General features: G+C 40.9%; 1 protein-coding gene and 1 long non-coding RNA gene across 3 annotated transcripts; one reads left to right on the top strand and one right to left on the bottom strand.

Annotated features, from left to right (window-relative positions):
• Nucleotides 1–62,087: 62,087 nt before the first annotated feature.
• ZEB1 (zinc finger E-box binding homeobox 1) lies at nt 62,088–183,527 on the bottom strand. Of its 2 annotated transcripts, none has more exons than XM_063414785.1 (9): nt 183,407–183,527; nt 86,137–86,337; nt 80,934–80,996; nt 79,155–79,316; nt 76,064–76,266; nt 70,904–71,009; nt 68,309–70,119; nt 66,655–66,835; nt 62,088–64,573 (listed from the first exon to the last, which is right to left on the bottom strand). In XM_063414785.1, the coding sequence occupies exons 1-9, from the start codon at nt 183,462–183,464 to the stop codon at nt 64,020–64,022; spliced, it is 3,339 nt and encodes a 1,112-aa protein (XP_063270855.1). In that variant the 5' UTR covers nt 183,465–183,527; the 3' UTR covers nt 62,088–64,019. The 2 variants fall into 2 exon arrangements, with proteins under 2 accessions (XP_063270855.1, XP_063270848.1); XM_063414778.1 differs by lacking the exon at nt 183,407–183,527 and adding an exon at nt 182,524–183,193.
• On the top strand, nt 183,091–186,876 carry LOC134559721 (uncharacterized). The gene is made up of 3 exons (XR_010082571.1): nt 183,091–183,232; nt 183,597–183,683; nt 184,060–186,876. It is a non-coding gene; the product is annotated as an uncharacterized LOC134559721 (long non-coding RNA).
• The last annotated feature ends 46,874 nt before the right edge of the window (nt 186,877–233,750 follow it).

The following is a 233,750-nucleotide window of genomic DNA, read 5'->3' as shown; positions in this document are numbered from 1 at the left end:
AGAGGAAATGAGACTCATGTGCTCTTGAAAATGATAAGCCAAGTGAGCAAGGAGGAAAAAGTAATGTGCCAGAGACACAGACCATGCTTATGAGGCGTGTTCAAGTTTACACACAGCGCATTTTTTCTGCAACCCAGCTCACCATCACAGAGGAAGAACCCAGCTTGGACCAAAGAGCACTTAGAGCAGTAACTCTCTGGTTAGAAGGTGTCTGAAAGCAGCTTCTGCTTACTCAAAGGACTTAAAAAAAATTCTGCCCCAGAGGAAGTAAATGCTGCTCTAAGGTCACAATGCCTGGCACTAACTGTGAGTTTCCATGACCTAGGAGCAGGACATGATCAGGCAAGGTGCTTAGGGGTGTGTCATCCCAGTTCAACATGGGGACACTTCTGGGGTTTTCTCCTATATTGTAAAGGCTGCAGTTTGTCTTTACCTCCAGATCCTTTTAATAATTCTCTTTTTTCTCTATCTCCTTCCATTTCTTTTTCTTCACCTCGTATTTTATGTTTCCCATCATTCAGCAAGAATCACTCACCTCCCTCCATCCCTTTCTCAAGGCATTTCAGCATTTATAATTATGAACACTGTAGGCAGGCCAAAGTTCTTTAATACAAGACCATTTCCCTGTGGATTATGAACCCATCATAAGCAGGAACGTTTAACGAGATTTCCTGTGTGGGATTTCTACTTTGGCTTGTAATGTTTGAGAGGCACTGTCACAAAACCTGCTCAGAGAAGGCTCAGAAGGAGCTCAGAGGAAAACTGAGGTGACAGACCTTTATTGGGGAGCATTAGCACATCTATTGTTCAAGGCAGAAATTTGGAAACTTGCTGGAGGTCTCATGTTAGTGATGGGATTTTGTCATTTCCATGTAGCTTGACCAAATCTGGCCAATTTTTGAGTCTGTGAAAACTTTCAGATTGCACATGGGCAATAAACTCCAGCTGGAGTTTGCCAGCTAAAATATCTTTGCACTGAACGTGCTCCCACTGGGGGGCCATGAGATTCCAGATGAGCGTTCCAGACCTCCCTTTGTGGAGCACAAACACCGGGGGGCAAAGGACCAAATTAAAGTTATTTCAGAAACCCTAATTTTAGAGGTCCATTTAATTAATTACTTGGTTTAATGACCTATTTGAAGCTGTGCAGACAAACAAGATGAATATTCCCACTGTAAAGGAGCCATTGGAGAAATTAATATTTGCTGTATTTTAAGTATGCAAAATAAAGATTTTACAAGAAACGTGTTCATATAACCAAAAATGTCAAAGGTATATCTTTATTGTTTGTCAAAAGAATTGTTTATTATTTTTTACTCCACATTGCATTGCCAAGATTTACACACTAGTTCAAATAACAGAGCTGCTTAAAAGAGCAGGATGATTTCTCTACAGATAAAGCTTGTGTAACTGGCATAAGCCCATCCTGGCTGGGCTCTGTCATGGATTGTCTATAACATTGCATTGCCAGGACACAGGGTAGAAAGGAGATGAGCCCATCAGGCTGAAGCTCGGGGTGGGGAATGCTGAGAAGGGTGAGACACAGCATCTGCAGGACTTTCTCCCCTCCAGCTCTCTGCAAACCAGGCTCAGCAAAAGCCTTTGTAAAAGTGAAGTAAGGAGTGGAAATAACAAGGCAACAAAAAAATTAAAACAAGACAAAACCCCCCAAGCCTCACACCAAGAAACGAATGCATCTCCAAGGCAGGATGAGAGAGCAACTCGGGGAATTTCTCTGCAGATAAGAGAACTTGCTAAAAGATCCCCAGACCCTCCATCCTGCAACTCACACACTGGTGATGAGAGGATGGAGAACTGTGTGGGCTGTGAGTGCAGCCACAGCTCACCCCTGGGGGAGGACACTGCTGTTCTAGAGCTCACTGAGAGCACGGCTGCTGCAGAAACTGGCATGCAGCAAGGGGTCAGAGGCACAAAACCCTGCCAAAACCACTCTCTGAACTGTCAGACGTCCACACTGAGTGGAGCCAGCAGAAGGAGGATGGTGGAGCCACAGACTCCAGGAGTGAGGTGGCCAGAGGGAGCATCCGGGCCGGGTGAAGGAATGCCCGAGAGCCACAGGAAGAAATGTCACACAACTGACAAAAAGTCACTTATAGAAAGTCTACAAAGGAAAAAATATCCTGTAGGGCTTCTTGTTAATAATGCTCCTTTCCTATTTTTCTTTATTTAATTCCAGCTGTGAGCAGAGGGAAAAGCTTTAAGAAGGAGGCAAGCAAACCTTTCACCCCGCATAGATTCCTCCAGGCTGTTAACAGCTTTCCAAACAACTTCAGCTACACAGCCTTGACATTCCTGATCTTTTACAACAAACTGGGCATTGAAACAAGATTTTCCATGTTTGCTTCTTCATGTTACAAAAATTAGAAAGGAACAAAAAATTACAGGCTGCACCAAAACACACAGCCCCAGAGGGACATTCCTGAGCGTCCGCCCCGTGCCTGACCCTGGTCTGGCACATGTAACTCGAGCTGCTCTGGAAATGCCAGCCATGTCAGTGGCCATTCCAGGTTTTCCTGCCAGGGCTATAACTCCAGCAGCAGGCTGCTGAAGAGCCACAGAAAAACTGCAGGAGCCTTGTGGCAGTCAGTGCCACCCCTCCTGTCATCCACAGCTCTAGGCTCCCTGGAACTTTGCCCTGATGGGAGCAGAATCACTGTAGAGATAAGGTTGGAGGGGACTTCTGGAGGTCAGCCAGGGATGCCCAGAGGAGGATGCCTAGAACCACGTCCAGATGGCTTTTAAATATCTCCAATGATGGAGACTCCACCACACTCCTGGGCATCCTGTGCCAGTGCTTGGTCACCTTCACTATGAAAAAGTCTTTCCTCACTTTCAGAGGAAAACTTGCACTGCCTAAAATATTTTGAGCACTTAGGCTTTAGGTTCTTGTGAGGAAGAGGGAGCAGAAAGGAATAAAACCCACTCTGCCACTGCATCTTTGGTGGCTGGCAGGTAATGAGTCTCCAGGCTCCTCCCTTCCTATCACAGTTTTACTGACTATTGGAATAGTGGCTGTACCCATTGCAAAGCAAAAATGAACATTCATGCCCAAATTGTTAACAGATGTTGGGAACATCTCAGAAAACACATGAAGCCCTAAATTGGTCTTTCACTGAGCTTAATATTAAAATGTCATCCCGGCATGGTGCAGTTCACAGCAATCTGCCAAGACAAAGAAATCCATTTGCAAAGTTAAGACTGTGCTGTAAGTCCAAATAAGGGAAGAGAAAAGTGGAAGTTTAGCCTAAGCTATCCTTAGCTCACCTTACAGTGTCTAGATGTGGCAGGTTCTCAGAGAGCTCTCCAAGAGCCTTGGGAGCAGGTATGCAGCAGATCAAGTTTTTCAGCTCCCAGCTGGGAGATGAAGTCACTGGTGCTTGCAGACTGGAGCTCACTGGGAACCTCAGCAAAGCCTGGTTGGATTTTAAGCTTGTGTTTCTCCTGATGTATTTAGGTATGGGGTGAATTTACAAAAACTCCAACACTACAAGTTCTATACAGAGAGCCATGGGACTTTTGTTATTCCCTTGCTGCCCTTTCCAGGTGCCTTGGAAGAGTCTGAAGAATGGCTCACTAAAGAGAACCCCACAGAACATCCTACCACTTGTTAGCTGATTTATAAAAGAAAGACAGTTAAGTGTCAGCTTAAGGGCAATACAAAAACCATGAAAATTTGCATTGACTATGATTTGACACCATAAACTGCCTACTATACAAAATCCACACTTGGGAAGGAATATTGCATTAGGCAAGAGCGAGAATGTGTGTAATAGGGTTGTGGACTCAACGATTTCAAAAGAAAAGAACATGTCCAAAGAAAAGGGGTGTTCGAAGAACAGTTTAATTTCCTCCTACATTTTGCTGCTTTTTGAAACTATCTTGGTGCAAAAGAATTCTCTTCAGGCACAGGTTTTTAAAGAAAGGCTTTGAGATGTTTTGCCTTAGAAAATAGTACTTATGATGCAGCAATAGAAGGAGATCACGATGGGCAAGAGTTGATTACAAAGGAAAAAGATAGAAGCCAAAGGGAGCTGGGAAAGGTCAATAAGCATGAGTGGAGCACAAAGCAGACTACAGCAACTACAGCATCGTTCTGCTCTTATGCCAGTACTGTACTTTGTTGAAAATATGGTGCTTTTCTCTTCCCTGCAGCATAACCCACAAATTTGCAGGCTTGCTGTGCCAGAAAGTCAACATGCTGTATATTTATATCATTAAAGAAATAAGAGGCCACTTCATTCATGGTACTTAAGTCGATATATTCAACACATAAACATGTTTTGAGTGACAAGGCTTAATAAAGTTATTCCATAGTTACCTGCTATGAAATTTCTCCATTTCTTCTGACTGACTGTTGCTCCAGGTGCATATGGGCACAGCTGGAATACTCACTACAGCAAACTCGTGCTCCATATTTGCACACATCCCTACGCCCCCCACACCCCTCAGAGATCAAAGATACCACCCTGTCCTGGTTCACAGTACAGCAGGAGCTGAAACTGGAAGTGACACGTTTAGAGGGTGGCCCTTTAGTGCTAGCACAGGCTTCGTGAGCTTCCACTCGTCTTGATGTTAAACAGGTGTTAAACAGTAGGCAATTTTATAAGTTTCTTTTAGCTGGAAAGTGTCTGGAAAGCAATGAAAACCTCACAGAGAAGTTTTTGTGAAATGTCAGAGGGAAACATCTGTTATTTGAAAACCTAATAAGAGGGAAGCACTGCAGTAAGAACTTTCTCTTTGGTGCGTTTTTCCCATGCTGGGAAGTGCTCCACTGGGACTCTCACTCTTGCTTGCCTGCAACACTGCTGGTTGAAGGTTTTGCCTGTAAGAGCTGTAGAATCTAAAACTGCCAGAGGTTCAGGCAGGACCTGAGCCACCAGAGAGCAGACGGGGTGAGGCAGCTCAGCATCACACAGCCCTCCTAGGAACACAAGGCCACACAACTTAGCACCATTTTGCCTTTAATTTGTTGCATTTCCAGCAAAACTTGACCTTTAAGCACCACTGCTGTTCATTAAATTACGTTGCTTGACAGGAAAAAGAAGGTTATTTCAGGGTCTGTCACTCAACTGAAGTTTACTGAGGGCATCAAGGAAGATTCCAAATACAGAGAATAACAGACAGAAATTAATCAGAAGCACTTGACAGTAGAGACAGATCCAAATATTCCTCCTCTCAGCATGTACTACTGGCCACCACTCACAGGTCACTGGGCAACTCAGACACAGCTTATCCTAAGGGATAAATTTGAGATGGCTCCTGAAAAGCTGTTGCCTCTGTTGCAGGTGCAGCCCTGGCTGCTTCACTGGGGCTCAGGGCTCTATTTTAGAGCATCATACTCCAGTGTTTCAGCCTGCCCTGACATCAACCCTAGGCACAAAGATGCTGTGGGTACCCAGTTTGTCACAACCTCAGAAACTCTTGACAAGAGCAGTTTGGAAATGCAATGGGTCCTAGGAGAGAAAAAAGGGGTTACTTTTCTATTTAGATACAAGGCTTGAGCTATATCCTGAGTCTGGTGTATACCTCACTATTACTTATATACAAATCCAGGAGATCTGAATTAGATCAAGTCAAGACAAGCAAGACAAGTCATACTCAGATTCTCGTTTCTCCAGTCATGTCTTTATTTTTCAAGTCTCAGTCTGAGGGTAGCCAGGGCTGGTATCCTCCCACATCAGGGGAGAGAGGTTAGCAGGAGGAACTGCAAGGTTTTTCTCTCTATCCTATGAATAAGTGATGACCAAAGCAGAAAACAATCACAGTCTTGGAAGACTTCTGTTAACTCTGTTCGGCTTAGGGCAAATTTTCACAGTCAAAGAAATGGATTTTACTGTTGTGCTGTCAGCTTTAAACTGATTGGTGTGACTGTTTGGGGTAGAATAAGCAGCTTTTGTTCCATTCCTCTGCTGTACTTGGCTGCTGCATGCACTGGTTTGTTGGATTAAAACATACAGACTAAGGGGATGAACTAACAACGAACAGACATGGAGCTCACTAGGCAGGGGCAGATGGTGGTGCCATGCAGGCTGCCAGCAGAGCACCACACCTGGGAGCATCGCTCCTCCCTGGGCACACCTCTGTGGGGGCATCACACCATGGGCAACACCACGGCACACACCTGGGGGAGGAGCCACAGCCACCTTCTCTTCTCCTGGACTCTTCTCCTAAGGTTGTGTGGTCCATTTCTTCTGTGTCTGCACCTGTCCAGAGATCTCCTGGCATGATTTTAGACCCTGACCAAATACTTGCAATGTCTGTCCTGGAAAAAGCCTCAGGTGAACTCAGTCCAGGGCCCCTGACACAATATATTGGACATGCAGGCACTGGTTTGTCACACATTTTCATGGTCCTATTTAGCCAAAACCAGATGACTGGCACAGGATGGAGTAAATGCAGGAAGCAAACCTTTACCAGACACCCCTGCACTGATTTCCATGGGCACAAAGGCCATGTGCTGGTGTGCAGGCTGCTGGCAGCATTGAGAAACTAGCTGACACTGGTTTTTGCAACCCTTCAACCTTTAAACAACAAGAAAAACAAAACAAAACAACAAACAAACAAACAAAACCCAAACCAAACCAAACAAAACCAAAACAAAACAAAAAACCAACAAAAAATCCCCCTTGGTTTTGAGGGGAAGAGGAAAAGCGACCTGTGCACATACAGGCACTTTCTTGCTCAGGCATGGGCTCAGCTTTTCCTCTGAGTAATCTCCAGAGACACCATGCTTGAGTTGTGCCAGCTCTTTGCACAGCCTGTTTGCTGCTGTGTTATATCCTCACGGTATTTGCCATAAGCCAGGCTCCTGAAAGGCTTAGCATGAAGTCCCTTATAGGAAAGCTATTTGGCATTCATCTGCTGCTCAGTTCCAAGGAAGGTTACCTCAGGCTGCAAAATCATGATGTAAATACCTACAGCTTTACATTACTGAGCTAACTCAGCTCTACCACCTCAGAGCCTGCAGGACAAAGGCAGCAAGTGCCTCCACAACCCTCCTGCAAAGTGCCCTGTCCTCCCTGGCAGCAGAAAGACCACCGTGTTCACAAAATCACAGAATATTCTGAGCTGAGGGGATCACCAAGTCCAACCCTCAAGCAAATAGCCCCTACTGGGATTGAACTTGTGATACACAGACATCAGCTCACAAGGCAGGCAGTGTCCTGGAGCACAGAGGATTAACTTCATGAGTGACAATTTAAGAATAACCATCCCATCTTCATTATTACTCTAAAAAATTCAGAATGTAGCAGGAAATCTGACCTCTGTAATTGCCTTTTTCTCCAAGGCAGAAATCACATGAAATAAAAAGGCTCCAGCTTCTCACCCTGTTGCTATGGTTTTCGGACGGCACAGAAATAACAACATGACTCTCCATGATGGTAAAGATGAGAGCAAACTTTATTCTTCTAATTTCTACTTTTATAGAGTAGTTCGGTACCAGGAACATGATTGGTTATTCAGCGTCTACACCCTTTAGTAAACATTTCTTTCCAGTAAACACGTTGGAAAAACACCACCTGCGGATGGTTTCTCACTTCCCAAGGTTTGTTTGAATTCCTCCTTTAGATTTCTCAGGCTAACATGAGAAAGTTGCTCGTCTGCCTTTCACACAGACACTAGCAGAGCCTGAAGCCTAAATTCAGACCAATGTCAGGCCCACATCTCCCCCTTTTAGTTTTTGCTGAGGGCGACGTCTGTGTCTGTGTCCTCTCCTGCAGGGCCCTTGCAAGAGAAAAAGACAAACATGACACCAGAAGTCCCTTTAGTAATCAACCAATCACTAAATAGAACTTTCATTGGGCACCAACTTAAATGGTCAGGGAAGTTCTGTGGCATTTTGTGTTGACCCTTCATAACCATGTCCATGCACCAGCGTCAAGCTTAGCTATTTACTAATTCTAATACAGAAAAAAACAAAACATCATTAGCCTGCTCAAAAATGGCAGTCTAATTTGTCAAGATCTATCACTCTAGGAATCATCCTTTCAGATAACAAGGGCTTTTTCTGCCTTTTAGCAAAGGACAGTGGTCCTTGCATTACACCTGCAACCGCAAACTGATTTAATTTTCCAATTATTTGGACAACCTGAGTTGACCCTTTTTTTTTTTTTTTTTTTTTTTTTTTTTTTTTTTTTTTTTTTTTAAATGCAAAAATGCATGTGATGTTTGAAAGGTCAAAGACCCATTGCAGGATGTGCAGGACTGGACCACTGGTCACTCAATTGGCCCATGATACCTGTAGGATGTCACCTAGAAAGAAAAAAAAGAATAATAAAATTAATAAAAATATCAATAAAAAGATATCTGACTCCAAAAAAATCTACATGATCCCAAAGACCAGAAAGGCAAAAACCACAAAGTGAAATAACAGCCCTTAATAACTACAAAACATACACCGAAGGCACGTGAAATATTACCTAAAATACAACTACATCTATGTAGGAAACTTAAATGAAACAACATCTACTATAAAATTAAAACACATGAAAAGAAAAAGTCCATTGAGACAAGATGTTGATCCTTAGCATCACTGGATGTCTTCTTGAAGTCTGAAGCAGGGAGTGACTCGAGGAAGATCGATGAAAACAGGACCATGCTGCTGACACAGGACTTCTGTTGTCTCCATAACTTCCAACCACATGGTCATCTTTGCAGTCTATGTGACAGCCACTAAGGCTATGCAATGTCCCTTTTCACTCCTCAGAGGTGATGGGTAAAACGACTGCTGAACCTGCTAATGATAAAACACAGGCACATCTTCTCCTTAAGTTAACAAACTTGTCAGGCTCCATTGTCTAAATTCAACATCCAGGTTTCAGAATTACTTTTTCTTCAGGTTCATAACATAAATGTTACATTGTTGCAAGTTATCTTTTTAATAATAATTTTGATCAGCCCAGAAACTGCAAAAGCTGAAGTGCTTCTTTACCAGTGAGATCCTGTTCATCCTTCCCGGGCAGGAATTCCAGGTTCACCTCAAAGATCAATTCAGCTATTATATTTAAAGGTCAAATTGTTGAGTCAAATAACTCATGTAATTTCTTGCTAAACATCTGGGCAAATAGGCAATTCCCATCCAGAGAGAGCCAAGGCATGGCCAGTGCCCAGCTCTAACTGCAGAGGAATCCCTTACACCAATTTTAAAAACAAACTTCTTAAAAATCTTATAATAAGAAACTAATATGGTAATTGACACCTCCTAAATTTGTCAGGGTAGAGATGCTCTGAGCTCAGCAGGCTCTTGAGATGGTCTGTGACCAGGATTGGAACTGCATCCCAAACTGTCAGGACAGAGGAGGCATTCTTACAATCTCAGATAACCTTGTCTGGAAATCTGAAAATATTTAGAAAATCATGAATGCAAAGCTAGCATAGACAGCTAGAAAACAAGGAAAAATTCTTGGGTGACACGTGTCTTACAGGCAATTATAGACAAATAGCAAAGTACATGAGAAGAAGAAGCAGAAGCAGCAGCAGTAGCAGCAGCCGGCTGTAGAACTGTGATAACTTTATCATATCTGTGAATTCACATCAAATATCTTAAAAACTGAGATAACACTTAAAACATAACTGATGGTTATACTGTAGAATTATTAATAATACTTGTGTTATCTGCGAAAGGCAACAGAGGTTGCTTATTTGTTTTTTGTATTTCTTGTCATTTTTCTTCTATTATGAACAGGCATCTGTTCACAGAGACGCCTTGAGAAGAAATGTTTTGAGGGGGGGGGGGAGGGAAAAACCCAAACAAAATTCAACTGTCCCTCTAAAGGGAAAAGCTTCTGCTCACCTCAAAGGCAACGAAGCTATTTGGCCCTCCCTCAGTGGGGCTTTGGGGGCTCAAGGGCCCCAGGGCCGCCCCGCGGAGCTGGGGGAAATCCAAACAAACGTGGCCCCCATTTTTCTGTAAAGGAAAAAGCTTCTGCGCACCTCAAAGGCGACGAAGCTATTTGGCCCTGCCCTGAGTGGGGCTTTAGGGGCTCAATGGCCCCAGGGCCGCTCCGCAGAGCTGGGGGAAATCCAACAAACGTGGCCCCCATTTCTATGTAAAAAAAAAAATTCAAGCGAAGCAACTCCCACAGCATTATCCGCTGTCTAGAGGAACGGCAAGTTCCTCGTGCCCTATTCGCAGTCAGCCGCTCGGCCCGCAGGGAAGGAGTGGGGGAGCGAACCCCGCCGCTCATGGCGGGGGGAAGGGGGAAAAGGAGCGAGGAGACCGCTCCTCGGTTCCTATGACGACTTGCTGTGCAAATTCACGCGGGAAGGAAATGGAGGGGAAACGGAGAGGGGACAACGGAGCGGTGCTCGGCGGAGCTCAGCCCGCCGCCGCCCTGCCGCCGCCTGTCTCAAGCGGAGAGCCGGTGGCCCCCCTCACCGCCCTGGGGGGAAGGGGCGGGGGGGAAAACCGAGTACGGAAAAACGAGAGAGAGATTTTGCAGCCGCTGCAGCGCCCTGGAGCAGGGCGGGAGAAAAAGCGAGCGAGAGAGAGAGAAGGCAGGGAGATCGCATCGTGCTGCCATGCCTCTGTCTCACCGCACCCCCCACCCCGCACAAGGGAAAGAACAAAGTTAAAACACAGAGACACAAAGAAAGACAAGCCCTAAACTCACACAGGCAATCATAAAAACAAGCACAGGTAACGTTAAAAGCATAAAACACTCATAAAGTGAACTTTTCGCCCTGAACACACAGAAGGATACAGAGGGATCAAAGGTTTTCGATCCCGGTCCCGTCCGCAGGCCAGATGTTGGGCCACGCCGAGGAGGAAAGGATCGTTGTGTCACACTCTGGGTCGGAATCTGACCAGCTGTATCTTGGACGGGCTAGCATCTTTTAAAGTCACGGTACAGACTAGTCGCAGTGGATGATAGCGCAGGAACCACTGCCAGCCATCCGTGGTATGAAGAAAGGAGAAGGAAAAGCCAAGGAAGCGCCGTCTCTGCCGGCCGGGAGAGCCTTACAGACGCTCGCTTTGATCTCGGCCAGACAGAACCGAAAGAGGTCGGGGGAGCGCTGGGCAAGCTGTCGGCAGCGAAGAATTCCAGCTGCTCTTGTCAGGAAAGGCACAAGCTGTCCTCTCTCAGGAGAGGGGTTCCCCAGGTTTTTCTGGAACCTCTGCCCGGCTGTCTTTTCTAGAAATTAAAGTCCAGCTGTGCTGGGTGCCGTCCGACCTGCTGTCTTTTGGCAGGATTGACATGGTCAGCAGGACCAGCATTCTTTAGAAAAAATGTGGAGATATTTCGCTTACCTCTCTGAGGAGGCAGGTAGAATTTTCAAGCTTTGCTGCATGAATCAGTCCCGGCTGCGCTGAACTTCTTCGAAACGTCAGGTCACCAGATGTTGCTATGGTTTTCGGACGGCACAGAAATAACAACATGACTCTCCATGATGGTAAAGATGAGAGCAAACTTTATTCTTCTAATTTCTACTTTTATAGAGTAGTTCGGTACCAGGAACATGATTGGTTATTCAGCGTCTACACCCTTTAGTAAACATTTCTTTCCAGTAAACACGTTGGAAAAACACCACCTGCGGATGGTTTCTCACTTCCCAAGGTTTGTTTGAATTCCTCCTTTAGATTTCTCAGGCTAACATGAGAAAGTTGCTCGTCTGCCTTTCACACAGACACTAGCAGAGCCTGAAGCCTAAATTCAGACCAATGTCAGGCCCACATCACCCAAAGGCATGCTTTTAACCTCCTGTAAACACAAAAAGATGATGCAAAATGCCCATATTTTATCTGCAAATGTTATACTGGGCTAACAGCCCAGGCTGAAACAGATGGGCATAGCTTCTAAAAGCAAATGATGTGTCCTGAAACACTATTTCAGCATGTGTTCCTTTCAGAAGTATGGCCTAAGGATAAATACTGGGTGCACTGACGGACAACTGCTTCACCTCCAAGCAAAGTCATGCCTGTGTTTTCCAGAGCCACACCCTCTGCTGCACAAAGTAGAAAGCCCAGCCCATTCCTACGTGTGCAGTGCAAGCCACATTCTTAAGCCTCTGCTCTTCTGTCTCCTTCCAGTTGTCTTGATTTTGTGGACTGAAGCACATGGACACCTTCTGTAGGAGCCTTTTCCCCTACAGAAGTCCCAAGCCTTGAGTGAAGTCATGAGCTTTGCCTAATGGCTTAGTCCTCACTAATTAGGAGCCTTTTTAAAAAGTATATATTTTTTAGGCTATACTGACATCTGCAGGTGCACCATAATGGATTTTGGAAATTAGACTTTCTATGGTTGAAGAATCAGCCTCCAGGTTTGCAATGAAGAGGATGATTGCATCACTCTGAGTGAAGGGAGTGGAGGAGCAGGGCCAGCTCCCACGAGAGTGTGCTGCTCACTGCAGTGCCCAAGCTCTGCTACCAAACCCTCCCTGGTGCTAAGAGCAGTCTCACTCCTTGTTCATGGAATAGTTCTCAGGCCAGTAGATCATAGCAGGCCAACTTTGTAAAGGATCTGCAAGGTGCAGCTGCTCAGAATTAGCAGAGAGTTGTATTTAGTGATATTTTGGCTCGTATTCAAACCTATGTTGACCAGTGCTGGCCTTACAAGAGCCACAAAAACCTACATTTGGAAAAGTGCAGGATATTGTAGGTGAGAATGAGGGTCAAATTAACTTAAGTCATTGTTACTTGAATTTATAAATACACACTGAAATTGTATTCAGCCAGACCATAATGTGTTTTGCAAATATTCTCAATTTTCTACAGTTCTGCTCTTATAGTGAACATCTCTGAAGCGGGAGATGTCACTGCAGCAAGATGTCACACGTTCTTCAAAATCAAGTGGGCTTCAGAGTGCCTTGCCTTTAATGAAGCTGTAAACAAAAAATCCATGAGAGATGCCACTTGAAATAGTTGAGTGACACCTGCTAAGACAGGTGGAAATTTCTGCCACCTAATGCCACCTAATTTCTGCCTGGAAGCTGCAGAACTGAAAGAAACAGGCTGAAGCTTAACTATCCACAACACTGGTACATCATAACAGTTTTCTTAAGTTTGAGTTTTTCTTAGATACATTCTTAATGAAGTAAACAAACACACAGAATTCTAATTTACCTTCCAAAGATATTTTTGGCTTCTAAAACTATTCTATTACCAATTCAAGACTTTCTGTAATATCTCATCCTGAAAGTATTTTGAGGCATGAGGATTTGGACAGCCATCATATTGCTTCTAGGTATTATTGAACTATGAAAAAAGAATAAATAAATTAACAAGATAGACTCCTTTTTGTTTAAACAGAGAAACTTCCAGTGTCTAAGTTGTGATTTGTTTGTCTCACATCAAATTAAAATCTAGGCTCTTTGCCCACTTTTTAGAGGACCTCACCAGACACCCAGGCCTGCCTGACCACAGGGAGCCCTGAAGCAGGAACTTTCAGGGACACAATTCCCACTTTATCCCTGCAAACTCTGCTTGTGCAATCTCAGGACCTGCACCTCTGAGACCTCCAGACACCTCCTCACTCATGAGAGGGGCAGCAGGGACTGATCCTGGAAGCTGTTACTTTTTTAAATGAGATTGTCATGGTTTGGTACCAGGAATTAGATGACCTACAGATGGATACAGTAAAGCAGAAGGAAGCCTGGGATGAAGGACTACACCTTCTTATGTCAAAAGTCAGGCTCTGCTCACTTTGGCTCTCCAGGTAGTCCTACTGAGGGTAAAGCAGATACTGGAGCAGCTAAAGAGAAGGAAGTTGGACAGTGAGTGTGCTAATGTTAGAAGGCCTTTCCCCCCCCAACCCAGCCACTGTGTCTGAGTGCTGCTGCAGTGCTCCTGCAGGTGCAGAGCTGCATTTGTAGCGTTTCCGGGAGCTGATGGAGCTGCTGGGTGCCCGAGAAGGAGCTGAGGTGCCATTTCCCCTCTGAGCTGGACAGGAAGGGGCTCGGGCACCTCCTCTGCTGCTGAGGACTAAGTGTCCCAACCACAGCATACAGGAGGAGCAAGTCAGCTAACACAGCTGCACAGTACCTGGGTGTCACGTCCCAGAGTCAGACTGAAACCTTTGAGCAACTCTCAAAGAATTGCTGCAGAGTTTAGAACTGAGCCCAGCACGTGTTGGTGCAGAGTGCCAGCCAGCCGTGGGTCACGGGTGTGTGAGCATGAGAAGTGACCCTCTACTAACACCACACTCCCAGTGCACATCTCTCTGGGCAAGATGCACAAAAAAGGTTTTTAAGACCTGATTTGCCAACTAGGAGTCATGGTCATGGTCCTGAGTTATGTTCCTAAGCTCTCTGCACACTGTATGACTGCAGGGAGTCAAGCATCTCTGAACAAGGAGCAATGAAAACCAAGCTGCAGGGTAAGAAATCACCCTGCACAGCAATTAGGAAACACTCAGATCTGTCTGGTGCACTGGTCCATGTACCCAGAAAACACAGAACTGCAGCTAGAGCAGTGGCTTATCTCTATCTGAGATTGACACCCTTGGAGCTACAGAGCCTATATCCCTCAGGCAGAGCTGTCTGCAGCCCTCTGTAAACCCTGCAATGGCACATTGCCTGATGAGAGAGGAGGCAGAGGTACAGCTCTCCCTGCCCATGGTAGCTTCAGGAATGCCCCTGCCAGCCCCAGATGCTCTTGCAGTAAGGGTCTTAGCTGAGGGCAAGGTGGCTCTTCCAGTCCCCTTAGCAGAAACCATTTCTTTTGCCTCACAATCCAGGACAAGGCTGGAGAGTTGGAGCCTGAGCAGATCAAAAAGACAGAAAACTCACTCAGCAAGTCAGGTACAGCAGCTCTGAGGCAGACTGCACTGAGTGTGAGCTTCTCTCTTCTATCCATTTAACCATCACAATGAAGTGCCTCCAATGGTCCTTCTGACTTGGCTGCACTGGGGAGAGAGGCTTTCAAACACTCCGTGGAGACAATAATGGCTAAAACTGCTTGAATATCAGCAAATCTTTACTGCCTTTGCTCAGTTTACACTGGGCATCTGGACACAGATCTTGCCCTACATGTGAGCTGTGGAGCAGCTCAACAGCCCACCAGGGACATCCCAGAGTGCTTGACAGCATGGACTCACTTAGCCAGAGTTCCTCACTTAGCCACAGTTCTGCCATGTGGTTGTTTTCATCCTTGTGCTCAAATTCAGCAATGCACCAAGCACAACCTCAAACCAAGCAGAGTGCCCACGGACCCATGATTTCCATCACAGCTTTATGCATGTGGAGAGAAAACAAACCTCCTGTCTCTTGAATTCCACAAGAAAAGCTCTGGGGCAGGTAAACTCTGCAGTACACATCATACATTGTGTGCAGGATGGCTGACAGCCAGGAGCATGAGGAAACTGAGAAACAAAGGGGGAGAGGAGGGGATGGGTGCTGTTCTCACACTGACACCCCAGCACTGGTGGAGACCTTGGGAAGTGGAGCCCAGGAGGACACAAGTGCCAACTTCTTGCTTCTCAGTGCCAAAAGGGTTGTAGGACAAATCACCTATCTGACAGAAGTATAAAAGCCAAGGCCCTAAAAGCCAGGGCAGACCTTTGTCTTCTTCTGTTGTGAGGATTAGACATTTAATAAACCCAGGAAAATTGATTACATGCAAGACCTGTTGAAGGGCCTGGGCTGAGGACCTGGCTCACTTGTTGGCATGACACAAATCCTCATCCAAACTCTGCTTGGTGAAAGTGATGGGGAGAAAAGAAAGAAAAAACCTTAGTCAGGAGCCAGAATGTATATTTTGGTTTGTGTTTTGTGACAGTTTAAACCTGAAGTCTGATCTGAAAACCTCTGAAATGCAAGGAATTGAAATTCAGGTCCAGACTTCATATATGGATCCATCCAAGCAAAACAAAAAAAGACTAAGTCTTCTGCTGTCTGAGGACTGCACACCTTTTTGTCTGCCAAACTGCCTATTACCAAGCACGAATTTAGTACAACTAAAAATATATATTTTAAAAAGAGGGGGGGAGGGGGGAGTGGAATACTTGAGTTTTAAACAGATATTAAATAGTCTAGATATAAATGTGCCACCTATGAAGACATAAGACACTAGCCCAGCTCTGAAACTGGGAGTTTTCCAAGCTTTTAAAAAAACATTTTACACATTGTCAAAACAAACTACAGAAAAACAAGCATACAACAGGTGAAAAATGTGACTGCAAGGGCTGTAATGACAGTTCTGTTTGCACAATACATTCATTTCAAGGTACTTGAGCATCTGTTATATATTTAGTTCCCTCCTGTTAAAGACAATAAAGCAGGTGAGCATCACTTACACCTAAGAGACCATATGTTTGTGAGATGCTGGGAGGTTCACTCAGAAGAGAAAGAAATGCATTCCCTTCAGGGGAGAGCAAAGCAGATCAAATTTCTTCTTTGCACTTTATTATAATGACATTATTAATGCAAGTGATATAACATAATGTACACAGAATACAGCATCTGGGCTAGATGCTTCCTCTTCCTTGCTGCCAAAACATTAAAAAAGAGTCTTGCTTTGGGTTTTGTGGACAAATAAAGTATAAAATGAAAGTTAAGAGCAGCTGATTTCCTCTACCCTTTGTGATGAATCCTCTTCTGAATTGTTAAAAGGAGACCCTGGGCATAAAAAGCCTGCTTCCAGGCAGGTTTCTCCTACTGAAGAGAAGCTCCCAGATGCTCAGCTTAAAGCCTCAGTTGAAGACAGGAAAAGAAGAGGTTGATTTGAAAATTCTTGTTTATGATTACCCCATTCCCAGAAATACAGCAATGGCTGCTTTTGCTCCCACTATTTGAGGGAATTTTTCATGTTTCCAGGAAAGCCAGGATGAACCTTTGCTCAGAATTCTGTACACTGGGAGTACCATGTCCACTTTTGGACTGCCCAGAACAAGACAGGCCTTGGCACACTGAGCTGTGCCCAGTGGAGGCCACCAAGAGTGTTGGAGTCTGGTGCACGTGGACAAGGAGAGGCTGAGAAGGGCCTGCCCAGCCTGGAGATGGATGGCTGTCAGGGCTCTTGCTGCTGTCCACAGCTACTGGAGGGCAGGGAAGAAGCAAGAGGGAGCCAGACACTTCTAAGAGATGCACAGCAAAAGCAATGAACACAATCTGGAACCTGGAAAATTCCACTTAGCTACTAAGTTGGACGTTGTCTGCTGTGAATGGGGTTTGGGTGAGGTCTTCCAAGGTAACTTCTAAATTACACCATTCTGTAATGCTGAAACTGGAGGAACAATCCCCTCTCTTCACACCTCAGTTGGGATGGGAAATGCAAAAGCAAAGGAGAGGAACCATATGAAAACAATGATGCATTTTTTATTTGACTATATGGTGTCCAGGACAACTCAGCCAGAAGGGCCCAACTAAAGAGATTCTCCAGTTTCTATCTTCTAACAAAGTTTATCCAACTGAAAAAACTCACCAGGTGAATGTGTATCCTCTTCATTGACTACAGCTGTGCTGAGACAAACAGGTGTCTCAGCCTGGAGAGAGGTTATCAATTTAGAAATTAAATTTAGGTGTGTGCACTAATTGGCCAAATGAGTTTTTTAGTGTAGGTGTAAAAGCAGAACTCCAGACAAGTCTCATTGCAGCTGAAGAGGCTGGTCAAGTCATAACAGAAAAATATTGCTGGCTGTGAAGATACCCAGATTGCTTGCTGAAGGGGTTTTGAAGTGTTTAGGTAACAAATAAGATGCTACTCTTCTTTTCCAGCTCTAAGAAATTCAGGTCTAGACTGCAAATTGTATTTATACTATGAAGACAGGAAAATTACCTCGGAAAGACATTTGGAGAGGACTGTGTTTCTATGTGCATTCTGAAGTACAGAAGTGCAAGTGCTGTGATGTGACCTTTCACTACAAGTATGTGTAGTGGTAACAAAGGGGAAGTTTTGTATGAGAAAAGCCGAGAGATTTACTGCTTGAATGGATTTTGTTTAAAACTAAAGCACTGGTATTCTAAGTAATACTTACTGTGGGTTTTTTAAAAATGTATTAAATGTTTGTTTAGCAAGAAACTGAACAGTATTTCTTCACTGATGCTAACAGGGACTCCTGACACCTTCAGTCACTAACAGATCTGTGTATTGCTTTATGGAAGGACAGAAGCGAAGCTGACATTTCAGGAAAGGGTTAAACAGAGACCCTCAGTGAAGGAGAGCTGGATGGTTACAGCAGGACTAGCAGTGAAATGGGATTACACAGGCATGCAAATGTGGGGGACAATTCCTCCAGCTGAGCACTATCTCACTGCCTCTGCTTCCCTCTTACCACATCAGGACAACGTTACCGCTTATCCTTACTACAGTCAGGACTCCTTGCTGGACAGGAGATCTCCAGCCCACCAGACAGAAGCCCTGAAAGCTGTAGCAGGCAGGCAGGACAGAAATGCTCTCCTGGGGAGCCAGCTGGCACAGGAGGAGAAGTGGGAACCACCACCCAGTCTCATGTCTCATTCCATGAGAAACGACAGTGTAAATGGATCTGCCCCACAAGCACTCCTCTTTCTGCATGGTCATTACTGGCTGGGGCGGTTCCCACTGACAGAAAGGGCAGAGGAAAAATCTCTGGGAGCTATGCAGACCTGCCAGCATTGTAGAGCTGGCAATTTAGGGATGCATCGTTAGCCTCCCAGGCTCTGGGGACAGGAGACAGGCAGGCTTGAAAAGCATTCTGCTGGGCCAAAGGGGTGGTGCCTGGGGCTCCTGCTCTCCCCCACACCAGTGCTCCCAGCAGGGCAGTGGTGGCAGAGGAGAAGCAGCCCTGGAGGAAGCAAGGCTGCTGGGCTGCTCTCCTCAGGCTGGTCCTGGTGCTCCTGGACTAAAGCGTTGTCACCCTGGAGCATTTAGTGAGAAACAACTGAGATGTACAAACTCCCCAGAGGAAAGCCAGAGCTGACCTTCCCGTGCCCTCTCACTCACCTGCCACCTCCTCCTCCAGCAGCCCAGAGCCCACCAGCCCTCTGCCTGCTACTTATTTATTTATCTTGTAAAGATGAGCCTGGGGCGTTTCATGTTTCAGCCTTTTGTGCCCTTGAGGGAGGAGATAATGGAAGACCTGGCAGGAGATGCACACACTCATCAGCCCAGGGGTCCCCCACACCACCTTTGGAGGGATCCCTGGGAGGGGACCCCACTGCTATCAATAAACATTTATCAGCACTGCACCATTAATCCATACTCTTTTTAAAATAAAGACCATGAAGATAAATAAAGCTGGGCTCGAGCACATATATAAAATTTGCAGGAAACACTGGAGACTTGGAGAAGCATCTTTCCTCTACTGGTGGGTTTCCTTCTGCATAAACACAACAATAAATAAGAAGTACTTCAACTAGCAGCTATAAATAGCACCTTGTGTGCACCCTCGGATGATTTACATGCTTGTCCTGAAGCGATTGGGCTGGAATCCCTTGCAGCCTGTTCCTCTTCCTACATGGCAGGAGTTCTCCCATTACCTAAGCTTCATTGTTTTTGCAGTTTTTATTCCAGGGCTTCACGCATGGCTTGTTTGCTGCTCAGTTCCTTCCCGTGTCCAGCTTCCCTCCTTGCCAGCATTTCCAGGCGTGGAGATGACACCTGATGGTGAGCTGATCAATGGCTGCCTTCCTTCCTCTGAGCTCACCCGGCCCCACACACGCCACAGTCTGTCAGCTCTGCAGATGTTCCCACTTGTTTTCACGGGATCTTTGAAAACATTTCAAATCCACAGTGTCTGAATGAAAATAATTCATGCCTGAAGTAAATGTGCTGATTTTAATCGTATGAATCCTGTTGTAGAGAGGGACACACACATGCATATACTTTACACACTCTTTTCAGACATGTATACATGTTTTCTCATGCAGATCATATGTTTCTTCTATTGGTTTCTCTTGGTATGAAACAGTATCTTCAGAGACAGGAAAAGTTGCATAGCACCGACAAAAAGTTTGTACTGTTTGAATTTTTATGGCAAAGGCACTAGTGGAAATGTCTCTTGGGAAAATACATGGCGTCTGAGATTTCTCCCTATGTTAAGGAATATATATAAATGAGTTTCGATTGCATCAATTGCTAATTGAGAAGATACAATGTAACTCTCCTTCCAATATAACTGCAGACTTGCATTTGCCTTCTTCAAAACTTTGCTGCCACCTCAAGTAAATAAAGGCCAGAGAAAGTGAAGTATCTCAGTAAAATGCACCATTGTCCCAGAACAGGAGTTCATGGGCTTTTTAATGTGATGTGCCAACTCTCAGCCTTTCGAGCTGCAGCCTCACAGACGAGTGCCATCCCCTCTGCCACCCACATGCTGCTGGAGGTGGTTCAAAGACAGATGGGGAGTGAGAGCCTGTTACAAGCAGCAGACAGCACAGCCTCTGCTGAGGGCCAGACACAATCAACTGAGAGCCTGGGATGCACAGAGGAAGTCAAGGTTGTGCCTGCTTAGCCCAGTGCTCTGTCAACCTTGGCAGCTCCCACAGGCAAGCACAGGGCCACAGCCATGGACTGGGAGCTGTTGGACGAGGAGAAGTCACCCATTGCTTTACTATTTCTTGTAGGAACACACAGAGACAGACCTCCCAGTTTATCCCTGAGGAGCCCTGAGAAGATTCCTGCTCCTCAAGCAGCAGTAAGAGCTGCCAGAGGATGTGCCTGTGCTGAGGCTCCCCACAGCTGCAGGGTGCTGCAGAAGGGCTGCAGGCACTCCTGCTCACAATGGTTGTCTGCCTGCAGCTGGATTATCCACATGGTTGCTTCCAATGTCCACAAAAGGTTGAAGAATGCAGAGAAAACAGACAATTTGAGACTGCTCAGACAATTGTTTATTTGTTTTCAAAAAAGGGAATAAGGAGACTCTCAGTGGAGAACATCAGTTCATAGCCAAGTACCCATTTTTGGGACTAGACTAAGTGATGTCTCTACCAAAGGAGATGAATGCTGTATCTCCTGCCAGGCTGGGCCGTGACACCACCTCTTGCTCCTGCCCCACTATGCTTGGCAGGACAGCCTCTCCCCGAGTGAAGTTCAGCACAATTAGGGTCTCAACCTCTTTGGGCATCTGTCAGTAGAGGGCAATGTGGTCACAAACAACCGACCTGCTCCAGGTCCCCACCCAGCAGAAGGCGTAGACCTTACCTAGTATTTTATATTGCCATGTGTGACCTAATAGTGTATCCTGCTGTTATGTGCCGTGTTTAACATACCAGCAACACTAGGTCATGCAGCTGATACTAGAATTAAGGTCTAGGGTATTTGTTTATGAAAGCAGGTTCCCTTGTGATCACTGCTATTTGTGGCAGGGGAAAGGAGGGGACACGGCACTGGAATGGGTTTCCAGTGGGCGTTTGTTTACTGTACTTTCGATGCACTGGTTTATCAGCCCAGGGAATAAGTTATAGCTTCCCAGCCTGCCTGTCTGGTTACAAATTCCAGTCTGTTCCTTCAGGCTGAATATAGAGAGCAGCTGGCTGAAGCTAAATGAATAATACTGCCTCACAAAACAATAGTGCTGGGCTCAACATGTTGCACAGACATCTATTTTGAGTTTGGATATTTAAAGACTAAGGAGGCATGACAGGCACATTTATGGGGCAGCAATTACCAGCAGCCTGCAGACTGTGCTTTGGATGTGAACAGATTAACACCTTCTTCTCTGTGTGTGTCAAATACTCTGGTAAAGAGTTCACCTTCACAAAGAAAGTGTCTCTGAAGAGTTGACAAGTCCTTCCATTTCCTGTACATCCAGCATTTTCCTTTTCGATAACCTTAAGCAGAAACTTTCAGTCCTATCTAAAATAAAGAGGTGAAATGTTCTGCTGTTATTTTACTCCATTCTGTAACTTATATTGGTGGGAAATAGTAGAAAGATCTAACAGATTTTTCTGGTCCGTATTTTTCTAATTTAATTCTGGTCTAAGGAAAGCACTAAGAACCTCCTTAGCACATAAAGGTGCCTCAATACTCAAAAGCAATCACAGCTGTTTGAAAGCCAATGGAAAAGGGAGGTAATTTTCTGCTTTTCAAGACAATCAGAGCTAGGACATAACCTTGGAGAAACTTCACCTCTTTCAGTTTCATCATCTCACTACAGCTATGAATGTCTGCATATACCAATAATCCAGAAGGAGGCTGGATTCCCATTTTTGGGTACAACCTGATAACCTCTATTCATTTCAGACTAAGCTGAATGTGTGCAGAAAAGGGATTTGTGTGGCTTTGTGGCCTGAGCTTGCAGGTATGTACTGAAAAGCACAGCCCTCAGGATACTGTCACAACCGACTGAAACACTCTCATGCAGGGCAGTGCAAGGATGAGGCTTTAAAATGGATCTATTTCACAGTTCCATGCCATAAAATCATATACAAGCATTCACAGGAACTTGCCAGAAATTTTTTTAAGCTCATAGTGGCTTCAGGTACTTGGAACATCTAAACTTTGACTATTCTCTTCAGCAGGAAGGAAAACTACTCTCAATTAAATGGTGCTTAAGGGAAAAATTCAGTCCTTTTTAAGTTCACAGGCCAGTAACTCTGGGGCTAGAGAAACCTCTAGATCCTAGTGGGAAGTCACTCTGTAACCCAGGTTTAGGAGCTGAAATATAAATTAACATAGGACAAGAAAGCTCCTGGCCTAATCTCCACCTAAATTAGCAGGGTGGACTGGTCTGCAGATAGCTGATGCACTGATGCATTAGCAGTTTCATGGCAAGTGACTAAAAACTCCTGGGAGAAGATACTGAGACAGGTTGGTAAAAGAATGCTAGGAAATCCTAAACTGCTATTCATGCCAGAATTTGCTGGTTTTTTCTGCAGTTTTGAAACCTGCACTCTTCTCACATCTCATCATGTAGTTCTGCTAACAGCAAACAACTGGGACAGTGAAAACAGGCAGTGAACAGAAAATCCCAGTGAAGAATATAGTCTATCACACTGCTGACTTTTGTCTGAAGATGAGATGTGATACTAATGCTTTGGTCTCACCAATAGTGTCTGTAGTCATTAAGCTGATCATGTGTTTAAGTGCTTTGCAATACTAATAGAATTTATCTGAGGTTTTTGGAAAGCTGAAAAAATAAGTATAAAATAATTTTTAAAGAAACATTAAGATTCAGAAAAATCAGGTTGTGATTTCCAGAAAAGGAAGGATCTAGCAATTTCAGTAGAATGAAGCATTCACACCCATATTTGTGCCATCAGGCTTATAGACAATTAAGGACCATATTCCCACATTCCAATATTGCACACTTACTTACCCAAACAGTCTCTCGAAGGTCTCAATAAAGAGTAAAAAGCTTCTTAGTGGTCAGTTCAAAGAACCTAACCTGGACCTGTGCTCTGGAACACATGCTTGAAGAGACCAGCTCAGCAGTTATCCTGGATAGTGCTTTAGAACCATGGGCTAAGTTAGGCTGGAAGGGATGTCTGAAGTTCATCTTGTCACCCTGCAGCTCAGAGGGGGGTCAACCACAGCACATTGCTCAGGGTTTTGAACAACTGCAGGGATGGAGACTCTATAACCTCCCTGGGAAAGTTGTTGCAGGGTCAGGACCTTCCTCTGCCCTGCTGATGAGTCAGGTTTTCCCACTGCCTAATTTGAATTTGCCATGTTCCAGCTGGTGTCTACTGCCCATCACTGTGTACCACTGAGGAGTCTGACTCCATCTGCCCTTTTGTTCTGCCCTTCCTGAAGCTTTCCCTTCTCCGTGCTGAACAAACCCAGTTCTCAACCTCTCCCCATACATCAGCTGCTCCAACCCTTTCACCCTCTCTGTGGCCTCCTCTGGACCCCATCCTGTTTGTTGATGTGCTCTAGGGTCCAAAAGTGGACAGAGTGCTCCAGATACACTCTCATATCTCTCAGCCTGCAGCCTCTGCTTCATGCTCCCACAGCTCAGCGTGGAGCTGGCTGCCTCTGCTGCAAGGGCACACTGCTGCCTCACATCCCACATTTGGTCCACAAGGATTCCCAGACCCTTTTCCACCAAACCACCATGGGTGTTTGCTTCACCCCCACCTCGTCCTGCTGCATGGCGTTGTTTCATCCTAGGTACAGGGCCCTGTGTTTGTCTTTCTTGAGTTTCATGGGATTCTTCCCAGTTTATTCTCCAGGTTGTTCAGTTAAGCCCTGAAGCGCAGCAGCTCTGCCCTCCAGCATATAAATTATTCCTCTCCCCCCATTTCAGTACTGCTGCAAACTGCAGGGAATAGAGGAAGGAAGCAGCTAGTGGGACAATGTGCATCCAAACCCCAGACAACCCTTGAGGTCTTCTCTGCACAGCAACATAGCAGCAGCCATGCACAGACCAGTGAGTCAGCAGTGGGTACAGTCACAGCACCTGGCAGTGCTGGGACAGCCAGGACAAACTTCCTGCCACTAGCAGACAGCCTTTCTGGGTGCCTGTCGTGTTTCAGACAGACAGAAGTGTAGGGCTGCCATGACTGAATGTCTAGGGAATGTGTCTGCTCCATCTGAAGGATTTATTTTTGCAATAATGTAATATTAGTACAGTAAGCAGGAGACAAAATGATATAATTTTTATCAGTTTCTTTGCCATCAGACTGCACTATGAATTTTTTTCCATGCCCCAACAAAGGGAGATGGGAAATAAGAATCACTGACTGAGCTGAGAGTTTCCCCTGACTTCAGTCATTCCCTATAGCACTTTTTATCCAGATTTTCAGGGGTTTTGTTGGGACCAGCTCCGTCCCCCACTGAAAAGTTGCAGCTGGTCCAGATCTGATGGGTTAAATGCCCTGTTCCTATATCTGACAATGTTTTACTGCTGTGGAAACTTTTTTAGGGCCGAGTGTCCAATAAAATTCAATATCTAGACAGTGAAGCAAACTGTGTGCAGAACACACGGAGCCTGACATCCGCTCACCAGCACCGCTGGTGCTGCACAGCTCCTGGCCACAGCCTTCTGGCTGGGAATGGCTCTTTGTGTCCAGAGGAAGATACCAAACCCCTCCTGAACCAGGGAGAGCCATAAAGCAAGAGCAAACCACTCGTGCTCACCTCATGCAAATGTTCCTCAGCACAAAAGGCTGTGCGGTTTCTCAGGGGTGCGATTACAAAGGCGAGGGGACGCACATGCTCTGCCTGTTAATCACCACTGGCTGGTCAGAAAGCGTAAATCTCCTCTCTCTGCGCTGGGTTTTGGCAGTGCCAGCCACAGAGAGCTCCAGCTTCACCCTGCAGCGTGCACAGCGCTCCCTGACCTCACTACATAGGCTCCCATCTGCTGCAAGACCTGAGGAACCATTGGCATTGCTTGCTCATGAGTAGCATACACCTAATCCCAGCACCAAATTAAATTAGACTTAAAATATTCACACAGTCCACACCTGGTTTCCTCCTAATGGCCACTAACAGCCACATTAGTGAATGTTCTTTTTCTCTACCAAAGCTGTCCCCTCCAAGGCAGATCTCTTTGCTCTGAGCAAGCATGACTGGATAAGGGACATGCTCTGCCTCTGCCCCTCATTCAAGCCAAGTCTGCCACCCAAGCAGGCCACCCCTGAAGCCTGCTGGCTTTTTTTCCCCCCACAGAGATATCTTCAGTTTGGTATTTTTGCATCAAGCACAAAGTACCCTCTTCTTTTACTTTTAAATATATATATGGGAAAAAAAAGACAAAAAAAGACACTATTTGCCTTTTCAGAGATGCTGGCAGAGTGTGTTACTGGGCACTCGTGAAAACACAAAATCGTATTTATTCAAAGTGTCTAATAGGTCTGTACTTTAAGTCTTCAATTTTCTCAGTGACACACTGAATACAGAGATTGATGACATGACATTATGTTTTAAGGATTGCTTTAGAATTGTTTCCATATAATAATATGATAAAATGTGTTGCTTTTTTTAGCACCTAATTTTGGCCTAAAAGGCAACTTGCCCTGCTAGACTTCCAAGGAACTGCTGCAGGAGAGAACAGCTACTGCCATACAGGTGGTTCAGTAAGTAGAGCCTTTATCTGAGTAATGCTGTTCAGCCCAGGCTGTAGCAGCTGCCTTTGCCTAGTTGGATGGTCCAGAAATTTGCAGGAAAATCAAACCTGTTAGTAAGTGTGAACTGTGAGCCACCTGGGCTGGACCCTTACAGGCTGCCCCAAGACAGGAAGGAAACTTTGAAACTTCCAGATTATTCATTTATGTATTTTAAAAAGTCAACATTTCTTATTTTTATTTAACCTTGAATTATGTTAACCATAATGGTAAGGGCAGGTAATTCAGAAAAGAACCCAAAACCCCCACCTTTATCTCTGATCTGAGGAAGGTATTTGTGAATTCACTCTTTTGTAACAGTTTTGGCTGTCAGATTTAAAAAAAAAAGTCATTATTCATACATCTCTTTTCAGAATCCCTCAGTCTATATGTCCCATATGGCAAGGTGTAGGCTTTGAGATATAGTAAATATCAAATATTTATGCAATTTTGGGGTGGAGGGAAGACAGAAAGACTAAGCAACTGCTTATAATTCAGGTTCTGTTTAATCCATGCTAAAAACATAGACTTTCAAAACCACTGTGGAGGCAGCATTTAATCATGTAAGTGTTTAAGTCAGAACTATATCTCCTGGCAAGTTGGAGCTGAGTAAGAGGTACTAAAACCAGCCTTCACAAGCTCTATAAAACCTTTGTGCAGTTCTTTCTGCTGTTAGTTATGAGACTTGCTCTTAAAGGTGTGGAAGATGTGCCAAAAAGCTGTATCCATGTAAACAGGACTTCTGGTCTCATCACTTTGGAAATGGTAAAATAGCAGTTACACTCAGGGCACCTGAGGAAATGGCAGGAAAAATTTGTAAAAACAGGTATAAAATATTAATTGTTTGCAAATTGCCTATTATTTGCTGAGCACTGTGTAAAAATAGAGAGGTTGCCTGTTCTGACAAGACCATAGACTTTGTTTTTTTAGCCTGTAGCATGAAGCCAGACTGCTGTGGCTGAAGGGGAACCACTGCTTTCATCTGCACTTCTCACCAGCAGACCTATACATTAAAAGCTGCTGCCTAAACAGCCCAGCCACCCAGTAGGAAGGATAAAAGGGAAACCAGGATTTTGAAAACAGTCTTTCTGTTCCTTGCTTTACCTCAGAGACTGTGGGCAAGCCAAAGGCTCATGTTCCCCATCTTTTAAAGGCTGGTGACAGCACTTTGCTGCCCTGCAAGGATGATGAAGATATGTACATTTAATACTCTGAGACTCTCTGGCACTAAAAAGAGAGAAGCATCCTGAACGGATACAGAGTAGACAGGCTGCCCTGGAAAGGAATGACTGAGGAATGTGGCTTAGTATTTGCAAATTATAGCTGACACTTTTTTTAGGACTTAGTATTTTCTGGCAATGATAATACTCTCAAAGGAGCAGACCTACAGTCTCTTGCAAATCATGCACTAGAGCAGATGTCATATTTCTGATACTTCATTCCGTTACATTTATTTTTGGAACTCTAAAAATTCCTAAATCCTCCAAATCTAGACTGAACACCCTATCTGTGTTGTAGCATAAATATGCATAGCTGAAGCCCTGGTTATGACTGTCAATACTAACTAGAGAGCCCTAATGTGCTTAAATTTAAGCCCACTTAATTTGCAGAAAGCTATTCAGATGCTGTCAGTCAAGCTGGGAATTTGAAGAATATTTAAGTTGTTGATTAAGTATTTAACATTACAGGTTAATGCAAAATTGTCTGTCCTACTTTTCTTGTGGTTATATGGTCACCTGTATAAATATTGGTGTTCTGTCTCACTCTTTCCAGTGCAGTCAGATCCTCATCACCCCAAATTATCAAGGACCAGAGTAGGTACAAATGTGCATTCCCAAGTCAGGCTGCTCACTAACAATTCCCTTGTGCTGCCCATTTGCTCTCCCTGATGAGATGCAGATATTCACTAGCTGAGCATGTGAGGCCCAAATAAGGCACAAGGAAGAAGAAGAAAGTCCTCAGAGCTGCTCCTCTTTCCATACCTGTGGTGAGGCCTTGCATGGGCAGGGGGAAGGTCAGTGCCATGGGAACTGGCACACTCTTCCAAGAGCCTGGGTTTTATTAGAGCTCCAAAGTGCTGTGAGTCAAGGTGAAACTGGCAACACTAGATCCCTCTGTGCCCAAAACAGCTTCCATCTGAGAAAATCCTGACCCTGTCATCATTTTGCACATGAAAGTGGGAAGGTGAAACCCTCTCCCCTCTGGAGACTGGGGATTTGTGTGCAGGACACCAGGTCAACATCACAGAGCAGAAGAGAGCATTTGTGCTGCCAGCACCAGAGCTTTCATGGGGAGGCTTTGATTTCATTTTTCTTGAAGCCATAGGCTCTGCAACAAGGGTTTACAGGATGTTTTTAGGATAAAACAAACTAAAATATATACAAAACTCCCCAGCAACTTTCTAATCCTTCCTCTCAGAGAGAAATGCCAGAAAAGATGAGCAAATGCCATGTAACAGACTTAAAATTCAAACGTTTCCCATCCTTGTTGTGGACTATTGTAAAATCTTGTAATTTTAAGCAGGTGGACAGGCTGAACACTGAGGCTGCCAGCACTACTTTGTTGAACACCCCACAAGCCAGGGCAGGTCTGTACTTCTGGAGTTCTCTCCAGCCACTGTGTTAGCAGAGCTCTGCTACAAAGCTCCTCTGCAGGTGTGTTTCTTGTGAACTTCATGCAGGGAAGAAGACCTTAGATGCCCTCTGCTCTCACAGGCTTGACTTGAGGTGTTTGGGGCCAGGAAGAGTTCACATTTGATGCTTTTTCAAGAGATGAAAAAATGCAGTGTGGTGGTTGAAACGCATCAACTTGTTGGAGCAGAGATCACCCAGTGACAACATCCTCCACCACTTCATATGGTCACAGAACAGACCTCATCTTCTTCAACTACTGGCATGCCATTCTCAGAGCTGCTGCAATTGCCTGCTCTTCCATGTGACACCAGGGAAGAGTATCACTGATTTTTTGCGTGTTTTAATGGAGCTTAGCAATTAGAAGAGAGGTAGAACAAACATTGCATCATCAACCAATTTTCACAGAGAAGTGCCAACTGATCCTCAAAGCATAACTGGGACAGCAGTTGATAAAGATGAGAGGTACAGACATATCCACAGACTCAACATGATGGAGGAGCTCCTGGTACAAGCCAGGGATTAGGATTTTTGGGGTGATCTGCACAAACCCTGTGTCTTTAACAAGTTACTTTCTCTGCAGTTAATGAAATCAGATTACTACTTGTCTATTGTCTCCTGTACTGTAAGAATGCAGTGGGTTGTTAAAATAATATATTCTTTAAACATGATCCACATGCTTATAAATGGCCAAAAATCCAGGTCTAGTAACAATGACACATGGAGCATGTGCCTTTGTGTTTAGTCTTAAATGTATATGGGAATTGAACCAAATGTTGTTCCCTTCAGTGTTACAGAAAAAAGCTCATGACTTATCTGTGTTTATCCTAGTATGTGTTCACTTCCCTGGCAGTTAGTTTTTTAACTGTACTCCCCTGGTAGTCAGGATGTTGGTAAATATTCATTGGCAAAAACATCCCCACATGACTGGAATTCACTCCCAGCAGGCATTAAATTGGAACAGAAGAACAAAGGATATGCCAGACTTGATCAGACCACTGGTCTGTCAAGCCTGGTACCCTGCCTCTGGCAGTGGCCCATTCTTTATGCTTCAGACAAAAGAAAAAAAAATTGAAAAACAATGCACCTGCCTGGAAATGCATCCCAAATACTTAATTCAGAATTACTACCTCATCTCAAAGTAACTGGGACTAGAGTAACAGAGAACAAAATACCTTAATACAGTATTGCAGGGAATGATTGTATTCACTTTATTTTTGCTTCACTTTATTGATCATTTCTTTAGGAAAGATCTTACTTTAATATTTATGCAGGTATGAGTATCCCTGACACTGTTGAAAGTGAGCTGTGGCTTCTCAGGGATAATTTTGTGGGTGAGTGTCTCAGAAATCAGATTTCGCTCTGGCAGTTTGACACACAAAAACTGCCTTTCGCTTACAGCTCAAAAACCCCAGAAGTCACCAACTTGGGTGGCCTCAGCAAGAATTGTTTGATTCCAACAATTAGGTTCTGGTTTTATTTTTGCAGTATGTCCTGTGTTAAGGATTCATCAGATCACTCTGTCCAGGACCCACTGTGGTGGCCCACGGACAAGCCTATCTCAGTTTTGACAGTCCCTGCTTTCAAAGGCTTTACTGAACAGAATCTGTGGCAAGTGCGTGGAATAGGTAAGCCAGCAGGGAAGGTGGAGGGCAAATTTCTACTTTCATCAGGAAAAAATTAGCAGAATTCTCTCACACTGGTACAATGACAGATCTGCACATTGAGTATGTGGTTTTATTGGCAGTGTCAGGAGAGAAGCTGAGGTTTCAGTGGCATGGAAGCTGAGTGATGATCTCAGCCCAGGTATAATTGCCTTCTGGAGAAGATCCAAGGCCTACTGATGAAGGAGGTGCTTCCAGGAGGTGCTACCCAGTCTTGGGTACCAAACAGAGGCTCTTAGCAAACCCTAGAGGCCTCCAATGCTGTGTTCTTCAGGGGCAACACTCAAATAACACATATATGCCACATCTATGTGCAGGTCAAGAATCTTCAGGCCTGTGAGCAAGCAGAGCATCTCTGTTTCCAGGTGAGTAAGAAGGGCGTGTAGACAAACTTCCTGCACAGTTTGAACCCCCCTGCCTCAGGCCCCTCCCAAGCACTGTAACTGAGAAATCTTTGATCCCCAGTGCACTGTATCACACACAGTGTATGTGTCATGGAGCCCTTGCTTTTGTCCCCAGTAAATTGTAGCCATGTGTGTTGTAAGGCAGGGCTTTGTCAAACCAGGGTGGGTGAAAAGCGATGCTCACACGGACGGCGCGGGGACGCCACGGGCGATGAGTGCCTGGGCCAGGAACCAGGCCTGGGGAGAGGCACCAGTGCTTTGACCTTAAAAGCTGTTCTGAGCACGTCCAGTCTGCATGGGAAACTCAGTCAAGAAGGGACATCTGTGTTTTCGGTCTGTTGACTTGTATTTGACAGCTTGGGTTTTGGCAGCCTGAAAAGATTAAAGAAATGCAGCCCAGCCAAGGCTAGCCTTGCACTGAGGCAGATAGCGGCGAGGGATTAGAGGTGGAAGGAGGCCGAGGTGCCAGGCACAGCGGTAGCGGTGGGCCCAGAGCTATGACAACAGCCACGCTGCTCACTTTTCCTCAGCTGGTAGCTGTTTGTTCGAGGATTTGTGCTGCCTGCCCCCCGGGTGAGGGCTTGCAAAGTGCCTGCTTGGAAAACATTTCCATCTGTGTTTCCACACGCAGCTGCCGGAGGAGAGGAGCACGGCCCGGGAGCCTGACACTGCTCCGCACACCCCGTCCCCTCGGGCATGCCCCAGGCTGGGTGACTTCATGGCCAGATCCAAGCTCTTCCCAGGGCCTCTAGAGCTGTAGAGCTCTCCCCTTGCCTCTACACAGTGTTCACCCACTCTAGGTAATTCAAAAAAGGAGCTCACATATCTGACTGCCATGGGGTATAAAACTGGCTGAGAAGGAAAAATGTAGAGCCTTCAGTGGGTAATGAATTTCTGGGTCTGTATCTGTGGTCTTATTTGCTGGTAAAGTTTTTTGTTCCATTGCTACAAGAAGGGAATCGAGATTTTTGCTTGATTGAGCCTGTAACAGGGCAGCAGATTTAGAGAAATGTACTTGTCTGCTTTTTGCTGCTGGAAGCTAAATGCTGATAGGGAGCTGCATGCAATACTCACAGCAAGACTTTTATTAACTCCTGTCACTGCTAGGACTGTGTCAGGCCAAAAACTCTCCATCACACAGAAGCATCTAATGTTGATGAGCTGATGTGGTATGCTAGTGACAAAGATTTGGCAGACATTCTCCTTCCCTCAGAAACAAGAACCAAGAAGCCGAGACTGCTGTGTTGCTTGTGCATATCCCAGTAAAGAGGTGCAATGAGATGGGTGCTCACAGTAGGGTTGAATGTAATTCTGAAAAATGTTGGTTTGGTGGAAGGGACAATTGCTGTAAAATCCAACAGTGTGTTGTCTTCTGCTGGTGCAATGGAGGCAGGAGCCAGCTGGAAGGCAAGGCTATGTTGCTCCAGAAACCCACCCTGCATTTGAGCAGGGACTAGCTGAACCTTCCAGACCTCTGAGGGCCTGTGACCATTCTAGCTCAAGGTCATTTAGCAGTAGCACCTGACAGAGGAGGCATTTCTTACAGGCTAACTTGTGATTAAAGATGTTTTTTGAATGAAAAATTATCCAGTCAGTAAAGAGCAGTAGGAAGTGCCAACCTAGTTGGTAATTTAATTGAATAATTTGTTAAAAAATGTGACTGATAAGAGGGCAGGGTTGCATTCCCAACATCTGTAATGCTTGTAATAAACTACAGAACAGAATGGCACCATAACAGCCCGGTTCCGGTCTCTGGCAAGGACAGAAACACTGAACATTTGGAATTATTTTTGATTACTCCTCTAGAAGAGCATGCACAGCCCTTATGGAGTGTCCAAGCTGCCATGTGGCTTGTTCAGGGGAGCGGTGAGTGTCTGAGCAGACATATGGTGAGGCGAGGAACCAGGCGGTGCAGGCTGAGGCAGACACTGCCAATTCACTTGCTGCTGCTGCTGCTGGGCAATTAGGCACATCAGGAACTCACTGAGGCTTTTTCCCCTCTCTACATGTTTGTAAGTGAAAAGACATAAAGTGTCTGCAGGGCTCATACACCCTTTCCCTGCCATTGTCTTCATCTCAGTCTCCCCTGGCAGTCACCAAAAAGTAAGACAAAAATAGCACTGTTTGAGCTGAATGTATCTCTGTGCTCAGAGATCGTGTAATGCCTTCTGCAGCATTCAGGCCCTGCCTTGGGACTGCATAAGGCTCATGGGTGAAGCAGCTGTACAAAGGGGGCTGTTGTATTGAACAAGTTCCTTTGGCACAATAAAAGTCTCTGCCATAAGAATAAAGCTTCTTTGTGCCAGCAGCAGAGCACTTCCAGTGTGTGGCAGTGGAAGGAACACCCCTAGAGAGGGGGCAGCATCAGGCATCCTTTCCCAGCACGAGGCATCTTTCTCTGATGCTGCAGAGCACACAGCAGCATTGATTGCAGAGACAGGCTACCAAAAGGGGCTTTCTGCTGCACCTGCCTCTGCCCCCCAGGCCAGCTGTGCCAGGGTGGTCATCTCAGTGCTCTGTGCGGAGCTCTGGTGTGCAAAGATGAGGACTCACTGCTGCAGGGTTGTCTCTGAAAGCATGAGGTGGCTGGTGTCTGCTGCTCTAGTGCAACCAGGCTGTCCTGTGACCTTTGGCAAGGATGCCACACATGGCTGGGACACCAGGAGTTGGTAATCTCTTCATCTGCACCCTACAAGGCACACACAGGCTGGAGAGCTGGAAAGATGGAAACAAGTGTTCATACCCCAGGCAGAGATGTTGTTTCTTAAATATTCTCCTGCTGCTGGTCCAAACCCAGCTTGTGAGCTGAGGGGGCTCCTGCTGCCACTGTACTCAAATGAAAAGCACTCTGTACGGGTGGGAGTGCTTGTGAGGCTGGTGCTTCAAACCACAACTGAAAACAAACCATGTCAACAGAATATCAAACCAGACACTGGCTACCTCTGAAGCCACATGCAAGTCTGACTTGAGCCGAGTCTGCCGAATGCACACGGCAAAACGGCTGCTGTGGTCACATCTCCTGCTGTCCCCAGGCCCAGGGCAGTGCCCTGAAGCAGAGCATTCATCCCAACAGCACTGCCAGAGCATGGACCAGCCTCTGGAGCTTTGGTATGAATGCTCCCAGTGCTGGCAGTGCTCCCCAGCCCCATGGCTGCTCAAACACTGAGCTGGGAAGTGCAGCAAGACCCGATTCCGTCTGCTGGCATCAGTACAGGGCATTTGTGGGTGGGCAGGGTGGTCCCAAACCATCGTGGCATGCTGAGCTGTTGGGTGGCTGGGGGCAGCAGGCTCTGTGGGCACCTTGGCTTTTTGTTGAGCAGCCCAGAGAAGGTTTTTTAGCTGGCTTTAGTTACAGCAGGAGCTGTGGTAGTTAGGAGGATGTTTCACAGGGGCCTAGGGAATGCAGGCAGTCTGCAGGTAAAAGAAGTATTTCTGGATTTCAAACTTCCCCTTGATTTGGGCATGGGGTATTGTTGGTGGGAAAGCTGGGCTGAAGAGAGGCCATAACCTGCTGAGACTGCTCCTGTTGACACTGCATGAGACACAGTCTAGTCTCCTCTGCTCGGCTGAGGGAAAGGCTGCCAGCTCCCAGTTCCTGTGATGGCAACTGCCAATGCTTTGTCTGTGAGCAGCTACTGCTGTGCACCACTGGAATGCCTGGGGAATTTCTGCCTTAAAACCCACCCTGTCTCCAGAGCAATCAAGTGTCAGGATGAGAGGGACCAATTAGAGGGACCCATGGAGAATGGGAGAGGCTGCAATGCTATTCACTCTCCGTCGCTTCAAAAAGGTTTTATTTTCTGTATGTTTAATATGCAAATATTTAATGGGGTGTATTAGAGCATTACAGCCATAACTTGAGACCTTTCAGTCAAGAGTAAACAGGTGCTGAGTCTTTCTTTTCAAGGCCAGGCACAGCTGCAAGCCTGCCCTCCCCAGTACATGATTATGGGATGCTGCTGGGACTTTTTCCACATCCCTCCCCCACGATGCTGCACACGCTCCTGCAAAGACCCTTTTTTTTGTCTTTCTGCAAAAGACTGTCCTCACTGTTCAAAAGGAACAGGAAAAAAGAAATGTGATTTATTAGCTTTGGCATAGAGGGCAAGGTTTTGACCTCAGGTGTGAATCTGAGAAAAATACCATTTTCTTGACAGCCAGCCCTCTTGGAGTGAATTAAAACGGCTATTGTGAGGAAATGGATTAAAGCCATTTCGGCTTTTATGACAGTACAAGCTGGTTACTTTATAGAGCATCTAGGATGTGGAGTTGCCCCAAGGTGCTTTATAATCATCGGTTTGGAGGGAGAGAATTTGCCTGCAGAGATGAATCAATGGGTGTATTTTATGAAACATTAATGACTGCTTTTGTAGATGTAAATTCAGGGGTATGTGCCTGCATCTCTCTGTGCTGTCCTGCAGCTGCAACTTAAGCTCTTTTGCTGTTAGTGAAGATCATAATCCAGCAGTGCAGTTTTGCTGGAGGAGCTTTACATCATGTTGTAATGTAAACAATATTGTAAGAGAGCCCGACAGCCCCACAGGATTTTCATTGAGCTATGATTGATGTGGAAAAGGATGGAGCTGCAGTGATTCTGCATCAGTCACAGCTCTCGCCTGGCTCTAAAACTGACCCTGTTAGCACAGTCTGACTTGGATCATTTGTCTCAGAAGTACCAAGGGATTTTAAAACAGCTGTGGATTCAACCATTTCAAATGGGAACATATTTTTGGTTTGTGGTAAGAACAACATAAACCGTATGTGTTTCAGAACTCGGGCCTCAGCATTCCTGGCTTGTTTTGTCAGCGTGTCTTTGCTCTCGGCAGCATTCACACATACAGGTCCATGGAGGCTTTTTTTTGTTTGGTTTTGTTTTTCCACTTCAAGTTTTCCTCCCTTCTTTTTTCCTTCCATCTTTAAAGAAAGACAGAAAGAAAAAAAATGCATCACCTTTGTTTTTTGGGGCTAGGTAAGGTTTAAGCTGAAGCAATCCTTAAGCAAAGGGGCTATTTGTTTTTCAGCCTTTCATGCATCCCTCATCTGATGTGTTTTCTTCTAAACACTGTTGAATGTGCAAGTCCCCAGTGGTAAAAGCGAGTACCAGGTGCCATGGCAGAGCCCTGAGCACTGCCAGCCCTATCTCTGTGTCCAGATGGGTAACCCATTTCACTCACGCAGAATTACTCTGCTTTTCTACTCCTCAGCCCTTTAGATCACTCCTCCCCTTCTCCTTCAGCAGGTTCCTTCCCCACTGACATCTGTTCCAAGGAATGATGAACGGAGCTTTGGAGCAATTACCACAGTTTGTATTTTCCAAACCAGCTTGCAGCGTGTGTATTAAAAACACCAGCATTAAAAGTCAACAGGGTGTAAAAGGTAACAGAGTCTCCCACCTCAAAGCTAATGATGTTTTGCCATGTGAACAAGAGCTGTGTATCCTAATTTGCAGGCTCCTTTCTCATTTGTACAATTTCAAGCCGTTGTTTAATGAAGCCCGTCTGGTTCCCATGATGGGAAATTATATTATCACAATGCTCATGTTAAAGGCCTTATATTTCACCCCAAGCACCTGTGGCTGCACAGCAAGGAGGAAAGCTCTAATGTGCCAACTTGGATTCAGATTTTGAAGCGGGGAAAGGCTGATTTAGGAAATGCTCCTCTGTCCTCCTTGCAGCCAGGCGCAGCAGGGGCTGGGGAGCTGGTGGCTGCTGGGTGCTGTCTGAGGCAGCTCTGTGCTGCAGCCAGCAGCTGGGGATTAATATCACAGAGAGAGTCAGAGCTGAGTTATTTCCGCAATCCCTTCACATAATGGATGTGAATGTCAAGATGTCGCCATCTGAAGTATGAGCACCTTGGAACAAAACAAAAAATTACTGGCAGTGTCAGCTTTCAGGAATGCTTTTCAGAGGTGGTGGAAAGCTGCACACGCAGCACCGACTTTCTTCAGCATCTTCCTTTCTGAATAAAGGGTGACCTCAGGCCCTCTCGTCTTCCTCCACAGGCAGACACAAACAGGTCTCTTATAAACTACACCCTATGCACACTTACTACAATGTGAGCAGCTCCAGCTATTTGGCAGGCAGTTTCTCAGGCAGGCACCCTGCTCAGAGTGGATTTGTGGCTCCAATGTGTGTTCTGACTCTGCCAAAGGGCTGTGAACAGACCTGAGGATCTACAAATCCTTCCTGAAGTTTTATTCCTCACTTCTCTGCAGACTGCCTAGAGCTCGTGTCAAACATGTGACATGGGCTGATTTGGCAGTGTCCCGTGTACAAACACACCCTGAATCTGTAGATCCAGGACCAAAGCAAAGCTGGAACAAGGTTTACTGCTAACCAGGAGATGGCTGTAATCACACTGGTACTGAACTGAAGCTCCCCATGCTCAGGAGCTTCCTGCCTGGAAGTTTAAGTACTGCCCACATTGTCACCATCAGTGCAGTTGGTCAGAATAACCTACTCTGTGAGCTCTGATTATACTAGGGAGCCATCTACTTTGCAGCTGTTAAAATGCTTCTTTCTCGATCTGGGAACACAGGCAGGGGAAGCTGCATTGATACTTCTTGGCCTTGGCTGCCCAGCAAGCCTCTGCCCCCAGGGCCCCAGTGCTGCTATATGACATTAGCAGGAAATTTGGCCTTGCATGTCCCATAGTAAAACTGACTTTTCTGTGGGTCAGCATGTGGGACAGTGCTGTTTTCCATCTGCAAGGACACTGGCCCAGGCCCTGTAAGAGCTTTGTAAAAGGGCCATGGATAACAGAGAGGGAATTTTCCCAAGAGCTCCTCTATTTGGTGCCTACACTGAACAGTTAGTTGATGTCATTACAACATTACTGATGTCTTAGAAATCAAATGTCTGTTATATCAAAAGAGCTGTGAAAATAAAATTTTCTCTCAAATAGAAAGTGCTAACCACTGCCCAAAAATTGTCAGTAGGGAAACATCAAAGCTAGGGTACAACTCCTTCACTATCCCAAGTCAGCTGCAAGGAGATAACTGCTACTGAAAATATTGGATGCAAAATAAGTATCAGATACTTGGATCAGTCCCTGTCTGTGATCTGTCAGGATCCTTCAAGGGCTGAACAGCATTTCCTGTCTCCCACCCCATGTCACCAACTTTCCCATCACGTAATGAAGTTTCATTTCCAGGAGAACAGGAGTGCCCTGTCATTCAGACCTGGTTGCCTGATTTGAATTTATATTATTTCATCAAGGTAATAACAAGATCTGGGATCACAATCTGCTGGAATAATTTAGAAAGCCATGTGAGGTCACTATTGCTTCTTACAAATAGAGCTTAGACATAATTTACCTGGCAGTAACTTGACCTGGAAGAGAGAAGTTTATCTTCTTGGCATGCTAAGTCTGAGTAGCTCAACAATCTCTACATAAATTTGAGATCTTTCATTCTCCAGCTGGTTGTTATTACTTGTAATCTCCTAATGCAAAAAGTATTCCTTCCAGGGGCCCCTTTCTTTGCCTTTCTTACCTTTGCTTTTTTTAAAAAAAATACATTGCATCTTGGTTTGCCTTAGGATCTCAGGCCCATGCCCTTACAATCATTGTAATTTGGTCACTCCACCAAAAACATTTGTTATGCTTTATGTTTTAGGTGCCTCTTCACTTCTAAACGTTTCACTGTATTATAACACACGATTTTCAGGAAAGATTGATTAAGAGACCTTTATGGAAAACTTTGTCTTGGGGACACACCCCATAACTTTGCTTACAATCCCTTTTGTGAGGGGATTACAAGCAGAACAGCGGAATGGCAGGATTAGAGTAGAAATGGGGAAAAATTGTTGCAGGGATTCCTGAGAGAAGCCTGATCCTGACCTGTCTCAGAGTAGTTATGGTGCAGCTCTTACACATCACATTCCACTCCTCTTCGGGTGTTTGAGACTGGCAGTGGGTTGCTGTCATTCCTCACTGTGCCCTTCTCCATGTCTTGGGACACACTCCCTGTCTCTTATCCCCTTCCCTGGAGCCAACAGGGACTAAGCAGCTCCTCCTCACTGCCTCAGCTCTCTGCCTGTTGCTTCCTTCTGATGTCTGCAGTGCTGCCCCTTCTCCCTCACCTACTGCTGACACATCAGGGGATTTCTGCTGCCCTTCGAACCTCTCTGGCTGCTGGAGCATGAAGCACCTCCTCAGCATTTCCATCTTCTAGAAAGGCTGATTTCACTTCCTTTTGGGGTTTTTGAGTTTTCTTAACTCCAGGAGGGCAGCCCACTGTGGGTTCTGCTGGCTGCTCCCTTAACCAGAGCGAGCTAGTGCAAAGGAACTTCCTCGTCCCCATGACCCTGTGCCACCTTCCCCATTGTACAGGGAATGAGGGAGAGACCAAAGCAGCTGGCAGGGAGTTGTGCCTCTGGTGTCTGCCCAGGGCTGGCAAGACTCACTCTGAACTGACTTAGTGTCCCATCCTGGTCACCGATGGTCCCACAAGCATGTGATGGCTGCCCCTGTCCGTGCACCAGAGCTTCCCTCTGGGAATCCTGCAGGCATGCCCCATGCCAGGGTGAGTCCCAAAGGATTGGGATGCTGGGAAGCTTGGGGGGCCAGCCTGCCATGGGGCTGTGTAAGGCCCAGCCCAAGAACTGGGAGGCAGCAGATCCCTGGTGTGCAGCCTCAGCTTCACTGCGCGAACGGAGTCAGCGCCCTGACCTGTCTGGCACCAGCACTGGGCTCAGAGCAAGCTGGCCAAAAAAACCTCCCTAGAAAGAAAGAAGCAAAAAATGGTGCTGCAGAACATATTTGCCTTCAATAAGATATACTGTAATGCAAACATCCAGTTTGATACATTTGTTGTAGTTGTTGCCTGGGCCTCTGCTGTTTCTGACAGCAACATTTTCTCTTTTTCTCTGATTATCTGGACCCAAATCATTATCAGTATCCTTCCCATTATCACTAAACCTCATTTTAGTAATGTGACAAACAACAGTAGCCTTAGAGATGCCAGTTTTAACATGACTAAACCCTCACCCACACTGTCAAACTGGGACAGCTGAGAAAGACCTTTTATATAAGATGATGCAGAGCATTACAGCCATCCCCATCAGGTGTTGGCTTTTTTTTCTTTTTCTTCATCTTTGCCTCAAGATGTTGCAGTTTTAGCCTGTATTTGCTCGTTTCCCAGCTCATGACTCCCCTTGTGACTGGAGGCACGGTGCTGGAGCAGTGTGATGTTAGGCTCTGTGATGTCTGTAACATTAGTGCGGGGCTGTCAGGGAGCAGACGGCATGTGACCGGGAGAGGCTAAACTGGGACGCTGTCACTCACAAACTTGCCTTCCCTATTTCTGGATCTGTTTCCAGGCCCAGGTTCTGCCACTCCCTCTCTTGGAGGAGGTGCAGGGCCACCACAGCCACCAGGGCCAGCAGCCAGGGCCCTGGGCTGCACAGAAAAAGCACATCCATGAGGATGAGCATCAGCCATGAAAGAAGAACAGCAAGGGGACTGGGCTGGAAATACTCCAAGGAACACCAGTGCCACTGCAGAAGCTGAGGCATTTCCTGCTTCTCCAGCAAAAAGCTCAGCCCTGCACGAGGGAGCTGCTCTATCCCCTCTGGCTCCTCTCCCATTGCTTTTGCTGTTGCTGTGCATTTCTCAGCAGCTCTCCCCACAGCCTGTCATCCCCAGCTCTTCCTCCCACCGCTCAGTCAAGTGACTGTGATGGATGGAAGGTGGAGGGATGCTCCTGGGGAATGTATCCAGCAACCTTCGAACTATGCAGAAGTGTACAGCTTCAGCAAAGTTTTAATCTGCCCCTGCAATTTGCAGGTAATTTTTTATTGGAAAAGAGATTTAATTGAAAATTCAAGACTATGTCTCCTGTTGGGTTTTTACCTATGATGAGTTAAAATGTGGTACAGGGAATTTTAAATTATGGGGCAGTGTCACACAAAAGGGGCATAATTTCATTCCCATAAGAGCTGCCCACAGACGTCTGAGAGCCCTGCTCTTCCTACACAGCCTGCCAGAGATCCAAATCTAAAATTCATAAATTTACAAGAGGTAAAAAACAGAAATGAAACTTGCTCATCAACCTGCACTGCACAAACTGCTAAGATAACACGTTGTTCTACACAAAACACCTATTTAAGTCTCATCTGCCATTTCAAATATTACCAAAACACCTATCGAAGGCTGATCTGATATTGCAGATATTATGGGTGATGACAAAATGGGGTGGGATTAAAGGCACTCTCCTTTGGTGTTCAGTAAGGGGCTCTGCAAGAAGCAGGTACAGCTCCATGCCTACAGGTACTTTGTGAAAGCTTTAATAGGACAACAAAGGGTGAGAGCCTGTGGCACAGCCTTTCCCTGCCCAGCCAGTGAACCCATTGGTGCAAGCAGAACATCAGGGCACAACACCTGCTGGATTTCACAGCTTCTTCAGCCCAAACCCTCAGCCTAAAGCTCTTGATCAAAGGCCTTCCCAGCCCTGTCCCTCTTCCCAGTCCCTCTCCCTGCTGGCCTCAGCCTGCCCCTGACACAGGACTTGTTTCCCTTCTTTCCCAGTTTTCCTTCACATTCTGTATATTCTTTTCTATCTCCTGTAAATCTCTCTTGCTGTCTGTGGCCTACCAGAGGTGTCTTTTCCAGTCTCTCCACTTTTCCTCCATCTCCTACCCAGATTTTTCTCCCCTCAGGAAACTTTCTGCATCTGAGCTGCTTTGCTCCCTGCCCATTATCTCTGCCCAGCTTTTGCTGGCTCTTCCCTCTTGTGTCTCCTGATGACCTCCCCCAGCTGAGTCCAGTTCCATCACTGCTTCCCTGTATTCATTTGCTTCAGAGAAACTTCCTGCTGCCTGGAAGCAGCATTAGACTCAAGAGGACCCAAAGCAAAGTGGAGATTTGGATATTCCTCCTCTATGAGCAGATGGAAAGGATCTGCTTAGTCTGACCTGTGAAGAATCCCTCTGTAGAAGAATCCCTCTGTAGCCTTCTCCATGGACAATTGCCCTAGCAGGAAAGGCTTTCCCTCCTGACTGCCTCTCTCCCCCTCTCTCCAGCTGTGCTCTTTGGCTTCTCATATTCCTCACCAGTCACCAACCATCCCTTCCCCTCTGACACCCTCCATGGCTGTGTGTGGTTGGCAGTCACAGCATCACCTGCACTGTCACCTCCCAGGGGCAGTCGTGCTGTGCCCTGACTGCCCTCTGCTCCTGCCCAGCATCACCCCATACCTGACACACACACTTTGAATCCTGCTGTTGCTCTTTGACTTGGATCAGACACCCACCAAAGGGGCAGAATACTGCCAAGAAACAAGGGAAAGCAGCTTATCCTCGATCCCCACCTGTTCTTCCTTGTGCCAGGTTTTCTTTTCCTTTCCCCCCACTGTCCCTCACTCCATCACAGATTTTGTGTGCTAACATGCCCTGATTTGATTTTTTCAACTCACCCTGTGAGCCAATAGTTCAGCTCTCTTCTTGGTCCTAACTGACTTTATTTCCTCAGGAATCTTTGTCACTTTTTGAGAAACCTTTCCTGCTCTCTCCAGTTTGGGCTTTTCCATCTTTCTCTGCACCTGTCACTCAAAGAACTCCTCCCATTTTTCCCCTCCCTCTTGCATCTTATGCTCAAAGCCTTATTTATTAGATTAGAAGAACTGGGGAAGCTTGTGACTTTTTAGTTCCAACAATGCTCTGGTCTTGGCAGACTTCAGTGATGTTGTCACAGATGAATCTATTGCCTGGGAAACTGGAGCAGCCCACCTGCGTCCTGCCCTGCCCTCAGCAGTGACATGCACTGGGACTCGGCTGGCTTTGATGTAATTATTCTTCCAAGATGTCTCTCTGGGCTTATTATTTATCCTGTGTAGGATTCTCTCTTACATTTTTATTTCTGACACTGACCACATCTCTCCCCCCATACTATCCCCCTTACCCCCACATTAGCAGATCATTTCAGTTCATTTCTTAGCAAAAATTATATGTCTTCATAAGTTTCTATTACAGTGTTTCTCTTTCCAGTCAAAAAAAAGAGGTGACATGAAACTGAATAACTTTTTGTGTTTTTCTCTGCATATTTGTGATCTCATCTGGAAGAGCGCTTAGAAAACGTTACAGAGGATCTTGCTATGACTAATACAATGCTGTCATGCAATTAGCACCATACTTATTTAATAATCTAGTCTTCAGAGAAAAATTGCCGTATCAATAACATTTATCAACCCCCCATAACACTAACCACCAAGATACCAATCCATCTTCTCCCTTTAGTCACCTGATACTGCATAACCTGTGTTAAATTCAGCACATCTGCTTGTGTGAGACCTTTTCTTCCTCAGAAATAATGGTTTGCCACACCTTCCATGAAAAACAACCCAGCCCAGGGGCTCTTCTCCAGCAATATTTGATGTTCAACGTTTCAGAGGAATGTCTAAGCCTCACTTTTATGAAATAAGGTAATTTTTTTCCTGCCTCTACCCAGCAATGAGGTTATGTACTTAGGCAGAAAGCTTGCCTCTCATGTAGTGTTACAGTCCCTGGCATAAATACAGGTACAAATCTTACTGTTACCAGCACAAGAACTTACAGGTTTTGGTCTGACTATTGTAAAAAGCTACTGAAGCCTAATCTGAGTGGAACACTTTCTCTTGCCCCTGCAGTTTCTGGTGCTGTCTGCCTTTCATCTCACTCCTTTTCCTACCCAGAGGGGGCTCGGGGTGAGGCGGGTGCGCTCACTGTGCCTGCAGCACGGAGAAACCATTCCCAGTTCCTCTTTCAGTGGTGTGAGGGGCCAGCTGAAGCTGCATCAGGAATCAAAGCAGTTTTGTATGCCATGACTCTAGAGGAGAAACACATGCTGCAGAAAATACTGGGTCTAAAATAATAGACACTGGGGGGAAATAAAAAGCATGTCAGAGGGTGGATTGTTAAGTCCTCACAGTCAAATTCTGAGAGGTCTTTAGCCATTGCAAGAAACTTCTGCTGGCTTCAAGAGACCTCCAGGTGCTCATCTCCCTTCAGGATCTGTACATGGGGCTTTTACTTAATGAAAAGACCTTCACTGACTGGCAGGAGAGTGCAAGGGTTTTGAGTGCAGTAAAATGATTTTCCTGGGTTTGTGGAGTGGGGGTCGTAACAGCAGTACCTGTTCCGCTGGAACTTGGGGACACAACTGGTTCTGGCAGTGCAGTGTTGCTTCTCAACTTGCTGCAGTGAAACAGCATGTAAAATGGGGAACAAAAAGAGCTGCTGTCAGAAGGCATGGTAGGTAGCAGATGCATGTGTGGCTCTCTGGAGAGAGGAAAATCTCTTAATTCTCATGGCTTTGAGCTCCTGACTCTTCAACAGACTGCATATTGTAAACCCTGAAACTTGCATTAAAACAAATGACACTTCTTGTTTCCATGTGGTGTGGAGGGGGTCCCATACGACTCTTCCCAGGGAGACAAAATGATTGCTAATAAAACAGTATTTCAGTGTTCATGCATCCCAAAAAGGGCAAATATTATTATCATCATCATCATCATTATTACTATTATTAGACACTGAACAGAAGTGCCATAACTCAGAGTATTACTTGCAGTAGTTCCAACACTGTCTGCAGGACACCTGCTCTCCATGGTCATTTCAAGACAGCTCCTGCTCTGTTGTTATTGGCTCCATACCAAGAGCCAGCAAAGCAAAAAATTTTTCACTTAAGCCCAAACTTACTGTTCTCCTGTCAGCTTCCCCATAATGTATTACTTCACCATGTCCTTTGACCTACTGCATTTCTTTATAGAGAAATATAATTAATTTTGAGACACAGCTTAGCTCTGGGGTTCAAAACAGTTTCATGTGTTTTCTCAAAACATTAATTTTTTTCCTTCTTTTTTAATTTTCAGGCAGAAAAGGTCATGAGGGTTAAACAAAGCACCACTCCTTCCAAGAGCTCCAAACACCAGCACGGCTGCAAGAAGCTGATGGAGGGAGGAGGATGGAAGGGGCAGAGGGGGACGTTTCTCAGCCAGAACCCAGGAGCCAGAGCTGCTCCTAGGAGCTCAGCTGCAGGAAGGAATAGGAGACACCTCTACTGCACAAATAACCAGTGGTGTATGTGAGAGTGGGTATCTGCTGATCACTCTGGGCTTGGAGGGAAGATTTGTTGACATGCTGAAGATGCTGCTGTCCACAGCTACACCATCATCTGCTCTTTCTGGGCAGGCTCCCCCGTGGGGACAGCTCAGCCTGTCCAGCAACATGTCCCAGGGATCCAGACAAAGAGCAGCATCTTTTTCTCACAGAAATCAGGACACAGATGGGGTGTTAAAGTGACCTGCCATACTCCTTATTCATGAGGATTTGTCATATGAGTGGTGACAAATCTAATCACTGGCAGAAGGTCTTACTTCTCATACCACCAGCACCTGCTTCATTTGTGGATTATTGTCCAAAGACTGAGGTGTTTCTAGAAGCCACGAAGAACACAGTTAGGCCGCTTTTCTCATCTTTTCTTTCTGCAGCAGAATTGCTTATGTTGTGGAACACACAGTCCATGTGAGAGCAGGTGCTGCAAATCCAACACATGGGTGCTGTTAATCCCACAGGAATTATTTTAGGAAATGGAGGGGGAAGGGAAGTTGCCTATAGGTATAGGAATTAACCAAAAAATCTTAGTAAAAACTGAGCACATTTCTGAGGCATCCAGAGCCACCCAGCACTGTAAGCAATCAGTAACTGGAAAGAGATCTATTTAGTAATAATGAGAGGTGGACTTGGCATCATATGTTCAAAGGGATATGAGGTTTCTAGTCCTTACAAATTCAAGAGTAATCCCATATCTGATGCTGCACAGAAAGCCTTGATAACCCTTTGCAAGTCCAGTCAGCACCTTTGAAGTCAATGGCAAGGTTGCCACAGTAATAGTTCTGAAGATCTGTGTTGGCTCTTGCCTTGCTGGAAGACCATCTATTCTGTAACACTCAGGTTCTCTGAACCAACAGCACTCCCTGGGCTTACAGCACCTAACAGCTCTGCTGCCAAGCTTCTTTGCTTCTTTCTTACTGCTTTTCCAAAGCAAAGTCTCCTATAACTTCATTTTTTATTGCTTTCAATAGAAAACAAAATTTGAAAAAACCCTGGCTCCATAATGAACTCAATGTCTAACTTTGCAGGAATGTTATACAAACAGCCCTGCTGGGATTGAAGCAGCAACCATTTGCTGGATACTCATGTTTGTACATCCTCTTAGTTTAATTCATTTTCCTCAATGAGAGTGAAAACACAATTCCTGAAAACATACTTGCATGGAAACTAGTGGTAAAAAGTCTAGATTTAGTATTAAGAAAGATGTAAAACTAGTTGGAAAATGGACTGTGGGCTGCTTTTTAAAAAAATTCTTTTAAAGTCAATATTTCATTGTCATATTGGGAATATTAAATAATGTTCAGACAAGGTTTGTCACAAATCTGGCACAGACTAGGCAAAGGCAGTGGTCCAAAGCTATTACGAAAGCCATAGCTGGCATTTAACATCATGCATCACCTAAGAAAACAAGAAACCTCCCAGCACACTTTGATCTAATCATGGCACATTTGACAGCTGAATGCCAGAAGGTTCTTTGCCGGTTGCTGATGGCACCATGGAGATTCCAAACAGCAGTGACCCCTGCCCAGGCCCGGCCTGGGGACTCAGCCTTGCTGCTCTGGGGTGAACCAGGCTGTGCTCACCTGGCTGTGCAGGATCTGCTAAGCTGCATGAGATTGCACACCAGGCCAAGCTTTGCCGTTTTGAGCATTTTGGGCACAATGAGGAGCAAAGTTCTCGGTGCTGGGTGCTCCTACAGATCCCACTGTGCCTTGGCAGTGCTCACACCTCCCTACTGCCCTGAATGGAAAACCTAGCACAGAACTGAGATTCCAGGCCACATCTCAGCCAGTCCTTAGCAGGGGCAGAATAAAAGCAGCTCTGGAGCAACTGGTTGTAGCCAGGGACAGGGGAGCAGCTGACAATGCATTAAACAATCTCTACATTTTAAAATCTAAATATCCATATCATTATGACATCTAATAAAGAAGGGAAACCAACAGTAATTTATCTGAAGTGTTAAAGCCTTTTGAGTAAACTAATTCTCCAGCCTGTCAAGCACAAGTCCATGTAGCCAAGATTCACTACTCTTTTAGTACCCAAACTAAGATAAATGATCATCTTGTCCACAACTCATCTATACCATTTCCCACAGGAAGACAAGGTTTGAATCCAAATTGATTCTGAAAACCCCTTAGGTATGGTCAGAAGTCAAATAGATGTCAGTAAAAAACACTTAAGAGGGGAATGTCAAATGCCAAAGTCTCCAACAAACAAGCCCAACCTGGCTCTCATGAAGAATGACCTGCCAGGGAGTGCAGACTGTGCAGAAACAGACCCACCATCTTTAGAGATCCAGCAACTGTTTGAATGTTTGGTATTGTCTGCCCACAACAAAAGTGAAGGCAAATGCCATCCTGGGACACACACACCTGCGAGTGTGTTTCATGTAAAACCTGGAAGAAATTCTTGTGCTCCAATCAGCACTGCTGCATTCTCTGCATAGTTTGGTGTCCAGTTCTCAGCATCCATCATGTGTTAAGGAAAATTGACAGTCAAGGTCCAAAGATTCTCATATGAAAGCCCTAAGGTTTACAAGATGCAATCCAAGACAAAAAGCTGATGAATTGGGTATTTTTCTGTGTGGAAATGGGAAGATGAGGCAAACTTAAAACTTAGCTATCTGGCAGAAACGTGACCTCTTTCTACCCATTATGAACTGGTGATGTGAAGTGTGATGTCTTCCACTCTCTGCTTTTGTTTGGTGAGGTTTGGTACAGCAGGACTGTGCAAATTTAGACCACCTGTTAGAGCATTTTCAGACCTTTTTTCTGTCTGAGCCAGAGCTTCCTCAGACCAAAGTCCAGCAAGACTCGCCTCAGGATCCAGTTTTGTGGCCAGCATTCATCACAGCCAACTCTTTTTGAACATACTCAGTTGTCTGGGCTATTGCATGATTTAGCCCTGAAAGGCTGCAATGAAGCTGAGACAAGCTCTGGGACACGATGGTTTTTTTAGTCACAGCACCAATCTGAGGAGTGACTGTAGCCTTTGGAGACACAGCCCGGACACACAGTGTTGGAGATATTTCCAACAGGAGCATCTTCAGTGTGCACCTGCCAGGGCTGCCAGGAATGACACAGGACCTACAGAAGACCAACATCTTCCTGGAGTAGCAGCTGGACTCAGGTAGCACTTCCTAGAGGAAAATGGCCAAAAGCCTCTGGCCAAGTGTCTGAAATGTGAGTGCTGTGAAGCAGAGGAAAAAGAATTGAAACAGCAGAGTGTTTATTAAAGCACATATAACAGGGGCACCCAGTGCATATAAAGAATTACATCATGCTGCAGTGACAGCGCTGTGCAGGGTCTGGAGTTCCTGTCTGTCCTACAACAGAGACTCCAAACTGAAGCCCGGGGCATCCACAAGCCCACCTTATTGAAGGACCAAGAGCAATGTAGTGCCCAGCAGGGCTGCCAGCAGGGCACAAAGGAAAGCCAAGGAAGGCAGCAGAACAAGGGGAATGGCTGGGATAGGGGCTATTTCCCCCACATGTTACTGCAGCCACTTGTCCCTGCAGGCACTGTCCCTGTCCCCTGCCGGAGCTGTCATCACCAAACCCACAACTCACCCAGGGTGTGGAGCTGGCACGGACCCGCATCGACCCCAGATCCTGTTTCTGGGCCACGCTGACCAAGAGTGCAATCATGCACACTTCCTTCCACATTTATGCAAAAAGCATCCACCCCACACGTATTTCCACTGTATTTGAGGCCTTGTGAAATCTTGGCAGAAGTGGATGGATTTTGCCCAGAATACACAATTTAGTGCTAATTATCTCTTCCTGCTGGGCTTTAGAGCACACAGCTTTCAGTTCAAGAACAACAGCTACAAGAGCTAATGCATTGCTCTGTTACCAGGAAGCAAACCCTTTGCAGAGCGTGGAGGATCCTGCCCTGCTGCAGGTCCCGGGGAAACTCTGCAACAATAGGAGGATGGAATTCATTAACTCTTCAGGGAAGAGAGCACATCACCAGCATCATAATTGCCTTCCGCTGGTGCTGCTGGGGAGAACACCCCAACAAAAAGAGCATCTCACCCCATCCAAGGCATAGCAAATTATGTTGTAAATGTAGAAAAAGAAAATTCCCTTTGTTGGGTTAGTGAGAGGCTGCAGAAGAGAAAAGAATGGAAAATTTGTTGCTGAGATTCATTCCCTTCCGTGTCACATACAGTAGAAGTCCATATTTTCTGTGAGTGAGTGTACAGGATATGGATTAAATTGTTGCTTTCCAAACCCCACTTCTCACATGCACTTATCTCACATCTAGGATGGCCTGTGGGCCTCTCTGATTGGGCTCCTCTTTTGGTGATACTCCCTGAGACAAGGAAGAGACTTGCTCTACTCTGCTGGCAATTAAGCTGCAGGTAATGAATTAACAGCATATAGGAGTCACATTGGGAGCCAATAATAATCTAATTCTCCTGCACTGGCAGTTAACCACCCAGCAGTAACCATTCCAGAGCTGCTCCCCACACAGCTAATTTTGGAGCTTTACAGACCTACATATGGTGATCATTTGATTCCAGTGCTGACACGCAGCCTGCAGGAGAGTCCAAAGTACCTCCTAGCATAGCGAACATTTTGGCTGGTGGTGACCACATCTTTGCTTTTCTTTCAAATGCAGTCTTTTTGGTGTGGATACTCACCTTCTCAAATATCCTTACAAGTGTAAGAAATAAAATACTGAAATATAGAGCAGATGCTTCAGTACCTTGGAGTAGATCCATTATTGACACAGGACCAACATTACACCCTTCTCAAAGACACTTGCTCATATGGTGCACAGATGTAGACTGTTGGCAGTGATCTCTAAAGCAAATGTGGGCAACTTCCAGATTTTCAGGTACCCTTTGTCTCCATTTTTTGCCCAAGATTCTGGACATTTTATTCTCATTTAGGTCTTTGTGGTTATCAGGCTAAAATATCCTTATTATTGCTTTATTTTTGCTCCCTCTTGAAAACAGGGTGAGGGAGACACCGCTGGATGAATGGAACATCACCTAGCTCTGGAGGTGAGGAGTGGTGGCATTGCCACAGGTCACCAAGATAATGCTGTGAGCTGCCTGCCCAACACGAAGAGGTTTTAGTGGCAGCTCTTCCAGAGACCTTGCTACCACCAGTGGGAAAGGTTTCCATAGCTTGGAATCACGATTACCACCACCAAAAAGTAAAAAGCTGTGAGAGTAAAAGGCGTGAGAATAATTCTTCCTGAGTGAGCTGAGGAAACAGCTGTACAAAGCCTGACACCCCTTTGCTGAGGCCGTTGAAAGCATCCTCCATCATGTCCAGACAGAGTTTCCTGTCTCGAGAACAAGTTGTCCAGCACTAGTTCACTGGGAAACACCAGAAGAAAAAAAGTGAAACACCAAATTGATTCCAAGGAAGATTTTCTTCTGCGAAATGAAGGTAAATAATTCTGCTGCTTTATGACTGGTGGTTTTACTGTGGGGTATTGCACAACAGGCTTAAATAATGTCCAAGTATGACTGCATGCCGTTTTATCTGGCTGTAATGTTTTCCTTAGCTCATTGTGTCCAGAAAGCTGGTTATGAAGAACAAAAGCCTTTTAGGTCTGCAGTCTACATGCACATGAATCCTGCTCACCTGACTGCAGTAACAAGCGTGTGGAAAACATGTTGAACTCATTCTTCATAGTGTTTTGTCTCATAACATTTGGAATTTAAGCAAGCTTTGTACTTTAATAAATAAATATTGAGCTAATTGCATTAACAAACACAAAGCAAAAGGCAGAAAATACCCCTCCTATCCTGCATGTGGACAGCCTCTGTTTCCAGCATGAGCTGGAGGATGACCATGGGCAGGGACCATGGGGTAATCAGAGAATACCCTGTTCACCAGGCCCCAGGAACCCCAGCCTGGGCTGCAGAGGCCCATGACTCCCATCTCTCTGCCTGGTTAGCCTGCCCCTTCTTCCACATTCTTAGCAGGGTTTGCCATGCTCCTGTTTCGTCCAGGTGGTCTCTACCTTAGTGTTATCCCAAGAGACAGGAGAGATTTGACCTCCACAAACCTGCTGCCTGCCTAATCCCATGGAAAAAAGAACCATGTCAACCCCATCTTTGAAAGAAAAGCATTGATTTGCCTCTTCTCACATAATACACATATTAATGTGTACTAATGTGTAATTAATTAATGTTGGCTCCACCAACACCTTCATCACCCATCTTCTCACAGGACAAGATGCTTATCCTCTCTCCTGTACTTTAAAAAAAACCAAACAAATAAAAAGCAGTTGACAAACTGTTGACAAACAGTTAACAAATCTGAGATGCCAATCTCCACGTGCAAAACAGACCTTCTGCAAAAAATGGTAAGCAGCTTGAAGCAGATCTTACTGGGACAGAGTCTGGCAGGGCTGTCAGACTTTAAACAGCAAGCAGGCCCAGAGATGTCCTTCTGCCTTCTTTTCTGCAGTGTCTTCAAGCCCAATGCCCTGGGGGGGCTACAGCCATGGGAGAGCCACATCACACATGTAGGATTTAATGTGTTGCAGCAAAACTGCAGGAAAGCCATGGTCTGCAGGCAGGCTTGGGATGTGAGCAGTAAGTACAGGACAGCCCCTGTGGCAGAGGGCATCTGGAACTGAGCACCAGGTGACCTCCCTACCATGGGCAATGCTCCAGCCCCACCCACATGGCAGCAGCTTCACTCTCCTAGAGCCCCCACGCTTCAGCAGCTAAGCATTACCAAAATTGGATCCCACAGCATGCCTGTGGATAATGACTTAGACTTACCTCTCCTCTAAAGATAGGGAGACCAGACCAAACCAAAGATACAGATTTTTTTTTTCCCTGCTGTAGGAATTGTTCACTTGTTTCCATCCCGAATGTGATGTTCATGATCCAGGATTTTTGCCTTCCACCTCATGTGTTCCTGCACAGGGGGAAAAAGCAGGCACCTGGCTGTTTGCCCTGGCAGCCCTGCTTGTTGGCTTTGAAAGAAAGGGACCAAGACCCACTCAGGTGCCCATGAAAATTGTTGGGTTTTTTTCAGTAGGGCAGCACACTGCTCACTTAGGGGGAGGGGAAACAAGGATAATCTTTGGGTATTTTTGGAAGCTTTGCTGACCATCTGCTGGATAGCTATAAAAAAACTTTTGTGGGGTCAGGTCTGAAAACACTGCAGAGCCACACTCCTAGCTTGAAAGGTTTCACATGGAGACTGGATGAAAACCAGCAAAGCAATGGACCTCAGTGCTCTTCTTTTTTGTTGTCGCAGTTGATGGAAACAGCCAGCCTATGTGTTTGCTGACGTGATGTAGGCAGCAGAAGCCAGATCTAATGAGGCGCCTCAGCCCCTCCAGCAGGATCCCAGAAGTCCCTGTGCCCAGGTGGTCAGGGTCACCTCCCTGTCAGTGGGCCAGTGCGTCCTTCCTGCCCACAGTTACAAGGTGAGGAACACCTTGTTTTAGAGAGATCCCCAAACCTCCTAATGAGCCTGATCTGCAGGTTGTGCTCTGAGGACATCTCAGCATACTCTTCCAAAGCTTGGGTGGAAGAGTTACCTACTCCTTGTGCAGAAGCTTGGAGCGAGAGCACTTGGCAAGGACATTGTGCTGTGTTCTCATCTCCTACCCCACCCGGATGTGGTGGCTGAACGTGCATGGACGCAGCAACAGCACAGGGGCATCTCCTCTGCCAGGGCACTGCTCCTCCCACAGAGCCAGAGACAGGTTCCCCCTGGTGCCTATGCTTGTTTGTATGACTTGTGTCCTCTCTCCACCTTCTCCTTTCTCACAGGTCCTGACACACTGTCCAGAGAGGAAAATATCCTCAATAAAAGGAAAGGATGTGCACCAGTGCTGCTCTGAAATACTTTGTGTCTGCTAGGTTATGGTGATCAACTACTGAGGTGACAATTAAATAGGATGTTGGGTTCCTTCTCCTCATGCAAATGATTTTACTTTTTGCACATGGGCAGGTGGGGGGCTTGAAGGAGTGCAGTGAGCCCTGTCCAGCACAATCCTGGAAAAACACAGACTGTCAGGGAGAAATCCATGTTCTGGAGCACGCAAGGACAGAAGGACCTGATCCAAGGCAATGCCAGGCACCTAATTTTCCCTTTGCACTCTGTAGCTTCCCAACAGAGATCCTTGGACTTCATTCCAGGGTCAGACCCTCCAGTCTTTTCTTATTTCTAGCTTCCAGTCTCAGTGTGATGACGTCCTGCTGCCAGTGCCTCATTCACAAGCAAGGGAAAATCCAAGCCATTCAGATTTTGAACCTGCTAAATGACTAATGGAACTAATTGTGCCCTCTGCTCTTCTAGCAGCTTGAAAACGAAAAAGAGGGGTTGACACAACAGGGCAAAGGACATTTTCTAGCTCTGACAATAACTCAGCAGCCCACTTTTGCCTTGGCAGAGACACATTGCCAGCAGCCCACACTTACCGGGGGTCCTGCTCACCTTTGTAATTTACTTCAGTTTTTGGCCTTCAGTCCAATCTTAAGCACCATTGTTCTTGTCTTTGCTCTGGTACCTATCAGAACATACAGAAACTGTGATGAATAAAGCAAACCCAGAAAAGTAGAATACCTGTAATCCAGAGTCTAGTTGGTAGTTTTAGCAAAAGCAGCAGCATGCAAAGCACATAGGAGTGGGAGAGTGGGGAAGAACTATTTTAAGTCAAACAGCACAGGAAGAGGTTCTTAGCTCAAAACAAAACCGATCTGCTTGCATCACAAAATAAATGAAGTTTTTAGCAGTAGCTGGAAGTCACACATACAGGGAACAAAGGAGTTCATTTACACAACACTGCTTACTTACATTTCAGAGTAACCAATGTCAGGGCAGGAATAAGAGCAGAGCAAACCCAGTAATCTGGGTTTAATTATGAGCTGATACTGCTGCTCACTACAGTGAGAGGATCTTTCCTAAATTGTTTCTCAACACTGATACTGAGATATGTGTCTTGGACTAATAAACTGTACATGTTTCTTTTTGGGAAAACCAGCTTTAAATTAAAGTGAAGAACACTTCAGGATATGTTCAGTGCCTGCTTTGCACCAGTCTAAAAGGAGAAAATACACCCCCTAACATTCCTTTCCCTTGCTTTGGTGTTACCTGGGGAACTGATTCAGCTGAAAAATAATCCATGAAAAATGGCTGGTTAATTGTTAACTTGTAAAGGATCAGTCCTGATGGTGCTGTACTGGGAAAGGGCAGAGGATGAGAGGGTGCTGGATTCTCCCTTCCAGCAGCAGGAAGGGACTAATACTGACTGCAGTGGTTGCTGAATTGCAGACTTGGTATTTGGAAATATAGTTCTTAGGAGGTTTAAACATCTGCTTCTGACATTCCCAGAAGTGCACCAGCATCAGCATGCTGATTAATCCATTAGAACCCACCGACCATCTCTTCCTTCACCTGTATTGCTTGGGGAGAATAGCAAGAAAGGCTTAAACACACCTAAAACATTTGGACTGAACTGCACATTGGTGTGGGAATAACAAGATAATTCATGATTACTTCCATGTTACAGCACTCATGAAGGACATATGAAACTCACACTCACTTTTTCCATTGAAACAAGGTTTCAAGGCAGCACACTCCATTCTGGCCCTCCTGGAAGACAAAGACTCCATTGTTGGGTTAGTTCTACTTTGCATGACAGAATCCCGTATTTGTTTGGCTGGAAAATGAACAAATAAACACGATTCTTAGCCTGTGATGGAGATGAAGGCATCAATCCTGTTGGCAGTGCCCCATATGGATAATGGCCAGACACTGTAGTTAGCACCATAATTCAAGACTCCTGTTTAAAGGCAGTGCAATAGTACATCACTAATTAGACATTCATACTTGCACATCTGTGTTTGTTTCTTTTATCTTTGGTCCTCTCAAATAACAGCACAAGCAAGAGGGTGACTGAACTAATGAAACCCATTCTCACCTTTCCTACCTCTCTTGGCTGGACAAGCAGTGGCACATGCTGGGTGCAGTTCAGAACTGCACGGTAAGGGATGCAGTAATGGCTGCCTTTGCCTACCAAGGGCATTAGTTTGGTCCTCTGCCCTAGGAAGCCAAGTTTCAGAAGGCATGCCAGGATTTCACATCTTAGACACATCACCTTACCTGCCAAAACTGGCCAGGCATAATCATCAGGTCAAAATGTAAGATGAGAGAAGGGGACATGCAGCACAAGCTCACAAATAACACTGCTTAGGAGATAAAGGCCAAAACCCAAGGTAGGTGGTTACAAGATAGTTATAGCAAGGGAATGGTATTTCACAAGGTTACTTAATTTATTTAATATGTAATTACCCTAAATTTAGAGCACTCCAGAGATTATACAGCAGCATTCTTCCACTCCTTGTCACTGCTGGTCATTCTTCAGAGCATCTCCATGAGTTGCATGACACTGATGGTAACATGCACCTTTTGGTGGAGCAAAGACTGCTTTCCACAAGGAGAACTGGATATCAACATGCACTCAGAAAACCCCACATCAGGAAACAATGTGTCTACATACCTAGGCAGAAAGATGGGTAAAATGCATTTCAGAAGCTACAGGAGAGAGCTCATGTAGAGGGATTATGGGAAAGGCTAATTTGTGAACTACACGGGTATTAACCATGAGAAATCCCAGAGGAATTTAAAATTTGTGCTTAGAAGAAAGTATATGACTAGACCACGGTGCAATGGTCTGTTTGAGGCCGTTCTACTGCAACTATGAAGCCAGGCTGCCTCCTGTTCTAGTGTTTTCAAGTGCTGGCTCTTCCAGAAGCAAAGACAGTCACTGGAACATGGCCACAGCGTCAGAACCTTATTTACCCACAGCAGTGACAAGGGATGCACAAGTGTTTGGGTGGATTTGGTCTATGGGGCAAAACTGACAGAACTGGGTAGCAAGAGGAGCAGAAGATGGACTTGAATAGCAGTTTTGAAAATACAGTTTAAAAAGCAAGGAACACAAATGGTCTTTGACCACTGACCAGATGGTTCATGTGATGAAATATTTGCATCATTTTTTACATCAAATTTTCCAGCCATTTAAAATTAGTTTTATATGTAGTGAGCTGAACAGATTCAGATTTCAGTGAACTAAATGTATTTCCATTATCAGAGAGTAAGCAATGCAGTACTGCCCCTACACATAAATGGTGAAGTAGTAAGAACTAGACTAAATAAGAAACTAGAGTAAAGTATAAATTTTTTCCTTAATGTTGAAAAATCAGAATGCTTTAATAGCAAATGGGAAAAAGTAGGTACTACAACGGTTTTACTGACATAAGTAATCATGAGATGAGCAATTTCTGTAAAGAAGGATGGAACAATTTGTATTTTTAAACATACATGCAATTCACTGCACTGAGGTGTTTTTCCTCTCCACTCCTCTCCCCTGAGGATTGCAGGCGGAGCCACTACTGGGGAGCCAAAACACATGTCCCTAAGAGGTGACCTTCACAAAAACCCTACAAGGAACAAGATGATGTATTGGGCCAGCAGGAGCAATAGAGAATCAGCAAAGCTTTTATTTTTTCCCCTCCATAAGAGCCACTGGCAGAACCTGAGCTCCTTCCAGACTGACAGATCCCCACCACTTCACGTACAGCAGCAGTCCCAGCATCAGCCTGTGCAGGGAGCAACAAGGCACCAATAGCACTGGTTTCTGGGAATGTTTCTGGAAGTGAATTGCTGGTGGCAACCAACCACCTAGCCAAAATTCCCACCAGCTCTTTTTTTTGGCATCTGCTGACCTCATATATGACACTTTAATTGTATACAAAGTCTGAGACTGTTGGTTGGGCTGAATTGGCCTCTGACCACACTGTAAGAGGCTAAGTTTGTCAAGGGGTGTAGCTGCTAATAGCTGAGCTCCCCTGGGCTGCTGAAAATTACAGAAATGCTCCATTTGCCACTTTCCTCAGAACAAACTGCATGCCAAAGTAAGACAGAAGGCTTTCCCCTGTTAGAGTCCTCAGTTCTTTTCCCAACTCTGTCTGAATAATCTTGTTCAAGTTATGACACCAATCATCAATTATTTCTTTTCATATATTTTTTTCTCCTAAGACAGGAAAATTCACCTCATAATCACAGTTGGAAAAGATACAGAAATGGTGATAACACTCATCACAAATGCAAATGGTAGAATTCCTTGTTCCTTGGTTTATAGAGTGCCTCTCCTTAAGCTTCAGGACACAACAGATTGTCTGGGAGACCAGAATGTCAATAAGAAGCCTGATTAAAAAGATAAAAGGAGGATTTTAAAGACAACACCATGTTTTGTGGAACATGAGTCACTACTCTCAAGAATTTGTAATTTACAGACTGAGGGGCGGCTCTTCTCTGGGCTTGAGCGATGTAAGCCAGTAGCTCCTCCAAAGCATGACTGCTGGCTTGCGCCTGAGGCATTCTTTGGAGCTGTCTAAATCGGGGAAGAAAAGCTGACTTGAGGTAGCTTAGCCAGCTTGCCTTGATGGAAGCCCCTCTTTTCTCTGCAGCCCCAGCTGAGACCATTTGCCCTGGTCACCGTTTAACTGTGGCCACTGCAAACACTGCCCGGCCCGCAGGGCAGCAGCTGACAAACGAGTGCTGCTGGCACGACAACTCACCCCAACTTCCAGAAGGGTCAAACCTTCCTCCCCCTTACTCCAACAAGGGAGTTGTGCCTTTTCTGATCACAAGGACTCAAACAGAGTCTGTACAAGTCTTAGCTCAGCTCCTGGTTTAAAGAGGACCAGTTACTTGCCACTGTTCTAATAATTTTTAAAGATCTTTTGGGGGATCTGCCAGTGCAGAGGTAAGGCCTTGGAGAACTTTACCTAATTGTAGATTAATACTACAAGGCTTTCATATCATAGCATTATGCTCAGCCAGGACAAAAGAAGTTGAGAACCACTGTCCACAGAGATGTTGTCCCATTATTGGATTCATTTGATTTGAGAAGGGAGTAGGATTCCAAGTACCCTTTTTAAGTACAGGAACTTGCAAACGTGTTGGAAGCTCTTGTTCTTTTCAGGGTTTTGCATGGTTTTCCTATTAACATATTTCTTGAACAAACTGGTTCTGCAGATTTTATTTTTGCACACTGAAAGAGCAAAATGCTCCCTCTATACCTTTGCAATAGCTTACCTGTCATTAAAAATGTAGACAGTTTCACAGAATTCAAGAGATCTGATGATATTCATGCAGAATGACGAGAGCTGTTGGAGGGTAAGAGGTGGGAATAGGACCCAGTCATCCTAAGTGCTGTCAGACTGGTGATCTTTCTTTGGGCCCAAAGCTAAAACTGAGCAGGATTTTCAGGCAGAAGAACAAAATCTTGGCAGGAACAACACAAAGTTAGTGTAGACTCATTTCAGGATTTTTGCATTTACTAATTTATCCCCTTCATTCCTGAATTAACACAGAATGTAAATTTTGTGATAATTACACAAACCCTAGTTTAAGCAGTGATGAACAAAACCCAAGGACAGTTCCCAATACAAAAATGTCAAAATCTAAAAGCAGAATCAGAATGAGAGGACTTGAGGCTTACCAGAAAACCAAAGGAAAGATCAAAATGGCATTCTCAAATACGTATTTTAATGATTACTTGCCACTGTTCTCGTAATTTTTAAAGATCTTTTGGGGGATCTGCCAGTGTAGAGGTAAGGCCTTGGAGAACTTTATCTAATCGTAGATTAATACTACAAGGCTTTCATATTCAGCAAGCTACTAGGACAAAGTGTCACAAACGTGCTCCTTTCATCAGCACGTTTCATGTTTAGTCCCAACTATCAGTTTATTTTTTCAATTACAGTTTTTTTAAAAAGCAGATTACCTCTTGTGAAGCAATCAATAAATAACAATATATTGTTTCCCCTAGAGACAACATATATACAATGTGTATGAGAGGCATGATACACACAATTAAGATGACTGTCTGACAGATTAGTAACCAGAAACCACGAAAGAGCAGAGGAATAACACAAAAGTAGTAAATATTTGGCCACTTTTCAGAGTTAATTTGGTCATCACATTCTTTTGTGGTTTTTGATTTTTTGTTGGTTTTTTTTTGTAATCAGACTGTACAAATATCATTATAACAAGAAAAAAATGAACAATAAATGACTAAGTACAGACTTGAATGATACTCTAATATTGAATTTCCACTACGAAATTTAGAAATGATTGTAGCAACAATTAAACAAGCTATTCTGCCAAGGAAAGAGAAAAGAAAGTACTTTTTAAAGCACCAGATTGTGAACAGCTAAACAAACATCAACACCTTTATCCAAGCAGAGAATTGTGTGCAGACTTATATGTTGGTAGTAAATAAATTAGAAAGAACCTACTTTGAAGAAGTGCTCAGCACAGTGCACATTAAGCTCTTTTCTCTCTCTTCCTCCATCACCTTCCTCCATCACCTTTCTTCACTACAGCCTCCAGGACCAAAATGGACTTTTCTCATCCTCACACCATTTCCTTCACCTCTTATGGTCTTTTGTACCCTAGGAAGCATTTTCATTTTTCTGTTACAGACTTCTATGTTGGTTTGGAGTGCCATATTCTGATCTTTCATTGCTTTGATGATAAAAGCCCCAGAGCAGCATTTTGCTGTGGCAAAAACTGAGCTTTTAGTAGTGTCTAGTAGTGTTCCGAGTTTTAGTATTTTCTATCTTGGAAACAGCTTTGCTTTCAAAATTGCCACTCAGTCTGATGGCCACCACCATCCCAGGTACACTTTGCTAGCACAAACATGAGTAAAGTGCTGCTTGTACAGACACTGACTTTACCATTAATAATTGCATTAGAATAATTTCACTCAAGAGTGTGAGTACAACACTTGTTGCCAGTTGAAGCAATTTTTACTCAGTCTAAACAGTGCCTTTTAGGGTAAATATGTAATGTTCTGGATTGATATGCCATAGGGCATTATTCTACTGAAATTTAAGGTATTTACTGAAACACATTGCAACTATGAGATTAGCCAAAGTAACAAATCTTTCTCATACCTATTTCTAGCATCCATTAATCCATTTGGAATTCAATATGTTAAAAAACCTTCCAAGCTCATCATCCAGCATTGCTGAATATTGCTGTGCTATTGATTACACATATGAATAGGTTTCTCCAGAAAAACAGCAAGTAGACAGCTATGGAGAATTTGGGAATGCCACCAAAATCACCACTGGGATGCCTTATGAATATTACTGAAAGAGAAGGAGCAGTTACTCCTCCTCAACATATCCTCAATGTATTGTCTATTGTCTCTCCTAAAAGTCTTGTCTGTAGCCTTAAGTCTCTCTCTCTTCTCCTATTAGCTCAGGACCTCTGAAGGGTATGACCCTCCCCCCCCAGGGCCAAAACTTAGTATTTTCTTCTATAACAATCTACCCATAGTTATTCTGTAACATTTTTCCTATTCTCATATTATTTGATAAAAGAGGACATACAACTGTCACAGTTTTGCAACTACAACTGATTTTGAGGCGGTGATTTGTTATATCCTGGAGACAGGTCAGTAGCAGGAGCCAAACCAGCACCCCAGGCACAGCAGGGCTCTGTCCCACGCTGAATTCCAAGGACACTTTTCTTTCTGCTGCTCCCTGACTGCTGTGCCAAGACAAGCCATGCATGGTGAGCCTGAGGAAGAAGCAGGCACAGACATCAGCTTGGGCACACAGGGCAGCTGATGGACTTTTCATCTTGTGACTGAAGAACAGGTCACAGCACAGTGGAGTTTCATTAAAACTACACATCTCAGGTTCGCTGCTCTTTCCCAACTTTCATTTATCTCTAAAAAACAGAACCAAAGGTTTTATGCTTTTGCTTTCCCCCCCTCTTTTTTTTCATGTGTGAAACTTACTGTCCTTGAAACTGCTTTGCTATTAATTTAGAGAGAGGTCACAAAATCACAAACCCCACAGGGCCACAGCTGGGCTGCTGCTGCTCCCCTGGGGCTCGGGCTCCGTCACAGCTGCCGAGGCAGCTCCACACACACAGAGCTTCCTCGCTGCTGGAATCTCACTGCTGGGGCTGGGAACAGCACCCACACCCTCTAGGCACCTCTGGCTCCCACATGAGTTTGCTCAACTAAATGAAGACACACCACAGTTTCTGTGTTTTTCAAACAGATAACATGATGTTACAAAGTCACAAACACCAGAGACATCACTAAGCTTAACAGATGCAAAATTCAATGCAGCAACCCATTTTGAAGATAAAAATGTTAATAACATAGTGTAAGTAATGAATATAAATTTTCTCCCCCAAAACAATGACATTTCCTGAGTAAAAGTTGCTTGGACTTTACTTTCTATCCAAGTTACTGGTGTTCTACATTCAGCTGTCAGTTAGATAAGTGGGTTTATTAAGCCTTGGGCTTATTAAAATTCTCTGTTCTAATACTAAAGACAACAAAATTTTCCCATTTCAACAAATGTCTCACTGGGTTTATTACCACAGACATCTTGGGATATGAAGAATATGGAAAATCTTAAAATAGTTTCAAGAAGGTGTGTTTCATTACCTAAAAGAGAGCAGAGACAGTTTTACCTGTGAGAAATTCTGAACCATCTGATTAATTCTGTTATGATAATAACTACAAGGCAATATTGTTAATGCAACATAAATGGTTGGTTTTTTCAAAACTCCTATTTAGCTCAATGGTATTATGAAGGTAGAAGGTTACTTAAAAGTGCAGTATTTGTATACTGTACAGCAAAATGCACAGGAAGTAAAATGATTAATATATGGGAAATACTTTGTATATATTAATGTTGAGATAATAAGATTGAGAAATATGCAAAACTTAAGTATGTGAATATAAAGTAACTTAAATGATGTTCATGAACCCCCCACCCCCATATTAACAACTGAAATCCCATTTTAGGGATCATGAAAGAATAGAACTTTGCTTGAAGAACAGTCTATAAACTTCACTTGAACTGTAAAACATTGTAAACATGCATATATAATAAAATTTTCAAGCTTTTATACTTACATTACTGAAATCAATGTTGGCACTGTATCTTTGGAAAGTTCAAAAGCAATATATACATCAGCCTTTCCACAGACAACTAACTTAGTATTAAGTCCAGAAAACAGTTGTGGACTTATTTCATTTAAAAGCAATCTTACTGAAAAATAGCATTGAACAGTATATTAAATGGGTACACCAAAATAAAAAGACCCAAAAGATCAACCCGCTTCATTTTGAAAACTCAGCTGTTCTCCTGACACTGGTAAATCACTGAACTAATGTAGCAATCCCTGTGCCTGAACAGTTCAAACCCTTCTTTCACTTCCATGCTCCTCATGTACCACTGAAACCCAGGACTGACACCAAAGCAGAGCTGTGTCTCAGTCACTTCTCATAGAAATAATTTAAATGCACTTTCTACATTACCAGAATAATCACAGTAAGTCAGACTTGTTGACGCATTTTATTGTGAGATGGGGAGTCTGGTAAAAAACTAGAAAATGACCATGACGTAACAAGGAACTTAAAAATGAAGTTTCAGATTTGTAACATACATACATGAATACAGGAACAAATTGGCACAAAAATGTTAAACATTGTTCCCAACACTGTTTTATAAGATTATTCTAATTTGGCTTACTAAGGAAATGAGAGTTTTATGGTTAGACTAATCTCTTAATAAAACTGCAGAGCATCATGCTATTAGTCACACAGTGAATTTCAAAATTTAAGAGCTTTATATTAAAAACTGGGTAAAGGTAAAATGAATTGATTGCAATTGTAAAATTAATACATTCCCATTTTAATTCTTCTGTTCTACAGTCCAAGGCAAGTATAAATGTTAACATAACACTGTTAAATCAAATCTCAATGCAAGAGAACCGATTGCATCTCTACTTTAAATCTTATCAACTTTCCAAATTTTCATACTAAAATATATTATTGTATTAATACAAACTACAGTATTATACACTACACTGTGTAATAAATAAAGAAATATAAAAATAAGACACATAAATATAAAAGTTTTCTAAAACTAAAAAGGTACATATGTCAGTAAGAAGGGTATTAATACTGCCAGGTTTGAAGACATACAGTACAAAATGTTGCACAGATCTATAAACTAAAAGAAATAAAATAATACTGATAGGTAAAAATCAGCTAACGTTAATAAATGGGGTCCATAATAACTAACATTTGAAAATACTTATGAGCCAGATAACATGTCATGTATGTGTCTGAAATTAAAGTAAACCAATAAAGCAATAAAGCAGATTAGAAAATTTCCCTTGTAATTATTGTAGAGAAATTCTGCAAGTCAGGTATTAACCCAAAATACCACCAAATAATTAAATAATGAAATATACCAGTGTTCTTACTTCTCTGATGGCTGAGTGTTTTTTCCCCATGAATAGTTTAGAAGTTTGATACAAATCAACAAATGCTAGTTATTGTAGGCCACACATTGGATAAAGGCTGCTTAGAGCCTTTGTAATACTGATAAATGGCACTTACAGCACATAGGTCTTGCATAAGGCCAAAGGAGATACAAAGCTTCATATCATATCCTTCATATTGTTACTACATACTCAAAACACAATTACAAACACTGTTTTTGACAACTTTCCTGTCCTTACCAGTATTAACACTGTTAGTCCCTGCAATCAGAACTCAACGACAATCTTCTCAACTACATTTTTAACCACATGAGTAAGAAACTTCAGTTCTTCTATCATCTTCTTTCTTAAGGCTAACAATACACTTTAAATGATAATATGCTCTACTACAACATCTAATGTCATAAACTGCTACCTTCTAGGTCGAATTTACAAAGGTAGCCAAGCACTGCTTGCAACTGCATTACACGTCTCTGCAAAAGGGAATTTTGTAGTGCAGAAGTTCTCACATTGTAAAACATAAGAGAATACTGAAGCGGATTTAGGAAATGTTTTACCATAAAAAAAAAAAATCATATAAATCTCTTCCAATTGTACAGTTTAAAAATTAATCAACTTAAGAATGAAAATTAATACTGATAAAACAAACAATGCCAGATGCTTGTCTAATAATCAGGTTTCCTACAACCTGTTGAATCTTTGCTTCCAGAGTCACTGTATTTTTCTAATCTGCTTCATGTTATAAACTTGTTCCTAACTTTGAAAACTGTGTGAAAAATTACTAAGTTTGAGGTTCAGGCACACCTGGATTTCTTTTTTTTTTCTTTTCATTTTTTTTATATATATATTTTTTTACACAGTAGTGAGCAGAAATCACAGTATGCAGGCTACTGCGTTTCCATGAAAAGCATGTATAATATAGAAGGAACTTCATTACCAATTTTTTTTTTCCTTTTAGAAAAAACCTAGCTTGTAAGCTTCATTCGTTATTTTCTTCTGACACCTGCCCATTATTTTGTATAACTTCTGGTTCTGCATTGCTTGCTTGATTTACAGCTTCATCGTTCTTGCTACCTTCAGTTTTCCCATCTTCCTCTTCTACTGCTGCTTCTTCCTCTGCATCCCCTACTTCTTGTAGTTCCCTACATTCTTTTTCTTCCTGAAGTCCCTCTATGTCTTTTTCTTCCTCCTCCTCTTCCTCCTTTTCACTGTATTCCTCCTCTTCCCTGGTGAGGCTCTCCCTCTCATCCGAGTCGATCTGTGAGGGGGATGCCCTGACCACCACGTGCTCGCTGCTCAGGATCTCCGGGCCCATCTCCTCGGGCTCGGCGCTGTCGCGCTCCTCTGTCTCCCGTTTGCAGTAGGAGTAGCGATGGTTCATGTGTTGAGAGTAAGACCCCGAGTGTGAGAACCTCTTTCCACACTTGTCACACTGGTAGGGCTTCTCCCCAGAATGCAGTCGCATGTGTTCAATCAAATGGTGTTTGTGTTTAAATGCTTTTGTACAGATTCCACACTCGTGAGGTCTTTTACCTGTAAAATAAAGCACAATCCATTGGGCATCTTGTAGCTGAATTTTTAAAAATGTCCACTGCTGTTTTCATTGTAAAATGCTGTTGGTGGACATATTAGCATCGATTAAACTTTATAGAACAAGTTGTTCTGCTTCATGCATTATCAGCCTGAGTTTCTCTCCTGAGCCCAAAGGATGAAGGTGCAAGGGTACATTGTCACAATCACTACAGTAATTTGCAAGTTTTTTTAGGAAAACTCATCATAGGAGGATAAAGAGATTCTCATATATATCTTTTAGCACACGAAAGTGCAAATATAAATTAGAAAAGACATTCGTGCATAAACTATTTTCAATTGAAACCATTTTAACTTTTCCATATTGATGGCAATTTATAATAAACTGAGCTTTTATGTTGGTTTTTGTTGGTTTACCTGCCATGACACAGGTGAAAGGAAAATCATTCTAAAATGTAGGTTAAATGCTTTATGTACAAATCTTGCTGAATACACATGCATTGACATGAATAAAATCTGTTTCACTCAGGGGGTTTCTGCTGTTTTCCAGCTATTGTCTTGTTTTTAGAGTCTCTTATATTAATGTGTCAAGAGCCTAGCAGTGTTATTTTGATTTTAACATTTAAAGTTGTTACACAAAACAACTTTGCAGTCTTATCTTAGGCATAAAAGATGAAGACAGTAAGACATCAGGTTTTTGGTCACACTACATAGACGACCAGCACATCCACATCATCTCATGCTAAACATGCCACAAGGAGGGTGTTGGTCTCTCTTCCCAAGAAACAAGTGATTAGACAAGAGGAAATGGCCTCAATTGTGTCAGGGGAGGTTTAGATTGGAAATTAGGAAAAACTTCTTCACCAAAAGGGTTGTCCAGCACTGGCACAGGATGCCCAGGGAAGTGTTTGAGGGACCCTCCCTGAAGGTATTTAAAAGACAAGCAGATGAGGCACTTTTGGGACATGGTTTACCAGTGGACTTAGCAGTGCTGGGCTAATGGATGGAGTCAATCATCTCAAAGGCCTTTTCCAACTGAAATGATTCAATGATTTTGAACAGTACATTGAACTTAAAACTGGTAGGGGAAGAACAATTGTGTTAGAAAAAGGAGGAGTTAAAAGAGTCTCAGGACAGAATAGGTATGAGATTAGATATCCTTGATGAATACAGCTTGAGAGACCTCATCAAGACAAACCCCAATTTGTTACGCTTTTAATTTTATATGTGAGATAACATTAAAATGATAATATGCAGAAATATAATTAATATAATAATTCAGCTACTCTGTGAACCAAGAAAATAGAGCAGCATGAGGAAGTAGCCAAATGTTCTAAAAAGTTTATTTTATGGATGTGGGAAAAGAGAAGATAAGAGAGCCAGCAAGAAAGGAATATATAATACAAAACCCAATATATTAGCATCTAACCAATTAAAAAAAAATATTTTAAGACATCACAGAAGAAATAAGAGAGTAAGAGGTATTTAAAGAATCCTAAAGATACCAGAACTGGAGCCAAAAGGAACAGCTATGAGAAATTAAAAATAAAAATCAAAGCCAAAAGGGTGTTCTTTAGTGGTTAGATTCTATGTCTAACAAATAGCTGAAGCTGTTAACTTCAGGTCAGTGTAAATGTGGCTCAATTTGAAAATCCTTCATGCCAGATAGGCATGCTGCTTTTCATGTACAGTATCAAATACATATACAATCCTTTTTTGTACAATTTTTATTTTTACTTTTATTTTTTTTTAATTTATAACCAGACAAGGTAAATTAGAAGTAATATATCCTGAGTTATAGGCTGCAGCTCACAGATGATTATCCACAAGCCAGATGCAAAAACTCCCCTTTTTGTATTTAGGGTTTAGGTCTAACAGATTTAAAGAAAGACAGAAGTGTTGTTCTGTCAAACAAATATACAAAATAGGGGGTTCTAAAGAAAGCTTAGCAAAGGCTAAGTCCCTACAGGCAGTAAGGACTGCTACACTTCCCGACACTGTCTGAGAACTGGATTCCAGTTGAGATTACCAGTTACAGGTTACCAAAGAAACAACAATCGGAAAAGTCTTTTCCTAGTACATACCTGTGTGTTCATACTTATGTCTCAATAATGAGCTGCTCTTCTGGAATATTTTGTCACATAAATCACATGCATACATCCCATTTTCTGTCTTTCTCATTTTTTTCTTTGGGGGTGTTGAATCAGAATCATTTTGATCTTCTACATTGGATATTCCTTCTGAGCTAGTGTCTTGCCTTTCATCCTTCAGAAAAATTACAAAGAAAAGTTAAGTCCAATAAAAGAAGTCACCAACATAAACTGAAGCTGCTACTCTCATTCAATTCCATAAATAGTCAAACAAAATGGTTTAGACTTCCCCAGTAAAAAAAAAAAATCCTTTACTGCATTGTTCTGCTTTGCAGTCCCTGCCACCATCCAGATGCAGAATCCTCACTGGGACTGGCTTTAATCACATCCAAATCTGACTGTTGGCCAGGTCTAAGCTACGCTGGCATGCCTTATTTTAGGGCCCATAAAATAAATGCAATATTACAGACCTGTAAAGCACTTCAGTAAGTGGGAAGAGCAAATTTGCCACCTAACTGCACTTTTCAGCTAATGCTGTTCACCTACCTTTTGTTGCCTCACAGATTTGATGAAGTTAAAAGACTGCTTTTGCTGAAGTTTTCACAAAAAAGCTACTTAAGTTACCATTTGAATTTGCATATTTGCCTACCTTCTTCCTGATGAAACTACCATAAGTACTGCTTAACCCAAAATTTAGGGGACCTCAAATAGTTTCATTAGTAAATGGTTTCAAAAATATAATTGTTGTGTATTTCTAAGCATTTTAAGTGCTAAAGCTTTCTTGTAAAAGCACAGTATTTTCTACTGACATCAGCAGCACCACTCCACACATATTTTATCATATATTATCAAATCTGAATATGAAAGTGTACATGTTAGCCTCAAACTTTTAATATAAGCAGCCTTGTAACCCTCCAAGGCTCCTCAGTCTCTGGCAATACAGAAGCCTGAATAAAATGCTCGACAGCCAATTTCTAAGATTTAAGTAGAAACACTCAGCCACTTTTCTGTTTTGCCCTGTCCTTTCCTCAATGTGCACAGGTGATTCCCAGGAGGACTGACCCTGATTAGATCAATCTGAATGTACCCAGGGAGGAACAAGCCAGGATACAGGAATGGCAGATGAAGATAAATACCTCCCTGACTTTCAACTGAGAATATATCTACATTTTGTTTAAAGTGTCATTGTGGTGTAGGATTAATTCAGCTACTCTGCAAATCAAGGAAGCAGAGCATCATGAAAGCAATAGCCAAAAGTTCCAAAGAGGTTATTTTCTAAATATGGGGAAAGAGGAGATACAGAGCCAGCAAAAGACAGAAGCCATGGTTTTTCTTTTGCTTTTTGATCAGGAGCATTAGTCTTTAAAATAGTGTGCACTGATGTCCTAGAAGATTAAGTATGGAGAATAACTGAGTTGTCCACGCACAACAGTTTCTGTTAGTCTGGACTCAAGCTGTCTGAGCTAACTAGCTTTGCAGAGAGTACATCAGTAATATCTATTACCCATTTACAATCAAGTCAAATAACCTTGATAGCTTGTATTTATATTTTTATTTAATTCACCTTGACAATTTTCTGTTAGTTCAGCACAGGTACAAATTGAAGACATCATACACACATCATGTAGGAATATTGGGACTGAAGTACCTGATTTCCATTGGCTTGGGTCTGTTTTGGTGGTGTCTCATGAACTGCAGGACTAACTGTAGTAGAGTATGTATAAGCCACCTGTGGAATCAAAATGGTTTGCTTATTGGCAGCGAGAGCTCTCAAGCAGGGAACACTGTTCTGGTCAGCAATGGCAACAATTGTAGGTAACTGGGCAGTGACTGTAGGTATAGCAATATTTATGGGATTGGCACTTGGTGGGATTACATTTACAATAGGATCAGAGTCTGTAACACTGTTGTCCTTTTGTGGTTCTTTTTTTGCACAAGTTAAGTTCAAAGGTTCTTCTTGGACAGAATAAACACTGTTCTGGTAAACACTAGTTATGGTAGATCTTTCCAACAGTTCTCCATGTTGCTTTGGTAGTGAAAGGTCAAGAGGTTCTATTTGTGGCTCTTCTTGTACACCCTCTGCTGTGTACGTGTAACCCTGTGAATTTCTTGATGAAGAAAGGTTTAGTGGTGATGCAGATGGCGTGCTACTGTGGGAACCATTCAGAGTTGAAGCCCCTGGTAAAGTCTGAGATTTCGTTGTACTGACAGGATTTTGTGAGTTATTTGTGCTGTCCTGGGGTTCGCTCACATTTGTAGTTGCTGCTTGATCATCGTTGTCTGTGGGACTGCTTGATTTAACTTGTTCAGGAGAAGATGGTCCAGAAGACTGCACAGAAATTTGTCCAGCTTGCATTTTTTCAAACCACTTTTTTACCACATCCAGTGGTAGGTTTACGGAATCTGCTATTTTTGAAAGCTCTTCTGCGCTTGGTTGTGCATTTAATGCATAATATGCTTTTAGGAGCGATAGAAGGTTCTTTAAAGGTGGCTGACCAGGAGATAAGCTGTTCTCCCCGGTTTCTGATGGGACAGGGGACTCGGGTTTCTCAGCTTCTGTTCCACTGGGCTGGGGAAGCTGAGGAGGGCTTTTTGTTTCATAGTGCTTTAATTCTTGAAGTGCATTAAGATCTCCCGGACAGTCATCACAAAGAAGACAAGTGCTATCGTTGGTTTCTCCTTCAAAGTTCTTATCTTTCTCAGACTTCACTGTCAGATCTTCTGGTAATTTCTCATTTTTGCAACTATTTGCAGGAACAGAGTTTTCTTTTTTTAGATTTTGTGGAACAACCTGAAGCTGACTTGGCTGCTCCAAGCTGTAGTTGATGATAATTTTGGTTGTCCCGTCTTGGTCAACCAAAGGAAGACTGATAGCTGAAATGAGGGAATGGCCAGCTTGTTGTATAGATGCATTGTTGATGGTTTCTTGTTCTTTGGATGCAAGATTAGCATGATTGTTTTCCAGTACTTGCCTAATTACATTACCATCCACTGCCACTTTTAATACATTTTGAATGTCACTTAAATTGATGCTTATGGGAGACACCAGACCTACTGTTGGTAGAACAACAGCTTGCACCACACCCTGAGGAGAACTGGTTGCCTGCAACGGGCTACCACCACTAAAAACCCCATTCTGCAAAGGGGTTGAACAATTAATTCCTGAAGCAACCACTATGGGCTTGAATTCATAATCCACAGGTTCAGTTTTAATTTGGTTAAGAGGAAGCTGCTCTTGCAAGGGTTTATTTTCTATCTTTTGTCGTATCTGTGGTCTTGCTGGGCTACCTGGTGATGCAGAAAGGGAAGGGGAGGAGCACTGAGACATCTTGAGCCCTGACCGGGCTCGACCATTCACGGGCATCAAACCAATACACTTCTTACTGCTTATGTGTGAACTGTATGAACCAGAATGGGAAAAACGTTTCTTGCAGTTTGGGCACTCATATGGCTTCTCTCCTAAAGATAGGGAAAAAAAAAAAGAGAAGAAAAAAGGCGTATGCAACAGTATAACCAGGTTACAGTGTAATTTCATCAAACAATAATTACCAGAATAATTACATCATAATGACCTCTCAAAGAGTCTTAGGGAAAAAAAAATCTTATCTAGTGAACTGAACAGTAAGAGCATAGCTCTGAACCAAGGCTCCTTTAATAAGTTTGTGATCCACTAGTAGATATAGGATGGAGCCCATACAACCATGTGTTCCAGTATTTCTCTATTTGACAATTACAGATTTCATTGAACTCCATTAAAGTAATACCATCACTAACTTCTAACTTCTTATATAACATTTCTTTTAACTTTTCTAATAGATTGTCCTAAGTGTACTTTAATATGACTAATCGCAAATGATGACAATTACAGCCACAGGAGGAATACACAGTTCTTATGTCCTGATTATTATCAATTAAAACTCTCTAGTAAGGCTTGTAACACACTGAATGATCTGCAAATATTGAATAAAAAACAGAAAAGTGAAAAGGACCAGAAAGATGTCCCCGTTCCTTCTGCAACAAGTCAAGTTTTCCTTAATTGTAAGAGATTAAGTTGCAACTGTAAACCCTCTTGAGTTTTTCTACATATTCCCTGCACACAGCTGAAGACTTGCAGTATTCCAGAAGGAAAAAAATAAGGAAAACACTACTATTTAAAGCTTAGACTTACAAGACTGCTATGACATTGATTATAAAGAGCAGAAATGGCAACATTAGTACTCAATTCAATGCTAGATTTATTTACCACTGTGGATTCGTAGGTGCTCCTTTAGGTGATGTTTATATTTAAAAGCTTTTCCACATTCAGTGCACTTGAATTTTCGATTACCGCTGGACTGCGTCACATGTCTCTGTAAGAAAGAATCTTAATTATTGTACAGGACAGCATCTTGCAGAAACACCTTGTATTTTCACGTTGCAACACAGAAAATGCAATAGAAACATGAAAACAATCAACCCTAATTGTAAAGAGACTGAAGGTGGTATGGAAAAAGAAACAAATCACAAATCAGATAAAAACTGAGGCACGCATTTCTTCTGAATAAATTTAGTACAGGAAAAAGAAACAAAACAAACTCAAAATACAGTTGCCCCTTCTCCTAAATTCGGTTGAAGTTTACACTGACATTTTAGTAGGAATTTCCAGGCTGAATGCTAATTCTACTTGTGAAAGCAAAATCATCAGGAAAACCCCAAGCCCACTACCCACAGAATATTTCATGCAAGACAGAGAAACAGTAAAGTTTAGAAAAGCCTGTTTAAAAGTTAATTGGTTGACTTGATTTTTCCATTTACATGCTTCCAGGGCTTACTGCTGCCCTTGGATTCCTCTATATAATGACGCCACAGGATTGCTCGAGACACGGTAGCTCAGTGACAATAAAGGCACTGTTGGTCACAATTAATTTGCAAGATAAATGTGAGAAACTAAATCAAAACAAATAAAAATATGGAGGGGTTTCCCAAGTATACAACACCAAACCTCTTCCCTGTTTGCACAGACGCTCTATGATTATTTTTGTTAGATTTTGCATTGTGAGAGCACTTATTGTTAAGCTCCAAATTATTTTAGTCTTTATTGCTATATTAGTTTGAAAAAAGGCAAAAGCTAAGACAGACATATAAATATATGTAGTATATACAGGACACATCTGTAATTTTCCCAAAAACTGTATAAATCTATGAAAGTGTATTTTTAAGGACAAAAATTACATGCACTTTTAAAGTTTAAGCAGCTTAATTACCAAAATAAAACAGAGGAATTAGGAATTTTTCTGTTCAAACAACTTGTTTATTAAAAAACCCCAGAAGCTCCTTTTTAAGTAGAGCTCACTTGGCAAAAAGTTATGCTACCACTATTGGGATGCACTGCAGATTTTTGGTAACCAGGGAGAGCATTTTCCTAAGCTCATGAACAGAGCTGTTCATGGACTCTGGGGACAAAGTGGCTGCCCACCACCACCAGCAGGTGTGGGTCAGCTGCCTCTGATGTGAAAGCATGGGGGGAACTCCTACCCCTGGCTCTGGCCTGCTGTGCTTGGCAGCACTGGGAGCAGATGCTCACCAGGTGCTGAGGCTCTTCCTGAGCACAGACACGACAACTGGGGGCTGAGAACTGTGCTGGGGAAGCAGGGATGGATAAAACACAGGATGATGACCCTGCTGTGAGACATGCCTGCAGATCTGAAGAACCTGCGGCTGTGCAGGTTGCTGCATGAAAAGTCTGAACTCTCTGCTATGAGATATGCTGTCCAAATTATCAACCCTTCCTGTTCTACTCCCTGTTCTCTGTTAACAGAAGACAAATTGAAATAAGATCATCTAAATTACTTCCACATACTCTAATTCAACAGTTCCCCTGGGAGAAGCATTTGGTTAAGCTGCAGATTTTACCTCTCAGCAGCTCCTGCTCACCCTGCTTAGGTGAGGCTGCTCCCTGCCTCTCCCTGGGCTCTGCAGTGAGGTCTCCGCCCCCGATCAGCACCTGACCCTCATTCCTGGCTTTGTCAGCTGGCTTTGCTAGTTCACACGGCTTTTCAGCTCCCTTTAACTAAGTCCCTTGAAGATGATGCTCTAGAAGATTGTGGCTGACTCACTGCATTTCACTTTAATGATCCAACTGCAGTGAGTCTAGAGGGCCGAGTCAGGATTTACTTAAGGCTGCCTAGAATCAGTTACTACCCTTTGACTTGAATTACACAAGCTAACAGATCTAAAGATATATACAGTTACTGCAGCTCCTGGACTACATAATATCAGTGCATGCATTCAATCTGTCAGAAACGTTTCTGCTTCGGTTTTTAAAATCTAATGTTCTATTTCTAAGGCATGGAAGTGGAAGTCCGCACTCCACTTACCAAATTTTTAATGAGTTTTCCTCTTTTCCTGGTCATAGCTGTAAGGTGCTTTAAGCTTTGTGCTATTTAGTGTTTCCAAACCTATTTTGCCTTAGCTTCTTACATTTGTAACTCTCTGCTCAGCTTTCTTGCTGTCTCTCATGATACTGTTTAATAAATCTAGGACTTCTTCAGAATTATTTTGAAGGGTCTTCTTTGAATGTAACTGAGAAATCATAACACTTCTCCAATGTACTACCTGTAATACTTTCACCTTAATTTTTTCAGATTCAAATGGTTTTCCCCATCTCAGCACTGTTAAAACCACATTAGTTTGTGCCTGTGATATGTGATATATTTCTAATACACTGTACATAATTGCTGCTTTCTGCTCATTAAAGAATTAACTGCAACATTCAAAGAATATTCTTCTGCACTCCTTCAAGGACTGAAAGAAGCAACATCAGCATTAAGATCTGTAACTAGCCACTAATACATCCCTGCACCAAATGTTTACTGTGCTTAGGACCTCCTCTCTCACACCAGAGAACAAAACTAATTAATGAGAATCCTCAAAAGTTATTTGGAAGACAGAAATTACAGGTATATCAGGGGTTTTTCACAGATGGTTTGACCACAGTTTCCAAGAACTGCCATTTCTTAGCAGTGTGCACGACACTGTGAAATTTTGAAAGACTACCTACAGGTGCTTCATACATCGATGAGAAAAAATTAAAACAAATCTAAGAAGCACTTTTGCACACTTCAACATCTCTTTTGGTGCTTCACATGTGAAGGCAGATGATACATGCAGCATCACCTCCTACCAACTGTTAGTGGTGTAGGAGCACCCAAGGGTGCTGTGAGGACCACGGCAAGGAGAGAGTGCAGGAGAAGGTGCAGGGTGGCTCTCAGCTCTCTGCAGGAGCAGGAGTTTTGCATATCTTCCCCTGGGGCTCAGAGGGAGGCCCAGTGTGCAGGTACCCCTTCCACTGCCTTCACTAAGCTAGATTTTATCTTTGCTCATTGCTTCTTGTACAGAACAATTCCAAAACTGTCACATGATGGGCATTACCAGCTAACACAGTTACCCGAATAATCTATGGTTAGCTGAACTTCTTTTAGAATAAGACATCAAGTTTTAAACATGCAGCTGTTTAAAATCCACAGCCAGGAGATCTATACTTTATTAAGGACAAAAGTTCATTTTCCTTTACACAAATGATGTAACGATGTATACCCAGCCAATTTTGAAGACATGACAACTTTGCAATAATAACATAAACAAGTAAATATTTTCAATCTGCCAAGTATCTAAACTACTGTAGTTTAAATTCTGGCTATGGCTTGAGAGAAAAGAACACACTTAAATGGGTGTAATACTGAGTTCCAGATACTGCATAGAAACAACATTAATCAAATACAATTGTGCATTCAAAAGTATAAATCCATTAAAATATTTTTGTGGTAATACAGTTTAAGGTCCCCTTTTTAGCAATTCTGAGAATGTTTATGCACTTGGTATTTTTTTGTTTTTTATTAAACTACATGCAAGTATGGGAAAGGCTTCTATGCCCCCTCAACTACTTTATTCTTATGGTTTTAGGCTTGTAACTGAAAAGACTGAAAACAAATGTGGTAGCCCACAAGAAAAGTGTTACATAAATAGCATTCACAGATTTTATAGTTAGAAATATAAGATGTATGCAAGATGAAAGTAACTTTTAAAGTGCAAGTTGAGCCAAAAAGGAAGCGAAACAGAAATTAATTGGTCATGGGATGCATATTTGAGTAAAAAAGAAGTGCCACACCAGAATATGTTGGTGAGGTTATTCCAAAGCTTGTGAGACAATAAAATCTTTGCAGCAGGGTGGCTGATACTTCTGGTACCGGTTTAATTGACCTGTGAATGTGAACACTCAGGCATAAAAATGTATAATAAATTTTTAAGCCTGTTAAATTGTTGGACTTGGTGATACTTTGTGGGATGGAGGTTAACAGCCAATGTGTAAAAAAGCATCTCCTCTACTCTGGTTTCCTTAAGTAAAGCATCTTCCTTTTCTCTGGTTTCCTTAAGTAAGGAAAATCTTCCTTAAAATCTTCCTTTACTCTGGGCTTCAGCCTGTTGGTTTGTTGCTACCAGAAATGGTGGAAGTACTTTAACTTTTACACTCTATTTTGCATTTTTCTGTTATATTTGTCTCCTGGTTCATTTCTGGAGAGTATCAATCTTTCTAGTCTGTCCTCTGAAGGAAACATCTCCAAGCCTCTGTAACTTGGTGGTGAAAAATCTGTATTTTTTTCCCTCTGGATCATTCCTGACTGTTTCAGTTGGTTCCTCAGCCTCAGAGTACCTCTGATAAGGTATGGAAGCATGTGCTGGGGATGGATGATGGGACATTGTGGGGATGAAAAAAGAAAATAAAAAGAGGGGCAGGAAAAGAGAGTCTCAGGATCTTCTGTACTGATCAGATGGTTAGCTCATGGAAGATATTCCAGGGACCCATGCCCTCAGGTCAGCCCATGAACTAGAGGAAACAAGCTCATAACATTTTTAGCCTTTTCTGTTGCTTCATTTAGTACTGAAACACCATATTTTACAAGCTAATTATTTGTATATTGTCTTATACTATGAATTGTAAAAAAACCCCTGTACCTCACAGTACATTTTGCACAGTAAGGGCAAAAATGCTACAGTAAATTGTAAATTATTCAAATAAGACTTATGAAAAAGAAAAGGAAGTGTTTCATTAAAGGCTTGAAATTAGATTTCAGTCATAATTTTAATGCAATGGTAGCCAATGAACAGAAAAAACCAACGAATTACCTATAAATGTAATAAAGCACTTCTGAAAACATCCCTACTGCCCAGATGAATGAAAACAGGAATTGAGATCTCAACCTTTGACAGCTACAGAAAAAGCCTGACTTGAGCAGTAAGCATGATTGTGTGCTCTGGGACCATCAGCACATGATGATGTGCTGTGAGCAGTGTACACATCTCTGCCCACGTAACAAACCACAGCGTTGCTGCAGAGGACAAGGACCCTTCATTCAACACCACTTACTGGATCTCTTCCTGACTTGTGGGATGTCATGTGGCGGTCGAGCTGTGTTCTGTACGCGAACGTGTAACTGCACAAGGAGCAGCTGAAGTTGTCCTCGTTCTTTTCATGGCGGTATTTAATGTGTTCCTTCAGGGAGGTGAAACGCTTGTACCCTCGATCGCAGTACGGGCAGGTGAGCAGCTGGGAAAACGCGTCAGGTGTTCCTACACGGGGGAGACAATGCACCAGGCTTAAACAAGTTCCACACTTACTACCAGCAACAAACAGGCTTCACATTTACACCTATTATTGTAGGAAAACATGCAGCTGCTGGATGCTCCATCAGTTTTACAGAAGGACTAGTGATAATTTAGATTTTTTCCACTGGTATTACACAACCTCCCACACTATGGTATGGTTGCCCCAATGCACCTTGGAAAGAGTCAGCACAATACGCTGATAGGACAAGGGGGCATGGTTTTAAACCAAAAAAGAGTAGATGGAGACTAGATACAAAGAGGAAATTTTTCATGATGAGGGTGGTAAAATACTTCAACAGGTTGCCTAGAGGGGTGGCAGATGTCTCATTCCTGGAAATATTCAAGATCAGCTTTGACAGGGCTCTGAGCAACATGATAAAGTTGAAGATGCCCCAGCTCACTTCAGGGGGGTTGGACCTAGATGACCTTTAAAAGTCCTGTTCAACCCAAACCATTCTATGATTTACAGATACGTGTTAGTAGGACATACTGTCTGCAGGACAGAAAGCAGAGAGATCTAACATGAGGGCATATATATGAGTCTAATGTGATCTATGCAATATATTTTGCTGCCTTTCATAAAGTACTACTATATTAGTACAGGGAGAAGTGAAACAAGATTGAAGCTAATATTAATTTCACAAGTCTATTTCAAGAAGTCACCATTTATGACGTTTTAGCTCCATCCCTTCTTAGCAGCCTATGTCTAGCCCTCCACATGGTAACTCATTCTATCCTTGAAAAATCAATTTTTAAAGGAACAAGAAAAAATTTCTTTATAAATTGATAAAGGTATGTTCAAATAAATGTAGGGCTTGCTCTATTTGATCAAACCATCAAGTTATAGGTGTGATATCCTCCAATGACCGTGCTACTCTTCATTGCTTCAAGACAAACAGGAGGCAAACGCTGCAAGGATGCACCTATGCACTGTGCTGTGCATGAGAAAGGTGGAAAATCTTTACTAATTAACATTTTATGCTCTGACGCACAAGGGGCACATTTGTACATGCTGTCATTTTAAGTTTCAGAACTGTAAGAATTATTAATATTCATAAAATGAACCAGTACTTTAGAAAGTACTTCTGAATTATTTACCTTCATGACCTCTTCCAGCAGCTATCACCACAGATTGATATGTTCTATGAAGCAGCAATTCATTCCTTTTGTGTGGAATTTACTAACTTAATTTTTACTGAATGTGCTACTGATCTTGCAACAGTGAAAAGCAATCACAGCACTTTTCCTCATTACTAAAAATCACCACTTTTTCTGTCATATAGGTTCTTTTACACTTGTTACAGTAACAATCCAAATAACATCTACCCACAGGGATTTTTTGTTGCTCTATCCATTTCTGCTTTTCTTTGTTTAGCTGAGTTGTCCAAAAACAAAGCCATCCCCAGATGTGTAGACCAAGTATACTTCCTTTCAATTCTCTTTTTACCATCTATAATTCAACTCATCTGACATAAAGAATACTCCATTTCAGCACAAATACCACTCAGTGGAAATGTCAGAAGCATGTTAACTTAAATTCTATTTCTGTTGGAGGAAATGGAGAAATGAAAACAGTTTCCCCAAGTCACTAAAACTCTGATTCTGTCACTTCTCTTGTCTACTTGCTCAGTTTGGAAGCATGCATCTTTACCGAATGTCATTATATTTTTGGCATTTTCTGTTCCAAAATGATTAAAACACTAAACACTGTTATTTAGCATTGTGATCTTCACAATACTTCTCAGTGAAGTTACTGGCATAGGTCCAATTTAAATGATTAACACAAATGTGTATTTTTAATGATTACAGGGAAATCATATGGCAAGTCTGTAAAACTAACTTGACAATATGTGCCACTGCAACCACATATTAAAATCTTAAATTAATGAATGCACTTTTTAAAGTAAAATCTGTAATAGCATAAAATCTCTGGAGAAGCAGAACAAAAAGGTTACCTTTACTTCTTTCACTGCTCTCTCTTAGACTCCAGTACAGTACTACAGCTACAGTGACATTTAACTGTACAGTTACATTCATTTCTTAAAACAACTAGAACACAGCTCCTAGCCATTTATGTAAGCTGTTAGTTTTTCTTGAAAAATCATAAATACTCCAATAGTCACAGGCTGTCTGAGCTGAACACTTGAGAAAACCAACCATAGAATGCAAAACCAATCTCAACAGCATTCGTCCTCAAATATTTCATGATGAAGAAATGAACAAAGTGCAACTTCTCATCTCACTCAGAACACTTTAGGCATGAAACTTCCTCAGAGGAAAAAAACCTGTATCTCCTTAAAAATAACAACAGGTCTTTATTTTTTCGCATAAACATCTTTGTATGAACAATGCTTTTTTTCTCTGCTGCTGTCCTTTCAGGCAAAAAAAACCCAAACCCTGTCATAGACTGGCTAACCAATAAACAAAATTCTAATAGATGCATTGGGGAGCTTTGTTTAGAAATATAATAAAGGAAAGAAACATGTTATAACTCTCCTTAAGTTATTCTTATATAAAACTGTACTATTTTCCTATTCTTCTAGTATATTTAATAAAAATTTATTCTGTTCTTTCATATAATGATGTTGAATGGATTTATGAAAGTTTGAACTTTTCAATGACTTGAGGTTATCATTTAGGTACTCATACAACTGAATCCCAGTGCCCATGTCTTGTTTCACAAAATCAAGTGGTAATGTTTTTTGCATGATGATCCTATCCTCTTATAATTATTTAGCTGAGGGATTCTTCCTCTATAGTTACATGTATATGCTGTCTTCTTAAGTCCAGCAGATGTTCTGGGTCAGTGAGCACAACTGGTTTTGTAAGAACTGAACTGGTGACACATTTACCATTTTCATCCTGACCACTGGCTTCTGGCGTGCCTTGTCTCTGGTCCTCCTCAGGTGCTTCAGGGTAGATAACAGCTGTATCTTCTTGTTGAAGGAACTCTTCAACATTAGGGTCATGGTTTTGCTCATTTTCTGCATCAGAATCACATTCATCTTCTTTTACTAAGAGTAAAAAACAATGCATAAAATACAAAATTAAGTTTAAAAAGAATGCAAATGAGATTTAGTCATTCACATTGCCAAATCTCCCTCTAGATAAGGATTTAAAAACTATTTACACATACTAGTGTAGGTCAATCCCTTTAAGATGCCAGATTACGCCATGTTTTAAAAGATCTGGTAGCATAAAGATATTTAAAAACTTGACTAAACACAGTTTGCTTCTTTAACTCAGTGTATTTTTATCATTTCAGATTTAGCTGTTCTTCTCAATTTTGCTAAAAATCTTAAATGCAACATTAATTATGATTTAGGCCTTGTAGTTAGAAGGCCAGTTTACCACCTTGGCTCCTGTGTTTGCATTTGTTGCTTTCAAGACACAGTTTTTAATGTTATAAAAAAACTGTTCATTAGCACAAACTCAGAAGATATCTAAACTCAGTAACAAGCTGGTCACATAAATCAAGTAAACTTGAACTCTGACTGGCTTGTTCCCTGGTTTTGGAAATGGCTACCAAAAAGGCTTCAGATCTAGTAAACAGCTGTCAACATTTTCCTGTTAAAAACTTAAGAGAAAAACCCAATGAAAAACTGTATTGTAAAATTAGCAGATAATAAATTAAATATTTTACTTAATGCTTGTACAATAAATATTTGATCCCAAGTATTTGGCTAAATACATTGTTCACAGAGTTTATTTTTACCATGGCGGAACATTCTGTGAAAGCTCTGCCTGCAGCACCCTAAATCATGACAGATGTTCTCCACTATTAATGTGAGGTATATTTTTAATAGGAAAGAGAAGTTTTATGATTCATCTCTCACTGTGAAGTCACATACTCAATTTAAAATTTGACACAATCTTTTTATGACATGAGGCAGTCTCTCATATGCAGACTGTAATGCAATGAATAATGCAGCTCTCCATACTTACATGGAGCAAACTGGCTTTACAGGAACTGAAAAGAATGTGTAAAACTACAGTTTAAAACTTACCAATGTTCAGATGTGGGTTTACTTTTAAATCAGACTTACTCTGATATTATCTACCTATCTAGCAAGGGCATTAAATAAACCCCCAGAAAGTTTTAAAAAGTTGGATGGGATATATATTAATCTTCTGTCAAGCAAAGAAATGGGAAAAATACCAAACCACCTGTTTTTGTTTGAGTCTGAAACTGAAGTACACATTTAATTTTGCCTTCTGTGTAATCAGTACAAACAGAGGAGTCTGTAAGAAAATACAGCATTAGCTTAAGTCTATTATTGTGTATTTCTTCACAATTTAAAACACTACCTGTTGACACCTACATGTAAGTTCATTGCTATTCCTTGTTTAGCCCTTTGGAGACGCAGGGCTGCTGGAGCTGTGTGCTCAGTCCTTGGGAGGGAGGGCTGCTCTGTCACTGGTCACCTACACCCCTGGACCCTGGACACCAAATGATGCCCAGACTTTTTTCCTCAGCTAAAACAGTTTACAGTTTAAGACCTCTAGCATGGAAAGGCAAAGCATTTTTATAAACAGTGGTGGGAGAAATCCAAAGATTTCAGAATGATACTCACCTAACCAAAATTCAATAGTACTTTATGATTAAGGGACTCAGAGTAACAAAGAAATACCTGTACATCCAATTTCGTTTGTCTGAGCTTCAGGCCCCAGGATCTCCTTTCTTTCTTTTCCAGCTGAAATAGCACATTTCACAAAAAGAATGAATATTTAAAGAAAATCCCACAAAACAACAAGAAAAGTCACATGCACACCAACAACTTAATATACTTGAGTTATTTCTTCAGCAGTGCCTTCCATTTCTGTATTGTTTAGAAGAAGTGCATTTAAACACAGTGTTCTTTTAAAAAATATGGATGGCACATTATTTCAGCAGTGTGTGATCAGTTGAACCACAAAGATATTTCATACTTAAGGAAACCAAACCTTAAAAGGAAGCAATACTAAACACGCATTATGTGAAGAGAGGTGAAGACATGGTCACTGTATTTCACCAGCAAATAGGGTCAGCTACTTAAAGGATTCATCTACAAATGCAGCTACCTGATACACTGGAATATTATTTCCAGAAATCCAAGCATCATAAAACAAATCCAGTTATGCTATTTTGTCCAATTAGTGGTTTTCAGAAATGATTGATAATTTGTTCGTAATGTCTGCAAACAGCAACCTAATGTGTTCTCTTTCTGGCAAATCATCTGGAAACCACTTAAAGCTGTGATTGCTTAAACAAAAAATGGATTTTAAACACGTGCTCCCCCTTCGAACAACTATCAATTCCAAGACTCAGTATGAGTCTGCAGAACCAATGCTGCAGAGCCAACCTGCTGCCCCAGCTCTGCCAGCTCTGCTGAGCTGCAGCCTTCAAGGATGCAGCATGGAAGTTTTAACTCCCTACAGGTTGTTGGTTCAAATCAATAAATGGCCAAGTTGTTCTTCATTTCGGTTCCTTGGTTAGCACGGACTGGGAAGCTCCCCCAGGAAAAGCCACTGCTGACATTTCCATCCATACCTGGCTTATGGCAGAACTACAGAGGAAAGCTATGTTGCTTGGTTTGCTCTTGATCAGTACTGTGCTATGCTAATAGATGTGAAACTAAACTTTATTTCACAGTTTCATTATGGAAACCTTGCGTGGTTCAGACCCACACTCTAGAAAAAGCCTTCTAGGTGATGCAGAAGGTTAGAGCACACAGTTGCTCTGACATGAAATGGCAACTGTTATACCTCTATTTCCCTTACTTCACTCTACTTCAGTGGAGGAAAAAAATCCTTTAGGTTGGCAAGTCAAAAGCCCAGAACATTCCAGCTTTTTAGTTACAGGAGAAGCAAATTTCTCCTTTATGTGGAAGATGATAAATCCTAGGAGAACTTTTAACTTCTCAAATAGTACCAGTTCCTCAAAGGAAAAGCTTCTTAATTCTGCCTACTTTGACCAAAACCCATGGACCCAAAGTATCTGCAAACAGTGACAATTTAAACACATTTCTTGCTTTAAACAAGAAATGTGTTTAAAAGGAAACTGCAACTCTTAAATCTTACCTTAATTTCAACTGACATCTAAAAAAGCCCTCAAAAAACCCGGACCAACTCAAACAGCCTGTATTATACTGGTCAGTTCTGGATTGTGAACTAATTACATTTTTGGCTCATGGTACCAGACTTGGTCCAGAGTCTGTAAGATGGATGAGTGGATGCAATGCAAATTTAAACACAAAATTTAATTTCTTAAAATCAAACATGATACAAACCCACTGCTTTTTTTTAAGGAGGGTTTTTGATGGTTGTGATTTTTCTCCATTATGAAATAAGATCTACATGAGGGGGGAATATCAGTAAGTTATTACTTTGGAAATTTAAATTACAGTGTCTCCAGTAAATTCCACTGGCTTCAGTACAAATAAAAGTTATGCTTCCCAAGGGAATGTCAAGGATTTATGGAATTATAGATTAATCTAGTGGAGTTAAACCCCTTCTCAATTCTAGTAATTCTAACTCTGTTTGGTACTGTCTCTTCCTAAAAGCTACAAGTAGAGCATAAGACAGGGAGAAACCCTTTTCCACAGGGAAATGCTGTAGAAATAATTAATAATTGGAAAAATATAAAGCAGATATACATCTTTGTACATATATATACATCTTTTGTATGGTCCACAAAGAAAGGCAACGTTGCTCAGAAGCCCAGTTATCACACAGCTGGGAAGCAACAGAATGGGATGTCATGATGGAGAAACAGATCTTAAGACACTGTTCCACTAAGCAGAAGTCACAGTTCTGAGTTCCAGAGGAAATTCAAGCTATCTGCTAAATGACAGCTTAAATAGAGGTCTCCACAAATAGCATCTAGGTCATGAATATCCATCCTGATATTACAGCTGGACATACCAGATAGCTGTAAAACAGGTTCTTGGACTTCTACATCTCATCACTGTTTATGAGCTGCTGCTTACAGACACAGTGTGGCTTCCCAGGGTTAAATGCTGATGATTTTCAGATGACAGGGAACAGTGTTAACTAGCAGCAAACATGCCTGACAACTACTGACATTGGCTGACAGTACAGATCTCTGCATGGCTAAGATAACTAATCAAATTGAAAACACTAGCAAAGTGAAAATTTTGGCTGTAGGCAGAAGGACAAACTTCACTGAAATTTCCACTGCAGTCTTTACTTGCAGAGAAGGGAATAAATTCCAAAGCCCACCAAGAGAGTTTCTAATTTCAGTTTTTCAGAGCTAATTCTCTGATACTCACGTAGCAAGCACTATTTACAGCTTGCAGTATTGACTGGTTGGTTGCTTTTTGATCAAAGAGATGTCACACAACCCACCAAATGTCAGAACACACTTTTGAACATATAGGCTCAACCTAAAATTTGATGACCTAAAGAATTTTTGAATTCCAGAAAGAGCTTAAAATAAAACATAACTTCCTTCAATTTTGAAGGTTATTTCAAAGTCTGGATTTTTTTTTTTTTTCAAATTTTCAAAGATATCTTAGCTCCATCCCAAGGTCTCCAGGTTTGCTAAATACTTACAGTACATAATAATGCTTTTTAAAGAGCATTAATAAAGTAAGTTTAACTCCTGCCTTTTTTTTTTTTTTTAATTTAATTGTAGCATAGGTTTTACTTCTAACTAAAGCAAAGAAAAATCATATTAGGGAATCATTGCACACATGAATGCTGGCACACTGTCAGCAACTTGTACAGGATACACATGGTTCACTTTTTTAAACCCATAGGACTGTTTCAGTTAAACCTCTCGAGAAACACACCTTATATTTAAAACACCTGTTCCTAGGGTCTTTCAGAAATTCAGTTAGAATGACTGGAAACGGAAGGAAACGAATCTGATAAAGAAATGTTATGTGTGTTGTTTCTATTCTTGGCAATTCATGAACAGAATAAATATGCAAAAAACTCATTCTGTCAAGTTCAGCTAAACCCAGAACTACTGAGCAGTACTTTACTGATGAAACACAACTTACTAAAACTGCTGTAGAGTATATTTTTCTAAAGGTAATCACCAGTCTTGAAGATGGTTGCACACCATCTAACCCAGTACATTTCCCTGTATGTGAGAGATCATGTATTCAGTACCTCTCTCTTCATATTTCTGACATGCAACCAAGACTGATGATGTGATTTTCAGCCCATAACTTTCCTTCTAGGAAAGCTATCAAAAGAGTAAACAGTATTCTACCCTAGCAAATCAAAGCTCCATAAAACCTAATGTAGTCTTCACTTTTCTCATATAGTCATTGCCAAAAATTTAAACTATTTATTTAAAAACCCTCATTATCAAATTAAAAAACCCTTCTAGACTGCTGCAAAAGAGGCTTCAGAATATATAACTTTTTACAGAGGAAATTTGTGGTTGTTGAGCAAGCATGTATGGCAATTGATTAATCATCTGGCTACCAATGAAATTCTGTCCTCATTAGCCAACTCCAAAGCAGAGAAGCATTGCCTACATTGCAAATCTACAACCACAGTAGAATTGAAAATTAAAAGAATTTAGAATTAAGCGAACAAGTTTTTAAAGGTTAAAAATGGTACATTTGACATAAGGAGTCAAAAAAGGTGTCATCACATGTCTAGGGCCCTGAAAACCCCCAGGAAGCTGCTGAGATGCCGTGTGATGGTTACATCTCCAGAAAACATCCAGTCCAAGAGGTCTTGATCCCAAATGTGTGGGAGTCAGTGCTCTTCTTCCTTCCCCTTTCAGGTTTCCTACACCTATGCTTGAAGGGTTCAAGCCTATACAGAATTGCAATTTCTGATAGACACAGCCTGCAGGAAAACCAGGATACTACAAGAAAATGAAGAAAATTACCTACCTAATAATTTAGCTCCAAAATACTCATTTCCCAGCACAGCATACCTTGGCAATAGCAGCTATATAAAAACAGGCTGAGCTGATGCTATTCTCTGAACTCCCAGCTGCTCTCTCTCAGCTGGACTGCAGTTAGGGACCATATGACTGCTTTCTGTTTATTTAGATGTGAAGTCATGCACTGTGTATTAAACCACCAGTGTTAATAGGTGGATGCTAGGAATTGTTGCTAGAGTTCAGATACAAACAGGGATATGCTGGAAGGCGTTCTGTATGTTTCAGGGCATTAAGACCAAATTCCACAATAAATTCCACTAATTTATGCATTTATCCCAATTTGGCTCAAAAGTAAGCACACTGTGTGATATTATGAAACTCAGTATCTGATTCCACAGTAAAAAAAGGCCCATTTCCTGTCTGCTTAAAATTTTCAGCTTCTAAACCTGATGCGTAATATGTGCCACATTTATCTCCTTCCAGTGTTTTCAAAATAAGGATTCATTATGACTTACATGGCCAGTTCTAAAACTAATCACCTAAAAATTATTTTTTCTGCCTGTGTTTTACAAGGAAAAAGAGAGAAATTAACACCTGATTTTTTTCATGTTTTTTGTTTACTGCTTACTCCCCAAGCTGAGCCAATCCTGAAGTTTACAAGGAGCTCTGGCAGAGACCTGCCAGGCAAAGACTTGAAAAAACCAAGACCCAGTAACTAGTCTCTGATCAGCCTTTGGAGTGCTGCATCTACAGACTGGAAGATCCTGCTAAACAATGCCAATGGAATCACCCCACCTCTGAATCTGCTTCAAATAATAAATGAAGAACAGGAAGTAGGGTATAATAAATATGTTATAAAACCTCTTTTTTGATTGTGAATATTACATGTTATTTCAGTAATAAAGGTACCAAAAAAAGTTCTATTGACTCTTCATTTCAGAAACCTTTCTTTTACAGAGTATCATCAGTAGAAATGCACATACCTTCATCTTCCCAGCAACTGTTTGTGCTCCCTTCTCTTTCACTGTTTTCTGGTAATACTATATGGTCTGTTGGCAAGTCATCTTCTGGCACACTGGCATCACAGTCTGCTGCATCCGTTACACTTTCCTCTTCCACTATATGCAATTTATCTTCGTCATCTGAATCTGAGTTTGCTTCTACCACATTGTTGTAATTGGTGACTGTGGAGAGACAAAAACAGAATACTGATCAATATACTCTTAACTGATGGCATGGAGGTGCAAAGCTTTCAGTACTCTGGCCAGGTGGTCTACATGGGCCATTATTATTGCTTCTTGCCCCATGGGGATGGCACTGCCTGGTGGGCAACTTGGCTGTAATGCTGGCACACAAGGAGCACCTGACAGCTCCTGGGCTCCCACCACCTCCCACTGTGCACACCCACCATAAAGCTGCACAAGAGAAGGCAACTCCAGAGTTGGAGCCACAGTGGAGCAAGAGAATTCCAACTGGACCCCTCCAATGTGGATGCCAGCATTGCTGCATGTCTCATTTATGATTATTATGGCACTGAAGGCCCCGTGGCCCCAGGCAGAGCACCCTTCAGAGAAGGCAGCCCAGCTGCTCTCAGGTGTCACGGAGCCAGCCCCTTCCTGCAGGCACACACTGTGTGCTCCCAGCCCAGCTCCCCACTGCCTCCTCCCGTAACCAACACCATCCCATGCTCCAGCTGAGGGAATCACAGAGAAACAAGCGGGAACAATAATGAGACTGAATTCAGAATGGCTTAAGTGCTCCTGATCCAAGCTAAAATGTTCTTGTAGTTACACCCAATAAAGACTCAGCAGGATGAATGTGAAAGGAAAAATCACAGAGATCACTTAGACAGGGAATCTCATGTAACATTTGCTCAGTTATCCTGAAAAGGTAATAACTCCACTTTCTTAGCCTGAAGAACATCTTGCATGAGTCTTTGGACAAAGGATTACATCACAATATATATGTTTCTGTCATATGGGAGCAGATTATTATTAAAATAGATTTCATTTGTAAGCATAAAAGATCATTTACGGCCATTTCAACTTAAAAAGTAAGGAACTGTAAGTAAAGGGTATTAAGAAAAAAACACTTTCACAATCTGTTTAAATGTCTTGTTACTCACACAGAAGTTAAACTATGAAACAGAACTACATGAGTATAATTTCTTCACTGCCAAGTTTGAACTTCTTACTAAAATGCTTCAAAAGACAGTCTAAGAAAGGGCATAAATTTATAGATGGATAAACCAACAACACATGGCTGCAGCACTGCTTCAGTGGTTATCAGAATTATACCTGGGAGGCACATAATCATGGTACTTTATGATACCTGCATCCTGTCACTGTTAGTTCACAAGAAACCAGACTGATTCTTTCATGTGAAATACTGCCTATTAAGGTAGATAAATAGCAGACCAGACACCTGCTCTTCTGAAGTTAGCTCTTTTTTTTTAAAGTAGATATTTCAGTCATTTAAAAATGCATGTAACCAGGAAAAGTGAGTAAAATTATGAACAGATAGGCTACTATCTCATTTCCTTCCAATTCAGGAGAAAAATGTCTCATTTAAAACATGCATGAGAATGACAAAAGAGCCTTTTGAATTTAAAACAATCATTCAATGTTTCTATATTTTACATAGAGCTATTTGAAAAACGTAGTAACTCCCCACTACTCATGGTATTGACATCTTCTAAAACAGCAAATTTAGGCAAGCTGCCTAAAAACTAGTATCTGATCCATTTCAATTGATAAATTGATATTCACTTAATATCCTGTAACTGATTTTGCAAAGTAAAATAGCTATTGTAATTGATGCTATAATACTGTGTGATATAGAAGATATACAAATATAAAAGATGTATTCCCTCACCAAAGCAGAAGAGATTTATGAATTCATTCTCCTGAGAAATGGTAAATGCAACTTTTAAAAAGTGTGAGAATAGACATAAAATAAGAGGAAGTGGAAAATAATTTTAGCCTTTTCTCTTGATTGGGTTTTATTCTGAGGCTAAGGTGCAGAAGATTATTTACATAAAATAGCAATGTATTTATATTTGCCACACATAAAAGAGATCATTAAGAGGGGGATCAAAATTTATAGGAATAAATTCAGATGTAGACAATAAATATCTGAATTTTTAAAATAAATTTCCTGTTTAGTTTAGGAAACTAAGTGGCATTCCTTATACTAGACTTAGAGTGGTTTTATGGAAAACAAAATCATAATCAGTTTGTTTTCCAGAATTAGACTTAGTTTCTTCTTTCCTCATCAAACATATTACAGATATAATCTATTCATTATTATTATATATATCAGTGTTTCACCTTGAAACATTTCCATACATCCTCACTATACTCAAGTGCAAAATTCTGCAAAAATTAAAAATTCCTCCTTCCTCATAAAAAGCAAGGAACAAATAGTCTTCAGGATTTAAGTTTCTTCCATTAAAAGTCAGTTGTTAACAAGGCACAACAAAAGAAAACAAAAGCAAACAAGAAATCTGGATCTACCATTCTTTTTTCCTCTTCCCCAAAATGCTTTGGAGAAAATAAATCTGCCAAAGCTGCATCTAAAAGGTCTCAGCACATTTGGGGTGGCCAGGCAACCCACCACCAAACACAACAGAAAGTCAAGCACTTAAAATGACAGAACCGCTTATATACCTACATATAATTTTAACTAAATGATCCCATGCTGCCTTCCTTCTGCAAGATCCTTTTATTGCTGCACTCATCTAGTGCAGTGATAAAAAATACGAAGGGAGTGTTCAGTTCTATGGAGTGAACTGAGAATTTCTAGCGTTCTGCCTCATTTGTTTAGATTGCAAAGTGATTGCTCATACTTCTTACTCCCTTCAGCCAGCAGTGTTCCCAAAGCTTCCCTTATAGGATGCTAGCCAGAGCGGGATTCCATATTATATATTATAATGTATGGCATATGCTTATATGCAATATGTTGTAACTATATGTTGTATAATTACATGTTTATATGTTTTATATTCTATATAATTTCCTTATATGGTGTTCAGCAGGAATGCTTCAAAACATATAATTAACTGAACTGTAGTAGGGTGATGCTATCTCCATTTTGCAGATTAGAACCTCACTGCTTAAAACTCAGAAAAGTCTTCCAGCAATCCTGGCATGGCCACGTTAGTGCAGGGCACTTCAGGCTGTACTTTTCAGAGGATTTTGCATTTATACAGTGTTTTACACATTCAAAGCACACTCGTGTTCAGTCCAAATGCAGCTGAGCCTAAGTACCTTGGCCTGTGTGCCACAGCAACTAGAAACACAGAGATCACTTCCAAATAAGTGACCTCCCAGAATCACATAAAACCCCTTTCAAAAGGAGAAAGTAAAATCTAGTCTTTCTGGAAGCTTTCAAACGCCCTAGAGAGAGTGCTTTTGATTCCTGCAGCCCTCTACTTAAATTACTACACTTTCCAGCAATTAAGGCAAGGGTTCTGGAGGCAACAGCTTCCTTTAATAAACACCCCTGATTCATTCTCTGGGCAGCATTCCTCCTGTGAAAAAATTATGTGATCACATAATTAAAGATCTTATCGCTATGCATACATGCAAGAGACAAATTAAAACAGTTTGAACAATCTTCATTTTGACATTTTCCAACTTTTTTTGAATGTTCAGCTTTCAAAGTCAAGTGTTTGATTTCAAAGAATGTATTAACATTCTTTAATGGAAACGATGATTAAAAAACAATCAAACCCTGTAATTTACTGTATTTTTAACTAATTAAAATTAAAATCAAAATCCCATTACATACTGATGCCTTCATGGCTGCAAATCTCAGCTTTAGCAATGCAGATTTGTTCCTGGTGCCCTATGAGACTAATGGGTGGTGGTAGAAAGCGGCTGCCTCCCATTTACTCAGACAGGTTTTGGCTCCATGTCTCACAGGAACTTTGGCATCTGGCATTCAATTCCAGAGGTAATCATCCTCCCCCACCCTCTCCTTTCTGCAGTTCAGTCCCAGAGCCAAATTTAGACCTTCCCGATCTGTACATAATTTTATGTTTTCTCCTCATGTCCTTGATGTCTCCTCAGAACAGTCACTACTGAATGGACAACAAGCTCACAAGCCTTGCTAAATGCCTGGCGCCACAATAGCTGCTGAAGTTGGGAGGAATAAATTTCATTAAACCTTTTTGGATAAAGATTGAAAGTATACTCAATACAAAAGCAATATGTAGAGACAACTGCTTACAATCTCTGAAAGAAATTCAATTTACTATACATAAATGATGACTTCAAGGGGCTTCTAATTTGGAAAAATATTCCATGCAGAAAATAAGACACACGTAAAACCTTGCCTGAAACAGTTATGGCTTCCCAGTGAAGGAGCTATGAGTATTTCAGACTTTGGTACTATTTACTTTTACCTAATGTCTTTTAAAAGTAGTGACTAGCTAAATAAAATAATTCAGCCTGTATCACAGAAATCTGGCACCAACAGCAGTCAACGTCTCCACGATGAGACATTGCTCTGTGAAAAGCAAGGACAATTAGAGAGGTTACATCACCCTCGGCCACCACAGCTCCAGAGAGGCCATCAGCCGCAGGGGACAAGCAGCAGACCACAGAGGGGAGCCTTATCTTTCACTATAAAAGCTCATGGCCATGAAGCACGGCTGCAATGCACTGCAGACAGGTCACCAGACCAGCACGTATGATGTATGACACACTCATGGGCCTATTCTGTTCAATATACAGTAGGACACCTTAGCAAAATTTACATTGTTAAAGTTTAATTATTAATTTCATCTGTACTTTCACAGATTAATAGAAAGCCTCAACAAATATATTATAAATTGCACTGAAGACTATTTATTCAATAAAACCAATTTTTATATCATTACTCTATAACATCTGAAATAATTGTGAAATAGTAATTAAAATATATTTTATTAATCATAATTACTTTTTCTCCGCTTGCTCACTTTCTTGATACAGTATCCTGGTTCTTAGAGAACAAATGACTATCTGTAGTTGAAACTTTCCTTGCTCCAAGAACAAATGACTGCAAAATGAACTGCAGAAAGTGAGCTTTGCTTTCTGGATTTTTACAGTCCTAAATGCAAAGCAGATGTATGGCATTGCATAATTCTAATTAAACAAAAAATGAGCTCAGATAGAAGTAGTGATTAAAGAGCTAAAATGGAGATATATATTATTTTTCTGGTTGAATACAGGTGGGAAACTATGATACATATGTCTAATCAAATCAAACATGATATTTGAAAGGAAAAAAAAATGCTAGTTGCTGATTAAAAACCAGTAAACCCAGGAACTTCAAGGTAAACACTAATATTGTGGTGATGAAAGACAATAGGATTGTTTCCATAACATAATGGGTAAGTCTCCATAAAGACAATTATTATTACTGCCACCTGAGTGGCCATAGAAGGAAAGCTTCTTACAAAGCTGTCAGCTGTTACCTGCTCAGCACTCCCCCATCCTGCCCTAAGAGCCATTAGATGACATGAAAGATGACATTCCTTACACAAGGGATGACACAATCAAGTCTATGTCACTCAACAAGACAAAAACATATGTGGTGGAATAAGCATTAGAATAATTTGAGATCAGGTGGCAAGAGGACAGAACTGCACTAAGATGAGGACAGAACTCCACAGAACTAAGGCAAAGTGCCTAACATATAATACTGGGATCTGGAAGGCTGCTTTGAACCTGCTAAAACCATTTTTTCAATACTTGACACTGGTCACTGTCTTTTATGTAGCACCTAGTCCAGCATTCTTACTTAGCTGTCTTTTGGACACCTCTCCTACTTAATCCAAAAATCCTACCTGCTTCCACTGAACAAAAACCTCCCACAACCTTTAGGAATTTGCGAGTTAACACAAATACTGTTGAATTTTTTAAGATGTTGAACACGTAGCCAACTTATATAAGTTGTGTAAGCGCAGCATCTCAACACTAAACTGGCAGGGGATTTAGAACAGCTGTGAGAGATTCTGAACTTTTAGAAATCCTACTTCTAAAAGCTCTTCCAAAAAAACAAACCTGTAAACGCTCATGCATCAACACTCCTAGAAAGAAAGGTTTGATTCTACAAACTGGAACAACTCCTGTGCTCGCTGAAGTTCATTCCTGGTTCATGGAATTCTGCTCTGACAGCCTACAATCATCTCTTGGAAACCATTTACTCTCTGTCACCTGAAAATCTGCTCCTATACATTATTTAGCTCTAGTGCAACATTTAAGCAAAATACATTGTGAAGTCTGAAACCTAGTCATTTAGCATTCAGAATTTTATACTTAGATTCTAGGGTATACTATTAATTTTTGTTACTACTCCTGAATGAAATGACATACTTTCAAGTGACAAGCTGCCCAGTGTCTTTAGTAAAACTAGACCTTTATGTTATTTTCATATTTTTCCTCTCAGTTTAATATATACACTTGACATGAAATAATATATACAGAGCTATGCTACCATCTGAAGCAGAAACATGAGTAAGAGCTTAAGAAAAAAGAAGGCATATGCTCACCTTTCTACTAAAATTCTCTGCTTGAAGTTTTCTGGCTTCTGGAATTCCTAAATGATTTGTGTTGTCTTCATACCTAAGAGCTTCGTTTTCTGTGAATTTGCCTGCTTACTTCTCAAATTCATGAAAAATTTGGCATCCACATTAGTCTGAGGCAAGCAGTTTCACAGCTCTGTATTGTGGGCAGAAGTGTTTTCTGTTGATTTGGAACCTGCTCTGCACTGCATCCAGTGGGTGTCCACTGAATTGCCCTCCTTGTGTGCTGTCCATGATTTTACACACATCACTGCCCCGCCCTCCCCTACACCACCAAGAGTCTTTGTTCGCTTGTTATTCATACAAAAGCTTTTCCACTCATCATTTTTGGTGCACCTCCCTGGACCTTCTGTCTTGCTGCATTCCTGTGTTAGCAAGGGGAGAGGTGACAATTCAAAACTGCACTCAGCATTCGTCTTGGATCAGAATGACAGCACAACAACGCACTGTTTTCATCTCTATCCCTTTTCTAACAGCACAACCATGTTTCTGGGACTTTTCTTGACTTCCACAAGTAATTAAGCTGGCATTACTAAAGGTTTATTATCTGTAAACCCAGAAGTGCTGTTCCTGAATGGTAACAACTAGCTCAGAACCCACCACAGGACCCTTCCTCAACATACACTGCTTCACTTTTATCCATCTAGAATTTTACCTGCCATACTACTGGCTTGACTATGGGGAAACACTGTCACTATTTCCCAAATAAGTACAAGCAACCCTTAGTGAAAATATTTGCTGCTTCACACTCATGTCCACTGCCTCTATCAGGCAGCAGAGTGATTTCCTGTAGCACTGGCATGGCCAACAGCATTAAAGAGAAAAGTGGAAGCAGCAAAAAACATTCCATTAGGTAGCCTGTTGAATTCAGTAAAAAATACGCAATGAGGTCTCATTACGTGCAAAGTATGAGGAAACTGTATTATACTCTCAATTAAATTGTTCGGGAACAAAAACCATGCCAGAGATTAGTTTCTCAAACAATCAATTTAAAATGTAATCTAAGAACATGCAATTTTCAGAAAAGTCATTCTGCTTTTAAGAACAGTGTATGTGCTATGACTGTGGCAAACAGAACTACATTTTATATATAAAAGGTTGACTTGTGTTGATTTATACTTGTGTAGATATACACACACATTACTGTGCTCACATGAGAAGGGGGAAACTGGATTCAGTCCTTCCTCTGCCTGAAGGGATCAAACTTACCTCTCCCACACATGTTTATATAAATATATGAATAGTTGGAAAAATACAGGTCTAAATATTTATATGTACCAAGCACATTTCTGATAATTTTGTGTAACTAATAAAAACCTCTTTCAAAATAGTTTTACACCTCTTAACTGGATTCTAGTGAAATGCAGCTTGACACACTTTGATTGAATATTCCAACAAATTAAAAACCATAAAAGCCAAGAATCTTAATTTGCACTAAGGTATATAAATCACCTCAATACATATGCACTGGATTATTTTCTCTTCAGGTCAACTCAAAGAAACTTTGAGTTTAAAATAAATGCTTAGCAAGCACGCTGCAGACAAAAATGTGCTCTAAATGCTGTACCAAAAGGGAAACTGGATGTTTGGCTTGGCTTACCCAATACACATTAAGATCAATGATGTAAATAGAAATTTTCTGCTTGTCAATTTAAATTGTGATTTTAAAATCAATCAGCATTTGATACTAAAAAACCTCCTGACCCTCAATGTTGATGGCAAAGTCTGATGATCTAAGCCAAGACCAGTTCCCCACAACAAGGATAATGGCTACAGGTCTGGCACTACACTCCAAGATGGCATCAGTGATACTTGGAGCAAATCTGCCAAATATTCGAGTCTCAGTGAAAAAATTTTCTGTTGATTGCCTTTGCTCTTTTCATCAGGTCAGTCTCAGGTAACTTAGTCCCACATGCAAAAGGACATTGGAACAGGACAGTTTGGCAGTGCCCTATTTGGAAATGCAGGATGAACTCAAGGCTCCCCAGTGGGGCAGACACCGTGGAATTTTTGCCACCACTGGTGCCTCTTAGTGCTACTTGTTACAAATGTATAGATCTTACAAGGGCAGGAAATTCCAAAAAAGCAACTCCTGCACTCATATGAGAATTTAGCTGTATGTAGAACTGACATGAGCCCAGAAATGAGAAGCAAAGAGTATACACAGACAAGTATTTCACGTGCTTAGCCTTGGTCCAAAAATAATCTTAAATACAGGACACATACATACATACATATACATACTTACATACATATTTTCAGGTTTGATGGCCTAAGGTTAGATTTGGAAATGAATACCTATATCATAATACAAAAATAATCTGCTTTTGAAATATTTCTGTTATTAGGGCTCCTACAGAAAAGTAACTTAAATATAATTTTCAACATGCTGCTTTGAGACTCTTCATTATGCTGCAGCTCTTCTGTGTTAAAAATGCAAGCTTTATAGCTTTGCAAAATTAAGTCTTTCAGTCTTTCAATGACACAAAGGGACTTGTAATACTAAATTCTCTACTGGATTTCCAAAAGGTGGTCATTCTAATAAAAAAGCTAACTATTGCCCAAATTTTTACTCTTTATAGTCTCTGGATTGATCTAAATACATGCAAATACAAAAATTCTCAGTGGCAGCATAATTTGAAGAATGGTATTACTACAAGGTGATTAGAGGTTTGAAAATACTATAAATGGTCCCACAATAAAGAAATTAACCTTCAAAAACAAGACAGCCAAAGGTGTATGAGAAAATGAACTGTACCCTTTCCCTGTTATCACCACTGTACAAGCCAAGGTTTCTACAAATGAGAACTTAACTCTTGTCTGTGTAATTCCATTGTCATCTGCTGCTGTCAGGAAAAAGTTTCACAAAACTCATAGAAAATTTAATACTTTAAGGAAGTATTTATAAAAACATGAAGCAGTGAAAAAAGAACCATATCTCCTCCCCGTATTTTTTTTTATTTCTGTAATGTCATTGCAGCTTTAAACACTCAGAAGGGAAGAAGCCATGTACCACTGTACATTTTTCTCTCTCAGGGCTCCCCCATTTCCCATGCTGTCCCTCAGAGAGCTGCAGAAAATGCAGAGTAGTGTTCACTCAATACAGGTGACAGAAACAGAACTTCTACTACGCAACATGGACTTCTTTACAAGTATTTGTATTTGTGAATGCATTTGAACAAAAATAAATATCAAGCAGAAAGTGAGAGTAGCTATGTAATGCACAGACATGAATTTTTGACTAAATCTGCACTCTGTTCATTTTTCACTTTCTGAAGAACACACAATTTTTCCATAAAGTTGCAGAGGCCTAAATAGAAAATCTTGATGTTAAAGATTTAAAAAAAAAAAACAACCAAACTGAATTTCCAAAAATATACTGCAGAGACCAATTCTGGGTAGGTGGCAACGTTTTAGTCACTGTCTGATTAAATCAAAGAGGAAAAAGGTATAAACCTTTCCCTCGTGTCCTGTGTGATTGCTGGTAAGTTTGGATTTCTGTCACCAGTATTAGTTATGGAGTTTATAATTTTACTCAGAAGACTGGAAAAATTAATCTGCACACCCAAATCTGTCCCTCACAGGTGAGTACAGTCTGAAGGCTGCAGGGATTTACTGCCTCCGAGACAACTGAGTGCTGTGATCATAAAAATCAAGCATAAGATGTATAAATATCTGAGAAACCTTCATCTTTTAGTACTTCCAATTACTGACCAAATGGAAACAGTGAACTAAACTGAGGAAAGGCTGAGAGGAAGAAATATGTCCATGTATTACCTAGTTGGTTTAACTGTTAAAAAATTACATTTCCATTGGTGACTGTACCACTCTGGTCTCTGTTCAAAATACTCAACTCCAGACAGTTTACATTTTTTTCTCTATAAAACTTCTCAGATATTGAAAAAAATTAGCTAAGAGATGCATTCAGGAAATAAGACCATCAATTACCTTCTCAGAGACAAGTTTTTAGAAAGATGATTTATTATTACAGTAGAAATTACCCCTTGCACACAGAAAAATGCCACCAACCAAAGATGACCCACAGAAAATTGTCTCATGATTAACTGGCACTAGGTACCAATGGGTTCCAATCATTTGGGAAAATGTGGCAAGAGGAGCTTATTTGATTGCAGCAAGATGGAGACACTAATTTTAACATACATACATACATAAACCACACGCACCAAAAATTACACACAAGTTCCCTCATACTGATCAACTTGCTGAACAAGCGCAATATCCTATTTCTGGTCGCAACTGCAGCATAAATTGAACACAACTCTAACATGGTTGCCTTAGATTTATCCTCATTAAAGACTTAATCTGAATTACAGTTTGATAATTACCTTAATCCATGCTGAAAAACTTGACAGCCACATTTTATACAGCCACAGCATTCTACATAAAAAGTTGGGTTAGTAGAAACTATCACTTGTAACCAAATCCACCCCATGATGCCACTCAATCCCTCAATCAATTCAGATATCATTAGGCCAGGTAAATCCTTCAGGAAGACACAGTTGACATGTTTATATAAATGTATACATTTCATAATACTGTTTATTTTATATAACATCATTACCTATGTTTATAAACAGTAAATATTTATTTCAGGGATAATAAAAAGACTACAATACAGGAATAGCAGTTTGGCCTTAAAGTTTTGAGATCCTCTTGAATATAAGCAGAAGGATGATACTTCAATGGCACACTTTATACATGAGAATAGCCTAGGACAGAAATTTTTTCTCATCCTAAAAATTTTATGACTATCATAAGATGCCACTAGAAAAGTCTTCAGCTTTATGAAAATTTTATATATGGCTTACATATCACTGAAATTAATCACATGCCTTGTGAAGTTCTGACATTATTCTTTACTCATTCGTAAATTAATAGAGCAATAAATTATGCAAATTTGAAGAGATGTTAGATAAATATAATCTAAATTAATAAATTATCAAAATACATTTATTTAGAGAGTACAAATTTATTTTCATTTTGTATTTTACAACATTTTTTCCTAATCTCCAAGTAATTTCTTAAATGTATTTCTTGAGGGACAGATAGTTTGTCAAATGTACAATGGCCATCTATTTATTCTGACTATAAGTTCAAACAGTCCAGTATTCAAGTAACTCCCCTGGCTGGTCCTTAGTTATGACACAAGCGAAGGGACTTCTTTATTTGTCTATTAAGTTGATAATTTACATTTTGGCTTCACTCTAATTCCACATAATAACAGAATGGCACTTTTAATGATGTTTTATGTTTCAGTTTTCAAAATATGTGTCCTGACTTTTGAATTCAGGGTAACTAATTTGTAGTGATTATATGTTATTATCATGACAGATTGTTACAACAAACATTTTTAATTCCCCCCTTTTTTTTAAGATTACAAAAAGATGCTAGGATATCAAAATGTAGATGAACATAGGTTTAGCATGTAATTTGGATGATCTGGTTTGTTACACATAGCTTTTTACCTTGATTAACATGAGTTTATTATGCATATTCATGTATGATATGCACATAATTTTTTGCTTCTATATTCATACCTAATCAACCAAAACACTGGCAGCAGAAAATTGCTGTCTGGGAGTGGTATGACAAGTTCCCAGTCACTCTAATTTTTAACTGTCTACTATACTTCTGCAATACTCATTTTTACATTACAGATTTTTCACATTAGTGATTTTCAATTCTTTCAAAATATGAAATCACTGACCATTTATATAATTTATTTGTGTGAAGTGGGAAATAAAGCACCATCTAAATTCTAAGTGTGACTTGTTCTCTTTGCAAGATAATGAACAGCTATCATTCCTAGGAATCTACTGCAGTGTAAGAGCATGAAAAAAGAGATGGTCAAGAAACATGCAATTTGCAGCATTTTACTGGATTTCAAGGACAGACAATCCCTGGTGTTTTCTTGAAACAGGTGGCTACATGAGATTATGAAAGGCTTCATTTATCCTGCTTAAATGGAAAACTAAAGCTTAAGGAATAATTTAATTTTCAAAAGATGCATCCCACAAGGACTATATACATTGCTAAAATGGCAATGGCAGGTTTTATGTCAGTGGGATTTTATACATTTAAATAAGAATTTTTATATTTATACAAATCAAAATTGAACTTAATTGGTATTTCTGATATTATATTTAGGAAACAAACATATTTTGCCATACTAACTTCTTGAAAATACTTCAAAAGACTATGAATGTATTCCACAGCAGACATTAGCAAGATGTTATTTTTCTCTGAAGATCAAGTAATTTGTGATAGATGCTTCCAAAGCTGGGGTTAACTTCTTTAAAACTGTTATCTGGATTTACACCATTCCATTCCTGTACATAAATTGTTTCCATATAGCGACTGCATCTCCCTGCAAAGCCACTTAGACACAAATGTTCTAACCAAAAACTGGAAAAATCAGCTCTTTGGCTTCCATGTTGAAGAATAAGCCCTATCTACCTATTGTAATATTTCACAGTCATCCTAAGCACATGCTAAAAGAGGGGTCTCCTAGCCAAAGAAGGTATGAGAACACAGTAAACTTTCAGGATTTACACAGCCATGGTGATACTGACACTACAGCTGCTCCCATCAGAGATATATAAAGATTCAAATCAGCATTGAGAAAGTGCTGCAAGAATGAAGAGGAACACATACAAGAGCCTCTTTCTGAAATACACTCCTATATGTACTCTAACACAAAGACATAGTAAATTAGGCACTAGCCTTAATTAAAAAAAATTCATTCAGCTCTCAGTGTAAGTTACTCAGATGAACTACTGAACTATTAAATGTTCTAGCAAAGTGTTTCAGACTGTTAACTTAAAATGTGAAATAACATCCTGAGAAAACAGCACTGCTAGCCTTGAAGAATGACACTACCTATCAAAACAGTCTTAACTAATAAGAAAATACTCTGCAAAGCCAGGAACTTCAGAGCAGACATCACATGATGACATGATATTATCTCTGTCTGAACTTATGTGGCAGAGTAAGCTGGGCAATGAGAGGCTGGAGAGCAGAGTTTTAGAAAGGGACCTGGGGCTCCTGTCCATGGCAAGCAGAACCTGAGCCAGCAGTGCCCTGGCAGCCAGGAGGGCCAACCCTGTCCTGGGGACATCAGGCACAGCCAGGCAAGGGAGGGGATTGTTCCTCTCTGCTCTGAGCTGGGGCGGTCTCACCTCAAGTGCTGGGGGCAGTTTTGGGAGCCACCGCATAAAAAGACATTGAGCTGTTAGAGAGTGTCCAAGGAGGGCCCCGAGGATGGTGCCGGGTCTGGAAGCGAAGCCGTACGAGAGCGGCTCAGGTCACTCAGTCTGCTCAGCCTGGAGGAGACTGAGGAGAGACCTCAGTGTGGCCTTCAACATCCTCACCAGGGGAAATGAGGAGCAGGCACCAAACTCTACACCTTTGTAACCAGTGACAGAACACGAGGAAACGGCCTGTTTTGGGGAAGGTCTGGGTTGGATACCAGCAAAAGGGTTTTCCCCAGAGGGTGTCTGAGCGCTGGAACAGCTCCCTGACTGGCAGAGCAATGGAGCAGGGAAGAAGGCCACTGTCTGCCTTTCCTGCCATCCTGGAGGCTGCTGGCATCCCCAGGGAGGGCTCCTACTCTTCCCCTTCCTGAGCATCACAGTTCTTTCCAAAAGAGAACCCTTGCTTTTAAGCCTTGTATTTCTCTGATTAGAGTTCATTCAGGTATTTCTGAATCCTACCAGCAACAGAAATTCCTATCAACTGCTGAAAATTTGTACATTGCCCAATGATTTAGGAATATAATCTGGCTCTCTCAAGAGAGATGTCAAATTCATAAACAAACCCTGTACAGGGAGAAACAGCTGTAAACTGACTCAAGTGCCAGGATTTCTAACATTCCTATTTATTTTTTACCTAATTTAAAGTATTTATCTATCTTAAAGAAGCAATGGCCAAGAAAGCATTTACTTGGAAAAGAAATAGCTTTCCTTATTGACCAGAACTGAAGTAATTGGTTGTGTAATGTGACTGAGATCCAGAAAAAACCTCTGTGTTGTCCTCTGCTGCACCTCCAGAGAAACTCCCTCAGCTGCTTTGCTTCATTCAGCCTCACATCTGTTTCTTCATAAACTCTAAAGTGAATTATTCCTCACACTATTTTGATTTTCTAGTCACAAAAATATTTTTTTAATCTTTCACTCATTTGTTCCTACCTTTAAAAATATATAAAAAAGAGACTGCTGATAATTATTATTTATGTTTATATAATATTATCTGTAATAATTATTTGGAGGGGTAAATTAAATGTTGGCACAAAACAGTGGAAGGAAGAAAACAGCTTTTTTGACATTCTTCAGACAGTGTGAATATGAGTGTAAAGTGAGCTGAATGAACAGTAGCTAATAAGCCAAAGTTAAAACTTTTCTTAACCATTCATAATTACTTTTAACAGCATGCAAAGACATGTCACACTGAATTTCTATGAAAACATGCATGCATGTTTGCAGAGGATCAACACATGGCACAGTGAAGCTTGTTCCTAAAACAAGTTCCTAACCAAAAAATACTTTAAAAAATAAAGCAAATAAAGAGGATTCAAAATATCAATTTATAAAAGAAAACTAAGATTTTAAATATGATAGTGGAATTTACTGTATAGCAGGTGTGTTCCAAGACTGGTTAATGGTGCTGAATAATAGCATTCAATTTAGTCCAACACCTCCGAATTCCCACTGCCTACACAAGGATGAAGTCAATAATTTTGAGACTTTAATTTAAAAGAGCTTATCTGTTTCATGAAACACTGAAATTCATATGTAAGGTAAACAAACAGCAATAAAGAACAATCCAACAAAGGACCAGTTACAGGGTAGCTTAAAGAGGGAGACAAGTTTAAAAAACAAACAAACAGACAAACAAAACAAACAACCCCCCCATCCACACCCATAATTATTCATGTTAATGACTTGACACATATTAGAGGCATTCTTTAATTTTGCCAACTTTTTGTAAACAAATTGAAAAGACAATTGGAAAGCAACTTAGGTGTGTCTGATTCCAGATAAGTACTGAAGAAGACAGCAAGAAACCTCTGGCAGTCACTGCAAGTCAAACTTTCCTTTGTAAAGGCTACTACAAAAACAGATGAACCCTAACAAACCTCAATGTGTGGGTTACAGGTAAAACTCATTTGTTTAGAAGGCAAATGATTTTCAAGCTTACTGTATCAGGTCTCCTATGAAGAGACACAAATTCTAAAAAGGGAGAAAAGCTTCTAAATACCTTGTGAATTTTTTTGTTGCTTCACAGACGGCATCTGAGAGATTTTTAAGAGCTATCTGGTTAAAAGTACAAGCCAGAGAGCTACTGAAGACAGCAAAGGAAGTGTTACCTATAGCTACTTTAATGTATGTAATAGTTTAATTTTATAGACAGTATTTCTAGAGCAGATTTTAGTTTTTAAGAATCTTATTTGCTCTGTCAGAACAGTGCAACTGCAATTCACTGATATGCTACGAAAAGGAATAGCAGCAATAAAAATAATGCTAAAAATAAAAAACATTTTAACCTAGTTACCCCATTTGTGAATCTTAACAATGAAGAGTTGGCTGTTAATAGCTCAGACATTAAACATCTCTAGTCTTACAACCTTTTCAACCTTTTATTTCCTAAGGAAACTAGAGCAAGAAAACATGGAATTTGAAGAATTAAAATGTGACCAGACCTGACTTTTGGATCTTCTAAAAAGAGAAATACGTTTTCCAGCCTCTGATGATATTTCCAGGAACATACTCACACTCTTTATTAAGATCTATCTAATCTTCTGTTCCTTCTAAAAGCAGTTGAGACATCTTGATGGTTACAAGTGTAACTAAAATAAACGGGATCTCCTAGAGCAATCGCAATTGCAGAAGGGGCTACATCAATACCAGAGTAGTTTCTCAGGGGAATTTAGTTTTTTTGAAGCTGTGATGCCTTCAGAGAAAGGGGGGAGCAGGGAAATGGATTCAGGATTAGAGCACAACCACAGTCAGTGAGCAGAAGGCTACTGAGAAGTCGTCACTGAATAAGAAATCAATTTACTCATGAAAAACAAATGGCCACAATGAAGGTGGAGAGATGAGATGAGATGTTTAAAAAGAAAAAAAAAACAACCACAACACTGCAAGGCTGCCTGACAGAAACAGCACTTCTGGGAAAGGCAGCAGTAGAGGGGAAAAGACACATTTCCACTGTGTTGAGGATTGTATGAAAAGACTCTGTGCCCTAACTTTCCTTTAGCACAGAAAGTACAATACTCAGAGGTGTTATGGTCAGTATGAAGAGCTGCCTGGTAAAAAGTCTAATGAAGTAGCTGAAAATATTATTGTATATACCAGTAATAGCCAAATACATTCATACTGCTCTAGGGATCCCAAGTTAAATCTACAACTTTTATGAACTCCATGAATGTTAAGAAAAATAATTATTAGGATGAGCCTTTGTGGTTAAAGACACTGTGTAGAAGCTTGAGAGATCTGTTGGGGACTGGTAAAAACTGGGAGACACCTATGAAATCTCATCCTGGAATTTTATTTTTTAAGCCAAACACGAGACATGAGGTGAAATAAGTTCTCTCTGAAAATATGAGTCAGTAAGTTTACTCTTGCCTTCAGAACACCCATCTTTTTGCAAGCTGACATAAATGACATATTGGTTCTTTTTGGAGGACAAGGAAACCAGAGAGATAAAGAGCAAAGAATTTAGAACAGACCCACAAGGCTGCACATTACCATTTAAATACAACATGACTTTAAAAACCATTTAGCATAAGAGTGAAAATCGCCTTTGCTTTCCCAGCTAGATTAGATCAATTAATAAACACTGTAGTCTAATAGGAAGCACCAGGCTTTGGCCACTGCAGGTAATCTCTACACTCCGGAGAGCAGAAGCTGTAGAGGTGCTGTGACAATTCCATCATCTGGCTCACTTAGGAGGTCTGCTCATTAACTCAAGGCCACACAAGGAAAGAGGAAAAAAAAACTGAGTGTGTAATTAAACATTTCGTTTACTACACAGTGCACAGAAACACATGTGAACATTCCCCACACTGGCTTCATTCCAGGTTCCTTCTCCAACATGACGGTGTTGTAATACCACTCATGTCTACTTAAAGACTTTAAAAACCACAAAAGGAACTAAACTTTCTTAACACAAGAATAATTTAAACTCCTTGTGACTAGAAGTTTTGACCAATGACAGTGACTTCTGAGACACAAGACTATCAGGGTGGCCAGGATGAAGTAGAATTTAAAAGGATAATTTCAGATAAATTTAAGAATTTCAGATAAATAGTCAAATTGTAAAATGCCTGCTGTACTGAAAGGACAGCAGCACTGCCTTTTTAAGTAACTCAAAAGTGATGTTAAACATACAAGAGAAGATCAGGAAAGTTAGCAATCTTGAGGAAATAATAAAAAAAAAAGAGACACTACTTATAGTATATTAAAGAATATAGCATACATTAAAGCAAATTCTATGATGCTTAGCTCAACAGCAAATTCAGGTGATGTTTTTGGATGAAAAAGTACAATCTTAGGGCCATTGCTTTGAGAATAAGGCATACATAAACAACATAAAAGCAAGACAAACTATTTCAGGCACTTAGAAAACCATACAGAGTTCTAGAACTTTGATATTCCAAATAATTTTTTCATATAAAATTCTGTTTGTTTTGCAAAGCTACATACTCTTGACATATACTGTATCTACACACTTGAGGAAAACTCAAGCCATATGACATTCAGATTCCTTTCTCCAGGAGAATTCCCAGGCATTTTGACTGAGTACCCACAATGGAAACACTCAACACTACAAACCAGCCAGCTCCTGAGTGGAACCTCACATTCATTTCTGGCCACTTGAAGCAGAGTTTTGAGGAAGCTGAATGAACCAGAAGAGCTGAAAACAATATATTGTCATAACCTGAACACACTTAAGAAACAACATCCCCTCTCTGTAAAAAAGCCCAAACTAGTTTTTAAGAACTGAAGTAATGAAGAATAATTTCACAACATATTTATTTTAAAAAAATCTAGATCCTATGGTATTCCATGAGCTCTGTGCACTCTGAATACTAATTATGCACAATCTCATTTTAGTGCCTTATGGAGTAAAACCAGTGAAATTATGAGTTAATGCTCACAGAGTGATAACCTATATGACAGCATTTTGCTAGTACCAATTATTCTATTAAGAATTCTTAAAGGATCTAGCAAAATTGTACATTCTTTCTGTAATTCTACTGTGACTTGTACCATTATACATGATATAGTGCAGTAGGATCAGTAGAATGTTTTTATTAATAAGCCAATCTGAAATGATGAATTTCTGCACCATTTATTAAACACTTTGAATATACAGTTCTGATGTTATGGTCAGGTCACTGCTAAAAGGCAGTGCTGTAATGGAGAAAATTTACTACCAATTTTTGGTTAAAAGAAACTCAAGATGCTCATGGCAGTCCCTGTGGTATTCTGACATACCCTCTCAGAAATAAGCTAAAAAGTTTTATGTTTTATACTGTCACCATAGAGTGTGCAAACCTACAAGAAACTACTTATTCCCATAAGCCAAGACACAATAGTGAAGAGGGGCTTTAATTCCTAATTTTATAGTGGACGTTTAAAATGGGTCCACTAGGTTGAATGGGATACTAGAGATGGCAGAGCAAAAGCCAGAAAGTTATTTGTGTTATCAGGTGCATGGATAAACACTGAGCATTATCTTATTATCAGTCTTATCTTCAAGCTCATTGGGTCTATGTATGGTGTTACAAAAAACTGAATTACTTCAAGGTGACTTGCAAATAAATAAATCGCGGTCCTTTTTTCCTTTGTTCTGATTTTTGAATAGCAATGAAAAAAATTACCTGGTTGCCTTCCTGAAGTTAGAGATATTTAGAATCCTAATCACAAATCAAAAACATCAGAGACCAGTCTTACCCTCATCAGAAAGACAGATGCCTGGCTGCTTGATCAAACATGTTTGGAGCTACACTTTTTATTCAGAAAGAACAACATCTGATTTTTGCAAGTAAAAATACATTTGTTCATTCTTATTTTACTAGCACACTATAGACAGATCATTAGGCACAGAGAAAGCAATTAATTAACTTTGTGCAGTTAAAGAAATAAACCCAAAATGTTTTCTTTAAATAATAAAAATGTCAGCCACATATACCTGTTCTGTGCACTTGTCAAAATGCAGCTTCCCCTCAGAAAAATGAGGTACAACTGAGCAGCATAAACGTTCTAACAGCAGTTTAGCAAACAAGGAGCTGTCAACTTCCAATAAGCTATTATTCACACCTCTTTAATCACTGCCACAGAGTCGATTATAAATAGCCTCATACATTTTTAAATAAGGTCATTCTGAAATGAAACAACAAAGAAGGTAGTAAATATTCCAGTACATAAGCAATTTAAATTCTACAGCATAACAGAACTGTGTGTTCTCAAATACTCAGTTTAAAGAAAGCCAACAAAACCTTTTATTAACTGGTGCAGTGTCAGACACGAAATCTCTGTAAGATCAATAAACCAGGCCAATTATGTGGTAGTTTGCAAACAGATCTGAAAGAAATGGAACTATTAAGACTTGCTCACAAAATCCAGCTTTAACGGCATTATTTACAAATATAAAGTAATACAAATTAAGTTAATATAATACACAGAACTGCATGAGTAAGTGTATTATGCAAACATTTCATGCGAATATGAAACAGCTTCTCTCTGTTTTCCCAGAAGAACAGGACAAAGAAACAACTTATGTACCACCCTGTCATATGAGACTGTTTTCTATTATTCCTGAGATTTTAAATAATTAGAAATTAATGCACAAAGAAAAGGAGGAAAAGATCTGCACAAGTAGAAGCTCTAATTTTTTCCCATTCCCCATATTTTCTGAGATTCAAGACTACTTGATAAAATGACAGATACAACAACACTGAAATCAATTCTTTATCAATTAGCTAAGACAAAAAACAATAAAAATTATGCAATTTTTTTCTCAGAAGCACTATAATAGTTAAGCGGACTCCAATTAAAGACGTTAATTTAGCACTACCAGAAAAAGAAAAATTAGTAGGGAAAAAAAACCCAAATAGTTCTCATTTTACTGACCCCATGCTTTGCTGTTACTGTGGAAAGTATTGGAACACTCCTTCTATTACAAGCTTTGTTTTTCTAACTTGACTTGATACTCATAGAATCATAGAATATCCTGAGTTGGAAGGAACTCAAAAGAACACAAAGTCCAACTCCTGACCCGCACAGGACAACCCCAAGAATGTCACCATGAGACCAAGAGCGCTGTCCAAGCACTTCAGAATCTCTGGTAGGCAGTGGCCACAGCACCAGATGTGGGGAGCCTGTTCCAGTACCCAACCACCCTCTGCGTTAAGAATCTTTTCCTAATATCAAAACTAAAAATCTCACTTGACACAACTTCAGGCCATTCCCTCAGGTCCTGTCACTGGTCACCAGAGGGAAAAGATCAGTGTCTGTCCCTCCTCCTGCCCTCAAGAAGCTGCAGGCTGCAGTGAGGTCTCCTCTCAGTCTCCTCTTGTGCAGGCTGAACAGCCCAAGTGATCTCAGCTGCTCCTCTCTTGGCTTCTCCTCAAGGCCCTGCACCATCTTTGCTGCCCTCTCTATAAACAGAGGCTTGCCTGTGATTTTCAAGGCCTACTGATACATTGTGCCATATCCACCCATATATCCATAGTTCTTACCTGCTCCACTGTGGTTCATTTCAGAAAATGACCTCTATGAGTAACGGACCCCAATGCTCCCCACTCCCCAAACCTTTCTGAGGTGTTTAACCCAGTTACAAGCCTCACTTCCTTACCAGATTTTGCTCAAAGGTGTTTTATACAGTTCACAGGCTGCTCTGCACCTCATTCTAAAAAAGCTATTATTTCCCATGAGCAGCAAAAATACCTAAATCTTTCTGCAAACTCAAAAGATATCTTAATCCTGAAGTGTCATATTTAAGTATTGATGCATCTGGACAGACGCAGGAGGCATTGTTCTTTGCACCTGCACTTGGAGCTGGCCATGCCCAGCAGCTGCATCCCCACAGAACCACACCTAACCTCACCATCCTCCTGCATCTTGATGTTTCATGGTCTCACCATAAAGCAAGAGTGACCTCCTGCATAAAGTTATTCATAAATATTCAGAAGTTCAATTAAATTAGGAATTGAATCAACTTCAGAATTCAATTAAGAACTTCACTGCTATCAAAACATTTATCTACACCCATAAACACCCTAGGAAACAGTGTAAAGGATCCACTCTTCTCAGTCTTTCCCCATAGTGAGGCAGCATTGGTATTCTACACAGCTATACCTTCTAACTGGATTTCCATGCTTTAAATAAAGCATATTATAGTAGCTTACACCATGAAGTGATAAAATTGCATCTACCTTAAGTTCCATAATTTGTTTATAAGAGCTAGGCCAGTGTTACAGATAGCTCTAAGTTTTATTACTCACCTTTTTTTTTTTTTTTAACCTGTGTCAAGGAAATGGAGTTATGCCTGAAGAGAAACTTTTTCCTCCAAAAATATGCACTGTCTTATATGTACCATACATATATTGATAAGCCATCCCTGATTTTTCCATTTGTTCTGTATAAGATAGTTTATCTGTGCTTTCATACTAACAACTTTTGGTAATAACAAAGCCCCTTACTTGCTGTTTACAATACAGTACATAACCAGAGTTTTCTGGAAGGAACAGAGTCAACTAGACAGGATTTCTTACTCATATGAGCATTTTGGGAGGGAGGACTTCAAGTTTTCCTAATACTAGAGAGGATACCTTCATTGAACTATTGTCAATAAAACAGAAACCTTTCTTCTCATCCAATATGTAATTAAGCTTATAACCTGGCAATTGGGAGAAGTCTAGTGTTAAGAGTAGTTTCAGTGGTTGCTGTGAGCCTCATGATAATTTGTTTTTAGCTGTCTCACCACCTTGCAGAAGCCATGGAAGAATACTGAGTTCTGCTAAACAAAAGAAAGATTTGTGATACATTTCCCACCCCAGTGAGAAGGGCAGAGTTTGGATTCACAAAGCACAATGAACTGAAAGGTGACAGGTCTGAACCCTTAAGATGTTTTGGGACAAGGTATTCAGCACTATCATTAGAGATCAAGGAAATTGCATTCCACAAGCAAGTAGGAAAGGATCATGGAAGTGAAACTGGAAAAATCTTACCATCTTCGGGTACCAATTATGATGCTATATATTCTCAGTATCAAAAGAATCAAGTTCACCATAAAGTACAAAAGAGTCTAGAGCAAGCTGAGCCCCAAAACCAATAGAAAGTAATAAAGACATAAACCACAAAAAACTTGTAACTGTTATTTGTATTCATTAGTATCACATGTGACCTCTATAAGGAGTAAAAAAAAAATAGTTTGAGTTTAATAAAATATATCTATATTAAGACTATAGATATACAGACGTGTTTACACACACACAAATAACTACTATAAATAACTATTTATGAACTGCCTAACATCCTTAAAAATCACTGCAACCTATTAGACAGTCAACAATTACAGGAAAAACAATTTTATTGTAATCCAGTGAGGGGAACCCCAGTCCTTGCTGTGCTTGTACTCTGAGCTGAGAACAGAAGCAGAAATGGAAAAGGGAACACAATAGAAATGATACAACTCAACAGTGAACCAAATGAGTTAAAAATAAACCCAGCTCTCACATGATAGCAGAATATTACTCAGTATGTTAGGACCATGACACAGTAAATGGAGAAGAATACCATACACATACACAGATGAAAGCAGCACAACGGCTACACATACATGAGCTGTAAAAGAGATTGAAAATCAACACTTACACAATAAAAACCTCAAAAAGCAGGTGGGCAGGCCACATGGGATGAAATACCAGCTAATGAAATTCAAGTTTAGAGATAACATTCCAAAGAAGGTCTTGGGGCACACACAAACGAGAACCTGCACATGAACATGAGTTCACTTCATTAGGAGCACTGACCAAAAGCACAGCCCTACTTTCATCATACTACAAGATAATTATTTTAAATTTTATGAATTAATTATACTGAATTACCCTAAGGAATTCAAAACTTCGAAACTACAGTCTTGTCTTCTGACCCGCTGGTGAATAGCCCTGCCTAATTTCTCATGTCTGACCCACCTTGCTTAATCATTTCTTACACAGTTTAATAAATAATTCAAATTACATTGAATTAAATAGTTTAAGGAGAGGTATATGCATCCCAGTCATGATGCAATATCTGAATTGACATACAGTATAGTACCTATACTCCTTAATGACACTCATGCCCCACTGGATATGACATCAGAGGAATAAATAGTAAACAACATCTGAAATAATGCTTTGTTATTTTATTTTCCTCTTTGGTGACTATACAAATGAAGAACTTCACACTTTTTAAAAATAGACTATATTTAGTGCTTCCAATGGATGCTTAGTGTACCCAGGCAGTCACCTGCTTCATGAGAGATGGGCTGCTCTGTAGGAGTGATTACTTCTCTCCTAGATTAAGTGGAATGAATGTAGCAGGACTAGCCCAGATCTCTGCATCTAAAATGCTGACAACTCATAAGCACAGGTGACTATGACAAGGTACCCAAGGAAGAAAATAGCTGGGAGAAGATACCTGGCCACAACCTGAAAGAAAACAGATACTTCTAGGGTTAATTTGTACTTAACCCTTCTCCCAGAAGGTAAGAGGAAAACAATGTGTATCAGCAAACTGAGACAACTTCCTTTTTACAAAATCCATTTGGCTTTCAGTTGTACCCCTGGTCTCCTCCAACATTCTAATTTAAATATACTTGGGAAGAGGTGTCTGAACTTCCTTAATGTGCAGAAATAGTGAGTGACACATACAGAAATTATGAGAGGGGACAGCAAACATGGCCAGGTTGAACACATTAGGAGCTACTCACAAGGCTGACAATATTACCATCACTGAACAAGCCCTGCAGAAAACTAAGACCTGCTGCATACTGCAGAGAAAGGCCTGCCTTTGTATACAGGCTCTTCACCAAGTAGAAGTGAGCTCCACTGGGTTCCAACTTGACTTGGCAGAAGACAATGACAAACCAAAGCCCTCACTGGTGTCCCAGCTTGTGCCAGGCCCAGGCAAACCCATCCTGCTACTTAGCTTGGCTCACTAGTTCAGGCATGCTGCTGTAAACATACAGATCACCTGCTTCAAACTCACTCAGAGCAGCAGTGCAAGCAAACTGGAATAAAAAAACTGTATGTAACTATAAATAAACCTAAGGAGTAAAAAGAAAAAAGGCAGCAATTTCACCTAGGAGCTCCTAAAGCTTCCAAATAGCTTCACTCTTCTGCTATGGACACCATACTTGGCAGAGAACTCTCTTGGTAAGTCAAGCTCTGCCACTCCAAACCCTCTTCAGACCAATTTATAGCTTAAGATATGAAACCAGTGTCAAGGGAGTGTTCAGTCCTATTTCTTTCAAATAAAGACTGTCAGTGTAGGTAGCTTAATTTTGTCCTATATTTCTACCCCTGCATTTTAGTGCTTGGGTCCCTAACCCAGTGATGAACTGCTAGAAAGTAACAGTGGGAGAAGCAAAAGGTCTGAAACATATCGAAAAATTAAATATTTGAACATCCTAATATGAATGTAATACAGGACGTCACTTTTCTTATGTTTCTTTGCTGCTGTTGTAACATTTAAAAACAATTTTAAAAGAAAATTTTTATTTAGAAATTATGACACTGATCAGAAATAACAGTTTATCAAGTATTTTCTTTAATTTGAGAAGGTCATGCAAATATGAGTTTTAGAAACTTATCACACCTAATCAAAATGTAAAACTTTTTTCCAAAAAACAGGCTAGAGTAAGAGCAGAAGATAGATGTCTGGAAATTTTAATGTAGGTGAGTCTTTGGTCCAGATAAGATCTGCAAGATCTCAGACTTGCATGGACCCACGACTGCAGTTTACTTTTTCCCACTCATGTGAAGTGTTTTCCTGATCACTGGCCACTGCTGTGCAATGCTTCTCTTCAGAAAGCCTCTGGTGCTTCCTCACTGCATTTTGCACCAGTGATTGCAGGAACACCTGCATACAGCAAAAGCTGCCAATGTGCTCCAAGAGAAATACATGCTGCAAAGGAAAGAGATCCTTCTCAAGTTCAAAATACCACCCTAATGACAATTTTTATTTCCTAAAGTTTACTTTTATTGCTTCCAGTGTTCCCTACTCTGCATGTAACTAAGAAGTGCTCAATTTCCTTTTGGTTTTAGAATATGTTGGTTCCTTTGTTTTTGTGTCTGTGTCTGCACTGCTTCTGTCAGATGATGTACCAGGTACAATGAATATTTACCAAACCACTGGAGAAATGAATCAGGGTAACTAAATTATATATTTATTTAACTTGCCACTAGGTACAACAAAACAAAAAGAGGCACCTAATCTTCAGTTTGGAATTCTGCTCTCCAATCCACAGGCTAACCTGGGCCACTCAGAAGCCATCCTACACAAGTGGCTGCACTGTGGACACAGCAGCCCATGTTCAGCTCTCCTGACACAGGGAGCACATCTTCTCTCAGCTTACCAGCAGGGAATTTCCAAGACAATGTGTACTTCACCCTGCTGAGCAAAAGAATTAGAGCAATGAAAAAAAGATCAATGACAGAATGTCTTAAAGTGGTTCTTGCCAATATATGAAAAGATGAGCCAGTTGTCAGAAAATATCCATGGGAAAGGTTCATTTTGCTTTCTTAAGTCGTTCTGAATTAGCTACACACTGGTGCAGGTCGTAGGTCTGCTGAGAAGGAATTTGACAGGGCAGTTTTTTCCTACTGTGTATTTTAGAGGTTCTGTATAGAGAATCATAAAAATACAGAATGGTTTGGATTGGAAGGGTCCTTATGTTTAGTTCCAACCCAGGTGCTGGACCTTGCACTTGTCTTTGCTGAACTTCACGAGGTTTGCCTGGGCTCACCTCTCAAGCCTGACCACAACTCTGAGTGTGACTGATCAGCCAATTTCTCATCCACTGACTGTTGCACCCATCAAATCCACATCTCTCCAGTTTAGAGACAAGCATGGGACAGTGTTATTTCTACAAGTCCAGGCAGATGACACAGCTGCTCTGCCTTTAGCCACCACTGTCACAACGCTGTCATATAAGCCCACCAAATTTCTCAGACATGATTTGCCCTTAGTGAAGCCATACTGGCTGTCACTAATAATTTCCTTATTTTCCATATGCCTTAGTCTCCAGGAGGATCTCCTCCATGGACTTGCTGGGCACTGAGATCTTTCTTTTCCCCCTTTTTAAAAATCGGGTTATGTTTTCCCTTTTCCAGATCCATATTTAAATCATCATCAAGAAGAAATTAGCCTAAGATGAAAATACATCAAAGGATGATTTCTATACTTATTTCAATTTTTTAAAATCATTATTAACCTCACACACTGAAGACAGACTACAGAAATTTTATTATTAGTAGGAAATGTCATTCAATTAATGTGATACTCTTGAATTTATTGTTCAGCTTCCTGGAGAAAAACTGAACAACATCATCAAGTATTTTAGGATCCATATAACCTGATTGCATGAGGAACATAAGACACTTCATTGTAATGAAGAAAAAAGCACTACGGTATTAAAAGTAGTGCATTGGATGAAGTCTCACCTTTGCACTTACGCCAGAGCTTCAACTAACCTATCAAACAAAATATTCCTGTTTATTAAACCTAGTAAAATATTTCAGACAGTAAACATGATTACAACTTTTAAATAGCACCTACATTTGAAATTACTTCAACTGAATAGAATTTCACAGGTTCCCTCCATGCTAGGTCTGCAAGGCATAATGATAAACTGCTTTTATTTTCAGAACTTAGAAAAGTGTACTTCAGAGAAAGACAAATTTTGTCATCTTTGCTTTTTAATAACCATTCTGAAACATAAAGGTGCTCATATTTGACTAAAGACAAAGAAAAGTGTGCATTTATAAGGTAAGTGGTAATGGGTCTCAAATTTCTTTTCCCAGCTGGTAAGAGAGACTCTCACACAGCACTAGGGAGGCGAGGGGTGCTGAGACAGAACACAAAGTTCCCCAGACCTCTGCCAGCTTTATAAAAGGTCAGAGCCTGGGGCTGCAGCTTCCCGGAGCTCCTGGGCTTCTGCTGACACATGAGAAGTGAGAGTGGGAAGGAGGGAATTTTCCCCTTAAGTGAATGGCTCAAGAAATCCCAGGACAGGTGGAGATGGCAGTGTCAAGATAGGCTTAGATGAAAAAAGTCTGGAATCCACATTCACAAGTGTGCATTTATGTTTATTATGTAGTAACCTAGAATTTGTTCTGTATGCACACGGTAGCCTTGTCTACTTAGACTAAAAATTGTTCTGAAGAATATCCTTTTATTTCTGTACAAGATTTTTTTTCAGGAAGTACTTACATGGCAAGTTCTCTTCCCCTACGTTCGTTAACTAAAATTTGTGTACAGAGAAACCTTCTTCAAACTGTTCTCTAAAAGCAAATTGAAATAGTCATATTTAAACAAATGACAAAGAGACAGGTTTGAAGGTGAGAAAAAAATTTTCATAACACAAAGTCAACTTTAAACTTGAAACTATGAATTAATCTTAGAGATTAAAAAAGAGGAAGTGAAAAGTTACTTTTGCATGGTACCATCTGAAATTAAAGGTTTTACTTTAAAAAATGCTTATGCATTAGCTTTAGCTCTTAAAACAATTATTTTTCTAACTTAACTTCAGAAAGATTCTAAGAATACACTGATAAGAAATGCCACAAAATAAATTCCTCCTCCAGAATCAGTGGCAGTTAACAGATCAACAGCCCTCTTCAAGCTGTGCCAATTATTTTCAGTAATGTAATATCCTCTACAGTCAAATAATAGATCATCTGGTTCCAACCCCTTGCCATGGGCAGGGACACCTTTCACTAGACCAGGTTGCTCAAAGCCTCATCCAGCCTGGCCTTGAACACTTGCAGGGATGAGGCATCCACAGCTTCTCTGGGCAGCCTGTTCAGTGCCTCACCAGTAAAGGATTCCTTCCTAACACCTAATCTAAACCTACTCTCTCTCAGTTTGAAGCCATTCCCCCTTGTCATGTCATTACATATCCTTGTAAAAAGTCTCCAATTTTCTTGAAGGCTCCCTTCAGGTACTGGAAAGCCACAATTACTTCACTCCAAAAACTTGGGCTGAAAAATCTCAATTCTCCCAGCCTTTTCTTGTAGAAGACCTGCTCCATCCCTCCCATCATCTTGGTGGCCTCCTCTGGACTCAGTTTCCTTCCTGTGCTGGGAACCCCAGAGCTGGACACAGCACCACAGGTCACCAGAACAAAGCAGAGGGGCAGAATCACTTCCCTCAGCCTCATTAGATATTTCTTATTTAACCTAACTTTGGAGATTATCTCAGTAACACTGTCATCACAAACCAGCACCAACTCCATGATTCAGAGCATCTCTGCAGGAATGGCTGAATGTCGTGCCCAGCACAGCCTCTTCTTGCTGTGCAGCTCACCTAGTGAACACACAACACATGTGCATGCATGTGCCCATATATTTAGAGAACAAATCACGAGAGCACTTAAAATTTTGGCATCACAGGTAAGAGACCAGAAGAAATATTTTGATTTTCAATAGTTAGGAATACAAATCTCTCCACAACACTGATCTTTAGATGTGATGGCAATTTCAAACCCAAAACTAAATTGTGTCTGTCACTCAAACAGATAAAACTACTGTTTTATAGCACTTTTTAGGAGCAGCTGCGCATTCACCAACAGATAGTTCATTTCAACACTGACAAAATTTTATGGAACGACAGGAGAAATAGATAGGGTAAATATTAGCAGATGCATGTCTAAAATAAGAAAATTCAACATTTTGTCAGAGGCATCTTTATGCTTTAAGAGGAACAGAAGGGTAACTAGGTATTTTGAGCTGTGCATAACTTGAAAAATGCAGCATATATGTCTTCTGATTTCCACCATTTGTAGGTACAATAGAAAATACATTCATGAACTTTAAAGATATTAATTACAGAATCACAGAATAAGGGTTGGAAAAATGCTCTGGGGTCATGGAGTCCAAGTTTGACTGGACACCACCATGTCAAGTGCCATGTCCAGTCTTTTCTTATGCACCTCCAGGGACAATGACTCCACCACCCCCTTGGGCAGCCCCTTCCAATATCTAATCCCCCTTCTGTGAAGAAATTTTTTCTTACTGTTACAGAATCCTTACACCTTCTGTTCCAATGTTGTGATAGGCATTTTGTTGTATAGACTAATAGCAGTTGTCCCACTGATGCCAAATTGATTTTTGTCTTTTTTCCTTTATATATTCTCTGTATTCTTTACACATATATTTGTAACCTATTATTGTATTTGTGGTCCCAGTACTTTCCCCTACCTTTTCTGTAGGCAGAAAGACAAAACATATTCCAGAGCTCCAAGCCCTGGGGGGTTACAAGGCCCTTATCCCTTCTTGGTTCTCCCTGGAAGCCAAGGCTGAAACCAGCTCTTCAACACACATTTTTACAAGCCAAGTTTGGTTCCCATCTGAGGGGGCAGGATTCAGAGAGAGTTGAACCAGGGGGAATTACCTTACCACTTATGTCTCTAATTGGTGATTTTTGCCAATTATGCTAATTTGCTAAACTTATAAAACTGTATTCATCCTATGGGAGAGGGGGGGTGGGTGTTTTGTGGACATTTTCCATATCTGCCCGGAGGCCTCCAATAAAGAGCAATCTCTGCGTTATCTCCTATATTAGTATTATCCAGAAAGTGTGTTGTTTCATTTCTAGGTTCTCTAAGGCATCACCACCACATCTGAATGTAACACCCTTAAAACAATAATCTGAAATCAAATGGGAAGAGAATATAAAAAATACACTTCAATAATGCAACTCTGGTACTTAGCTTGTTGACTGCCTTCCTCTGAAGTGAGTAGACTGAATGAGTCTTTAAAGTGGCTCTTGATGTGACAGTATCTCACATTAACATTTTTGGGAAAAACTAATGTTCTGACTGTGTTATTAGATTCCAACAAAAAAGATCCAAGTGCCAGACCTAATATCTAGAATTGCTGCCAGTTGAGGATTTCACTGATAAGAGAATTAAATTAGACCTAATGTAGTTAAACAGCAAAAAAAAAAGTGGCCTGCAGGTCCTACCCTCTCTCAGCACACCACAACTATAACAACAAACCCTAACAGACGCAGCAATAAAAGCAATAACTTCTGCTACTGCTCATGTTTAGTCTCTTACAGCTGAACTGTATAGCATCACAAAACATACTTGAAAAATAATGTTGCATTAGATAATTAAGAGGAAAACTGTTTGATAGTCCAACTGATCACACTGCAAAGCACCAAATTTTGTTGCAGCGACAGGTGGATATTCACTGGAGAGCAAGAACAGAAGGGGTTTGCTGTGGCACTACCTTGCCAGTTCCCTTGCCCTCTTCCATAGGTGTGTCAGCATCCCATCCATGACAGCAAAGAGCTTTTCCTCGCAAACCTTTTCAGTGCAGAGTTTTATTTGTTCCTAGACTTTGCTATGAGAATAGGAAATCCTTAAAGCCTGAGACATGCTACTCTCCTTCAAAGCAGAAGAACAAAACCACTATGGGTGAACAAGCAGCTGGAAAAACTCCCCTGATAACAAGCAGTATGCTAGGATGAAGAAAGAAAAACATTCTTTACTTCTGCTTCTTCCAGGCCTCTGGATATTCAGAGAACTGAATATCTTTTCCAAGACAAAGTGGCAGCAAGATGGGTATCAACTTGCAAGCAGCTTTTCAAGTGCTCCACTATTCATCCAACAAAATCCATGCTGTCCTGCTCACTGATATTCTGTCCAACCTTTAAGCTTTTAATTACATTAAAAATTACTTTCGGAATCTAATACACTGAAAAAAAGTGTTCAGCAGCCTTTGCAGAGTCAAAAGAACTGCTATAAATAGACTGGTCCTCATTTTTGGAATGAAGAGAGAGCTCCACATCAGCACAAAGAAGAAACTGCATGCCAGCTCCTGGACACAAGTGCTCCTGGATTCTCAACATTATTAATATTCTGCTTTCAAAATGGCAAAACATAATTTTTCTGTTTTCCATCTCATGTACAAAGCTCCCTGAACATTTTCTGGTTTATTATAACAATGTCAAACATCCCAGATACTTAGGAAGAGCAAATTGCTGCAACCAGTTGCTATGTTGTAGCTATTAGGTGAGCAAGCCTTACCCCAGGAACGTTATAAAGAGGTCTGAAATTTTAGGAGCTAAAAACAGCTAGCAGCTTAAAGCAAACCCAAAATTAATTGTATAAAACAGTTTTTAGTGTGTGAAGAAAAGACTGTCAAATCTAGAAACATGTATTCAACTTTTGATAAAACTGATGTTAAACTCCCCAATTTTAAAGGACATGTGACCAAGAATAACTGCTAGATTGAGATGTAAAGCAGAAAATAATACACATGAAAGGAATAAAAGTTAAAGCAGGTCTAATGTTTGGGTTTGGTTTTTTTAAGACTCTGAATCTACCTTGAACAATTTTTCTTTTGGTCAGAGCTTCATTTCTCTGTCTTTGTTGTCATCTTTAGAAGTTGATTTTTAAACTTTTCTGCAGGACAAAATTTCTGGGGTATGTAGGACAGAAACAGGACAATTCAAAGGAGTAAAACCAGTAGTTTTTATTTTATAGATCACTAAGTTATTTTCAAGAACTTTGCTAGAAGTATCTAAGAAAATGTATTAACAAACTTGAATTCATAATACAGTCATCTGTATCATCCTCAAGAAAGTTTTAGGGTCTACAGACAGAATGCTGAAAGCCACCGGCAGACACCCCCTGAATTGCATGTGATACATCAACATTGGGACTAATACCCAGCTGGGGAAATTAATCTGAAAAGCACTGAACATTGTAGAAGAGATAAGAGCAGACTCAGCATATAAAAATAACTCAGCACAGATTACATGAAAGACATAATCAGAAGTTAAGCAAGGAAGATGACTGCACAGCTGAGGGGAAATAATGGCTCGCACAAATTCAGGCTGAGGCCCTATGACACTGTACTACATTTTTCACTCCCATAACCACTTCCTATTTTTTCATGGGACCTTTGTCTCATTCCACATACAAGACAGGCAATGCTCTTCCACTAAGCAGGTAGGCAGATTTAATTTGCAAAGGCATCACTGTCAGAATGTTCAACTCCCGGCTGACCCTAAAATTGTGTGAGGTCTACTGCTCCAGCTGGATCACTACAGATCTAAGGGGCCTGATGGGATTCATCCAAGAATCCTCAAAGAGCTGGCTGATGTCATCGCAAAACCTCTCTGGATGATTCCGAGAGAGGACCCCAGAAACCACAGGCCTGTTAGTCTCACTTCAGTGCCTGGTAAAACCATGGAAAGGAAGTATTGAAAAACACCTGAAGGACAACACATTTATTTGTCACAGCCAGCATGGCCTCACGAGGGGAAAGCCCTGCTTGTTGAACCTGATTTCCTTCTACAACAGGGTAACTCACTGAGCTGATCTGGGAAAGCCAGTAGGTGTAACCATTTTGGACTTCAGCAAAGCTTTTCATACTCACTCACAATATCCTGACAGACAAAGCGTCCAGCTCCCAGCACGACAGCCCTGTTACACCATGGGTGAGCAGGTGGATCATGCAATAGGCAGCAAGAGTTACAGTGAATGAGGTGACATCAGGCTGGTGTCATTAGTGGGGTTCCTCAGGGATCCATCCTCAGACCAGTTCCCTTCAACAGTTTCATTAATGATTCAAAGGAATACTAAGTAAGTTTGCTATTGACACTAAATTGGGAGGAGCTGTCAACTCCCTCAGGGGCAGAGAGGCCCTGCAGAGAAACGACTGCAAATTAGAGCTCTGGGCAATCACCAAGTGTATGAAGTTCAACAAGGGAAAGTGCAGCATTCTGCACCTGGGATGGAGCAAACCTGGATGCGTGGACAGACTGGGCAATGAGAGGCTGGAGAGCCGTGCCACAGAAAGGGACCTGGGGCTCCTGGTCCATGGCAAGCTGAACCTGAGCCAGCAGTGCCCTGGCAGCCAGGAGGGCCAACCCTGTCCTGGGGACATCAGGCACAGGCAGGCAAGGGAGGGGATTGTTCTGCTCTGCTCTGCTCTGCTCTGCTCTGCTCTGCTCTGCTCTGCTCTGCTCTGCTCTGCTCTGCTCTGCTCTGCACTGGTGAGGCTTCTCCTTGGATGTTACGTGCAGTTCTGGGTGCCCCAATATCAAAAAGACATTGAGCCATTAGGGAGTGTTAGGCCTTCCAAAGAAGGCCCTTGAGGGTGGTAAAGGGTCTGGAGGGAAGCCACAGGAGCGGATGAGGTCACTTGGTTTGCTCAGCCTGGAGAAGAGAACACTGAGGGGAGACTTCACTTGAACTTTAACAACTTCATGAGGGGGGAATAGAGGGGCCAGGCACTGATCTCTTCACTCTTGTGACCAATGACAGGAATTAAGGGAACAGCAGGAAGCTGTGGTGGGAGACATTTAGTCTGGATATCAGGAAAAGGTTTTTCACCCAGAGGGTGGCTGGGCACTGGAACAGCTCCCCAAGCCTGACTGAGCTCAGGAAGTGTTTGGTCAATGCTCTCAGGGACATGGTGAGCTCCCTGAGGTGTCCTGAGTAGGGCCAGGAGTTGGACTCAATGATCCTTATAGGTGCCTTCCAACCCAATATATTTCATGGTCCTATGATTCTTTGCATCCATGTACTTAAACAACATCACTCGGACAATAGAAGGCTAGGCTTCACTTGATAAAGTAAAATCAGATTTAAAAATTAAATAAAAACAAAACAATAATTTGTGTTCAGTAATTTGGAAGTTCAGGGTTTTAAAAGTATTTATCATTTTGACCGCCACATACATGTGCAGATGAGAGTTTTAGGAGTGCAGCTGTTCGTGTGAACACCAAGTGTTCTACAAAAGTGACCTGAGCAGCAGCTACACAGCCAGAGCAAGCTCTGTTCATTGACCACTGAAAGAGAAACAGATGTGACCAAAAGCTGTACATTACAGACCACTGTAACCACTACTGTTCCAGGTATGCAGCGGCCATGCTACACATTTTACATACACTCTTTCCTGCAGCTGGTGACCTGGCTCATCTTTTGGATCCTAGCTGCTCTGCATAACAACTCCAATAACTCAGTGTCAAACAGGATCTCAGAATTGTACCTCTCCTTCTCAACACTGCAAGTAATGTTGGCAAATTTATTTTGTCTCTCAAGAGTTTCCAGTCAGAGACCTGAAATAACCTTGCATCAATATCTTTGAAAGATACTATTCATTAAATCCTGAAGACAGATGAGAATGAAAGCAAAAGCTTGAAGAAAAAACTTTACCTGTACAGTATTCTCTGTAAAAAGAGACCTTAAAAGCTTCTGCAAACATTTACACTCTTCTTTTCCCAATAATCTCAGTCGATATCAGACCTGGCAAGGAGCTACAACCTGCTCCTTGATCTTTTCCTTAGAGCTTTCTCTTCCCCATCAGCTAGTTTCCAGGTCATCTCTTTACAGTTCCTTTACTTTAACCCACAGAATTCAAAGAGGTTAACAAAATATCAAAGTAACGTGACAGGCACACTGAATTTAATATTCAATGAAAAAATACCACACCAAGCCTTTTCTCAAGTGCCCACATGATTGGGCTAATTCAGGTTTTGCAGGCAGTTTCTCCTAAGTTTTAAAAACCTTTGGCATTTTTTATTGTTCTTTTCAGATGATATTCCAAGATTATAAGCAGTTAATGAAATCATGCTAAAGAGACTCACACTCATGTCTGAGGTTCAGTAGCAAAATCCTGCTGAACAGAGTGGTTTTTCAGCTACAGATTCAGTTTGAGAGATATTAAGAACACCTAAAAATGATCATTTTGAGAACTCTTGAAATTCTAAGAGCTGTTACGATCAGTAGTAAAAAGTTGTATCATTTAAATATTTAAGATAGAACACACTTTACTTACCAGATCTCTGATGAGAGCTAAATCTTAACAACAGCACACACTTATAACCCACACCTGAGAACCCTGAATTCCAAGAGTATTCTTAGGGGTACATTACTAGCCATATCAAAACCTCCTTTCCTGGCCTTAAATTCACCATCCTTTTGCAACATATAGATAACTTTTCTCAGTTCAAAAGCAAATGAAAAATCTTAATGAAACCTTACAGAACACTGTGTTCAGAACTTAAGACAAAGCATTTGCTCAAATTTCACTTCATAGACTTTGGAAAGTCACTACACAGCAAAAAGGAATTTTTAATAGAGACATGAATCCTAAGGAAGAAACAGTACACACTCCAGCATGAAGACTTAAGTTTTCACAAAGCAATAAGCAACAACAACAAAAAAACAAAACCAAAACAAAAAAAGGAAACAAAATCTTGCTTTTACAAGGTAACGTGTTACCCAGATGCAGCATACATTTTATACATATTCTAAATAATTAGTCATATATTTGTTCTAAGATTAAATCTGAGAGTCTGGAACTGCTGTTATAAGGAAAATCTGTTAAAGCAGATGTTCAAGGATTGAAAGGAAAAGAACAGATGAGGGCAGTATAGATTTTTGTCAATTAATACTCTAGAAGATAAGGAAATACTTACAGCTATTTTTAACCACAGCTTCCTGCTGTTTTCCAGACTTACATTTAAATCAAAGTGCCACTTGCAAAGTAAAACTGCAACTCTGACAACTTTCATAAGCTGAAGCTGTTCCAAGAAAAGAAAAAAAACCCAACAAAACACAAACCCAAACAGGATCCTTCTAACTCCTCTTCCCTATGTAATCTGTGCCATATCAGCTTATGCTAGGCAGGAAGGATCCCAAGGGGTCACGTTTTCAGTGCCATAATGTACAACTAAACACTGAAAAACAGGAGAAAGAGAGTATTGATTCTTACAGGTCAAAGAGGCACAAACAAAAAGGAAGAAATGAGTGGTGGCAAGAAAAACAAAAATTAGCAAAAGTTCCAAGAAGAGCAGAACAGATTAAGTTGACTAGTCATCACACTAATTAAAAATGCTCTGTATTTTCTCTAGGAAGTGCACTAAAATACATTCCTTTTCCGTTTTACAGGTGTACCTAATTTAAAACAGCATGAAACTTATAAATAGGAAAAATCAAATAATCTACTTCCTCAAGATTGTTTGTTGCTCCACTTGTAACATCCAATTCCAGCTCATGTACCATGCCAAAAATCCTCTTACTGCCATCAGGAAAAGTTGGGTTTTTTCTCCCAGATTCGTTGAAATTGCAACCAAAAAGACAGAAAAAAATATATGTATGTATGTTGTACAGCCTTAACAAAGAGGCAGAGAAACCTCAAAATGGGACAATTCTAACAAATCAAAGGCAGAAGTTATAAAGTATTTTTTATTTTTTATGTAATAGCACCTTAATGGGATGGGGTTTTTTTCCCCTATGAGTCACAGGATGACAGCTTTACTTTCAGAAATTAGATATTTAAAAGGCTATAATTATAAAAAAGTATGTATACACATACAAACCCCCTGAATTTAAGGATAAGAACCTAAAAATCAGAGCAGTGAAATGCTAAACTAGTTTTACACATAGTGAAACTTAGGTAAAAGCAAGTGTAATTCCAAAAAAGGCACATAGAATCAACCACATCAAATGCCTTTCAGCTACTGCTATGGGCTATTGGTAAAAACCAAAGCTATGCTAATGAAGCTTCTAAAATAAAAAGTTAAACATGGAAATTAACTTTCATACATTAAATAGCATTAATATAGAAAATTAAAATCTTTGCAATCATCCACCTATTCAGTGCTTAAGTCATTGAGAATGTTGTAAGTGCATTTCATAATAGCTGTTTCATGTTTACACAGCTCAAACTCCAAGAGCCCCTGCCTATTTTAACACTCTAAACAAAACCATTATGAAGTGTGACAGTGTGACAGTTCAGGTAGAAATATCGGTTGTTAGCCATTAAAAACTAAGTAAGCAGCATTTCAGATAATTTACTACTATACAAAATAGACATTACTATTGGTTTTCCACTGCAAAATTTCTTCTTATAGGCAAAACCCAAGAATTTTATAAAAAGCAGAGTAAAATAAACAGGAAGAAAACCCCAGAAGATCTAAATATAAAGGCAATGCATTTCCAGAGCGATGATGAGGAAAACTTTGTAGAGTAACATAATGGGGCATGCTAGATCACATAGAAGACATTTTACAGAGCATATATATAAAATCTTGTTTGACTTTTATTGTATTCAGACATTTTGATTTGGGAAGTTACTGGAGCCACTGAGTCACACTGCTAAATGTGGATAGTTTGCTATTCTTTTTTCACAATGTTCCCTTAGTGGTTATGTGGTTAGTAAGTATCTTTTACATTTTTCTCCATTTATGCTGCAAAACCAAACAGCTCATCTGTCAGAGATGAACAACAAATCAAGTAATTGTCAGGGTTTGGAGGCTGGAAGATGAACTATGAGGAGATGCCAAGCAGAGCAGCACTGCCAACACCCACTGATCCTTGAAGGTGTCCAAGGAGATGGCAGATGACACCCAGTGGTGCTCTGCCCAGAAATGCAAGTCTAGGAAGACTTGCCTAAGATGGAAAATTGCAGCTCTCAATTTCTGCAGCAGGTGGGATAGACAAGCAGCATTGTATCCACCAAGGCTACTTGAATCTAGTTCATGGGCTCTCCAGCACATGGCATGGTTAGGGGCTCTTCAGGCCTGTGTGCAAGATGGGGATTGTGCTGCAGCTCCTCAGCAAGGTTCCTCCTCACTTTCTGAATGACCAAGAGGGATCCAATTGTGTTGAGAAGCTTTCAGGTTCTAAGGTGGTTTTGGTGAATGACTGGCAGCTCAGAATAGTTGTGGAAAAGATCTTTTGATATGAAGGTAAAGAGCTACTGATCACCTTGGAGCCCTCAAACATGAAAAAGGAAAGCCCATGCCAGAATGCTCCATGCAGAAAAGCCTCCATCACACAGGAATCTCTGTGGAGCCTGGAAGCAGAAGGTATGAACACACTCTCCCTCCCAGAGGGACCACAAAAACTATACAGAGAACCAGTGAAGAACACTCCCTAGCCAGATCCTTAATCTGATTCAGGGCACACAGTCCTTATAATCAGATTTGATGACTCAGTTGCAGAAAACAAGGCAACAGTTTTGATGCATGATTTCTATCTTAAAAGACACTAAAAATCAGAGTCCTTGACCATACTTTACTAGTTTGGCTCTGGTGGAACTGCACACCATAAGGCGGGAGAGCAAAGGGACAGCTGTGATCAAGAGGCAGAAGAGAGGCTTTAATTACGTGTTTAACCATCATGTTTAGGGGATAGCTCCTTAAACAGTGCAGCAAGGAACCAAGACATGTACTGTTATTCTGCAAGAGCTGTTTAACATTATGCAGGCTAGAATGAAATTTAAAGATTGCTCAACATTCAAATTGCTATTAGAACACTTTGTTTTCACTTTCTTATAAAAAGTAACATCAGCCAACTTTGTTAGAGTTTTGACATATTGTCTAATTTGAGGAAAACACTCAGCATGGAGCTCATCTGTCATAAAATAGCTAAAAGCATTCCAAGAAACCTGGATACAGAAAATATTTTAAAACCTGTGCAAAATACATGTGCTGAAGCCTCATCTTTGAGCACGGTGGCACCTGTATATTTAGTAGAAGGAGCCTGATATATTTAACAATGTGCAATTTACAGGATAGGAATTGGAATTTTACTGTTTTCATCCCCTAGAACTGGCATAAAATAGATCTCTAAGGCACTGTGGGAATAAGAAATTTGTACATGCTAATGAAAATAAAAAAGTTGAGATCCACAACACCACATAGCAAGTCTCAGTAGGTCTTTTCAATTTTAGCAGCTAAGCTGTCTAAAAACTGTGGACACCCTCAATATTGCCAGAGATTTCTATGCTCCATTTTCCCCAGAGTAAAAGTTTCCAAGTCACAACACCCAAACTGTTTTATACAGTATATAGACACAGCCCCAACGACTGAGTATCTTTTATGCACTGACATTATCTGGAAGAATACTGCCACAGCAGCACTGGAAAAGTTTAGGAATTTCACCGAGATAGTTTTACAATCTTTCTTTGAGAACCATGACTTCAAGGATAAAGTTGGTCTTTTCAAAAATGAATTTTCCCCACAGTTTTAGCTCTTTGATTAGGTAAGCACTGAAAATACAATCCTGAAACCAGAAAGTTTCTCCTAAGCTTTCAACTACTCTGTGCTGACACCCAGGCAACATAGAAAGGAAAATGTGATTAGAATGCAAAGGGCATGAATGAAGTGAGGAAAAGGAAAAAAAAAGCAGATTGTAGCAGATGTGGTGAGTGGGAAGCTGCAGGAAACTGGCAAGGGAGGATTTGAGCCTACTTGGCAAGAACAGTGGGAACTGGAGGGAGGGTCAATGGAAAACCAAATCATGGAAGACAGGGAATTGACCAAGAGACAATAAGAAAAATGGCAGGTGAAGGACTAACAAGCAGTTTGGTATAGAGTGAGAATGAGGATGCTGAGACAGTGGGAAAACTGGGAACAGAGAGAAAGGCACAAGCAGGGACTATCACAGAGCTGGGAAACTGGGAATGTAAAGGAGGGGACACAGAGACAGCATCACAGGTGCTGAAAGGCAGTGGGGAGAAGACGCATTCATGGAGCTCTTTTCCATTTCTTCTGATAAACACTGTTGAGATAGGGGCACAAGAAAATGGAACAGAACAAAAAGGAGAAAAATTAGAAAGAGGTCCAAGGAAGGAAATAAAGGAAATAAAGAATGGTACTCAGAAAAAAGGGAGAAGGGAAGCAGGTAAGCTTCCATGAAGATACTGGCACAGACTGAATGAAGAGAGTGTGATTGACACAGGAACTCTGAATAATGCAGTTAGGTGTCATGAACAAGACTGAGACAAACATGCAAAGATGGAGCAGGGAGGGGTAGGGGGCATGAAAGCAAGTTGGGAAAAGGAAATTTTCATGCTCAGAGCTGCAGAAAAAGGAGAAGCTTCTATGCTTTTCACAACTTTTTTTCAAGTAGAATTCCTAACTGTTATCTGTCTTCTCTCTTAGCAAAGGTTATACAGCTTGCTAGCAAAACATGCCTTCTCCTATTCTACAGCAGCAACAGCCCAGGCCACATGACTTCATGAGGAATTCAAGAGTTCACAGCTTGCTGATCAACTGCATACAGGCTGACAGAATGCAAGGGCAAAGGTATCAGTTCAGGCGGTTAAATTCCACTTTTCTCGCATGAAAATAAAGTCATGTAAAACCATTATTTATGTGACCCTTCCCAACAACACAGTATTACCCTCAGTGTAGAGGATGCACCTCCACTGGGAAAGAATGAGGAACTGCCAGTGACTGATGCATCTTTGGTTCACTTACCTGATTCCCTTCTCCCTTTTTTCTGACTACCATTCTTTATTTCCTTCCTCTGACCTCTTTCTAATTTTCCTCTTTTTTGCTCTGTTCCATCTTCTTGTGTCCCTATCTCAACAGAACTTACAAAGTTGTGAATGATACCAGGATTGCAGCAAGACAGTCTCTTGCTGATATAACCTGATATAACCAATAGCGTAGCCATACGCTACTGCAGTCTTTGCTACAAACTCTCTATTGACACCAAGCAGGTAATTCAGACCAAATTTATTTAAACCTCATTAATTATGCAAATTTCTCATTTTTTTTCAGATATCCACCTGAATTTTCTTCTAAAGCAAACAGCTACTGAACAATCAGCTGCAGCTCTGCTAGCAGGAGCTATTCTTGGTATTGCACAAGTTAAGCAGGTTTAAGCACTGAAGTATTTAAGAATGTAAAAATGTCACCCAAAACTGATGGCAAACTTTCCCTTTAAAACTGCACCTCAAAGAAGCATTGTGAAAAGAGACAGTTGTGAAATACTACAAATAGTTATTTAGAAATAATTTTTATTTCTGAATAGTGTTGAACATTACAGTGCAAGATTTAAAGCAACACATGGAACAATCAGGTGGAAAAATGCTGTGACTAATTTTCCATTAAATACATACCATACATCTGCACTGAAACCTGAGTTACATGGAAAAAATGCAAGTTATCAGGAACCTAAAAGCAATTCCCCATACACGTACATGCACATACATTCAGTGAAGAGTTTGCATTTGGAGGGAAAAGACAGAGCACAAAAGTAGCGGGATACAAATTAACTACGTAGCTTCCCATTTTTTAACCTGTGAATGTTCACTTACAGCAATACAAGTTAAAGCTGTTTGAGACATAAGAGCACATTAATCAAGAAGGACAGGAATTTAAAGGGGTCTTGCTTCAAACATTCTTTCTTTTTTTTTTAATAGAACAAGGACTCCAAATCCTAGACTAGTGTCTCCAGGTACTCCATTTGCTGTCACACTTCTCTCAAAGCAAATTACATTTGACAACATTCAGATATCAACAATTAATTAAACTCAAAGTGGTATATTATGTTCACAACCCACTTAAAGCATTAAAAGCTTCTTTGGCTGCTCGAATTTAACAAGTAAAATTACCAGGAAAAAACCGGCAGTTTTTAAAAACAATCCTTTTCTGGTCAGATATAAGCATTTGTTTCTCAGCCAGAATATCCACAGATCTGCCAAAAGCCAAGAAGAAATTAATGTTACACAGGGAACTCCTCTACACTGGAAATAAAGAACAGGTGATGGTGACTCACTTTATATGCATATCAATGGCATGACTAAGGATGAAATTCTCTGCAAAATATAGTAGCCCTTAGTCCAAAATAAACTTCAAAATCTGTCAATCACTTCTAGAGCACAAATATAAATTAACAGAATTGTTGACATATTTTCTCCTTTTTTGCATACACATGCATCCTCTTGAGCTCAATGCAAAAGCTTAAAGGTTTGAGCTAAGATAAAAAAGAAACCCAGAGAAAGACTGGAATCCAACACATGTATTTAAAGTGTGTGCGTTTCATTTGAAAGAAAAAAATCCACTCCTGAGTTGAAGACCAAACAGAGAATATAATGTAAAATAAGTCTTCTCATGAAGAGGGAATGTTGCAGAATGGTATGTCTTGTCTCAAAAAAGAAAGAATTTACAGCAACTAGATGGACTCTCTGGAGTCTGCTGCACTCTGGATCAGATGGAGAGTTGCAAAAATGCCACTGTTCCCATTTTTAATGTTATATGTAGTCTCAGGGGGAAAATTTGATTTGACAGTGAATTAATCTGTTCTTTTGGTTCTTCTTACAAGAGAAGTAATTCTGTGGTAGCAGCAACCATGTAAAGCACCTATATTGCAGGATTTTTTCTTCCTCTTTGCATTACACTTATCCCTTGGATTGTAATTTTTCCTTTTATTGTTCTTTCCTGTTCTGCACTGGTTTTTGTATCATATTCATTTTAAATTAGATTATGCTGGCTACAGACTAAATGAAATGTCGTTGATATTTTCTCTTTACGTAATTTGGTAAATATGATAATCTGATACATAATGAACTATAAAAACCTTTTCAGTGTGCCCGTATTGCAGCTTTGGTTTAGTTTAATGGTGTGTTATGGCATTGATTTCCTTGGAGATAGAAGCTAATCACAACTGCAGTAACCAGGATCATTTGCCTCAAATAAATGCTTTAAATAAAAATCAAAGTCAGGAGCATTGCTACCAGAATATCTGCCATGTTTCACTCTGGTTTCCTCTCTACAATTCTTTCTATGCTTATGAAGTTTTCCTTAACATGGGGAACAGCTGCACAACTTATATCAGTTGATTTTTTACTTTTAAAAAATGGATTTTACATACTTGATCACCTGTTAAATTACATTAATATTTGGTTTCAAAACATGGAGTAAAAAGCTTAAATGAAATGGCAATTTTGTCTAAGCCCAACTGTTTTCCAGTTCTGCTCTCTACTTTTATCTGTATCTATACTCTATTTGCCATTTCAAATGTTCATATTGTCATTCCACCTCTTTTGAACAGTGATTTTACTTCTCATAAACTTCTTGCTTAAAACACAGCCTATTTTTAAAGAAGAAAAAAACCCCATAGTTTAAATAGTACTAGGTTTAATATCTATTATCATATTCTAGCTGGTACAACACAATTTCTTTCATTGCATGAATTTCTGTTGAAAAGTTTTGTAACTCATGTTAAGATTTTAGTCTCTCTGAAAGATGGGACAACTGTCTGGTTTTTTTGATGCATGCATTAGGAATCACAGACCAGCTACTTGTCCTTTATCACAGGACAATAGTCTGCTTCAGTATCAGAGTTTTTAAAACACTGAATTTCATTTGTCCATTTTGCTATTCTAGCATGAAATCTCTGTAATTCCATGTCACCTTGTTTCCATGACTCTGAATAACTCCACATCATTTGCAAAGTTACTCTTTTTGTTCTCTGCATCCTTTTCCAGATAATTTACTGAACAGCAAAAGTTTTCTGCATTTGTGTGAGTATCCTATTTTATCACCACTCCCTTTTTCTGGTACACTCAATTTTAAATTAATTTCTCTGTCTGGAGGATTTAAGAACCTTTCACAAGGGTTTTTGGCTAACCATGTCAACTGCATATCCCTCTTGTCCATCTGCCCCGTGACTTTTAGAAAAACCAGGAGTGAGAAACCTGAAGGTCTGGAACTCTCTGGACTCATCCCCAAGCTGTACCCTCCTTCCCAGCTGCCCCGATACTGAAGCAGTCCTGAGCAATAAATGCATTAAATGCCACAGACTGTTCAGTGATTTCATTCTCATGTCATCCATAAGGAAGACAACATGCTACCTAGGGGGCTGCTCACTCCCCCACCTCCAAACTCTTAATGTGTTTCAAGGCAGTTTCCTTTTGCAAGAGAGCAGAGCTGGACTGAAGTGAACTTGTCTGACCCCCTGTGCTGTGAATGCACCTACCTAAAGGCATCACTTTTTTGTTCTGTGACCTTATTTTCTTCAAGTGCCACTTCCATACGTTAATCAGTTTCTACTATTACAGAAAACTTCTTGTTTCAGATGCTTGAAAAAAAAAGGTTTTAATAGTTTTCAGGCACCTTGTAAATTGTTCCCCAGACTCTTGGTTTGGCCCTCTCTAGTGCTTCTGGATTAAGCCTACTAGAACCTAATACACTTCTTGTTCCCAATGCTGGACACCATTTGAACTTTATGAGGAAAGGTTATATCCTCTTTCTGTACTTCCATTTACTGCACCATCTAATCATACAAACTCTTAATCTTCCACACAACTCAACCACTTGCAGGTTATGTGGTGATTTCAAGGCTTCAAGAAAAATCACACCACTCTGGGCTGCCCTTTCCAATTTCTTTTTAAAGAACATTCTTACAGACTTTCAGTTGGGGGTGGGGAGGAGCCTTCAACACAACTACAAAGGACTTGTGTTGGACAGTTGAACACTCCTGCAGGAATGAAGTATAGCCTGACTGCTGTTAGAGTAATTCCCCAATAACAGTACTTCCAGTATCTTCATTTGGGTTCAGTATGTCATTTAGGACAAGCCAAAAGCACTTTCCCTGCAAGCTCTCCACCAGTCTGTCTGTGGTATTTCTGCTGTCTGATGAAATTGTCATACTGTGTACTGGGATACTGGCAACTTCTTGCACAAACTTAGCACCTTTTCTAAAAGGAACACCGAGCATTTCTTTGGTCCTTCTGGAATCTGCCAGTCTTGCAGTGTAATTGAAAAGGCACCTGCAGATCCTACGAATCATATTATCTGTGAATACAATCACAGTGGGCAATGATTTTATTGTGACCTTGAGGGGACAACAAAGTTCAGCCGGGGACGATGTGATTGTGTATATGTGCATTTATTTGCATATTAATGCCAGAGCACAACAGCAGCCTGAAGTGAAAGCTGCATCACCCCCTTCAGCAATCACAGCTTTTATTTTTGCACTTCTCCAGCTCACTTATATGCTGCATTCTCCACTGTAAGTATCTAATTAAATACATTATAATTTTTCCCCATTGTATACTGTGCTATAAGATACTTTGGTTTGTGAGAACTTAATGTTTACAACCAAATGAAACATTCCTTCTGGAAACAAATTAATTTGGTTAAGTTTGGGCATTAATATGATTAGTTTGTTCTTTAATAGAAGTACAGAAGATGTAAGAATACGAGTCAGATGTATTAATGATGCATTTTCTTTATTTTATTTTAAAATCACATCTCCTACTGACATATGCAACAAGAATTTCATATTAGAAGTATCTATAGGAATGTCCATCTCCATTCACTGGTATCCAGGTCAGTATTGACTGATGGGGAATAACAACGACCAAAACTGATTTTTTTGGTTCTTTATACCATCAACACTTGTATCATCAGATATATAACTAAGATTTCAAGATCAATACATTGCAAACATGTTTAACCTGAATCCTGCAAGTGGCAGGCTGCACTGTCAAAAGAAGTATAAGGTTATGTCACCTAACAGAGATGATACACAAGTCTCTGTGTACACACAGCTCTCAAGGGACAGCTTTATAGAACAAAAAATCTGAGCAAGAGCCTTAAGCCATAAAACAAGAATCACTTTTATGCATCTCAGTAGTGCTCACTGAGATGAAACTGTAACTACAATAGCACCCCAGCACTTCTTACAAAGAAGTCTAAAGAGTAATTAAAAACATTTATTATCTACTGTTATTTTTACAGAATTCTGTTTTCAGTCTTTCTTATTCACATGCATTTAATAATTTCCTTTGGTTTCTACATGCCATGAGGCAAAATGTGAAGGGATTACTTGCATCCTAAAAGTGAAACCAAAACAACCCTACTCAAATCAAAGCAATCTTAAGCAAAATTGACAATAAAATTAAAGACATTCACAGGCACGTCTTGACATTTATTATACATCAAAGGTAATAAATATACAAATATTTTGACAGGATATCTTGAAGCTGAATAAACTCTGAATTTTACATTTTCAAATATTCTGAATCAAGGCTTGAATACTGAAGTCTCAGGTGAAGATTTTCAGTAGCTGTTTGAATGTATAAATATGAAGAACTACAATGTATTCGTTAAAACCCATAATCCTTATCAGAACTACTATTCATCAACCCATTTTAGCAGCAGGAAATGTTTACCATTCAGTAAACTCCAATATAATTTCCAGATTAAGGCAAAACACTTTCTCAATTGCCTTGTAAACAAGTTAGGAAAATATTATTCTATCAGATTTTCCAAGCTGCCTTGCTAGCAGCAAGGTGCATTGCTATTTCCCCTCTGAAAATCCCACTTCTGAAATGCATATTTTCATTTAGAGTATTTCTAAATTTCTCACTTATTAAAAGAAAAATCCATTAGATTTAAAGCTAAGTCACTAAATAAGCAAGCTGATTCACTCGATGATAAACACTGGTAATTATATCAGCATATCAGTTACAATAGAAATTATAGATGGTCTCCAGTCAAGAAAAATAGAGAGCTTTAAAGACCAAAAAATGTGTGGGGAAAACAAAAAAAAGTTGCAAAGTTGACTTAAAGTACACCCATTCTGTTGTATGTCTTCAATTGCATTGCTGTAGAAGAAACTCACCACTAATGTATCTTTTTCTTTTCCTATGAGGATACAGATTTTTTTTTCATTTTTGACTGATGCTTTAACCTAAGTTTGCTATGCCTTTTTCAAACACAACATGCAAAGGTTCATCAGCTACTACAAGGAACAGAGGCTGCCAAAGCTGGTCCACTAGAAATGACCAAGCATTAGCAGGGATAAAGCAGCTGCAGAGCACAGAGCAGTGGGTGCCTGTTCTGACACACCAAAGCAGTATCACACAAAAAGACAGCAGATAAACTTTGGCCACATCCAAGGCCTTGACACAAGTCCCACACAAAACCATCCTGTGGCTTCCTGCACAAGTAATAGCAAGATCCCAACTCTGAGGTTTTGAATGTAGGCCATGGGGCAGTTGATATGGAACTAAGAATAGGTGCATCTATTTATTACACACACCCTCAAAAAACCAAACCACAAAAAACCCAGACCCAAAAACCTACAAGATTGTTGTACCTACTCATGAACACAGGAGGGTTAGTTAGAGCCTGTAGGTCAAGACAGAAGACTGAAAGAATGTTGTTAATTTATGATGGGCTCAAGTCTAGAATTTAGCACAGTTATAAAATTAACAAGAATACACACTGAATTTTAACAGACAGGAGTAAACAGTACAGGCAGCTTATGATAACTTCACTCTCTTTCAGAGGCTAAGTAACCAGGACACAATGGAGATGTAGCAGAGAAGTTAAAATTTTTCTGTGGACAAGACAGAAGATCACCGTACTCACAGATAGGCAATAAATATGGATTTTGAATAATTCCTTCTGAGTAAGATAGGATGATCATTCTCTAGTACCTTTCTTTTTTTAATATAAAATATCCTAACTAGTTTGGCACTAAACCTTTACTCATGCAGAGGTTCTTATTCAAAGATGTTTTAAATATTTCCTTAAAGTTTTTGTCTCGAAGTACAGAGAAAAGTCAGTTGTTTTAAATTTAACTTTTTTTAAACTTAAATATGCCTTTACTATCTATTTCTCCTCCCCCATTACATTTCACTTTTATTTACTAGGCATAGTAATTGCTTACAGTCATGTAATCAGAAAATTAATGCAATGTATGCCTCAGCTGTTTGGTACTATTCTTTACAATTCATTATAGTGCATGTTTTGATATCTCCATTTAACTATTTAAATACAGACACATATTTAGTAATGCCTCTTTACCTACTGCCATGGACACGTATTCTATTTGATAGTGGTTTCGTGAGTGATGTTGATTCCTATGTAAAAGCTGGAAGTCTTCAGCTGGTCATAGCTTTGCAAAATTACTTTCCATCTCTAATATAAAAGCATGAAAGAAATAAAAACAGCGGAGTTATAACCTAAATTTTTAGTTCTCAGGGTTTCCTCTAAATTAATTCAAAGGAGGAGGAGAATACGTGATCCTTTTTCAAGGGCTGGGGTTTTTCCCTTTCAACTTGCATAGAAGGAATACAGATATCTCAGAGTATCAAAAACAGTAACTGGACGTTTTATAAAGCCATTTTATAAAGATTTAAAAATAAGTTAATAATAGAACTGCATTTTGCAACCAGAGGTTAGGAATGCTTTCAGAAAGGGCACAGAAGGGAGGAGAAAGAGTAGGAAATAAAATAATAAAAGCTTTTTAAAAAATGTTATGAATGTTAAATGGCTGAGGAGACCAAAAAAAATCTGGATACTACCTGTGGCATCTGCATCTTCTTAAGTGTACAGCAGGATTTTTGAAAAGTTAGCATTCTTTACCTATAAAGTATGTTAAGTCCCTTCTTCTACCTGACCTTTCTGATTTCTATTCAAATGCCTTATTTAACTTGCTATAGCCCCTGCACAAGCATCCATGTTGGGGAAGTATGTAGAACATACTGATATGTAACTTCAGCACACTCAAGAACCTGAAGTACTAGTTTTTCTTCACTTGCCTTTAATAATGAAATAATTTAATAATAAAAAATGTAGGACAATACTTAATTAGAATAAAATCTGTTTGCATACTACACACAAGTATTGACAAGTAAAATATGAGTACTGTGCATATACAAGCTTTTCTCCTAATGTACTATTTACCTGGTATCTAACACAAACCAAGCAAGAAAAGGACAAACAGAATAAACACAATATTTTAAAGCAAATGGTGTCTATAGAGTGATACATAAAAGCTCCAAATCTGCAATATTTACAAGCTGTCACTTGCTGCTGAAACCAGGGCATGAGTTATAAGATGGCAATTACTACTCCTGACAGTAGAATATCTGCGTACCACCTCCATAAGGCACGTTAATGTTAGTTATTGGCCTCAACAGCTCAGCACTTGAACCTGTATTACCCAATACCATGTGCATTTCCAGCAGGCTGAACTCTCACATGAAACAAGAAGATATTTTACTTTTATTTTTTAATAGAAATCTCAGCCAAGATGTGATCAGCTAGAATGTTTCTTCAATGTGACTCTTAGAGTTTATTTAATTACCTAGAGTAAATATGTGCTTAAAGAATCTGCCCTACTTATCCTTAATAAATATCAGTGCTGCTTAAGCTTGTAATTCCCTGTTCTTGAACATTTCACACTGCTCACATACCCAAAACTGTAAAACAGTCCCATTACTGAAATTCTCAAAGTAATAACCAGCACAAAAGATCCCAACTACTAGATTAAATTAACAGAGGAGGGATTCACCTTAAACCACATACTAGTTATAAAAAGAAAGTCTTTAAGACACAAGTCTTAAACAAAATAATTTACTCAGCCTGCAATTAGAAGGGTCAACATGAGAAAGAGATGACAAGTGTGACAGTGGAGTCCCCAGAAAGCAGACTTCAATACAGACACAAGCACATACAATGCCAAAGTTTGCTGTATCTCTGCAAAGGTTGAGGGAAGATTTGCATAAATATTTCTGTACGTATCTCCAGGTCAAGATAGTACAACTGACAGTACTACTGCTCTTTGAAACAGCATGAAACTTCTTCAAGAATCAGAACTGAACTTTTAAGCACCTTCAAACAATGAATAACTCGGACCCAAACCAAACGAAAAAGTGTAAATCTGAAAGTAAGCTACAAAATGTCTAAGATGACTGCATACAAGTAGCTGTTGACTAAAAAATTCCCAAAAGCCTCCTGAATACCAGAACTACTCTTGCAAGCAAAGATTAGCACGTGAACTGCTCTACAGTTCTGAATCCAACCAAAAGATATAAGTTATCTCTCTCCCTGCCCTGTAGCCTGTACTTTACTAATGACTGAAGATGAACAGAAAGACTTTAGCATTTGAAGCTTAAACACACTGGTTGTATAAAAAAAGTAAATCCTCCACTGAGAAGTGATGTGGAGATATTCCTACAAAAGGAATATGCTTTAAAGGATGAAACTTTTATCATTGCAGAGATGACTTAGGCATCCAGTAGTAAAAATATTAAATTTGTCTTTAAAAACCTGTTTTCTAACACTCACACACATCCCCTCAAGAGGCATAATATCTCCACAGGTAAGTCAACGTGCAACAATGAAGAATTACAAGGTTCTTCTGTGACACCCTGTGTGGGACAGACAGACATTGGGATGGGGAAGGAGGGCAGCACAAGGGATGTTATTTTAACATCAGTCTGGAGAATACTACTGCACAATTGAATAAGATAAACATCAGTAAAAAGAACAACAATCTTCTCCTAAAATGGATGAATTAGAGAAGCAGATTTATACTTCAGAAATTCTTGGATTTCAAGGGAGGTCACTTGATGTTTACTTCAGTTTCAATTATCCTTCCCAAGCCATGCATAAGGGGTTATTGCCTGGATCAGGTTTTTTGGCTACAAATTAACACTTGTAAGAAAATAGATCATGAAGTTGTAAAGACTTTTATCAATGGAATAAAATAAAAACAAACTAGGATTTTCTTACAGTTAAAAAGATTTTAAGTACTAGATACCAAAATAAGTGTCAGGGAAGAGATGGGATGGTTGAGTACAAGCCATAATGAACTTGTTCTACGCAAAGGACGGATTCTTATCCCAGAATCTGTTCTCTGAAGATGCTCATCACACAAAATTAAGACTGATAAAGCACCATATCTCTATTTAAATTATATCCCAAAGTGTTATCCCTTCACACAAGTTCACCCCTCAGTAATTTTCATATCTTGAGGAATATGGAGAACATGAAGAATTCTGCTTTCTATTCAACTTCAGGAAAAGCTCTGGTTCAGAATCACCAACAGCTTAGCTTTGCACTGAATACCAATCCCATCAGCTTCTCAAAACATCTGCTTACTGCTGAAACATAGTAGATATGTACGACATCCTAAAATGTCAAGTGTTCTGAGTTTTGTTTTAATTTCTTTTAAAAGAGCATCAAAAAGACTTTTTATGGTTAAATGTTTGTGATTAACTAATTACATAACTAAACCTACATAGTGCAACCTGCATCAGCACAAACAGCAAATCTAAAGTTCTGTATGTCCTAACACACCTCACAAGAACCAAGCTTTCACATCAGTCTTCCTCAAAGACTAATGGCAGGGAGAAGGAATTCTGCCTGTATTGGTTCCGTTGTTGGGTTTTAAATATAGACTTTTTAGCTAACTTTGCTTCTTACAGGCACAGACAGAGGACAGCTGTAGGGAAACTCTACAAATACCTTGTTTTCACCTTATGCAAACAAGATGCTCACAAGACTCAGAGATCTAGTAATTCATATATTAAAACCCCACACACAGTATGCACAAAACTTCGCAAGGAAATTGTTTCCTGAAAGACAGGGTAAAAAAGAATACTGTACTGCTTCCTTTTCAGCCTGTGCATTATGAAGTAGTGCCTAGTGAAAACTGGTATTCCCTTAAAAGACATTACAGATGAAGTAACCAAAACAAAGAAACAAAAAGTAATTAAAAAAACTTACACTGACAGTTTGGAGCAAAAAGATCTCTCCTGACAAGTTTATGATCTCTGAGAAGCAAAATCAGAGCACTCTCAATCAGAAAATAGGGAAGAAAGGCATTTACACTGCTTGCTCCCAGTCCTGTCCCATCCTGTGCCCCCACATCCTCTAGCTAATTGACACATGCAGCCTTCTGGCAATTCTGTTTATTACATTTGAACATGAGCTTTATAAATTTCAAAGCTTCTTGTGTTCAGTAATATCACTCCATCCATGCACTAAATTTAGTAGAATGCTCATCTGAGCTTTTTTACCTCTTCAGTGTAGTAGTAGAAAACTAGGGGACAAAAGAGAACATGTGAGCCCATCATTTAGAAGTTACACACACCCTCCAAAACAGAACCTGTGCTGAAATAGGTATATCATTCCTCCTCAGATATTTATGAAGTAACTGTTTCTGTCTATACAATCAGAGCCCACTGAATGCCTAATTAGGCATTTCTTTTAAAGAAAGCTTCATGGCTTAATGTAACATAAGAGAAGGTCCATGGAGCTCATGGACCAGGGCACTGCTGCTGCTGATGTGCTGTTCTTAGCCCAGAAACATTGATTTGGAGTGGGAAGATGCAGCTTTAACACCGCAAATAGAAGGAAAGAGGAGGAAGAAATGTCAGGACTTGTATCATCTAACAAGAATCCTGGTCTTCTTTTGGATTATTTTCCTTAGCCAAATCATCCCAAATTTTCATCTGAAATTACCTTGGTTCCAAGTCTTTTAGAAACACATAACATTACTAATTTAGGATGTCAGAGGTGGGAGGAAAGGAAAGCCCTCAACAGCAATGTGAACAGGAAAAAACGTGGAATTATGGTTTTAAATATAGCCTGTTCAGTTTACTTTTTGGTTTTAAGTGTTTGATATGCAGCATGAAGAGCCATTAGGACTACGGAACATGGAAATTATCTTTCTCACCCACTCCTGTGTAACTTTGCATTACATAATGGCACAAGGGCAACAAAAGGAGTCAAGTCCTCTCTTTGACAAGGACTCTGGCTCATTTTGTATTTGTTAACAGGCTCAATAAATATTTGAAACGGGACTATGCTAACAGTCTGACATTCTTCCCCTGCCTTTCGTCCCTCCCAAACAGAGGAGATTGGCAGGGGTTATTGTTGCTTTGCACAGTAGAGTAGTAGGAATTAATGCCATCATTGTGCTAGACATGCAACAACTATATTTTCGCACTTTTTAACATCAGTGTAACAGCAGCATTGCAGAGTCTCTCTCCTTAGCATACAAAAATTAAGCCAAATATTCTCATTTATTACCACTGTTTATTTTCAACTGAACCATTTTATGAACCGTTAAAAGCCATAGATACACAATATAAACTTTTGCCTCTCTCTTAACAATGAATTTAGAATAGACTTAGCTTTCTGCTAGGTTACGCATGTTAAATATTTCCACATGCCAAACATGAATGCAATAACTGCATCCAAGCTTGTCCCATAGAAGAATGAGTGGTTTGCTACAAGCTGACAACACAACTTAACCGAAAATGTGTAAAACCCATTGTGTTGGTGGCAGTCTGAGATCATCTAGAGCAACAGGTGTTCTACCTATACACTCGATCCCAGTCATTGACAACCAATTGTAAACAAAATTCCACAAGCAGAAATGCATCACCCTTCTCCTGCAGAAGTCTCACAGCAACAGGCAGATTATAAAGCAAAACCCAGGAGCTGCTATGCCAGGTTGTGCAGGAAACATGATGCAGCAATTTCTATTAGCAGCAACACTTGCACACATCTTGCAAGAGCAGAGACCCTCTCAAGAGTTTACAAGGACGTTCTATAACTTGGTCAGCAACTGAAATTTCTCCAGCTTCCATTCCCTCTTCCTGCTGCTGTTCTACACACTGACGAGGATGGTGCAAGCAAAAAAAGGGAGCTAGTACAAGGAATTCACAGAATTCACAGAATGACTCAGTTGGAAGAGACCTTCAATATCATCAAGTCCAACCCATGCCCTAACACCTCAACTAAACCATGGCACCGAGTGCCACATCCAATCTTTTTCTAAACACATCCAGGGATGGTGACTTCACCACCTCCCCAGGCAGCCATTCCAGTACTTTATCACTCTTTCTGTGAAAAACTTTTTCCTAATATCCAAGTTATATTTCGCTTGGCGCACAAAACTGCAACTGTTTCAGTTTTCCTATTACAATGGGAGCTACCCATGCTTTTTTACAAAGAGTTTTGAATAATTTCAACCTGTTCTCCTGTCAAGTAAGAGAAGTTCATCAGCATTTACTTGTGTACAATAAGTACAAGTGCTCAGGAAGGATACTGAAATACCAGTTCTACATTTCCCTTTCAAGTTTTTCCTTGAAACATAAACACTTAGGTTGCAGCTCAAGATCCTTTCTTCAGGAACTGTTTGCAACTACTGAGACGAATAAATGCTTCTACAACTCTCTCTGCATGGACAATCTTTTACGAGATAAAGTTCCTATAGCAGGCTACAGGAGACACTGTTCTCATCATGATGCTTTTAACTTTAAATGGCTGCAAGAAGACACTTAAGAGTAGAACTCTTCAGGAGGATAAATGGAAAGACCTAAATAATTAGAGATACAAGTGTATCTTCTAAACCAAGAAGATGCCCAGGTAGATGATGAAAGACAACTAGCAGCACATATATAAACCTGTACTAAAATACTTCCCCCTGCCTTCCAAACATGAACAGCTTTCCAAACAATCATGGAGCATCCTGCATTGAAAGGGACCCACAAAGATCACTGAAATCAACACCTATAAAATGTATATTCAGCAATTCAACAAATTCAGAAATTCAGTCACCAACTGCCAATAAATACCATCACTTGAAGATCAAAATCACATCCTGACTTGATTAGATGTTGGAATAATCATATTTTGTTCTATTAATCTCCAGCTGCTCCATGAACAATACCACTCAGTTAAGTACAGAGGTGGGCACAGCAGGTTAATCACTAATGCCAATGCATACTGACAGAAGTCTCACAGATGGCATTCGACAAATATTAACTGATACAAAGATATTTTTTACAGAAATATTCTTTTCCAATCTCCAAAAACACCAAAACATCACAAAACTAACAAAAATTGAGATAATCATATTTCAACTTTGAAGAGAGACAACTACTGCAGTTTAAAAAAGGGGGGGAAATAGGTCAAATATCAGTCTGAATATCAGTATCTAAATTTAAGTATTAACCTTCATTCCGCCCTCTCATTCCTGCATCTCATCTAAATTAGGAATCATAGAACATGAGTATTTAAAATGGAACTATCAAGTCCAAAACCAGTTAATTATTTCAGCTTGCAAAACACATGCTCTTTGGTGCTAATTAAATCCTGTAAGGACCCTTACAGGCATTTACACACAATCATATTAGTTACTACACCTCTCACTGAGAGCCCAGGACAACACAGTTACAGATCAAGGCTGTCTCCACACAGTCCTGAAGGCTGTCTCCACAGTCCCAGCTGTGTCCCAACACCATTACACTTCTATGCCTCACATTTGAAACTTCTCTCACTTTCAGTGTGGTGTGAACACTGAAATACCACACATCAACAAGTTTGTAGGGTCACTACAAACAAAACAATTTCAGCAAATTAATACTCTTGGACCACTGGAAGGACAAGCCAAACTAAGTGGAGGCAGCATTAGTTTTGCTGGCAGGCTTTTTCTTCAACAGAATGACAGTCTTGTCAATATTAGTTAAAGTCAGGTTCATCCTCTCTTCAAACTTTCTTTAAGGAATGTCACAATACACAGGTCTTCATCAGGTTTGCACTGCAAGGTGTTGGTAGTGGGGGGCTACAGGGTTGGCTTCTAGGAGAAGATGCCAGAAGCTTCCTCGATGTCCAATAGAACCAATGCCAGCCAGCTCCAGGCTGAGCGCTTGCATTTTGGAATAAAACATTTAAGAAGAGGGAAAATGCTAGTAATAGTATCAGTGGAGAGAAGAGTGAATATGTGAGGGAAACAACTCTGCAGACACCAAGATCAGTGGAGAAGGAGGGGGAGGAGGTGCTCCAAGTGCCAGAGCTGAGGTTCCCCTGCAGCCCATGGTGAAGACCATGGTGAGTTGGCTGTGCCCCTGCAGGTCCACAGTGGAGCAATTATCCACCTGCAACCCAAGGAAGACCCCACAACAGAGCAGGTGGATGCCCAAACCAGGGCAGTGAGAAGCCCCTGCTGGAGCAGACTCCTAGCAGGACCTGTGGAGAGAGGAGCCCATGCAGGAGTGTTTGCTGGCAGGAGCTGAGACCCCACAGGAGACCCACAATAAGGGAAATTATTTTCACTTCAGTACGAGACCTATCTTCCCAGAACACAGAGGTCCTCTAATGCATTAGGACACGGACTAATGTAATTAACAGACTTGTGTAATTAGTTCAGCAATCTCCTTACCCTCTCAGAATAGGGAACATGTCTAATTTGTCCTGCTTCCCAGCCCCACGCCCATCCTAGGCAGATAATCACTTATTCTTTCTGCTTCTTGAGTCAATAAGACAATCCCTGATGTTGCAGAAACTACTGTTTTGGCTGCTTTACACGCCAGAGTGCAAAAGCAAATTCCCAAGTACAACTGTGAATTCAGTGAGCAGAACACCAGCTGGTAGGAAATAACATGAATTACAGTTTCAAACCATCCTTGAGGACTGTTAGCATTAACTTCATTCATGAGCTGAAGCCTTAAGGAAAACCAGAAACTGGAGAATCTCTGCAGGCAGGGGTGGTAGCAGCGCATCAGGGGGACACAGTTCTGCTGTGAGACTACACAGTCTCCTGCAGAAGCTTTTTTCTTCCATGTATTGAAGTGCCCTAAGATGGTACTTGACAGCTGGACAAACTATTACAGCTTGAGGAACTTGGATAATCTGAGTATTTCTTTTAACTTTCTGAACAACTCCACTGCCTGGCTTTCCATGACCTTTACACCTACTAAAAGCTTTATAGCTGACAGATTTCACAGAACAAGTATCTAAGGTTATTCATCATTATTATTCCAATAATTTGTCTGTTTGGGTATGCTGTCACTATTTGTCATCCTGAGCAGTGTGAGAAGAGGTTATTAACACAAACAGACACAGAAAGAGGTTCACACATTTCTGCATGTGCCTACTTTCATACTACTAAAGCCAGAGCATTTCTGGATGAGGTCTCACTAGGAAGGTCTAGTTTTAAAGTCTTGACAGGTATGAATTATATATATTAACATCAAAAAAGCCTTAATTATACTGACAAAAGCTGCCTTTCAAATTTACTTTGTTCAGGAAATACTGTAATGTGTACCTTTGTAAATTATTATTTTCCTAATGTTAAGATTAATTTAGAAGCATCCTCAGTTATTAATAACACTAGTTCTGGTTGTGTCCCCAGTCTACAGTTGCTCACCATGAAGAGCATTACTCTGAGTTATACAGTACACCACAAAACATCTGTAAAATATCTACAGTAACTCACTCCAACTCAGGATTTACTCAAATTATGAATTGTTTTGACTTCTCTTCTGAAACTACTTTCATGGAGTTAGCCAGTGTATTCTGATAATTTGTGTTCTTGTTATATCAGGCATCTCTAGTATCACAGTTGGATTTGATACTAGTAAAACTATCATTCAAATTCTAATTGTCTGTTTAATTTGGTAAATAACCTGGTTCAAGTACTTTAGGGAGCTTTTAAGTAGACAAAATAAACAAAGAATAGCCTTGGCAAAACACAAAATAATTATAATCAATTTTCAAAATGGCTCTCCTTGAGGGATTGTTCTCAACAGCTCCAGTCCATCACAACCCTTAAAAAAAACAACAAAAAGCTTAATTTCCCCATCACTTTATGGCATGTTGAACTGAACTTAACAGCACAATTACTGTATGGAGTTAGCATTTTCTCTAGCTCCTGGGAAGATTTAACATTTTTTGCATACGTTTCCTTGAGTAGATTTAAGTTCTTACAGGTCTTACAGCTTCTCTCTAAACTTTCAGTGATATCCGTACACTGAGAAGTGATCAGGGTAGCCTACAAAACACAGTTCACCAAACCCAAGTTTTAATTTCTGGTCATGTTATTTGCCTAAAGGGAACCTGAAGTCAGAAATTTAAAAAGTCATCAGGAGCTAAATTCTGCTAAGAAGTTTCTGACAATTTCAAACACTCTTGAAATAACATCATTTGGTCCATACTACTTAAAAAGACCATATTAACTTTTGTTAACCCATGGAACAAGCAGTATATCCAAAACTCTGAGTTATTTATGATGACAATAACTTCAAGGTGAAAAGACTCTAAAAACAGATGAAACCCCTTTGGATCAAGCCTTTGAAGAGCCCTCCATCTAATTCAAGGGAAAGTCTTTAAAGTTGGCCTTAAATAGACACATGGAACTTCCTCAATCATATACTCCACAGCAAGAAGCTGGTGATGGTCTTTGTTTATTAACAGAACAAACAAGTGATTCCACATTAGCCTACAAAGTACTTTTAACGACCATATAAAAATGGCAAAAAAAGCACATGAAAAGCATCAAGTAATATCCTAAACATCAGATGGGTATGTTCTTGGTAAATACAGAAACAGCTTATCATTACTGTACAGAATTTTCCATAGTAACCTAATGCCTTACAGCCATCCTGCTGTGAGGGGTTGCTGACAATATTAAGGGGCTGCAAATGACCTAAACTGGCTCTAAGTGAAAGAGCTATATTCAGCGAGTGGGAGATGCTCTACATAAAGCATTAGTGAAATTTAAAATAAAATTTAAAAAAAACCAAAACAACCAAATACCACAAACAAACAAATACCCACAAAAATGTAACCCCAAATAAAGCAAACAAACCACGACCAAACACATGCTCTTCATTCACCATCAAGCAACCTTAAAGCCAGTGCCTATTATTGATTCAGAAGGAGAATGACTACCAGAGCTAGACAGCACCAAGAACTGAACACAACTACTCCATTTGAAGCTGATTACAGCACAGGAGTCAAAGACAATAGGAAAAATTAATATGAGTTCTACTTTTCCACCATAAAGCGGATGTATTCTTCCTCATTACTAATCTTTCAGGGTAGCAAGGAAGAGCAAGCATGTAATTTGTGGGAAAATAATCAGTGTTTATTAGAAGGACACATGCCAAACCTCCAAATCCTTCAAAGACATTTCCAGCAAGGTTAAAAGCAGTCAACTGTTTCACTTTCTCAGCAAGTCCCTTACCCATATTTGCACATCAGTGCAGAAAGAAAAAGAAAGGTGGAAAAATGACTAACAAAACAGTAGCGAGATTTAATGTAGAAATACTGGTGGTTAGGTAGAAAAAGCCAGGTTTTCTTACAACTAGCTTTGTTGAGCTCAACTTCTGCACCCAGTGAAGCTTCTTGAAGAGGAGAGCAATATGAGACAGGCATCCATTTCTTCAACCACATCCAGTCAATTAAAGATAGGTTGGTTTTGCTCACTTAAAAAAATGCTTGTTTTTCAATACCATATATCCTTCCATACCCTGAGACAGGATTATACAAGAAAGAAACCCCGCTATCCTCCTTATGCTTTGACCATGCTTTCATGAAACTGGTACGTTTCATCCTTCAGCACATCAATTTTGATTGTTCAACATTAGATACACCACGAATTATCACTTTTAGACGCCAAAAGCTTCTACTGCATTCAACATAGGAACAACATAACTTAATTGAGGATTTTCTGAGTGGTGACTACTTTCATACATCCACACAACATTAAACCTCCTCAGCCTACAATTATTCAGTCCCCAAAGTACCCGATGGACACAGTAGTATGTGAGGATCACCACCAAGAACTCTGGGAAAAAATACAAAGTCTCATTTTAAATTGCCATAGAAGATGAAATACATCCAGAACCAACTCATCTAGAAAGGCTTAAAGCTGCTTTAACAAGCACTGAATCACTGTACATGCTACAGATTTTACATCTTGTGCAATGAAAGACATAAATAAAAAGTGTATTACAATTATTTACTGAAGACATCTTTCTAGTCCACAGACCCAGTAAAACTATACTGCACAAGCACCTTGCCTCCTAATCACTTCAAATGTTTTACACCTTCCACAGCCATGCAGAAGTTCTGACAGAAGCAGTGCACCTGCATGCCTTTAATTCCCCAGCAAAGCCCTTCAACACATATGCATACAGAGAATTCCCATTTTTGATACACAGTGTATCTGTTATATATATATGCATATGCTACCTCACATTGTGCCAAAAACAGGTGAAAGAAAAAACTCTGTTTTAGTTTTCTAACTTGTCCTAGAATGTACAGATCCAGAATCCCAAATGGAATATATAAGTGAAGAACAAAAAATTTTATCAGATTAAATTCTGCAGAGAAACAGAAAAGTAGAAATAAACAAACAAAATCTCAACCAACAGCATAAAAAAAAAAAAAAAAAAACAAAAAACAAAAAAAAAAACAAAAAAAAAAAACAAAAAAAAAACAAAAAAAAAACTTAAATTGTCCAAAGATGCTGTTCTCTGTCCACCAGACAAAGTTCCTAGGCATCAATGAGCTTTTAGATAAATTCGCTGGGATCAAGATGCAGTTAGCATGAAAAAACCAAAAGGTTAGTTGTTCCTGGATTGCCTACCAGCTGTGAAACTTTAAAGTAGGACATTTCTTTAAGAAATGGTGGAACAAGTCAACATGTGTGAAAGTTCTGAGTACATCCCATGTCCTTCAAGGGCATCACTACTCTAAAGGAAAAAACCTTTCAGCAAGGAGTGAGTAGTCATTGATCCCATTAAAAATTTCTAACAGAAAATGAAGAGGACAGTGGCAGCCAAAAAAGTGTACCAAACACCCTCACAAATCTCATTTTTACATAAAATTCAGAAATAGTCTGGGATCTTTTTCTTTATTATAGTCAGAAAACACTCTCTAGTTCTTGTAAATCTGTGTCAGTTTCTAGGTCTTAAGTGATAAAAACATATACTAAAGATCATTAACTAAAGGAAGTCTCACCTTCCTCAAGATGTGATGCGATCTTAATTTTACCATTTTAGTGTGATGATATCGGTCTTCAGAGTTTCAAACACAGTGAAGGCAAGGGAAAAAACCCATACTTTGTAAGTTTCCTTTTTTTCTTTTGGGGTAAACCAAAATAACTGGCTACTTAGCAGAAACTACCTCCCTCTAATGATATTAAAACAGTCTCACAAACAGTTTCCTCCAGCAGCCCTCACTGGTTTGTTTCACAGTGATATAAAAAGGACATTACTCTCCAAGACACATGAAGAAGCCACGGTCTGGATTTCCAGGCTTCTAGATCCTGTGCACTTCACTCTTAGACCCAGGCTGAGGTCTTGCACTATTTTCCTAAGAGAAAACAAAGGCTTCAACTTTATGAACTTTATGAACTTTACCACAAGTTGAACACAGAAGGATGAATGACAACAGTGAAGAGTCAGGAGTACAAGTATCCTATATACTTAATTTTCCCATCATGATTTGTTTTTCTATACAAGGATCCTCAGTGTAATGGAAAATACAAAAGTCCTTTGTGCAGAGGGCAAGTGTAGCTGAAATAGTGCCAACAAGACTGACACGCTTCTTGCTCCATCTGCCTGCTAATAACCATAGGAGCAGTCAGCCAGCTGTCTCTGCTGTTGATCTCCAATATCCAGAAGTTCCTGAAAGACGCACAGAACTCCCCAAACCCACAAGCAGAACCACAGCAAAGAAAATGTAAAGCCGTTTTCCAGAATAGACTGGAAAACGGAGGAATCAACAGAAGATTGCAAGAAATTCCAAGCAATTGATTTTGTTTGCTTAGGGAGGATGAGAGGGAAATTTACCTCATGCTACAGCAAGTAACTGTCCCAGCAGTAACTCAGTGTTCGGCTAGCAGAGGCAGCACTCTTACAGTGAAGAGATTCAGCATGACTTTCACATTAAGAAAACAATACATGCAAATCACTGTTTTAAGAAGCAATTATCTAATGGGCTTTTGGTAAGTGCTGCCGCTTTATCAGCAAAGCCTAAATCAAACAAAAACAAATACAAAGGCTTTGGGGAGGGGGGAGATGCCCACAACAGAAGCTCTACTGCCACCTTTCTCTTTTGCAATACAACAGGACATCAAATAGGATAAAGCCTAAACAGACATAAACATAAAGGATCATACAAATTTATTTAGTACCACCTCTATAAAACAATATTAGTCTACACTGTTTTCATCTGCATAAATGAAAGCTATAGCTAGCCACTGGAGGGCTCTTAAATCGAAAGATGTACATATTGGTGCGCTGCTCCAAGAATTTTTTACTTACCTTTTCAGGACCAAGAAGCACAAACTGTGACCCTTCAGCATTTACTTAACAGTACAATTACACTTTTATCCCAAACCTATATACATGCTTTGCTTTTAAATCCCCTAATCTCCATGAAACTTCACATAGTTGTATAATGGTATAATGATAGGTGGAGCTTTTTTGTAATATAGCAATAGAAGAGTGATCCCAGGTGCCTGATGTTAATGAAGCTGGAATTACATCTCAAAACTTGGGAGGGGAAAAAAAAATCAGTTTTTTCCAAATTTACACTCAGTTCTTGTCAGAAGAATATTTAAAAGCGAACATCAAGACAAAACACAGTGTTTTCTTCATCCCCTCAGGTTCCTTATTTTTTAGCTGTAGTGGCTTCAGACTCTTTGCCACCCAATTACTGGAAATGAGTTTTCTTCTTGTGTCACAATTGCATGTTCTAACAGAGGGCAGCTCAGGCTTACACACTCTGCTAGTGATCAGAACTGACTCTCCAATGTTTAATACAGACAGATAGCTTGGGAAAGCTGCAGAAGGAGCTTTTTTTTAAATTTATGTGTTCTAAATAGCCATTGAGACACGGGAAAGGAGATATACGACATCCCTGCCATTGATATTAAAAGTAGTTTGCAGGCATTCTTTAGGCAAAGGATTACCTACAAGTATAGAACATTTTTAGATAAAGAATCTGAAGGTATGTATTTTGATACTGCTCCTGAAATGTTACGCATGACTTGTAAAACTGATCAGTATAAGAAACAAAAAGATAACATACAAGTTAAAAAAAAATCCCAACAATAACACCAAAGCAAACAAAACTAAATGCTACCAACTGTGATTTCAAGTTTGGTAGTAATAATTTGTTTACTTCTTGCTACAAATTACATTTGTTTACACTACCATATGTAGCAAAAATCTCTCGGTTAAAAAACTGCCTACCTCAACCAGCAGTACTTTTATACTTCTGCTCTTGCTCTCTTTTCTAAGTTCTGTTTAAGGATAGGGTTGTTTAGGGTTTGGTTTTCTTTTGATGTGTGTTCTTGGAGGCTTTTTTTTGGTGGGTGTTGTTGGGGATTGGGATTTTTTTTGGCAGAGCTGGTGTGTCAGGCATTGTATGTGCTTCTGACCTGAAACTCAGAATCATGGAACAGTTTGGGTTGGAAGGGACCTTTAAAGGTCAAACTTCCACATGTGCTGCTATTGCCATCCCTCCCAAGGTAGAATATAATGAAGTATTTTACTGTGACTGGTAGTACTGAAAGAAAAAGCATGCAAACAGTAAGAGAGAAAAGTAAAGTGTGATTCAGGGGAAATTTTTTACAGTGGACTGAAGTCTAACTGAAGGAGTTCAGCACTTGCTCAAGCTTGGTTTTTGCTGCTCAAAGTCAAAACTCACAAGTTGCTTCAAGTAAGCATGGTGTGTTAATTAGTTTTAAACAGGCCATAAAAGAGTCATAGTTCACATGCAAAGTAATTTAACCATTCACTAAACTCCTATTCAATAGGCAATGAAGCCTAACAAACTGCTTCTTCCAGAGGTCTAGCAAAGACAATTTCCAAGCACTTTTGAAGTGAAAATGTAAGCATTGACCTTTGTTAGCAAAACACATCCAACATGGAACTCAAGCCAAACTGATTTCCCCACTTTGGCTGCCCCTCGAGCAAATGGAGCATTAAAAATCACTGTTAGAAAACTTAAGTGAATTTTTCCACAACTTGCCCAACCATAAAATGTATTTTCAGTAGGGGGAGAAAGCCATCATCAACAGTTAACAATTACAAAAAGTTACTGACAAGCTGTGTGCATTAAGTCAGTCTCAAATCCATAAAAGTCACCTAACATTCCTCTCCCCAAACAGAGGGGAAGCAAATAAATGGAAAAAATAAAGATGAAATGAATGGAAGATGGGAGTACAGAAGGCACACAGGGAGAGACTCCCTTGAACATAACAGACAGTTCTTAGATTTCTGAATCATACAAATCCAGTGGCTTTAATATAGCTGACTATGACACGTGTTAAATCTTAAATTTGTCTCCTTGCTAACATTCTCATATTAATATTTTATTTTGTTACATAACGCTTCCTTCATGCAAAGCTAAGTTCCAGAATCTTATACCTTTATATAATACAGAGCTTAAAATCCCCATCCTCAGCCTTCCCCCACATTTCACATCAAATTAGGATGAAACTAGTATACCCTCATCCCTTATCCCACAGGACAGAGTCTGCCATAGCTCCTTTCATGCCTCTTTCCCTGTGCACTCCTTTCACTGCAGCACATCTCCCTGCTCTGGAAGACAACCCAAGGCCATTCCTGGCTGACTCTACTCCAAACACCAGAAAGTTTTTCTACCTTTCTTCTTCACTCGCAGTATGAGACAGAAGCAAATAAGCAGTTGAGGAGAAGGCCCAATGGGAACAGTAAGGGATGAACTCACGAAAAACCAGTTGCTACACAGAAATCTCTTCAGCCCATCTAAGTGCAGGGGAAATGGTTGTAAAATGCACACAATAAATATTTTTGAGAACATGGCTCCTTCTTCCATTGCTTTTCTGGTCACCCCTTAATAAAGCCACCTCCTTTGTTGCTCTTTGACTAGCATGATGGCAAACGAGGCTGTCAAAGGAACATCGAGACTTCAACAAAGCCTACAGCCTATGAAGACAGTGTTTCTTGACAATTATATGAGCACTTTACTTTTGAGTTTTGATGTAGTTATAATGCTTGGCATTATTTCTTCAATGCATCACAGAGACAAGTGGTCCTTACAAGAGACCTAAGAACATGAATCTGCTTGTCTTGAGACTGGCTTACTATTAGGTGAAAACAAACAACAGTACTCAAATCCAAACTGTGAGATCTACAAGAGAAAAATACAAAGCCAAGGCAGGCCAAGAAGTAGAAAACATCTTATTCCAAAACTTTTAATTCTTGTTCATGGTTGCTCTTTCACACTGAGGCTTTATATTGTATCTTCAAACATGTTGTGGGTCCCTACAGTCGTATGGGTGTCTTTTCATTCTGCTTTTGTCAGCTACTATTTCCTCAAAAAAAGCACTGCACTAACCACCTGCACTTGAAGGACAATTTCTGATATTTTTTCCTGTTTTTCTTATGCTTCTTTTATAAAAACACCCCAAAACTTAGAACTGATTTTCCCCCTTGAATTAACGCAAAGCCTTAAGACATATCTGTCCTGCAATTGGGCTGGTTCCCAGAGGCCTGCAGCTTCAGGCCTGAGACATCTCAGCTCCATGAACTCCCCTGTATTAGCTATGTCTGCCAGCTGCTCTTCTCTTTTCATATATAAAATAATCTTTAAGCAGCATATGGCCTTGACTATGTGTGTATGTTCTGGCAGGTTCAGGCTAAAAGGGTTGCAGGCCATTTGTCAAGCTGTATCACATTTCCTCCACGCCCTTCCTCTCGTGAGTAACCCAATGCCGCTCACAGCCAGAGCTCGATGCCGAAGCACGGCCATGACAGAGGCAAGGCCATTACTTGAGCTCAGCAGAACACACCGGTGCCCACACAGTGAGTCACGGCTATTAAAATAACAGGCATGACACAGCAGAAGTTAAATTGATAAAGAATTAACAGTTCATCAGGCTTCAGGAGAAAAACCTGGTTCTCCAAAACCACAAGAGGTTAAAGCCTTCAGTTCTTGTGTAGGACAACCACTGAAGCCACCACGCACCAGCACAGAAGTGAGGTCATGCTACACCACCCTTGAGATTCTTGGGTGAGGAAGCCCACATTCCAAGGGCCTCGAGAATGCCATTCCACTCTGCACCATGAGATCTGTAATTGGAGGGCTTTGATAATTCCATACAATCAGCCAAGTGAGGATCTGCACTGTCTGCCTAGGAAAAGGACAGATCTAACAACATATGCTGGCTTATCTTAATATCTCCAAGTGTGTTACAGGAAAGTCAGAGTTTGTTAATATAAACTCCTAAGTGACTCAGGGCAGTTTTACTGCCATAGCTATATCAGTCAAGGCACCTGGCTATGCCTCTTGCCAACACCTCTGAAACCAATGCAATCAGGATGAGTTTCCAATACACTTCTGTCTCGCCTTTGGAGTCCTAATTCCTCTGAAGTGCAGTGGTGTTTTGGGATGAGGTATCGATGGATGGCTGGAACATCAACTTCATTTCCTTTATCCGCAGCTTCACAGTCAAGTTTTCTGTACTTCACAATTAAATCTTCTTACTGAGCCAAACTCTTCCCTTCTAAATAGTGCCTTTAAAGTGAGTCAATTGCATACCGCAGCAATCATCTCTTTTCATACTCAAAACAAAGAAAATTAAAGGTTGATATTAACAGAGCAGGTATGACAATCACAAGAGTTCATGCTAAAAGCTTTTCTATGGGAATCATCCTGTTCCACACATGTCAATGAATGGGTAATAAACAACACATGCTTCAATAACTGGATAAGAACTTTTACCGCATCTTGGCCAGACACCTTTGAAGAAAAATAATAAATTACTTCTCAGTACATTTAATGATGATTGAGAAAAGTCTAAAAAAAAGCGGATTCTTTCACACCAGGGAACAGGCCATTAAATTTCAGAATTTGAAATGCACAGGAACTGCCACATTACGAGAATGATCAAAATTTGAGGCGTTAACAAGGTGGATTTCCTCATTCAAAGATGACTTACAGAAACAGTAACTCAAGTCATAACAATAGGTAGTACATAGCATAAGAATACTCCGTAGATATCTGCTTTGATGTCTGCTTGGGGAAATACAAAACTGGTTTCACAAAGCAACTTCGAACAAGTGCTGTGTTTCAAAGGTTTGTGTCCAAATACAGTGGCAGCCTAATGCCTGAGAAACAGCATAAACCCTCCTGTTTTGTAAATCTTCAGAACATCCCTACTTGAGGCATAGAGCATAAGGAAACAGAACTGCTGTACAATGAGGTGTATCAGCATGCAGCAGATTCAGGATTTTCAACTTACTCTACCAGCTCTATCCTGATTCCAAGCAACTACACAGCCCTGCTTGGACAATTACAACAGACCACAGTGATGACCTTCCTGACCTTGCTACAGGTTAGTTCTGAGATGCCCCAAAAGAGATGTTCCTCTCCTGACACAAGACAAGCAGTTACCTGGAGAAAATACTGTTGATCTGGGATATGCTACACTTGGAATTGCATGCCTTTTTTTCTAACAAGAAAGTATGAGCTTCAATAATAATAGTAAATTACAAAACTTGGCTATTGCACATTTGTGTGCAGAATGGTTGTCTGAATTGTTAAGTATACCATTAAAAGCATTTAGAGCACACACTAGAAGAACCAGCCACAGGAATGCCCACTCAAGATAAGCTTAAGTATCATTCCTGCAGCTCAAAAAGTTAAAAGTTCACCAGCTGAAACACACATACCTTCACTTACCTGCAGCCCCTCTCTCCCTGTTCACTAACATTCATTAAAGTGGAGCAAGTTGGAAGAAGAGCTGAAAACATCTAGGAGGCCACCCATGTCCACATCTGTATTGTCTGAAAAACAGTCCTCTGGTGCTTCTTGTGATGCTGAACAAGCATCCATGCAAACACCACAGAAGTGCCAAAATATAACCAGATTAATGTCTCAGGACAGCAATCAGAACTCTGGTAGACCTCTCTAATGAGATTACTCATGGCACAGCATCATAGGAGACAATTCCTGATGCAGCCTGTCTCACTTCACGGGTAGGCTAGAAGGAAGGGATGAAGGCAACAGAACATGTTTATACAGTTAAATAACATAGGAGTATTTCAAGAAGTCTGGTCATTTTAAACAGAATTCAACTGCAAGCTGCTTAAAAACCCCCAAATAGGTGATAATGTAACAACTTTCAGGTTTGGATAGGTAGAAGTACAGCAGCAAAGTTGTGTTCTCATCTTCAAAACACAACCTGAGCTCTTCATTTACATCTCACCTCCATGGGAACAGTGGAAGCTAAGCTGTTAACAATGCCTCCAGCCATACCTCATATTTTATTGGTTGTGCATTTATTGGTTTACATTTATTAATGTAACAATAGCATGTGGAACCTGGAATCAGAAACAGTGAAATTAATACCAGTGAAATTTATTTCTAAATGTGAATGCCTAGATTCTGGAACCTCAAAATAATGGACTCTGAACAGCTTCTTACAACCAGCTAAATGCCACACATCTTACTTTGAAATGAGTCGCAAAACAGACTGTCAGACATCTTTGCATTAGTTTGCTTTGTGGTTTTTTTCATCTATTCCAACCACATTTAAAATTGGGGGAGAGGGAGAAGGGGATTGGGTTTTGTTTGGTTTTGGAGCTCAAAGCTGTAGAAATACTCTGTATGGGACTTTTCCCAAACTCCTATACATTGGGACAAAAACTGCATTTCTCCCATGCTTCTCATGCTGGTGACACAGAGGGCTGGATCTGTGGTAGTGCTAAATGTTTTAGGAAAGGAAAGTCTCATGCAAATAAAACTTTTGTCTCTTTTCTCTTAACAAACTGTACCTTTCCAATTCATGCCTGACAGCTGCCTGCTTTCTACACTGAAAATCTGTTACAGTTCATGGTATCAAAAACATTGCTCAGCATTTAAAACAAATTCCTTAAGGGTCCCTTACAGAACTCTTCGAACCTACCTAAAACTGTTTGGTGCTGCAGTTTACAGCTGCTTCACTTGACTTAACAACTCCACTGAAGTAAGTGCAAACCATATAGGTTTGAAATTATCTGTAATCCTGAAGTGCTTTGGTGGTTCAAAACAGCCATGGGAAAATCGTGATCAGCTGCCCAAATTCCAGCAGACATCATAGCAGGAGTCTTTCTTTACCAAAACTTGGTTGATATACCTCAAAGGAAACCACTGGCAGGTATGATAATGTTGTTAGCAGTTAATTCAGTCACAGGACACGAGATGCTTTTCAGTTACCAAGACTGTTATTTAAACTTTTATCTTGATGGCACAGCAGGAAGAACTTGCTGCTGTTATACTTGGCAGCAAGAAAAACTACTGAAATGTTGAAGTTGTATGCAATAGGTTTGCATCTTACATTAGAAGAAATATTTTTATGATCTCTTCAAACTAATGAGATGGTACTCAATTAGTTGAAAGAAATTTCCATTAAAAAAACCAACTTAATACACATGTCCCTGTCCTTAGTCCTTCACACACCAATACTACACAGCTCTACATGATCATTACAGGACTGTTCTAGGTCACTACCAAAAAAGCACAAGTTCAACTTCAGAGCACCATCCTAAAGAAAACCAAGGCTCAGTTTCATGTTTGTGTAACTGTTATATTCATCACATTGAGCAATTTACACGGATCTTCTACATTTGCACAGTTAGCAGAAGCTTTGTTCCTATTTCACCAGAAACTGGACTCACAGCACTGCTAGAGATAAGCCTAAACACCCCAGTTAGGGTGGGGACTGGAGCAAAAGGGGTTTAAGTGGGCAGGGAGAAGGGGAAAGAAAAGGAAAACATCTCACACAGGTCCACAAGCAGAAAGGTCCATTTGGACCCCAAACCCAAAATTGTCCATCTTTTATCATCTTTGCAATATAAACAAAAAAACATGGAAAAGCATAGCAGGAATGCAAAAACTACAAGAAAAAAGACAAAGACACAAAGAACTAGTAAGTTGACTCAGAAGAATGTTTAGGATGAAACAGATGCAGCCTCTTCTAAACTTGAGTTCTTCTAGCATAGATCACAGATTTTTGCCCCTACACATGATCAACATCTCAGTGCTGTAATTATACCAACAGAGACTGTTGGCCTTGATTCAGTTCAACTATACACACTACTGCACCAAGAATACACCAGAACAATCACATCCTTCAAAAGAAGAAATAACTAACCAACTTACAAAACCTAAAACAATTTCCTGCCACATATGTCCTTACACTTGGAACAAATACATTAAAATCCCTACAATAGCCAGAATCTGAAGATATTTTTGGTTTACACAGTTGAAAGAATAATTTTTTAGCTGAGAACGCCACTTTCCCAAAACTAAAAGATTGAAGTATTAAAGTAGCATACAGTTCTTGTAGAGATTCCAACGTGAGCAAGATGCAGCTGTGGAAAGTCTATGATGCATGTTGCTTGCACTAGACTAGACTAAGTAAATCTGCGCTGTTCAGGACTTCAGGAAATTACCAGATTTTCTGAACCATAGTAACGTTCTTGCTTGCAGCAAAGTAATTTGTAGAGGTTGATTGACATTGTAACTTCTGTCTTCTGCAAAGAGCTACACTCAACATTGAACAGAATTGCACTGCATATGGATATTCCTACCCAGGTAATTCTTCCACCCAAAAAACCTTTGTTGTTTAATTTACAGGAGGATGCTCTTAAGTCAAGTTATGAAATAGTTCTTGTTCCTATCCAGTAAAGCTGGCTAACTCCTAGGGCGTACCAAGCAGAGCGCTCCAGAGCACTCCTGCCCAGTACAGAAAGCAGACTGGGGCTGCCAGCATTTCAAAACTGATCCTGGCCAGCACCAGCTCCCTTCCCAGCCATGCAATGAAGGGCCATGTTGGGCTGTGCTTCCAGAAGGACAGGCACCCTCGATATGCTGAAGCACAGGGCAGATAATGAAAGAGCACACACATTCAGCAGAAAACCACCTCAGAGAAAAAGCACACATTGGAACTACAGCACTGCAGGTTACAACCATTATTTCCTAGCTTACAACTGCACTAGCAAGGGCCTACAGAAGAGTGCATCCAAGAGAAGAATGGGAAAAAGATGACTATTTCACATCATCATCACTGCTTTACAAAATAGCTGGCAATTAGAGTTAAAGTTATGCTGCTGACCAGCACAGTTCCCTTCTCCTTAATGATCCATTTGAAACACCACAACTACTTTTCTTCCCTTCTGGAAGATAAATCAAAATTACTAGATATGCACAGTGCTGTAAGAAATGCAAACAAAGCCTTTCCAATGGTAATGTCAGAGATTTCAGGCACACCAGCACATGAGCAAGGATCCAAACAGTCACCTTTGTCAGTTATTCCATTCAATAAACAGCAGAAAGGATCATTGACAGTATCAGTAACGCATGGTTTCCCCTTCCACCCCAGTCAAGAGCATCCCATGTTTTAAAAATTATTTTAAAAAATGCTCAAACATCTTGAGGGGTAAACAATAAAATACATCTTGTAACAGGAGGATGTTAACAGTACACTCACTCCTTGCTGAGCTTTTAGAAGCCAACAGCAGCCAATACATTGTAGAGTGTAACTATGTTTCTCCCCAATACAACAATCTATGGGAAAAGAAATTTGGGGTATCAGGTGTGGACCAAGAGCATCTCCAGCTAATTGTGGGTAGCTGCTGCAAATGTGACCCATAAACAGAACCTAGCATCACCCAGATGCTAGGTTCTGTTTATTGGTCACAGAATGATGCAGAATGATGCCAGAATGATGCACCTGGCCAGACAAAGTATGGCCAGGTGCATCATTCAAAAATTCCTAAGTCTGGTATCTGAACATATAAGTAATGCAAATAATGTACAGTTCTACCAGACAAAGTTTTACCTGCTGTTCTTGTGTTATAACCCCAAGAATATACTTCTTCAACTGTTAAGAGTACACACAAAACTCAACAGTGGAGGTGGTGTAAGAATTTGCTAATTAACTTCACAATTTACCTGTTGGGGCAAACAACCCCTAAGAGCTCTGCTATCTATGGAAAGCTCTCACAAACACCAGTGCTGCCCACCAACCCTTTCACTGAAATGTACTTCTGCCATGAGAGAGGGATCCAGGCATATCCATTTTAAACAAAGTGTAGAAGACATACAGTCAAATTATCACAGCAAAGAATATTTGTGAAAAAGGCTGCAAATATTCTCCTACCTTAGAGATGCATTGCATGCAATTTAACCAAACTGCATCTGAGGAAGTTTTTCCCAACTTTTCTTAAGCAATCAGCATTTGGGAACATTTCTCAGAACACAAATATGGAAATATTATGTCTAGACTGTAATCAATTTCCAAATGTGCAAAGAATTGTGTCCCCCTGCCATCCCTAGGTTAAAAACAGATACCAGCATGATGATGTAGTCTGCCATCAGACTTGAGCAGCACAGAACACAAGTTTCAGCCACCAGCTCAAGAAGTCCATGATTCCTGGTTAACCCAGAAACTACTATTTAAAAAAAGTCTTGTTAAGCCCACTTTAAAAATTCATTTATGGTCATCACAAACCAACATTTGGTAAATTCCCCAGATTTAACCATCTTTAAGATCTAACACGCAGAAGAAACTATGCTAGAAGTAACTGCTGAGAAGCAACAGACATCTACCTTTACCTGCTAGAACTACCCAACTTCAGCTTTCATATCTTCCTCTGAGCTATGAGATTTACCACAGCATTTCCAACTCTTCCTCCAGGTAAATTCAAAGTAGGCTTCTTTATTCTCAGCACTAACAGTTTTGCTAAAATTTTAATGTAGGTTTGGTGTTTTGTTTTTTGGGGGTTGTTTTTTTGTTTGTGGTGGTGGTAGTTTTGGTTGGGATTTTATATATTTGTTTGACTTTGGTTTGTTTTTTAATATGAACACACGCACAACCTTTCCTGTACATCACACTGCCAACAATTCTGAAGAGCTGGTACAAGAAGCAGGCGTGATATTCTAGTTTTGGTCTTCACTAGTGACATATACAACCGCAGCATCACCTCCTTAGCATTTTCCTGTCAACAAGGAGCCATTTCAGAGTCCTGGAAGCTCACAATCAGCTGGCCACCAGAACCTCAGTGTCTTCCAGGACCATCCTTATAGGTATGCACACATTACCAGCAGTGAGCAACCACAGTCTGAAAGACTTTCTAGCATTTTCTGTAATTACATTCTAGCTGAAGCTATTCAAGATTGAAATCCTCAAAAGGTCACTATGAAAAGTTAGTGAGTGAACATTCCTTCTGAGTAGATAATCTCACTTACTGCTACATATAGGACAAATTATTTTCAGATCACCAGTTTCGTTCACATTACTTTTCCTAAGTTTCACTACCAAACACATGGATTTGAATTCTTCAAAAGGGTATTTGGAACAGCTAAAAATATGTTGTTTTAATATGTTTTTGGGCGTTTTAAAAGTATTTCCTTAAGATTTCTTAAAATTCACACAAATGTGAAAGGATCAGAAGAAAACACTGCACAGATGCTTTTCACTCAAATATCACATTTCCAGATCATTGAAGGAATGTGGTGACATTTAACAGAGCTTCTTGTATAACTTCAGGAGATTTTGATTTCTACAGAAATAGATTAATATATTGCTTAGTCCATGAAATTAAATTAGTTCTTTTCAATGGAAATTTGGAAAAATTAATGCAAAACTTTTAATACAGTTATGCATATAGACTTATCTCCTTTGCAATTTTTAATAGGAATTTTTAACTCTCAAGTAAAAGCCATGACACAATAAACCCCAGATACAAACTGATGTTTCAAAGCAGATGGATACTACATTGATACAGTTATGAGAGAGAAGAAAAGGAAGAAAAGATACTTGTCAGGCTGCCTGTATTTATATCTGCAAAACAAGACACTGAAGAAAAAAAAAATCAGCATGAAGTTTGAGATACCAACCCTCTTAATCTCCTCCTAAGCAATCTACAGCTGGAGGGATGGTTCAAACAATCCTATCACTTTACCTCAGAATCTGAGATTTTAAAACACCCCATTACAGCTGAATTCCTAACAGGATGCCTACTCTGCCTTCCACCAGTCCCTTAGTTTATTACAACAGTGCAAACCTACTCCTGTTCTAACATAGATCTATTAATTCCCATAAATGAAGTCAAAAGGACTGTAAAACAACACTGTACAGCATGAACACTAAAAGATGGAACAATCTCAGCATTAACTTCGCACAGTGTGGGAGATTTAACTCTAAGTATCTTTGTTTAAGCATCATTCTTCAGTTCTTGTCTGTGCTGCCGCCCCCTGCCACTTCACTCCCTAAGTACTGAACGCATCCTGTGGTTAGTGAGCACTCTGATATTGAGGACATAGCAAAACTCAAGATGTGCACTCTGGCTGCAAAGACACCTTCAAGAAGGCAACTACTGCTATATAGGATGAAGAAGGGAGCAAGAGAAGACATTTTTGTCTCTGAGTTGCTCAGCTACACAATTGATTCTTCCTTGATCTGAAACAACTAGCAATTACTCTAATCACATTGAACTCAATGCCCTGAAAACATCACTGCTATTAAAAAAAAAAAAAAAAAAATCAGTCCTTCACAGATACATCTCAATTCAAAGCTTCGGAGCAGCTTTTCCCATTATCAAACCTCCCCACTCCAATGCCTCAGTCTCATTTATGATCACACTTTCAGTACAGAAGCACTATTTAAGTAATCAACAGAAATGAACATCTTATGCCAAAAACTAGTTGTGACCATCAATGACAGCACAGGCAGCTGAACAGGAGGAAACAGCACAACCTCATTGTGTTTCCTCACAACACTTTGAGATAGCACAGAGATTGCAAGAAGCTCATTCCTTTCCCAGTAGGAGATAGAAGAAACCTAACTTGAGTGAGACAGGTTGATACCAAGATGTTCTGAAGGGAGGTACATGGGGCAGGAGGATGGCAGGTACCCTGTTTCCCAGCTGAACCAAGATACCAGTCTATGAGTCCCAGAGAACTGAAGATTAGATTGTCAGAGAAAGTTCTAGACAGGTAACATCTTCAAGATGTAGCTTTTAGCACTTAGGAATTTCAACCACTATTATTATTTTCAAAAGAAAGTAATACAGGAGAGAATTCACTAAGGGAGTTTTAACAGTGAAAGAGCATAAAGCAGTTTTTTGACTGGTAGAGGTAAAAACAGCATTAAGGTGAGACACAGCTCACAGACAGAAAAACCTAGATTCGGGCATTTTTGCATCAACTAGCTGCTTAAGTTCCCCCTGTAATCAATGGTATCTTCTACTCAGCCCAAAGCAGATACCTGTGCTCAGTCAGCTGAACCATTCTTCAGGTCCCCTGCCTAGGTCTCTGCACACTATAATGGGAGCCCAGGCAGTGAGCTCACACCCTGGCATCTAAATTTAGGTGCCCAAGACTGCGAGCCAGTCCTACAATTTATACAGCCAAAGTACACAGGCATGCTGATAGGCCAAACATACACATGCTGTAAGCAACCCCGGGACAACAGTCCTTTAAAAAATCTTTTCTGAAAAGGATGTAGGGGAAAAGAGAAGTCAATAAGAAAGCCTGCTAACAGAACAAGTTGAATTCCTGAACCATGTTCCATACAAGTTTCAGTCTGCATGAAAAGAAGATAGTTTCTAGATATACGTAAGGAGGGAGAGATTCCACCCTACAAAACTTGTCTTTAAAAATAGCAACGCATCTGAATGACTTCCAGCACACAACTGCTCAGGGAAAACACCCCTCATTCATGAACTGTGTGAGTAGGGAAGGGCTGGCATGGATGTATCTTTTTATTACAGTTGTGTCACATTTTTCCCAGTTGCCACACATACGTACATAGCACTGCACTTACAAACTGGAAAATTAAATAAATAAAGGTCGAGTGAAAGAAAATAACGTGTTCTAAACTAAGCAAAACCCCAAACAAACAAACAAATTCCCACACCAGAAAGCTCCTACAACACAGAAGCTAGAATTGGAGTTAGGGCATGCTCAGACACTGCAATAAGACAACAAAGCACCACTTCCCTGAATTGCCGTAAATTGACCACTTGTTCTTAATCTCTCCCAATTGTGAGATAACAGATCCACTTGTTGACAGAGCCACAGATTGCATCAATTGGTTGCCCGTAGAATAACACTGGGACCACTTGTTTGACAATTATGCAGGCTAACATCCCTCTCTCTCTCAGTCCCTCAGTACCACAGTCAGAGGAAAGGACAGAGAGTGAAAGCAGCTAAAGCACAGACTACACTTTTAACCCTTGAGATGCCAACAGTGGTCTGCTGGGGAGTTTGTCTACACCCAGCTTTCCTGGTGAATAGCATTCTCCAGGCTAGAGCGTGAGTAACACCTCTATCTACAATTCATTAATTCTTTTTCTCCCTTGGGCTTGCCTGCCTCCTTGACCAGGAAAGATTTTCAGTCAAGAAATCAAGATATTAAAGCATAGATTCAAGCAGCAGTTACATGAAGACTTGAGCAAAATATTGTTGTAAATAACATGACCGTGATTCTGCATTATTCTGCAGTCTTGAAGTCTAACAAAACTGTTCTTTCCTCACTTTTCCTTTTTCAACATGACCACCAGACCCAACATTTTCCCTAAACCTTTACTTGACAGGATATTCTTTCCTTCATCTAATACTTTGTCAAGTAATCCCAAGTAGCAGCCTCTGATATTTTGCCCAAGGACCTAAATTCGTAATTATTTTGATTGTCTTGCATCTTGTCTTAGCTACTAGGACAGGACTGGCTTCAAGAAACAAATCACACCAAACCAACAAATAAAATTCCTGGCAAACAATTCTAGCAGTGTGGAGCTATTGGCTTGTTTCAGTCTTTAGTAGTTGCTACTTAAATAGGATCAGAGCCCTTTTTAAATGAACAGGTGAAGTAACTTTTAATTTTCCTTTTGGAACAAAGCATTCTAAAACATAACCAAATGACAGTAGTTAGCTAATGGTCAAAGCAAAAACAAAAGCCCTGGGACTGTCAATAGCCAGACATTCAAGAGGACCCAACTCAACTGTTCCCAGACAGAGAGAAACCTAGAGCAAACCCGCCAGTTTCCATTTTGAGATAAGGCCACTCACATGTTCAACACACAGAATACAGACTTCAGTCCAGTTTGAAGGAATGCTTCATGCCAATGGGCTCCAGGCCTCAAGAAGACTCTGCACCAGCATGGCAAGTTGAAGGGTCAGATGAGCTACAGGACCCCTACATGGCAGGCTTCTGGTCAGCTACTCTGCCAGGAATTGTGGCTTTCAATGCACTTCTGTGCCTTTATGGTCTCAACTATTCAAATTAGCCTTTAAGGCACATTAGAGTTCATTTATTCCCCCAGGCACTTGCACTTGGGACAGTAAGAGAAATGTAAAATCCAACAAGTTTACATTCCTGAATTGTCAGCTGTTGGTATTGCTGAAGTGTGTAGCTGTCTCCTTGAACTAGACTGCATTTGAGATCAACTGTGAAATCAGATCAGCTCCGCAACTAGATACAAAACAGCGGGTTTGTTTCCTCCAGCATTGCTTCTCCAGTTCAGCCTTTCCACTTCACAGCTGATAGAGATGCTTCTCCAAATCCCACCCTCACACCATTACACCCAAAGGAACCCCAAGAGAACATACCAGGCTTGGAAAGCAATGGAGAAGCTGTGGGAGCATTAGTTACTAAAAAACCTCCCTTAACATTTCAAGTTTGAAACAGTCTGGAAATAGAGAACATAAAGAAAACAGAAACTCTTACACAGCATGTAGTTTCATAGCCTGACAGAAGACGAGGGAGGCAGAAATAAAAGAAAAGCTGTTTTTAAGTAACATGTAAGTAGCAAGAACAGAAGGTTTGATTTACCAATTAAAAAACTTGAAACTGCAAAAGTGAACATTTGACTCTTACCTTTTCATTCTCATTAATACAAGCACAGGGTTTTCTGGTATTATTTACAAGTACCCAAGATTAGTAGATGAGAGCTCATAAAAAACTCTGAAAAACATATCGGTTTCACTCACCTCTGGTGAACTGTTTAGAGTTTTTTTATACTGAGAAACAGTAAACGTTGTGGCATATTTGTAACTTAATAGTTTACAGCCTGCAACAGTAAGGGGTTTTAAGACGCAAGATCTTGCTGTCATTAATATTAGACAATTGAACTAAGCATGTCACAAAGAACACTACAGGCAGATTTGTAGGCTCCTAAATGCAGGCTAGGGACATTTGGATACATAAGTGCAACATCCCAACCAAGGCATGTTGTGATAGAGGGAGAGGGTACATGGTCAGGGCAGAATCCAAGCAAAAAAGCACACCATGATGCTCAGCCTGAGACTCTGAGCAAAAATATGTTGATAGTATCAAACACACTACTACCTCCATAACCCACACAGCTAACACAGGTATAGGTTCAGGCCTCCATTAGTTTTTAAAATTATTCTACTGGGCTGAAGTGTTTTAGTGCCAACTCATGTGCATGGCTGAGACCTGTGGGGCTGAGTACACCTTCCAGTGCTTCTGGGAGGAGAGCAGGAGCCAGCTCTGGCTGTTCATGTCCAGAGAGAGTGTGAGGCAGCTGCTTGTCTGCAGCCATCCTCCCCTGCTTGCCTGGGTCAGGCAAGAGAAGCAGAGTCCTGCTCACCCCAGAGCACTCATTCTCCTCTCTTCCAAAATGGACTGAAATAACACAATTCTGCTTTAAAAAAAATTCCGAACCCCCAAAACATCCAGCTCAAGAGCAATTCTTTGTGGAAAAGTGTTTTAAATCTGAAAATTGGGTACTGAGTGAAGGATATTTGTTTTCAATCAGAATGAACAGGTTTCTAAGTCCTTATCCTTTAAGCTATGAAAAGAGAAAGTAAACAATGAAAAAACATGGAAGAAGCTGAAGAGAACTGCTGAGGACATCGAGCTTCAAAGTTCAGTTTAAAAACTAAAGAAGTACACTCAAGATTTCACAATTACTCTTAACAGGTTTAGTTATACATATATGAAAAACAGATCTCCTTGATATTTAATATGCTTTAAATCTCAGAAGTTAATGAGGGTGAGTTATTTCCTAGTTTGGAAACCTTTAAAACACAAGGGAATACATTCTTTCCTTAAAAATAAATTTTTCAAAATTTAATTAAAAATCCAACAGAAAAAAACTCAAACAAGTTCACATTAAGGTAGAAAACACTGGCCAAAGCATCAGACTTGGAGGCGCTCACCCCATGAGGTACACAGGGTTCAGAGACACATGAAGTTGTTTCAGGGAAAGCCTCAGAAGGTGCAGGGTACACAAGCTGAAAACCCCCAAGTCAGAGAGAAATTTCCCATAAGCCTGGTGTGAAAGGCTGCCTCCTTATCCTGCAGTCGCTGAATAGTGCTTTTCTTCTGAGACAAAGTGTATGAGGTACAGCGAACAAACTGTAAAGGTAACTAGGCCTTTTGTCATACAGTTCCTCCACCCACCCGTACTTTACCGCACAATAGCTCGTTTACAGATTCAGACCACTCCAGCACCACACAGAAACAATCCTGTATTGTGAAGTGACTCTACCAGAGGAGTAAAATCTAAAAATACTGCAAAAAGTCTGTAACAATCATTTTGTAGAACTCTACGGTTCTTCCCTTTGAGACAAAGGCTTTCCCAATTTGAATGGCTAATAACAGACTTAGTCACTCCTTACTTGAGTGTGACTAATAGCCTGTAAAAGCAAAAAATACATATGTACTATATGAAGCTGTTTATCTCTTAAAATAAAAAATAATATTTGTACCGAAGCAGAAGTAGTTGTAATGTGCAAAGCCACATTACTTCCTCTCCCATGTCCACTGGGGAGAACAAAGCACTTTGCAGCACAGAGCCATTCCTGCATGTGCTACCCAGGACAAGCTAGAGGTGCTTGTTTACATCAGTGGGTAGGCGCAGCAGCTACAGAACAGCAATGGGTAGAAAAACCAGCAAAGCACTTGGATCAACCAGCAACCTGCCTAGTCAGCCATACATTAACACAAGTAAATCATGGGAGACCAGTCAGGCTGCTGGGAAAGTCTGGAAGAAAAGACAGACAGCCTACCTACACTCCACTCGCACTTTCACCTCACAGAGAATGGTAACTCCATCCCCCACAAGCCGCTATAATAGAATAAAGATAAACGCAGGGATTATGCCAAGTTGACCCCAGGCTTTGTTCTTTCCCTCCAAGCATATTCAGTGAAAAGGTCTAAACACACATCTGATTTGACAAGCATTCAGATTCACAAAGAACGTGGTGAAAGTGAAATCATACTTGGGGCATTCATGGGTCCCTATGTCAAAGGTCATTCAGCAGTGTTTCAGCTGCTGCTTGCTAGGATTTGAAATGAACTAGTTTAAACCCCACTGTCACAAACACTGACATACAGTTTATGCCAGCCAAGTATGTCACAGCATGTTTAGCAAAATTTAGCTCAGAGATAATATAATTTTTGCACGAACATTTAATCCTCACAATTGGCACTACCTCATCTGGAAAAGATGGATAATTTTCCTTTTTAGCCAGATTCATGTCAACTCACATAACTCATCTGCAGAATATTGAATTATTATCAGAAAGATGGCCTGACCAAACCATTTATATCCTTCCCTCTTTACATAAAAAAAACAAACCCACAGGTTCTTCTACCTAACTAGAGGTTAATTAATTGATTAAAACTGGAAAAAAATTCACATTTAAATCACTTAGCTAAACCAGAGAGCTCAAAAAGCTTTACCAAATAACTTATCATTGATTTTCTTAGTTTCTCAAATATTATTTGAGTCTTCCAGCTGCCATTAAGGATATTTAAAGAAGGCACACAAGAAACTAACTTGAAACAGTAGTGGGCTGGGAAGCTTCAGGGCTACGAAAAGTGGGGGAGCAGCAACTGAAAACCTGCTGAGAAATAACAGTGAACGAAAACAAATGTATTCTTCCAAAGGCTTTGTGAAGCTCGCTCTCAGCTCCAGGCAGCACAGTGGCAAGCCCAGCTGTCGATTCAGCAAGCTGCAAGACTGTCACTCCAAAACAGGTCACAGTTCAGCAAGCAAGTTGTTATTTGTTTTTACTGCCGATGAAGAGGTCTATACCCTAAAACACTGTGTTTCTGAGGCAGTGTTTTCCTAGGAACAACTCTGTTTTCTTTATGTCTTACAAATACTATAGCATTTTGCCACCAGCAGACATCTCAACTAGAGAGAACCTCAAACCTCACTTTATTACAGGAGGTGGTTTCACATAAGGATGCTGGCTCACCATAGCTGGCAATCAGACACATTTCTGTCACTTTGTCAGCAACCCAGACTCCCCCAAGCTGAAGAATAAGACACCAACATCTCCTACAGCTACCTCCTCTAGCTCCTATGCCAAAGCACAGGGAGTGCATCTGCCAAAAAGCAGCCTCTATCCCTCCTGGCTTCCACCAAAGGGACACAATTTGGTGACAGACACAGATTGCTCCAGTGACCGCCTCTCAAGGCAGCAGCAAGAGGGCTGTGTTTAGTGGGACACACACCATTAACTGACAGGAATTAGCTGCCTTACATGCTCTCATCTCAAACACTAGGGCATTAATTTAAATAACCTTTGGGCAGGAGATAGTATTTTTTCTTTTGACAAATGGGGAAAAAAAGCACCTCTGAAGGAAGCACAAAATATGTTTGTTCTTTTTGGCTAAGGAAATAGGCCCCCTGAATCCTGCAGATGCTCAGCATGACTTCTTCATCTGCACCTTTCCCACATGAATAACTAAGCTTCCATTAAAAGTAGAAGATTGACCATGATCTCAAAGACTGAATATTTTGTTCCAGAGCCCTCAAGCTGAAATGGAAATCTTCACTAGGCTTTCCATGAGTGTCCCACTTGTAGAAATGGAGAAAAACAACAAAAATAACACTTCTAGAGGGTTTGAGACAGGAGAGATGACTAAAAACCACTTATTCTTTCTCACATGAGAATGACAACACAAGCATCACAAGGCAATGCAGGCCTCACTTCTCTCCAAATCCTTTCTGTCCCCCGCTGTGAACAAAGCACATTGCTTCCCTAATGCCTGGCAGGTTGTGTTCAAGATGGTACAGAAATCCCTCCTGTTCTATCCTGCTGTGTAAGCAAACAGATTTGTCATGTTGGTGCAGTTGCTTACTAGTTTTAGAATATTCTGAGTTTTGTAGATGGCTGTGATGGCCACCAGATACTCCAGGAATCTGCGAGGTACAGAGAAATAAGATTCAGTTAACAAAACTTTAAAAAGCAAAAAAAAAAAAAAAAAGAAAGAGATAGAATCAGAGGTATTGATTAGTCTCATCAATAACACCCAAGGTAGTAATATCAACATGCTTTTGGCTGTATGGTTTTCCAGAACACCATTACAAGTCAACATCAAAAGGAAATCTAAGGGCAAGCACATGTGAATGAACCCAAATGATTTTGAATACATGCTTCCTCCAAAACAGAACTTGACACTCCTCGTTCTACACTACAGGCTGATCAGCTGAGGATTACATTTCAGTCTCTGCAAGTTACCCAAATTAAAGAGTTCCCAACTCTATCAGAGACTGTCCACTGAAGTACTCTGTAATAATCACATAGGTTTTTCAGAACTGCATGATTTGCTCCAAGAAACCTAAACTACCTATTACTACAGCAGAGATAATCATAAGCCTTATTTAAGCTGAAAAACATACATTTGGCTTCTTTTGGTAGCATTTTTTCCCATCTCTAAAATATTCTTGCTTGGAAGAGGGGGAAGAATGGAGGGAAAAACACACTGTAGCTCTGTACATCTTAAAATCTTGATGTTCTTGGACAGCTAGATAAGCATGACAGGATTCACTGGATTCACTCCATCCAGGAGCGAGAACGTTGCACTGACTCATTTAACTTCTTTTAAGAACTACTCAATTCCAGAACAGGGAAAAACCACGAGGCTTTATAACATCTGTCTATACAGCACATCTAAAAGACTCTTCTTAGTATTCAGGATTCACACAGGGCCTACAACACATAGAAAAGATGGCAATAAACAATATTTCACATACCCTAACTTGTCTACTGCAGAAACAAATCTATTCTATCTAAGAAAAACAGTAGACAATTAAAAGACAGATAAACTGCATGGTTCTGGGCTGAAGTAGGCTGCAAGAGCAAATCACTGTAAACCTGTGAACTTCCACATCTTAATAGCACTGTGTTGTCAAAGCTTAAGGCAAGGGCTGGCCACAACAGAAAACTGGGGGGAGGACACAAGGTGAACGATAGAAGAAGGCACCTTCCAGGCCTCTATTTTCTAAGCATCTCATTTTGTGACAAGCATTGCACTTTTGTTTGCATAAGGCCTTCTGTAAATTCATAGTTGATACATTGGATCCTTTACAGAGGAGACACTAAGCTCTTTCTGCATCCTCCTCAGTCCAATCAGCAAAAGACAGCCTGTTTGCATAGTTTTAAAATACATCGTAAGATAAATCTAGCAATAAATATTCTGAACTGGTTACCTTTTAAACCTGAAAAATATGGATTTACAAGTTTCTGCCCCATGCCACTTCAGGCACTTCACAGTTCTGCAGCTGGTGCTCTTAATTATCACATCCAAAACTCAGGAGTCCAATCCTGCTGTACTAGTATTTGCCCACAAAAAACTACAAAGAGATCTTAAGCACCAACCCAAAGGCTGTTATAACTGAGGGCTAATCCTGTTTATTAGTACTAGGACTGTACTTTACTAGTGTATTTTTAAATAGAGAACTTCAACCATACCAGTTAACCAAATGTAGCCATGCCAGCCAGGTCAGTCAAAGGCAGCACCCTTCTCAGTCTGATGTGCAACTATGAAAATACTACAAAAGATAAAACAGGTCTAGATCTTTTCAGTCATATTCATAAATGCAACTCTCCTAAGCTGCATTAATGTACAACATACTGCTTGCAGGAGTGCCATTTACGTCACAGATGTTGAAAGACTTGTAAAATATGTAGCTAACTCCTTCCCCCCTAAGAGAGTTCACTTTCTTATTTTTACTCAGATGTCTTTATATCACTTACCAGTGACTACACCTCTCTTTCCATCTGTGACTGCAGAAACTAGTGGCTTCCTACTGTAAACCACACCAATCACATGGGGCAAGGAAAGAGGAGATGAGAAAAACCCCACAGATCTCTCTTAAACTAGTCTGGAATGTATTTTATTTGTCACCAGTTACATCCTACCCACCATTACAGACAGTCAACTAAGCTTTAGTTTTATCACCAGCTTCCTCACTAAGTAGCTACAGTCTTCAGCACCATAAAAAAGTCATATGACTATAGAAACAATTCTGCATGCAAAACAAAAATGTATGTAAAGAGAATTAATACTGCTGTCAAGGGAGCAGCATTTGTGGAGCTCTATGGTATAATCAGTTTCAGTTGTTTCCTTTTTCTTGGGAGAGTGGGGAGGAGGAGATGGGCAGCAGACTTTATTGGAGGAGAGGAAGAGAGCAGAAATTTTTAGGAAGGGTTTTTGCTTAAGGCAAATCAATCCAAGAGACTGGGGAAAGTTGGGGTGTAACATGTAGCTAAAAGATCTTCAAAGGACACGATCCTTACAACAACCAGTATTCACATCCAGAACAGTCACAAGGAGACCTGGCAGCAGCTAACAGAATGAGAAAAATAAAGCTTGCTCAAATAGTATTCTCATTTTATTTATTAAAAGTTGCAATTCATACATTTTGCTGCTAAAGCATAGATTTCCAGAGTCCACTTCAGTTGTAACCACAGCAACATATTGAACAGACTACAACAAGCAAGACAAACTACACCAAATGTCAGTTAAGAAGTTTGTTTAATTAAGCATTTTAAGACAAGTTTTCCATGTTTTAACAATATATCCATATTCTATATACCAAATCGTTTTTATCTTGACTTTGCCAGCTAGTTTGGAAGCTCACATACATCAGAAGCTGTCTTAATTTCCTAAGCAGATGCAAACCAGGAAGGTCTTCCATTTAGCATAAATTAACATACTGCACATGATTTTTTTAATGGGGGAGATCACCTTTTAGAGCTTGAGTGCTGTAAAACAAACAAAAAAAAATCTTCCTGAAAGCTGAAACTGCAAGTTATAAGTGCACCAGCAGCCACTACTGCTTAATGACACAGTAAACTGTAGACAATTCAGAGGACTTCTTAAACATTGGATTCTTGCAATGGATAAGCGTAGCTGTCAAAAAACACTTGGTAAGACTCCCCATTAGTTTTCCTGCTACTATGCTTCTGCACACAGCCTCATTTGTTCTACTTTATCTAACTCTCTACACCTTTATATTTCATGTCCTCCTCCAGCATCTGGATTCTCTGTGTCTCAGCCATGTTCCTGGCCCAATTTCCTTCAAATCTGTATTACCACATCTTCCAAAAGACTTAATAAACCTAACACACTTCTGCAGGGCAGATTATGTAATCCTGTAACTAAGCAAAACATTAGAGATAAAAAAATTGAAAAGAAAGGAAAAAACCACGCACACCTGCATGATGAAAATGAAACTGAGCCATCATGCTGTTACTCCCTTCCTTCCCCCACACACATACAGCAATCAGGAATAGCAAGTAGTACATCACCAATTTAGCTCATAAGTATTTTCCTGCTAGAAGAACCGTCAGCACTGCTCTGTAAAGCACCTAGGAATACTTTTGACAGTTGAAAAAAATTAAGTTTATTTTACACCCATTAACATGATCATAAACCAAAGGCTACTCTCTTCCATCTCCCCAGTACAGACATCTTCCATGGCAGGCTTGTCATTTTTTGCTTTATAATGGAGTCATTTTATTGTACGCAAGAAGCCCCAGGCATTCTGTGCAGGCCATTACTCTTTGCTGCCCACATTCAGATGGCTAATCTGCTATCAGCCAGAAGCTTGACAGACAAAAGGAAAAGGCAGGAAAACAGCACATGCGGCTGCACATGCGCACACACACTTCAGCTACAAAGTGTTCCGACAGCAGACCCAGGAATGAACAAGACACACATCGGATTGACAGTCCTACTTAAAACTGTGGCTGAAGGAAGACACATGAATTCTTTAAAGGTAGGCAGGTTGGGGAAATACTTAAGGGATAAAAAGCTTCATTAGGATGCCTATTATGATGCATTAAGGCATAAACCTGGAAGACTTTACACAGTAAGCAAGCATCTTGGAACACGAAAATTCACAAACATTTTTGTTAAACATTTTGAATTTGCTATATGAGACCTTCAAAAGGCTTAAAAATATTGCCAAAAGTCAGAAAGATGAAATAAGAGCTAAATATAACCAACTGTGAATTATTAGAACAAGACACTTTACAAGCTTTCAATTTCAGCACTTCTGTTTTCTTACTGGCTCAAAAAAGAACTCACTCTTTTCTAAAAAACTGTCTGTATTTTCTATATGCCACAGCATTGTGACACCATACATATGAAAGAGCAAAAACAGTGAAATGGTTTGCATACAGTAGTGCACAACAAGGAGTTTTTTAATTACTTTTTTACAGGCACATGACATAAATAAACAGAGACGTCTTGCAACTTCATACCAAAACAAAGAAGACGCCCATATTTGCTAGAGCTCTTAACCACCTTACTTTATTTCACTGATAAAGGAAAGCATCTTAGCACTGTCACAAGCAGTACTGCCAAAAATATTTTTGAAGCATCAGATCCACAGACAACAGTTTGCATCAAATATCTCATAAGAATTTTCTGTCAGGATCATAAACCTCTGCCGTGTCTCATGATCTTTATTCAACTAAGCCTATTTGTATCCTTTACAGTTGGAAAGCTAAAATTCTCCTTTTGTGAACAGGCTTAGTTCACAGAAACAGAAAATCTGCCACTAGTTTTATTCACTCACATGCTGAGGTAAAAGCCAGGCTCATCTTTTTAAGGTGTACCTACCACATGAACTATGCAGGCATGATTAATCACGTGGTGAAATAGAGAGAACTGTGGTATGTTATACTGCATGACATGTCACTGGAACTATTTCCCTTTTCCTGTGCCACAACTACCAATTAAATTCTGCTTCTCATTTCTAAGGTGTTTTTTCACTTTTGTTCAGAAAGTCTCCCAGCATTTTGACTGCACTATAGAACCAATTCTATCTTCCAATATTTGCTCAAAATCATATTTAGTGTCCCAGAATGTCTGTCAATCCCAAATCTGGAAAATATACAAGGTAAGCCTTACCATGAAGGGCAGAAGATGTCAGAATAGTCTGTTCCATAGAATTAGTCTCTGTGGTTTTACTATTATTACAACACATGAACAGAAGTCTACCTTGTGTTACTACTGGGAGCATTCAAACTAGTCTTGATTGGATCAATTATTGGATATAACTACAGATATATAGAGAGAGATAGATGTAGATATATGTGTGTCTACAAAATAAATCCATCCTGGAAATGCAAATTTACTTTCATCACTCAGTAGCTAGAATGTATCAAAATAGGTTGTTATAACAAGCCATCCTACAATCTACTCCTATCTAAAGTTTAAAGTTGGCAAGAACACTGTTTTCTTGTTGCCTTTCAGACATGGAAGCTCTGAAATCCCCTGCTGAGCCTCGTCCTGCAGGTTGCATATTTGCCTCCTTCTGCAGCCATCTGCAGCACCTTCTCAACAGCAGCACATCCCCACCAGTACTCTGCAACCTTATCTTCCTCTCCCACATGTACAAGGTAAGAAGGGGAAAAAAATACTACATTTGCATATGTAATTATGGTGCAGCTCAGCAGTGAGCAAAAAATTACTGGAAGTTGAGAACAGATATGGCTGATGACCACACCTTAGTATTTCAAATGAAAATGCTTAGCAAGGAAGGGGAAGGGACAGCAGCAGGGAAGGAAGCCAGTCATTACAGCTCCAAATCTGCTTCAAAGTCCTTATTCACCACCTCATGCTCTTTACCAGGCAAACTGTACCTAGATCCTTCCTGTGAACAACAGCATAAGAATGAACCCAGTAGCGTGTGACTGGTTCTATTTTGCTTGACTTAACCAAACAGCTGTGCCAGGAACACTGTGAAGAAAAGGAAAGGCTATGGAAAGACATAAAACAGGATGGAAGATTAAATAGGTTACAGATTCTGAACAGCATCTCCTTTTCCAGTCTAAGACTTAACATGACTTACTGTAGCTTACAGGAACTTAAGAGAAATGATAAAATGGACTAGAAGGTGTGAAGAAGGAAAATCTGATACATACCTGCATGCACACAAGGCAAAAATACCTCAAGGCATTAGGAAAAACTTTTTAAAGACAAGTGCGTCTTAGAAAAAGGGACAGCTCATCTCCCTGATGCTTCTGGGCATTAATAAAAATTATGTTGGCTGAGCTGAGAAGGAAGGTGTCAGGAAAACAAACAAATAAAAAGCCCAACCTGATTCTTTAGGGATCTACCAGTTCAACAAAAATCAACTTAAGTCTTGTAGGTAAGGCCTGATTTTTCTGTTCTTTAGTTTGCCCTTTTTCAGATGGAATAGATTTCCCCAGGCCTTTTTCAAATCATGTCACATTTGTGATTTTAGTAATATCATTTTGCTTTCTTCCATATACACATCTGTGGATGGATGCCTACAAAATAGAACAGAAAATTGCCCTCACTGTCTGTCAGCTGCCTATCAAAGAAAATTGGGAAAGGGACATTTGCTGAAATAATGAAAACATTTTATATCACAATAACTGAACGTGTTCTCTAGCATCACTGGCCCAACTAGCATTTGATCCTAACAAGGACAGGCACACCAGTTCATAGGTAAAAATATTCCCTACCACATCAGACTCTTAACCCCTTTGCTTCAAGTGTCCATGAAAGTCACTCTCTGGATGATGGTGAATGAAAAGGTTTATAACTCATTTATCTCCAACAATCTTGCCAGCTCCTCCAGTGTTCCTAATCTATCACTTGACCTGTGAGAAGCTAAAAAACAGGAGTTGCAGAAAGAGAGGATATCTACACCAAAAGGAGTATAGAATACTGTGCAGTTAGTTAAGGAACAGTTCTTTCTTTTCCTTCTGATATGCTCCCATATCACAGAGAGTTCTTGGTGTTTAAAGAACTAATTTTACATGTCCTTTCACTGAAGAACTACTACTCATATTCTAGATCCTAGCTGAACAGGATGGAATGTCACCTCAGCACAGCAAAGAACTTCTTTTTGCTCTCTTTTTCAGAAATAATTAGGCACCCTACCACATCCCGAAAAATACATTCACCATTAGACGTGTTCATTTGCTTCACACTATTTTCCAAAAATAGGACCAACAGAACACACTGAAGGGAGAGCAACAAGAAGGATGCTACCAAACAGAAAGCAAATATTTGTGATGAAACCAATAAAGGATGCCCCTTTTCAGGTTTTAACCTTTGGGTGACAGCAGCTGTTAACCAAACTGCTTGGAAACAACAGGGGTAAAGTCCTCACATCACGGAGATTGTGACAGCTGGGAATGACAGCTGAAAAGGAGAGAACTGAAACAGGCTGCTTTCAAACAGTACTGACTTCTCAAAAATGAGAAAGCATATTTTTAGTTAACTTCTGTTGCTCTAAAAAAGCATGTTAAAATAAAAGATATGGTTACATTACAGTAATGGCATCTGAGACAATCAGAGTGAGGCAAAGTAGAAAAGGGCTCCTCTCTTCTCTGTTTGTTCTTTCTGGGGACAAATGTACAAGTCTAAAGAAACCTGGTTAATATGTTCAGCTGAAACATCTGAATCCTGCCTCATGGCTCCACACACAGATAAAAATTTAATAAGTTTCTTCTTCCTACTCTACCATCACCTATCCTCCTAACTCATGAATGTAAGCTGCCACGTACTCACACAAGGAATTGGATGTATAGGCCAAGATACAGAAAGACTCAGTACATACATTTTTACTGCCTGAAAGGTGCTTACACACTGTGTGCTGGAAGAAGTATTTTTCTCAGGAGTACTGAAATAGATTTATAAAGCTATGCTGCATTTAATTGGAGTCAGTATTTTATCCATCAAGTCTCACTGCTCTTGACTGGGCTTCCCATTCTCCTTGACTGTCACTCAAGAATATTACTTATCTATGCAAGAAAGAGATAAATAGATGATTAAATAAACTAACTAGCTCAGTAGGAAAAACAAAAGCAACTCTAGTCTTTCCTTAAAAGAAATGGTCACAAAGATTAGAAAGTTGCACCTATAAACAGTTTTTTTAAATATCAAGCTTTTGTTACTCTTTCCAACAACAATAAAATAAGATGCAAGGAACTGGACAACCAGAAAAGCAAACCAAGACTAAGACATACATGAGCACATAATAATTAGCTTAAAAAATCAACTCAGAGTATTAGAGGCAATGGCTTATAAAAGGTTTAAAAAACTTGCCAACATCACATGGAAATAGAAAGCATTACAAAACAATACACTCATTAAACTCCCTACACAACTCAACAAAAATTCCAGTATTTCAAGGCATCATCCAGCCAACTGAGTTCAGAGCTATTTCCTGCTGCAATCTTCTCATGCAGCAGCCAAATACATTTCTCTGTGGAAAGCCAGCAAGGTGCATCAGAAATAAGGTATCAGACCTTCAGTGAGAAGCAGTCCCCTGCTTATTCCACTCTCCCTCCTTCCCCACACACGCCTTGGCTCACCCATCCAGCAGTCATGCATACAACCCTCTACTCTCCAACCTTTGCTTGGAGGTTTGTCCATTTGTGGGTTTTTTTAATTCTTTAAGACTTCAAACAGCATTTCCCTCAGCAGGAAAGAATTCCTACCCAAACTGATGTATTGCAGCATCTCATGACTGGAACTAACCACACATCTTCACAAATGAAGACACAAGAACACTTCACACCCACCTTTGCCTCCCGCTGCCCAGGCAGGAGCAGCACCCACCTGCACCCACAGCCACTTCCTACAGAGCTCCACCTGTGACAAGCAGCTGTGGTGGTAAAACCCAGACTTGCATGTGTTTGCCCCAGTCGAGCTGGCTTACCAGGCCTGGCACTTATTTATATGTTTCTGGGAAATTTTTGTTTTGAGGAGGACTTATGCTTTTTTACTTATTTACCATTGTCAGATATTAGAAATAGCAGTAATACACTGAGACTCTTCTTTAGTCATTACTGTCACAACAAAACCAACATCTGATGAAATCATTTCTGCCCAGATGTTAAAATCCAAGGAAAAAGCCCCCTTAAAAGCCTCCACATCTCAGCAGGGGTGTTGATGTTAACAGTGTAGTCTTTAACTAATTCCCTCCTGATGTGATTTATTTTTGCCTACCCTTGCATCACTGAACTTAAGATTTGGGAATACAAAACACACCAGAAGACAACATTCTACTTCTCTGGCACATCATTACATAGACTATGAAGAGAGGAAACATCACCAGTGAAAACACTACCCTAATACCATCTAAAAATGGCCAAAGACAAAATTGAGTTTTGCATCTTGCCACTTGTTTGCTGAAAGCAAAAATATTCCAATAAATATGAAAGAACTTAAACGATCAGGCTGAAAGGAATAGTAATTACCAAATCACAAAACTATTCTTTCCCTTTAAGGCTCTAGATCAAGCCAAATGCAAAAGTAGTCCTGAGGATTAAAAATGGATTGAGACTCAGTCTTGCTATGGACTTCCTGTGTGACCTTGGGTAAGTCACTTGAGAATTTAGTTCTCAAAAATAACAGGCCTATTATAGCGGCCAGAATGAAGCACCAATGTTTCTGAGACCACAAATGAAAGACAGGGTTCTGCTTAGTTGCCCTAAACAGAAAAGATCCTATGTGTGAGTCCTCTTGAAAAATGTAGGTAACAACCACCAAAAATTCAGAAATATTGATGTTAATCAGCTGATTAGTTCCAGCTAATCTGGAACTTTGCAATACATTATGAAAGCCTACATAAAAACAGAGTAATTTTTGTTTTTCAGCATCTGGTTTTGGGCATTTGAAACCCATCATGAGTAGAATCTTTATGATTTCCAGAGATGCTGTATGTACTGTTAACGATTGGGTTTACAGGTGACAAAGCACACCTACTCCAATCACCTTGCAATATCAAATAGTTAAATGTTTTTGAAGTGACTACAAACAGCTAATTGAGAGCAATAAGCTTATATTTTTGGTAAATAATAATGACTGAATTTAGAAGCAGGGACGCTTAAGAGGCATTTGGCCAGATAATGTAGTTCCAGCAGTTTCTCTGCAATAGAGAGCAGTTGATCAAAAATCAGTTAAGAAACCCCAACAAGCAAAAAACCTACAACTCAAGTCTCACAGAAGTTAATTTTATTTCTTTACCATTGTAATACAGAGTCCCACACATGTTAAAAATGTCTGCCACCCCTCACTGGCATTTTCAACTCTATTAAAACAGATGTTTCCACAGGAGGAAAGGCATTACAGCGGTATTTTGACTTCAGAGTACTTCAGCCTCTCCCTCCCAGCACTGGAAAACTTCTATAAGAAGAAATTATAGGTTAATACCACAACCAGAATCTCAGTGGGGAAGGAAGCAGGGAACATCTGTAGAAGCCCTTCTTCCTGCTCTGTCCACGGAAGAGCTGCTTACAGAGAGCAAGGGCCCAACCAAGTCAGTAACACCAATTAACAGGACCTGTCATAAAGCCCAAAGCCCACAGAACCCTTCCCCATTGAGCCTTTCTGTTGTAACTAAAAATATTCAACAGAAAAGTTGGACTGAATTCAAGGAAGTCAAATCCTCAGACTTCTAACTAAAAAAACTGAGTGATTTCTATGAGTGAGAAGCCCATGTCAGAAGGAAAGTTTCATCTTCTTGCTACTTTTCATTAACCATTTCAGCAGCACACATACAGAGCCCTACAAGCAAGGCAAATTGTTTCAGGACACAAATTACCTTAAAAAAAAGGTAACTACTGCCTCAGGTAGTTAATTACCTTAAGACATCCTGCTTCACAACTGTTAAAATAACGAGCACTGATTGCTGACAGAGAAATGAAGAGATAGTGGCCTTTTAAAGAGAATTCACATTATATTTCAGAAGCTAACGTTAAAACAGAAGTATTACTTGTTCATAAGAGAGAAGGTTTCCTTGGTCTCAAACAGTTAATTCAGTTGTCCATGTAGACCTGTTCACTGTGCTTGGAATTTTAACCTGGGCTACATTCCACAAATCCCAAATTGCAAATTTAAATTAACACTAGAGTGAAAACATGATACCTAGCAAAAAAGAAAGGCAAGGGGGCAAGAGAAGACAGGAATGTTTTATCCCAAGTGTTGCTAACACCTGACATCCTGCCAGGAGTTAACACCTTGGAGCTAAAAGAAATATGCTTTTGCCATATTCAAAGGGACTTACAGTCTTCGTACAGTTCTTGGCTTGATAGCAAAACTTTATATGAAATTGTTATCTAATAGAAATAAAAAGAGAAGAGCATCAACTGTAAAGCAACCAAAACAGCACACTAACAAGTCAATCTACATAACCTTTTAGTAATGAACTTACTGTGACCAAGACTGGCTTATACCTTCTCCTCAACATGTACCAGACAGCATGCAGAATTTACTCAGATTCATACATTCTTCTTTTTACCATTAAATATGCATCTGAAAACCTGAATGCATACTTGCATTATTTTCAGAACATCTATACTTAAGGTTGGTATCTTTTTATACTCTATGAAGGAAAGTTTTAAATATTTTGTTTGTTTCACTTATCTCAGAGCATTGCTGAAGAACAAGGTGTGTCACTTTTAGTTCTGCTGTTTAATAAGAACTAAGGCAACCCCATAACATACATGAGAGAAGCTAAGAAAGCAACTAATCCTGACTGCGAACCAACTCAGAATAAGAAAACCTTTGGTAATATTAAATCTATTTGAAGTCTACACAGGAGTCTCACAAGAGTGTGGCTACACAGATGACCGGCAAAAAATATTCAAACCATGTCTCTCTTTCTTACTCTTCGTTTTTCTATCAAAAGAGGAGAAGGGGAAGAAGTACATAGGATGAGAGATTCCCAAGCAGCGCTGTGTTTCTGCTGTATCACATTATCTCAACGCTTTGTAAACTGTTCTGCTGCAGCAGATGTTTTTGTGTATTGGCCAGAACTAAGGACAATGACACAGGGTAGTTTTCTTCAGGTAGGAAGTGCCAGATTTCCTTGTAAGCGGAGGCTTTAATGGCAGCACCAATCGGCTCTCTGCTGATCTCCTGTAGGGAGCAATAAACACAAGGTAGGAAAGGAACCAGCTCTAGAGTTAAGAAGATAAGACTGTCTTTCCAGCTAGACCTAATGCACCAGGACGGCTCCCAAACACAGAGAGAAAGCAGAGGAAAAAAAGAAAAAACAAAACAAAAGTTTACAGCATAAGAATAGCTGCATTAAGTTTAACAAGAGGTAAAAAGAAGAAAAGTTTACAATAGAATAACTCAGTGCCACAGCTCAGTATTATTAACTGGCATACTGGATGTCTAGTGCAATCTCTCTGCAATAGTTTCCTATTCTGGGACAAAGTGGAGAGGAAACAGCATAAAAATGCTTTTGTTGTTTATGCTACAAACAAGCCAGTTGCTTATGCATCTTCCCTATGCCCATTCCTCATTAACAGAACATACCTATAAGAACCAAGTGCATTCAGAGACTTTGGGGAAAAAAACCCCTTGTACTTATTTATTTTAAAGGTTAAAGGGTTAACATTTTTTCTATGCATTTTCTTCAGTAAATATTTGCAAGTCAAACATAAACCCACTGCTGAGAAATCTCTATTATCCAGATTCTATTATCTAACCGATCCTGATGCTCCAATGCACAATGACTTAAGTTGGTTTTAATTCCTCAATAAAAAGAATCAAAACCAGCCTAAACCAAGACACACTACATTTTACATTGCAGAACTAGTTGATAAAGATTCAGAGGCTTTTTATAATAAAGTGGGAGCAGCAATGAGGTCCAAAAGTGATGAAGATGAAAAATACCTGGAATGAGACCACATCTTATACACCTTTTGTTTTCTGCAAGTGCTACACGCTACAGACAAAATGGTTTGTGCTAAACAGCCTTAAATCTGGTTTTCTAATATTAAGCACAAAGGAAAAACACTGACAGCAAGCGTGGTAAATAAATCCCTCCCTTGAGAACGAAAGCAGCAGACAGGAGGGGGCTGACATGCATGCAGGAGAAAACTAAACACCATCTTTTTTTTCTACCTGCACAAGTTGCCATTTGCTGCAGCAATCAAGGATCTTTTTTTCCCGTCGATTTCAAAAGCCAGGTTTTCAGAAAATTTCTCTCTCAAGTCATCTGTTGATATGCTTTAAGAGCATGGTATTCATATCACTGGATCTTTAAGAGAAAAATCCATTTTCTTTCCTGTTCAGGTAAACATGTTTACAGCTCCTGCACAGACGCTGGGTGGTTCAGACTCACATGTCACACATGTTGTCGTCAGCAACAAGAAAAGCCCCTTTCTCTGATCATCCACATTTTTAATAAGGTAAAGAGAGAAGCACTTTCCAAACTTACCTTTAGCACAGCCAAATCATGAGGTAAATATAAATATTTGCACTAAGACAAGGAATTAATAACATGAGTGTGTAAACAAGAATACTTGCTAGAAAACGCACACAGCAAAAATAAGAAAACCCTTTTAAGTTCAACGCAATCGAAGCAACCCGTTAGCCCCTGGAAAGGCCGTCATTTATCACCGCCTTACGCCCCGAACAGTCAGCATTAGAGAGGTGAAGCACCGATCGTGACTCCGATCTGTTTCGGAGACCGTTCACTGCATATGAAAACATCTCAGATCGCAGGCAAAGCCTTCCTATCTGTGACCCTGCACAGGAAATGCCACATAAAACCTAAAATTGCCAAGGAGGGTTACAAAATTGCCTACTCTACATCCTATTCCGAAGAGTCGTGCTACGAGGACCGAACTACTTCTCCATTTTCCAGAAAATAAGTAGAATAAAGTGGGTGTTGCGAGCCTTTATTCCCCCCGCCGTGTACCTTCCCATTGCATCTTAAAGTAACACACGTACCAAAGGGGAAAAAACACCACCCCACAGCAGCCCTTAAGTCTGAAATGTAAATGTAATTCCTTATATAGACTGCAGCAGCTGGTCACACACGCACGGAGAGCGGAGCGGGGCCCCCGGCCAAACCGTTACCACCCATTATTATACAAACAGGTACCTCCGAAGCCAGAGGGAAGGGAAGAAACTTCGCCGCCCGCCCCCGCCGCCCGGGCGCAGCCCTCCCTTCCCCACCGGCCCGGCGGGGCGGCAGCGCGGCCGCGGGGCGCCGCCGGGCACCAACTCTCGGCGGGGCGGGCGGCGCGGAGCGGAGCGGGCGGGCGCGGAGCGGGGGCGCCGGCCCGGGGCGGCCGCGCTGCCCCCGCGCGAATCGCCGCCCGCTGCGGCGGCGGTGCCTCCCCCGCGTGTGCGCCCGGGTGTGCCCGCTCGGGGACGGCCGGCGTCCCCCACCGCCGCCCCCCGAAAGGGGAGTGCCGGCCGGGGGCGAGGAGCCGGCCCGCCGCCGGGCGAGCGGGGGGGAAACTCCGGCGGGCGGCAGAGGCGCTCCCGGGCGGGCGGCGGGGCGATCCCGCCCGCGGGGCCGGGGGGAGGCCCCGCTCCGCCCGGGGTAGCGCGCAGGTAACAACTTTCGGAGTTGGGGCTGCCGCGGCCGGGCGGGCGGCGGCCGCTCCCCCGCCGCTCCCCGCGGGGCTCGGCGTCCCCGCCGGGGCCGGAGGGCGGCGGCGCGGCCGGGGGCCCCCGAGCCCGCTGCCGGTGGCGGGGCGGTCGCGGGGCGTGAGGGGGAAGCAGCGTGTAACGGTCCCGGACAGCGGCGAAGTGCGGAGGCACCGCTAGGCGGAGGAGGGAGGCGGCGGCGAGGGAGGCTCCAGGTAGCGGATATAACGGTGCGGAGGGAGCCGCGCTCCCGGCGAGCCGCGGCGGGGGAATTACTTTGGCGCCCGCCCGACCTCCCCCCTGCGCGCTCGGGACGGCTGTGCCCGGCCCCCGCCCCGGCCCCGCCGCCGCCCCAGCGCGGCCGCGGCGCTGCCCCGCGGGTGACTGACCGTTGTTGCGGCGCGGGTTCGGCTGCTTCCTGCGCTTACACCTGGGGCCATCCGCCATGATCCGCTCGCTGGTGTCTAAATGCTCCAGTCACCTCCTCCCCCGCCCGCCCCCCTCACTCCCTCCCCTCCCCCCCGGACCTGGTTTACGACACTGGGTGGTTTTACTTTTACATCACCTTCCTACACCTAGTGCTCGCCCGGAACCTTGTTGCCACGGGAGACGGGCGCTTTACGGCAGCGCGTTTGAACGGCGGCGGGGGAAAAGTTGCGCCCGCAGGTACCGGGAGCGGCGGCGCCGCCCGGGGGGCTCGGGCTGCCCGACCCCCGCGCCGGCGGCAGCGCGGGGGGACCCCCGCAGGGCGGGGCTGGGGTGTCGGTGGTCGCCAACCCCCGGGGCGGTGCAGGAGGATCCCCGCGGGGCAGTCCGCAGCGCCGCGCTGAGGGGCCGGCCCGGCGCCCGCCCCGCTGCCAGGTGCGGCCCCCGGCAGCCGCCCCCAGGTGCGGCGGGGCTGTCCCGGCTCCCCCGCCCCGCGGGGCTGTCCCGGCGCGGGCCGCGCTCCCGGGGCTCGCACCTGGCGGGGCCCGCAGCGCTGCGGGCGCGACCGGGGCTCACCGGGACCGGCGCTCACCGGCACTGGCGTCTGCTCTCACAGGGCTGAGCGAGAAGCAAACAGCTGGACCACAGTGACGCCGTTCCCACCGTACGTGGAATCTGCCGCACTCGGGCTTTCCTTAGTCATACTTCCCGGTTTTACCGAGAGGAGGAGAGGTATAAAATTCTGTGCCGTAACAAATAAAAAGACGAGAGCAAATTTTCACAGATAATTAATAAGTAACCTCTGTTGTGCTTAATAAACTTACTGAATGTATTAAATATTAAAACTGTCAAACACTTTGACTATTGATTTACTTCTGCTTTTCACTTCAGGCAATAAAATAATTTAGTAAGTTTGCCTCTAGGCTTCCCTATTTCTCTTTTTTTCCTTTATCTTGTCATGATTCTGTAGAATTTATAGTTCTGTGCTTCTGGGAAAATTTTATCTAAAGAAATTAAATTTCAGTGAAAGCATTTCTATTAATGAGATACTTACAATAAGAAATTGATGCACTACAGAACTTGAGGCCCTCAGCTGCTCTACATTGTCACATTCCACATGCTATATATGCACATTGTGTAACAAGTCACCTCATTTCATGGAAGCAGCATAACTAGGAAATGAGCTATTGAACACTGTCAGTTTATGGGCATACCTTGCATCTGAAGCTCCCACAAAAGTCTGGATAATCAGAAGTTCTTAGAAAATAAGTATTGGGCTAAAATGAATGCAGAATTAGGTAAAGATCCAAAGGGATATTTTCCCAATGAATTACCCTCAAAACCCCCCAAGTCTTGGGTTTGGATACTCACATGAAAACAGTGGTTGCAGGTGCCAGTCATTTGTCTGATAGTTTTCAAAAAAATTGTTAAGTTTAGGTGTATTGTTTTTATGTATGTGTCTTTACTCAGTGATGGTTGGTTGCTGACTTCACCATTTTAATAAGGATCTACCTAAGGGTGACAAAAGAAGCAAATCAATCAGTACCAAGTGCTTGATGGACTAACAGGAGTCATTCAAAAGCATTAGATTTGGCATCAGCTGGGAGTACAGAACCCCAAATACAAGGATGGCTCAGAACTGCAACATGAAACCAACTATAAGATAAAACAGAAACTTATCAGCTCAAATTTCGAGTGAGGGATTTACGAATTTTAAGGCAGAGTTTTGTTTTTAGTTCAACATCCTTGCTTGTGAAGTTTCTGTGCAGAACATAAACTGTGGCTGTGAAACTGTTTGCAAATGAGTGCTTAAGGTGTTGGAATTGTTAGATGTTTTTATCATTCTGTGGATGAATTTGAGGATGAACCAAAATATGATATAAAGGTTTTCATGCAAAGTTTTAATTCCTTAAATTTAGTCATGTTTTTAGGAGTTAGTTGCAAATAATAATTAATATCTGTAAACATATTTGTAGATTTGTAAGAACATTATCCCGCCTGCCCACACAAAGTTCCAGGCCCTCTTTAAGAACCTTTGGAGAGCTTATTTTTTTGAGTTTTGTCACTTTTCACTCCTGGATAAGAATTCTTGTCTCTTCCTTTTGAGCAATTTATGTTTCCTAACAAAATGAGAAGAGAAACAGTCTCCTGGTGTTTGTTGTGCTGTTTTTGCAATAGCCATAGTGTCTGTTTGAACTTGAGTCTTCTGAGATTTCCAAGCAGCTGGGAGAAACTGGTGACAACTCCTGCTGCCCATTAGTTTCTGAAGAGCAGAACTGAAACTGGCAGGAACATTGGTAGCTGTACACTGCTACAGTTTGGATAAATGAGAAGAGAAAACCAAAGCAACCTTTGTATACATTAACTTTGAGACCAAGGAGGTCTAGAAACTAAAAAAAAATCAGAATAATGTTTTGCACCAAGTTATTGATTACTCCAATCATGAATCATTGTGAAAAGCATCTCATTCACAACTTGTAAATAGATATGTAGATAGGTTGGGGGGTTGGGGGTTGATTTTTAAACTTTGTTGTATTTAATCCAAGCAACTTCCTACTTCACATCTTTGTGTACAAAGTTCCCATTATTTACTGTGCTAAATTAAGTATGCAGCCACTGTAAAAGCATTTTTACTTAATACATTCTTCTAATCCTGGATGCAGAGCAACCAGTTAAAATTCCTATTATCTTTGTCATGTTCTGCGATACATGAGCATGTTGTATATGTAATTTAAACTGGTTTATGCTTCAAGAATGGAAAATCTGGTTTTCCATTATGGTGTACAGCTTTCCGTCTGACTTTTCAGTCAAGGATGCAGGACTTAATTAATCAATTGATTAATTTGCAAAATCTTAGAGAAGAGGTATATTTCTGCATCTTCCTAAATGTGGCAGTCTTGAGAAGACAACTCTTTAAAGGAGGAATTTTAAGACAGTGGCCATCTATAACAATTTCTAGTACCATAATTTGTATGGGAATTTAGGCAAGCTAAATAGGCATATTGTAGTTAAAACCTGAGATTGCACAGCTTCTGTACTTCATCTTCTTTGAAATTTATTTAATTGTCTGAAGACAAGAATTAAAATACTTCCATAGTCACACTTGTATGAAAGTTCAAAAACCAGGTAATGGTTCTTACAGACAGTTTTTCCCATTTAAAAAATGTTCCTGTATGTTGTGTTATGATTTATGATCTCATAAGTATGTATCATTAAATAAAAGCAATCAGCCTTTAGTTTGTATTCCTACTCCTTGTTGATGCTTATGAAGTGAAGTTTCATGTAGGATCTTGAGTATTCTGGATTTAAGGGTGTTCATTTAGATGAGAATTACAGTGGAAAACAACTCAGTATTGTTTCTTCTCTATGGTTTCTTATTTCATTTCTGATTTGTGGAGATTTCTTCTTTTTTCTTTTTCTTTTTTTTTTCTTTTTTTTTCTTTTTCCTTTTTCTTTTTTTTTTTTCTTTTTTTTTTTTTTTAATTTCCATGAGTGAAATTTTGTTTTCAATTCCATGTATTTCTTGGAATCTCAGTTCCTAAAATTTATTTTTCAGTTGATGATTTTTTCTTTTAGATTTTTAAAATGCTTTTACTCCTCTGTCAGAATTGTAGTTGAAAGATTTGTTAGGAGGAAAATTACAGAAATACAGTTTGCTGCAGCTGAGGAACTAATCTTGAATAAAATGTTAATTTCAGAGGTAACAACATAAAGGTGTAGTGCCCTTTCAGATGGTCTTCCAATTTCTATTTATGTTTCCAAATGAGTTTAATAAGTTTTGAAGGTGTAGCCTGGGATGTTGTATAGTGTCTAAAATGGTAAATCTGCTTGAAATTTTCACATTAATTTAGGGCAGATTTTGCAAATATTTGCCACAGGAAGTTACCTTTTTTTCACTTTCCTCATGTCATAATTTTGGTTTTTGTTTCCATACTTTACCATGAATTTAAAATATTTTGTTCATTTAAAGCTTGAAGCTTATGACATCTAATAAATTGTCATGTCTTGGCACAACTTGAGGAGATTGTACCTGCTTGAAAGATGTGTGAGGGTGTAACTCTGCCATAAATCATCAATAAGTACATAGCTATAGGTAGCTATAATGACTTGCACACATGCAACTGACTTTTCTAACATCTTCCTTATTAAGAAAAAGTGTTTGTGAATGTCACAAAGGCCTTCAAACCCATTTTGCTTCTCTTGCTCTCCCTTTGCCCTACTTGTGGCATATTTTTTTTATGAGAGCAATTAACCTGTGCTCATGCCCATGTCAGGTTAGTATGCTGTAAAAAACAAATGTACTAGAACATAAGAAGGACCTACTCTTCCATTCTTGCACTAATTTGAACTTTCAGTGTGATCTCTGTTTCAGAGCCTTCACACAAGCCAAAGAATTATTTGAGAAAAAACTTGAAAAGTCATTTCATATTCCTCATCCAAAAGGCAAATCTCATGTATTCAAAATGGAATTGGAATGCAAATTTGGGTATAAGTGGTAGATAGTGAACAGTTGCATTTGTTTTCATAGTGAACAGTTGCATTTGTTTTCAAAATACCTGGAACTTAGATGAGAATGTCTCCTTCAACACTTTATTTTTCTAGCACTAGATGCAGTAGCAAAGTGCTGTTTCAAAATACTATTTTTTAAAAATTACATCTGAAGTTGTGACTGATCAAATTACACTTGTAGTGCAGTTAGATTGCCCACTTTTGATAGCAGCACATTTTCCATTCATCTTTGTTTATGATGACTCTGTTAAGTGTTCTTACCCTTTATACTAATTAAACACTAATGCATTGTGAATATTTTCACATATGGCTCATGTTTGTTTGCTTCTGTAACTTCCACTCTATCTCTGATTTAGTTCTGCTCCCCAGCCTTCTTGCTGTTTGCTGTCTCACAGTTTTGTGCAATTGCTCATTTGGCTCTCATTTGGGGTTATTCCCTTTGTTATGATGTCTGTACAGCTGGCTCACACAGCTCTTTAAATCTCAACTTACAACTGATTTCTTAATTATTTCATTGCATAGTCTTTTCATTTATATTTGGAGGGTTTAGTAGCTGAAACACATTCTAATGTTAGGCGATACTCATTTGTTTTCTCTTGTTTCTTGTTTTTTCTCACTTTAAGTTCATAATGCTTCTCCAGGGAATGTTTGTTAATACATAAAAGGAAAGCTGTTGTTCTGAAGCTTGCAGTGTGTCTTCTGAATATACAGAATTAACATAAAGAAAACCAGAAAAAAAAAGTATGTGACTGTACCAAAACAAACAAATAAATACAGTTGAAAACTCATTTTGCTTCAGAGACCTCAAGAAATCATCTGCCGATGCCATAAGGAGAAACAGATATTGCGATGGTTAATTTCTGGAATGTGAAGTGAAGCTTTGGTGCACTCAGCATAGTTGGTCTGATTCTCAGGGTTGGCAAGGTCTGTCTGGTAGTTACAAACATATGGTGTTAAAATGCAATATGTTTGAAATTCAGATGCATAGACCAAACTTGTTGGAGCTACAGAGCTGTGTAAAATCCAGTGTCATTATATCTGAGTTGAGTTTATTGGAGCAGGGAACAGCAGTTCAGTACAAGAATAATCATGTGTAGATACAGAATTGGAAAGGGATTGTGATTCTCAGGTAAGGCCATGCATATCGAGAATTTTGGGTTGCACTTTCAAAAAGGAAAGCTTAGTTTGGATCCATCCAAATAATAAGGTTTTCTGTTTTCCCTTGTGGAAAAAAAGTCTGACAAGATTTTATGTGGGATCATCTAGAAAATGTCTTTTTATTTTACCCAAGTATTAAAAGCCTGCATTAGAGCAATTGTTAAAGCAGAGCAGGTGGTCCACAGGTTTCTATGAACTAAATAATTTGAAAATTCACTTTATTAGGTTCCCTGTTCCTACTGGGGAGATTTGAACAGAGATGTCTATGGTAGGCAGTATCTTAAATCCCTAGGTTTTAGATATTACGAAGAACTTTCATTTTCTCTTATTAATGACTAAGTACTGTAAAAAGACAAGAGTTCCTGCATCATCTTAAGAGAAGACACTCTTTAAAACACTCTCCACACCACTTAGATAAATGTTATGGCCCTTAGATTGTAATATTTCTCTAGTTCCCTTATTATTTTAAGTATTTTATAACCAAAAACATTCATCCGTACAGATGAAGACTATTTGAATTTTCTTTAGGAAGGTGAATTTCCATCATTGCTGAGTGACAATGGTTCAGATTTTTATTAGAAGACGTTATAATTGAACCTTGGTTTTTAATATCCTGCAGGAACTCAGTGACTACTAGGATTTCATATTGAAGATTGATCACACCCAATGATTCGTGCATGCTGGGCTTGTTCTGAAAAGCCCAGATTGGTTGTGGAAGAGCAGTTAGGTAGAGAAAAACCAAAGATCTTCAGGTGCTTAGGTAGTGTGAAGAGTTAGGCAGATTAGGGAATACCAGAAGCAGATCTTCACATGCCCAGAGAATTTACCTGAAAAATCCTAAGTAACTGGAATTAGGTGGAAGCTGAAAACAATAATTCTGAGCTTTTCAGATGTCTCCAGGATCTTGACTGACCATGGTTTTGCAAATACAAAAAGCCATCCGAAGTAAAAAAATGAAAATTTGATTTGTTTAAGGTAATTTCTTTTAAGGCAATTTATTTAAAAGATTCATTACCTATTTCAGTAGCTGTTGGTAGGACTTCAGTGGAGCAGTTGAGTTCTTGCAGATGATGAGTAATTCTTGTTTAGTAAGCGTGGTAGGTGACCCTGTGTGGGACGCAGCTGCCTCACAAAAGTTTTGCTTGTGGAGTGTTCCTTCCTACTACCTTTGTAGTTAGTGGGGATCTAGTCAGTAGAGCCTGGCACATCTCACAGGCACATGAGTAAAGTGAGATGAATTCTACCCCATCTCTTACTCCTGACATCAGTCCAGTCAGTGAGGTATATTTTCCTGTCATGAGGTGTTTGGAGTTTTGGATATGACTTCATTCCTCTGCTCTAATTTTCACTACTAGTTTTTGCGGGGTGAAAAGTCCTAGAATTTGTTGTCTCATCTGCAACTGATGTCTGTTTTGTCTGTTTTGCCAAATATATTTGGATACTGTTTCATTATAATGTACCATACCTCACACAACAGCAAAGGAAACAAAAGCATTTGTTAAAGCATGAAAAAATTTGCTTGCTTTTTTTTTTTTTTTTACCATAAATATTTGAAACCCAGAAAAATGTTTATAAAACATCTGGGCAATCTTAACGTAGAAGGTATAACTGTGGAGGCCTTATTCTGCAGAGATGTGCAATGCTAAGATTCAAAGTTTATTCCTGCAGTGAGATGTATTTGTATTCATCATTGCAGCATCTTTCAGAGAAGGACAGAAGAAATTCACTTAATTGTATTAATAATAGTATTTTGGCGCCATGCCATTTATTCTAAATAACATCAAAAGCTTCATGGGATTCATTGCTAATTTTTGGTGTTACAATCATTTGCAAAATGGATAAACTCCTCACTCCTCACAGTAGTGTTCTTCACCATGAATCCAGGACTGTACCTACCTTGCATTCTTCACCTTGCACTGCTTTATCTTTAGTTGCTGATTGCTTCATAAATACTGCTGTGCTCCTGAACAGTGTTTTTATGTTCTGTAATGTTTTTTATCTTAACATTGTTTCTTGCTTAAATGTTTGTTCCAGAAGGTCTGAAAAATTATGTTTTCAACTCCTGTTAATTTCCCCTTTGACAGGTAGCTTATGGCCAACTATTTTTCAGACTCTATTCCAAGACATTCTAACTACAGCCTAGTCTTAATCTGAGTCAAATCACAGTCACATTTTCTGTTCAACAGTAATGCACTACATTTGTTTTACAGCCTCTGTAACTGCATTTTAAGGACATATGCATTGCTTGGGTCTCCATTCTCCTTAAACTGATGCATGTTGGTATGAATCCTAAGCAAACTGTTTTGATGCCTTTTTCCCAGCCTGTTTTTCCTCTGGAATAGTGATGGATAACCCTTTCTGTTGACTTGGGCAAGATCAGAGAAAAAAAAAGCAAACAGACAGACCTGTCCATTGCTGTGACTACCTAGTCTGAAATGCCAAACTTAGCAAACAGGCTGTTCTTCATACATAAAAGAAAATATAGACACAGTACCCAGCTAGCCAGGAATCACCAAATGTACCAGAGCAAACCCATGGCTAAAATGAAATGGAAATATTTCATGTCAATTCATCTGTGTGTTCTTTTACTTGATTGCTACAAAATGTTGTCTCACATGTCCTACTAATTCAGAGCTCAGGGTGCCTTTCTTCATTAGCTTTTCTTATCTTTTAGAATGTTAAAAAATATGCAAAACAATTTTATATAACATTTATGGTGTATATCTGTTACTCCAGTTTATCTGTTTGTAGATATACACACATGCATAAAGCTATTTTTAAAGATTAGGAAGGTCACAAAGTCATGGGCTTGGCCTAGATTCATGATCCCTTGGTTATACCCGCATCTGGCTGCCCCATCCCTTCCCAGGAGATTACTCCCACCGCAGCCAAGGCTGCTGTTCAAATCCCCATGTATTAGCAAACTGAAAACAGCAGCAGTCCAAATTAAAAATGCTCCACTGGACCAGCAGCTGCAGACCCAGCCTTTCTTCCATTTATTTGAAGTGGCTAAAGAGGCTACTGTTTTCAGGTGTAGGATCAATGTTCTTTTCAGCTGCTCAAGCTATATCCAGCATGGATGGCAACATTACAGAATGGAAATGTTAATTCTTCTCTTTTCCGTCACAGAGTTTTAATTTTATCCCATAATATGTTAGCTACATTACCCCGTCTCTTTATGCAGCTTGAGAAGGTGTGCCACTTGGCAATGTGTTAATGTATCTTTCCTCTTTGTTCAAAATAGTTTCCAAATCCTAATCATGCAGGATATGCAAATCCCACTCTGAAGACAATCTTGGAATTTCCATGGAAGGCAGCCCTGGGCAGATGCTTATGTGTGATTTTGACTTATGCAATATGTGGAAGGTCAGACATCATGTCAGACACATTTCATTCATCAGAGTAGTCTTCTTAAATGCTCTGAGAAACTAGTCAAAATGGGAGATTTCCTTTACGAAGAAAAGTGTTTGAGGATTCATTTGGTCTTTTCTCTTTCTAACAACTTCTACTATACTGTTAACTACCAGCTAAGGGGACACATCTCAGTTGGAGAGTAGCATGGGGGAGTAGGTAGCAGAAAAGTTCCAAATACTTTTTATTTCACTTTCCTGATGGGAAAAGATTCCATTTTCTCCAAACCTTTTGATCTCCCTTCTCAGAATCTTAAATTCCTTAGAAAGTTCTTTCCTTCCTCAGTTAAAAGTATGTCGAAAACACTTCCCTTTTGCAGTCCTACTTGGATCTAAATCTGCATTTGACATTTCATGCTACACCCAGTTCCAACAGATGTAGGCTCGGTGGCCTTGCAATTAGGTACTCTGTTTAGTGATAGCTAATTTTAGGACATGCCATATGGCTCTCCCTGTATTCTCCTGGATCGTGCATGAAAGGTGAGCATGCTGTTTCATTACAGAGATCCATTACTTCCTGATGTCATGAGAAGACTCCTGCTTCCTCAAGAAGATGCAGTCAGTGCTCCTTGGACCACAGTCCATCAGCAGGCTTTCTACATTCTATGAAGTCAAGAAGAAAACATAGGCATAAATGAATATCAGGACATTGATCCCTAGCCTGAGAATGTAAGTTTCAGGATGAGTATGTAGCAGTAATTTTTCTACCTTTCCCTTTAGAAGATGCTATTTGATATTAGAGACTAGTAACCTCCCATTTTAAAGTTACTATTAATTTCAGTGAACAGACCTGTCTTCTGTTAGCTGATCATCTGGGATCTTTTTAAAACAAAAACATCATTCCAGTATTAGAAAGAATATTTTAGCTTGCCATATTTAATCAAAACGTATTAAAACAAGATGCAAAGCAGTATCAGATAAAAGCCAAATTCGTCTATTAGATGCTAAGTGAGTATAATCTTCCTGTCTGAAGAGAGTCAAAGAGTTTAAGAAATTACTGGCTTAGGGTTATGCAGAAAATAATAGGGAGTAGTGATTTAATAATGACACAGTTAAATATAATAATAAAACCAAAGATTGTTAACTAGATATTAGGACATTTTATGGGTGAAGATATACATTGACCAGAGTGTCAGGTTTTTCTCTTTGCCTCTCCCATTAAGAATTAGACCACATTCCACAAGGCTAAGGGTAATCACCTTGTTTTCATTTTCCATTATGAATTTTTCAGTGCTGCTCTGTCAGGCTCTAACAGAGTCCATCTGACCAGTGGTGAGTGCTCTGCTTGCTGGTGATGCATCCATCACTGAGATCATGTTCCCTCCTCACCTGACAGCCCTGCTTTTCCAGCTGTTCCCAGAGTGGGAATCTACAGAGGGCACTTAGGCTGGGGAAGCTATTCCCTGGAAATCAGGGCTCGTTGAGATGAGCAGAGGGACGTTTGAAATTAGGCATCTTCACATTCTGCTGAGTCAAGTCAGCATTAAGTCAATACATGCTCTCTCTTGGGAGTCCTAATTACAGCTGAGGATCTTAGGAAGTTATAGAAGGAAAGAAAGACAAGGGCTGGAGTGCTTTCATAGCCTCTTCTTTTGAATATCCAAGGAAAATACAAGGAGGGCCCTGTTACTCATGGAACCCAGGAACTGCAATTGCAGATTCTACCCAGCATCAATCCCACTGATTGAATCCACAGAACTCTACTGAAGAAGGATTTTTGGGGTAACCAATTAGTCAGTACTAAGTATCTACAGAACTGTCTGTAGAGGGCCTTACTATAAGATTTGCCAGCATTACTGTTGTTCACACAGTGATCTCTTCTACACACTGCTGCTGGTGCGTGGTTTCCATTTCTTCTTGCTTGAATTGATGTCCACGGCATCCAAATTTTTGGGTTTAGCGTACTTAGTATTTTGTAAACATTTATATCATTATAAGAGTGTTTCAATGCAATGTGTTGAGGGCAATTAGCCTGTAGTTGCACTTCAAGGAAGTAAAAATTAAAAAGCAGTTGTGGTCCTTTTTTGGAGTGACACACCTGAAATAAATCCATTGCCTAAAACTGAACGGTAGGTGAATTTGTCAGGACCCAGCTATGCAGAAGGATGTGTGGAAGCATACAACTGGAAAAGCTACTTTTGCAAAGGCAGAGAGAAGTGACAAGAGGAGAAGTAAAACCCTGCTTTGGGGAGAAAGTCCAGTAAAAGAACTTTGTTGTCAAAGTGATGCTTAAAGTGAGGCATGAAATGGCAAGCAGCACAACTGCCTTCTGTGGTACTTAATTCCTGCCTGGTTGGAAGAGCCACAAGCCAGAGGCTTCTGGAAACTCTCCTGGTGTGCACTTTCCTACACACTTGGCAGCCTCAGCCTCAGGAGCTCTTCCTAAGGTGCTCAGCCCGGCCGGCGCTGCTTCCCGAGCCCGGGACACCCTCTGCATCCCCCCGGGGAAAGCACCATTAGCGCCTTATTAGCGGAACGAGGCAGCCACAGCAGGCTGGAAGACATCCTGCAGCATGAGCTGGTAATTAAGGATCCTCAATTAGGCACAGCCTTAAGGCAAGAGGATGACCTATGTCTGGGAAGAACAGGTGGGGCTGTAAATCAGTGTAAGTTGCTTGAGAACTCTTGGGGTTTGTTTGGAGTTTTTTGGGGGTTTTTTTGTTGTTTTGTTTTGTTTTGTTTTTGTGGCTTGTTTTGTTTTCTCATTTTAATTATATATATATAATATATTTATGTTTCTTACTTTCTATTCCTAAGTGGTTTAGAACGAACTGCTCCAAAATAGTGAAGCGTAGATAAAGAACATGAGAACTACCAAATATTTGAATCAGTAATCATTCCCAGAATTTTGAGTACCGTTTTTTTGATACAGACTGTTACAAAAAAAAATGAAGCTACTGGTTAGTGGGACATCAGGGAGATAGTCCAGATAATTATCTGAAAATGAGAAGTGTCTTGAATCTCTCAAAGTGAAAGTCCTGTGGATTATGAGCTCCAGTTTCTGGCCCACAGTAACTTGCTTTCAGCCATTTTTTACTCTTAGTTTTTACCCATCCACTTTCAAATGTAACTGATCTCCCCTAGGCGGAGATTCCAGAATTACTGCAGAAATTGTCCCATTGCACATTCCAAAACAAAAAATACGCCACAACAGGTTATACTTAACAAGGAAAAGAGGAATAGAAAGTGGTACATCTGCACAATGAATATAATATAACATTGACTTGGAATTTCCTGACTTCAGCAGTGCTTCCAAAATAATAATGCATTCATAGAATTACACTTAGCTTTCTGCTTTTAAAAGGAAAATATTTGAAAGCAAAAGTATTTTCGTCTTCCAAGTTCTTCTGGCTCTGTGTGTGAGATAGTGGAAATAACACAGAGCTGTGTAACCACAGCAAACAAGAGGGGTGGGAATTCTGTTGCTGCTTGGCAGGCCCAAACCAGAGCAATAGTGAGGCCTGTATTTTGGATTTAACAGGTAAAAAGTTTTTTCCCCTAAACTCCATTCATTTCTATGGATGAAAATAAAATTACTCAGCTGTAGACAGGACTGGTGGTGACATACAATTACTGATGTCTGGCATTTCCATTATAAGAGGCAGGTTTTAGTTGGCTATAATTTCAGCTGTTGGTTGGTTGAAATTTTACCTGATTAGACAGGAGTTTCTTTTGCTGGCTAAATCCTACAGTCCTGACTTTTTCAAGTCAGAAGTTCAGCAAAATTTTTCATCAGTATCTATCAAGCAATTAAGCAAAAATATATTATTTTGACCATATAGAGAATCTCTGTATTTTAAGTTTGTTTAAAATTTGGCAAAGAACTCACCATCTTGTTGAGATGTCTTTTCTGCTTTCTTTGCAAAGTCTCAGAAGTTGTAGCTATTTGTACAAATTTAGCACATGGATGTCCAAAAAAAGAAAAAAATATCCATTTACTCAAGCATGCTCCAAAGCAGGGACAGAATTAGATCACTGAGAACACTTGATTGATCCACCAGTAAAAATGCCAAAAGGCAGCAGAAATATGTACATGTTTAACCTCCCAGCAATTTTTACTTTAGTGGGGTTTAGCTGGTGAAATTAATATTTATTTTCTTTCCCTGTTTTACCAGTAAAAATCCCTGATATTTACAAAACTTTGAAGCGTAGATTTTGTTCTTCCTTTTATAAATGAATTTTGTCTTTAGCATCACTGTAAAACAAAAAACTTGACCATCTGATTCACTGACTTCTTCCTTGGTGTTTTTCTGGAAGGGATTATCAGATGCTCTTTGGATACTGACATTTTTAACCATAATAATAAAAAATGTTGAAGATGTGTGAAGATTACCTATATTTGGGATCTTGGTCAGTGAAGATTATTTGACATACAGTACTGTGTCTTAGCTCCATTCTCTGTTATATCTCTTTTTAGCATCCAGCTAAATTTCCAGCATCCACTGCTAACAAATAGGGAGATTATTGATGTAACATAGACAGAGGCTATGGTACTTCCTTGGTGCTCTACAAAGTGAAAATCTCTTCTGCTCTTCATTGTCCTTGTATCCTTCCTCTGACATCCCTCCCGCCTTTTTTTTTTCTGTCATCAGTAAGATCTAAGAAATAAGAAATAAATGGCCTTATTAGTGTTCACAGAAGCAATACCAATCTTTTTTTTCCTGTGATTAGAGAGATGTGTTTGTTTTCCTTCACAGGTTACTCAGTATGTCAATAATTTCAGATACTGAGTTTTGATACCTTACTGTTTTCCCATGGGAGTATTTGAGCTAAGTTCACAAACCAGCAGGTTTTAAATAAGACATATTGCTCCTGGGTTTGAAACAGCTCTTAGAACTGGGTGTGCTGGACACTGAACACCAAGGGGCCTGACAGACACTGTCTTTGCCAAGTCTCCATGAGAAACTGATGGATACTGGGTCAGGCCCTGGAAGTTGTCTGTCTTCTTCCATTTAACTGCAGGCTTAGAGCAAGTCTGAGCAGCTTTTCCTGTGGTGAGCTTAAGCGTGGGATCAGTGCAAACACATATGTTCTTGTGGCTTCATTGGATCCAGAGAATCTGGTGGGAGTATGTCTGCAACCCAGTCGTGATTGCTGCAAGCTGTGAGCGTGACCAGGGACACTGCAGAGCCTCAAAACCTTGGAAGACTCTGTTGGGCTTAATGACATAGGATATGCAACTGATTTACAGTGTGCTGAAAGCATCCTTCCTATATAAGATATGGAAGGAAAAGCAATGTGAACTGTGAGGTTTTTGATGAGTAAGTCTGACACATTGCTGCATCCTAAAATTATCTGGGAAGTTTTTTGTTTGGGTTTTTTTTTTTTTCAGACTAAAGATATAATACTGATTTTCAGTAACTAAAAATTGCAATGTGTGGGGTGTTTACAAGTTCTAGAATCTAAATCAAGGTTTTGTCTACCACTTATGTGATATCTACCTACTCCCTGCCCTATTATTTAGCGTAAGGGAAAAAAATGTGCTGGTATTACTTCTTTTCCATCTGTTTCATAACCTTTGATATTGAACTCCTAAAAAGCTCAAAGCAGACTAAACAGGTTATAGTCAAAACAGTAAGGTTGCTTTTCATGCATTCTTTAAATCAGATGTTTTAATTATAGCTTTCAGTTTGTTTGCTAATTAGAAAGCAGGTCCACAATGTGGTATCTATCTACTTCCATTTGAATCAATAAACAGAAAAGTCATGAGAAAGGGACCTCTTCCCTTCAGGGAGTCTTTTCTTGTTAATGTTGACTCAGGTTGTTAGTGCTTATTCTTGTCTCCTTTCCTCTTCTGCTTACTTCCCAGTCTTTTCTCTTTCAGTTCCTCCTTGTTTCCCAATGTGAGTGAGATCTGTTGCTTTTCACATTAGCATCTATGCATTTGTCCTTCATATTTACCTGCTCTGTCATAAGTGTGCTGTATTTTTCAGTCTGCATTGTGAAAGTAAGGTCTTTAACCAGGTTAAATAATGCTTTTTAAGCCGGTAAAAAGTTCAAATGGGAGTTTCATTGTAAGTGAAGCAAGAGAAATACTTTAGCTATAAATAGTGAATATGTACTTTTAAATAACTTGTGAGACCTGTTTGGAATAATCCTGAAGGTTTGCCTCCCATTTGAAAATCACAATGCTGGCTGAGAACTGAGTACTTCATGTGCTTGCAACTTGATTAAATTGAGATATGTTACTAAATGGTCTGATTTTTTCTGTTTGCTCTGTGCTTTGGATGACAGTTGGATTTTATAACTTCTGTTCTATGGCTATCTGAATCTGAGTTTCTGCAAAGACTTAACATGTACATATTACTTTATTTTGGCTAACTGTGTGTGTAGAGATTTTTTAGATTTGAGACCATTTGGATTCGTTTCTTCCTTGCTGAACCAACCACTGTAAATTTCAATAGGGAAGCAGAAAAGCCCCATAACAAATTTTAAGGAAGCTTCTAAAACAATGATTTGAGGATGTTCTATTTAAAGTGAATTGCATCAGGTACTGGGTTATTTTGAAACAAAAGATGTCTGAATAACAGTGACCCAATTTTTGTGTGTTCAGACTTGCTACTGCACACCGCAAAATTAGAAACTATTTGTAATGGCGCGAATAATCAGAAATTCAAATGTAGCCAAAATACAGTAGTGTTTGAGGGATGCATATTCCCACTGATTTAAGTGTTAGTGGTGGGTATGTTGGGTCTCTGCAGACTCTAGACACACCTTGCTTTTATTCCATATTTCTTCTGTGTGTCAACTCTGAAGGGCTTTTCCCACAATCTGGAAATAAAGAAAGGTCAGTTAAAACAAATACCATAAAAGAGGAACAAGGTAATTTTTTTCAAATTTTAGAGACATTATCTATCTTCAAATCCCCTCACTAGATCTACATTAAAATAATGATCATAACCCAAATATAGAATATTTGAACTGTCCTTTTCCAGGCCAGATGTGCTAGGTTATGTAATGCCATTTTAGGGTGATTGCTGGAGCTCAGAGTAAAAGGAAAATGAACATATTGTAGGTATTGCTCCAAAGAGCAAACATCATAAAAATGTTATAAAACTCAAGGCCTTGAGCAAAACATTTTAGCAAATGTAAATTCTGCACAGAGCCTCGCCTGCATACAGGCTGAATTCTCCAGCAAGGTACAATCCAGCCACAGGCCCCGGAGCTTGCAAAAAGACACAAACACCCACCCCTGCACCCACATTACCTGGGCACATTGTAACTCCTAAGAACTCCTCCTTCAGGCACGCCTCACTTCTAAGGCAAACACACTAAAACGGAATTTTCTCCATATGCTTTTCAAAATCCCATTAAATCAAAACCATCCAAGCAAGTAGTTGTTGATACCCGTGTGCAACAGGCTTTCCAGAAATTCTTTGTAAATAAAGCCAATGTTTTCCACTGCTTGCAGGGTGAAAATCTGCTGAGTTCAGAGCACTGTGATCAATTCACATTGCAAAGCCACAAACAGAGAAACAAAGGACAATCACTGTCCGTTTTTTGCACTGAAGATGAGTTAATCAGGCTCCATTTTCTTCACCGATTCAAACTGCGTTCTCAGGATGAAGTGCCAGCGTCCTGCCTCCATGGCTGCCGTAGCTGTCCCCTCTGTCACTGCAGCCAGAGATGGGACACTTGCCACTTGAAGTATTTCACAGTTGTGATCTCAAGCAGAGGACGAATGATTACACAGAGCATTTGAGAGGAAACTGTACCAGGGGAAAGCCTTGGAGCATCTACAGCAGGAGTTTGAACATGTATAGGGAGCACTCTACTAGAGCGGCTGTGCTCAGGCAGCATTTCTTCTCTTAGAAACATCTTTTCACTGTGAGGAAAATTTGCTTCCTTTTCAGGCGTTCTGTAGCAAGGGCAAAAATAGGAACCCAATTAGGCCTGGCTTCTCTGCAGGGAGGAGAGAGCGGACGAGGACAGAGGGGCTGTGCCGTGGTTCTGCCTGGGGCACAACCTGCACAGGAACTCGCTGTCCCTCAAGAGAAATGTGACCTTTAGCGGCTCGCTTGTTCTCAGAGGGGATGGCGGGGCAGCTATCCTTGGCAAGAGCAGCAGGGGAGGCTGTGTCTGAGCCCTGCTCCCTGAGGGGCTCAGCCTTGGGGTGTTTATATTTTAGGCCACATTTACTGCCACCTTGCAGACTCAGGATGAAAGATGGGATAAAAAGTCTTTTCCCAGCCTACTGAAGAGAAACCTGCTTACCTCTGGGAGAGGGACTCAGCAGTAAATGGGCAGCGTTTGCAGGTTATTGAGGTGTCCCCATGGCTTCAGACTCTGCAAAGCTGACCAAGGGGCAGGAATAGGCAGGGGTAGGTAGTCCAAGCACAGTAGATATCAGTAATCTGCTAGCTCTTCTTACTTACACTCCATCTCTGTGCTAACTGGGCCAGTCAGATCTCTGACTTGGCCTTGGGAAGGCTGATGTGCCTGCATAGCTCTCAAGTGTTGTTCAGAGAAGTCAGTGTGGGTTTTCAAACCTATTTAGTTCTGCAAGTGTGTTTCATTGCTATAGTATTTCTAGATATGTGCCTGTTTTATTCTTTTTTGCTTAGTATCAATAACATGAATAGGAGAGATTTAAAGACAGCAATTATATCTTGTCTCTGCCTTTATTTGGCCATGGGGTTTTATAGTTTCATAAGATAGTTTATTCATAAAATAAACTGCTTAACCTCATAACCTCACTCTGCACCTATCCCAATCTGACTTTGTCTTTCCTGTGTGAGCATCTCAGTTATTCAAAAGGTGTCAGCAGAGGTGTCCAATGCCTTGGACAATGGCCTGAATTCTTCCTATGTGCTGCCAATGCTTTTCTGTATCTTACGATTATGTTTTGCATCCTATAATCATGTTTGTAATTTATCAGGACAATCCTGTCTCGGCTGCACTAATCCTGTGATCAGCCAGCAAGTTCATGCTTATCTTGCTCCTCTGTTGTTTCCATTTTGTTCTTGTTGTTACTTGAAATTCTTGATCTCACACTTTCTACTTTTAAGTTTCTGCTCATGTCTAGTATCCAGTTAGTACCCTTTCTGACTTTTTCTGGGGGAAAAAAGGAAAAAAAAAAGCTAGGTTAATGGTGCCACCTTATCTATTGCTTTTCTTCAAGGCACTTGTATTTTATGCAAAATAATAATTAAAACTTTAAGTATAAGAATCAGGAGGCCTTGAATTTTTAAAAATTATATTAATACAGAAAGTATTAGGTATTGTGTGCCAGCTGACTGCATCAGGGCAGGCAGCTTGTGGAAAGCAAGCATTGTAGTGGCTGGCAACACACACAGAGCCTGCAGCTCACAGGGAATCACTGTAGGGAGTTTATACAATTGATTAAATGATATTGTGCACAGTCCTCAAAAATGGAGCTTCACAATAATCGTAATGATCTGCTTTGTTCTAATCTTTGCTTGCATAATATCAGAAGAACATCTATTTCTAGATAAAATAAATGTAAATGGATATAACTGAGCCTGACAAAGTTATCACTTTCCAGCTGCTGAAGGTGAGAGAGAAAATAAATTCAGTCCTGTTACCAGTAAAATTTTAAAAACTCACAGGTGGAGAATTTGCTGCTTTTGGGGCTGGTACAGCAGGTCTCTGAGTGGCCATGTAGAAGAAACAGCAGTGATCGGTGTGTTCCATAAAGGTGGGTTTGAAGAAGCATTAGAGATTTTATAGCAGCTGAAATATAAATAAAGGAGAAAGGCAAATGTCTGAGGATGAGTCAGCCAAGAGGTGAATGCATTTACTCGTAAGTGGGCTGTTTTGTAGATCACATTGAGACTCCTTAGCCAAGATAAGGCTGCAGACTCTGGGCTTGAACTTTTTAAAAATCTTTGATTAATTGCTAGTGGATGATCCATCTAAAATGTTCTGGTTTCTTTCTCTCTTTCTTTTATTCAGCTCCTATTTCTTTAGCTTTCTGTTCTCTTGCCTTTTCCTTTTTCTCTGTGTTTTTTTTTTTCTCTAATTAAATATAAATAAAAAGGACTGCATGTTCTGTGCTGTCACTTATGATACATAACTTCTCAGTAGAAATCCCACATTCAGTAATAATTTTAACTGACAGATTGCAATTAAATAAAGATAGAAGGTTTATAGGTTTCAACTCTGCATTTCTTGTCTTTGGCGTGGTTTTGTTTTCCAAGCTAACTGAATTTTCAGCACGTGTACATGTATAAATATTTCTGCTTTTCTATCTGATCAGATTAGTATTATTTAGGTCACCTCTAGTCAAGCAAGCCATGCTGGTATGGCAGTGTCAGCTAGGGGAGGGACGGCTTTGGGTGTTTTTTTGTTGATTGGTTGGTTGTTTTTTTCTTGTCTAACTGGGGAAAATCTGAGTTTAGCGGGCAGTGAGACTAGAAGAATCCTCGAAAGGACACACAAAAAAAATCGTGCGCTTTTGGGTTTGGTTTGTTTTTCGGGTGTTTTTCTGTGGGGTTTTTTTTTGTTTGTTTTGTTTTGTTGTTGTTGTTTTTGTTGTTGTTGGGTTTTTGTTTGTTTTTTTTTGTTTTTGGTTTTTTGTTTTGTTTTGTTTTTTGGTTTTTTGGGGGTTTTTTTTGGTTTTCTCTCTCTCTCGAGAGGCTCGTTTTCCCTTGGGTGAAGCTCCCCAGGTGACATTGGTGGTTTTCTCCCTTTTTTCGCCCTTTGCAGCGCTGGGTGCGCTCGGGGCCCGCCCGGCCCCGCCCGGCCCCGCCCGGCCCGAGGAGGCTCGGCCTGGCAGCGGCCGCCCTTGGCCGCCGCAGAGCCGATGTGTTTCCCCGTGTCCTGCCAATTCCGGGCAGACAGCGAGGCCGCGGGAACAGCTGCAGAGCAGGAAGCAAACCCAGAAAGGGCTGAAGGCTGATGTTGAGCAGCAGCAGAGGCGGGACAGAGGATGGTGATGCGGCTCTGCTCCCTCCACCGCGCAGCGCATTCCCGGTGGGACGGCGGATCGCCCTCCTGCAGGAGCTCTTGTGTGCTAGACCTCAGGCAGGAGGCAAACCTGAGCGCATTCAAGCAAAAAACCTCATGTCATCTCAAAAAGACTAACTGCAAGTTAACTAGAGTGGTTAACTATTACATTAACTGCAGTTCTCACAACATAAAAACCAATTATCTTGGAAAGTGAAATTATTTTCTTTTTTAAACTTTGCTGGCTTTTTGAGGAGAGGCCTTTTCTTTTACAGTCATTCCTTATTTCTTATGGAGATGATCTGCAATCCCGGGAGACCTGAAACAGCCCCCCCAGTTCTACATGAAGCAAGGTGACCCCAGCTATTTGTATACTTTCCATAGAAGAGGATGCTGTGAAACAAGAAAATTTGATTCCATCCTTGGTTCTCTTCACATCTAGCTTGGTAATCTCACTTTTTGTTAGCAGAAATGCTAAAGACTGAGAAAACTCAGTTTATGTTATCCTGCTCCACACCTCTGGAGCAGCCTAAATCACTGCAGCCTTTCTACTTTGTACTCAGTCCCTTTCAGTGTCAGTCCTTCTCACTGGGAATTTGTTATGAAGAAAAACCTTAAATGCAAACTACTTCCCAGGCCAGTAAGAAATATTTAAACACTTCAGGCATTCAGTCTGTGATTCAGAGATTTATTTATAAAACTGTTGATTTTGGGACACTAAACCATTGCATTTAAACTGCAGAAGTGAGTCATATTTGTGGGAGGTAATTACTACCAGAAAGCACAACTAGCTTTTGTAGGTTTCTCTGTAAAATGTCCACTTATGATCCGCAACTACTAAAAATAACATGCTTTGTTGAATTTCAGCATAAGTTATCTTTACAGAATTATGTGGCTTTATACACGTATTCTGTTTTCCTGACATATGAAGAAATAAATGACTCACATGTTTGAGAATTTATTTGAGTGTTTTATACGGACTGTCCTGACCAGGTAACTTGTTCTGCTTCTATCATTTTCATGAAATGCAAAGACTTTGTGGTAACTTCTAGAGAGAAGCCATTTAGCATGGGAACAGGGATTGTAGCAAGCACTTACAAGCAGTGTTTGTTCATCAAAAATGTCTCTGATTTCTTGTTTCATCCAAACCCACAATAATCTACTCAGTCTGTTCTCTTCTCTGTGGTTGATAGATTTTGGGAGCTGAGGGAGTTCCAGATGTCCAACACCTGCAGAAGCTACTTGCAGAGCTGAAGGGAACTTTCCTCATTATCCCTCAGTCATGACTGAGGAATTCAAGTTTATTTAACTTGTGGTCACTTAGCAGCACACCCTACCAGCAGATGAGTCAGATGGTATGCCACCTATCCCAAGAGAATACCCTACAACTGGCTTCAGAAAAATGATGTTGTCCATCCTGGCATAGGCTTTGAACAGTTTTTCCCATGTCAATCAGGGAGTACTTAAGGTGCACCATGAACTCGAGCAGCCTTTCATTACTAGCAGACCAAAAATGGAGCTGCTACCCAGCAGTTAAACCACAGTGCTCTGACTACCTCCTTCCCCTTCAAAATGGACAATTACAGAAGAGACCTTCCTTTAAAAACTGCTATTACCTGTTGGTGCGATTTGGCAGGAATCAGTGTCTGCTACGTTTCCCAGGAATCTATGTCAGATGATGGTCAGGAAGCCCTTCTCCTGTTCTTCCTGCTCTTCCAAAGTGAATCCAGCTCCCACCAACTCCATAGCCTTGGTGAGATGATAGGTCAGAGATGGGGTTCATGGGATCTGCACTTGCCTTTTCATGGCTTTCTGAGGAACAAATCTAAATATTATGATGCTAAGCTATACTCCTTTGAACAGTTCCACCTTAATCCACCCATGGTTTTTTAACAAATAAGCACTTACCTTCTTTTCCCTGGCTTTAAATATATGTATTTTTTTCCTTGGGATCAGTTTTTAATTACCAGCTGGCTCTGAACAAATGTGCTGCAGTTGACCAAGGCAGCAGGGCTGGCTACCAGAGGGTTTGTCCACATAAAGTGAGCTCCCCACGCTGCTGGGACACCACTGGGACTTACCCATCCAGAAAGAGGGCTGAGTGACTGAGACACCACACACTGAGAGATGTCAGCTGGTGGTCAGGAATGGTCAGGACTGTCTCTCATCTCACTAAGATTACCTCAGCTGGTAAGAGCAGGCTGCTGGTAATGCCAATGCCATGGGTTTGATCCCTGAACAGGCCATTCACTTAAGAGTCAGACCTAATGATCCTTGTGTGTACATTCCATCTCAGAATATTCAGTGATTCTGTGAAACCTGCTCCTCTCTGTGCTCATAGGGAGATTTCAGAGCTACCTTTCTTCACTCCTGACTCTCAGCATTGAAGTGCACTTGGGTACACCTTACACTTCTACCTTTACAGGCAGTGGTAAAGGGCTTCTCCCGCTTCCTAACTCACCTGGCCCTACAGCATGGCCTCTTTGTCTTATTCCTCCCTCTGGTGCAAGGTACTCTTCTGGGGTAGGGTGAACTTTGCTTCTGTGGTGCGTCATGTGGGCCTCTCTACACCCCGACCCCACAATTTTTAAACATAATTAGTTGGTAGAGTCTCCTGTATATTACTGGAAGTAGAAACTCCTTTATGCTGTGGCTCCTTTTCTAACAGGAAACACCTTGCCAGAGCATTGAGGTGACACAGCCCAGATCTTGCACCAGGAGAGATTTACTCTCTGCCTTCCTGCTTTTCTGCCCTTCTGACTTTGATAAGGACTGTCTATCTTTCCTGCTAGAGACTTTGGCCTGACATGGAGAAGCATTAAGAAAGGCTGCCTGCAGGCAGACAGACAGACAGACAGACAGACAGACAGACAGACAGACAGAATGATATCTGCACTTTGGTACAGAATTTGGGCTCTGCCATCTCTGGTTTATGTGCTTGTGAGGGGAGTCAGCAGCATTTTTAAGCCAGTTGCTTCCAGTGATTCACTTTCAGGAGACCTAGAACTGTTGTGAGGATTGCACGGATAAAGACTGGTCATAGATTACTCATAAAAAGCAAGATATTTTAGAAGAATAAATTAAATGTTAGCTGACAATCTGCTTGCCAAGTTTTAGTTCAGTAGAGTTGAAATGACCAAGTTTTTAATGCCAACAATTGAGGTTTGCAAAGGAAATACCAAACCAACCTGGTGGAAAAAGAGGTGGACATTAAATTACAGAGCAAAGACTGCCTTTGCTTTTTAGGTGGAGAAATAAACAAACTGCAAAAAAGAAAAGCAGTCTTTCAATTTGAGTTTTTCAGTTTGATTCCTGTGCCTAAGTAGAAAAATGTAGGCTGTATCACTAATCTCAGAGCTCAAGGGGATGCTCAGCAAACTGTGCAGAGCTGCTGGTGAGGGGACAGGGAAGAGGACCAATACAGGGAAGTGTTGCAAAAATGCTCAGAAACTGGTGCTCAGTCTCATCATGTAAAGGCTTAAAAAGAGCCCAGACCACAAATTCTTGACTGTTCTTATTTCAGCTAGTGCCAGACAGACACATTCTTTCATGTATACAATAGTTTTTCTTGGATACAATGTCAACAATATATACTTGTCATTGGACATTTATGTAATTTTTCCCATATAATGTGTAAGAGCATGTTCCTGAATTCCTACAGCAGCAGCAGGCCAGCTAAATTCTCCATGAGCCCTATCTTCATCCAAGAGGCATTCCTCTGAAGTTGGAGAAAGTATTCACTGCGTGGGGACTGCCAAAGCACACTGGAGCAAGGAGAGCAAAATCTTCTCCTGAAATATTATTTCAGTCATTTCAGTTTTATAAAATACAGCAGAAAACGTTGTACATTGCATGGTTAGACTTATTTGTCTGCTCCAGGTAGCTGAATGTATTTCATCCAGAAATGACAGAGGTGGCTGAAAAACCACTTCTCAGAATTAGAAGGTTTATTCTGCAGAGCAGCTTGCCAAACCACACCCAGGAATGGACACCAGAGAGGTCACAGTGCAGAATGCCAAGGCACAGGCACTGGTTCTTTCACAGGACCAACCCAGAGACAAGTTGATCAAGCAAATTCTGCACCATGCACGTCCCCAGCAGATGTGCTGCATTTGTGGGTCATGGCAAAGACTGGCAGCCAGTGACCAAAATTTCCAGATGCTCTCTTCAGTTTACCTATGAATGACCATCCTCCCATTTTTAACTTGCTAGCTCAATGCAAGTCTTTCCTGCTCAGTTAAGCAGATGCTGAGCTACAGCAGAGCATTTCTGGGGTTTCTGCTGTAAATTATTCATATCTGGAAAAAAGGCAGCACGGGGTACTATTTGGGTATTCAATCATGTGCAACAGTCACCTGTACGTGCCTTTTGTGATGGTTACAGTCATTTGCAATAGGTTGCTGCAGTTTTGCTTACTTTTTTGTTATGCTTTTCTGTTCTTTCTAAATTTTCCTTTTATGAAAAATAGTTTTTACAAATTTAAAATAAATATGTGTCTTATCACATGCACATATGTAAATCTTGTGGTGCAGAGGAATATACAGATTATTGTTACTCTTGCTTAAGCGATGCACAGCCTTTGTAGTTTTAACCTACCAAATAAAATCAGAGACAGGTTTTACTGGTTAAATGATCTGTAGCAGCAGGAATAGGTTATTTAGTTTTTCTTATATGCTCCTTGCTAGAGGTAAATGAGATATCATTGCAATACTGTTCATTCTGTTACAGCTCTGGCTGTGTCAGCATTTACATTGCAAACCTCTTCTTCCAGGGGTTTATAACTCAGCCATAAAATGCACTCCAGTCTGAAACTTGGCATACAATGTCTCAGTCTGGCAGTGAATTTATTTTACAAAAAGTGAGAACAATCCAATATCTGTTTGGCTGTATCTAAGTTACAATTGTTTAGATTTTTAGCAACAGAATGGGCTGCACTGTGGATCTGGAGAAGTATCCACCTGCCTGACACATCACTCCAGCCTCACCCTTTTAAAGTCACCATAAAATCCTATGTCAAAGTCTGAAATGTTTTGTGAAATTTTAATGCTGCAGTGAGTTTAATTCCAAAGGTGGAGTTTCAGAAGTGTTGTGCACTGCGCTTCTCCAGTAGCGCTCCCACTGCAAGCAGAGCTCAGCCGAGCTCCCAGACAGCTCCTCATGGTCCTCACCAAGGCCCAGACCTGCTGTGATGGTGGGTAGCAGTGCCTGTTTCATTTCTACGTGTACCTTCACTCTCAGGACCTGACTCTTCTCTCCCCTTCAGTCCTGGCACAGAGCAGGGGCCCAGGAATCTCATCCCACAGCACTCACTGCAGCCCAGGGCTGCACAGGGAGCCAGGCTGCCTTCCCTGGCCAGCCTTTGATCTCCAGCAATCACACAGGAAACAGCCCCATAAACTGGAGCTGTTAAAGGCAGGATCTCATGTTCAGATGCTGAGTTTGCCATGCCCTCCCCGTGGCTTTGCTGGGAATGTCTGATGTTACAGTCCCCAAGGCCAGGTTGGGGCAGGGGGAAGCGGTGCCTTCACCACACAGCCACAAACCTCCTCCTTCTCCTCAGCAGCCCTTACCTCCCCAAAGTCCTCACCCAAAGTTTCCAAGAGAATTCCTGGCACTATGACAAGGATTTTTTTCTGCCGTTAGTGCTGGAACATAACTTGAGTGTTTACATCCCTGGATTTGCCATAAAATTACCACTTCCCAAGACATTAGTGCATTAAAAAGTGAATACTACTAGAAGAGCAGGCAAAGGACCTTTTTATGGAGCACATCTACTCCCTGCTCTTGCTCCGTGCCACACCTCAGGTTTTCTCCTTCAGTTTCAAGAACATGTTTTGGCTCTCTTTCCAGGCAAACCGAGGAGCTGAGTGAGCACTAGTCCAGTTTGCCAGGTTTGATATATGCTCACCAACCAGCAATTATAAAAACCATTTGAAACATAGAGTATACACTAATACATTGATTTGGAGTCATGCTGTTATTAACCATCAAAGAACATACTTTATTTAAATAGAAATAGAAAGGCTGATGAGATTTTATCTAGAATCCATCTTTAAGACAAATATATGAGATGTAGTTTCCAAATATTAATTCACTTTCATCTCATGATATTTCCTTTTGGAAAGCCTCAGCCCTCCAGGTTCTCTCTGTTTCTGCACTGCAGATGTTGGAAGATTGTGATATTGATTGCATCTGTTTAAAAATGAGCAGTTTGCAACATTATCTTTAAGCAATATATGACTACGCTTGGGGAAAAAATCATAAATGTGGCTTTCAGCATATGCACACAAAAGTATAATTTTAATAATGCCATAATCTTAAAATATAACTCAAATAGACACCTAGTATTCTGTAAAAATGAATTTAAAGAAAAACAGACATGATGTTCCAACTTGCTTAAGCCAAAGTTTGCATTGGATGTACATTCGGGGCATATTTTGCCTGAATTGTTCAACTATTTATGTCATTTGGAAGGAGGTTATTTCCAGTCTCCAGCAATGAAACTGATCTCCCAAACTCACTGGCAATTTCTATCACAGAAATAAAACCTCAGCAATTAGGTGATTAAGTCACTGAAACAACCAATTCAATCAAATATTTGGGCTCCAATGTAAAATACATGTTTAATGGCAGTCAAGCTGTTTTGCTGTCTCCAGGGAATATTAAGAAATGAGAAAGAAATAAATCTTAATATTAAAATAAGCAAGATGTCATAACAAGGATTATGGGAGAAAAATAGGCAAAATTAAAATATGATTCAAATTTTTAAAATTGAGCCAAAATTGTACATTTGCACATTTATGGAACTCAGAGTTGCAGTAATATACCTCCTGCCTTCTGAAGAGTTTATTCCATTAGAGCTTTTTCTGGCTAAGGAAGGCATATACATTTTATGAGCACAGTAGAATCGCACATTAAACAAGTGTGTTCATGGTTACACTGGAAAAACAGGGCATTTTTTTTCTGTACAAGTACTTTTTTTGAAAAAGCACAAATAGCTAAAGTTCCTATTGTCACCAATTTCCACCCATGAAGGAAAAAGATAGCAAAAGCATCCACCATGCAGATAGTGTCTGAAATGCAGCATTAGCAGAAATGTTGAACCTGTAAATAACAAAGTATTTTCATGACAGCAAAAATAAATCATTCAGAAATCTTATGAAATATTTGCTCGGATAAATAGTTAGACGGAGTCTGAAATTGGAAGAGGTAACTCCTTTGTTGTGATGTTATGGAGATAGGATGTTTTTCTCAGTGCTGGAACTCTTGAAATTACTGGCAAGATTCAAAAATGAAAATATATGTCTCAAGTGACAAATTGTATGAAAAAAATAGCAGAGATTTTTCTATGAAAGTGTGAGATCAGAAAACAGATTGACATTTTGAAGAAAATGAACTGAATAGTGTTTATTTTTCTCCCCAAGGCTTTTCCCCTGCTGGACTTAGGGGCCATGTACAACCGAGCTGAAATGAGCGTGGTGAAGGACAGGTTTTTCTGCCCATCCACCAAGAAACTGCAGATGAAATTAGCACAGCCATCAGCTAAGAACAGATTTTGATTGCTACTAGTCTTTAATGTGTGAAAGTTTTTCTCTTTATTTAAAAGTTCTTTGAGTCATGCAATTGTTCTGCTTTGTCTTTGGCCTAGTTAACAGTGATGTGTGTAAATTAGATTCATTTACCTTGCAGAAATTGGCCCTCTCTGTAAAATCTGCAGGCTCAGACATGAAATCACATTGACTGTCCATTGGGTGCCACTACCAGGATTGAAAGTTATCACAATTTGGTAACACTCTTTCATCCATTGCCTGTTTATGATCTCTCATTTGCTTTCTGGTCCATGATTCCTGAGAGGTTTATTTGTCACAGAACTGTGCTCCAACCTGACAGAAAGACAGCACTGTTTCAAAGTTATTTTATGCAACTAAACAAACACGGGTCAAAGAAGGGAAAAGAGCTTCTAATTATGGGCTGACAAAGACTTTTTAAGTCTAAGTGGTCAGGATTTTATTTTAAAGGAAATCTCAGATCAATAGTGGGCATTTTGGGGGAACAAACCTAAACATTTTGTGCTGTGATTCATAGAAATCTTTAGCAGGTTCTTTGAAAAAGTTTGTGTCATCAGTGAGGTGAAAGTCCTAAGTATCTCCCAAAAGGATACCATCATCACTGTTCATTCACCTTCAGAGTAGTGAATTAAGCTGAGTGTGAATGCAAATCCCCCATGAAGGATAGTGTCCAAGTCCCCAGCAATCAGCTCTGCTGGTGTGAACTTCCTCTACACTCCTTCCTCACAGCTCTAAGCTATCAATTACTGTAGTCCATATACTCACATTTCCAAAATAAACATGTTGACAGGGTTGCACACTGCCTGGACACCTGCCCACAACTCTCTTGAGAATACAGAAATTAGGAAATTGGATCAGACCCAGCCCCTTCAGCCCCCAGTCCTGTCCCTAGAGTGTTTCAAGCCATGTTAGAGCTCCATGGAGAAAGGGGAAACTACAGAATGAGATTCCTAGTACCCTCCCATTTTATAACAGTGTTTTAAGGAATTTTGCAATAATTAGTCCACTTTGAAGCACTGGACCTATCAGGCATAGAAAAACATATCAGTTATGATAGTGTTCAATTTCAAATGACAAATCAATTTATTTTTTCACTCAGCTACTATTTCAGCCCTGTCCTGTGACAACAGGTTTCAGAGAGCAATTAAGAACTGTAAGGAAAAGGGCTGATGTTCAATTATTTTAAACTTACTGGTAGAGAAGCATTTTGCAGTCTCTAATTCTGTTGTGACAAATAGCATCTAATTTTCTCCTTTTTTCCCCTACAGACCATTCATAATTTCACAGATCTGCATTACAACCGTATAAAGAGGAATAATTTCACTTCTGAAATTGAAAATCTTAGCCACAGCAGGTTCCCTCTACAGATGCTTTTCCAGACCCCTGATCCACACGATACATCCTTTATTCCCTGCAGTTGTGCAGAGTTCTCTCTGCAGTGAGAGAACTGGGCCCGTGCAGCGCTCAAGAAGCAGGAGCTCCGAGGGCTGGGGCAGTGGCACACTGATTTCTGGTCCTCTTGCTGCTTCTCTCCCAAGAGCTCTTGCAGGCTGCTTGTCCCTTCAGCTGTTGCAGAGCATTGCACTGGTGTGTTCAGACCCGGCTGTCTCAGAAACACCACTGGGTTTGAGAGACACGGGCTTTGGGTTTTGAGACAGTGAAGAATTTTGAGCTTGTAGGGCTGCCCTCGAGCTTCCTGCGATTGCTAATCTCAAGCAAAAAGCATGAGGCCAACATGTGGGTACAGAAACAGCTCTCCATTTTCATGTTGAGATCAGAGCAGGTTTGCTAACAGAGTCATAGGTGTAACACAGCTGTCACAATTAATCCCTGACCTGGCCAGGACAAGAAGGTGAATGGGAGAGAAGGCTGCCAAAGATTTGAAGGAACAGTCCATTTAATTTTTTGTTTCAGTTTTGACCATAAAGCAAGGGTGTTCTTCCTTGCTTTAACAAGTAAATACAGTTACTGGGAGAAACAGCTTCAGATTACAATAATAATTTGTTTCTAAGAAAACATTTTATTAGTCTTAATTGTTCAGAGAGCTTTGGAAAGCTGAAGAAGCCCATATCCTTGACCACAACAGCCTATCGTTAAACAAATTTAACCCTTCACCCCTGTAAAAAAAAGGGTAATGTAAATATTGCTCCGTCTCATTTTCTGTATTCCCAGTGTTGCTCTTTCTGTGTCACATAGGCCCTCCACATATAGTTAAAGTGCATATGCTGAGAGGAACCCTTTGGCTCTGCCCTTTTTGTTATTTCAATGTTCAGGAATGAAATACACTGTTTATGTGACTCCAGGTTTTGCACTTGTTCACAGGCTGTGTATACTGTTCATAAGGTGGGTTTATAAAGTGAAGTGACCTCAGCCACCTAGTTTTCAAACCCCAAGTCCAGATGTTGACACAAATCCTTCAGTCTCAAGCTCATTTTTTCTTTATGTTATTGATAGGTTTTATTTTAAATTTTTATTTTTTTCTTATTACTTAGAAAAATGCATAATAAAAATTAAAGAAACTTGATATTCAGCCTTCTTGTCCACTGAGTCTTTAGAACTCCTTTAGAGGTCACAATTTCTTTCTTCCTTGTTTATTTACTTCTTAAAAATATCCTTCTAAGAAGCTGTGGTTTCTCCTCATTACAGAAGACAGAGAGAACTCTGTTAGTTCAAGCTAACAGCCAGGTTCTGCTCTAATACAAGACATGCAATGCATCTGGAGTGGGATCTGCAAGCACCTGTGTTGCCTAGATGAAGTAAACAGAGGAACCTAATGGAAGTAGCTTTTAATCTATGAAATATTTACTAAGGCCAAATTTCTTGATGTCCCAGCATTCCCTTCCTACCACCCCTTCCACCCTCTAACATCCCCCACTCTCTGCCCAAGGAAATGTTGTTATTCTTGTTTTATATTAGAAATCAGAAATGTCTGACTTTCTAATCTGCCATTTTATCTGAACATCCAAATCATATAGGAATAAAAAATTATTCCCCTCCTTTTTATCACTTGCTTTCATCCAAATAAAGATTTTTTTTTTTAATTTTCCCCCCTGAGTAAAGAGTTGAAATTTTGGAATTTGTGGTTCCCTGTTTGTTAAACAGGCCCAGACTACCTTGGAGGAATGTTTTAATAAAATGAATGATTTCAAGGTAGGAGGTCATGCTGGTAGGAGGTCTTGAGCTAGACATTGGATATGTGAACCTGCTTGGAAGCTGGGGGAGGAAAACAGCCTGCAAGGCAGAATATTTTGGAGAAGGCAGTAAAAGGTCAATCTCTGTGCACATGGCTCAGTGTTTGCCACAGGTGCAAAAACTTTGTATATCACTGCCTTTATTTTCCCAGCTTTGGCCCCAGCACTTGAGACAGGCTCTTAGTAGGTTGGAGGATTAACAAATAGACTCCAAGAGTAGATAAAGAAGGTAGAGAGTCAGGAGAGATACTCTGAGTGGGAGGAAAGTGGGGGCAAAACCTGAATGCTTGTACAGAGCCATGGCCACAGCTGTGAAAAGACAAAAATGAATGTAAAGCTTTTTTATTTACTTTCTTGCTCTTGCTCTCAGCAGACACAGGAAATAACAAGGAGCGAGTGAGACTTCAGCAAGGAATAATATCTAAACTACAGAACAAGTGGATAACAGTGTCAGACCACTGGGCTGTTCCAGGCAGATGAGACTGCCCAAGAGGAAAATTGAGATTTATATCACACAGATGAGAAATCTGGCATCACCTATGAATTTGGAGACTTTAAATATTCCCTGGTTAATGACGGGATCATTTGTGCTTCCAGCTTGCTGGAATGATCAGTGAAGGAAAGAGTTCTAAACCAGAGTTAAATGCCTCAAAATAGCGAGGGTCACAAAACTGCCCTGGGGGAAAAAATGGACATGAGGGCAAAACAGATATGGGACACCAGAGAAAATCCTCTTCTGAAGTGTCTGAAAAAAACCCTGTTCAGGCTGTGGGTGCAACCCACAGGTGAATGGAACACTGCAGAACAGCTGGATCAGGTGGAGAAAGGCCACAAGAGCTGGGTCACAAACCCATTCTGTGACCCATTCTGTGACCAGGAAGGCAATCAAGGTGGCTGTTGAGACCAAAGACAGAGCTGTTGTCAGCAGGATCAGCCACAGCTTCTGCTGGAGAGGACAGGACGGGTGGAACTCTGGGCAATATGTAAACAATCCTCCTGGGAGGAAGGCCCTGGGGATCACAGCCTGGGAGAGCCCAAGATGTGGCTGAAGCTCAAAATGGTCTCCCTGCCCTGCTCCACAGAGTGCAGCCCATGAGTTCCAAGCTGTAAATTGTTTGTTTTTGCAAGACAGTGATAAAGGACAGGCAAGTCTGCAGAAACAGGCATCATTCATCCTCCAGGGCCAGCACAGAGTCTGGGTCTGCCTGTGGCAGGGAGAAAACTCTCAGGCAACCACAGCACATGCAACTGAAGGCAGGTAAACTGAATAGTGAGAAGAATGACTAAAATATATGATTATCCTTACAGTGTAGGAATAGTGTGCACCTCTTGTGGTGCAGTAATGGACTCACTGAGATGGATGAGCCATTCAGCTGCCTATCAGTGCCAACAAAGCTCCTGGCAAGGAAAGCTTGGCAGAAATGCCCCTGGGCATCTGGCCAGCCAGAGAGGTGCTGCAGCACCAGCATCTTGGGGGTATTGCAGACAGAGCTGTGTGACAGAGGAAGTCTGTAGGAATGTGTCTGCATTCTGCAACCTCAGCACAATGTGCAGGAGGAGAACATTAGAGCAAAATTAGCCTGATGCTAATTCTCTGCATCTGATGTCTGTTGGTTTCTGAAGGACACTGATCGACAAGCCCCAAACAAAAGAAGAAATCTGACCATTTGTACAGACAGGCAGCTCTCTTCCCTCTGGAAAGCCCAGGGACAGGAATGGGGAGACCTTGGGGGCCTCAGTCTCTGTGGGACAACCAGAGTTCCAGCCTGCTGCCACAGAAGAATGACTGTGAACAAAGCAGAGCAAATTTCAGCAGCCCTGGGCATTTGGTGACAGAGACCCAGCCTACTGTTAGATAGAGCAAGACCAAGAAAAGAGTTTCTTTCCTCTATTTTCTTTAGGGCCATTAATTCAACTTAGAGGTTTTGATCAGTGCTAGTATCCCAGAGAGGTCCTAATGACATATGTAATTACACTAAGCAACTACATGACTTTTTTTTCTTTAGTACTAAGGCGGAAAAAAAAAAGAGTACTGTCCTTAGAACAACTCCAAAGCTACATTTCTCTGAGGAAAATAAATAGTATTTAACACATGATAAAACCACGTTGGAAATGTCCAGACATCTAACAAAGTACTGAAGAGCTCCAGGTGCTGTAGAGTAGAGCAGCTCATGGTCACTTGTAGAAGGAATAGTGCCAAGGAAACTCCCTGTTGCTGCTTGGTGAGAGACCATCTGTGACCATGGCAATCGGAGAGCAGCAGTCCCAGCAGACTGGCACCAGCAGATGAACACTCAGGCAAGCCAGTGAGTATCTCTGGCAGCCAAAATAGGATGCTCAGCTGATGTACATCAGAGAGTGTGACCATTGAGTGATCAGGTCAGGAAAATACCAGGACCAAAACAGAGTCAGAACTGATTTGTTCCATTTTAAAGGCACTAACTACACGGCCATGTTAAAAATTGTTACTTCTCTTCCTAAAAAATAGGCTGTGTAGGAGGCATTCAAGCAAGAAGAGAGATCATGAAATGCAAGGTACATTTCTCAGTAGGTTGTAATGCACTGCAGCAAAATTCAAATAATTCAGTACCAGGGGAATCTGAGCACAAGACCTCTTCCCCTGGGTACCTACAAAACAAGTGAAAGGCAGGAATGAAAGTAAAGAGCCAGGAGCAAAAACTGCACAGACAAGAAGAGATGTCTACCTGGAAATGCCATGCTCTTGCAGCAATCCTCCCAGGGACAAAACACCAGTTCAGCAAGAGACCAATGAGCAGCAAAATCCAGACTCCAGGGTAAGCTGACAGACAGGCTGCCAGCAGCCACAGGCATCACAGTGTCGGGACAGACCAGCAATAAAGGGAGCTGAGGGCAAAGCCACCCTAGGACAGTGCTGAGTGGCACACGAAGCACCAGGCAATGCTGTGATCTGCCAGTGACACACGGGCACTGGTGGGTGCCTGCTGGCACTCAGGGCAGCAGTGGAGATAAAACTGAATTCAGATCACCAGAAGGAAAGTGGAGAGCAAGGCAGACATTGCAGGACTTCAGGAATTCACTGATATGACACAAGAGTACTGGGGAAATGGATGTGCCAGGAAGCCAGAGGAGCCTGCATGACTGAAGCAGCCAAAGAGTCTTGAAAAGCCTCATCAGTAGCAATAACACAAACAAGGTGGGGAAGGCTGGACTGAAGGGGGGCACACTTGCAAGACAGCAAAGCTCTGGGTATTGTTGGACAGCAGCAGCAACAGTCAGAGCCCAGGCTGTGCAGGGGTAATTCCTGGCTCTGCAATAGCTGCCAACATGGCAACAATAAACAGCTAAGAGGAGAGATTAATGACCTTTAAAGGTCTTGGAGGAGCAAGCATGGCTGTGGAGAGGGGCTTGGAGGGGGCACCAGGAGCTGCATCTGCATCTGCTTGCTTGAATGGCTGCGGCGTCTCAGGTTTTACAAGTGTGGAGTCCTTTCATGTTGCTGTCCAGTGCCCAGGACATGAAACACTTGAGGTGAAATCCTGCCCCCACTGAAGTTAATGGGAATTTTGCCTTGAGTCTGGTTTCTCTCTGCTCACACTCTCTGGTGTAAGGAAAGACAGATCTCACCTCGAGAGAGAGGGAGAGGAGAGAAAGGGAGCAAAGGAAAGCATTAGTGCAACTTTGCTGTTGAGTGTGTGCCAAGGGGACAGGGCTGGTGTCCCTTTCTCTGGGGACTGAGGCAGGCCCAGGGCTTGCTAAGCTGAACAGAAATGAGGAGCGGGGCTGAGAGGGCAGGAAAAGCCTCAAAACATGGGGAAGCAAAGGGAGGGGGGAGCTGGCATGAGGAAAAAAGCACAAACTGAACTGAAAGATGTTCTGCAAGGAACAATCAAATAGCAAGGGGAGACCACCCCCACAGGGCACGAGGGCAGGCAGGACAAGTCACCAAAAACATACCTTGGCAGAACCATAAAACCCACAACAGAGTTGAAAAAAGCACAGGGACAGATTTTTTCCTATAAAGCTTTATTGCAGTGTTAGTTTTACTGCATAGACAAGGCAAAACACACACTGCTGTACTGCTGGAGTGGGTAACTTCAGGGCTCAGAGAAGTGGGAAATGGGTAGGTTTATGTCTTCATGGGTGTCACAGGAAGAAGGCAACAGCATTACTGTATGATACCTCAGCAGGATCCCTGAATGCTATGAGTTAGTAAAAACAAATGGCAGCAGCAAAGAGATAGGAAGATCACACACAGAGGGTAGATCAGTACCTGGAAGTTGTATAAGAACCCACTAGAGGAAAAGTAGCAGCTGCATGTGTCTGAGCAGTGCCAATTTCTTTGGCTTACACAAGCGGATTTCATTATATCTTTGGAAGAGCCACTGTGGAAGACACAATGAAAGACCTTGCAGAAGAGGTCCTTTCCTTTAGCTGAAAGCTAGAATTGTGATATGTACAATTCCTGATTGTGTCAGTGCTGAAAGTGCTACAAAATAGTCAGAGAGAAAGGAAATTCCCATAGCAGACCTGCCAGTGACAGATGACAGCAATGCTGAGAAAGGTAGAAAAAAAAAGAGCCAGAGCAAGAGAAGTCTGTGGGCAGACCTGTTTAGTACTTTTCTTTTTTCCTTTGACCAGAAAGTTTTCTGATGGGAAATGCTCATTTGACTACATGAACATTCCTCTTTGTAGTTTCTTCAAGAACATATCTGAAGCCCATTGATTCTTGCCTGGAAACCTCTTGTCACTCCCTAGCCAAAATGGGCATGAATTTCATGAGGCTGTGATGACCAGGTCCAGCAGGTGCCAAGTGCCAGGGGTCCCTGTGCCACCACCAACAGCATCAGCACTGGGGCAAGGGGTTGGGCTGGGTCACCACAAGCTCTGAACAGAGGTAGTGGGCAGGCACTGAGGAAGCAGAAACCATTCAGTTTTCACTGTTCTCATTCATATGGAAAGTAATTTCTGGGAAGGAGTCTGGGTTTTGTGCTCTTTCCTCGTGGACACAAGGGCAAACATTCTCAGTGCAGACACAGCTCCCAGCACCCCATGGCCACTGACCCTGGAGTTGAGCTGACAGCCTGAACCCTGCCTGTCTCCTCACAGCCTCAGCTCATCCCTCTGCACCACTGCAAAAAGTTGTTCCCAGCTCATCGGGCTGTTGTGAGACCTAATTACCAAGTGTTTATGAAGAACCTCATTCATTAGAGGAGCTTAAGCTATATAAGTGCATATTATCATTTAGGATACTTCAAGATGAAAGGCACTTAAGTGCTTGACAAGCTGAGAAAGCAAATGTATACAGGAATCAGGCATTTGCCTCTGAAATGAAGCATCTGGGCTGAGATGTAACAACAGTTTTGGGCAGTGGCGTGAGGTGAGAACAGCAAACCCCTCAGGCTCAGCTGAGGATCCCGAGGCAGCAGCAATGCTGCTGCTCAGGGCCTGGCTGGGGGCTGCCAGAGGGATCCCAGCACTGGGGTTGGTGTCCCTGCATGGGAAGCCTGAGCCAAGAGCAGGCAGGGACCAGCCAGGCACTGCTGGGCCATTGGGCCCCTGCCAGGGGATCGCACATCTCAGAGGATGCTGACAGCAGGTTTGCAGCTGAAAGCTTCCCATTGTTGTTCTTCCCCCACTAAGAGGAGGAGGAGAGAGGAGGACAGGGATGGGAGAGCTTGTGTGCCATGTGTCTGAGCCAGAGCAGGTCAGCTAGAGGCTGCAGTGCAAGTTCAGGGCAGGAAAGATTCATCGAGCCACCCTTTTTATGACTATTTTGCATGCATAACTTTGAGCTGAAATAAATAGCAGCAGATGATTTAAGTCCCTTCCAACAGGCCGTGTAGCCTTTCAGAGGTATTAGCTGTGTGCCTCCAATAAGGAGTGCTCTGTTTGGCATGATAAATCCGTGCTACACCACACCTCCCACGTACACAAGTACTCGATTTCTGCAGCAAGTGGAGATAGCAATGAAGAGGCCTGGAAGGAAACCAGAAAATAGATTACTGGGGACTAGAGACCATTTAAAACACATGCTGCAATGACAGTGAAGCTTTTTAGAGAGCCTTCATGAACTGCATGCATGGGCCTGCTTTGCCCAAGCCAGGAGCCTTGAAAAGCATGTGTTCCATAGTATCATCAGACTTGCATATGGTTTCTTAAGATATGGGGCAAATATTTGTTCCATATTTGCCACCTCATATTCGTGTGTGTCTTTATTTCCCAGATGTCAGTGCTCAAATTTATGTTTTAATTTTGAGATCATCTATTTTTCTCTCATCAGTTGCATTCTCTGGGATCTTATCATTTGCATTGTCCACGTGTGCATGATTGCTCATTTCATGCCCTGCAATCCTCTCCCCTCCTATCAACCTCTTCGCCCTAGGTTGGCACATTATTACTCAAACTTCTACAAACGTGTGGTCAAATACAGAACCTTTCACTGGCCATTTTAACCTGGCTAAAATGTATTTTGGAGTGCACCTGTTTTGCTTTTTCCACTATTCTTTGATGTCACAATAAGAGCAGATGTTATATGGCATAACTCCTGCTGAGCTGGGTCCAGGGCTGAGGACAGGGAGGGCATAGGGATCACACCCCAGCACACAGGACAGGTGGGAGCATCCTCACAGCTCCTGCCATGCACTCACAGGCTTTGGTGTCTGGCTGTCATGACCCCCACTTTTATCATCCCTGTGGCATCCTCTGCTGCCTGTGACATCTCTCACCAGCCATGGCTGTTATCTTCCTCTGTAGAGGAGGCACAGAGGGGCCCTGGTTCTGCTCTGTGCAGGCAGGGGCCAGGGCTGTTGGTTATCTACAGGACCATGCATGAGCAAGGCAGTGCAGACCTTGCAGCTCCCCAGCCCAAGACAACAGCTAACATCTCATGGCATCTGCAGTCTATTACACCCACCTGTCTTGAAACCCCCTCAGCTGCGAGTCTGGAGAGTATTAAAACTTCCTTAGTTCTCGTTCTGCTGTTCATCTCCATCCAGGTGAATCCCAGGAGAGGCATTTTACACTCTGCACCTCTAAAATGCAAAGTTTTTACTCATATTGCTGCATTTAGGACCAACAATGTTGGCCCACACTGATAAAGACACACTGATATTACATTATATATGACAGTAAGAAATAAATATTACTGAATGGCACCTTTATGTAAAAAATTCTGCATTACTTGCAGAAAAGGTAAATCAACCTTGTGTTGTATAAAATCAAACTATTATTTTACATGAAAGACTGTAGCACAACACAAGGAAACAAAGTACTAGCATGTTGACGTATCTTTTGTATCTTGCTAATATTTTCCTATGAAAAACCAGTGATTTAGAGGATTTATAATAGAAAGGGTCCTGTGATACAACCAGTACCTTCAGCTCCCTGGACCAGAACTGCAGCACCTTCCCAGCAGTGCCCTACACAGGCAGGGACTTGTTCTGAAGAAGATTGAGCTCCCTGCAATACCATTGATATTGAGCTTAATCCAGCTTAATTCAGCAGGATTCTCAGATAAATTTCAGCAATGTAGTATTTCTTGTGGCCCAAGTGTGAGGCTTTTGAGAACTTCAGCATCATGTAGAACAGTTTCTGAATACATTCAAGGCAGAATGGAGGAAATAAGATGTTCCCTTCTGATATGTAGACATTAGCAAGCAGGTGTCTGTGAGCAAAGGATAAAAGGAAGAAAGAAAGGATGTGAGGAAAAATCAGAGAAAATGCAAAATCCAGGCAATTACCTTGTCTGGGTGAAGGCAAATTCACAAATGGTGTATGATAGAGTAGGAAACCCCTAAAGCTCTGTAACGTCCTGGAAGTCTGAAAGTACACAAGCTGAAGGCACAGGCTGCCTGTACTCTCACCAATACTGCTGAAGCTGGAAGATATCTAGCTGAGCCTTTAAAGGTTGGCTATTCTGAATGGAGACATGAGGAACATTCTTTATCTAACACGGGGCTTGGTCTGGTGTGCCAGCTCCAAAAGAACAGCTGCTGCAAGTGCATTCCCAGGGGCTGATTAAACATTGGAAGGAAACGTCCAGAGTCAGAATTTACATTGTGAAGAAATAACTTTAAAAATAAAACACAACCTAAAGTTTAACAGAATGATTCTATACCAGCTGTTCTTGGAAACTGTTGCTTAAATGCACTAAATATTTCTTAATAATATGCTGTGTTGTTGCATAAAAGGAGATAATATTGAGCAGGCAGAAAGTCAAAATGAAGTAGTCTCTTTCTTTAACCAACTTCACTGATACACAGGAGGGAAACAAGCACCAAAAACTGCTAATGAGTGAATGAAATGTTACAAGTTTTTCTTTGGAGACAGCAAAAGGAATGTTGTTCCATGCTTGCCTTAGGGGTAGGAATAAGGGAGGATGATGAAGGGAGGTGGAATCCATATAAAACGTTCCACATCCCTCAGAGAAACCAAAGAAACCCAGAAGTGGCAATAGGGTTAGGTCTGCAGGGGAGGGCAGGGATGGAGAATCCTGCTGTAGCCACTAAGGTTTCCCTCCTTGCCAGGACTGAGACTGGTAGGACAAATTCCCACAAAAGTCACCAAATCTTGCATACCTCTGTGTTTCCTTCAATCCACCTTCATTGACTTTATTTTACATGCATTTAAATGTGTGTGTCTTACATGTTGAGTGGCTGAAAGATGGTACAAGCCAAAGCAGCGTGTAAATCACAGCAATTCATTTTCTGTGTGTCAGGCGAGCCCAAGAAGTAAAGAGGAGACTAATTTAATTTAATGGGAAGCCTAATTTAATTTAATGGGGTCTAAGCTACACTGCTATCATACAGACACAGTCTAATCATGCCCAATGTTTCTCCAGTCCGTGCTGGTACAAGTGCTCCATGGGCACCTCTCGTCACTATGACCAAGGCTGATAAGCCTTAAAAGTAACAAAAAGAGACACTTTTCCTAAAAAATTGTATTTTTGACCTTTACCGCAAAAATCTCTTTCAGTGTTTTGCATTAGAAAACTTGTGGCAATATTCAGTAAAAAGAGAAGCTAGAAGCCAGCCTCCCTTTAACCTGAATGAGACCCTTTTCTAACAGATTAGTAGAGAGGTTTGCCTTTCTACCTCAGGATCAAAGCTGGTCAACTAATTTATGGAGTGACTCCAGGAAAGCAGATCTTCCTGTCTGACACACACAGAGATTTGGGGAAAAAAACCCAACCAAGACCAAAAAAAAAAAAAAAACAAAAATGGAAAAGAAAGAGAAGACATTTTTCAGGTTGTATTTAAGGGCAGGCCATTTTCTTTGCTATGAGCACTTGGAGGGTTCAGTCATGCCAGAGAATATTCAGAGGTCTTGACAGCAGGGCCTGGCAGGGTTTGTTCTTCCCTTCCCAGAAAGGAGGAGAGACTTTTCCTTTTCCAGGGACATTGTCCAGGCAGGGCAAACCATGCCCACTTGATGGAAAGCAGTGGATGCTGTGTTTCCACTTGAGGCAGCTCCACTTTCCACCTCCTCAGAGCCCCAGGGCCCTGATCCCATCGTGACGAGCCCTGGGCAGGAGCTCTCCTCTGCAGGCAGCTGCTGTGGGCACCTGGGGGAGGTGGAGGTGCTGCAGCAGCTGCTCCTGAGGAAAGGGAGAACATCCTGATTGTCCAGAGTCCACCAGCAAAGTCCTTTCCATGCTATGCAGGAAACAGACAAAACAAAGGGTTCGCAGGAAACAAACAAAAGGAAAGGGCCTGCAAAGCCCAGTTTGCGGTTTGGTGGGTTCATCCCTGTTTGTGCAGGTGGGGAAATGCATGAGGTTTTACGTGCAGCTGGGAGAAGCTCTGTCTCATCATTTGGAAAGCCACACTGGGGTATTTCCCAATGCTTCTTAAAATTTACACAGCAGTGAAGCCACTATGGGGATGTAAAGGATCACAGTCACAGTATAAAGCACTCCTTCAGGAAAACTTTGGGAATTTTCCTATGTATTTGTGGGAAGAACTTTAGGGCACATCTAAAGGCCCTCATATATCAAGTCTGTTCCTTTGGTTTTATGACAAAATAAAGTCTACATCTGCAGCTGAAGGGCACTAGGAATATTTACCACACAGAAGATGACCTTGCAACACAGATGATGAGGTTCAAATACTGCAGACCTTCCAAAGATTAATCAAGAGCTTTGCACTATATCTTTTCCAGCTTATTTTGGGTGTGAATAAAAAGTAACTTCATTAAAGTCAGTGAATTACAACAATTACCAGTATGGGAGAAGAATGGACTCTCTGGATAGACTCCAAAGTTTCATCATACCAGTTCATAGTCTATTTTCTCACTATAACCCCCTTTTTTGTTATTTTGTCAAGTCAGACTGAAAGAGATTAAATCCCAGCTCCAATAACTGTTCAATAGTTTAAGATCTATAAAATATTTATGCACTCAGCAGCTTGCTTCTGCATAATAACTTTCAAAGATTGATAATGCTCCATCTCTGAGGCTTTTGACTGATGGCATTAACTTTTAAAATGCTCTTATTTACTGCCCCTGATGCTTTCCTTCTCTTTGGCTGCCTCCAGGCCGGCAGAGCCCATGCCACTGTTGCACTCCAAGGAGTGGTGCAAAGCAGGATAAGGCACAGGCCAGCAGGGCTGTGCATCCCAAGGGAGCCTTTTCTGCTGGCACTGGGGTCACCAACACGCTGGGCTCCTGGGACTGGCCTCAGCTGGGACACTGTGGATGTGGGGTGTGCTCCCAGGAGGATGGGGATCCACCTGCTCCTGGAGACACCCCCAGCTCCATCAGGGCTGGGAAAGGAAGCAGGAGATTTTCTTTTCAGCAGACAAGCCTCCGGCTCCCGCAGTTTCACAGCCCACCCGGGCCTCCTTTCACATTTGGGAACAAGTCAGCATCACATACCGGTAAAAAACATGTCCAGGGAAAGAAGAGAACCCCTATTTGAAGGGAAACAAAGCAACAATGGGCTCAGCGAGTGGTTTGTGGCCTGCTTGGCAGGGCCCAGATCACTTTTCTTCCCTGGCCCTGCACAGCCACAGAAGCAGGGCTGCAGCACTTAAGGCCTTGGCACCGGCATCTCGGTCGGGATTTGGAGTTACTCCAGGAGGCCCAAGAAACCTGCACCTCGGGCCAAAAACTGGGAATACACAGGGCTGGGCTGGGTGATTTAAGGTAGATAGCAACAATTTGAAAATGCCTATTGCCTGGCTACTCCTTCAGACTGTGAAAATGTTTGTGGAGGGTTCCAAGGTTTTAGCTGTTGCAACAATGCAGTTACTTCTCTTTAGGAGCCTGTTTTTTACCCCAGGAAAATTTCCACCTGCAAAAGGCTCAAAGGACAAAATCAGTAAATGAAAGGAAAATCTGCAGAGGTCTTTGAACTGCTCAGTTAAGAAAGAGCACGAAAGCTCCTCACTTTTTTCTCATTTCTTCTGAGAAATACATTGTATTGGCTATTTCCCTTTTTCGTGTTGGGATAATAACAAGATCAATAAAGGACAGAAATATTTTTGACCCAGGAACAAAGCATATAAAGCTCAGCTATGTCCTTGAACTCACGCATTATCATCTATCATTTGCCATGGTGACCTCACAGCCGTGAGAGGATGTCTGGATGACGTTCAAGCAAGTTTTTTAACCTCAGGTGGCTGCTAGCAAAACTGCTGTGCTTATGGTATTTGCCCACTCTGATGACAGAGTCTTGGGCTGCTTATTCTCAGAAAATTATGAATCATCGTGGGTCATTTTACGCTGCAGATTCACTTCTAGAGGCAACTATTAGTTTTTTAACATTTGGGGTGTTAAGCAGCATCCTTCTTGTGAATTCTGTGGGAAAGCAACCACACATATTTCCTCACATATATTCCTGAAGAAAATTTTCCCATAAAAATTTGATGCTGCTGCTCTAATTTCCAAATAATTATCAGCCTTTTTAAGACTGCAGGAAAATATTCAGGATTAAGGGAATTAATTGCTTTACATGTGAAACAGAAACTCTGAAAGCTGCTTGTAAATTAGAGTCACAGTGTCTTGAATCCACTCCTTTCCTGTATGTATGGGGAAAGGAATACAAGTATGCCAAGATATTCACTGCCTTATTCTGACACATTCTGCTGATGCTGATTCCGAAAAACTCAGGTCTGATATCTGTAACATAAATATGTTGGTCTTAGATAAAACTTTTAAGAAAATACATTATGGAGAAATGTGCTGGTATTCCCTGCATGAAAATGAAGGACATGCAGGGGCAGTTTAAAACCACACCACACCCATGCAATGTTGATGTTTGAAGATGGAAACAGAGATGTAATGGAAGCAAGACATGGTGCAGAGAGGAGACACAGGATGTGGTGGGAGCCATGGCTCAAAGGCTGCAATGCTGTCATGCTCACAGTGAGGGCCTTGATGTCTGGGGCTTCCTGCTCACCCACAACATTTACCATTGGCTCTTCTGCCTGCACTCACACATTCCAGGTAAATCCTGGATTGTCAGATCTCTGCAAACATTACACTGGAGGCTTTAACTGTGAGATAAAATTGATCTTCAGATAGAAAATATGGCATTACACCAATGGAATTGTCTAGAAGGGGAAGGGCTAAGTATGATGGTTGGTAGCACTCACAGCTGCTCTCAATGTGCAGAAATCCACAAATCTGGTGCTAGGAGGAGGAGATCCACGTTTCAGCCCAAATGGCTTTGGGGATATGTGTTACCTGGGATGTTTTCAGTCACAGAGTGATAGTTCCCTGGAGAGTCTGCCAGTCTCTTACTGCAAGCTCCATGTCCATCTTCTTCCACTGTAGTGCTCATGGTCAGTACTCAGCGAGTCAGAAGATCTTTCTGACTGTTTTCAGTCCAACATTTTATAGTTCTGGGCAATTTCTAAACTCTCAGTTATGGTAATTTATGCTGTAATTTTCTTGACATTCACTATAAATGTGTGTGTATAAGAGAGAAATGGAAAGAGAACAGGGAATATTTCTTTTCTGGCAACACTGTTATGCCACTCCCCTTAAAAAGGGGAAAATACATGATGTTTATAAGTTCTGGCTGTTGGAAAAGTCCTATTTTATGTACCACATTAAAAAAAATCTGGATTTATATTATTTCAGTACTAACATTCCTGCTAAATTCAAAGGTGCAGACTCACGCCCTAAATAGGAAAATCTCTTGCAGGTTTTGTGGACAGATGAAAAGAAAAACAGTGTTCAGAATAACACTCTAATATGTATTGGAAAAATAATAGTCTTTAGAGAATTGCTTCAATAATTTCAGGATTAGCATTTGGACAAGCTGCTGATGTTCAGAAAATCCCTCTTTAGAACAACGAGACTGTGTGTTGATGGGGAATGTGCTCCACTCCTACAGGGACAAGGCAAACATATGTTCATCCAGAGCAATGACTGTACCACTTCAGAGAGCTTTGCTTCAAGAGACTCTCATGACTCTCACTGAATTGGGCTTTTCAAATCCTACCAGACTCTTCTCTCAGCTTTAATTTCAGCCACAGCTTCTATAAGGATTTCATTAAATATTTGAAGACACAGCAAACTTCAGCAGACAGCTGTTTCCAGGAGATCTGCACAGTGGCAATGCTTCTCTTCAGAAAGTCTCCTGGGAGGATGGCAGTGGAGAAGAGCATCACCATCTCTGTCTGTGACCCTCACAGTGGAGAGGCTGCTACCTGAAGCCAAGGCGAGATACGTGCTTGTGCACAGGGGCTAATGATCTTGAAAACCAAGCAGACACTTACTGCACTATCAGGACAGATAACTGCAGCTAAAGAGCATAGCTCTGGTTCAAATAATCTGTGAAAGTAGGTAGAGGAGCTGAGTTCAGTTCCAGTGACACAGATGAGACACTGGTGGATGTGAAAGCCTATGGGGCTCAGTGATTTGCCATCCAAAAAAGACATTTTAGTTGATTCAAATTAGGAAATGCTTTAAAATATGATGACTGGGATTAGGAACAGGATGCAGAAGGAGCTAGATCCAGCCTGCTTGCAGCCTAGAGAGAGCATGGAAGAGTTAGTTCTTGGTTTCTGAGGGAGATACCTTAGCCAAGGCAAAAGGAAAGAACAGAGGTGCCATTAGAACTGGCTCAGAGCTTCATGCCACCAGTCTCTGCCTAGGCATGGCCCGGAGGTTGGAGCCTTCTCCAGAGGCTCAGCACCCACCTGTGCAGTGCTTGAGAACTGGGTGGCCATGCTGCCCCTTGACATCTGGTTTTACCAGGTTTTTAGTAGTGGGGGACCTTCCAGGAATGAGAAATCTGATTTCAGATGTTGTCATTGCCTGAAGAGGTTCTGACCCTCATCTCCTGTTTTTAAGTGTTCCCAGTTGACAAACTTAGTGAGACAGGGAGTATCAGGGAGGCTGTGGAGTAGAAGAGTATTACAGTGGCCAAACTCCTTTGTGGAGTTACCCCTCACTCACAAGGGATCAGACCCTTGATCTGTGGAAGGCTGTTGAAAATATTTTCCTCTCAAACTTACAGAAGTTATCAGAATTATTCTTTTATTTTTTTATTAACTATATGGGTTTGAACAACATGGGAATCTGCCTCATGGCAGTGAAAGACTGTTCCCTGCAGGACACATTCTGGAACTAATGCAATTTTCCTGCATGTTTGAATGAGATGTTATTAATATGTATCAAATGTTCAGTTAGCAATAATTGTATCTACTTCATTACTAATGACAGTAATGTTGCCATTTAGAAATTTTATTAAAAATTTGCAGCTGAGAGGGTAATCCCAGTTTAAATACTGCATTCCTACTTTACAGAACTCAGATCAGACACACCCTCTTTAGTGGTTCTTGAGAAAGTGGAGAAAGTTGGATGCTCACAAATCATTTGAAACCATTTGAAAAGCCGTGCAAGCTGCTTTAATGATTGATCCATTCAGCATTTAGAAGAGCTAGAGTAAAGGTGAAAATCTTTTTGTAATCCTCTGCATTGCCTTTGCTGCTCCACAGAGCTCCCTCTGAGTTACAGGACCAAGAGCTCTTCCTAACTCCCACATTTAGCTGCAGAGCCTGCTGAAAGCCCAAACCCATGCAGGGGTGAGGGCTGGATTCATTCTTTGTCTGCTGTGGTTTCCAAAGAACAGAAAAGGTGAAAGAAGGCTGGATCCCAGTGCTCTGGAGGACAGATCGTGAGTGCACCAAGGAGCAGACCTGCCTCCTCCAGAGGCAGCTGGCCAAGCCTCCAGGTGCTGAGCTCTCCAGGTGTGGGTCCAGCCCTAGAAGTGAGAGACCAAACTTTTAGTCTGCCAACCCTCATTCTTCTACAGAGTTACAAGATCAAGTGTGTCTTGCAGATGTCATAAGAAGTAAAACACCTCAAACCCTGACAGAATACTCTTTTGAAATTAAGATACCATCCCTTATCTGGTTCTTTTTTGATAGTTTTGCTGCCAGGATCATTGGCCAGAGCAGTGGGAAGGCACTGCCCAGTGCCTGCATGGCCCTTCCCATCTAAGGTGGCCACCTCACATTTTGTGACCCTGCACTCCTCACACAGCATCCACACTCCTGCTAATAATACCCTTCCTCTATCTGACAGAGCCTCACAAGGTGCTCTGAAATTTTAACTAACATCTCGCATGCCTATTAATCTCTTGACAAATCAAATAAATTAATGGTGAAATGAAATCTTGTGCCATAAGTGGATGGGCCTTGTAAGGCTTAACTCAGCAAAAATACATTGAGATGTCACTCAGGCAGGCACCGCCAGGATAATAGGGAACTTTCTAATAGGATTTTTCTCCCTCTTCAGAGTTTTCTCCAACACTGGAGTAAGCATTTTATTGGTCTTGCTGACTCACACTTTAATTAGGAAAGAGCAATGTTTTCTGTTCTCTGAATAATATGCTTAAATAAAATGTTACAAGTACTCAAATGTATTAAAATATTTAAGAAAATATTCCATAATTTAATGTCATATATATTTCTTGGCAGCAGTGAACTCCAAGAGCCTGAAGCTGTAATTGAACAATAAATTTAAACCATGATTTCAGCCCATGTATTATAGATGTGTTTGGGATCTTTACCAAGCTCCTTGCTGATACCGTGTCATCAAAATTCCTGTTTTTCAGACAAACCATTTCTGTGCATTTTTTATAGACAAGTCCTTATATTGCACAGTAATAATGCCAAAGTCATATTTGACTGTAATTTTTGAGGTCTTAACATGTGGAAATTGGATAGACCTATGATGCTTTTTCCTTCAAAGCTGAAAAATAGCCACTAAATTTATTTCTCTGATCTGAGAGATTTTGGGGTAGGTTATTTTCTGGCATTTTATAAATATCTTAATAGCTTATTCACACACAGAAATGGCCATCTGCACACCTTGCTAGAGCTTGATATTTAGAATATTTACCATTTCAAACCTTCAGAGATCTTTATCCACTGCTTATAGAGTCAGATTTAATAATTAAAGACACTGTAAAGATTATTGAAAATACCTCTCAGTAGTTATTCAGCAAGCTAAAAGGAGGCTCCTTTTCCTCTATTGTGTGAGAACACCCAAATTCTGGGTCCGTACTGGATCTATAGCCAAGTTAATCCAAATTGCCTTCATTCAGTTTATGCAAAGTACCTCTAGCTCAGGGAAATGCATCTGTGAATTTGCAAGCGTGTATGCTTAGATCTGAATTCAAGCACTCATGTCTGTGGTGGCAGAGCAATATGGCAAGGGAACACATTTAGAGTTGGCTTCTGCTTTATTTTTTTTTTTTTTTTTTTGACTAATGTTTCTCCTTGAGGTTTCACAGGGCCTCAAGAGAAACTGCAAAAAGTCACCTGTGCCCATGCCCTCCATGGCATATGAAAACTGACCAAAAAAAGGTACCAAGCAATGGAGGTTGCCATGTCCACATCAGGGGAAAAAATAGCTCCTGCTGTTTCTTACTGAGGGATTTGGGAGTGCTCTCCTCTGAATCCAGTCCCTTGAGGCTGACCATCTGCTGTTTCTGAACCTGCTCCAAACCCCCTGTTCCTGATCAGGACTGCTGAGAGACTCATGTAAGACAGACCCTGCAGCCTGGACACCCTGGAGCTCCTGTGCCCCGAGGTGCTCAGCCAGAGAATGCCACAGGCCGCCCTTCCTCAGGGGTCAGGAGCCCTTGGCCAGCACAGGGAGCTCCAGTGGCTGTCCCACAGGTACCTGTGTGTGAGGCTGTCATTCACAGGAGGATTTTATGAAGATGATGCTGATGGGACACCAATTCACCCTGGAGCAGAGCGTAAAATGTCACTTCCTTCTCCTTTGCCCATGCAATTTTGTTCCATAATTTAAAGATGTTTTGGAGACTCCTTATCACTCCAATCAATGAGAGATAACATTTTTGTTATGCTGGCACGACTGACCAAATTCCACAGTTGGAAGCTAGGACTGGTTCTGCCTGAAGATCTTTTGTTCCCAAGAGCGTGAGCTCATTTTTGGTACTATAGGCTTTCATTCCTTCCCTTTACTCTAGCCTCGAGGGCCATATAATTCCTCTTTTGTATGGTATTCTGCTATTCCTCTGTATTCATGATGTTCCTTAACATTAGGTCACCAGCTAATTCATCTGCACAGTTCTAATGGCTTGACAAGGTCATTATCAAAATATTAAGACTTTGGAGTCTCTCCTAGTAACCTCCCTCCAGCCCCATATTTCTTGCAGGATTACTCATTGTCTCCTTTTCCTCCACACTCCAATCTCTAAGCCAGCTTCTTACTCACCTTTCACTTTCCCAACTGACCCCAGATTTCCAGTTTAAAGAAAGGATTTCCATATGACCTATAGTAAAATATCCTACTCAAGCCCAGAGACTTTATATGGAATATTTTATTAGATAAATTTAATCTTTTATCTAAGACAATCTGGCAGAAGCTCCCTTAAACCCACTCCTGTTGCGTTTTATCACTTTTTTAATTACAATTTTCTTCAGAATCTGTTTTAAACCATGAATACTGCTGAGACAGAATAATGAGTCTAGAATTAATCTGAGTACTTTGTTTTCCATCTGAAGCACCCGTCTTGCCATTTTTTGTGCCAGTATTTTTCAGAATGCACAGATGAGATCATACTGCTTCTCTGAACCAAGTGCATTCAGCTCCTTGAGTTCTGTTTCCATCATGATTTCCAGCTCTTTTTACCATCGTCTGTCTTTTCCTCTCATGATTAAACTTATCACCCCTGTGGGAAACTGAGGCAAAGTCTGGATCCACAGTATCTCTCTTCTATTTCCTTATGTTTTACACTGCTGAAGAGCTCTTGCTCTTTTGCCTCAAGCTTTGCAAGATCAATCTCAGTTTTCCTTTGGCAGTACTAAGAATACCTCTGCTCCTCTCTTTTTTTCATATTGGTCCTCTTCCCAATTTTTGTACAGATTGATTCTCTTTCTTACGTCTCTCTGTCTAGCCTAGTCTGGAGTAGAAATCTGTCTTCTTGCATTTTATCCTGTTTGGAGTATAGATTTTTGATCCAAATTTTGACACGTTAGTCCTGAATGTATTTTCTTCACCCGCATATTCAGGACTCAGCCTTAGACCCCAGCTCACTGGACATCTGGAGGACGTGGGACGCAGCTGTAGCAGATGGTGATGTGTGGTTCAGCTCTGCTGAGAACCTAAATTTCTCTGCTGAGCTCTCAAGCTGTACCTGGAGGATCGTGGGCTGTGGCTGGAGAAGGAATCAATTGCTGCAGGAGGAAACAGCCCATCCTGTGATCCTGTCATGTTCCCAGGTGCACACACACTATCCCAATGAGTCCTCTGCTTTGAAATTAAGGTAGAAGTTCTAGCCAAAGGCTTTTTCAGCCATTGTTGCTCTGTGTTTGCACATGACAGAAAGGAAAACTGGGAACAAGGTTCACCTTGCAATGGGATAGGCATGAAACACAAAATACTCCTGAAACAGGTTTTTAACCTGCACTGTCTGTGAGGACTATTGCAGATGATCATCTCTAGCTTCCTGACAGGGAAAAGAGCAGGAGCTCACGGTGAACCAGCACTCCAGAGGCTGCAGGCCAAAGCTCATAAGTGGCCAAGGTGCGACCAGTGTAGCACAGGATGAAGAGGAAAATGATGGACTGGTGCCATTTGTAACGATGCAAAAATCTGGGACTTTCTTACTGCTACTCTGAATGTCCCATGGCAGGGGCAGAACACTGGAGGGATTATAAATACATTCTCAAGTAATCATCGCTCCTGTTTTGGGATAGGGAGTGGAGGTGGTAAAGAAGCAGTTTTCAGTACTAAATAACTCCCCTACTGAAGGGAGTTCTGTGGAACACTGAAGGAACACTTCCCCCAGTAAAACAGCACAGAACCACTCACACATAGAGTGGTGAATCCTATCCTTTCCTGGATTTCACTTCCAGCACTTGAGTCATTTATGCTAAGCTGAGGGCTGGGATGACTAGAGCTCAGGAGTTTTGGTGTGCGTGGGTGGCAGAGGAGGCAGGAGGTGGCTGAGCTGCTGCAGTGGGACTGGGCTGGGACCTGCTGACACTGGGCAGCCAGCACCTGCCATTCCCTCAGGACAGCCCTGGTCACGTCAGGAATAAAAACAGCTTCTCATTGAAGGGAACAGTGACAACTGAGCACTCAGGAGCT

Source organism: Prinia subflava, chromosome 1 (genome assembly GCF_021018805.1).
Source record: "Prinia subflava isolate CZ2003 ecotype Zambia chromosome 1, Cam_Psub_1.2, whole genome shotgun sequence".
Taxonomy (NCBI): domain Eukaryota; kingdom Metazoa; phylum Chordata; class Aves; order Passeriformes; family Cisticolidae; genus Prinia; species Prinia subflava.
Note: the sequence above shows the minus strand (reverse complement) of the source record. Positions and strands in the feature narration are given on the sequence as shown.

Coding starts and splice junctions, on each gene's coding strand:
- ZEB1 (XM_063414785.1), bottom strand. CDS start 183,464: ATGGCGGATGGCCCCAGGTGTAAGCGCAGGAAGCAGCCGAACCCGCGC. Junction 76,267..79,154: donor CAGTGGTCAGGATGAAAATG/GTAAATGTGTCA, acceptor TCCCCCGTGTAG/GAACACCTGACGCGTTTTCC. Junction 70,120..70,903: donor GCACCTACGAATCCACAGTG/GTAAATAAATCT, acceptor CCCTATCTTTAG/GAGAGAAGCCATATGAGTGC.